This window comes from Chenopodium quinoa, unplaced genomic scaffold (genome assembly GCF_001683475.1).
Source record: "Chenopodium quinoa cultivar QQ74 unplaced genomic scaffold, ASM168347v1, whole genome shotgun sequence".
In the NCBI taxonomy this organism is placed as follows: domain Eukaryota; kingdom Viridiplantae; phylum Streptophyta; class Magnoliopsida; order Caryophyllales; family Amaranthaceae; genus Chenopodium; species Chenopodium quinoa.
The window spans coordinates 1,865,688-2,135,572 of NW_018745323.1; the positions used below are offsets into that span (position 1 = coordinate 1,865,688).

Below are 269,885 nucleotides of genomic sequence, written 5' to 3' on the forward strand. Positions count from 1 at the left end.
GTCTCGGACGAAAACGTCCAAAGGGAACCTCAACCCGTACTGAAGCTGTCTCGTGTACACCCCCACATACCCCGGGGGTGGACGATGGATTCTATCAGATGCCGAGGGCATTCGGCACCAATACCCATCAGCTTCAAAAATGCCGTAATGCAACTCAATTTGCTCGGCAAATCGATATTGATCGGCGTTCTCTACCCACCATGAGTAGGGGCGGTTCTTTATCATAGCCGAAGCGACTTCGGCATTCTCCCATTCTGAAAACCCAGGGAGGATATCCCAAAGGACAGCGGGAACTTCATCATCCCGTCCAGAAGCGCTCGGCTCACCCGTTCTTTGAGGAGGAGCCGAGGAAAGGGGAGTCGCCCTAATCCCTTTAGCAGGGTCAGACTCCGGCCTTTGACCATTCCAGGTCCCAATCCTGTTCCTAGGATCGGGAATCGGCCTTGCTCTTCTTGGAGCACGGGCTCTACCTCTAACTCCTCTTGCCATTGATTATTTCGAAGAGAAAAGTCGAAAGAAAAGGGGAAGGAGTTCGAATTCGAAGAAAAATAAACTGAAATCAAAGGAATTTACCTTAATCTGAAGCGAAAGTTGCCGATTTACGAGTTCGTAGTGGCAAGTCTCAGTTTCTAAGCTTAATGCTCGGGGAATTTGCGAAGTTTTGATGCGGGTTCTTGGTTTCTCTCTTGAGAATTCTGGGTTTGTGTTGGTGAATAAGTGAAGAGAATGACGCGCCTTTGTTTATATCTCCAGGTACGGGATACGAGGAGTTTGTGTTTTAATTTCTCTTAAATACCCACTAAGTAACCATTAAACACATGATCTTGCGATTAAACTGCCCATTATCCGTCCAACTTCCGCAATCATTAACCGTTGTTATCTCATTAATTACGGTTTAAATTCAAATTTTTGGATCAATTAAATCATTTACTTCCCTCCTTTTCTGAATTAAATCAAACCCGACCCGTCATCCTTCCAAATCGGGTCTGGGGGGCAAGTTGTTTGGGTCCAATTTAGTCAAAATTGGGCCTAAGCACTAAATGATCCAATTAAAAGCCCAAGGTCAAGGTTCAACTCTCCAATTGTGCAAAAGTCAAAGGTCAGCCCACAAAGCAAGCCAATTGGGCTAAAGCCCAACCTCTCCATGTATGATGAGGTATAAAAGCCATCATATTGACACATTCATAGATAGATATTCATATTCTAATTCATATACTCATTGAGACATTCGGATATATTCCACAAAAGCCTCAAGCTACAAACTCTCTTGCATAGTGTCTTCTTTTTACACATTGTACTGACTTTAGCATCGGAGGGGCCTTCCTCGGCAACACCCCCGAGGCTAGTTTACGTGTGTTTACTGTGCAGGAAACCTTCGGCCCAACATAACTTGGACCGAATCCAGTCTTCTCCATTTCAGCGGACCTTCGGCAAGGTCCCATTGTTTTCACCCGAAACAGTACATAAAGCACATGAAAACGAAGTAGTAGAAGTAGAAGAATTTCCCAATCGTCCACTCAAATCCGATCATAGAGTAAAGAAGTAGACAATACACAAAATTCACAATGGCAATGTAGATTGCCTCTATAGCGAGCTGCATGATAAGAATTAGGAAAAGAAAAATAATGTTACGAAAACTGTAAAAAAGGACCTTTTAAGAGAGCGACTTTGTGAAGAAGGACCTTTTAAGACAACTTGTGAGAAAGAACCTTATAAGTTGTGTGAGGTTGTAAAGAGGCACATTGATTAGTTTTCCGGCTACTCTGATTTTAGTGTTGCCTTTCACATGCTTAGCATATGACACTGAGAAAAGACCCCAATTACTTTTTTCCTCTCGTTTCCCCTCATGTGCCTAGCACAGGATTGTTTGAAATGGAGGGAAATATTGGGGAAAAAAGTACGAAATGGTCTTTTTTAAGTGTCATGTACTAGGAACATGATAGTCAATGTCGAAGTCACGCGTTGACTAGTCAGAAAACCAACCAGTTTTTTTTTTCACAACCTCATACAACTTATAAGAGCCTTTTTTCACAACTTTTGTCTTAAAAAAGTCCTTATTCACAAAGTCAACCTCTCCTCACAAATTTTTCTTAAAGATGTGGTCAACTTTAAACTCATTTAAATTAGGACATTTTGTGAGAAACTACCTTTTAAAGCATTTTTTTTGCGAGAAACTACCTTATAAAAAAAATGTTGTAAAAAACTACCTTATAAAAGCTAAATGTTGTAAGATACAACCCTTGGTCGGAAAGTGAGAGTTGACTTAATTTTTTCGGCGTTGACCTATTCATGTGCCGGTCACGTGACGTTTAATTCATCTTTTTCCATTTTTTCCCCTAATTTCCCCCGAACCTATCCATATAATACCCAAGATGAATTAAATGTCATGTGACCGGCACATGACTTAGTCAACCCCGGAAAAATTTAGTCAACTCTCACTTTCCGACCAAGGGTAGTATCTTACAACATTTAGCTTTTATAAGGTAGTTTATTACAACATTTTTTTTATAAGGTAGTTTCTCGCAAAAAAAGTTGCTTTAAAAGGTAGTTTCTCACAAAATGTCCTTTAAATTATAATGGGACCAATACTCGACTTTTTATTACATTGTACTCTATTGAGATATAAGAAGTACGTACTTGAGCCAATGTGAAAGGTAAAGCTGAGTACATTCTAGCTGCTTTCTCACGGTAAAACACGGCTCTCTCACTCGCAACCACGGCTTGAACATTCAAAGCGCTAGTTCCTCCGAAAAGTATTGTAGAGAACATTATCCCAAACAAGTTCATCAAATCTTGTTGTTTGGCTCTCCCCCTTCCCTCGCCGCCCTTCCCCTCCCCTCGTCGCCGCTAGCCGCGTGAGCCACGACCTCCCCTCCCCCAAAAAAACCTCCCCTAGCCCCGCAAAACCCTAGCCCCGAAAACCACCGCCCAGCCCTCCTACCACCCTCAAAACCCTAGCGGCTAGGGTTTTGAGGGTGGTGGGAGGGCTGGGCGGCGGTTTTCGGGGTCAAGGGAGATCGGGGCTAGGGTTTTGCGGGGCTAGGGGAGGTTTTTTCGGGGGACGGGAGATCGGCGAGGCTCGGGGAGGGGAGGGCGGTGGTCGGGGAGGGGCGGCGGTGGTCTGGGTAGGGGCGGCGGTGGTGATGTGGTGGTGTGAAGGTGTTTAGGGAATGGGAATGGAAATACCTAGGGGGATGGGGAATGAAGTTGGAAGGATTTGGGGTAATGGGAAGGGTAAAGGGAATGAATAAAAGTGCTAAACAAACATCAACAAAGGGAATCGGGCCAGTTGATTCTCATTCCCTTTCCTGATTACCCCCAACCAAACGGCCCCTTATTATAATGAAAACTACTCTGATCCATTGATAGAAGAAGATATATCATATTTGTCAAATTTTACATGCATGATGCTTATGATTGTCTTCAAAAAAAAAAATGCCTATGATTGATAACTTAGGCCTAATTAGTAGAAACAAATAGCTTAGTATCGATTAACCACAAAGTTCAACAACTCTAGATCGATATAAAATTAACAACTTCCTTAATATGCAAAATGCAATTAACTTTTTTTTTTTTTTTTTGAAGGAAAATGCAATTAACATTTTATCATGTATAATTTTGATTAAAGTGATTAAACATAGCAATGATCAAACAAATATTATTCTAATTATAAAGCAATATAACCAATACTTACAATTTACTTCCCTTGTTCCAGAATATAACGCCAAGTAGAGCACCAATTAGTGTTGTGGTGAAGAATCGAACAGCATTGTAAGGTGGATTCTTCCAATAAGATTTGTATTGTTTCCAAAAACATGCTTTTAGTTGAACACTGAATGGCTGCGAGTATTTGGTTGGGAATTGAAGATCCTCATCATTCGGCGAAGGATTATTTAGCTCTCTGATTATTTCTTGATTTCTCCTACCAAAATTGCATTCGTAGAACATTTATACGAGTAATTAATTGCGAGTAGTAAAGTAACAAGAAAAAAATTGATGAATGCAGCTTAAGACAACATATAAAAAGTGCTAAAAGTTCTTCTAAAAAAAATAATAATAAATAGTGGTAAAAGTGATACTAATAAATGAAACAAAATATTGAATATAAATATTGAAATGTGATTATGTCATGTATTTCAAATTTAATACGAAGTACTAATAAATCACATACTGATAAAGGTGAGAGTTGAGATAAATATCTGCAAAATCCAAACCCATTTGAGACTCTGATTGAGGACTTGTAATGTCAAGCATCCATGTAGCAGGATTGTAACCATCTTTTATTTTCGGAACCCCATAAATGCCCTTCAATGAAAGAGACCGTTTTATAAGTGTTTTGCTTAAAAGGGAGCAAAAAATTTTGTTACGTATGAACAAAACTAAAAAAATAATGAACGAGTCAAAATGTTGCAAAAAGGGAATTTTGACAATTACCACCTTCTGTTATGTCCATTTTAGCAATTACCACCTTCTATTTTTTTTTAAAAAATTACCACCTACTTTCAAAAACATCAAAAGTTAAAATGACGTCATGTGGTAACTTTTGATGTTTTTGAAAATAGAAGGTGATAATTTTCAAATAAAAAAATAGAAGGTGGTAATTGCTAAAATGGACTAAACAAAAAGTGGTAATTGTCAAAATTTCCTTTTTTTAATCCACTTTTTCTTCCCAAATATTATAGCCTACCTCAAAATATTCAATAAGCTTTGAGGAGTGGTCACCAAGGGGTCCAGCATATATTAGACGCCCTCCTCTCTTCATCAATAGAAGCTGTAAAGTGCAAAACAATAATGAATATATAGTATATTTATTTCGGCATTAATATTTACTAGTTAAGCCTTCGAAAAATTGTACTAGTCTTGATTTGTATAAATATGATGTATTCAATAAAATAAGTTCCATTCAATATTTTAAGTTCAAACTTTATGTAACAAATATGCTATACAATAAAAATCAATTTAAATTGATAAAAACTTATAAAGAGAACTTGATATAATGTTATACTAAAGAAAAAACATATAAATTTTAATTACCTCATCAAAAGCCTCAAATATATCTATGCTCGGCTGATGAATTGTACATACAACAGTTCTACCATTATTTACAACATTTCTCATTGTACGCATGACAATAGCAGCAGCTCTAGCATCAAGTCCGGATGTTGGCTCATCCATGAACACAATCGATGGGTTCGCAACTAGCTCTACCGCAATGGTTAATCTCTTTCTTTGTTCGGTTGAAAGCCCACTTATCCTTGGAAGACCAACAATAGCATCCTTTAGTGGTTGAAGCTCAACTAATCTCATTACTTCTTCAATAAACATCTATTGATTCAGAACAATAAAAACAAGAAAAATTTGTCAAAAAGGTCCTATTTAAGTAGTCGCCTTCGTAAGAAAGATCCTTGTACAAAAAAATATGGTAAGAAGGTCTTTATATCTCATTTAGGTTGTTAGGAGGGACTTTTGGCCAGATTTTGGCGACTCAATTTTATCTAATCTAATAATGTTGTGCACAAAAATTACATATGTAAATATCAAAATCAAATAAAGCACGCAACAAACCTTTCGTGTATTTAGGTCGATATTTGAAGAAAGACGGAGCCAAGTAGAGAATACAAGAGATTCATAAACAGTTAAACATGGTGAATGGATGGCGTTTTGTTCACAATAACCACATATCCTTGCAAATGTCTCTTGATTCTTAGGATAACCTGATACAGTGATGCTACCTTCAATATATCCGCTAGTCTTTTTTCCAGCCAACACGTCTAATAGTGTTGTCTTTCCGGCACCAGTGATACCCAATAGCGCGGTCAATACACCAGGGCGGAAAGCACCACTCACATCTTGTAATAGTTGCAGTCGATACCCTTCATTATCATAACCTCGACCTTTCATTTCCTGTAGTTAAGAATTCAAAATTTTAATGACCTATTTTCACCTGAAAATCATTTCATCACATATTTTTTTCATTACAGCTTTTACCATACATACCAAAGAATTAAAGCACCTATTAAGGAAGGATTTAACAATAACTTTTTGAAAAGTGACTTCCCAAGCCTTATTATGTGGCATGGTTTAATTGGGTGTAATTTTCCATGTAATCTTTGACTTTCAAAGCATATTTTAACTACTGGCATGGTTTAATTGAGATTCATAAACAATGACCTAAAGTAGTCACTTCTCAAATAAATTTTAATTAAAATATGCTTTGAAAAAGTCAAAACTACACAAAAGAAAATGTTTGGAAGATAGAAATTTACAGTTGGTCCATCAACGTAATAGTTGATGTGGTTGAATGTTAACGAAAGATGCTGGAAAGGCAAGTACATTCCTTTGGTAGCGGTCTCTATAGTAGGATTGGTACATCTAGATGAATGACTTGATACGACGAAATTTGTGCTTTGAAGTTCCTCATCATTTTTCTTTTGGCGTTTATCTGCATCTTTAGCTAAGGCTTTTGAACCACTAAAAGCTGAAAAATCAAATAGCATAAATAAAAACAAAATCACATACGTAATTTGTCAAATAATTTGTGAAATTTAAGGCCAAATGAAAAAATGAGACATGAATCACGTACGATTTAAGAATGTTAATGATAGGATGTATAAAATGTTGTTGATAAGAGTAAACCCAAGCAATGCTCCGATACTTATCCAAAACCAATATTGATGATTCGAAAGGCCTCTTGATGCAAGAATGACATTACCAATGGTTGTTCCATTAATCCTAGGATCTGTATTAGGCTATAACAACACAAAACATTTTTAGCAACCGAAACATTATTAGACATAGATTTCTAGGAGGGGGAAGTATAGGGAGGAGAGATCAAGAACTTACATTACTCCATCTGTTGTCAAGAAATTCGTTACTGATTAAAACTTGTTGTCCGTACATCATAGGTGAAAGGTAGTAAGCCCATATTATCCATTGACCAACATCCCCTACATGTGTGGAAATATCCATAATTTATACGAAATTACTTGACCAAAACCATATTAACATAAAAATTAAGGACTTTACAATTGAATTTTTATTAGCTATCAATCGGTAAGTTTAAAACATACCTTTTGCAATGATAAAACCACTAAGGACGAAAGCAAATATCAATACAATCGTGCCAATTGTGTTAGCAATAACTAGTGTTCTCCCCAAAGCACTAAGAAATCTAAAGATTGACATAGCCATTTGATGGATACAGAAGAAACCAAGCCATTGACAGAAAAACCTGATAACACAAATCATAATTTTCATGGAAGTTTTAGTGAGATTGGTCATAAAACAAAAAGATATATAATGATTGATAAAAAAAAAAAAAAAACTATCGCGCCTAAATTCATATACGTTTTCTAATGTACACATGATTTGATGAATAGCGAGGAATTACCTAGTGGGAGCCGGAGCATAACCAATGGTATAATATGTAAGAATAGTCCATAATCCGGATTCGATGAAGGATGCAGGGATACTAAGGATCCAAACAGGTAGGCCATAAGCCCAAGCAGGGTAAAACAATAGATCTCTTTGTTTATAAAACACCGGAAGTCCCAAAATTGTTAAAGTACATTCTGCCATTCCATTCAACACAATATTTGTAAGACTGAAAAATATAGCTCCTATATATTTCTCACCATCGGCCACTGTTTCGTGGTGCATTTTGGTCCTAAAGAATGCACTCATTGTAGCCAAAGACATAATCATAACTTGGACATTTTTAAAGATGTAGAGGATTATATTTCGCTTCATTAGTAACCATTCTCTCAAAAAGCATGCCTTAATGAGTTCTTTATTTGAGATGGCATGCTTTTCTTTTACCAAGGCTAAAGGGTGAGCATTAGATCTTTGGTATGGTATCTTAAGACTCGATGATAACTCTTGCCCAACATGGAAAGATTGGAAAGCCTCTACAAATTCGGAAACTGGAATATATTTGTATGTTTGATCCTTGAACCAGTATTGTTGTTGGTCTTTTTTTGAGGTAACTTCTTGAAGAAAATCCGCCACTCCTTTTCTTTTTGGGCATTTGAAGCCGACATATTCAAAGAAATCAAGGACATGGTGACGCGGCCCTTGATAAACTATTTGGCCATCCGAGAGGAGAATAACATCATCAAAAAGTTCAAATAATTCAGGACTAGGTTGTAACAAAGAGATGACTACTGTCATGTCCATTATATGAACCATTTCGCTTATATACTTGCATATTCGAAAAGCCGTTGAGCTATCTAATCCGGTTGATATTTCATCCATTAACAATACTTTTGCTGGTCCTGCCAACATTTCACCTACATAATAACGAAAATCATACAAAAGATCATAGGTTGAAGTTCATATTATTTGCCAAAAAGGATTATTATTTGTGATACATAAAATATTCACGTTACAAATGATAAGAAATAAAGATAGTATTTAAAAAAGTCTTTTTCTCTTTAAACGAAATTTATTACCAATGGTAAGACGCTTCTTTTCACCACCCGAAATACCTCTTCTCATATTATCACCAACAATGGTATCAGCACAATTATCCAAGCCAAGAATCTGTCAAGTCTAATTAGTACAATAATGTTAAACTTGTTTATAATTAATAGGCTAATGAGTTAATTAGCAACTTAAAAGATCATCACCGACCTTGAGCAAATGTTCAGTGACAAGGGATGCTTCATGGCTTTTGGTAGCCACACCTTTCATCAATGCATCATTCGTAGGATCAAAGAGTAGTTCTTCCATAAGCTTATATAAAGTCCCTACTCCTAAGCATTTTCCAGAAAAGTCTAACGTCTCTCTTACTGTCATCAATCCGTGGTGAAGATCACTTTGACTAATGTATGCACAAGTCTTCTTAGGGACGAATTCGTTTAGCTCATGGCCACAATAAGTTATTTTACCAGTTACCTATTTAGAGAACGAATTTATTAATTAGAATGGAAAGTGATGTATCTAAATTGAAAGTTATTTTTTTTTTTTTGAAATTGATGCATTTAAAAAGAAGGGAGGAATAACTATATTTTGTATTATTGTTGGTTCTTGTTATTATTATAAGCTTATCACCATTCAACCCAATTAGCATCGATTATTGAAAAAGATAAATCACCTTTAAATCAGTTTGATCAAGCATTCCTGCAAGAGCTAAAAGAAATGTTGTTTTTCCTGAACTTGGAGGCCCCAAGAGTAATGTCATCCTAACAATGTGCACATCAAAAAAACAATTGCATCAATTTATATACATCTAAGATAAATTTTAATCCATTCATGTAACTTGTTTAATTTTTTGACACAAAACTTGTTTAATTTAACTCATACCACTGAATTAAAGCTTAATTCACCACATACCATCGAAAACTTTCTAATACACCATATAACCTTGAGCTTTATGAAAATGTCACAACATACCCTTTCCGTTATCTCAGTTAGTTATTAACGTTATTGTGCCACATGGCAGCTTGTAATTGGTTCTTATTATTGTTGTTGTTATTATTATTATTATTATTATTATTATTATTATTATCATTTATTTATTTAACTTAAGAAAAATATTTAATTTTTTTTAATAAAATAAAACACCATCAGTGCCCTTGCCACCGCCGCCACCAACCGACGATAATCCTGACCCAACCACTTTTCGGCTGTCTGACGACCATCCCCCTCCCCCGACGGTGACAACACCGACCCCAACCACCACCTTAGCCGGAAACTCAGCCACCACATTAGATGAAACCCCCAAACATCCCCCACATTAGACGAAATCCCCAGACATCACCTTCGCCGAGTTCAACCCCTCCCCACCTTTCCACCTTAGCTGAAACCCAACCCAAAAACCCCTTCGTCGGCAGCCCAAACCCTCTCTCACAAGTCGTCGCCGCCCAACTTGCCAAAAACCACCACCACGAAACTTCAAAACACCGAAATCGAAACCATAGATAGATTTTGGTTTTAGGGTTTCGGCATTCGTGGTGGTTCAATGGGTTAGAGATGGCATTGGGACGAGGCAAATTCATTTTCCGACGCCGGGGTAGGAGCTTCGGCGGTCGCTCGGTGTTTAGGGGAGTGTTTTTCAAGGTGATGCTAGAACGGTGGTTAAGGTTGGGGGTTTTCGAGGAAGATGCGAGCAGTCGGGCACGACAATTCAGGGAAGGGAAGGAGCGCCGGCGAAGGTCCTGATCGGATTCCATATCGACAAGGGGGTTCCGGTCTTCCTTGCTGGCAGGGGGTATCGTTGGTGGTGGCTGGCTGGGAGAACGTTGGTGGCGGCTGTTTTTTTTCTTTTTTCGATATTTAATTAAATAATTATTTTAAAATTAAATTATTTAGAATGGAACAAATCACTAGCTGCCACGGCATTATTAACCTTAATGACTAACGGCGTTAACGTTCGTTACTCATTAATGGCATGTTGTGGCATTTTTTTAAAGTTTGCTAGTATATGATATATTACAAAATTTTCGATGGTATATGGTCAATTAAGCTTTAACTTAATGGTATTTGGTGAAAAATCCGCAAAAAAAATAATAAATAAATAAAAAAGAAAAAAAATAATAAAAAAAATAAAATTCTATATGATTTACTTATATAGAAAACAATACATTACCTAAAATCTTATTAGGATAGGGCAATGTATATTTTCCTAATAAAAAGTTATTACAAGTATAATTGAAACTAATACTCCGTATTCTTGTAAAAAAAAAAAAAAAAAAAAAAAAAAAAAAAAAAAAAAAAAAAGGAAATTCTCTTTGGTAACACCATACTTTTAAGTTTTCTCAGTGGTAAATTGCAAAAAAACTTATTATATCTGGTAAACTCAAATTTTTATATTAAGCTAACTATAACATTAATGATTAATTTTAACTAAATATTTAACAATAGTTAGGTTTTTTTAACATTTAAATGATTTTAAAAAAAAAATAAAATTATTTTATTTTAAATATTAAAAATGAAAAATAACCCAGCCCCCTTCCCCGACCTGCATCCCACCACCCATCACCATCGTCGGTGCCCAATCCCCTGCCCCAACCTACGCCGCCGCCCAGCCACTAGCCTCGTCGGCGTGTCTCCTAGCACGCTGCGCCTCAACCCCTTCCCTGAAACCCAAATCCCTTCCCCCCCCCCCCCGAAAACCCATAGAAACCACCCCTGAAACTCATTTCCGTTTCCCTGAAAACCCTAGAAACAAACTCCGAAATTCCCTAATCGTCCATTACACCACCATAAAAAACCATAATCAGCCCTTCCTCCACCTTCAAGACTCTTGCCGCTGATTTTTAGAACCATGGCCATTGAAAACTCGAAGCATCAGCGTTCTGAAACCCTAACTCCTAAAGTCGCTGATTTGAGTCGTGGGCTTCGGTTCGGTCTGGGCGGAGAAGAGAGATGTGTGATTGCGGAGGAAGGAGGAGAAAGAGAGGGAGGTTGCGGTGGCTGATGGGAGGAGATTGCTCGGTCAGAGGTAAGAGAGGAAGAGTCGTGGCGGTGGTTTTCGATGGTGGGGATGAGCGACTAGTGATTTTTGAGGGTGGGGGATGGAAGTGTTTCAGGGTTTTCGAGGAAGGGGAAGGGTGTGGGATGGTCGCCGGCGTTAAGGGATTTGGGTGCCGGCACCGGTGGGTGGGGTCGGGAATGAAGTGCGGTGGCATTGGCCGATGGGAGGGGGATGTGGTTGGCTGGGACACCGATTGGTGGGGTTGGGTTTTTTTTTTTAAATATAACTTATTTAATTATTTAAAAAAAATATAAAAACTAACTATGGTTAATGAGTTTAAATTAAAATAAGTATTATCTTTGGTAATCAAAACTTAGGTTTACTAAAGATAATAAATTTTTTTGTAATTTACCACTCAGAAAAGTAAAAAGTATGGTGTTACCAAAAAAAATTTCCCTAAATAAATAAATAAATAAAAATATTCCTTATAAGATTAAATATATTTTTTCAATTAAGATGTGTATTTACTAAATGTAAGTCAAAGTTTTGCACTTCTAAAAAATTAAGCACGCACGTACATACTCTTTAATTTGAAAGAGTCAAACTATGAAGTAAATGATGATATATACCGAGAGGGTCTAATAATGCCATTGACATGGTGGAGGATCTTGAGTTTTTGCTTTTGAGATGGGGACAATCGTACCTTCTTAAGAATTGCCTGCCATAAACTAAAATTCAAAATTGGCCAGAAATACAAACGTCGAACAATATTTAATTTTTTAAAATGAATATCTATAGGTCCATAAGAAAACTATATATCAATTTTTTTTTTTTAAAAAAAATTCAAATTTATATTATAGAGGATTAATTTGTTTCATAATGATATTAGTGTTTGTAAACTAGGCTTCAAAAGTACGTATATATTTGTTATATTTTTATTTAAGAGGGAAAAAGTGTTGATTCTTAACATGTTGCTTGATCTAATTTTTATATATCCCCTTTATTCTATCACTAGATTAAACTCGTGCGTTGCACGATTTAAGTAGTTTTATTAATATGGATATGAAATTATTTTGTTATCATGCATAAAAATTTAATTTTATCATTTATGTAAACATGAGTGACAATTAATTTTTAATAAAAAATGTATAGTGTAGATTAAAATAATAATTTATTCAACTAATGTGGGATACTTACATGTGGTCATAAACAATTTGTCATGTTATCAAGAGCAGGTTAAATCTTGGGACCGTTCACACAAATATTCCCCTGCCGTGGGTTAGCATATTAAACCCACCGGTGGGATTCATAAATTTGCTTCCGCTATGCAATAGTATTGCTCTTTGAAATTTCTATTTTTTTTATTTAATCTATTTTTTTGGAATAACCATGTGATATGTGGGTTATTATTGGTGTATGTGATCAATATGAATGATCATATGTGATTTGGTTAGGTTGTAGTGTTTGAGTGTGCTTCCTCCATTATTGCATCTCCATGGAGATGAAGAAAAGCCACGTTTCAGTACTACAAAACTTGCAAAAAAGACCCCCAATTAGAGACCCGTTATTTAACTAACTGGTGTGATTGATGTAAGAGATCTAATATTTATTATAACGGGTCTCTTATGTGTATTAAGAAATAAAAAAGAGAGATTGCTGACCCGTTCTCTACTTTAAGGGTCTCTTACCTTTACTCTTCTAATTGCAGTACGAGTGTACGACCCTTTTTATTTGATATTGTACTTTTTTCTTTTTATTATATGGTGTACATCATTATTTCGTTTCCCTTCAAACTCATTCACATATTCACTCTCTTCAAAACCTCCGCCCAAGCCCAACCCAAAATTGAAACCCTCATCCTCTCCTGATGAAATCGTCGTAACTTCCTCTTCCTTTCTCCATTGATTTTTTTTTTTTTTTTTTGAGAAAAAAACCCTTCTCCATTGAGAATAAAACACTGTATTTACTCTAAAGATGATAAATAAGGGCTTTTTCTCTCCCCTCAATATCCTCCCATTTTTCACAAGTTTGAGAAGTCGCCAAGTTAAACTCATAAGTTAATAGTTCTGCAAATTATGAGGAATTGTTGTTTAACTGATGACCTAACTTCCGATCAAAATTTAGGTAATCCATCTATTACGGAGTAGTGTTTTAGCTATAGTGTAGTGTATTCGTCTGACGGAATGAATGCTACATAATTAATAATTAGCTTTTTAATTTGTCTTACTTTTGTTTATCACCAAATATACGAGTAGTTACAGAACTATTATGTATATCAATTTCATTAAGCTTAACTTACTCATTTGTCTTTTGTTTTTGTCAGATTTGCTTGATTTCATCACACAAAATTTTCAAACAAAGGAGATACAAAATGGAGTATTCAAGTATTTATTGATGCAATTATAATTGTAAATTAATGTAAATTCAATTTTTGTAGCAAATTTACATTTGATTTTATTTTTTTTGTATTACATCGATTTTATTTTAATCCATAGCTATTTTCTGTGGTTGTAACTTACCATCTACTTTGTAATTCGTATGATATATCTACCTATTTTTATATCGCAATATAAACAAAATTTTCAAAATTCAAATGTCAATCTGCCAAAATGAAAAATCAAAAATATTTTTTTACAAAAATTTAGAGAACAAAGAGACCCGTTGTTTGACATAATAGGTTTGTTTGATACCACTAAACAGACCACTTATCTCAAATAACGGGTCTTTTATTCTTCTAAAATGTTAGTTTATTCTTCTAAAATGTTAATTTCATGACTTACGTAACAAACCTGTTATCACTTACAACGGGTCTCTTTGTCCTAAATAACAGACCCCTTTTGATAAACAGGTCTCTTTATCAAACAGGCCCCTGAGATAGAGACCCGTTGTGAGGCGGTCTCTAAGGCATATCTCAACGGGTCTCTTTGCCAATTTTTGTAGTAGTGTTTGGCGTATTGTTTATTATTTAAAAAATAATAATTTGCAAAAGACCACGGACACCAGCGAAGGGCCTGGCAAAGAAGATCATGGACACCAGCAAAGGGCCGTGGCAAAGAAGATTACGGACACCAGCAAAGGGCCGTGACAAAAGACCACGAACACCAGCAAAGGGCCGTGACAGAAGACCAAGGACACCGGCAAAGGGCCGTGGTAGCAAAAGTTCGTTTTTTTAAATAAAAAAATAATTTTGAAGGCAACATCAACAGAGAGGTGCAACTCGATCGACTTCAACAAAGTGCGAATTTCCAATCGTAACGTTCGTGTTACTGCCGTTACGATTGCGCGAGGGTGTTAGGAATATAAGAAAATATATTATTGTGATATATTTTCCATATAGATCTTATCCTATTATATTTAGGATAATAATATATATTAGTATTATATTTAGGATAATAATATATCTTAGTGATATTCTAAGATAGATTTATGGAAGTTTATATGATAGAGTATATATTGTGTAGGTTATCTTTTGTAGGCTATAAATATTAGCCAAGATCATCAATACAATTCAAGCTATTCTCTCATAAATAATTTGTCAATGTGGGACACTTACATGTGGTGACACTTGAGATTTATTCTTCAACAGACAATGACACGTAGGATAATTTAAGAGATGATGATGTCAGCAATATTTTGTTTTAGTAATAGTTAATAGATAGATTATTTCTCTTGTCCTACAACATTTACAGATTTCTATACATATCACTCTCTTTATCCATAATTTTCAGACATTTTTAATCAACCAAACCCTAAAAACAATTTATATATAGTCACATTAATCAACCCAACACTACTTTCTTGTTTTATAAAGAAAATTTTGACAAACACTATTCTTATAAAATCGAATTTTCATAAGAAACTTTCTTATATTAAAATATAATTAATAAGCACGTCAGCACATGGATAGTAAATTACTACCTCCGTTTTTTTTTATGTGCAACTTTTGCACTAAAAACGGTTCACGAGGCAAAAGATTGAAGGGTAAAGATTAGGAAAAGTAAGTGGGTTTAATTAAAGTAGAAGGAGAGAGAAAGTGTGGACCACACCTTAATGTTGGGAGGGAAATTTCCCCCCAAAAACCCACCGGAAAAGTAAATTGGTGGGATTTTTTGGGGTGAATTTTTTGTTTCCCCCCCTTTTATAAAAAATTGGAGGGTAAATTTTTTTCAAGCTAATTTTTAGGAGGCTATATAAACATTCATGCCCCCATAATTTTCTACCATTCAGCATTAAAGGAGGGAATAAAAGCATCCTCCATTGTCAACCAAGAATTACAATCAATATTGTTTGAAGGTGGGTGACACATTCCACCAAAAACTGAGTTTCTTCCCAAAAGATTACAAATTCTTACATAAACCGTTACGGTTAGCATAATTACACACTACAAACTATTGAAAGCTTTACAAAAACAGGGCTTCTCTGTTGTCCTTCCTCCACAGGTGGGTTTAGTGTTCATCTTCAACCCACACAACTCAGCAGGGCCCTTACTGCACCCCCTGTGCTGTAGAACAGAAATGGCAGAAAATGATGATTCTGTTTTTTTTGATATCGAACACATTCTACATGAAGAACAGATGGCAGAGTTGTGGTTTGAGGAAGAAGAAGAAATGCAGGATGCAGGCATTTGGGAGTACAACTCAGAAGATGAAATCATGGAGGGCAACCAATAAGAAGAACAACAACAGCAACAACAGGCAGACACTAATGTTCAACAAACACAAATGCAACAGCAAGCTCATGGAGGGACTCATAGTGTATGTAGAAAGCAATTAACATTGCAGCAAAGAAGGAAAATCGTAGATGCAATTTTGGTGAAAATGAACAATGGGACATTACCAAGGGGTCACATGAAGCAATTATCATCTGAATTCAATGTTCACAAATCAACAATCACAAGAATTTTCACAGACATAAAAAGGCAGCTGGCATTAGGGGACTTGATTGATGTCAGGACTAAAAAAATTGGCAAAACAGGGAGAAAGCCATTGCAAATTTCTGATGAAACTCTGCAGTCAGTCCCACTACATTTAAGGCAGACAGAAAGGAGCTATGCAGGAGCATTGAAGATCAGTCTTAGTACAGTTCACAATTTGAAGAAGAAGGGAAGGCTAAGAACACACACATGCTGCAACAAACCATTGCTTACAGCAGACCATAAGATTGCCAGACTAAGATGGGTTTTGTCACATATAAACCCAGCAACAGGGCATGAGGACCCCACATTTGTTGACATGAGGAATGTCATACACTGTGATGAGAAGTGGTTCTACTTGAACCCTGACAAAAGGAGGTTTTATCTACTGCCAAGTGAGGATGATCCCTACATGGCAGTTCAGTCAAGAAGATTCAAGCTCAAGGCAATGTTCATGGCAGTCATAGGGAAGCCATTATATGGCATAAATGGAGAACTGTTACATGATGGGAAGTATGGCATCTTCCCATTCACTGTCCAGACAGAAGCACAGAAATCAAGCAAGAAAAGACCAAGAGGGACTATGGAAACTAAGGCACTCTCGAACATAAACAGAGAAGTAATCAGAGAGATGCTAGTAACAAAGGTCATTCCAGCAATCATGTCAAAGTGGCCTGAAGGTCTGCCCAAGGATGTGGTCATCCAATGGGACAATGCAAGGCCTCACCAAGTTCCTACAGATGATGAGTTTCTGGCAGCAACAACAGCTAATAGGTTTAACATTCAATTTGTTTTTCAGCCAGCTCAGTCCCCTGATTTGAATGTCCTTGACTTAGGGCTATTTAGGTCTATACAGTCTTTGCAATATCAGTCTTTTCCTAGGGACTTAGATGAGCTGGTTGCAAAGGTGAAAGAGTCTTATGACACATTTAACCCCCAGGTTAACAAGTACATCTGGGTTACATTGCAAAAATGTATGATTAAGATACTCAAGGCTGAAGGTGGTAACAAGTACAAAATACCACATATGAACAAAAAACAGCTGGAAAACCTAGGCAATCTTCCAGATTTGGTAGAGGTTCAGAAGAAGGATGTATTGGAGGCTGTGGAGTACCTAAACACTATGTTTAGGCCAGCAAATCAAGGGACTCAAGAACTCACAGAAGATTTGGAGGTGGATGCAGATTAGGAGACTCTTTACAACAACCAGACAACACATGGACTGCCACACATAACCACTTCTCCTAGTAAGTTTTATTGGTTTTTTTGAACAATCAAGTGGTTAGGTGTATTTTGTTGATTACAATTACCCAAACAAGTCAGGCAGTCTGAAGTAATGTCATTAGATTATGATATGGTCTTTTGTAAAGTTTTATGTTCATTGCTCAAACATATTGTATTTTGTACCCACATTTTTAGTTGATTATGAATGACAAAGATAGACAATTTATGTGGGCACTAAATCCATCAGAGGGTTATAATGTTGAATACCACACATATGCACAAGGGTACCTCGACAACAACAGAAACTTGCATGTTGATGGAGCAAATCACTTGTGCATATTGAAATTCATTGGAGTCCCTTCATCATGTGGATATGGGTAAGCAAAATAGCATGTCAAAGTAGGGGACTCTTTAATAAACAAGAAACAGACGGCAACATCAGGGGATTCCTTTTAAGGGACTGACTAGGCAACAATGAACATGCACAAGACACCGGCCTCATCATTCATCAATCAAGTCCACACAGCCAACAAAGTGTACCCCAAGGAACTACAACACAATGAACATAACCAACAACCCAAGATGCAACCAGATGTACCAACACACACATGCAACCAGCAATTAATCTCCCAGATGTAACATAACCAACAACCCAACATGCTATCTCACAAAACAGCAGTAAGCAGATGTAGGGGGCTCTTTCATAAACAAGAAACATAAGGCAACATCAGGGGACTCCTTTTAAGGGACTCACTAGGCAACAATGAACATGCACAAGATCAACACAAAAATACAAATAAACCCTAACATTTAACATAATCAACAACCCAACAATAAACAACAACGAGTCAAAGTTACCCATAACAGCAAACCCTTAGCATCCAGTGGTTAGGTCAACACAACCAACAACCCATCATGAAACCACAACCAGTCAAACAATCCGGCAATAAACAGTGAAACCCTAGTTTCACTGATAGATCAACCGACACAAAAATTAGGACTCTTTTAAAATTTAAAAAATTAAAAAAAATTAGGAATAAGAATCGTTACGCAAGGGTCAGTGCTCAGCCTCCTCATCAGAGGACAGCACCACGAGGTCGGACTCCGGCAAATCAGGCAACCCGCGCATACGCCTCAGCGCCACCACCGCAGCCTTCCTGTTTCGCCGAAGCTTCAGAGGAGGCCTGGAAACCTTAGATCCGCGCTTGGGGGGGGAGGGCGCAACACTGACCTCCACAGAATCGGACTCCAGATCTACATCTTTAACCTCAAAATCAATTTTTTTTTGGGCATGGGAGTCGCCTTCACCCTCCTCGTTGTTCGTCTTCTCCGCCTCGTCGATATTTTTCAGGACTTCCCCCAAAGCTTTGAAAGTCGTCGGAGAACAGTAATTTGGGCCTTCCTCAGACTTGTAAAGGCGGCGAGGAAAATCATTGCCCCGGTTGATGTCGTTAATGAGGGACTTGATGAACTTAGCCTCACTCTGTGAATCTGTGCCAATATAGGCGTCAATAAGTGGATCTAGGTCATGTAACGGAATTGTAACGTCTGGATGCCTCTCGAAAGGGGAGGGAAAGGGGGAAGACATAATTGTGGGACTCTGAATTTTTCTGGAAAAAGGCGAAGGAAACGAAGAAGACGAAGAACATGAACCCTAGAACACGAAGAACAGGAAAAGGAAGAAACTGATCTAGGGTTCTATAGAATTCGCTAGATCAGTCTAGAAAAGGTGGAGACAAAGATAGAGTTGTGTCGGTTGGGGGGGTAAATTGGAGGGAGTACTTAGGTTAGGTTAATTTAGGTGTGTCAAATTAAGTTAGGGTTATGGGTAATGAGGGGTAAAAGTAAGATGATTACATTTTTTAAGTGGGGGTAATATAGTAAATTCAAGGGTTTTTATTTACCAAAAATGGAATGAAAAAGGAAAGTTGCACATAATAGTGAACGGACTAAAATGACAAAAGTTGCACATAAAAAAAAACGGAGGTAGTATGAGATTTTGTACTAAAGTAACGACAATCTAACCAAAGGTAGTATTTTAAATTTTCTCAAAAAAAAAAAGGTATTATTTTAAAACTTAAAGTGTTGTGAGTAGAAGTTGATTACTACGTGTAACATTTTTATAAACGGTAGCTTCACACAAAACCCTATCTAGTTATATATGATATTTTATGACATCCCCTTTTATCAATTAGTTAAACCTTAATATTTTTCACCTCCAATCAACTGAATCTTACTATCTTATTTTTCTTTAATCATCATCAAGTATGTAAAAGACAAATAATATTCTTATTTGGGGAGAAAGGAAGTATTAATATGGTCAAAAATGTGGATTGAAACTCTAATTATTATGTTACAAGATTATCATAACTAAAAAACAATAAATTTGAAACCATCAAAGTTTTTAAGTATTTACCTCCAAAAAGTTTATAGTTGCAGAAAGTAAAGTGGGCAGAGCTCTACCTCCATTAAGTACGTCACCTTCGACTGATAAATGTTCAAATTTAAGTTCAACTTTTGGTATTTCGACTGCAACCCTATACACATGATGTGTTGATTTTGATTAGCTATTTTCCCTTATCAAAAGTATCACTTTAGTAATCCACATGAATTACACTTTACAACTAGTTAGAGGTACTTCGTACTATTTATGTAGCAAAATACTTTGCAATTTAAAATCACTTCTATATAAGTGTTTGGGTCCAATTTAGTCCAATTGGGCCTAGGCATTAAATGATCCAATTAAAAGTCCAAGGTCAAGGTTCATCTCTCCAATTGTGCTAAAGTCAAAGATCAATCCTCAAGGCAAGTCAATTGGGCTAAGGGCCAACTTCTCCATGTATGCCAAGGTATAAAAGTCATCAATATTACATTTGTACATTCATTCAAGCAAAGCCTCAAGCAATTAATTCTCTTGCATAGTGTTCTCTTTCTACACACTGTACTGACTTTAGCATCAGAAGGGTCTTCCTCGGCAACACCCCCGAGGCTAGTTTACGTGTGTTTACTGTGCAGGAAACCTTCGGCCCAACATTACTTGGATCGAATCTAGTCTTCTCCACTTCATCGGACCTTCGACAAGGTCCCATTGTTTTCACCCGAAACAATAAGTATAATGTGCGCAATTCTATCACACATTTAATAATTTATATCATTAGTTTCTTGATACTTTCATGGTTACAAAATCTACATAGAAATTATATATGAAAATACTCAATAAATATACTATTTCATATATTATTTCTTATAAACAATTATACAACATAATCAGCATGAATAGTAAATGAGAAATTTTAGAAAAAAATCTTAAAAAAATGGAAAAATAAAATTTAATCATTCAAATAAAATAAAAATGAAAGGAAACTCACTGATTAATGTGGTGCCTAATATTGGTAAGGAACATCTCATGATCATTTGTATCAAGTATATTATGAAGCACTTCCTTCCACCCTTGTCTGCCATCTTCTCCCTTCCCTTTAGTAGACAAGTCACTCATATTTTTTTTAACTGACTAGAATGCTAAGAGTGATACTAGCATAAACAATACATGCTTACATATATGTTTCTTTTTTTTTTTCAAAATTTTAAATTTTAGTGCTTTGTGTGTGCGTGTGGAAATGAATTAGGTAGCACATTACTTCATTGTCTACCTTATGAATTTTGTGTTACCTAAAATGTAGATGATCAACTTTCCAACTACTCAAATCCTTTAATTGTCGTATCTAATGTATACCATTTTCGAAGCATTGGATTTAAACTCAATTCGTTTTCAAAAAATTTATGACAGGATTATGACCCAATCTAATATGATGTGGATATACAGTAATTAATGCCTTAATGGGATAAATAAATTAGTAAATATCAATGGGCCAATGGTCCAATGGGCAATTGCTGCGTTATGCACAAGGGACATGGCTTGATTGTCCATGTGGGGAAAAGCTAGATAACATTTGAACACAATCGGGGATTTTGGATTATATATTGAAATCAAACTAATTACATATACTTACAATACTCATCCCTTTACCAATTGATTGTTGGTGCAGCGGTGATTGAAACTGGGACTGCACTTGATAGGAAGGACCAGTGTGACCGTGTTTGATCCCCCGTAACAACAATTGGGAGGGGACTGAAACCTAACCACCCAGAATTGATCCCCGAATCCGAATTAGCCCAACGGTGTAAAACACCAAAAAATAAAAAGAAAAAAAAATACTCGTTCTTTTATATTTTATTACTTGCTTCACTTTCTCTTTTTTTTTTTTTTTTTTTTTTTTTGAAAACTTGCTTCACTTTCTTATACAACTATATTTTATTATTTGCTCCATTTCCGGTTGGGAAAGTCTTTAATTTCATAATATTTTATAAATTTTTCTCTCATAGTGGACTCTTAACTATTATACTTTAATACTTTCAAATTCTCTCTTCTCCCAATAATCATACGCGTCGATAATCATACTTTATTCTTTCACCAACCCCACTTTCTTCATATTCTTTTTTTTGACGGAACACTTTCTTCATATTCTATTACTTTGCACTTCTTCTATTCCTTATCTACATGCCCCTTTCTTTTTTGGAGTTTCAAAACTACATGCTTATTTTCTATTTAAAGAATGTATTTTTCAATATTCTCTCTTTTTTGATGAGTTGTCATCATTTTTCATCTATTTTTATTTTTTTGTACTTTTGACAACATTTTTCATCACTTTCTCTCTCTACCTCTTCAATAAATACCAACTACTTTTTCTTTCTCTCAATTTCTCTCTAACCCCACATGCATAATTGCATATCATGAATTTTAAGAAATTTCTAAGTTTCTTAAACCCGTAAAATATGGCAAATAGACATGTAAATAAGGGGACAAATATAGTACTATTCCTGTGTAGAAAAATGAAACAAGTAACAAAATACGGAGGGAGTAGTAGTTAGTACATTGTCTAAATATTAAAGGATATAGGAGAGAGATAATATCATGGAATATATATCTACAGTAACATATAAACAGATGAAGAGTAAATTTCACTTTTTCAAATCAAGCTTAACTTTTTTTAAAAAAAATTTGTTTTAAAATTTTTTTTTAATCCTATTTTGTTTTTTAGCATACTACAAGTAGTACTTACTTTCATATTATAAGGTATATTTAGCAATTTTAATGAACGCAAGAATTAAAAGATGGACTAGCTCTTGATATCATGGTCCACTTGACATGTCAAGTATAAATAGCATGGATTAATGGATTATAGATCTAAGACGATGTTGAGCTAGATATAATGGCCCACTTTGACAACTATGTATTATAAATTTATGATTTATGGTTCCATAACATCCTATATATTGACAACTGATATCACTTGGCTACAATTAAAAGACACGTTGAAATAGGAAAATTTGTCAACAACTATCATTTAAATTATCACTTTTGCGAACAATTACCATTTAAAACTTTTTTTTTTCAAAAAACTATCACAAAAATACAAAAACTTTGAGTAGCACTACCACATATAATTTTCCGGCAATAATTTTCGGTTAGTGGGGCCTAATTTATAAAATTTTAATCAATTGTGGTTGAAATAACTAGGGAATTCAGTGGCTAAACACAATTGTAGGTAAATTGTTTTAAAATTTGCATTATACTTGATTTAATTTCTCAATTTTATCTTAAATTAGGGTTCATAATTAAAAAATTGAATTTAGGGTTTTAAGAAATTGGGGTATATGGAGCAATTGAATCGTATTATCCAATTTAGGGTTAATGTAAGGGTCATTTTGTCAATTCATATAGGTTTTTTGGTCGAAAATTGTATAAAATGGAGCTCTCCAACCGAAGATTCTTGCTGGAAAACCAAAAGTGGTAGTACCACTCAAAGTTTTTGTGTTTTTGTGGTAATTTTTCAAATAAAAATATTTAATGGTAGTTGTTCTCAAAAGTGGTCATTTAAATGATAGTTGTTAGCAAATTTCCAAAATTATTGCCATCTATCAAGGGCATCGATCAGAAAAAGATTTGTTACACTACTACACTAGTGAAGGCGGATGTTTAGCTTTTTTTTTTCCCTTCACACGAGGGGCTAGACCCCAAAGAGAACAACTATAGAATAAACTACAGTGGAACACTTCAAGGAAGAGCCGCACCAACCTTATCATCATGTAAAATGCGTAGTACAAGCTAAAGCCAAGGTCAAAAACTGAATCAACTCTACTGTGTTGTTTTGAGCCACTCCTTGAATAACTAGCCAATCTGATGCACTATTGAAAGGCGGATGTTTAGTAAAGATAGATACTCCCCATGTCCAGTTGTTCGGCTGTTCCCAAGTGCTTGTTTGGTTGTTGTTTCTTTTAATGGCTTTTGACTTCTTTTTTTTTTTTATTTGGGCAAATATCCATTTCATATGTTTCCTAGTCCGTAAATTGGCCTTTTCTTTGACTAAAAAATCATCGTTTTCGATAAAATCCAAAAACTAGTAAGATTAGCTTTTTAAAATTGGCGTTTGACTTCTTATCTTTATAAATAATTACTTTAAAGTTCTTACTTTAGACTACGGAGTAATAGTTAATAATTAATAACTAATCAATTAATAATCATTAATCATTGATTACTAACAACTAATACTTGTAACTAATAATTACTAATTAATTTGGAATAAATAATAATTAATAATAAATATTTAATAATTAATAATTATTTTTTGAAAAATAATATTGAATAATTAATACTTAATAATTAATAACTATATGCCATTTTGCTTAGGTATAGTCAACAGCCAAAAGTTGATTTTACCAATTATATTTATATACAACCAATAGCCCGTACAAACAGAGAGAGGGATAGCCAGTACAAAACAACCAGCCAGTACAAAACAACCAGCCAGTACAGAGAGAGGGATAGCCAGTACAAACAACCAGCCATTCTGCTTAGGTTGTTAGAGTTTTCCTCCCGATTCTAGGAGATCTTAGAGATTTTCATCCTTCCCTCGTGGTTCTCTAAACAGACACACACAAAACAGCCAGTACAAACAACCACCAAAATTAAACCACCAACAGCTAACAACCAACTATCAAACAAGGCCTGAATTATAGTCTCATTTAATAATGCAAAAAACTCTTACTTAGTGTTGTTGTAGATTTTTGTGGCCCGAAGTAGAAACTAAAAAAGAGGCTCAAAATTACAAAGATTTAGGGCCTGTCATGTTCAGCTTAATTTCAATTCAGTTCATTTCAGCTCCATTTAGTTCAGTCCAATTCAGCTCCCAATTGTTGGGTTTTGATAAGTCCGACTCATCGCGAAAAATAAACCCGAGCCAAGATAAAACTCATAATTAATATAATCAAAATACGTAATTAACAAGAATTAAGGAAAGAAGAAATTACCTTTAAAGTGTGCTTCGCTCGTTCACCGAGCTCTTATTTGAGAAAGCATAAGTCTCGCAACGGGCAAATACTTCCTACGGTATCCACCCATAACACGACCCTGACTAGGTCCATTACTTGGAGGTTAGCCAAGTCCGACCAAACTACTCGAGTAATTATGAGTTTAAAGGTTTTCTCTCATGGTGGAGAAGATGCCTTTTCTAACTCTTACTCAAGTGAGTTTTTCCTTACCCTAAGCTGGGTATTTATAAGGAAACTCATGGCTGAAATCCTCTCTCCCATCAATGTGGGAGAGTTGGTAAAATCAATATTGTAGGCGTCGTTCGAAGTGCGCCTACGTTAAAGCATGTTGTGAATATGCTTGACACTCATAGGAAGTGGGAATTGACATTACGATTAGGGACAAAGCAAAGTAGGGAGCCGCCAACAAGTTTTTAAGAAACTTGTAAACCGTTCACGGATCATAAAAGGCAACCACGATAAAGGGACAACGATAGGCAACAACGATTGACCCGTGAAGGTTACACCCCATTCATAATCCATGAGATTACTAACTCCATATGGTTCGGAACCACGAAAGGAGGATCGGGGATGATGGTACGAAGTGAGTGATGGAGTCACATTCGCCCGTATTTGCCTCTACTCGATTCTTATAGTGAAAAGTGATTCCTACGATCTCAAAGACATACAAACAAAATATTCAATTTGCTCCAAAATATTATTAGGCTAAATTGGTTAAATATTAATGCAACATATAATTCGAAAATATTTGTGATCACTTGATTAAACAACAAGATTAAAAAGGAACCTAAACCGGTTGTCCAAATTATCTTATTAGGCGTGATTTTCAATTACATATTCCCTTTAAACATATAATATGGTGATCATAATAATAATAGAATAAACATTAATATTGGAAGAATTTAATAATAGCGTAAGTCAAATCAAATATAAAATAACCCTAATCATGATACTAGCAATATTAAAATAAAATAAGAGTAATTAAATTAATTAATCACTCACATTCCGCGCGTTCCTTTAAATTGCTACATGATCATGAATAAACTATTAGTAACTTCAATTAAAATATAAATCAAATTGAAACAATTAAACTAAATAAAAGTAGAGTTGATTTGGTCCAAACCCTCAGTTATTTGTACCTTTCACGCCTTGGTTTAAGGACGGAACCTCGGGTTCCTTGGAGTGCTTAGGGGAATTATTATGGAAGAATAAGGAGACTAGAAATTAGGTTAAAGAGGGAGAAGAGAACGATTTTTTGGTGTAAGGTGAGAGAGAATGATTATTGGTGCCTCGCATTGCTGAAAAGGGGCTCCGATTTATAGGGAAAATGAGGAGAGGGAACACACGGAACCCTAAAAAGATAAAAACCCTAAAAAATAACACCGTGTCACGGCAAAGAGCACCGTGACACGGTGCCAGGCACCGTCAGACAGGGGAAGATCCCGTGACACGGGGGAAAACTGAGTGACCCGGGAAATAATTAGGTTACGGGAAGTGAATACGCGTTTAGGGATTACGCGGAGTAAACACGGAGAAATCCCGTGTCACGGGATGTGCACCGTGACATGTGAAGACATGTCGTGACAAGACATTGTCCACCGTGGCACAGTGCAGTATGCCGTGTCGCGGAAATTACACGGAATATCCCCGTGTCACGGAATGGGCAGCGTGACACGGTGGATTAAATGTGCAGATTTACACAAAAAGGGCACCGTGTCACGGGAATAAGCCCTGTGACACATCAGCATTTTCCGCGTCGCGGCATTTTAGTTGTTGCGCGGTAATTTCAGTTTTTTACCTGTTTTTAAAATAATCATAACTTTTGATCCGTAACTTGGAATAAGGCATATAATATATCATTGGAAAAATTATCAAGTCTAATTTCCGAAATAATTAAAATCAGGTCAAAATGATTTGTATATTTTAAGATATGGACGTTTTAGTGGAAGGGTGTCGGTTTTAGACCGAGTTTAGTGTTTTGCTCATATCTTTTTCGTTATAACTCGGAATTGGGCTTATGATATATGTTTGGAAATCTTAATTAATTGCCTATCCAAAAAAATAATAAATGGATCAAAATTTAATATTCATAAAATCAGTTTCTCCCGGTTTTGCGATGTGGACACAAAAAGTGGAAAATAGGTTATGGTTTAGGGAAATGAGCTAGAAATTGGATTGGTTCATGAAATATATTGGATAGAACATGGATTTAAACACTCCAAGGATTAAATTCTCAACCTGACCAATAATGACGGCGAAAGGTGTTCATCATCGGGTTTGGTTTTGGGGAGACATTTTCAGGTGTCTACAAATATTCTCCCTTTATATTTAAATCAAAATAAAATTTAATAGACAACAAATAATTAATCAACAAGTGTCACACTTAGAGGAGGGGTTAGGTAAGGACCACAAGAGAAAGGAGGGAATCAAACTTGTTCCCAAGCTCTCCCCATATCCGGCCACATGCACCCAACACCTCCGATCGGCTGCTGCCACATGGCACCCAGCCTTGGGCATTAAGGCACGCCCAGCTGGAGGTCTTGTGCCTTGGCTAGGCCTTGCCATGGCAGCTTGGGTGTGTGTTGCTGTCATGGCCCAGCAAGCCACGCACACAAGTGCGGGTTGCTGGCCGAGGCTTGTTGTTGTGCCAGTGCAAGCACACGCAGCCTAGAAAGTAAGGCTGCTAGCTGGCTACTACAGGATTCGATGTGCTTGGTGCGCCAACAACAAGGCCCTAATACACCTGCCCCGCACACAAGCGCAGCAGGCCAGACACGGACATGCGGGCTACTGATGTTATGTGCATGGCTTGGTGTATGCTAGATATGTGCTCTAAGAACATTTTGCCCCTAACACCTAGTTTTCTTGAGGCATTTAGATGCTAGGGGTATTTTAGTAAATTGTTGATAAATTAGTGATTTTACCGCCTCGTCTTTAATAAATTCGACTCGACTTACAACGCTCGGTTTCAAAGCTCCAAGCTCGATTTCTGACGTCTAAATATTAATTACTCGATCGACTCATTAATTCCTTCATAATTAATTCGTTTCCTTCAGAATTAATTCGTTGTATCGGATCGTTAGTTGCTTAGGTGTGACCCAAAAGGTTAAATCAAAATGAAGTTGTAATATAAATTATACATTAATATTACTGATCGAAAGCGGCCTCCACCTAGGCATTTCGATCACTTGACCTCACTAAATAATTAGCTTTCTAATAATTCCGAAACCTCTATCGGAATAATATACTTGTTCTAAGGACACCATTCCTATCACCAATTTCCTTCTCTAATAAACAATTCAATTCAGCTCAGTCATTTCAGTTCAATTCAACTCCAATCAATTCAGTCCAGTTCCTTATATTCCTTCTCTCATAAATAATTCATTTCATCTCTATTTAGTTCTGTTCAGTCAGTTCGGCTCCAATCAATTAATTTCAATTAGTTAACTTCAGTTCAGTCTAGTTGCTTTTAGTATTTCATACGAAGTACATAATTTATCAACAACAATATTCACCTTTTGTATTGGTGGATTATTAATTCAAACTATATAATTATTTTTCCAAACACCGTATTAAAATTTTGTTGGGGCGCCATCAAATTTATGATGAAAGAAATAGAAGAGAGTTTACTAAAAATTATAAGCATGATTATGATACAGGAGAAATAAGAAGGAAAGACAATTTAGTCAGTTTTGGCGGGAAATTCTATTATTTGCAAAGTTGTTATTTCATTTTTGTCTTTTTGTGCTTAGTTTATTACAGCTGGATTAGAGAATCTTTTTGTTAGAAGATCATGCTTTATTAATGCACCTAAGGTTGTAATTGTGGGTTTATGAAATGAATTACAACTTCTCTCTCTTCTCTTTCTCTCTTTCTATTATGTTCTCTTTCGCTTCCTTCTTCTTCTTCCTGTTCTATAAATTTCTGGAAATCAGAAGCTGCTTCTTAGGTAGATCAGTTCATATAAGGTTTTAACCTTATCAATGGTATCAAAGCTACCGTTGCTCAACTCTACTACATTTCATTCTAGCACCAACTCTCACTACCCGAGTGAACGGGATGGAGGCGCAGTTGTCAGCATTGGAAAAGAAATTTGAAGCTCAAAATGCATCTTCCAATTAGATGTTCGAGGAACTCATGAGGATGATGCAGCTGATGAAGGATAGAATGCCAACACCTCGACTAGATGAGCAAAGATCTCAACCTAAATTGGGGTATAATCCTAAACTTGAGTCCCCAACTTTTGATGGTATTAATCCTATGGTGTGGATTAAGAAGTGTTGTAAATACTTCAATTTATGTAAGATACCAGATGATCAAAAAGTTGATTTAGCATCTCTGAATATGACTGGGAAGGCAAAGAACTTGATCTCTAGCTATCTAGCTAAAAGATCCAATGTAGATTGGAGTGATTTTATGATTGATGTAAGTGCTAGGTTCATGGATGAGAGGGGGTGAATATAGTTGAGGAGTTTAATAAGTTACAACAAACTGAATGTATTAAGTCTTATGTTGATAAATTTGAGGATCTAAAATCAATTATGATACAGAATAATCTGTGTTTGCTTGAGAAATATCTGTTACAAAGCTTTATTGGGGGTTTAAAACCTGGAATCATGCCCTTTGTGAGAGCTTTCAAACTTAGACTATTGTTGTAGCTATGGAATATGCCACGCTATAAGATGATTCAATTACAGCCAACTATCCAAAAAACCTTAAAATTAATACCACAAACACAAAACATCCTAGAACCTTTCTCAGACCAATAAACAACCATCGTTACTTCATACACCTCCCATTTCACCCTTAACCTTGACCAAAATCAACTCTAAACCTTATCTAATACCCAAATATGTCTTTGATGACATTTGAGCTGAGAAAATAGCTAAGGGGCTGTGTTACTATTGTGATGCACATTATAAAAAATAATAAGTTCCAATTTAAGGAACCTCGATTATCACTGTTGAGATCCCAAGGTTATATGAAGTTGATACATCAGTAGTGGAGCTGGAGGAACAAGACACAACAAAAGAACTTAACCCTTACATCTCTCAGAATGCTTTAACTGTTGGATACTATGAGAGTGACGGCTATGTTAATTCCACTAGGCAGTTGTGACATGGTACTTGGAATACAATGGTTGAGCACCTTAGGTTCAATTTCATGGAAATTTAGGCAATTAACTGTGAAGTTTCACAAGAATAATGAGGATGTAGAGCTCAAGGGTATTCCAACTAAAAAGCTTAAAGTGCTGTCAACTGGACCTTCTCTGAACTTGTTAGATGGAGCAGCTCAAATATATTTCATGCAGGCTACAGACCTTGATAATCCTTTAACTCATACTTATTTGGTGCAAGTAAGTGGATATGATAATGAGCACCAGGAATCGCAGAACTTAAAGCATCAGTTTTCAAGGGTGCTTGAAGAACATGTTGACCTGCCACCAAGCAGGGATAGGTATGGTCATAGAATTCACCTGGAATAAGGTACATGATATATAAACATTAGACTCTACAGGTATCCTTTAAAATAGAAGGATATTATAGAAAATTTGGTATAAGAAATGCTTGAAAGGGGCATCATCCGATCCAGAACTAGTCTATTTGCTTCACCTGTTGTTTTGGTAGGAAAGAAATATGGTACCTGGTGTAGACAACTAAAAATGTCTCCCCTAAACCAAACCTGATGATGAACAATCTTTCACCGCTATTATTGTTCGAGTTTAGTATTTAATCCCGAGAGTGCTTAAAAAGTCATATTTAATTAAATTCAGTTTTTAAAATGGACAATAGATCACTCTTGATGTTTAGTCAAAGCATAGCTTAATTTTTATTTTGGCCCAAACCTTTTTATTCATTTATTATTATTATTATTATTTTAGCCCAATCAATAAATAATAAATCAGAAATAGCCCAAAAATATGGATAGGCACTTTAAAAGGCTAAACATAATTAGGGAAAAAATGTATTTGGACGGAAAAAGAGACACAGGATATGAACCGTGTCACGGCAAACTGTGTCGTGTCACAGGAAATTATACCGCGCCACGGCATAGTTCCCCGTGACACGGTGCCAGTGCACGTGACATGGGATGGCCCCGTGTCTTTTTCGCGTAAACCCTTCACGCGTTTTAACTCCCGTTGGTCAAATATGTCCCGTGTCACTCCAAAATATCCCGCGTCACACAAATATTTCCCGTGTTACGGCATTTTTTGCCGTGACGCGGCAGTGTTTTCAGGGTTCTTATTCTTTTTAGGGTTCCGTGTATTCCCTCCACTCATTTTTCCTATAAATACCCCCTCATTTCTGATGTACGGCGTACCAGTTAATTCTTTTTCTCTCTTCTATGCTCTAGCCTAAACACTAGCCTACCTTATTCTTTCAAAATTCCTTCCTTAAGCACTCCAAGGAGTCCGTACTTTACTCGAGGTTTTGTCCTTAAACCAAGGCGTGAAAGGTAGAACTATTTGAGGGTTTGGCACTAGTGGAAAAAATCTCATTCGTAATAGGCTATTTGTAACGGGAAAAGCTTTGCCCGTTACAATTAAGATATTCGTAACGGGCAAAAGAGTGTCCGTTACGAATACTTATTTATTTGTAACGGGCAAAATAGTGTATGTTACGAATACGTATGTATTTGTAACGGACAAATTAGTGCCCGTTACAAATAAATATGTATTCGTAACAGACACTATTTTGCCCGTTACGAATACTATATTACATGTAACAAGCGTATTGTGCTCGATACAAATGCCCAAACTTGGCCAAACTGATGAGAGGATCCTAGTACTTTGCTTTTTAGGGTTTCACCTAGGGGTGGGACTTTTCAAACCGAACCGTGAAACCGCCCGTTACCGAACCGAACCATCACGGACCGATCCGTTTATAAACCGATAAATGTAAACCGAAAACCGAACTGAACCGTTCAATATCAAACCGAAACCGAATTGAACCGCTCAATGTCAACCCGTTACGGACCGTAAACCGATAACAAACCAAACTGCGCAAATCCGAACCGAACCGAATGGTTTATAAACCCGTTAATGACCCGAACCGTTTATAAACCGAAACCGTTTAAACCGAAAAAAACCGTTTAAACCGAACCATTTGTAACCCGCTAACCGTTTAAACCGACCCGTTTATGAACCGAAACCGTTTAAACCGCACGTATAAACCGAATCGTTATAATCCGCTAACCGTCTAAACAGAACTGCCATAACCCGTTAAACCGTTAAAATCGAACTGTTTTCGAATCGCAACCTGTTTAAACTTATCCAATTACAAACTGCTTAATTCAAATTGAATTATTTACAACCTAAATGGCTAAATAGTAAATACAATTAAATAATTAATGTTAATAAATGTAGATCTAATCAAACGGCTTAGGTTTATACAAAGGTTTATATCACCTAGATCTAGGCCAACGACATTATTAATATCGTTTTAGATTACTTATTTATTTTAATTACAAGATATATCATTTGTATCTTTTTATTCCAGTAATAAAGTCCACCCAAATTATCTTCATTGTTCCTTGATATTCATGATCATCCAATAAGATAACATAAGATTGGAGATAAATAACATTAAAATTAGAGTAATATCAACAAGCAATTAAAAAAAGTCACCATTTTCATTGATTAAAATTCACAATACATATACCAATACATAATGAAACTACTATCACTACTACCCAGATTAGATTTCAGATTTATCAACTGAAACATCATCAAGTTTAGGGTTGCAAAAAATGATACATGATAAGATGAAGGGAGGAGTGAGAATGTGAGTGATTTGGGAGCAGAATCTTGAAGCAGAATCTTGAAGCAGCAGCCCAGCACCCAAGAGCAGAGGAAATAGCAGCAACAAGCAGGAACCAGCACACGCAATAACAGATCAACAACTTATCCGAAGCAAGGAATAATATAAGCAGAAGGGACTCAACAGGAACTTATTTTTGTTTTTCAAAATTGCTCTCAGATTTACGTTTATCGTATCATCACTGAGCAATGGCTGTTTTAACTTAAAACTTGAAAAATGCTGCCAGCAAGTACATATACATTGAAGTCTCGACATAAATGACAAGGGCAACGATGATTCAAGAAAAATTAAAACAGCAAGCATAAGAAACAGCAGCAACAAAACTTATCATAAATTCATAACACAAAAGGCAGCAACACAGCACCTCAAGCTGGCAGGAGGCAGGAACCAGCTCATGCAGGCAACAATATAGGCAATAACAACTCAGCAGAGACAACAACCAAAAGGCAAAAGCACTACCAGCAGGCAACAGCTCATAACAAGTTCAAGCATAATCTACATTTTCATTACCTATCGTCTTTACAAAAAAAGTGTAATGCTTCCATATACCTGCGGTTCTTTGACGTTTATTAACAGAAGGATTGATAGTGTCGGTATTACTAGAATCATCAACCGAGACAGAGGCAGCTTGAGAGCTAACAGTATCAAAATTTGATTGCCTCTCATAGTCAAATTCATCATACTCGCGAGACATGACTGAAACAAAAAAAAAAAAAGCATTTATAACTTATAAGTACCAAATTAAGTGACAGATTCTACTAATAGTGAGCAATTAAGCATGCATTGTCTCATGTGACTGACACTGAAGTCACGACAGTGAATCCTATTCACTCAATACCAAAATTCAACTAAATAGATAGTTCATATTTCAGAATTTTATTTGCACTAGTCAATGTTTCAAAATTCAGAATTATACAACAAACGTGATTACAACATATATCCTAACAGAATATAGAAAGTTATATACGATACAGTCACATATGTGTACATTTTAAGTACTAACTTTAAGCCAATCATATACAATGCTTGTATTCCAACAATATGGGTTAAAAATATAAAGCTAAAATCCCAATAAATAAACAATGCATGCATTCCAACAATAATAATCACATAATCTGAACAACCCATCATCATTACTTTTAAATCGAGCATAATAAACAACAAAACAACACAAATCTACCATTTTCCCGTAAAAAACAAAAATACAATCAACAACAGATTTTACTCATTTTAGGCATATTTCGACTATATTCAAGCAAGAACAACAACAATAATCAAATACAAAAACAGAAAAAATGTATTAAAAAAAAAACAAAAAGGAAAAAGTAATTACCTTTGACGGCTTGAAGGAGATTTGAAGATGGAGAACTACCTGAACTGGAGATCAAAAGAAAAAATCAAGAATGTAGATTATCAGAACTTGAAATAAAAAAAAAACCGAAACGAAAACGAAAAAAATCGAATAAATTAACAAAAAAATTACCTTAGGGTTTGACGGCTTGAAGGAGAGGAAGATTTGAAATCAGAAATCAGAACTTAGATCCAAAACAAAAATGAAACGAAAACAAAAACCCTAAATAAACAAACCGAAACAAAAACGAAAAAAATCAAAACGAAAACAACAAAAATTAACAAAAAAACGAGAATGTAAAGCGAGAAATCAGAAATGTAGATCCAAAACACAAATGAAAAACTCAGTACAAACCACCTGCTGTTTTTGCATCCAAAATCCATAAACTGTGTTTTTTTCAAGAATGATTGTTATTTTTTTTCTTCAAGCTCGTGCAAATCGGAGTTTTAATCTTCTGCAAGGTTAAACCAGTTTTTTTCAACTGCACCTAAGCCAATATTTGTGTTGCAATTGAGTGAGAATTTCACTCTATTTTTCAGCCAGTTTTTCAATTGCACCTAAGCCAACATTTGTGTTGCAATTGAGTGAGGATTTCACTCTATTTTTCAGCCAGTTTTTTAACTGCACCTAAGCCAACATTTGTGTGCAATTGAGTGAGAATTTCACTTATTTTTTCAGCCAGTTTTTCAACTGCACCCAAGCCAACATTGTGTTGCAATTGAGTGAGAACTTCACTCTATTTTGTAGCCAGTTTTTCAACTGTACTCAGGTCAATGTTTAAATGAAGATCAATTAGGATTTCTTTTTTTAACATACATCAAAATTGTGTCTTTTCTCAAACATTGATTATCGTTTTATTTAAACTCAATCAATGTGGGGGCAATCTGTAGACACCAAATTTTGATCTTACCTTTGTAATTATCATTATTAATTATCTTTATTTATAGTTATCGTTTTCTTTGCAAATAATTATTATTATTTTGCTAATTATTTTATAAACTTAATGATGCTCGTTTTATTATTTTAAACAAAGAAAAAGAGTAATAATAATGATTTTTATTCATAATTCCCAAGATACATGTTATAATTTGTACTTCTAAACTACTAAATTACAAAATATTGAAGTACAACTAACACTACATGCATTTCTACCCTGCTCCACCGAAGTAATTTTCGTTTTTTTTACTTATGGATTAACAAGTAAATTAATACGGCCATTAGGAGGACCACTAGCCCCACAATGTACATGAAGTACACCCTTATCATCCTCATGTCTTCCTCAAAGGTGAAGACAGGTTGATCTTCCTGGTTTTCTTGAAACATGGTGGTTGAGTTTAATTTTGTTTGATATTTTCGGGTAAGGAGGAAGATGGAAGAAGATAAGAATTAAGTGGTGAGTGGAGATCTTGGATAAGGGTAATTTCTTTTTATAGTAAAAAGTAGGCCAGATATTTTAGACCGTATTTCTATACGTAGATGTATAATAATCGTATAGTATAAAGTATAATATTTTTTTGTCTGGCTAGGGGAGTATGTCATTTTCTCTATAAATAAGCATTATTTACTCCTTTAGAGTATATTAAGTATATTAGTATGTTCACTTAGATTGTTAGAGTATTTTTTTTTATCTAGTGAATTTTGCGATTTGTGCAATACCCTATTATATGACCAGTTTACCTATAAAGTCCACCACACTAAAGACTCATGCCCAACCAATATAGGGAAGTTACAAACATTCCCACACCTAAATGAGTACTACATGTTGTAGTGCTAAAGGAACCTCCTTATAATACACTTGTTAAAATGTCATTGTCATTTTATTCCACAGTTAATACTTGTTCTGATAAATACAAGTTCGGAGCAAACCCGTCGATATTTAAAGAGGGGGATACGTATGGATAAAAATATTTTTTTTTTTGGTCAAGAATGTGTGATTGTTTTGTATAATTATTATGTTGAATAGTAAGTGAATAGTGTTAGCAGGGTGAGTATCCGGCGTTAAACTAGGATCCGTTTTCTCATTTCGATTAAGTATCAATATCGTAACAGCGTTGATAAGGGTCCGATGGAGTATTATGATGAAAGAAAGCCATTTTTTTTCCTGCTAAAATCATGTCTAAGAATGCGGATACTGACTTTCTTTTGTAATTTGTTCTTTTCTTCTTGTTTTACTTTTTTTCTTATTTACTTTGTATAACTTGTTTATTTCAGTCTAATTTTTGTATCCTTTCGTCAATTTTGATGAACAATTGTCAATAGTGAAATAACGTTACTTTTTTTTATCCCCCACGGTTAATATTGGATCCAATAGATATCAATTCGGATCAATGATCATATATCGATAGAAAGCGTGTATGTGGACAGGAGTAAAACAGGCTGATAATGGCTGAATCAACGGCTTTATGCTTGTAGCAATTAGATAGGATACGTATGCCTGAATCTACAGTGGTACTTTAAGCTTCTAGAAATTAGTTAGGATATGAATGCATGAATCCATAATGGTAATGTGACTGAGTAGCAGTTAGTTACGAGCTCATCATGATGATGAAGCCCTTTTCATGCGTCTTGTTCCCTTTGTTTTTTTTTTTTCCTCTTCGTTTCTTTAGTTTGCTTTGATCCAATTTTTGTATCTCTTGTCATCGTCAATCGTGAAATAATGCGACTATGATAAATATAAACTTGTGTTTTAGTAGATTAAGGAAAGATAAGAGTTCACCTTTTTTTAAGGGTCATTCAGTTAAGAGAATATATTTTACTCTTAACTATCTTAAATTTATGTCGTATGAATTAATATTGTATGATTTTATATGGTATTTTTCACTTTGACCACGTCAATTTTATGACTTTCTATGGATTACTTTATTTTATACTTTTAGTAGGGGTCGTTGTTTGTAATGCTCGTATGTATACGATTTTGTCATATGATTAGATGTTCCTGGGTAAATTTATATGTACTATCTAATAAGGGCAGGGGTTATTCTTCTTTTTTAATTTTTTATAAACTTTGAAATGTTTTGTCCAACCCTATTAGTATGGTAACCTGATGTCTTTTGTGTAACTTTCAGAGCTGACATCTCAGAGCTAATGTTTAATTTATAAGTGTTGTTTTAGTACCTTGGTGAGTATAATAGTCACTAAATAGATTTAGGTACTCTGTTATTGTATACCATGTGAGTATTATTTTGAGTTGTGACATGACTTGGTCATATATTTTCTTTTTGTAATACCATGGCATTTTAGAACCTTTTTATTATATGAATATTAGAGTTGATTTTATTACGGTTTTCTTTATTTTATCAGTTTAAGTGTCGTAAAACAGATTAAGTAGTTTGTTACATATAAAACGAAAGAATTTAATATCAAGATTCTCATTATTACCAAAATCTTGATATTTACCAAAACAATCCTTGAATTTTAATTTATTTATTTCTATTTACAAATTAACCCCTTTATTTTCCTATAAATACCCCCCTAATTTTCAAGTTAAAAACACATCAAAAAATTCTTACAACTTCTCTCTCTAAAATTCTCTCTAAAAATTTATTTTCTAATCTTTGTTTTAGTCAAAATCTCTCTAATTTAGCTTTATTTTTAAGTTATTAGCTTATTAAAAGCATCTTATAATTAAGTAGCTATTTCTATTTTTTTTATTTAAGTATTGTTATTATCTTAATTCCTATAAAAAAACACAAAAAAATATTTCAAGTTCAAGTATTGTTGTTATTATTATCTGTTTGGGTCCAATTTAGTCAAAATTGGGCCTAAGCACTAAATGATCCAATTAAAAGCCCAAGGTCAAGGTTCAACTCTCCAACTGCTCAAAAGTCAAAGGTCAGCCCACAAAGTAAGCCAATTGGGCTAAAGCCCAACCTCTCCATGTATGATGAGGTATAAAAGCCATCATATTGACACATTCACATAGACACGTTCATATTGATATTCCAATTCAATATGCTCATTCTTGCATTCAGAAATATTACACAAAGCCTCAAGCTACAAACTCTCTTGCATAGTGTCTTCTTTTACACATTGTACTGACTTTAAGCATCGGAGGGGCCTTCCTCGGAAACACCCCCCGAGGCTAGTTTACGTGTGTTCACTGTGCAGGAAACCTTCGGCCCAACACAACTTGGACCGAATCCAGTCTTCTCCATTTCAGCGGACCTTCGGCAAGGTCCCATTGTTTTTCACCCGAAACAATTTGGCGCCGTCTGTGGGGAAGACTTTCAAAACCCTTTAAGCCAAATTCCTAACCAAGATCATCTTGCAATTATCTTAGCAGCCATGGCTAAGAACCGCAAGAGCAAAAGCCTCCGTCAAGGAGCGGGCGAAAAGCCTAAAACCCCTACACCATCGCCCTCGCCGGACCGGAACTCTCCCAAGGGTGCCGGCTCGGGGGGAGGATCATACAAGGAGGATTCCCTATCTCCTGTAATGCATGACTCTCAATATAGGCCGGACCACTCTCGGTCTAGCAGGGGTCAGTCTGATCATAGGACATATTCAGTGTCCCAAAGCCAACCATCGGCTGCGCGGCCTCATTCCCACACTCGGCCGAGGACCCCTTTGACGGGGCCCAGTTCGGAAGAGGTGGCAAGAGCGCTGGCAGTACTCATGGAGGCAATGAGGGCACAGAATATGCCACCGCCTCGTGATCGAACTCCTCCGCATACCCGGCATCAGCGGAGGAAGTTAGACCATGACGGTGGGAAGCTTCCTTCCTTCCGGGAACTGGAAGATTGGGAGGAGGATTCTTGGAAAAATGAAAACAGAGGAAAAAGAACCCTCAAGTATTCAAAGGATCCTCATCCTCAAGACCAGAAGCGCACAAGAGCAGCAGCTCAGCTTCTCGGCCAGAATCTACTCGCCGAGAGCCTGAGACTGTTCGCAGAAGCGTCCTTGACCGACTCGGTGGCCAGGAACCGAGCGTGCGTAGTCGCCTCTCGTTCCCTGCAGCCGAGGCCCAGACTTCCCAGCCAGGGACGAAAACCACTCCTACCTCTCTAAGAGGGCGGAGCGCGGTCCCTTCGGCCAGGAACAAGGGCAAGGCCGTTATGCTACCCGCTAGTTCACCATTCGAGCAATGGATACTGGAAGAGCGCGTACCCACGGTTAAAAATACCGTCGCATATCACATATGACGGGACCACGGATCCGAAGGACCATGTGGGCCTCGTATAAGACTCATATGCATCTTTGCCCCAGATCCGAGGCGACTTGGTGCAAATATTTCCCAACCACTCTCAAGGGGGTCGCGCAAGCGTGGATCTCCAAGGGAGTAAGGCAAGGCTCCATAACAGGTTGGGATGATCTGTCCTCCAAGTTCAGGAGCAAGTTTTCCACGGCAAACCGCCGAGAGAAGACTACCGCAGAGCTCATGAGTCTGCAACAGGGGGAAACCGAAAGCCTCCGAGACTACCTGACCCGTTTCAGTAACGAGTCATCAAGCGTCTCCGAGCTGGACCAGAGGTTAGCTGTTTTTTGCAATGCAGAATGGCCTTCAGCCAGGAAAGTTCCTAGACTTCATGGTCATGCATACCCCGCAGACCTTGGAGGAAGCTCTTAGTGCTTCGGATAAGTTCATCCGAGCCGAAGAATGGAATAAAGCAAAAAACCCAACCTCAATCCGGGGGAGGGAAACAGAGGCAAATACCCTTGTCTGAAGGCCAAGGCCATAAGGCAAAAGGGAAAATCAAAGGCTCCGGAGCCATCTTTGGCCAACGACCTAAAGAAGGACAGATTTGCCTCATACACAGGCAGATACGAGTCCTACACTCCGCTCTCTCTTCCACACGCCAAAATTTACAGTGTGACGAAGGAGGAGCAGAGTTACCGAAAGCCGAGACCACTCCCAGAGTGGTATCAGCGAAAAAATAAAAAATCAGTGGTGTGAGTTCCACGAGTCTTCGGGCCACAACACAGAGGAGTGTATCCAACTGAAGGACCAGATAGAGGACATGGTCCGGAAGGGATATTTGAAAAAAATACATCGCGGATCACCGCGAGAAAAAAGAATCCGAGAGGTCAGCAAAGGACCCTCGGCAGGACCTTGATTTCCCCCGGAAAAAACAGTAAAAAACCGGAGGGGAAATTCCCTCCGATCAATGTTATCTCGGGAGGAATATACTCTCGGAGGGAGCACAAGCGTCACCTTAGAGCTTTGACTCACCAGGTGAACAACGCTGACATTCAATCTCCCCAGTCGCCGGTGCCGAACATGACGTTCACAGCCGCCGACTGCCGGGGGATTACGTTCCCTCACGAGGATCCGTTGGTGATCATCGCCACGGTGGCCAACCACGACGTCAGTAAGGTCCTTGTTGACGGTGGCAGCGGAGCAAACATTCTGTTCCGAAAGGCCTACAATCAAATTAAGCTGAAGCCCAAGCACCTTACGCCGGTACCCTATCCGGTATCCGGGTTCAATGGGGCTTCAACTTATCCAGATGGGAAGGTGACACTTCCTGTCACCATCGGTTGCGATGAGGCAGCCCGGAACGTCATGATTGAGTTTTTGGTCATCGACGCTCCTTCAGTGTACAACGTGATTTTGGGGAGACCCATAATTCACGAGATCCAAGGGGTCGTCTCAACTTATCATCAGCTGATGATTTACGTCTCAGACGCCGGCTTCCCCGAAAGGATACAGGGCAACCAAAAGGACGCCCGAAGGTGCAATTACCTCAAGCCATCCAGTAGTCGCCCAGATGACGACAAGGATGAGGAGGAGAAAGAAAAAGAAAGAGAGCCAAGCACAAAAAAGCCGAAAGGCCTAAGTGCTTCGGCCCAAGGGTCCGTGCCCAGAGAAAAAGGTCCCGAAAGGGAAAAGGTTGACTCTTCAGCTGAGCCGCAAGACTCAGAGAGCCATCCGAAGAACACAAAGACTGGGACACCTGCTGAAATTGGCAGCAGACCAGATTCTGAAGAGTCCAGTCCATCGGCAATGGACATGGATCAACAGACTGAAACAGTTGAGTTGGCCGAAGGAGATGCTGAGAAATGTGTAACAATCGGGATGGACCTTGATCCGAACACCCGTTGTGAACTTATTCAACTCCTTCGGGACAACAGAGATGTGTTTGCTTTCTCGGCAGCTGATATGCCCGGGATAAGTTCAGACCTCATCTCCCATAAGCTTAATGTTGACCCAACGTGTCGACCAGTTAAGCAAAAGAAGCGGAATTACTCCGCCAATAAGAACCGAGACATCGCAGCCGAAGTCAAAAAATTATTGGAGGCAGGGTTCATTGAACCTTGCCAATATCCGGAATGGCTGGCAAATGTGGTGATGGTTCAGAAGCCCAATGGTACCTGGAGGATGTGCGTTGACTTCACGGACCTAAATAAGGCTTGTCCAAAGGATTTCTATCCCTTGCCGAGAATCGATCAGCTAGTCGATTCGACAAGTGGCCATGCCTTGCTTAGTTTCATGGACGCATTCTCGGGGTATCATCAGATCTTTATGCACCCCGACGATCGAGCCAAGACAGCATTCGTCACGAACGCTGGGGTGTATAATTACAAAATGATGCCCTTCGGATTGAAAAATGCGGGGGCAACCTATCAAAGGCTGGTGGATCAAGTTTTCGCCGATCAAAAGGGCCGAAACATGGAAGTCTATGTTGACGATTCAATCGTCAAAAGCAAAAAACTAGAGGACCATGTAAAGGACCTGGCTGAAACTTTCGCCACCTTGAGAAAGCATCAAATGAAGCTGAATCCGAAGAAGTGTGTCTTCGGCGTGAAGTCAGGGAAATTCCTGGGTTTCATGGTCAGCAAAAGGGGGATTGATGCCAATCCCTCTAAAGTCAAAGCGGCGCTCGACCTTCCTGAGCCGAAAACGAAGCGGGATGTTCAGCGGCTCACCGGAAGAATGGCAGCCCTCTCGAGGTTCATTTCCAGAGCTTCGGATAAGGGGTTACCTTTCTTCAAAGCCCTGAAACTCCCGAAAACAAAAGAGCTTGTTTGGGAGGAAGAGCAAAAAGACGCCTTTCAACAGCTTCGGGAGCATCTGGCTCAACTCCCAACGCTGGCTAGCCCAGCTGAAGGAGAAACTCTATACCTATATATGGCCGTTAGCCCGGCCACCATCAGCGCAGTATTACTGAGGGAAGAGAGTAAGAGTCAACAACCGATCTATTTTGTCAGTCATACACTGACGGATGCCGAGACCCGCTATCCTCTACTCGAGAAAGTTGCTTTCGCGGTAGTAGTAGCTGCTCGGAAGCTGAGGCCCTATTTTGATTGCCATCAGATAGTGGTCTTAACTGATCAGCCGTTGGAAAAAGTTCTCGGCAAGGTTGAAAAATCCGGTAGGCTAGCCAAGTGGGCTTTTGAGCTCACCGAATTCAGCATCAGCTACCGTCCGAGGGCTGCCATTAAGGCTCAAGCCCTAGCGGATTTCTTGGCCGAATGCTCATACCAAGAAGCGCTGGACAGTGAAAAGAAAGTCTGGACCGTGTTTACGGATGGGTCTTCAACCGAAAACGGTTCGGGGGCAGGAGTAGTGATAACTTCTCCCGAAGGCAAATCCTTTGAGTATGCACTAAAATTTTCTTTTAAGGCCTCGAACAATGAAGCCGAATATGAGGCAGCAATCGCCGGCCTACAATTATGCATCTCCTTGGAAGCCGATCATGTCTGCTTAAAAACGGACTCTCAGCTAGTTGCATATCAGATCAGTGGCAGCTATGAGGCCAAAGAGCCCTCCATGATAGCTTATCTTGCCAAGATCAAATCAGTCATTGCAGAGCTGAAAACTTTTGAGGTTCAGCTGATCCCAAGGGGTCAGAATACTCAAGTCGATGCACTCTCCAAACTTGCTAGTTCATCTTTTACCGAGCTGAACAGGTCTGTATATGTAGAAGTGCGTCGAGAGAGAAGTGTCGACGAAGCACCTGAAGTGTGCTGCGCTGACCCAGAGCCTAGTTGGATGGAACCCATCTTAGCTTTCAAGCTTCGGGGAGAAACTCCTGAGGATAAAGCTTTGGCCTCCAAGATGAAGAGAACCAGTTCTAGGTTCATTGTCTTCAGGGGGGAACTTCTGAAAAAGTCCTTCTCAGCCCCATTGCTGAAATGCGTGGGACCAACAGATGCAGATTATATCCTACGGGAGATTCACCTCGGCATCTGTGGGAACCACATTGGGGGAAGAACCTTAGCCCACAAGGCATTGAGGGCCGGATATTACTGGCCCACCATGATCGCAGATGCTAAGGAGCTGGTTCGGAAATGCGAAAAATGTCAAAAATATGCTCCAGTTATCCATCAGCCAGCAAGGGATCTTCAGCCGATCCTTAATCCACTCCCGTTTGCCCAATGGGGACTGGATATACTGGGACCATTTCCAGAGGCTGTGTACCAGAAAAAATGGCTGATAGTTGGTGTCGACTACTTCAGTAAATGGATCGAGGCCGAAGCAGCCTCGAACATTACAGAGCAAACTGTCAGAAAATTTATCTGGCAGAATATCATCACTCGCTTTGGCATCCCGAGAGTATTTGTCTTCGATCATGGGAGGCAATTTGATAACTTACCGCTGAAGCGATATACAGATCAGTTCGGCATAAAACTGGCATATTCAGCAGTATGCCACCCGCAAAGTAACGGACAAGCCGAAGCAGCAAATAAACAGATCTTAAATGCCCTCAAGAAGAGGGTGGAAGATCAAAAGTCCAAATGGCTAGAGGAGCTCCCTGGAACCCTTTGGTCCCTTCGGACAACTGAAAAAGAGGCAACGGGCCACTCACCTTTTGAACTGGTGTATGGTGCCGAAGCCGTCCTTCCAGTGGAAATTGGCTCTGAGAGCCTTCGAGTGCACCATTTCTCGGCTGAGAATGAGCGACTGATGAGGGAATCTCTCGATTTCCTCGACGAAGTAAGAGACTCAGCTCGAGATAAAATGGCCGCCTATAAGCAGAGAGTCAGCAAATTTTATAACCGAAGGGTCCATGCAAGGCCTCTCAAAATTGGAGATCTTGTCCTTCGGAATGCTGCTGCAGTTCAGAAAGGCCGAATCCATGGGAAACTCTCAGCTACATGGGAGGGACCTTATGAAATTTATGATGAGCTTCAGCCAGGGATATACCGACTTCGGCAGTTGGATGGAACTGAGTTGAAAAATCACTGGAACGCTGATGTACTGAAAAAATATCATGTGTAAACCCTTCGGGGCAGAACAATCTTTGTAAGTACATTTTGAACTAATGAAAGGCCTTGGAGCCGCCATTTATATAAATATTTACAACTTTTTATCCTTTCAAAATTTTCTTTGTTCTATCTACTCTTTAAGGGTTTTTTATTCAGCCTCGTCTGAAGCCTTCGCCTTCGGGTAACTGGGTTTCAGATTGCTGACAAAACCTGTCTTTTTAAAGAACACCGGTCTTTCAGCTGAAGTCAAACTTCAGTAAGACTTGTTCTCCAAAGACATGAGTCCATGGACAATTCTGGGATATTGCCTTAACTGAGCCTTGTATCCCAGAGAGCCATTATCCGAAACGTTGCCTTCAGTTGGCCCTGTGTTTCGGGTATCCATTTTTCAAAGATAGACAGAAAATCAAGGATAACAGCAACAGTTGAAAATTTTTAAAATCAGCCTCTTCTGAAACCTTCGCCTTCGGGTAACTGGGTTTCAGATGGCTTACAAAACTCGTCTTTTTAAAGAACACTGGTCTTTCAGCTGAAGTCAAACTTCAGTAAGACCTGTTCTCCAAAGACATTAGTCCATGGACAATTCTGGGATATTGCCTTAACTGAGCCTTGTATCCCAGAAAGCCATTATTCGAAACATTGCCTTCAGTTGGCCCTGTGTTTCGGATATGCGTCTTCTTTAAGAACACTGGTCTTTCAGCTGAAGTCAAACTTCAGTAAGACTTGTTCTAAAGAGGTTAGTCCATGGACAATTCTGGGATATTGCCTTAACTGAGCCTTGTATCCCAGAAAGCTAATATCCCAAGCATTGCCTTCAGTTGGCCCTGTGTTTCGGATATCCATCTTTCAGACAGTCAATCTTCAGTAAGACTTGTATCCCAGAAGCATTGCCTCCAGTTGGCCCTGTGTTTCGGATACCCATTTTGAAGAGGTGCAAAAATTGCTTATTCAACTGAAGTCATACTTCAATTTCTGGGGGGCAAGAAGCACTCAGTGCAACTATGTTCGGCAGAATTGAAGAAAAGAAACAGTAAAGCATTCAAAAATAAAGCAACTGAAGAAAAGAGCATCAAAATAAAGCAACTGAAGAAAAGAGCATCAGATTAATATTTCATGCTCAAAAATTGAGCTACAAGTTCAATAATTCAATATCGGCAGCCGCCCACAAGCGGAAAATAACAGCTGCCGAAATACGTACATAAGCAAAAAAATAAAACTGTTGTACGACAAGGCAAGCTGAAGCAAAAAACAAGGCAAAAAACTCAGAAAGCGGCAAGTCTGAAGTTAAGCACATGATGAACCGCAAGATTCTGAAGACGACTGCCCGAGTTCCTATGCTTCAGCCTGAGGATCAGACTGATCAGCGTTGAGCCCCCCAGCAGCAGAAGAAGCGGGCTTTGCACTTTGCCGAGCCTCCCTTTCCCTCTGCTCAGCTTCCAACTCCAGTCTCTCAGCTTCCTCTTCGGCTTCCTCAGCCTTAAGAATTTCAGCTTCGGCTGGAGTTGCATACTTCATGTGAGGGTCTTCGGGATTCTGGACCCACTCAGCACATTTAGACCAGTCCAGCTTCGGCTCAGCATGAAGGCAGACTCTTCGGCATACTCGGAATCCGTTTCTGAAACCCATCTCATATTCCTCTTGGGTGTAAACACGGACTTTGAGTAAAGCCTCAGCATCAGCCAGCTTCTTCTGGGTCTCCTCCAAGTCTTCCTTGGATTTCTTCAGCTCATCAGCGACTTTGGAGGAGGAACCTTTCGGCTCATTCAGCTCTTGCTGAATTTGGAAAGCCTTTGTCTGAGCTTGGGCCACTTCAACTTTCTGGATCAGCAGTTGATCCTCAGCCTCTTGGAATTTAGCTCTTTGGGCTTCAGCAGCAGCAGCAGCCTCTGAGAGTTGGACGTCTTTGGCCAGGAGCAACTCTTCAGCAGCCATTCGGCTGGCTTCAAGAGCCTCTAGACGCTGCTGCACTTCAGCTTGTGCAGCAGTTCCTTCTTGAATTCGGCTCTCAACAGCAGCCTTGAATTTGGAGACGTCCACTCCCATATGCTCCAGGAGGAATTTTTCCCCTTCCATCAGTGGGGGAAAAACTTCCTTCTCCATAGCATCGCAGAAGGTTTTCAGGGCTTCAGCAGCTTTTTTCCCGTACTCTTCAACCTCCTGCTGCTTCTCTTCAGCTGCTGCTTGCTTCAGCTTAGCAAGCTTTACTTCCTCATCAGCCACCTTCTTGTCGTGCACAGCAGCGTCTACCCTATCTTGTAGGGTATCTATCAGCTCTACAGTGAGAGTCTGATTGTGCACGAACTGAAAACAGGAAGACAAAAATAAATAAATAAAAAATATATATATATATATATATATAAAGAGTTGAATTTCGGAGGAAATGAAGACAAGGAAAATTACCTGCATCATCAGCAGTTGGTTAGACCTGGCTGGGTCAGGAACTGATCTGCTGGATTCGCCCATCCCAGCAGTGGCCTTCAGCGACCAGATCCTTGCCCTGTCTACTTCGGACATGCCAGCAAAATTGCCGAAGTAGGCTGCAGCTCCTTCTCGGTTTTGACCCCATATGAGATCCCAGATGTGGTCTGGGATTGGAATTCGGGGGGCCGAGAAACCCATTTCTCCAGAATGCAGAGTCTGGAAAGAAGGGAAGGACGACGATGGAGCTTGATTAGCTTTGGTTGTCTCAGCATCGTCCTTCTCAGAGGAGTCAATTACTATGACCTCCTCTTCTTCAGGGGTGAGGACGAAAGCCTCAACCTCTCTTGCGATATCTGCCGTGAAGCCCTCAGCACTGGACATCACGGCATCTTTATTTTCGTGCTCAGCAGCACTCTCCTTGATTTCTTCTTGGACCCCTCCCTTAGGTTCGGGAGTTCTCTGATCCACCTCCATCTCAGGAGGTGGCGGAGGGGTCTTTTGAGGTGATTGGGGTGTTGGCTGGGGAACCCTCGGCGATCCATTGCCTTCCTCAGGTTCCCTTATTGCGACGCCGATGGTCATCGGGCTCTGCTGAAAGTCATGAGGGCCGATGATGGCCATCCTTCGGCGCCTTTTCAGAAGGGGCTGCTCGTCCATATCTGAGTCTGAAGACTCTTGTATTTGATCTTCGGGACGAACAGGAGCTTTGCCTTCTCTGTGTCTGTTACTCTCTTCAGACTGTAACAGACAGGGGGAAAGAAGAATGTGAGTAATAAAAAAAAAAAAAAAAAAAAAAAAAGAAAAAGTTGTCTGAAAGCTCACCGAGGTCTTCAGCAAAGCCTCGTCTTCTTCAGCTGCTCTAGCTGCAGCTTCGGCTTCAGCAGCTCTAGAGGACCCTTCTCCTCCTTCGCAAGCCTCAAGTACCCGTGCAACCTCTTCGGCTGTGCGGGCCGCTTCAGCTTCTTCGTTCAGCAGCTGAAACCAAGGGTCTCTCTTCTTCCACCAAGGCTTCTGCCTCTGATACAGAGCAACAGCCTCGATTTGGAAGTGGGAAGAGTCTAGGTGAACTTCCCTATGCCTCGGCTCAGTGATAGGCGGGGCCCGTTCAGTTACAACTCGCTCTCGGTTGACACCAAGACGAGAGTAGTTACTGCCAACGTTGGTCTCGTCCCGCTCTGAAAAAAGGAAAGGGGAAAGTTTAGCTCAGATAGATTGGCACAACATAAAAAAAGCAAAGCGAGAGAAGAAAAGAGGTAGTTAAAAAGCCTCGGCCCCAGCCGAAGAAGCTTACCATCCTTAAACTTTCGGCTGAGGCCAACAGCTGCTAGCATGTTCTCTTGGAAAACGTAATGCGTATCGGGGAGCCAAGTCTCCGGGATATGCTGCATTCGACCACTCCCCCCCGGGTTCGGCAGCTTGCCGAAGATATGTTGCTGATCCAGGTTCGGATCCGCCCCGTTATCTGCGGGGGGACCTAGACTTCCCATTTCGGGATCAGGCTCAGCTAAGTACCGGGGAGCGCTGAAGACGCAAGGGTGGCCCGGATCTGTGGGTGCCCTAACCCAAATCCATTGACCTCTCCAGTCCTTGTCTGAAGAGTCGTTTGGCCACATGGTCAAGTATTGGGGCCGGGACTCAATCCGGTACCACCCAGAACCATGGCTTCCGTGCCCACTTTGAATATTTGGCACTAGCCGATGGAGCTTTTTGAAGCAGTGCAGGTTCGGCACGTACTTGAAGAACTTGCAGACCCATAAGTATGTCATCACCCTTCGGATGCTCGTGGGGGTTAGCTGACATAGGGAGATGTTGTAATGGATCAGCAAGTCTCGGACGAAAACGTCCAAAGGGAACCTCAGCCCGTACTGAAGCTGTCTCGTGTACACCCCCACATACCCCGGGGGTGGACGATGGATTCTATCGGATGCTGAGGGCATTCGGCACCAATATCCATCAGCTTCAAAAATGCCGTAATGCAACTCAATTTGCTCGGCAAATCGATATTGATCGGCGTTCTCTACCCACCATGAGTAGGGGCGATTCTTTATCATGGCCGAAACGACTTCGGCATTCTCCCATTCTGAAAACCCAGGGAGGATATCCCAAAGTACAGCGGGAACTTCATCATCCCGTCCAGAAGCACTCGGCTCATCCGTTCTTTGAGGAGGAGCCGAGGAAAGGGGAGTCGCCCTAATCCCTTCAGCAGGGTCAGACTCCGGCCTTTGACCATTCCAGGTCCCAATCCTGTTCCTAGGATCGGGAATCGGCCTTGCTCTTCTTGGAGCACGGGCTCTACCTCTAACTCCTCTTGCCATTGATTATTTCGAAGAGAAAAGTCGAAAGAAAAGGGGAAGGAGTTCGAATTCGAAGAAAAATAAACTGAAATCAAAGGAATTTACCTTAATCTGAAGCGAAAGTTGCCGATTTACGAATTCGTAGTGGCAAGTCTCAGTTTCTAAGCTCAATGCTCGGGGAATTTGCGAAGTTTTGATGCGGGTTCTTGGTTTCTCTCTCGAAGAATTCTGGGTTTGTGTTGGTGAATAAGTGAGGAGAATGACGCGCCTCTGTTTATATCTCCAGGTACGGGATACGAAGAGTCTGTGCTTTAATTTCTCTTAAATACCCACTAAGTAACCATTAAACACATGATCTTGTGATTAAACTGCCCATTATCCGTCCAACTTCCGCAATCATTAACCGTTGTTATCTCATTAATTACGGTTCAAATTCAAATTTTTGGATCAATTAAATCATTTACTTCCCTCCTTTTCTGAATTAAATCAAACCCGACCCGTCATCCTTCCAAATCGGGTCTGGGGGGCAAGTTGTTTGGGTCCAATTTAGTCAAAATTGGGCCTAAGCACTAAATGATCCAATTAAAAGCCCAAGGTCAAGGTTCAACTCTCCAACTGCTCAAAAGTCAAAGGTCAGCCCACAAAGTAAGCCAATTGGGCTAAAGCCCAACCTCTCCATGTATGATGAGGTATAAAAGCCATCATATTGACACATTCACATAGACACGTTCATATTGATATTCCAATTCATATGCTCATTCTTGCATTCAGAAATATTACACAAAAGCCTCAAGCTACAAACTCTCTTGCATAGTGTCTTCCTTTTACACATTGTACTGACTTTAGCATCGGAGGGGCCTTCCTCGGAAACACCCCCGAGGCTAGTTTACGTGTGTTCACTGTGCAGGAAACCTTCGGCCCAACACAACTTGGACCGAATCCAGTCTTCTCCATTTCAGCGGACCTTCGGCAAGGTCCCATTGTTTTCACCCGAAACATTATCTTTGTTAAAAATATTAGTTTAATTGCTCAAGTATCCTAGTCTATATTAAAAAAAAAACTAAAATTTTTCTCTCTCTTAAGATTTAGTTTTATTTTTCAAGATTATTTTCTATAATTAAAAAATAAAAAAAAAGTTCTTTAGCTTTATTTTACATTAATTTCTTTTAATATCTCCAAATTCTAAAAAAAAATCACTTAGTCTCTTTATTACACTTTAACTAAGGAGTAATCATCTTTTCATTCTGGATAAGTAAGAAGGGTTATCCAAAAATATTGCTACATCTAGTTCAAGGTATTATCTTTATTCCTTTCTTAATTTCCTTAATTATTATTATTATGCTAACTAATGTGTTTGTTTTCATGTGATGTTACCAATAGGGGTAATGACGATATTAGGTGCTAAATTAGCCCTAAATCTTTCATTACTCCACACTAGAAAGCCAAGCCTATTGGTGAGGTGATAGGTTACAAAGTGGGGGGGTTAATTGCATTTAGCATTGTATCTCTTTATAATGCATTTTAAATATGAAAGGTTAATGCATTCACGTGACTACCTAATATTTTTTTAAAAGAATGATGTATTTCTTAATGTGAACTTAAAGATCTAAGGAATTAAGAGTTTAAGCAAAGGTTGTTCAAGAGTAAAGAACTACTTACCACGTCCCAAAGATGGCCTATTAAAGAACTTTTACGACCAGAATCAGTTCCAGTTCTTTAGCGCAAGTGATAGAACTTTTCAATAGCTTTCCAACCATATCTCACAATAATTTTTTCGATTTTTCTATGATTTTTTTAGTTCAAGCTATCAAAGAGGTGAAATATGCACGTTTTTCTCTTAATTGCTTTTTTAAAATGGTATTAATTTATTTTTAAGAAACTAATGGTGATATGAAACCTATTACACTATATTATATATATACTTTTAAACTCATGGAATTTTAAATAAAATGTTTTAATCTTTTTTTTTTTAAAGGTGATTTTAGAAATAAGAATTTTAACAAGCTTTAATTCTAAGTATTATTTTGAGAAACTTTAATCTTACCTTAAAGATGACTTCAGAAATAAGAGTCTTTAATTCTAAATGTCATTGTTTTAAAAATCTTTAATTTTATTTTAAGATGACTTTTGAAATAATTAATGTCCTAAGAACTTTAATTTTCTTTTAAAGATGACTTCAGAAATAAAGTTTTAACAAGCATTATTTTCTTTTATAATTTCATGAACCTTTTTATTTCAAATCCTTTTGTGACACAAGAATGAATCATAACTTTGCTTGTTTGTTTTTAATAAGTAATGATAGTTAATATGAGGTTATGGCCTCATTTCCAAACATGAGGTTAAGATTAATTATTTAGTTGTATAAGGTTGTAACAATTATCCATCTCCATGAAAATAAACTTATATCTCATCATAATTACCTGATGGATTAATTGACAATCGGGTATGATTAAATAGTTTATTGTTCCCTTTTATTTAGATGTAAGGCCTTGATAGGTGTCGTGCTTTATTTGGCCAATTCCATTAAGCCTAAACACATAACCCATAAAACCTTACAAAATTATCCTTGAGTGAATTTAAACCCAAAGTGAGATTATATAGTGAACCCTTACAGTTTCACTCCAAAAAATACCTTGACCCACTTAAAATTCGTCAATCGGGGCGCATTTGTTGAATTGTCTTGTTCAAAAGACATTTTTGGTGATCACTGATCGGGGTGATTTTCCTCAACCAAGGTAGTTCATTTTACTTTTATGAGTGAATCCGTCAAAGATCACTAAAATCCCACTTACGAAAATGACGTTTATGTCAACAACCCAAATTAAAAACCCAATGGAATTGGTTATTTAAAACATGGCATTTGTCCGAACTACGAAGGTTTTGATCCGTGAGTGAATTCAAAATCTCACTATGATCGGTACGTAGTGTAACTTTGGTGCTCAAACCTACCTTATATTAATTTTTTATTTTTTTTTGTGGTTAATATGTCTTAAAACTTGATTTTGACAACGCAATAGTAAGAGCCCGTTCCATAGAATGGAAGAGAAGACGAGTTCCATATGTTCGATTCTCTTAACCTAAACCCCGAACCCTGTGCCTTATTTCCTATTACGGAGTTAGCAGTTGATTTTTATTAAGTTTTAATTTCTTAAAATTGGTTGTTCTAAAATCTGTCCTTATTCGGATAAAAATAAGGTGGCGACTCTACGTTTTGTTTATAAGTCTTATCAGACACTTAAGTGGAACCTTTTATAGACTAATTTCTGTCCACTAAAAACCAGGTACCACAGTAGCTGTTCTGGTCTCATTGATGATGATTTTAGGAACTAGCTAGATCACTAGCTGGCAATCCGTTTTCACTTGGATCTCTTGGATTTGGTTCTCATGGCACCATTCCGTCGCCACAAGAATACCTTTAACTGCATGGATGCAATGATTCACATAAGACCGATAGCCTGTCTTTCCCGATGATGGTCCCTCAAGCAACTTCTCTGCAGCTTCATCTAGTATGGCTTCTAGGAATTCTTGCACGTGCTTTGCTCTTATTTCATGCCCCATCTGCATGAACGATAACTCGAACACACCCTACCGATTCTTGCCACAGGTCGATGAAGAGGGGTCTTTACCCTGTTTGAAAGTTGTTGTTTCCTTTCGTTCTGCTCAGTGCCACTGCTTCAGCATATGTTTTTTCCCACCAAATCTTAGTCTCCATTAGTGCAGCCAGATCCAGATTCATATTTCGAAAAATAACCTTATTCCAGATGGCCCAAAGGCCTGCAACACAGGGAGTTTATTCATTCAAACCTCAGTCCATCCTCTCTTATTAAAACATGGATCCATGACTTCTCAGCTAGAGTTCCAATTGAATCCCTTATCTGTCCATGTCCAAGGCATCACCCTTAGCTGCTGGGGGTCGTCCTTGTACCTATGCATCCTTGAAGCATCTATTTGACTCCCTTTGCCTTGCTTTTCGAATGGTGCGTGTGCTTTTTCATTTGTGTTGCCACACGAACGATACCCTTGTAGCCCCATAACCATGCATCCTCGAAGCATCTTATCTAATCATTCGCCTTCCTCCTAATTGCAGGCTGGCAATTGCTTGTATTTATCCCCATATATATTATATATCATACGAAGCAGGCTAGATAGGTTATTCTATCATCTCCAACCGTACTTGTACAAAAGGTCACTGTTGAACATTCCCATATTTTGTATTCCTAATCCACCCTTTCCTCAAGGAAGCTCTAGGAGATGTATGTTTCTCCAATGGATGGATATGTCATTACCCTTAGATGCCTAGAAGGCTAGAAGATTATCTTAAATAGGGAATCAAGGGTGTCTGTAATCTTCTTCGCTACCAAGAAAATTGAGAACACATGAATGAAAAGGGTTGAGAGGATACCATTTAAGAGCACCAATTTGCTTGCCTATGAGTGTGATTTCGAAATCCATGAGGAAAGTATAGCATTCACCTTATCTATCATGATAGGTTGTAATTATTATACCATGCATATTTTATTTAACGACAAGAGTAATTTAGACTACAACCCTCATTATTCATTGGTCCAAAATTTAAGAGTTGAGTGCTGGAATTGGCTTGGGGGTTGGGGTGTTCAAATCCGGGTACCCAGAGTTTGGGGTACTTGTTTATTTGTCCCATGTCACCATGTGCCGACCCGAATATCTTGATACCCGAATTATTCGGGTCGGGACATAGGGTACCCGGATTTTTTAACGATTGTAATTAATTTGCACCCAAAAGGTAAAAAATTGAAAAACAATTTAGATCTACTATCCAAAATCCACACAATCGAACAACCAAGATACAAAATAACCAATTACACAAAGCTTTGTTTCAATAATAATAATAAAATTTGAAACATACAAAGAATTAGAAGGAAAAAATATATAATTAGAAATTGCAAGTCTTGCAACAGTTAATTATATAAGAAAATATAATTAGAAATTGTAATTAATTAGCTCCCAAGGTACTGTTGCAAGTCTTGCAACAGTTTCAACTTGAAACATAGAACACACTCCAACGCAACGACCACCGCGACATTGTTGGGCGAAGTAGCACGCAGCGACCACCGACGACGCAGTTAGGCGAAGCAGCAGCGAGCCTCAGACGAAGGTGGGCAAAGCAGCGGTTGAGAAGGCGATTGATGAGAAGAGGTTTGAAAGTTTGAGAATATATAAAGAAGTAGGAAGAGCAGAGAAGGAACTCAAGGAATAAGAAGGAAGGAAGAAAGACAGAGAAGTAGGAACAGAGAGGAAGCTCGGAAAGGAAGAGAGAGGTAGGCAGGAAGAGAGAGAGAGAGAGAGAGAGGGGAAGAGAGAGAGTGGAGATTGTGACTTGTGAGGAAGGAACCATACCCTAATTTTGTTTTAAAACAGAAGGGGCATGTGGGGATTGTGGGCTGGGCTTAGTAGCGATTTTTTTTTTAATATTAATTTATTTCGAAGAATTTGGGTACCCGTGAATTATAAAATGCGGCCCATGTCCCGACCCGAATAACAAACATTTTTTCCCGGGTCGGGTATCCGTCCCGAAAAAATAGCATTTTTCCCCAAATTTCCTGTCGGGTATTTACCGGGTCATCGGGAAATCGGGTCGGGTTTTTTTGAACACCCCTACTTTGGTGGGGGGAGGGGTGTAATGGTAAGGATTACCACTTTTTTCTTCCAAACACCTTTGATTGAATTGGCAAGATTTGAACCCTAAAAATAGTGGGAAATGAAATTGAGCTAAAAACATAATAATGTAAACGAATTTCAATACAAGAGTTTGGAAATGTATCATTTCAATACTAAGCATGCATATTCAAGTTATTAACTACATGGTCTATGCCATTCTGTCAATTATTAACAAATTATGTGTCATCCATTATTAAATAATGTTTGATTTAGGGTTTGTTTAGTTTATCATATGTTTACTTATCTGATCTAATTTGGTTGTTGGATTTGACCAAACTTTGACCTTATGTGTAAGATAATCTATAAAGGAAAAATACATTAGTTGGGGTCTTGTTAAATTTGTAATCATGTGTATTTATAATTTATTTTATTTTTCATTATAAAATAAAATATATTTAGCGAGAATCTAATGTGAACTTATTTATTGTTTAATAAGTAAAAATAAGGTTAACAAAAAATGGTATTTAGGTAAAAGGTTTAACCTTGTAGCTTATAAATCATGAAATCAAATTCAACTACTATTATTTTAGTGGGGATTTCCTTATCCTTTACCTGAGGTATAGATTCAGTAAAATTCTTCTCTTCCTTTTTTTACCTTTCTAAAAGTTTAAAATAACTCTTATTAATAGTGTTTGAATAATAAGATTAATGGTTGTTCTCTTCAGCTTAAGTTCTATTTAGTTTAGTTCCTAATTTTATGATGTTCCCATCTCCACTTGAGCTATCCTTCCATCTCTGAAAATAACTAGTTTATGATGTTCCCAAAGTTTACGTTGACTCCCCAAGGCGGCTAGGCCCCTTACAAAAAAATTGGTAGTTCACTTTGAAGATTGGGCCGTGATCTTGAAAGAAGGCCCATAATTTTCCATCGTCCTCCAAGGCTCCAAGAACCCTTATTTCCAACCTCTGTTATAAAACCCCAAATCAATCTTCCTTTTCCCAAATCGTCTTCAACCTATTCAAAGAAACCCTAATTCATCGTCTTCAACCTCCCTCTTTTTTGTTTCTCATCATTTTCAATCAACATTTTCCTGCATTTTATTTTGTTATTCATCAGTTTTCTTTAAATTTGCTTCACGAGGCGTTGCGTTAATCGGCTTTTTTCGATTCCGATGAACGTGTCAAGGGGAGCATATATTAATAATCCTGCGATTTCAACTTCGATTTGATTTTTTTCAAATCTTTTGCAACTGCGATTAAATTCTCGATTCGTAGTTTGCATTTTGAAGTTCGAATTTGTGACATTTAATTTTGTAATTAAAATTGAATTTATTGTTGCTTCATATGGTGAACTCTCTCCCTGTAAATGAGAAGTGTTCTAGTTTCCGAAGCATAAATTGATTAAAATTGCCAGTCTTAAACAGCTCGATGAATGGAGTAATCTATTAATCTCTTTACTTTCATCGCGTTACCTGTCTACTGGTACATTTTCGATACTTACATTTTTAATACATTTGATTCTGATTAAATTGAATTGAAATTCATGTTTTTGGATGCAAATAAGTTTTTTTTTTTCATGTTCAAAACTTGTTTTTTTGAATCTGTAATCTTGTGAATATTCTTGAAAGTTTTGAACTTGGTTTGGTACATTTAAAACTTCTTAATGATGTTTTAAGATGTTGGATTTGATGATATTGAAGTTGAGTTGAACTTAATAAAATAATATTACAAAATGTGTATTTCTTTAAATTTGGTAAACATAGAATTAAATTTTGTAAATTATAGGGTTTCACATTTTATTTCATTGCACTTGTGTGGCGAATAGAAATGTTCAAGGTTTAAGCGATACATAGACTTGGTTGAGGAATACTGGACTTTGGACTTTAATTTTGGACTCTTGAAAACTTGAATGTATAATGTATGAAGAAGATTAAAGTTGGTTAAACAAACTACTACGTCGAAAACTCGGAATTTATTGAGACATTAATTCATTCTTATCTTCTTGCAACTCTCTAATTTACATCAAACTATATCAGCTGTGTTGCTACATCAAAGATTCAAGCGTTACTAAGTTACAAACTGTATTAGTACTAGATTTACAACAAATGACAAGTTATAATGGAAATATGGTTAGGTTCAATTTATTCTTGTGCTATGTTTCTTATTGTGGAAGAGTGACCTATTATGTGAGATTTCTTAGTCAGTACAGCAGCGATACATGATAAATTTCTCCATGGCACGGCCACATTCTGCACAAACAACCTTGTCTGGAACGCTCCCAGTTGTGCCTGGTAGAATGAGACGGTTGCAGTGGTGTGGTGTTTGGTTTCTTTGCAAATAATCGGTTATTGCTTGCACAAAGCCTTTCACCGGGACATCTTCTTTCCATTCTTCAAATTTATCCAAGCACATCATGATGGTCTCACCCTTGGCTTTGGTCATCTCTGTCGCCCCCCTGCTGATCAAAGCCCACCCTTGATCACCTGCATCGAAGCTCATCATTGTAACTATCTCTTGCATAATGGGGTCATCCTGCACCGTCTTTCCTTGTTGTACCTTGGAGTGCCACATGCTCTCTAGCCGCACCCAGAAGTACCACACTAGAGTTACATCAGGCAGTACATGGCTCAAGCCCTGAGAAGTAATCTCATCATTGATCTTACGGATTTTTTCCTTGAGGTTGCTTTTACCAACATATAACATCTCGAGTGAAATTTGAGCAGCTTGTGCAGTATTATGTAGTTTGGCGGTAAATTTCTGTATCCACTCCAGGTCTTCTCCTCCGTACATACATATATATTTCTGGTCTTGCATCTGTTACAAAGTACACTCATGAGCTGATTAAAAAACAAGACTTCATGCTCTTACAACATTGACTATTCGCTACAATTTTATATTACATTTTTATCTGTTTGATAAATGATGCACTTGTATATGCATAACAGATGCTGGTTAATCATGTCATATATCTGTAAATTGATGTTTTGCTTGTACACTATAGAACTATAATATATGCATTATTATAAACAATGATAAAACAAGGATTTAAGAAAAGGAAGCATAGGACTGTCATACCCATTGGAAGATCATTGGTTCAATGGCGTCTGCCAACAAATCGAGCCTCCATTTCTCTTCTGCCCAAAGAGCTTCTTCCCTTGTTCTAGTGAAAGGAAATGCCAGACTCCCCCAAATCCACATCATGTATAGAGCATTGGGGTTAGTGACTCGACCTTGTGGATCAAGGACGACAAGCATGGGCTTCTTGCTGAAGTGCCACACCTCCTTTATATACCTAAGAACTGCAGGGTCAATCATTGAAGGGTGATAAACAGTGTACCAAGGCATCACTGATTGTAGAGTTTTAAACTGTTCTTGTTTTTTATCATCCCAAGGGGAAGATTTGTCGACCACCGGGAGCCACACTACTTCATATTGACTTTCCACCCTTGCTGGGTGTTGCCTTGATTCTTGGTACATTTGATCAAGAATTGAAAGTTCTTCATGAGAAAAGTGCAGGTCTGTAATTAGTAGTATAACATTTCTTCTCCTCAATACATCTATGCTTACCTGTATGAGAATGTGTTTTTGTCAATGCTAAGCTATTTTATTTGCAGTTATAAACTGCTCAATTCTTAACCTTAATCATAAACTTCTTGATCTTTTGTGTAAAATAAAATTTAGCTATAGCAACAACAGACAGGAGCAGAGGAGTAAACAGTAAACAAACCCTTTTGTTTCCTGAACCATCCCAAAGGGGCAGTTGATCGTCCTTGTAATAAATCAGAAGCCTGAGAATTTTCATGTTGTCAACATGGGGTGTCTCAAATGTGCGAATAAGCAGCTGGTATGCTTCTATATGTTTCTTTTCATCTGCATTACACAAGAAAATTTAATTAGTCTTGCAGAATACATGCATAATATGTACATAGAGTATACATTATTATTATGTGCATTGTGATTATTTCAATACATATATCTCAATAATTGGTGAAAGGTAATGTCTGCTACATATTGTATGTAGCTTTAGCTTACCAATGTGTTGGTAGCAGAGATCTAGCTGCTTTCGTAGATGTTCATATATGCTGCTGACCTTATGAGCTAAGCTTGACAGCTCCCAAGCCTCTGTTGTTGATGATATATACCTGATTGTATCCAAGCATTATTTTAGCATATTAACTGCTTGTGAAGTTTCAAGATGAAAATCTAAAATAGATAAAACAAAAACTGTGAAGTATGAATTCAGGTAACAAAATGTTGTTATAAGTTCGAATATCTGCTGACTTGTTTATCGCTTCTTGAATAGTTTATCTGTATGTTAGTTCTCTTCATAGATTTTTCAATGATGGCTTATAAGCATCATAGCTAATATTATGAACTAAGATGTCTTGTATTAGTGATAATATGGTAGGTTTACTCAAATTATTCATCCTATAAGAGAGCATAAATTAGCATGTTCCTTAAAATAAAAGCTTAAGAAATGTTCAAATAATGACCGAGTTGTTGTTACAGATTGGACTCATAAAAGCAAGGGGAGGATCACATACTCGTTACTCATGCTAATTAGACCCGCAATTTGTGATGCACAGGCCAGTATACTCCTGATGATCCAGTAAGCAGCTGTCGGGATCAAAGCATCAGCACTTTCATATACCGGTGTATCTGCAGTTATGTACTGTGGTGGGAGCTCCTTGAATTCCACGATACATTTGGTAACGTTTACCATGGCTCTGATTAAATTGCCAATTGCTTCAAACTTGGGTTTGAGGCTATCTGGGTGCTCCATTATCTCAGGAAGTTGCTTAAGGATTGCAACAGATTTTGCCAATGAGTTTACAGTGTAGAGCTGGGCAATTAACCAGAAATCACCATAATACGTAGCAAAGGCTGCAAGAGCAAGGACCACTTTTGCATCCCAAGAGTAGCTTGAGACCATGTTGAATATTGACAGAGTTGTTGTATGTGCATCTCCACTTCCAGAACATTTGCAAATTATCTGTAATAAGAATTTCACTCCATATCAGGTTAATCCCTATTGGTTGATGTCTTATTCTAGTTTGTTTTTATAAGAGCAGACCCACTGTTTGATGTCATTGCAAATATCTTCTTCTGATACTAACACTTAATCGAAATGACAATATGGATCCTCTATGTTTTTACATAAAGGTATAGTTTTAATACACTGCTATATGCTGCTCTTTTCGTTATCTTCATAATATATGAGATTTTCTTGTTTCTAGTTAAACAGCTTCTGAGATTATAACTAACCTCGTTAGAGATTTTGTTTATGGTGAATGCCAATAGTTCTATCAGCTCTCCATAACCAGCTTGGAATGCCTTGTCATCTAGAGCATCCATGTGTGCTTGATCTCCCTGTTACATGTTCAATTGCAGACAATTCTATAATCAAAGCAGCCAACTTTATGTGTATCACAGATAATATTATATATGGAGTTGCATAGTATGGGATTCTGTACCTGAGTAGAGCCAGGGACAGTGGGTGCAGCACGGTAAAAGATGTCCTCAATGATGTGAAGTAAAGGTTTCACATCAATGTCACGGCCATCAGGGGCATGTGTGGCTCGAAGTTGGTTCAGCATTGTTGTGTCATCAGAAGCCGAGAACAAATGTCTATCACCTCTGAACCGATGTTTCCTGCCAGGTGCAGTAGAACTTGCCATTGTTTTGGTAAATTTGGATTTTAATAAATGAGCTGCTGATTTTATATTTCTCCTTCCATACCTTTTATAGTTTCATCCGATGGTTAGTTTTTGGAATAAAGGTCAAATGAACCTACTACCTTGCTTGTAACAGGGTCAAAAGTTTTGATCAATTGGCAAGGTTAAGAATTTTAGGAAAAGAACTTGACTGGCTTTGTAAGTTGTCCTTTCTTTAAATATAGATAGTCTGAAGATTCTTATGCTAGGAAACTCGAATGGTTTTGGTACTATTACTGCCTGAGATCGATTCGTCTTCTTGAATTCTCATTTTTCCTCTTTGTATGTAATTGGTATTTTGATGGCTAAACTGTCTGAGAAATCTGGGATTCTTTATTCTGAAATCTTAACTGGTCACAACTGTCACATAGTTTTATTGTATTATATTTTGCCTGAATGAAAGACTTCTTATAGGTTTTTCAGCATATTTCTTGTAATATGACTCAAGAATCTCAAAAAGCAGCAACTCTTTCCTCTTAGGAGATGCATAGTCAGAAAACATGCTTTTGATCATAATAAGTACACAATTATAGTGCGTTACTTTTGTTATGAGCATGCTATATGTAGTTAGGTTATAGAAAAAGCTGAGAAGATAACTGAAAAGAGAATTCCCTATGTCGAGGATCAATCTCTAAAGCTAGTGTATTATGCTTCTAATTATGATATATTGATATAATATGTACACTTAAAAGTCAGCTTTGCGTATTAATATTTTACTGCTTCTTAAATTGCAGTACAACATGCCTATCCTGTTCCATAACCACTGGCTTGCCCAATGTTAGTGTCGAATATTCAGAGATAACTAATTTATTGAGGCTAACTCTTTTTTTTATATGGTGGTGATTTATCTCCATTTTAGAAGTAAATTTGGTAGAATACATGTAACATAGGTGAACTGCAGAGAAGATTTTCCCATCCTAGCATATTTCACCCAACATGTCCATCTGTTTTTGTAAGTAACACCAAAAATGTTTCTAGTTTTGCTGAAAATTACTTAAAGTAGTCCTTGAGATCAGAGCGAACTAAAAATCCGCTCCCTGAGAATCATCTACCCTGCCTCAGCTGCTACAAGGATCTCAATGCTTTCTGAAACCTCATGCTTGCTTGCCCTTTTGATGTTTATTATGCTGTAGCTTTTTACTGATTAAAAAAAACAGCCTTAGGATCATTCAAACTATATCTTTGCTAGTATTTACAAAATCCCTGTTCAATGTTACTATAATCCGTGGATGAACTGATATACAAGTACGAGTACTATTTAGTGGCAGTCCTATTAAAAGGTCCATGTATGTGATGAAATATATCAATGTTTTTAAATTATTGCTGGTCTAAATCATTGTCTTAAAAAATGGATCTTATTACATGATCTGTGACATCCATAGTTCTATTAGAAAAGTGCATCATTAAGCATGCTTGTTATTTTGTTTCATGCACCAATTATTACTGATGGCATGATCACCACTTTATCAGAAGAAAGGCGGATGAAGAATGCATCAGCTGTACTGCTGAAGCAGGAAAAACCTGGACTGTGCTGTCTACATATCCACTAAATTACCAGGTATTTTTTTAGCTATTACCTAAGCAAAATTAGAATTTTTACTGTGCATTGGCTTTGTTGCTGCCCTTTGAAACAGCTTGGTACTATTCTACCTTCATCAAATTTGCGGGGATGATTTTTAGTTAGCTAGCTATGTTTCAAGAGACAATAAACATTTGACAAGAGATTGAACTGAATAAACCTTAAGCAATATGGAGTTGGATTTTTATTAGCTACATCTTCCTAAACACGGAGTTGCATTTATTGTTACTTAAACAACAGTTAGAAAGTCTATTATTCTTATTTGGAAAACCTACACTACATCATAGGCAATTAGCTTCTCCATTGGACGCTTGCACTTCTTACAAATGACAGTTTCTTCCATTAGCTCTTTATTATATCTTATCATATTTGAGTGGGAGCATGGCTCAGTTGGGGGAGGTTCCTGAGAAAGTCTAATTGCATCTACCAAACCAATTTCTGGCAGATACTTTTTCCATGTCGAGTATTTACTCAAGAACTGAGTCCATTCATTACCATGAAGCTTTACAATATCTGCTGAAGAACCCCTACCAAAGATCACCCAATCTTCATCGTTATCATCTTTACAGGTATCTAGCAATTCTTCTACCTCTCTTAGAATATTATCAGTGTCAGAGGTCTGTTGGAGCCTGAGTTTTGATCGTCTGATACTTTCAAGGCGCTTCCAAAACAAAGATATCTTGGACACAGTAAGAGTGTGACTTAGCTTCTCTTTTTCTATGGAGGAGACTATGTTGCTTACTATAACACTTTGATTTGTCTTACCAACATAAATCACCTCAAGTTGTGCAGCTAAGCTTTGAATATCTTTAATTTCTGCACTAAACTGTCTTACCCACTCAAGCTTACTGCTTCCGTAAATGCAAATTGTTCTTTCTTTTTCTACCTGACATTATTATGAAATCACAGTCAGTGACTCAGTGTTCAAGTTTACAGCAATTATATCAGAACAGAGTTCAAAATTTCAGAGCAAAGATCATACCCACATGGTGAACAAAGGGTCAATACTGTCAAGTAAGAGTCTCAGGTTCCATTTTTCTGTGCTCCACAGTTCCTTTTCTCTTGAGGCTGAAAAGGGGTATGCTTTGGCACCCCAAATCCATACCATGTCAGCAGCATCAAAGTTAGTTATCATACCTGTAGGGTCCAAGGCAACCATAATGGGCCTTTCGTCGAATTTCCATTCCTCTTTTGCATAGTAGATTGTTGCTGAGCTGAGTAACCATGGTTGTCGAATTGAGTACCAAGGCAAGGAGTTTGATATAACATTGAATATGGTGACTTCATTGTTGCTCCAATTCTCGGAAGTTGATATGGGGATCCACAGGATATCATAGCTTCTATCTTGCTTATCATGGAGAAGATGATCATATGTCTGTTGACCCAGTAAAAACAACTCATGCACAGGCAGGAGTTCTGGTTTTGAAATCAGCAGAACAACCACATTGTTCTTCAGTGAGGTGATTCCAACCTGTCACAAGAAGGTAAAAACCTGTTGAAATCTCCTTGGAAAATAATTGATATTTTATTGACTCTGATCAAGTTGCAGTAAGTACAAGAATGGAGGACAAGCTATCCTCTTAATAGCAAAAACAGATTATATGGCAGTTAGTCTTTCGTTAAAATTAAATTAAGTTATCCTCAGATTATCAGGAAAATTTTGATGTAGTTCTCCAAACCTTTTCTTGTTAATAAACATAAATTATGATTAGTGATCTTTTAATTCTTTTCATTCATAAGAAATTGTTACTCTGTATGATGTTTGTGATATCTGCTGAATACTCTGAATCTCAATTTGGATTAGTATGCATGATAGGTTTCATTATTAAACTCAATCTAATGTGGTCATATATTCTTGGTTTACTTAGGCTACATAGAATATAGATCACCAACAAGTCTAAGTAACAAAAAGAATGTATTTTTCTTTGCTGAAATTTTAGAAATAGTAATTTAAAGTCAGGAAACCTTTGCTTGCATAGATGATTGCTTTAGTGGCAAGTCATTCCTCAGTCCAAATAACATCCGAAGGATTTCTTGGTTGTCAATGTCTGGCTCCTGTAATGTATTCATGAGCTTCCTGTGCATCTTCTGCTCTGCATTTTGAGCCAGATAATGAACCAATTGTCCTTAAGATAAGAATACTACCTCGGTCTGGATCTAGTTGTCACACTACAAGTTTAAACTAAATACTCGTATATGTTAGAGACTATTTTATACTCGTATTTACTAATTTACATACCTGTCTGTTGCTGGCAGGCGTCTACCTGTGTTCTAAGCTGAGAGCCAATGCCGTTAATCTTGCTTCTTAAACTTACAATCTCCCATACAGCACTTGATATTGAATATGGATCCCTGAAGTCAAAAAATCCGGTTTAACAGTCAGTCTCCTTATTCATAAATTTGGCATAGAATATTTTTTCTGTATATTCTTATTGCAAAACTTGAAAATATAAGCACTGGTAGAAATAAATATGAACTGCATAACTGAAAGGAAAGAGGGTGCACTTGATCATCTTCGATGGCTCTCAAATTTGTAACGATAGATATGCTGACAATAATACTCCTGATGATCCAATAAGCAGCAACATACATTAACGATTTTGTAGTAGTTACAGTATCATCCTGCAGTTCTACATAGGTTATTGGTAGACCTTCAAACTGTGAAACACGCCTAATGACTTCTACCATTGTTTTAACTAATGAGGTCAATGCTTTAAAGATTGGCTCAAAAATGTTGCTGTCTGGAAAATGCTTAAGTAATGCAATCGACGCAGCTAACAGGTTCTTGTTCTGTGACTGCATTATGATCCAGAATTCACCAAAGACTGTTGCTAAAGCTGAAAGAGCTAGAAGCAGTTTTGCATCCCATCTATATTTCCCAAGTAAGTCAAACACGCTTAATGTTCTTTCGTGCACATTTTCATCTCCATAGCACTTGCAGAGTATCTGTCATTTTGTATTTTCACCTCATCAATCATCAAATAACAGGATTCCTTTCGTCCCAAATTGAACTTCACACTAGGGATTGGCTCAAAGATTATGAATAGTTCTTTTCGCAAACACCCCTAAATGGAAATTGCAGAGTTCATTTTGGGACGTAGGAAGTAAAGTTAAGTCCTTCTATAGGGTTGAAGGTGAGGGGATGTTAGTTTGAAGAGAAAAACCTCGCTTGATATCTTATATATCGAGTCTTCTAGTAGATCTTGTGATTCTTCTACCGCGGTGCTTAGTTCAAGGGGATCCTGCTGCTGAACAAACACCTGCCATGACACCAGGCTTAATTAGCTGCTATACTTGTATTAATGTATCAATTTTTTTGTTTTCAGCTTTTTTCGCTCTTTCTGTATGTCTTTTGGGTGATGGACTTAACATTTATGCTTATTCAATTTTAATGTTAAATGTTTGTTGTTACATCATTGAAACAAATGTGTGGCAGCAAAAGACTTAAACTAATTTAGTGGACACCTAAATAATTTGGCAAGCAGGTGTTATTCATACTACAACAACAACAACAACAACAAAGTCTTAATCCCAAAATAAGCAGGTGCTATAAGAGAGCTAAAATTTACTTGTGATGCAGTAGCGCGATGCATGATTGTTTCAATAACTCGAAGCAACATCTCTGAATCAAGTTCGCGTCCATCTGGATCATGCATGATAAGGATCTTCTTAATGAGGACGTCTTGCTCCGAAGAGGATGAGGACTCTATGTGAAAACTTTCGCCGTAGAGGTAGCTCAAGGCCATCGACCAGTGACTATGACCTATGTACCGAGTTTATTAAGTGACATGTAGGTATGGTATCTATGCTCTGCTTCTTTTAATTAAAATTGGGTTGCTGTTTAAGAAAACAAAATGATTGCTAAAATAAGATGAGAGAGTTTTTCATAGTATAAGATTTCATCCTACAAGGGGTAAGGTATATAGCTAGTGGCATTATCACAGTATCACAGTATTACAGTAGGAAACTTTTGCTTTATTATATTTATATGTCACTTTAAAAAGTGTAATTGTGCAAGTTCTGTTTTAGCCTGTTGAATTATGCCTTCCAAATCTTCACAGTAATTAGTGGATTTAACCATATAAAGCGAAGTTATGGATTAATCCCATCGTTTGTTAATATAATCTAAAAGCGTTTAGGTTTCGTTATTTGATCATACAGCAAGAAAGGTTTAACAGGTTTTAATTTAACATTGGTTTTAACTTTATAACTGACTCAATTATAATAAACCCGGCCTATCCAACCTTGAAGTACACTCGAACTAGATAACCATTATATGGATGAATGAAGTAGATTAATGTTCCATAATAATCTAAAAAATAATAAATTAGAGATTAATTATCATCTAATCTGAATGTGTATGTGATAAATCAGTGTAATTTACGTTTTTGTAGACAAAAAAATAAAGAGGCACACTTTGTGTTACTATCTTATCATTTTATAATCCTTTTTTCTGTTCCAAAGAACAAAAGAAAGTGAGAAACCAATAACTTATTGGTAACATATCAATCTTCAGGAACAAACATCACTTTCTTTAATTTTATTGTGCTTAAATGTTAGTGATATGGTCCTGCACTCCTGCATAAAATTCTTGCGTTATTAAGTGAAGAAAGAATAGTTGATGCCTAAGCCGGACGAATTCAAACCATCAAGACTGCCAAAAAGGAACTCTCTCCTTTATTATACTCCTTTCGTTCTTTAATATTCTACTTAATAATTATAACCCGAATAAATTTTTTAAATGAGATGGAGCATTACATGGATTTGACCCAAGAGGTTAATTACGGATTTTAACACCCTCTTGTACATTTTTTTAGTGTACCATGCATGTATAATACGATATAGTGTCTCAATAAACTGAAAAATAAGCATCTTAAATAGAAAGTAACAGTAGCATAGCCGTACATTATATAGACAAACACATGTCTCAATATACTGGTTATGTTTAAGTCCAACAATACCTAGAGGTGTTAATTTAGATGTCTGGATCGGATTCGGTAAGGTCGGTTCGGATCAGGTTTATTTTTAAACTTAAGTCATGCTAATTTTTTTGTGTCCACGCGAATTAAAATCTGAATTGGATTTTTTTTCGGCTCCATTTTGAGTCAAATCGGATGTGATTTTGACACATCTAGTAATGCTTGCTAAATTGAACTAGATGGAGATATTGTGTAGGAAGGTTCTCATTTTCTCAATTATTGCTTTAAATGCATGATTTCAATGTTAGGGGATTCTCCTTTGCACTCTCATGCAAGATGTATCTAAGTATATTTATTACTCAATTTGATGATTACTACTCATTCAATCATCAAATGATCGTAATCTTGAGTGCACTTTACATCTGGGCATATAGTCTATATAATAATGTTTATTCAAGCATTAGATTAAATTAACGAGCTAAATTGTATTTTGACCGGAAATTTTCTCTGTTTCAATAAAATATTTTTAGTGTGGGAGTACGTACTCGTTTTTGTTGTAGATGTAAATTTTTTTTATTCAAATCCCTGTGTTGATTTATGTCCAAATATACATATTACATTTTTTAAAAATAATAAGGACCTATACTGGACTTGAACCCTCACGGTTTTTTCGGTCCAATAAATGCAAACCAGACACTTACGAGTTACGAGTACAGTAGAGGAGAGGTTAAGGGAATCCCTACTCCCAAGTTCCAACTTCTCAAGTGTCCTCACTTGGTAGGATTCAAACTCCAAACCCATACGATGTGAGGTAAGAAACTTACCAATTGAACCAATTTGTTTGACTAAGGGCATGTTCTCATACGATTATTTTCAGTTCAATTCAGTTTAGCTCTAATAAGTTAACTTTAATTCAGTTCAGTTCAATTCAGCTCAGCTCAATAAATTTTACATATACTTCATACTTCGTATAACATTCTAACGGTCTAAAGTGACACATTAAATCTAATTTCAGAAGCCACTGCAACATTGCATTAGTTATTCTTAGAACATCTATCGATAATATAACATGAAAATCAGATCATATGAACTTTGAGGGCACCACCTAGCTTAGCTAGCTAGCTAAGTGACCGTACAAATAATATTGTTTATTTAGCTTCATTTGATGCATGTCAATAAAACTGCCCTACAAAATAATGTACCAACTTATAACCACCTTTAGGCTTTAATACAGTATACACTCATTTCATTCTCCAAATTAATTTAGATAGACACTTTACGTCCATTTTCAACACTACTTTGGGGACATAACATTTTGTGGAAATGAAAGAATGGATTTTGTGAGGGCTTCAAACTACCCCTCGATCTCCTCTTTTAATGTCACCAACTTTATCCCTAACAAAATTATTAAGCTACTAAAGATAAGGGCCAACTTTGTCCTCAATCACTTAATATGGCGTATTTATTTATTCTTTTTTTCAAGTTAAAAAGACTCCAAAACAAATGTCATCATAGTCGCAACTCTTGAACTATGGACAAGCTAAGACGAGTATACAATGCTCATTATACAAATACGGAGTATATGTACAAGAACGACATGATTTATGAATATGTTTTATTACATGTTACACTTGTGCTTCTCGGATTTTTCTCATATGCACTCATATTTGTAATCTAATTTGATTTTTTTCACATGATCTCAATTATATATATAGATGGATTGTGAAGGGCTGGACAATCATATACGAAGTACTACGTATATGAAATGGCATTGCATGTGCAATCATATACATTTTTTTTATTTACCTTAGAGGCTTAGATAAGAATGCTAATGAATTCTAATGAAATAATAATCAATGTGGTCATTAACTCATTACGTATAGTTACTCTTTTATTTGAAATTTTTTGAGTGTAGAAATCCAACCATATCAATTTTCTTTCATTAAGATTGTGCTACATCACACATTCACACCCTAGGTTATTATATTATCACTTATTACTACGTTTTTTGGTACCTCATATATAAAAGTCTAAAATGCATGCAAAAAATTTACTCTTAAGTCTTGGATTTATATACGTATTAAATTGGATGATGTCCACATAAGTTATTATAATACTTGTATGTGACAATTAATTTCAGTAAATGGATTTAACTTTGAAATGAGATCGAGACATAATAACATTTTATTTTACCATTTAAAATGTCACTATATTATGATATAACGGACACATATCTGTAATTGGACCGCCATTTGGTGGCAAACTAGTACCTAGGCCACGTACTAGATATCTTGTGCCGTTTAACACCAAACTTTATGTAATCTCGCTTGGTTGAACCACGAAGTCAACAAGGAAAACCAATTAGTCATTGACAATGCAATTATGGAGTTTTGAAATAAATGGACTAAATGTCTATTTTTAGTTAGAGACATTGACTTTATGGTTTGTAGTTCATATTGTGGATAGTTTGGGATTGAAATCGGTCATTTTGGTCTTGTATTGATGTCTGAAATTGACTATCTTAGCTAGCTAAGTTCTTCGATCAGTCTTCAATTAGTCAAATGATAACAACTCAAATAAAGAATTCCCATTTGAGAGATTGAGGAGAGAGAAAATAAAGATTAGTATGGTTTAAACATGCACATTATTACAACATTCAGGATGACTGAATGAGCATACTTTGTGTTACTAAACGGATCAACAATAACAACAGCAACAAAAACTTAGTCTCAAGATGATTACGTTATATAAGTTTAAAATAATATGATGATGAGATCTTTCACAGAATATTATAGCTCATAAAACTATACAAGCATCAATGTCATTTATAAAGTACAACAACTACAATTATGCATATGAAGGTTTGTTGAGGTAATTGCAATATTTCACAAAGGATGCTTATTAGGGCATCTACAACTTTTTCCAGTTTTCATGAATAATATAATTTCTAACGTCATTGAAAGAGTTAGTTACACATGCAAAATATATGATACGGAGTATTAGGCAAGATCTACGCAATGGCCCGGTGTGTGTCAATGTCATGCATGCATATACGACCATGTACGAGTTGTTTGTTTTGGTATTTAAGTTGTAGGGTCTTAAAACACCTTGAAAGGTACATATAAGTTTATAAACTTACTTTAATTTTCAAATGAGATGTATTGGTCCAGTGCGATTAGAATTAAATTCGAAAAATAGTGACAAGAAATTTAGAGCAATGTTTGGAAAGAGTATTTTTTTATTATTTTATTATTTTTATTTATTTTTTTATTTTAATTTTTGGCTTGAAAACGGATTTGAATAAACCATTACCAACCATTACCTAGTGTTTGGTTAGAAGGTTTGAGTAGCTTTTATCATTACCTAGGGGTAATGGTTGAATGGTTTCCACCTATATGTTACTGTTTTAAAATCTAAGATAACAATTACCCTTACTCTCCTCAAACAAAAATAAAAGAAGTTAGGTTAAGTGATTTCTTTTCATGGTTAAACCAAACAAATGAAAAAGTAATTGTTAAATAATAACTTTTCCCCTTTTATTTGTTTCCTTTCCATTTCGTTTTCAATATTAACTTCTAGTCGATCTCACGGTGAAAAGGCCTCGTGTTGAAAATAAAACTTAGCTTTACTACCCTTTTGTTCACCAGTTCACGTATAAGAGAGTGTTGAGCCTATGAGAAAACTCACATGTGAATGAAAGTGTTGTCCCACATTAAAAGAGTATAAATGTGAAGACAAATATTAGGATGTGTATCCCATCTTGAATAAAAGAGAAAGTCGTACTCACTTTATAACTTTATAAGGCTAAGGGCTACTCCCATCATAGTCATACGATTTTGAGGTGGAACCTCTTTAGTCGCATCCCGCTTATCAGAGAGAGAGAGAGGGGACAATAATTCTAGTGCAAGACTTGATTAAAAAAATCTAGCCTGGAAAAAAAATCTTTTTGTAAGACACATACACACGAAAAAAATAAATAAATAAATAAAATATCAAAGTAGAAAAAACAAAAAGGATCAAAGGAAACTCTTAATAGCGCTCTATATACTCCCTAACGTTTTAGAATTAATTAAGCAATGGTAGCTGATTAGTTAGGCGAAAAAACTTATACTGTAGTAAGATCAAAGCTACCATTAATTAGTTAGGTCATGAGTATTATTGTTACATTTATTCTTGTATATAAGGTTTTTTATTTGCAGCTAAAACACGTTGGAATGCCTTTAAATCAAGGAATCTATATGCTTAGCCGCTTACTTAGGCTTCTATTTAAGTTCATCCCTAATTTGAAGATTGTCAGCATTGAATGACACGGAGTACAATTACATCACTACAGTCTTTCCAATTTTTAATTTGTTTTTTGGGAGAGATTGTTATAAATATTCGGTTGCACAAGTAATTTGTTTTCATTTAATCATTAAATGAAAAGTAAAAACGAACTTTGATTTAGATATGGTGCACTTTGATGTACATAATGATAGAGTATAAAACATATTCCTAGCCTCAACCATCAGCTTAAGCTTTTGGTTGAGTTGGTCCTTTAACATGATATCAGAACCACGTGATACAAAGGTCACGGGTTCGAATCTCATCCACCCCCACTTTCAAGTGGCCTGGAATATTGTTGGGTATGAGGGTCCATGCTACATACGCACTTCTATCCAATATGTTGAAATCTTGGTGGCTAATAAAATTAAAGAAAACCATAAAAGAAAGAGTATATGCTAAACCAAAGGAGAAATCATAATTTCCTGACTTTAAAATATTTTTTAGCTAAGAGATAACTAAACAAGTGTTCATGGCACTTGGTAAAAGGAATTTAAAAAAAAAAAAAAAAAAACTGATATTATAATCAATAAAAAAAAAAAGATTATGTTCAATTCGATTAGTTTACTTATTAAGAAAATACAAAATACAAACTAGACCATTCGACATGTGATTTTGGCATGCATTTCCATATTAATACAATTTTAGAAACCATTTTAAAGGGTTATCGTTAACAAGATTCTATAAAAATTTACACAATTACAACTTAATATGGTTAAAATAAAAGCGACGAACTATTCAAGCTAAAAACAATTAAAACGACACGGGATTTTAAATTAATTAGCAATTTTAATCACACCTATACCTATTCTTCTATCAGCTTCTTGCTTAATTATGTATTTATTAAAAAAATTTACTACAAGAAGTGTTAGTATATCCATTATTAGTATATCATGCAAAACGTACGTTGTCCCAATGTCCTCCATGCAAAGGGACATGAAACTTCCACCCTCTTTTTCCAGCTCACTTAATTAAGTTCGATCCATATATATAATTAATTTAAGAAGCTTGTGAAAGAAATTCGGCTAGCAATCTCAATCAAAGGGTGTCTGTAAGATAAAAAATAATTAAAATCTCAATCAAACGGTTGGGAGATTGATTCATCAATTAATTTTTCTCTTATCAATAATCACAGTACTTAATTTGTCAACTAACATAGTTAATTGATGTTACTGATTAGATATATACGAGTGTTTTGATATTGATTGATACAATTGTGATGTTTCATCAGCATAGATGGATTATACACAAATATAATATACTTGTATTTGTTTGGATGGAAGACCGATACCTATCAACATCCATTTAATTCTTCAATATATACATACCTTTTATCAATGTAGTATAAAGCTATATTATATGTCTATATGTCATCCTCACATTAATTACCAAGTACTTAAATACGTTTTAGAAAAAGAAGTTAAACTTGGTAACATATGAGTCTGGTTAAAACAAAAGTTCAATAAATTAGGGTTCATTTGGCATCGATCACTGTGCTTTTCTGTTTTTTGGTTTTTTGTTTTTCAAAATTATGTGATACTTCTTTCATTCTATAAATATTGTAATAAAGATGAAATTACGCATCCAAAGCACATTTTATATGCTAAATATCTAAAATTGTGTAAGAGTAAAAATTATAATAAATTGATATTGTGAAAGTATTTTATGAGACGAATACAACACGATCCCACATGACAATATTTTGCTTAATTAACGTATAAATCATATTATATGGCTAAATAGTACAAGAGTGATGAATAGTGCAAAAAATACATTGTTGCAATATTAATCAAACGGAGGAAGTATATGTCATATAATGATTAAAAAATTAGTCAAATTTATAAACTTCTGATAATTTTGAAAACTGACAACAGAAAAGTGGGAACACTTTTTCTTGTTTTCTAAAAAAAAAAAAATTAAAAACAAAAAACAATGTCAAACAAGCCCTAAGTTTACGATGCACATTAATATATAAGCCAAGACAAGACCAAAGTAGATTCAATCCCAAAAACCATATAAAGTGTTCAACGACTCTCTCTTTTTTTCCTCAATGTGTACATGTGTTATACTGTTTAGGAAAGCTATGTCTCTACAGAGACAATATCGATCATTCGTTAGTTTGTGAGTTTGTCATTAGAGTCGTAGTCGACGTTTGACATCTTATGATTGTAACTATTATCGTGTGTATGGCAATGTCTCTATTACGCAATTACAATATGCCATAGCATTATGACACATTAGTCGATTTAGACCTAGATGATTATGATTGACCCTTTTGTCTTAACCCTTAAGTTACCAAAATCAGAATATATGTATACTACATATGAGGCTAAAGTTATTTTTAATTTTCTATTGTAATTATTACGTGTATTTATAATTATATTCTCCTCGTGAGGAGGCCGGGGTTCCTAATGTGCATTTATTTATGTTGGATAGGAGTGTAGAACTGTTGGGTTTGGGGTGAATTGAAAGAAATTACTTTAATGTCAATGATACACCATTTTAATTTTTGGTAATTCTTTTCTCCCTAAATATTATGAGTACTAATTTATTAAATGTAATAATAATATATATCATTATAGATTTATTGAAATTATTGATGGTCTATACTTCCTATTACAGAGTACTCTGTATTTATTTTATTTATACGTATTAGCAAACCAAACTTGTACAATCTGATTTATAGAATTGAGTGTGTTATATATTTAGGCTTGTGCTTGTCAGATGGATGATGAGTTCCTATCCACTTAATTAAAACATTAATCTAATATAAGTATAATTGTATAAATCAGCATATAAATTAAAGCATTTATTGTTATAAATAGAAGAGTTTCATGAGTCCTACATTTGACATAGCTAATTAGCTAGAGCCTAACAACTTAAAAATTAAAGGACCAATATATATTGATAAGTACGGACTAATTAATTATGGTGAGTTGTCCTAATGATCTAGACTCCTTATTACGGAGTAAGAGTAATACATATGTCACATGTCTAATTTAGTAATTTGACACCGGCGTCCAGTGTCTTAATATAAGAAGTAATTGATATTCCCTCCGTCTCTTAATACAGTGCCTCTTTTGAGCATTTATTCCTCACATAATAAAGAGAAAGAGGCACTGTATTAACGGACGGAGAAAATACGGAATAATCTACATTGTATAATAAAATATTCGGACAACTTTATTTAAAAATCTTTCAAGATTAAATTGAGAGTTATTCACATTTTATAAGGGACACTTTGAGGATGAGGGTGCTCCTACATACCCTCCATCACTCTCAAAGTTTCAAAAATGTTAACGTGGACTAGGTTGACCTGTGACTTGTGAGAGGTTCAAACGCGATTTCTATCCAAAGAAGTACAGTACTCCGTAGTATATATAGACCGGCGGCGTCATCAAATGGTTGTTTTTCCTTATCAGTCTAACAATGCCACAATGGTTAATTAGTGACGTATTTGCTTTGTTATCTTTCAAAATATTTCCGATGAAATAAATTCAGGAGTTGAAAATGTTATGGGAACTAGCAAGATGCTAATAGTAGTTGGTAGATTCATGCATTAATCTCTTAGCATGCGGCTGGTTTAATTTAATTAAATCCGCTACAAAATCTATCTCTAAAATAAAATGCGGTTTAAGAAATTATACGGACTACCTAACTTGGCTAGCTAAGTTTAGTAATCCATTTATATATCTTGACTTTTGTAGTTTTGTTTCTATGAATTAAGGTTTGATTGAATGAAAAATATTCATTATCTGATATTAAAAGGATCTTGCTGACGAACGTCCCGGGGCGTTGGAGATTTAAAATATTAGTACTCCGTATTAATTTGGGAAATCATAACAAAATTACAAGTCGATCGGTGTAATTAGTGTTAATTTTTAATTTAATCTTTCTACTTTTAGCTAGGTTATCCAACGCCCTCAGGACATTCGTTAGCTTTTGTCATATTAAAATAAGTTTATAATTTTGATTTCCTTAAAAAAAAAAAGTTTATATAACTTTCATTAATTAAAAAGCTAGTCATTCATGATATCAACACATCTCATCCAATGATCCAAGTGATAAATGTGCTATTTCGTTCTATAATGAGAACTTGATTAAGGGCATGTTCTCATCAGATTATTTTCAGTTCAGTTCAGCTCTAATAAGTTAAGTTAAGTTCAGTTCAGCTCTAATAAGTTAAGTTAAGTTCAGTTCAGCTCTTAATTTCCTTCTCTTATAAAATATTCAGTTCAGTTCAGATAGATCAGTTCAGATCCTAATTTCCTTCTTTTATAAAATATTCAGTTCAATTCAATTCAGCTCCTAATTTTCTTCTCTTATAAAATATTCAGTTCAGTTCAATTAAGTTCAGTTCATCTCATTTCAGTCAATGAGAACAGACCTTAATTATGTTGGTATTGAAAGTAAAAAATAGCTTAAGTGGTTAGAACTTCCTCCCGATTATAAAAGATCCTTGAATTGATTCTCACCCCTGCCCTTGTGGCTCTCTAAACACCAAAAAAAAAAAAAAGATTCTCACCCCTGCCCTTGTGCAGTGGCTCTTTAATTAAACACCAAAATAGAATAAAATTACATAAAATTATATATATATGTGGACAATAGTAATTTACTTCATATATATATATATATGTTTGTTTTTTGAAAATTTAATTTTAGTCAAATGTTTTCATGATTTTATGGTTCATAATTGACATATTTTTCTCCCAATAATAAATTATATTATTTTATTTTTGGTATAAAATAGTATTATCAACATTTTTTTATTTATCAAATTATTATTATTTTTTTAATTTTTGAAAAATTATATATTTTTTAGACAAGTAAAAAATAATTACTACGTATTTTATGTTGGATTAAAATTTTCAAAATAAAATTATATTTGCATTGTAGGTATTAAGAGACTAATTATATCTTATAATATGTAAAAATAAACCGATCTTATTGTTTATCATTAAAATAATATAGTAGTCATATTTAAAACGACTGTTGTAATCTTAGACAAAAAAAAACTTATGAGTATAGTAAATTGAATGGGAACAAAAAAAATTTATTCCCTTCTTTTTTACAAGAGGGTTATGTTTACCCTTTTTGGTGTCCCCTTTAATGTTTGCATTTCAATTATTTCTTAACTTTTAAAAAAATTACGAGTTTGTATTATTTTTACCATATTTTCCTCATACATACATAATTTCCATTAAACTAATTTTATTTATTACGGAGTACAACTATTCCCAATACAATATTCCTTCTTTCAAAGTTAATTTAATTTTTTTTTCTACTATATCAATTTTTTTCTTATTAACCGTGAAAAACCATCAAACCTAACCTTCTTTTAGAGGGAGTACGTAATATTACTTGTAAATTTTAAATTAAGAATGCTAACAACCACCCAATATTAACTCCTTGAGAAAAAAAAGGTCCTAGAAAGTCCAAAAGTCACATCACAACACTTCTCATGCATTATATAAACCCAAATAATCCAAATTTGTCATTGCAACCATGACACTATAAAGTTGCCATTCTTCCTCATCTATCCCAATCCAAGTATCCACTCAATTCCTCCCTATTTTTTTCATCACTTCATCACATCTACTAGTAATTCTTTTCCCAAATACTAGAACCTTAAAAAAAATAAAAATGGAAATCATAAACTTTGTAACAAATATATTAAGCCAAATACAAATTTCTGATATATTTTTAGCATTACTTGGATTCTTCATAGTTTCATGCATCCATGAAAAAATCACAAACAAATTAGGGCCCACTTTATGGCCTATTGTTGGCATGATCCCATCTTTTGCCCTTCATTACCAAGAAATTCATGAATGGAACACAAAAGCCTTAGAAAAAAGTAAAGGAAGTTATAGAGTTAGAGGTTTTTTAGGTGGATTTCCAGGAATTATGATTGCTGATCCTATTAAGATTGAATATATACTTAAAACTAAGTTTAAGAACTTTCCTAAGGGTGTTTACTATAGAGAAAGGTTTCGAGAGCTCCTCGGCGATGGCATATTTAACGCCGATGACGACGAGTGGAAGGAGCAACGCCGGATTGCTACGTCTGAGATGCATACTAGTCGGTTCGTCAAGTACTCTTTGAGGACCATGCAAAGTCTTGTGCATGATAAGTTACTTAAGGCATGGTCCTTCTTAACCTTTCTTGTACAATTTTTTTTTAAAATGGTTTAGTTTATTATTGTTATTAATAAGTTCGTATTATTAATTAATGTAGTTGTTGGGTCATCACTTGGATGGTGGGGTATGAGATTGCACTTTACCTGGCTTATTGATGAGAAGAGCCTTGTTAAATTGAATAGTAGAGATGACTAGTAGGTCGGGTGAGGTTACTCGATATAGCTATTAGTCTTGGTTCAGACCATTCTTCCTAGGAATTGGCCAAGTGGGTCGTATATTATCAAACTCTTAATCCAGGTCACCAACTTAGTTAGACGACTTACAACTTATTAGCTAATTTTCTAGGAAAATTATAAAACTTACATATATACTACCTCCGATACATATTATTTGCAACGATTTGACATAAAGTAGAGAGGAAAAATGTCTAATCGTTGCAAATAATATGTAACGGAGGTAGTATATATATATATATATATATATATATATATATATATATATATATATATATATATAGATAGATAGTCTATGGGCCGGGTCTAGCTGCCTTCTAGTCCGGACCGTTAGCCAAGTGCAATTGTTAGGTTAACACTAGTAATCTAGCTATAATGTTATAAATTTAAAATTGGGTTACAAAATATGCTAAATAAACTCAAATGTTATTGTACAATATATGACAATTTTCTAGGGGTAATTGATTGTAAACATATTGAATTGAAACATAGAATCTTGTTTACCTAACAATTTAAATTTAATAATCTTGACATGTAATATTGATTGTTTATTTTCTTAATTGTAGGTAATAGAGAAGCAAGTTAACTCATCAAGAAACCATACTATTGACCTTCAAGAGTTGTTACTTCGTTTCACGTTCGACAACGTGTGTGTGGCGGCTTTTGGCGTCGATCCTGGTTGTTTAGCCCTCGATTTACCGGACATCCCCTTTGCGAAAGCATTCGAGGATGCAACAGAGTATTCTCTGTTCAGGTTCTTGGTACCAGCCTTCATTTGGAAGACAATGAGATTGTTTAACGTAAGCAAAGAAAACAAGCTCAAAAATGCCGTTACAATTGTACACGAATTTGCTGAAACCACAGTAAAAAATCGTAAGGCTGATTTAAACAAGCCTGGTAAATTAGACCGCGATCCTTGTGATCTTTTATCTAGGCTAATCAAGATGCAGGAAAATCAGCTTAGTAAAAACACTACAAAATTTTTTACTGATAAGTTTCTTAAGGACTTTTGTATTAGTTTTATCCTAGCAGGGCGTGACACAAGTTCCGTGGCATTAGTCTGGTTCTTTTGGCTAGTACATGAGCACCCGAATATTGAGGCTAAAATCTTGCAAGAAATAAGCGCGATTTTATCTCAAAGGGAGACAAAAGATGGACTAAATGATGTTGTCTTCCAAGCAGAGGAATTGGACAAAATGGTGTACCTACAAGCTGCATTATCCGAGTCCCTTAGACTCTACCCTTCGGTACCAATTGACTTTAAACAAGCTAAGGAGGATGATGTTTTTCCGGATGGTATGAAAATTCCTAAGGGTCATAGAGTCTTGTATCATGTGTACGCGATGGGGAGGCTGAAGTCGATTTGGGGTGAAGATAGCTCGGAGTTTAAGCCGGAAAGATGGTTCAAAGACGGAGAATTTGTTAGCGAAAATCAGTTTAGATATGTTGTGTTTAATGCTGGACCGCGGCTTTGTGTTGGGAAGAAATTTGCTTATACACAGATGAAAATGGTGGCTGCTTCAATTCTTCTAAGGTATAAAGTTAAGGTTGTTGAAGGTCAAGTTATAACTCCTAAGGTTACTACTACTCTTTATATGAAGCATGGTTTATCAGTTACCTTTGAGCCTAGGCAACTTGTACTTTGAGCTCTAAGTTAAAGTTCTCTTAAATGTAACGCAATTATAATTGTATGATACGTAACCGTTGACCTGTAGGCCAGGTGATAACTGGTGTGAAATATGTTTTTTTTATAATGGTAAATGTATTATTATATGCCTAAATGTAATGATTTGAATGTATATGAAATCTAGAAAAAAATATGTTAACAAATTTATCCTTTATACTAGTAAATATTACAGTAACTTGGGCTTATTTTGAAGAGTTATTGTTAGTTCTCAAAATTTTGAGCACCAACTACCAGTCTACTACCTAGCTCAACAATTTGTAAAGTCCAAATACAAGACAAAAGCTTAAACTACTACTTCATATGTTACAATGTTACATCTCACACTTCATCCCATGACACGTTTTGGGTTCATATACTTTCGATATTTGGTTACCTTATAAGAATATAAACTAATCATACCAGTTATAATATACGTATACATTAAGGCCTGTTTTCATACGTTTATTTTCACTTCAGTTCAGCTCAGCTCAGTTCAATTTAGTTCAACTCCTAATTTCCTTCTCTTATAAAATATTCATTTCATTTCAGTTCAGTTCAGCTGAGTTCAGTCAATGAGAACAGGCTTTAAGTATGATTTTCAAATAATACTTCATCTATAAAAAAGACTGTCAATACAAATTTTCTTGTACAAAACTTTTCATTGACTACTTTATTTACATGTATTAATTCACTTTTTACTTTAGACTCGTCCATTTCCTATCAAGAAGCATGGAGCTTGGATAGTTTGGAATTTGGATGTGATGTTATAAACTTATAATATGTCGACTGTCCAGGTTAGAGGAAATAATTCCATATATAGTAATACCCAAATAATATGCATTGTTGTAAAAAAAATATGCATCGTGTTGGCTTTGTACACTATGTCGACAGTCGACATAAAAACTGTCGACATAAAACATAAGCACTAATAAAGAATTAAAGAGTCTGATTTTATCAATTGAAAATTCGAAATCCCTTTTTGTGAACCCAAATGTGGCCCATATGAATATATGATACGTTCGTGCCTTTTTTTTTTTTTTTTTTTTTCCTTTCTAAACCGACAATCTATTTCTTATTTATATCAATTTATATTGCCTCAAAAAAAAAATATATATATATATCAATTTATATTGGATCCTTTTTGTTTTTGGTTTAAGTTTGGCTCATACTCGTGTTATAAGGTTTTTGGTTAAACCGATAAAGGTTGCTTGCGATAAGGTTTTTACCTAAACTTTCATATTTAGGACCGGTTTACTTTACCTTACAAAAATAAAATTTAAAAAACTTTTTCATTTTTTTATAATTATAATAATTTAACTTTTACAATATTCATGTATTTTACTTTGACTAGCTTTGATAATTTATACTTAAGCAAAAATATAGTCATGTAGGAATGTAGGATCGATCTTGTTAGATTCGTCTCGATTAATACTATTTTAATATCAAATGTTATAATCTTAATATAATGGTAATTAAAGATATTAACGATTAAATCATTCATCGGTAAGCATTAAAAGACAAGTGTTGCAACTATTAAAAAAAAAAGGAAGTAATATTCAGCAGAATTAATTTTAGATTTGTAAAATTTATTCAATTCAGTAAAAATAAATTTAGTTCAACAAAAATAATTTCAATTTAATAAAAAAAATCAGTAAATTTAAAGAAGAAATATAATCCAAAATCAGTAAAAAGAATTTCAGTTTAACAAAAATAATTTCAGTTCAAGAAAAATAATTTCAGTTCAGTAAAATTAATTTAAGTTCAGCAAAAAAAATTCAGTTCAGTTAAAATAATTTTAGTTCAACAAAAATATGGTGAAGTGAAAAGGACCTTACTGTAACTCAAATTACTATTAGGTCTATAACGGATTTCTTAAAAAACTTTATATTTTTTTTATTAAAAGTAAATAATTTTTTAAAATAATTTAATTTATTAAAAATAATGTGGAAAGCTAAACGTCGTCCTCAAATCTTTAACTAAAGCCCACAAAATAACCTAAAATTACGTATGTAACCTTGTTATAAAAATACTCCGTAATTAATTTTACCTCAATTTAACACTTTTACCCTAAACAAAAAATTAAACCATTCTCTTTAGTGTTTATCGGCCACCAATGATCACGTTCAACCACCAACCACTGTAATTATCAAAATCAAACAAATAATACTGTAATGAACAACAACAACATCAATAATAATTATAAACTCTAATAATAATAACAATAACAATAATACTCGTATAACTAAACAACAACAATAATAATAATCACAAACTCTAATTGCCCATTGCTATCCCCTACTACTGCAGTAACACCTCCAGCAGAATCAGAGCATACATGAGCATCATAATTAATTTTTATGTAATATTAGGGGGCAGACCACGCACACCCAGGCTCTTCCTTCAAAAATACTCTTGTGCCTGCAAAACCAAATTGACCAAGCCACAGCCATCAAAATGCATAATTCTTCTTTTCTAATCTTGCTCACCTTTGAAAGTGAAAGTAGAATAATAACAATAACATTAAACAACAACAACAACAATATAAAAACAAATTTGAAAAAAGAAGAAAAAACGCCCAAATTTTTTGTGTAACCTAAGCGGAAACACTTAAATCTTTTGAATAACCACTTGGTTGTTCGAAATTTCTGGGCAGTTGAGATGAAACGCCCAGAAATTTCGAACAACCAGGCGGTTATTTGAAAGATCTAGGCGTTACAACCTAAGTTCCTCGAAAAGTTGGGCGTTTTAGCCCGTTTTCAGAAAATAAAAATAAAAACAAAAAAACTTCTTCTCCGGCGACCGCCTTCCCCTTGTCCTTCCTCGTTGTTTCCGCGGAAATTGGTAATAAAGAGTAGTTTGGTGGTGAAAGGAGGTGGTGGTGGGTGGTAAAAGGAGGAGGAAGAGGTGGTGGTGGTGGTTTCGAGAGATAAAGTTTTTAACAAAGAATAGGGAACAAGGATGAAGGTTGTTTAGTGGGTAATTTTTTTGTTACATATGAGGGTAAATTTGTAAAATACATTTTATTTTGTGGGCGTTACCTAAATATGTGAGGGCGGTATTAATTTAATTTATTAAAAATAATTTAAATATAAAAAAAAATACTGTATAAAAAAAGTGACGCAAGGGAAGAAAAAAAAAAACAATTTAGGTGAATAGCATATGTAGAAATAAAAATAATGTTAAAAAAATTAAAAAAAGAAAAAAAAAAGTGCTGCATTATTTTGGAATAAAAAGAAGTATGTGGTGGATTAAGAGATGAAGAAACGAAGCAAGAGAAAGAAAAAAGTAAACTACTATTGAAGAATTTAATGAGTGAAAGACTTCATTAAAGGAAACTTAGCTTTCGGAGAATAATCTTATTGCAGAGATTCAGAGAATAGAGTACATGAAGAATCGTAATACGTAGAACAACCAAATTACAAAATGAGAGAAATACTTCTAATACAGTAAATAATAACGTAAGCTGACTGGCAATTTGTTACATACGATGTAGAGTCAATTACAACAACTTTTAGTTGGGACTTGGGATCATTTGGGGCTTGTGCTGTTGGGCTTCACTTGTATAATTGTATGGGCCTAAGATGAATGTTGCTCAACATCTTGCTTATTTATTTTGTTTATTTTACAAGTAGATGACTTAACTTTTTTTAATAGTAAAAACTAATCCATTAATAAAGACACCTACAAAATATATTTGAATTTAACAAATGCATAATATGTTGAATAAAAAAGAATTAAAGAAATTGTATAAACTATGATCGTTGAGTAGATCTTGCATTGTGGAACATATTCCAGTCTCGCTTATATCGTTAGAAAACATGTCGTCTTTTTGTAGAGACAAAATAATGATTTGTTGTGGTTGTGACTTGTGAGGATGATTTACATATAATTAATATGACGAGAAATTGATAGTTTTACGATCTCGCATTATTCATGACCAATGAAACAGTTTCATGACAATCACTACAAGAAAAATGTCTTTTCGTAGCGATTATTTCGTAGCGATTGTACATTCGCTACAATATGCAAGTATGTTTGTGAAATAATTAAGGAAGTCGTATCAATTTACAATCGCCATGGTTTTCCCACATAAAATCGATACGGAAAACATAATAATACATATCCACTCTATTTTTACACATTTATATAATTTTGAGAACCCGTATCATTTACAATCGCCACTAAATCCTAAAAATCTATACTAAAAGCCTTTTCAACACTAGATATATAAATATTGTTTGACAAAGAATACATAAAATAAATCATAGCTTATTGGTGAAACATTTAATATAAGAGTTTGAGGTTGCATGTTGGAATCTTGTAAAGATCATACGCATGTTTTTTTTTCCTCCATGAAAAACTCTTATCTTTGGGGGGGGGGGAATCCTTGAAGAAGAAAAACTCTTGTGTTTTGAGGAAAAAAATTCATCTTAAAAGAGGATTATTTATTATAAACCTAAAAACAAATAAAAGTAAAGAGAAAGACATGCAACTAACAAAGGTTGGGTTTTTCTCTAGCAAATATGGATAGAAGTCCCATTAAAATTCAACAATATTTGAGACTAAGGTTTTAAAGAAAGGAGGTTAAAAAAAAAAAGGAGGAGTTTAGGTTTTCTTTTTTCTTTTTTTTTTTTCTTTTTTCTTTTTTCTTTTTTCTTACAACTAGGGTGTAGAAATACTTTTATTTAGATATTTAGATTAGATTATCACCCGTGTGATGCACGGTTTTAACAAAAAAATTATAGTGTAAAACTCATATATACAATAAATATATTTTAATTTTGTCATAAATTCACTGGAGGAAGATTTATTGAAAGGAATACAATTTGAATATTCGGGAAATTTCTAAACATTTGAATATTAGTGTTAAGGAATCGAGGAGAGAGAATAATATTTAAAATCAAAATAAAGGAATACATTTGTATTCAGTTTACTATACTCCGATGTTCTAGATTAAAGTTGTTGAAAGAATTGCTTGTTTATGAAGTATCACACACAAAATTTAAAAAGAAAAAAATCCTTTAAAAAAAATACAAAAAAAATGAGATCATCTATGGTTTTAGGTGGAAAAAAAAATCATAAGAACTAGATTAGCTCCCTTGCGATGCACGGATATCATGAAAAAAAGAGCTATTTAAATAATACTCCATAAAATAATCATAAGATTTTAGGTAAACAGTTGTCAAAAGGCTTATTAAAATAATTGTGAAAAGTTAATGTACAGTATTATGTATTAAAATATTTTGCAGTCAATATTTATTTTTTTTTTAAATGTGAAAGAGAAAAAAAAACGTTTAGGCGGGAAAATTTAAGTAGATTGCATTGAATATAATTTTGTTTGAAATGGAATTTATTATAGCAAATAATTTTATTTGTTTGCTTAGATATGCCCATTATTTGCTCCAAAATCTAACATAGTTGAAATTCTACTACTCTGTAGTAGCTTAGTGTAGTATTTTCCTAATTTATATGGAGTATATGTTAAAATTAATGGGCACTACTTCTTCACCTAGAGTTAGGTCCCGTTCACTTTACCTTATTTTTGCTGAACCGAATTTAATTTTACTGAACTGAAATTATTTTTACTGAACCCTGAACTTAAATTCTTTTTACTAAATTGAAATTATTTTTACTGAACTGAAATTATTTTTACTGATTCACTATTAATTTTTTTCTTTAGAGTTATCTTTTTTATTGAAGTGATATTATTCTTATTGAATTGAAACTAATTTTGCTGAATTGAATTTATTTTTACTGAATATTATTTTTTTGTAAGGTGAACTGAACAAAGCCTTATATAGTAATATAATGATATAATAGACGGAGTAGGTTGAATATTTTCTACGTAAGAATATATGAAAAAATTAGCAGTAATTACCGAGAAATCTTCGTATTCTTTTTTTTTTTTTTACAAGACTATTAACTTTTTTTCTTATAAATAACAAATACATCCTCCGTTCCTAAAAACCCTTTTTCCTGTTGAATTTACTTTTCTTTTTAGGAGAAGATATTAGATTTATGTTCTTAATTCATACTCCTGTTTATAATTAAGGAATAGAATAGGAGTAAAAGTTTTTATAATTTTATTTTACTGTTTTGATGAGTTTTATAATTTTTACTTGATAACTAAATTAAGATAATAAAAGTCAAAATGTATAAGATATTTGGAACACATTAGGGAGTAATAATTTATGTGAGAATATGTTAAACTGGCCAATAAATCCGGCCACCAGCTAAGGAGCTCTCATAGGATCTGATATTGCTCCTATAATATCTAATATCGTTGACTAAACAACCTCACTTAATCTAAAAGTTTGACAAATGGGCGAAAATAATATAAACAAGAGAAGATTAAAAATAGTAATTAGAGAGGATGTATTATTACACATTTACACGTTTACAAATGAATCAATCAACTCAAAATTATAATCAAACTAAAAGTGACGCGCACCACACTCATATTAGATAAGACACGTTTTTGAATTCAACACTAAGTCATAGTAATTAATAAAAACAAAACTTCTTTTTCATACAATTACACTATTAAAAATTAATTTGGATAGTATCTAGCTCGTTCTCGTTGTGTAATTTTAACATCAAGATGTGAAAATGGTGTATAAATATACGAATCTCTATCTTCTTTTTAATGTAGAGTTTAGACTGTTTACATTTGTTAAAATTTGAATTTTCTAGTTGATTTGTATTGTTCAATTTGTGATGAGTTTATGTGTTAGGAAATACTTCCTACTGGTCGTTATTTGGCAGATGTTTTGACAATGTTTAGTCCTTGGTTGTATAATCACATTTGTAATTTACATGTTTTAACTTGAGGAAATACATAAGAATATACTAGTACTTGCGTGTGTCTTAAAAATTTAAGACGTTAGTATTTAGTTCATTCTTAGATGACCAATTGAACGTATTACACCATTTATATCATTTACGTAGTACAATGTGCTATGTACACTAATTACTACTTTGTAGATGATAATTTAAGAAGTTTGTATGAATGCATTTAACGACTTGTTATAACTAACTTCTATAAGCCAAGTTTCAGCCGGAGAGATGAACAAATAAAGACCTATTAGCAAGAAGCTTAGGCTTTTTACAAGCATTGATTAAGTTTAAAACCGTATACAAGGCTACAAACTAGCCCCATAACGATTTAAGTACATACATGACCTGATCACAGGCAAGGTAGAATAGCCACTAATTGTTTCCGAAATACTTTAGTAAAGATCTTTCGATGTAACCTCATTTTCTACACGGTATCTATTTACATAGCAAGGCAAGAAGCCAAGAAAAATGGAAGTATACAAGGCTCGAAAATGACCAAACTTAGCACCTCAATTATTAAACACCGCCTTATCACTTACTTTGTACATTGTACTAAGATCGATCCTTGAAGATTGCACAAGCAATGTAATCTTCCTACACCACGCAAAATGAGAATTACAGCAGTCTGGCTCTTTTCAGGCTTTTAGGTCGTCCATAGGAGGATAAGATGTCTTCTTTCTTCCACTTAAGCTACGAACATAAGCCAATTTTGGAAAACAGCCATGTGAAAATCTCCCTTGTTTTTCTTTTACGTGCACATGATCATCATCGACAGGATCACTGATAGATACATAGCGCAAACAAGATGGGGCTCTAGTTGGTGGTTTTGGTGGCAAATCTAGAAAAGGAGTTAGGCCTACATCACCACGCTCTCTCATGCTTTCTTTAAAAAGATCAAGAAGCTTCTTGCTCTTAGTTGGTGGGGTGATTGTTGAGGATGTAACTGAAATAGGACCAACCACTTCTTCAGAAAAGGATCCATTTGCTTGAGTGGTAGATGAAAAACTCCGGCGAGCTAAGGGACTACTTCGAGACTGGTATGATGCTGCATCAAGAAAAGTAACCCTCAAAAATACTGCCTTTTAAAATCTAACCTTCAGACTATTACTCGCATATAGAAAATCATACTCAATAGAGAACAATATTAAGTAGTATCTCAAAACTGAAATGATGAACATAAAAAATGATATTAACATGCCACTAATATAAATAGTATTCGTAAGCTAAAATAAAAGAGAGTATTTTATGGTATAAATGAGCAGACAAAGATTGAGCTAGATCACATCCTGATTTTGTCACACTTACCACTACGCATATGCTTTTTGCCTTCAAAAACAGCTCTACTAACTTGTGGGGAGAACACTCTGCTAAGTCGAGGAGTTCCATCATGATGGACAGGAGTACTGCCCCGAGAAGGAGTGAATTCTGCATATTTATCATACAAGTACAAGAATTAAACTCAAAACCACTAAAAATATGAAAATTGACAACCACTTCAAAAACCATAAGTGTAACCGGGTTTCTATTAATCTATCCCCATAACTTTTTGCATTCCTGTCATTGTCATGGCTATCAACCAATGTTCAAGCATCAAACCATAATAATTGTTAACTTTTAACTAACATTAATTAAGATATTAATGTATCATCCTTCTTTCTTTCCTAGATGTAAGTCTTAGCTCATGTTTCTTTTATCTAGCTCTGGGTCAATAATGATCAATTTTAACTCAGATGTGTGTTTTTATACTTGGTTTTGTTCTCATAAAAGAAAGAATCGAGGTTTTATACTGCTCAATGAATTTCCCGAGCAAAGTCAGCAGCATCGGAATTTATTTCTCAACCAAATCACCCTACCCCCAGGCCTTCCAAAAGGTCCCCTACACCCTTGTTCTCTTTGGCAACTAAAGTCGATGCATCTTGGTCAAAAATACTAATAGAGCAGGACAAATGTCATTTCATTCCTACGCTTTATGGAGTTGGGAGATTATATTCATTCTAATGAGCTGATTAACTTATTGTTATGTTATAGGATTGCAGGACACATAAGGATATAAAGTTCAATTTGAGGTAAAGAAATCAATCTATATGGCAGATGTTGAGACTACGAGCACAAAACTATTGTAAAGAAGCTTATGAAGTTGATCGATATATCTGTAGGAAAAAAAAAAGAAAAAAAAAAAAACAGAACATACAACTGAAATTCATGGAAATTGGCAGAGCACAATTGCAGAAAATATGATAGTAATCTTAGTAAATCATGTGGTCATGTCAAATTGCCAACCATAAACAGAATAACAAATACTTAATATATAATACAATCATCCTGATTATATAGATCTCATTACCTCCATTCACACTATGAAAATCATCATCACAATCCGAGTCTAGCCAACCTTGGGTGTCATAAAAGGTTTCGTCTTTGCTGCCTGTCAACGGAAGGAAATAGTGAGTTCTATATTCTGAGAAAAACCATTGACATGGAAAAAAATTCTCATCCTCATCTAGAACAGGAAATTTTCAAGCATTCTATTAGACAATACTAACTACAGGTCAATGTATTATGTACAACAGCAGTTATGAAAACAGTTTGTGTCGTATAATGAAGAAGCAACCATTGCAACACATTAAAAAACTAGTAGTAACCTCGATTCATTCTCCTTTCTATGTCACAACATACGCCTATACTGCCCTACTAAGTACGGAGTAGTAAATAATGCTGATCTTCCTAGGAAAGTAAGCCTGATAAAAATTCCATTGATCCTTGAAAAGAAGAATTACAGTCATCACAAATCACAATTTTTTGCAACTTTATTATATTGGTTTCATGTTAGAAGACTGTGTAAGCCACAATATTAAAAGCAGGTTGAATTTAGACCGAAGACATTAAAAACTATATGTTCATGAAACAGCCAAGGTCATAGCACTTGGGAAGTGGGAGCTCAACATGTTAAACATAACAATTCACACACACCAAAACACAGAGTTCCAAGAAAAATCGACTGCTAGCAAGTAGCAACATACTAAAAGGGTAATACGAATTTATAATTAGATTATTCACCCGTCCCATAGGATAATATATTGACTCGAACGCCCCTCTTATAGGGTAATAGATTGACCCGAAATGGAGGTAACAATTCCCCAATTCAACTCTTCAATGCTACACAAAAATGGAGGGCCATATTAAAATACAGAGTCAATAAGTCTACCATACATCACCTTACCCGTCAAACGTGTACAAACAACTTATACGTTACGCCTATAGTAACTTAAAAAATTTAATACTTGGTACAAATTACTTCATATATTTTTACTAGTCATTTTTTTTCTCGGGGTAAGTTTAAGATATATGATTCAACCCCTCCACAACTACCAATCCCGCCTTCACAAGTCGTAGTCTTGTGGAGGGGTGAAGGAAGGATAAGCGAATCTCCACCACCAACCAATTACTAATCCTCCATTTGATCAAGTCTTGCTTGATATGACAGGACTCTAACATAATCAATACAATTATCATGATTAATCAAGAATAATTAGCCCAACAGTAGAAGCCAAAAAAGCAGAAAAAATCTATTGTCACTAAAAGTTTATTCATAGCACTAAATAATAAAAAGAACATCATTAAAAAACATAAAAAAAAGCAATAATTAAAATTAAAAGCAGGCCATAATTCAATCAAGTGTTCGTCCTCATATCAAAACGAATAAACCACCAATCTCAACTCCCAGATCATCAACACCTACCACAAACTAAAAAACATAAAATAAAACCCATAATTTATACTCCCGTTACATATTATTTGCAATGATTAGACATTTTTCCTCTTTACTTTATCTTAAATCGTTGTAAATAATATACAACGGAAGTAGTAATACAAGTACTTATTATTATTTACTTATAACCCCAGTAAGTAAACCCTTCTCTTTTCCCGAGGTTTAACGGGTATAGTCAGGTAATTTATTCGTTTACCTACTCTAATCATCGAACCATGATTCATATAACATCAAAAAAAACAAATGATAAATCAAATTAAGAAAGTAAGAGATGAATTTACCACCAATACTGCGAAGACTTGAAATAGAATTAAAGGGAGAAACACGGGATTTACGATTAAAGGAGACAAATTGAGGGTCAACATTGGTGGGTTTATCTTTGATTGGAGTGGGTGGCATCGAAGAATCAGGAACAACAGAAATTTGATCAAGTTTAGAAGACCCAGAATTATTATGGAAAGATGATACACATGATCCCATATTATAACAGAATTATGAAGAATATAAGAGAGAGAAAGAGTAGAAGAAAGACGTGCGAAGCAGATGGAGGAGGAGAGAGAAAGAGAGGAGTGACAGAGAGATGACAGAGTTAGGAGCAGGAGTAGAATATGAGAATTAGTGGGTAGTCATACATGGAATTGGAGGAAGAGAAGCATGAAAATTGGGGTCCATATTATAGTATTGTTAAATGTTAAATAAGAGTACGTTTTTAATAATGTGTTTTTGGCGTGTTTGATTGATTGACGACTCCCATGTTTATGAAAAACCAATATTATTAATTGACTCTTTCTTCCCTTTACTCCTCTTCTTTGCTGAAAATTCTTATATGCACTCCGCTATTCGGGTGTACTAGAGTTAGGTGCATCTATTACATGTTATTGTGTATGTTGGGTACTCGTAGTAGATTGGGTTTAGGCCACGATTTTTTTGGAGAAGTATGATATGGGGTTTGTGGCACAACACGACACGACACAAGATTGTATATGTCGAATAGTACATTGGGCCAAGGCCACGATTTCTAGGAGAAGCATGATATGACTCGCCACTACATAACATACAAAATTTGGCTTATGTATGACACGTGACACATGAGTCATGCTTGAATCACGATTAAAAATTTTAACACCACACATAGCAAGTGGGTGGCAAAAAGGCATTCATTTTCATTAGAAGGGCACAAGTTTGTTGCAAATACATTCGTAATAACGCTTGTCCATTTCCAACCCATCTTTCACGGTATAATCTATTATTTGCAATTAATATGATATGTTTGCTTCTCGATCTATAAACATGCGTAAAACTGGAAAAAAAAACTTGAACCATCTATTTTTTATCTCGGTTTATAATTACAATCATATTATCACTTTCACGTCGATCAATTGCATAATAGATTGAAGAGCTATATTCAACCCAAAAGTTACTGCAAAAGCCTATGCAACATCTAATGCACGTGCCCGCGAGTGTAAAAATAAGCAATCTCCAAGTAAGCAAGAAAATCAACTGCACTACTTTAAAATGAGTAAAAAAATAATACTTCCTTTGTTTTTTTTTTTTAATATTTATAATACTTTTCTTTTTACTCATGCCGGTGTATTATTTCAATAACTAATATCTTTAATTATCAATATGTAAAAATTATATACATTTGATATTAAAATAGTATAAATTGAGACGAATCAAACAAAATTTCACGATACTATATTTTTTCTTAGCTATGAATCACCAATATTAGTTAAAGCTAAGTGAAGCTGGTTTAAAAAAAAAAAAAAGTTAAAGTGAAGCTAATGAATATTGTAAAAGTCAAACTGTTACAAGTATTAAAAAATAGAGGAAGTACATAGTAAAAACAACAAAGTTGAGCGAAAAAAGTGCACATACCACTGTGTACGCTCGAATGCATATAATTAGCTTCACTAGAATTTTTCCTTATATGTTAGAATTGTTACGCATAAAACTCAATCATATTCATGTATGTAGTTTTATTTTTCATACTTCTTTTGTTCCTTTTTACAATTGTTCTTGACATTATTAAAAGGAAAATTTGATTTAAATAATCCAACCTTTAACGTATTTGTTTTTAATAATCCAACATTTTGATTATTATACAATAATTCAAGCTTTGTGGGGTGTTCTATTTTATTAGGCCATGTAGGTCACTTAACCTATAATAATATGTCACCTACCACGTGTCGCATTATTATTTGTCCAGATTTTTTTTTTTTTTATTTAAAAAAAACTTTTTTTTTTCCTTTCCTCTTCACCTTCTTCCTCCAATCCTCCCTTCCACACCTCCATGATTGGCTACCCATTTTCGGCCAGACCTTTGCCCACCAAACCTCAACCTCACCTCCGGCAGCAAGGAACCCCAATCCACCAGCCACCACCTTGGTCGAAACACGACACCCCAAACCCAGAAACCCGACTTCGAATCCAGAAACACCCACCCACCATCGAAACTATGGAAAACCGTACCCCTAGCCACCGCCGATTTTTTTAAATTCTCTATCCTTCAAATCTCTCTTCTTCTTTCTTTCTCTCTCTGTTTCAATTTCCCTCCATTTGTAGGAGATTTTCGATCTTCAAAACCTTAGAATTTACCCCTAATTTAGGTCGATGTTGTTGTAATTGGTGGCTGCTTGCGGTGGTTTAGCGATGGCGGTCATGGTGGTGGTGAGATGTTACGGCCACCGTTGGTTGTGGCCAAAGTGGGTGGTTGTTGTGAATTACTTGAACGACTGTTGTTCGAGGCTGCGCTGTTGAATGGGTGCTTTGGTTGAAGTATGGGCAGTGGTGCGGTGGCGATGAGGGCTGTGTGGTGGTTTCAGGCGAAAGAGGAGAGAGGTTGTATGGGGGTTGTCGGTTGGAGCAATAAGGCGTGGTATTCTAGTGGCTGGGGGTCATTGAGTGGGCTCCAACCCAGTGACGGTGGTGTTGCGGTGGTGGCAGCTATGGGGTAGGAGAAAAAGAGAGGAGGGTGGTGGGTTTGGGGAAGTGGGAAAGGCTGGGGAAGGGTGAGAAATGAAGGGTTTTTTTTTTTCCCTTTATTTATTTTGATTGAATTTTTTAAAAAATGAAAAGAGGTTTAAAAAAAAGGAAAAAAAAACCGGTTCATCAGGTAAGTGGTCATTATTGGCCTGATAAAATAGAATGAGATATAAAGCTTGAATTATTGTATAATAATCAAAAGGTTGGATTATTAAAAATAAATACGTCAAAGGTTGGATTTTATTTAAATCAGATTTTCCTTATTAAAATGATGTCCTTTGATCTTTACAATAGATAACTTTATTCATTAATATCTCTAATTGTTATGAGTAATAGGTAATAAAAAAATAATAATACTTCGTAGATGATATCATTTATTAATTTAAATGATGTTCTTTATAAAATAAATAAATTAATCTCAACATGATTCCACGCAAATTATTATTGTTATTATGTACGAATCATAAAACACAAAAGAAACACACAAATGGTGTGGTTCAAAAATAAAATTTGATCAAGCGAAAAATAACAAAAATAACTTTCATGTATTAATGTTAAGCTTAATTGATAAACTCTTCATTGCATGACAATTTCCCTTGGACTGTAACTCCTTAATAATTACATAATAATAAAGTTAGTAAGAAATTAAACATTACTCCATTTTTATTTTGTACATTAACTCATAAAATTGTAATCATAGAGTAAAAGATTTTTGTGCATTATGGAGTAGTATATATTTTGACATCAAATTTATAAAGATTTAATTTATAATATTTTTATGATTTTAATGTAATTTTTTTTTTCTTATAATCAAATCAACTCAAACAAGCAACAAACTACTTAAGCTATCATATTAAATAAATACTAGAAAAAAAAAACACCACTTAAACTCTCAATGACAAACAAGCCAAAATATATATAGTTCAATTAAAGTAATAAAATTATAATGACCCGGGACATCGCCCCGACCAATAACTAGTTTTTATTGTTATTATGTACGAATCATAAAACACAAAAGAAACACACAAATGGTGTAGTTCAAAAATAAAATTTGATCAAGCGAAAAATTAAAAAAATCATACTCCCTCCGTGTTTTAATAAGTATTACAGTTTGACCAAACACGCATGCTGGAACACAACTTTGACCATTAATTTATCTAATCTTATGTTAATAAAATTATAGGAAAATGATATTCTAAAAAAATACGTTATAACGAAACCAATAATGTATTATATAATAACATTTGTTTTTTATATATTAGTAAATTAATCAAGGCAAACTCATTAATAAAAAAAGTTAAATTATAACACTTATTAAAATATGAAGAGAGTAATAAAAAGCCCATTGAAAAAAATGAAGTATACATACATTGATACATATTTCCTCAAAAGGTCAAAATCGTCGAGAATTAAAAATATAACATATTGAATTTGTAAACCAGAAATTTCTATAATATTCATCCTTAAATATTTTAAAATTTTAATGAAATTTCTTCGGACGGCCATTTTAATTTGAACAGTTACTTCCGTCTTATCTAATTTCTAATCAAGTCACCATTACAATTACCTTGACAAATGCAATTTGCCTTACTCTTTCGTAATTACAAGTGTCTTTGTTAATTAATTCGTAGTAGTTCAATAGTTTATCATAATTCACAAGGATGAGAGGATCTAGGAGATGGAGGATGGTTAGTCCCTCCATCCCCCACTGAGTGACGGGGTTTCGAACCTTGTTTATCTCCCCTCCTGTGGTAGGTGGGGGTTACTCGTACACCTTATATGTAAAAAATAAAAAAACAAACATGGATGATAGCTCTATTCCTCGATACTTCACTCTTTAACTCTAATTTGATTAGCAGTTTGCACAATAACTACTCCTTCCGATTTTTATAAGCCAGGGTCGGAATTTTCCACTATCATTTATCATAATTGATTTAATATTTTTTACAAATACATACTTCCTCTGTTCTTTATTACTTGACCCGCTTTGACTTTTACACTATTCACCACCCCTCCTTTAACCGTCTTTTGTGAATAATATGTTAGGAAAATATATTCATGTATGATCTTTTTGGATTCGTCTCAATAAGTATTATCATAATGTATAACTTTTATAACTTTTACTTATAGAGAATTTAAGTTATTGATCGTTAAAGTTTTGCATTGACAAGCGTGATAAAAGAAATAGGTCAAGTAAAAAAAACAGAGGAAGTAATATATAAATATGATCATATAATATATTGTTACATTTGTCATAATGTCTACTTTTATGCTGTAATTAAATTTTTTCATAATTTTTACTAATCTCTAATTAAATATATTAATGGTCAAGATTGTGTCTCAAAAAATATGTTTTTATATATATATAAGAAACATAGGGAGTATTGTAATTTGTATATCCCCCAAAATATATGGTTAATCTTAAATGTATATAAAGAGGGATTAGGTAATGAGAGGCCTCAACCTTCCCCATGCATGTCGTGAACTCGTGATGTACTTCTCCTTTTTTTTTCTTTTACTTTTTTTTTTTGTTTTTAATTTTCAAAATTTTCACACCAATCATTTTCTAACATGTCATCATTAAAAAACAAACGGTATGTATTTAAGGTCTGTTTTGATTTTTTGAATTGAAATGTAGAGCTGAACTAACTGAATAGAGCTGAATTGAACTGAACTGAACTGAATTAAATAGAGCTGAAATGAATTATTTATGAGATAAGGAAAGTAGAAACTGAACTGAACTGAATTGAAATTAAGCTGAAAAGAACAGACACTTAATAGACTACCGATCATTTAAGACTAATAAAGGCGAAATCCTTTTAAAATTAGAATTATTTTAAAGCAAACACAAAGTTAAAATTATTTTTACCAATTTTTCCAAAGAAAAATACGAGTACAGATTAAATCAGATACGTAGTAAATTGTACATAATGTTACACACACAAAAAAAAAAGAAAAAAAAAATAATTTGAACACAACAATCACGTGAGCTTTAATTTTGGGCCAAATTGATCACCCAATAAAAGAGTGGGCCTTAGATAAAGAGCGGGCCTTTCATAAAGTTGGGCCAACAATTATGCTCCTCGTCAAAAATTAAAATTTTTACAAAAAGCAATGAATCTGGATTTCTTCTTCTCCAAGTCGCTTTTTCATTTCGCCAAACATTAAAATTAACAAAAGTTAAATAATAATTCTTCACTTTTTTTCTCTCAAATTCTCACTCTCTCTCTCTCTACTCTTCACTAGATCTTCATCTCTTCATCATTTCTTTCGGTAAGCAATGAAATCACGCTTCATTTCCAGGTTTTCATTATTAATGGCGGATTTCATCAGATTCAATTCGATTTGATTTTTGATTTTTGTTGATGTTGTTTGATTCAGGGTTTTAGCGAATTGGGGAAATTCTTAGAGGAGAGAGAAAACCTTAAAAATGACGAATGGAGCATTTGAAGTACCTGCAAAAGGTGGATTTAGCTTCGATAATTGCAAAAGGAATGAAATGCTGTTGAGCAAGGGTCTTACAGCTCCTGGTTTCCTCAAAACTGGTACCACTATCGTCGGTCTTGTTTACCAGGTTTAACTTTTTTCATCATTTGATTAATTTACGCTTTAATTATGTTGATTTTTGCATTATTAGTCTGTTTTGATTGTATGTGATTAGGGTTTTTATTTGTTGTTGATCTTATTAATGTTATGATTTCTAAGCTATGATTAGGTGAATGAGATGGTATAAGAAATGATTCTATTGTAGCTGTTCAATTTTGGAGGGAACAAAGGTTGCTAATTGGGAGTTTACTTTTAATTATAAATGGAATTAATCAAGTAAATTTGGTTAGGTTATTAGTGGGTTGGTTGTATCTTGGTGAATGGTGGAATAGTGTGTAGCTCTTACCTTCTAATGGCAGGATTAGTGGATTCAGTTGAGAGTAGGCTAAACCGTTCGAAGTTGCTTGTTGAAGATGAAGAAGCTGCTTAGATTAGGTTAGATGTATGATTTAGAGTGATCAAATGATGCACCAATGTATGGAATGTGATTGACCTCAATGGACTGAGCAATCACGCAGTAGTCATACGACCTTGAGTTAGAGAAAAGAATCCTTTTGATTAATTTCCAGTAATTTGTTCTTCTGCCTGACTGACTTGTTTGGAGAGTAGTGTTTGTATATCATTTTATTGGTTTTGACCTTTTAAGCTTGTACCTTTTGGTTCTGATAAATACTTGTATTTCTCACATCTGGATGGGAAAATGTCTGCTAAGTGCTAACATGTTATTTTAGGGAGGAAGAAAGTCTCTAGTTATATGTACTCTATGTCTTTATAAAATTAAGTCATCAAAATGAAAAATGCCCCAATTTGGTTTTCCTGTTGAGATATAATGTTGTTGCTTGATCACCCCTCCTTGCTAAAATTTGATTAAGCATGGCCAACTTTTTTAGGATGGTGTCATTCTTGGAGCTGATACTAGAGCTACAGAAGGCCCCATTGTCGCTGATAAGAACTGTGAAAAAATTCATTACATGGCACCAAACATTTACTGCTGTGGTGCAGGGACTGCAGCTGATACAGAGGCTGTAACTGGTAAGCACAAATTTTTGTGTGGCTAAGTGTTGATTACAATATGTTTCTTGTGGATCTTGCCTGATGTGTGTCTTTAAATGTTAGTCCTCTATTGTTGTCTATAGAAACTTAAAATATTGCCGAAGTTCTATCTTTTCACATGCCCGTGCTGATTAAATTTTTCTTGGAACCAAGAATATTGCCTTTTGAACTATTCCATTGGAAGTTTTTTTTGTTATTTTTTATTTTTTAAACAAAAACAAAAACTTTTGATTCACATAAGATGTAAAGGTTGTCAATTATCATAATGTTTACTGCTTGATTTGGTATTGGTGCACCGTGCACCCTATCAATGAGAACCAAAGAATGTTCATAAATTATACTCTTTTGACTCGAGATCTTTTTCATTTTTCAAGGGAAGGTTGTGATAAGGATCCTCGTTATGTTTACAATTTCTATTGTCATCTGTAGTTTTAGTCTTTTAGAGTCTTGTTTCTTTCGTTTTTCCTGAGTTAGAGTCAGATTGAATGTAAAATTTTACGTCAAATGCCTTGGTGATCTAATCTGTGAACCATTATCTCACGTTAATCCAAAGAGAGTTGGCACCCACTTAGTAATTAATGAAGAAAACTGGCATGAATCCTTTTTGCTCCATTAGAAGAGCTGGCTTAGGCTGGCTGCTCAGCTATGTTAGTGGAAGTCTAGTACATGATTTAAGGTGCCTTTTTTACCTGAAGAAATGAGGGAAATTCCCAATATTAGAGGCTGGCATCTGAATTTGTCTTGGACTTATTACTTTTTATATTATTACATGAACCTTATCACAATCTGTTTAGTTTAGATTAATTTTTCCTTGTTCTTCTCTTTTCAATATATTGGTTCGTCGATCTCTCCACTTTTTCCATATCTTGAAGAATGTGTGGATATTGTCGAAGATCTTTTATACTAGTAGGTTTATAGCCTTGTGCTGTGACTCTGAAGTGCGTCTATTGCACTGCTCTTATGAAATACCGGTTGTGTTTGATAAAGAAAACAAGAAATTCAGTGAAGGGATTAAGGCCAGCTTTGCTACATGATTAAGAACCTTGGATAATAAGCAAGTGCCATAGGTTTTCAACCTTGTTAATAAAGCTATAGTTTGTGAAAGGAAGACCTATTTTTGGTATGCACATAATATTCGGGATTTGGCATCAGTATACATTGTGAAGGTGAATTGCTTGATAAGGTTTTATGATATGTACAAAGGAGAGTAAAGAGTTCTAGGTTATTTGCAATGGGTAGAAATCTGTGGTAGCTTTGAATATATGAGAAAAAGTTGTGGAAAAGATTCTTCTGGAAAGCTTGATATTTCTCAAATGTTATAGCCAATTATATGAGAGAATGAATGTCATGGAAGACTGAATGAGGATTACGCTGAAGTTTTCAGTTATTAGTTTAGAGTTTGGTTGCATTTGGGCTAGATTAAGAAATTGCTACGAAAGAGATTATGGACTATAATGATGTATTAAGGGAAGATGAAGGATAATTAGTGAAGAACAAGCTAGATATGACTGAATAAATGCCAATTACAGCCTTGCCAAGAGGAATGGCACTCTCTCAAAGCTACCAACCAGTAACTTATCTGTTATCACAATATCCAACATGCTTTCTCCTTCCCCAAAACTCTGTATATATAGGCTAACTATGTTCCCTCATCATGTTGCTCAAGTTAACTCTAATTTAATTTTTTTACAACTAATTCTGCATTGCCTAGTCTACTCCTTCCCATAGGCTAATTATTTTTATGAAATAATTTTTTTTTCCACCATATATGACCCTTTAATAATTTTTGTGCCACAATATATGACCCTTTCAGTTTTTTTTTTTTATTTTTTTTATATATTTTTTTTATTATTATTTTTAAAAAAAAAAATTCATTTATAATTTTCCTCCTTTCAAAACTTTGATTTTGGTGTGGATTCACATTTCAGGCATGGGCTCATGCTTTATTGTTTCTTGTTATTATGGAGTTTTCTGGTTTTTACATATGTAATATGTTGATGCTAGGAATTGTTCGATTTGATGTAGAGGTGTGCGGGATTTTTAAGTTTTATGAGAGAGAGTTTAGTTGATCAAGGTGATTGTTAGGTTGATCAACTTCATTAGATTTCAAAATTATCTATGCAGCCCAATCTCTTAGGAGACATTGAATGTAGATTACATCATTACATTTAGAGAAGGGGGGAGGGGAGGTTGCATGTTACTGGCCAAAAATAGACTACCTCTGTTTTCCATTATGTACAACAAACTTTATTGCAGATTTTCCTAGACCAAACTTTTAAGGGGGTATTAATTAAAGAGGTAGTAATTATGAGGGAAGAAACACCATCATCCCACCAAAAACTTAATTGCACTCTCTCTCTCTCCTAAAAAAAATCCTTTTAAGTTTCACCATTGGAGATGGTCTAAAACATGTATTGTTTAATGTTTTGAACCAAAATAAAAACAGTCATCAAGAAAACATCAAATCGAAGAAGATGAAGTACTTATAGCCCTTGTAGGTCGAAAGAGAAGAACATGGAAAAGGTATAGATCAAAGACAAAGAAGAAGATGACGAAGATTGAAGACGAGATTGAAGATAATGGTGGTGCTACTAGGGTTGATGGTGTTGTTGCTTGATGGCGGTGTTGTAAAAATTTTAGTTCTGATGGTTGGTTCTAGGTAGAAGTAGATGAGAGAGATCGAAAGTTGTGGTTCAAGATTGAAGTGAGAGATAGTGTTGGTGGTCAAAGTGGTGCTTGTGTATTGGTGTCTGGTGGTGGTCATTGATCAAGGTGAAGGTGGTTGTAGGTAAAAGAAAAAGATAGTGGGGGAAGAAGAAGAGAGAGAGGGGTCTATTGATTTTTGGGTTGGTGGCTTTACTCATATTTTTTATTTTTAATTGGGGGTATTATGGTAATTTAATTTTTAAAATCTTTCCAAAAAAGGAAAGAAACAATTTATTGCACATAATGTGTAGCATTCATTTTGGGTAAATGTTGCACGTAATATGAAACGAAGGTAGTATGCTCTTTGTGACATATAGTGGATAATGGTATAAGACTAGTTTTGGCATTTTGCAACTGCTTTGCAAACAGTCAAATTGATTGACCTGACAAAGCTATTTCCTTGCTATTCAACGTCTAAAGCTTTAATCTCCATGGCTTTGAAATTGTTTGTGGATAGTTATTTTGGCCAACCAAATGATGTCATATCATCTGCTGTTTATGTTGGAGATGCTTTAACTATGGTCCCTCTTATAGGTGACACAAATGTTTGTTGCCGCTGTATGCTCTTCTCAGTTTTGAGCATTATTGCTCTTTTGCTAAAATATCTTACTGTGAATTGAAATAGATGGCCTTCATCTAAATGTGGGTTGGTATGCAAGTTTATTCCTGTTGTGAACTTGGCTCTCGGCGTATGATTAACTGTTTCTCTGATCCATGGAAAGGTTAACCTGACTTGTAGAATAGTGCGATGTAAAATTCCATATAAGTTATTGTCTGATTACTTGCTTATTGATATTGACTAATTATGCTCTATATTGGTCTGGTGATTATGTATGTAGACATGGTTAGCTCCCAGCTTAAACTTCACAGGTATCACACTGGTCGCGAGTCAAGGGTTGTTACAGCTCTTACTCTCCTGAAGTCCCATCTTTTTAGGTAATTTTGTGATTTCTAAGAAATTCTCCTTAAAAGGATGAATATGTTTAAATGCTCATGCAACAAGACTGATCACCCTATTCTGTTTATTCTATGGTCAAGGTATCAAGGACATGTCTCTGCTGCACTTGTGCTAGGTGGAGTTGATGTCACTGGACCTCATCTACACACTGTGAGAACCTTTTTAGCTATTTAACTGAAAAACATGGCCATGCATATGCTAATTACTTCCATGCACAGATATACCCTCATGGATCAACAGACACACTTCCCTTTGCTACAATGGGATCAGGTTCTCTTGCTGCAATGGCTGTCTTTGAGTCAAAATACCGTGAAGGACTCTCTGTAAGTTGACAGTCCTTGATATTTAGCATTAAGATTAGTGTGTTTGTCTTAATTGTCTTTGATATGTGATGTCTGTGGAAATCCATTTTTTATAAAATCAGATATTGGGCAGTTGTGGTTAAAACAAAGTGACATAATTGTTTTATATGCCTTGCTTGAGTTGTATGTAAAGAAGCATGCCTCATTTCTTCTTTTGCATGCAGAGGGAGGAAGGTGTTAAAATAGTCTGTGAGGCAATCTCTTCTGGTATCTTTAATGACTTGGGAAGTGGAAGCAATGTGGACGTATGTGTCATAACAAAGGTCTGTAAATCTTAAACTCACATCTGTTGTATTATCCCCATGCATCTTGTGACACCCCCTGCTTTTGCCTGCTATAGTATCAGCTTATATTTTTGTTTTGTCTTGTGCTCCTTTCACAGGGAAATGTAGAGTATCTAAGAAATCATGTGCAGCCAAATCCTCGTACCTACACAAGTGCTAAGGGTTATACATTTTCTAAGCCTACAGGTGAAGTACCCAAACTCCATGAATTCTTTTATTGTGCCAACTTTCAGCTCATTCTTAACTGATGATTCTTTATTTCTAGTCGCATGTACTAAATAGGTATCTTGTAGTTTATACCACACAGATTGATTTAGAAATACTTATCTGGCTTTCATTGTTACTGTATGCTTGTTTGTGGTGTTGATATATATGTAGAATTATTACTCGTACTTATTAGGATATCACGGAGTCTGGAATTGTAAGATTGATTTTTGTTTATAATTACTGACTTGTCATTTGAGTATTACTCGTACATATGCTGCTTCTCAGTTGCATTGTCTCCGTATCTACAGTATTTGCTTAAGTACATTTTGTACTATTGTGTTTGCAGAGGTCCTTTCAACAAAGATCACATCACTGAGATTGACTGCCGAGGTGACTGAAGGTGGTGATGCAATGGAAGAAGAGTGATGGTGGTGATTGTAATCCTTGTATTCGTAGTTTGTTATTGCAACATGTTTCATTAAATTCTTAATGCAGATGCTGATCTTGAGTTGATGGCATCATGGCAGAATGGTTGTGTTCTGTGAAACTTGGTCACTCCTTTGCCTGCTAAATAGATGATAATGGATTACTTCATTTCCCTTTTCTGTCTGTCTTTCTCATGTCTCTCAGTCGTTTGATAGTTTAGGCAGCATTAGTAGACATATCATGTTGCTCTTTTCAACAAAAAAGATTATTCACGTGTAGAACAGTACAAGTTGGCTGGCCACATCTCCTCGGTGTTTCTTTCTCCTTGGCTCCTTGCCTCTCTATTATTACATGTTAACAACATTGATGGTAAAAGTGTTGCAATTTTAAAAATATGGATTACCTTTAGCACGGTTAATTTGTTCTTTGGAAAGATGAACATAATAGGTGCTCATGCAGTCGCGCTTGCTCTATTATAGCTACCATGATAATAACATTTCAGGGTGAATATTTCATCTTGTATATGTTTCAACAGTAAAAAGTTAAATTCTAGTGAAAGCCCATTGGTTGCCTTCTAATGACTTTGCCAAGGACAATATACTAGCCATTATTCTAGGGAATGAGATTACATCTGAAAATGTTTTTTTTTTCAGCTTGCTACTAGTAAAAATCATTAGCATTAGCAATCTTAAACCACTGGCTTCCAGGATCACACGTATTGTCGCTTCTCATACACTTGCATGTGGTGGTAACGAGATGGTTATCAGAATCCACATCCAAGCAAGCAGTAGTGTTCTTGCTCAATCTAGTTGCAAGATGGAGCTTTGAGGCTGAGATAGGAGCCCATGTCGTTCCTCTTCTCTGACAGTCGATGGTAAGCTTAGCACGACGGTTCAAACCCTTTGCCTTTAAGCAGAGGTATGAACCCTCTATGTCTAGGGTATATTGGGGCGTGTAGGTCCAATGGTCAGATTCAGAACAATTTCCAAGCTTTATTCCCATCACTGGTTTTTTTAGGATACAGAGTCCTGTTGACGGATGATATACGATCTTGTGTGAGTGGCGATATGAAGTTTCTGGACCTGCATATCAGACATTCAGAAGTTGTGCAGATTAGTAATGCACATTACAGAACGACGCCTCTATTATCAGTAATAGAAAAACAGGTTACCTTGAAGAGGGGATTGGATGACTGAGATCTTCTGCAAGAAGATTTTGTTACGAACATCAGTCCAATTCTGAGTTAGCAATCCAAAACGCTCATTTTTGCCAACTATTCCGTCTTTAGAACTATAACTCCCAGCCAATGTCCATAACGCCCAATCTAAGTCACGTTCAACCGCAAAAGCAAGCAAACAATTCAAGTATTTTGTGTCAGTCTGAGATATGCTACTCAAGGCTACACCCCACTCTCCTAAAAACAAAGGATAGCCTTGATCAAGTAGGAATCCAGCATTTTTCATCAGGTTATTGGTCATATTCCCACAAACTTGGTTCGCGTTCTTAGTCTTCCAATCTAGGCCTGCTGAGAAGGAATACTGATGTACCTCAAAAACTAACTTTCCTGTGAAACTTAGAGATACCGGTTTTGTTCTCAGGAAGCTTAGATCTGTGTCATAGCTTAGGCCGGAAAGAATTACTAGTACACTCGGGTTGGCTTTATGAACTGCCTCCGCTCCTCCTTGCATGTACCTTCATTTAGTTGATAGGTAATTAATTAGCCATTCATTCATAAGAAAACTAGCAAGTAGCAATTTATGTGTATCGTTCATCTGGATTAAATATATTGTACCTATACCAATCTTTCGTATTTTGCCTTGGTCCGCGGAGTTCATTCCTTAGACTCATACCAACAACGTATGGATTATCTTGGAAGAGTGCGGCCATTTTAGTCAAGCCTTTGATCCAAAGCTTAGGGTTGAAGTATTGATCACCAAAGAAGCCATTGCCGTCGTCATTACCACAGCACCACGCTGGTTTACTTACATGATTATCTAAAATTACCATAACATTATTCTTCGCTAGGCTTGCCACAATTGCCTGCATCAAGTAATTTATAAGCAAGTACTCCCTTTGTTGTGATTAGTCATCGTGACCAATCCTATTACTCGGATTCATTTACAAAAGTAAAAAAAAAATCGAGTCAAAGATAGTATGTGAATAGTGCATAAGTCAAAGTGATGCATTGAATAAAAAAAACAGAGGTTCAAAAATAATCATGAATGAATTAGACGTATGCTTTATTTTCAAATCTGGAAAATTAACACTCTAGTAGATATTCTTTGTGTACTGCAGGACCATTTATATATAAGTACTAGTATAATTTTGGCAAAAACTACAGGATTAGGACCATTATCTTTTGTTTGCGTTCTCTCGCTTTAATTTCTTTCCTACTTCATATAACTTTTGATAAGATGACTCATAATCATTTTATATAAAAATCTACCTTCTAGTATATGAACTCAAATATGTCAAGATAAATCAATAGGCTGTTGGTATAATATAGCAACATGATAAACGGGCCTAGGCCACACCGTCACAACTGTTCACTTTATACGACCAAGGAGGTTCCACCTCAAAACCATATGGCAATGAGGGGAGTTGCCCCTTAGCCTTATAAAGTGGACACGACTTTCTCTTTTCTTCAACGTGGGATACACATCCCAATATTTCTCCACTTTTATATTATTTCAATGTGGGACAATACTTTCACTCACATGGGGGTTTTCTCATAGGCTCAACACAACATAGCTTCCTAACCCTCCTACACGTTCTAGGCTTCTAGCTAATAGGCGTAAGGAACAAGACTTCAGAATCACCTTAAACGAACTTCATAATAAGATAATTACTACGTATTTATTATCAATATTTAGCATAATTCTATCTTGAAATATATATCACTAATTAAAAATGAAGTATTTCTTTTCTAATATCACCGTAATAACAAAATATATTTTCCTATATTCCTAATTCAGATGAGCATCTAATAGGAAAATTGGTAGATACTCCGTATTATAAGTTATTTATGCATGTGTAGATGTTCTTTTGCCTGTTTAGTCATTTAACTTCGTACAGTGTGAGACATTTAACTAATGCATGTGATGTATAATGTTGACTTGAAGCTACGATTATTAAGATCTACTATATACAGTTTTATGTAAAAAATATTATTATCGATTATGTATTTTAAGCTATTTATGCTTAAACTTACGTATCTAGATCTATATAATTTTATACTTCCTCTATTTTTTTTTTTTTTTTTTAATATAAATGTAATACATATTTTCGACGTGCTTTTTAAGGAGTTGATTAGAGTCGATAAACTAGTGTATTTAACAAAATAATTTGAACAGTGTGATTAGAAAATAATTTGGTTATTACATGTATAAATTATTTTTATTAATTTGTTCGTTTACATTACTATTTTAATCTTTTACTCAAAGTACGTGCTGTAAAAGAAAATGAAGGAAGTATTTATTTAGTTTTTCAAATGAATGGTATACAAAAGTAAAGAAGATCTCCCTATCTCAGGGAAGCAACATAAGCAAACCAAACGACAAGATTTATAGAATTGAAAGAAATAATTGTAACAAGAGAAGAAAGGGGGATTTTTTTAAAAAAAAAATACAAAGAAGAAATAAAATGAGATCTAGATAAAATAATTAAGGAGGAAAGAAATTTACCTGAAAAGCATCAATGAGGGAGAGGTCAATAATGGAGGGATTATTAGCTTGTAAATCAGCAACAATGCTATTGGAAAGACCAGCATTTAGAAAAGACTGTCTTACAGTTTGAGAAGCCAAGGTTTTATTTGTTGCCAAATAAATAGGATAAGTTAGTCTAACACAGTTAAATTTCAAGTCTTTTATTTTCTTTGATATTACATCAACTGGCTGTTTTGTTAGCCCTTCTGCCACCATCAACTCTAGGTGTGATGACCAGTTTATGCACGCCAGCTTTACGCGCTGCCCCGTGTTGTCGACAATCCATCGTGAATTCGTCGATAAGGGCAGCGCGTGCAATGTAGGTAGGAGGAAAGATAGGAGTGAAATGGTGAAGAGGAAAAAGTTTGTGAGCAAAAGTCTCCTCCCCATGTTTGTAGAATGTTTGGTTTGTAACAAGTTGTGAGGGAGGGTATATATATCCTTCTTAGGCTCTGTTTTCCTCGTCGGTCTAATGACACTTTATATAAGGTCTTAAGGCTCTTCAACTTAATTTCAGTTCAGTTCAACTCTAATCAGTTCAATTGAGCTCAGTAAATCAGAACAAGCTCTTAGCCGTATACCTCTATTTCTAAATGTTTGTCCCATTAGGTATTTAGCTCACATAATTTCCAATAGACGTATTTAAATATATCAAATTACGCATCAAAATTTTATATAAATTGAATATTTATTTGGAAACTAAAAATCTAATAAATCGAACAATAAGATTCTACAAAGACTATATTTGCTTAAGTATGATAATTCATTATTATTTCAGATGGGACAAACAAAAGAAAATGGAGGTACGAACAATTAATTAAGAACAGTAAGTCTGAGAGACCGTCATATATATTAAATATTCTTACTCGTACTAGTCATGTAACACCATAGGCTTACTAAGCTAAATTTTAAATAAGCTTTAGTAAACCAATGCCAAGAAGTATTTTAGACGGGCAGTGCCCAATAATTAAGCTCCATACTTTTAATTTTTATAAACTTGACCAATCTCAAAGTTAAAGTCCGTGATCTACGTGCTAGCTAATCAAGGAATCATCTGTATATATGGCTATTAAATACTTCTTATATGTTTGGCCTTAAATAGTATGGAGTAATTACAAACTATAAAAGACAAGAAAACAAAATGACTCCTAAAACATAATAAAACTAACAAGATTTCTAATATAAATAAAATTTATCCTAAAAAAAAATAATTCTAATTGCTTGAAACACGAAAAACCCACTCAAGTGAATGGTAAAAACGTGTAAGCCAAATCTAGACTAAAATAGGTTTCTAATATACCGGCTATTCTAGAGAATAATATCACATCCGAAATTATAACTTTCAACCTAGTTAGTAGTAACAGCATTAGCATTAGCATCAGCAATCTTAAACCACTGGCTTCCAGGGTCACACACGTTGTCGTCGATACTTAAACACTTGCAAGCGGTTGTAATTAGAGTGTTATTAGAATCTACATCCAAACAAGCAACAGAGTAGTCGTCCAATCTAGTTGCAAGATGGAGCTTCGAGGCTGTGATCGGAAGCCATTTCGTTCCTCCTCCTACACAGTCTGTGGCAAGCCTAGCACGACGATTTAAACCTTTTGCCTTCAAACAGTGGAATGAATCCTTGATGCCAATGGTCAGTTCGGGTGTGTAGATCCAATGGTCGGATTCAAAGCAACTTCCAAGCTTAATTCCCTTCACTGGATCTTTTACAATGCATTGTCCTGTTGATGGGTGAAATATAATCTTGTGTGTGTGGCGGTATGTAGGATCTGGACCTGCACATCGACAAATAGTTGGTTGTGTAAAACTGTTTGGTAAATACTGTATGTAAATCCATGTACATAATAGTTATATGCCATAATTGAGGTTACTTCATAAGTGTTATAGGGGTTATTCGTTCAGTATTACAATGGATACGTGGTCATTGGTCAGTGTTACATGATGACTCGGTCAGTTTTATAGGGGTTACTTTTCTTTTACAAATTACAACCGGACACATGGTATGACCAGCTGCTTACAGATGATATATAGAAAAACAGGAGTGTTACCTCGATGAGGGGATTGAATAACAGAGATCTTCTCCAAGAAAGTTGTGTTACGAACATCAGTCCAATTCCATGTTAGCAATCCAAAAACTTCATTATCTCCAATAATTCCTTGTCGAAGATTATAGCTCCCAGTCAATGTCCACAACGCCCAATCTAAGTCATGTTCAACTGCTAAAGCAAGAAAACAGTTAAAGAATTTCCTGTCATCCTTAGATGTGCCACTCAATGGCAAACCCCATTCTCCTACATACACAGGATAGCCTTGTTCAAGTAGAAATCCGGCATTGTTCATCAGGCTGTCTGTCATATTTCCACAAACTTGGTTCGCGTTATTGTCTCTCCAATCTAGCCCTGCTGAGAACGAGTACTGATGTACCTCGAAAGCTAGCTTTCCTGTGAAACTCAGAGATACCGGCTTTTTCTTCAGGAAGGTTAAATCTGAGTCGTAGCTTAGCCCGGAAAGAATTACTAATACATTTGGGTTGGCTTTGTGTATTGCCTCTGCTCCTCTTTGCATGTACCTTCATTGATCAATTCATGCACATCTTATTTCAGTATAATCATGTGAATAATTTCTAGATTAATTTATCTTAGAAATCTATGATGGTTAGGTTTCAATCCCCTCTCAATTGTTGTTGTGGGGATCGAACACGGGTCCTCCCTATCAAGTGTAGTCCCAATCACCACTACACCAACAAACCAATCATGTGTATAATTCATCTACAATTGTCAAGGGCCAAATATTCATAATTAGGTTTATTTTGTACAATTATTTGAACTTCGGTTACTTTGAATCTCACATTGGTTAGTAGTTAGTTGCAATTTTTTTTTTCTTTTATTATCATTATTATTAAGATGTAATAAAATTTGATCTTATAACCTTAAGTTTTTATATTGACCGAGTAATTAAATTTATTTATTTTTATTTTTTTGGTGAAGAGTAATTAATTTAAAAGTACAAAAAAAAAAACAAAGATATTGTAGATTTATTATTACCTATACCAATCGTCAGCATTTTGCCTTGGTCCGCGAAGTTCATTCCTTAAACTCAAACCAATAACATACGGGTTATCACGGAAAAATAGTGGCCATTCTAGTCAAGCCTTTGATCCAAACCTCAGGGTCGAAGTATTTATCACCAAAGAACCCATTTCCATCTGTCATTGAACAACACCATTGTGGCTTACTTACATGATTATCCAAAATCACCATAACCTTATTCTTCGCTAGGCTTGCCACCACCGCCTGCATTAATCATAACCAAATATGTTACATACTTGTGCAACGTACTGTCTTTATTCGAAATTAATAATCACGAGAATGTCTAGAAAAACTTATGACGTTTAATTTCAAAAGAAAATTGCCTATATATATATCTCTAATAATCCCCAGTTGTAAAATAATGCTCACATGATTGACCTGTACTTGTGCATTGTTCTGAGTAGAATAAACACTCTAGTAGATATTTCTAGTACACTATAGGACCATTTACTTTTTTCTTTTACGTTTTTAGCAAAAACTATTAAGATTAGGACCATTTTCTATTTTTGAATTCTCACTTTTGACAGATTATATTCCTATAATCTGTCACCCCTATTGTTATTTTGTTTTTATGGATAAAAACAAATTCAAAATAATCTCTTTTTTTAAAATATTCTTTCAGCAGTAAGTTTCTAGTAGTACATGAACTCAATTATGTCTTTATACAAATCTTAGTGATATTTAGGGGTGGGACTTCGGTCTGGCAGTTCGGTTTGACCTCAGTTTGAAACGGTTTCGGTTTGAAACGGTTCGGGTTAAAACGGTTTCATTTAGACGGCGGGTCGGTTCAGTTCGGTTTTGATTAGTCACAGGTCGGTTCGGTTTCGGTTTATTTTTGTACGATTTAAATTCGGTTCGGGTCATAAACGGTTCGATTTATAAACAGTTCGGGTCATAATCAGATCGGTTAGAAACGGGTCGCTTCAGGGGCGGATTTACTCGGGTCAATGCCGGTTCGGTTTTTAAACGGTTCGGTTAATAATTGGGTCGGTTTGAAACAGGTCGGTTCAGGGGCGGGTCAATGCCCATTCGGTTTATAAACGGTTCGGGTCATGATCTGACCGGTTTGAAACGGATCGGTTCAGGGGCGGTTTTACCGGGTCAACGTCGGTCCGGGTTCATAACGGTTCGGGTCATGAACGGATTATTTTGAAATGGGTCGGTTCAGGGGCGGGTTTACCCGGGTTAATGCTAGTTCGATTCATATCGGTTCGGTTTATACTCGGTTTGGTGCTAAAATCGTTCGGGTTAGTTTGGTAATCGGTTAAATTGGATCGGGTTGAAATCGAGTTCTAAAAAGTGGTTTTGACCAGTTAGCGCGTTTTGTTTTATATCAAGTTGGGACTAGTATTTCCATTTCATTAGCGGGTCGGCATAGGTTGGTGAAAAAAATAATGGATCGAGTAGAAATTGGGTTTTAAGAGATTTTTGACCGGTTAGCTATTTTCGTTTTATATAAAGTTGGGACTTCGTCACTTTATTTTCAGACATCGGATTATATACAATTACACAAATCTTCATTTATTCAATTATTCTATATCATGTTAATATGTTACGTTTCAAGTTTGGTTATACTCTTGTTGTTGTTTATTCGATATTATCATATTAGTCTATTACAAATTTATAATGTATTATTGTTTCATTATTAAATATATATTATTAGGTTATCAGCTTCTTGTTGGATTGTTTTAGATATCGTGTCATGACCATGTTTTGATGAGTTGCTACTTTGAATACGATAAATCGATTCAGATATCAGATTATATAGAATTACAGAAATTCTCATTCATTCTATATCATGTTAATGTGTTATGTTTCAAATTTGGTTATAGTCTTGTTGTTGTTTATTAAATATTAGTCTATTACAAATTTATAAGGTATTAATGTATTATTGTTTCATTATCAAATATTATCAGGCTATCAGCTTCTTGTTTTAATTGTTTTAAAGATCGCGTCATAACCATGATTTGATGAATTGGTACTTTGAATACGATAAATCGATAATTGATATTGTAATAAACTAATAATTTAATGTTACGGAACTATATTTGGATGTTTAATTAAAATCACGATTATTCAATTTCCCATTAGTCTAATAAAGTAATAATTGACAATTGTTTGTAACTATTCCATAATTTTGGTGTTAAAGTTATATTGCTGAATTACTTTGTTGTCTTACCCTCTCTAATCACCTTTTAAGATTACGTGCCTACAAGGCTGCAACATATATATGTTGCAGCTTGCAAGTTAAAGAAGACGGGTGGGGAAGTAGAAGTATTCAATTAGATCGATCATCAACTGTTTTAAGTTTTAATATCAGATACATTTATCGATTATCTATACATACCAATGATAGTATGATACCAATCGTACCATACATTATTATTTATTACATATACTGATATACATATAACTAATATACATTAAATATGTCATATTGAATCAATTCCAATTTCCAAACATTTGTGTTTCTTACAATTTATAAGTTACATAAAGTTAAAGAGTACAGTAGTGTTTTTATTTGTACGTAGCTATGAATAAAAAAACATACTATCCAAATCCATTATCCCATGATCTGTGTCACCGTCTTATATTAAATATCAGCCATTGATTTGCATGTCATCTAACGACCTATCATCGCACACATTCCAATTCACGATCCGTGTGTTTTCTTTTCCACCAATCAGATCACTCTTACCATCGTCTCTTTAGTACTCTTTTTGATTTCTCTCTCGTTTTCTTAATCCTCTTCTGTAATATTATCAATTTTTTGAAGCCATGGCTGCTAATATGCTCACTGCTCTCTCGTTTTCTCTCTCATCTCCTCTTCCTTCTTCCTTTCTTCTTATTCCTTCTTCTCCCTTCTTCCGTCTATGTTCTCCTTTCTTCCATCTCGTTTCTCCGTCTCCGTCCACCAGCACCACGCACGACGGTTTTTATGGTCAAATTCGACCACAAAACTCTAGATCTAGTTGTTTCATGATCGAATTTGGCCTTTTAAAACCAAATTCGAGGCCAAATTCAGGATTAATATATAAGGTGTTTTCGTTCTTCCTTTTTCTATTTTCTGTTTTTCTTTTTAATTTTTTTTCAAGTTGTGGGCAACGGAGGGGGCCGAGTTAGGGTGGGTGCGGCGGCGGTTAGACTGGGTTCGGGTGGGTGGGGAGGGAGGATTTTTCGAGGGAGGGAGGGAGTTTTATGGTGGGTGAGCAATTAGAGTGAGTTGGGGGGTTTCGAGGATGTTGGGTTTCGTGGGGGTGGGTGGGGTGGGGTTACGGTGGGTTTGGGTTTTTTTTCGATTTTTTTGTATGGGGTGGGGTGGGGTGTGTTACGGTGACGGTGGTGGGTGTGGTTGGGGTTGGGTCTGGTTTTTTTTTTTTTTTTTTTTTTACAGTGACGGTGGTGGGTGGGGTGGGGTGGGGTTTGTTAAGGGGGTGGGGTGGGGTACGTTACGGTGATGGTGGTAGGTGGGGTGGGGTATGGGTCTGGGTTTTTATTATTTACGGTGACGGTGGTGGATGGGGTGGGGTAAGGTTTGGGTCTGGGTTTTTTTATTTACGGTGGGTGGTGGGGTGGGGTGGGGTGGGTTACGGTAATTATGGTGGGTGCGGGGGTGGTGTTAGGGTGGGTCTGGGTTGACGTTGGTGGGGTGGGGGTGGGTTACGGTAACGATGGTGGGGTGGGGGTGGGTTACGGTAACGGTGGTGGGTGGGGGGTAGTGTTAGGGTGGGTCTGGGGTGACGGCGGGGGTGGTGTTAGGGTGGGTTACGGTGGTGGGTGGGTGGAGGGTGGTTGGATTGGGTGGGTGGCCAAATTTTTTCATTTTTTTATTTAATTTATAACTCCTAATTTAGTTATACAACAATATAATTTTAATTTTATAATAGCAAAAAAATTTACAAATTTAAATCAATAATTATATGTAAAAAAAATTGTACTGTTAAATTACATTAAACATCAAATATATTTCGTGGAATTCTAACAAATTGTTAAAGGCTGTAAATAGTTCAATTTGAATGGAACGGGTTGTAAACGGTTCGGTTTAAATAGTTTGTAATCGGATCGGTTTAAACGGGTTGCGGTTTGAAAATAGTTCGGTTTAAACGGTTTAATGGGTTATAACAGTTTGGTTTAAACGGTTAGCGGGTTGTAAATGGTTCGATTTAAACGGTTTTTTCCTACGGTTTAAACGGTTTCGGTTTATAAACGGTTCGGTTTAATTAGTTAGCGGGTTAACATTAATCGGTTCAAACGGTTTCGGTTTATAAACAGTTTGGTTTGTTATTGGTTTACGGTTCGTAACGGGTTAACATTAATTGGTTCGGTTTGGTTTCGGTTTGACATTATACGGTTCAGTTCGGTTTTCGGTTTAAAATTAGCGGGTTATAAACGGTTCGGTCCGTGATGGTTCGGTTCGGTAACGGACGGTTTCACGGTTCGGTTTGAAAAGTCCCACCCTAGTGATATTCTAATTTCAATTTATAAAAATAACAACATAGCACTCTAATAAGACAATATTCTAATATCTATGCTCAATTGCTCACCATAACTCAATTATTTATTTCCTAAATACTAACACAATCAAGAAATTTAGAATATTATGCATGCTTCAATTCCTTTATGCATGTGTAGATGTTCTTTGCCTGTGTAGTAATTAAGCTTCGTGGGATACATTTAATTCATGCATGTGATGTATAATGTTTACTTGAAGCTAAGGTTATTAGATACATATATAATGCATTATTCACATTCAATTCCATACAATTATCCGTTCAAAAAAAAAAAAAAAAACATCCAATTATAGTCATTAAGATCTACTCGATCCGTGTTAAACTATTATCATTAAAATAATACTTCGTACCACATTAAGCTTAAAATTACATATATATATGTTTTTTTTTACGAAGTATCATAATAGCTACATTATTAAGTTTAATATTTAGTGATATTTTATAAGGAAAGATACGACACAAGCATATATATCACAAGGAAAAACCAATAAACTTGAAGTTTAATATGAAGCAAAAATTGAATACAAACCAGAAATCGAATTAAATTAAAAACAATGAGGAAAATAATTAAAGTAATTTACCTGAATAGCATCAATGAGAGGGAGTTCAACAATGGAGGGATTATTAGCTTGTAAATCAGCAACCAAGCACTTTGAAAGACCATTATTTAGGTAAGACTGTCTTACAGTCATAGAAGCCAAGGTTTCATTGGTTGGCAAATAAATAGGATAAGTTAGCCTAACACAGTTAAATCCCATGTCTTTTATTTTCTTTGATATTACATCTGCTGGTTGTTTTGTTAGCCCTTCGGCCACCATCAACTCTAGGTGTGACGACCAGTTTATGCACGACAGCTTTACGCGTTGCCCCGTGTTGCTGTCCACAATCCATCGTGAATTCGTCGATAAGGGCAGCGCGTGTAATGTGGGTAGGAGGAAGGAAAGGAGTGAAACGATGCAGAGGAATGAGGGTATTGTGTGCAAGAGTCTCTTCCCCATGTTTGTTGAATGCTGGTTGAATGTTTGGTTTGTAACAAGTTGCGAGGGTATATATTAATGATATATGTATATCCTTCTTCTTAGGTTTTGTTTTCCTCGTCAGTCTAATAACATTTTATATAAGGTCTAAAAAATAATGTCTTATAAGATAAAAAAATTTGGTACAAGCTAAGTCCAATTAGATAAAAAAAAAATATTGTATAAGATGAAACTTGATAAATTCAAATAATAATTAACGAGTTCGGATTAGTTCAAGACTAATGTGATAAAATCATAAAATAAGATTTAAGGGTATGTTATGTTCACCTTATTTTCATCAATTTAGATAAGATAATTAAGTTCAGGCAAATAAGTTTTGAAACGGATTATCAAGTACAAATTAGCATACTACTAATCATAATAAATTTTTATATGTTCAGATAAATTAAGTTAAATTCAAATAAGTTTAGTTTAATTTAGATAATTAAAATCAGATGAGTAAAAATCAGGTAAATAAAACACAAATTGAAATTCAAGTGAAAATAAAATCATCTTAATTTTCCTATAGTATTATTTTAAATTAGTGTAATGTTGCATGTGGATTGTGTACAGAACATTAGGGCCTACTATGAAATCTATGTTGAATTCTTGTATATACGCATGCATTTGCATTATGTCCTATATTGTTAAAAGCTACAAAACTGCTCAAACAAGAAAACTATTCTAATCTTATTAAAATTTCTTACCATAAAAGTTGTGTAATGCGATATGTTTGTTAAATTTTAATGAGCTGAGTAAATTAAACCAATGCTAAAAATTATTTTAGACAGGCAGTGCCCAACAATTAAGCTCCGTACTTTTAATTTTTAAAATTTTGCCCAATATCAGAATTAAAGTACGTAATCAACTTCCTAGCTAATCAAGGAATCACAAATATTATTATTTTTTACTCTCTTTTTCTCTTTTTTTTTTTTTTTTTTTTTTTTTTTTTTTTTTTTTTTTTTGAGGAAGGAATCAACTACTTGTACATTATTGTTTAAACCATATATATATTAAAAGTTATAACACCACTTTCACTTATAAAACCTTATAGATTTTAGAATTGGATCCAAAAATTTGGATCAAAGCTACGAGCAAATTTAGGATAGAAGGCTTCGAGTAGTCGCTGCCTTCTTTAATCTTTACTACTCCGTATTACACATGTGTACATGATGTGTATCATGCTTAAGGATGGTATCTAAATATCTAATGTATGTGTTTTATTTTTGATAAAAAGATAGGTGTTATTTAAAAATATAAAGCAGGTTAAATTTATTCAAAATTGGTTAGAATATATCCTGAATTATTTTATAAATGTAGAGCTGATAAAATAACTTTATCTAAAGGATTAAAATTAATTATAGATAATCAACTTATAAAACTTATAATCCATGATTTATTTACATAAAATATATCAAGTTTAAAATTAATTTCAAAACATTTAAAGGTTATTCAAAATTGGTTAAAAGTTATCCTAAAACTTTTTAATGTAAGCTAATAACTGAGTTCTTATATTAAGCGCTAAAACTTGTCAAAAAAAAAACAAAAAATAAGCGCTAAAAAATGTATCTATATGCGAAGTATTATTCATGTGTTATATTGCAACAAGGTTCAATAAGTTAGATATATGTGAATACTTACAAATGTTATAGTATATATTCGAAATATCCAAATTGACCCGGCCCATAATTAATACGATTGGTCTATATGCCTTTTAAGTTATATAAAAAAGTAATCCTAGTAAGAATTGTAAGAGTATACCATGCCTTTTTTAAAAAAAAAAAAAAAGGTAAATGATAATTTGACTACATACATTATGTTAAAAAGTTAGAATTATATATGTTACATTAACTTAGGCTGTTGTGTTTGTACTATAGTAGTAATAGTATCAGCAGCATCAACAATCTTAAACCACTGACTACCAGGATCACACTTATTATCATTACTTAAGCACTTGCAATTAGTAGTAATGAGATTGTTACTAGAATCTACATCTAAACAAACATTACTACTCTTGCTCAATGAAGTTGAGAGGTGCAGCTTCGAGTCTGAGATCGTTGCCCATTTCGTCCCGGCCCCGGGACAATTGAGACTGAGTCTCGCAGGGCGGTTCAAACCCTGTGCTTGTAAACAAAAGTATGAGCCCTTTATACTGAGGGTTTGTTGAGGTGTGTAAGTCCAATGGTTGGATTGTGAACAATCTCCAAGTTGCACCCCAATTGGTGTCATTGGGGTTTTTTGGATGCAAAGTCCTGTTAATGGATGGAATATGATCTTGTGCTTGTTACGATCTTGTATTTCTGGCCCTGCATTTCATTAACATTTGTTCAATTAATTTTGTAACAAATACAAATCAATTTCAATCACGCAAATATAAAATTTGAAAAGGTTCAGATGTATGCAAATTTATAGGCCTACTATTATATAACAATTAATCATATTATGTTGAATTCTTATCTTGAATCATTATTACTAGTCAAGGGCCAAACGACTATAATTGATTTATATTAGAGTTTTTTTTTTTTCGAATTGAAAGGACAAGAACGGGTTACCTTGAAGAGGAGATTGAGTAATAGAAATCCTTTCCAAGAAGCTCGAGTTTCGAACTTGAGACCAAGCCGAATTTAACAATCCATAATACTCATTCATGCCGACCACCCCTTCTCTCAAATAATAACTCCCAACCAAAGTCCAAAATGCATAATCTAAGTCATGTTCAACCACCCAAGCAAGAAAACAATTCAAGTACCTATTATCATTGTCATTTATGCCCCTTAAGTCTATTCCCCACTCACTTACAAACAAAGGATATCCTTTATCAAGCAAAAACCCAGATAATCCCATCATGTTGTTCCTCACCCTACTACAAACTTGGTTTGGGTTCCCATTTTTCCATGATTGCCCATCTGAGAAGGCGTACCAATGTGTCTCAAAAACTAACTTCCCGGTGAAACTGAGAGAGACCGGTTGTTTCCGAAGGAAGGTGAAGTCTTTGTCGTAGCTTAGGCCGGAGAGGATGACTAGTACATTTGGGTTGGCTCCATGTACTGCTTCTGCTCCTCTTTGCATGTACCTTCATGTATGTATACAACAATTTATGGAATGAATAGTAATCATTATAATTAAGATGTATATATACTACAATTTTGGTGGTTTAGAGTTGATTATGGATTGGATTAGGTTCAAATGATTTGGAATGATCAACATTAATTAACTCTTTGGTCTTCAATTTGATAATTAATTACCAAGTACAACTCTACCATTATGCTAAACAATGATAGCGATAGTACACAAGTAACACAGTACAAAAGACCTAGCGATAGTACACAAGTAACACAAAAGACCTAGCCTATGTAGCCAACTAGCCAAGTATGTATACCGTATACGTAAGTAAATGCTCTGTAACTCATTTATTTAACGTACATCCAAGGTTACTACACTTTGGCCGGTGCAAGACTAGGCTAGCCAAAATGGAATCGAATATGGACCGCTTAAGAATGTGGGCGGTCCATGTTAAATTCCAAGCCAACTTAAGAAGAAAGGGGGCTCATCATTTAAGGTAGGAGAATAAGGAAAATCCCTGGAATGAGTCTCACTATGAGGTTTGATCCCTATACCTCAGGGATATGAGGTGGGAGCGATACCACTATTCTATTACCTACCTTCAAACCAGCCTACTTGCCACCTCCAAAAGTAGTAAAAATAGCAAAAGTAAAGATGTATGTTGTTCTAGTCTAGAGTTCATACCTATACCAATCGTTGGCATTTTGCTTAGGCCCACGAAGTTCATTCCTTAAACTCATACCAATAACATTTGGATTATCTTGAAAAAGAGTTGCCATTTTAGTCAAGCCACTAATCCAAAGGTCAGGATTAAAGTATTGGTCACCAAAAAAGCCATTGCCATCTGAGCTACTGCAACACCACCCTGGCTTACTTAAATGGTTGTCCAAAATTATCATCACGTTGTTATTTGTTAAGCTTGCCACCACCGTCTGTACGTATCAATATACACAACAAATTAATTAAAATATATAAAAAAAAAAAATAAAGAATATATGCAATGGAAGATCCAAATTAAAATCTATTTATTTATTTAATTTTTTTTTTTAATTGTATAAAGATTCAAGATTTTGTATCATACAACCCCAACAGTTGTATCTTGCAAGATACAATCAAGAATATTATTTTAATCCGCGCATGCTCACAAGTTACGAGCATTATGATAAAGAAATAGTCTTAATTGTACCGTACACAAAGTACAACCAATTATAAACAGTACTCCTTAGTATCTTTAGATTGCTAAGAAAACCAGAAAAAGCATTGTTGTAAATGAAATTTGATCTCGGATACTATACCTAATATTTTAACTAACCTATTAATAGTTAACATACATTATCATAATGATTTAATTCTTATTTCTACTACCTTATCCATAAATATTGACAAGTGGAAGAATAATGGACAGAAGTCATCAATATCATTAATTAAAGATAAGACATTGTTGTCCCTTTCATTTTTAGTATCAAACTTTTTTATGGTGGGATATCATCAAGCCAATATTTGAGAGTATAACATAAGAAATTGAATGTAAGAATTGCTCATTTTTATGCATAATTTGCATATACTCTGAGTGATGAGTCTGATCACACAAACATACGATTCAACCTATCTTAAGCACAATTTGATCGATTAATTGCACGCAATACTATACTTTAATTTATACGGAGTATTTTCATGATTTATGTACACATCTTCCATTTTTTGCTTGAAAGGGACCGTCTACCTACCTCATTTTATGTTTTTGCTAATTTATTTTGGGTGCACTAATGCGCTACAAAAATTTATATTATGCTGGTTTATCAGGTTGAATTTTATAGTTATCACATTAGTAAGTTTAGTTACATTATTGACGTGATTTAGGGTGAAGGATTTATAGATATATACTACCTTCGGTTTTATTTATTACTCGCAACAAAGGAATATTTTATGTCTCACAAATAATATCCTTTGTTGCGAGTAATAAGAACCGGAGGTAGTATATAAAAATATATATGAGAGTCATTCTCGCGTGTTTTTGATAATACTTATATATAGTTATCAAGGTAACACATAATTTAAGAGAATTTAGGGATGAGGATAAAGATAAAGACAATACTAACTCAATGGGAACGAATGAAGATAATATAGTACTTGAATGTGCTATTTAGAAATATGTGTTTAATCATGGTTTTAAATTTTAAGCAACTACGTCCCCACCGCGGCCTATAATTTGTTATATATACCCGGGTGTATCGTACACCTAAATAACCCAAGATATTGTTTGCTCTTCATTTGATGATTAAATTAAAAAACAAAATTAAAAAAAAAAAATCAAAATGAGAATAAAATACTCATGGCCATGTGTATGGTACACACGGGTGTATATAACAAACTCTCACTGTGGTCGGGGCGGTGGAGTATATATGGACCATTTGGCTAATGTTGATAAAAGCAAATTGAATAAAAGGTTTTCAATTTGAAAAATAAAAAATTAATTAATTAAGGGAGTACTATTATTGACCCGTCCTTTTAAAATTTTCGGCCACATTTGATTTAGGCTAATTTTAAGAAATCGCATTGGACCAGTTTTACCAAATTTATATTAAGTACTTATAATTGAGCAATAGTACATTAATAATAAATAACACTTAAAGGTTAAAGACTTAAAGTCGTGGTTAGCAAGTTCTAGCAATACCAACTAATTATCAATATAAACTTATAATAATATGAAAAAATACTAAAAAATTATCAAATAAAGTTTACCAAATGAAATGATCAAATAAAATATAATTAAAAAGTATGTAATTGTTAATTACCTGGAAAGCACTGATTAGTGAAAGGTCAACAATGGAGGGATTATTAGCTTGTAACCCAAAAATGGAATCCAAAAGTCCAGCATTAACAAAAGATTGTCTTACAGTAATAGAAGCCAATGAATCATTAGTAGCTAAATAAAGAGGCCAAGTTAGCCTAACACAATTAAATCCCATGTCTCTTATACTCTTTGATATAACATCTACTGGCTGATAGGTTAGCCCTTCGGCCACCACCAACTCGAGGTGTGATGCCCAGTTCACGCACGCCAGCTTTACTCGCTGCCCCTCCTCGTTGATGATCCATCGTGAATTTGTCGAGAGGGGCAGTGAGTGTGACGCTACGAGGAGGCTGAGGAGGAGGAGGAGGAGGAGGAGGAGGAAGAGTGGGGAGGAGTTTATAATAAGCAAGATTTTCTTCATATTTGGTTGTTTGTTGAGAATATTGATATTGGATGGTTTATGATCACATAGGATAAGAAGTTAGTTGGATATTTATAGGGTGAGAAGATTTTGGATTGTGTTTTAATTTGAGTTGTGAAAGGCAAGAAATATATGTAGGGGTGTAGCATAAGACAATTTAAATACCATGATTAAGTAATATAGAAAATTTTCACAAGTACTCATAATTAGCTTTATTTCTTTGATGGGATATTTTTGTTCTTGGACCCAATGCATGTGTTATCTTATTCACTTGTAACGTAATCTTTGATGGAAATGGAATATGTCACTTAAGGACTAACAAGGGAAGTTTAACATAGATTTGGTTTAAATATAAAGGATAATTTGCCAATTATTATCGCAAGTTAATACCATTTTGTAAATTACTACCGCAAATTTAAAAAGTTGTGAATTACTACCGCAAAAAATTTTAAGATGTTGCGATTACTACCATACCCCCATTAAACCCAACTATGACGTCATTATATCCCTTTAACCCGTGTTTGACCATGGTTAAGGGCTTTAACCAGCCCCCCAAAAAAAGAAAATGGTTTAGGGATATAATGACGTCATGGTTAGGGGCTTTAACCATGGGTTAAAGTGATATAATGACGTCATAGTTGGGTTTAATGGGGGTTTGGTAGTAATCGCAACATTTTAAAAAAATTTGCGATAGTAATTCACAACTTTTTTAATTTGCGGTAGTAATTTACAAAATAGTATTAACTTGCGGTAGTAATCGACAAATTTTCCAAATGTAAATCATGTAATTTTGAACAAAATATAGCACTAGGCCATTAAATCATTAATAATTGAAAATATGAAGAATCGTACAAGGCATAACATATTTTCATATTGACATGGTACACTTTATACTTTAAAGGGGTGTTTGGTTTAGAAATATAAAAATCGATCAAATGTGAGTTGTGGTTGAAACCTATTATAGAAGATTTTCGATTTGATGAATCACTTGTTAAGTAAAATTGGTCAAATTAGGGTTTAAAATTCGTAAATTGAAATGACTTTTGAGGAAAAAATTAACTACGTATATGCTATTAAAACCACAATCATTTGGTAAAAAGCTTTCATTTTCCATTATTTTTATACTTCCTCCGTTCTTTTTTTATTGCATCATAGGAGGTTGGCACAAGATTTTTTGAAGTGGAAAAAAGGATGAGAGAGAAAGGTAAAAATACAAGATTGCCCATGTAATGGTATACATAAATTAAATAATTATGTGTTGAAAAATAAGGGTATATTAGGTATTTGTAGTGTGAACACAAGTATTTTATTTCCTAAAATAGAAATGGTGCAATATTTGTGATACTTCCTTAAAAGGCAAGTGGTGCAATATTAAAAAACGGAGGAAGTATAAATTTTTCTTGTCGTGTTCATTTATTGCTGGAGTAAATGTACTTTAGAATTTGTGATTGCTCTCAAGATCTTGTAATTTTATACAATCGCGCGACCATATGTATTTAATTGAGAAAACGAAAACATTTGTTATATACCTATGGTTCATTTGAGAATAAGGGTAATTTAAATATGAACTAGTTATTTTCCCGGGTGATGCCCCGGATCATTACGAATTTATTACTTTAATCGAACTATATATATTTTGGCTTGTTTGTCATTGAGAGCTTAAGTGATGTTTTTTTTTTGGGTATTTAATATGATAACTTAAGTAGTTTGTTGCTTGTATGAGCTGGTTTGATTATAAGAATAATTTTTTTACATTAAAATCATAAAAATATGATAAATCAAATCTTTATAAATTTGATGTCAAAATATATAGTACTCCATAATGCACAAAAATCTTTTACTCTATGATTACAATTTTATGAGTTAATGCACAAAATAAAAATGGAGTAATGTTTAATTTCTTACAAACTTTATTATTGTGTAATTATTAAGGAGTCACATTCCAAGGGAAATTGTCATGCTTATGAAGAGTTCATCAATTAAACTTAACATTAATACATGGAATTTAATGCATGGAGTTTTTCAATAATTAATGTTATGGAATGATTTGGCGACACATCATAAGCCAAATGACAATATTGGTGACACATGGCAAAATATCATGTCTTGCCATGAGTTTTAATAATATATATTGATATTGATATTGATTGATATTGATATTGATATATTGACATATTGATTGATATGTGTCGGTTAACAGAAATAGATATAATAATCAACTAACTGCTATTTACCATACAGAGCCGTAGTATATAATTCCATGATTGACAAAAAAGTGTCATAAACTCACAAGTCACAACTCATCCGTTATTTTTTTTTTCAAATACAAACCTCAGTTATTCATTTTAGCAACTTTTTTGTGCAGCAGGTCACACCGTGTAGCGGCAGGGGTTACCCGAGTTATTTTAATAGGAGTTACCCCTGTTTCGGGTCTTTTTTGGATTTCCTGGGATACTGGTCACACTCTTCTGGCAACGAGACGGTCCAACCTGCAAAACAACAAATATTTTGGTAAACGAAATATTCGCCTCCGACGATCAAGTTAGTGATCGGATCGGAAAAGGCTAGAGAGAGAAAGTAGAGAGAAGTTGGAGCTATTTAATGCTCTGTTGTTTGTAAATGTCTTAATCTTGTGGTGACACGTGACACCCTATAACTGGGTTGTAATCCCCCGTATTTTTAAATATTTTATAAATGAAAATTTATTTTATTAATAATATTTATTTGTTATTTTTCATAATTTAATTTCAAAAGTTTTAAATTATTAATCTGGGTCGAAATTTATTTGAACAAATTATTTTATGCACCTTTATTCTACAATTTATGTCCAATCACACAAGCCTAACCCATATGTTTACTTAATTGACCCATTAATTTAATGAGGTCCAATATCCCTACTTACCCTAATACCCTCTCTCCTATAAGTACCCCATACATCCCCAAAAATTTCCCACACAAAAAGGTTAGTCTTATTTTCTCTCTCCTTTGTTTTATTAATTTGTATAATTATAATTATTGATTTATGAATTTGGATTTTATTGTTTGAAAGTAATTTAAAGTATCAAGTTGTATTTTGATGATTAAACTTTACAATTTCAGATTTTATAAGTGTCATAATTTTTAGATTTTGTAAATTTTATAACCTAGGGTTTTTAATTATTGAAAATCAGGATTTTAGGGTTTTTATGAACAATTGATTTAGGGCTTTATAGTAATGATGTTTTGAAATTTTTGTGATTATAAGTACTAATTAGTTTAACTTAATTCCAGATTGTTTTGAACACTTAAATTCGGGTTTTAATTTTTAGATTTCCGTTCATTAATATTAATCCCGTTTTAATCCCGATCAGGTTCTGAACTCATCCGATTTTGACAAAAAAAGTAGTGTTTTCCATGTGAAAACAACGTTTTAAGAAAGATTTTCGGGCAGTTTTTGATTTTAACAAAGTTTTTTTTATACTTAAAATATTATCCTTGAGTTTGATTAATAAAATTAATTATGTTTAAAGTTAATTAAGCATAAATATATTTTTTTTATTGAAGTTTTAAGTGCTGGAAATAGTTCCTAAGTACTACTTTTGATGTTTTATAAAGAGGGTTTAATCACCCATTAAAAACGGAGATTATTAGAGGTTTTTAAATAATTTTAAGATTTTTATTAAACTTTAAACTTGTTGTAATTTCATGTATAAGAGTGTATTTTATGGTTTTTATGAAGAAAATTTAAAGAACTATATATAAGCCTTTAATTTTAACTAAAGGGAGAGTTTTAAAGTGTTGTTTGATTTGGATTTTGAAGGTTTTAAAGTAAGTTAGTGCTGCTGTAAATTTGATTGATTGGGTATTGATTGAGATGTTATTGTTTGGTTTAGGAGAGGAGTTTAGTGAAGGCGATTTCTAGTTTTTAAGTGGCCAACCGAATTGTTTATACGAGGTACGTACATGTCTACTTCGTTGTAAGTAGTATCATGTTTAGGTACCAAAGAAGAACTTAGTTTCATGATTAGAGAACACTTGGATGAAAATTGTTTGATATACATTTAATTAATTCATGTGCTTATATTCATGAGACATGTTTTGGTGAATTGATTATGTTTATATGGAATTATGGATGCAAGCATGTTGAATTATATTGGATTAATTGTTTGTATGGAATGTTGATACAAGCATAATTTTATTGGTTTGTTAATCACATTTGGATTATTAAAGGATTGGAATTGAATGGTTTAAGTGGAATGAATTTATTAATTATTCCACAAGGTTGTTATTTATTTATTTATTAATCAAGCATGACTTGTTAGTTTGTTGAGTAAAAGTGGATTAAGCCGAAATGGCTAGGTGGGTTGACTATGTTCAACAATTTGGATAATTTGGAAGTTTAATGGATTTAAAGGTCGATTTGTGATGTGATCACCCTTGTCCTAAATAAGATTAAAAGTAAATGGATGTATGATTTTTATGTATGGTCTATTTGATTGAGTCAGCTATTAATTAAAATTGTAATCATGTAAAGTGAAACATGGATGAGCAATGAAACTCTGGAAAGCGTGCACTTCTGGAGTATTGACAATTATGGGTTGGGGTACACGGTGGTAGCCAGTGGCTTTCCGAGGCTTGTTTGATCAACATGTCCTCTTTTCTTTTGGTATTTACATTTTATTTTATAATGAAAGTTAGATGGGATCCTAGACTAAGTTTGTGAGAATGGAGTCGCGCCCATTCTTGCATCGCGCTAAACTTTTATTTTAAATGGTCATTTGGGACCAAAATGATTTGGTGGATTGGACAACCTCGTCTATTGCTTACTCCAAATTAAATTAATTAATTAAATATAAAGAGTCGAGTGTTTGGAATTGATTAGAAAGTATGTTGAGTCGATTGAATTGTTTAAGTGTGGAGTCTTGATTAATGAATTCGAGTTGTATATTAATTTACTTTAATTAGTTGAGCATGCTAGGTTTTGTGCGTTGTAGCTTGTATGTACTCAGCTTTGCTGATTGCGTGCTTTTGTGTGTTTTCTTTTGGTCATGGCCTTCGCCTTTCAATGACCCTGTGATGATCCAATTATTACACTTGTATTATTGGGGAGCAGTATTGCACAGGTTAGCTTGATGATGTGAAGCTCGGGGATTTGACATAGGCATTGTCAAGGGATTGGTGTGATTGAGAGTATTTGTTCTTTGTGTTGAACTTATTTATGTTTTACTATTTTAATTATGTTTTGGGATTTTGAATATTGGTTTGGTTTTAAATAAGGGCCTTATATGATTCCAATTTGTAAGCTTTGACTCATTGGTTTTCTAAATTATATTATTTTAAGATTTTAGTTGGAATTCCGCTGCAATACTTTGATAAAGCCTTAACGTTTTAACACGTGGCGGTAACATGCCAATGGTTCTCCTCTATTTTTATTTAAAGTAAGTGGTTTGGAAATGGGAGAATTATTGGGGTGTTTCATGGGCCACGTGTCACTACGGGATTGGTCCATGTATACGAGGTATTTTTTCCCTCAACAACCCCAATTATTTTAGTAGGGGTTATCCAAGTTATTTAGTTAGGGGTTACTCGAGTTACTCGGTTAGGGGTTACTTGAAGAATTCAGACAGGGGTTACTCCAGGGGTTCACTCGGTCAAGGATTACTTGAGGGGTTACTCGATCAGGGGTTACTCAATCATGGTTACTCGATTAGGGGTTACTTGAGTTACTCGATAATGGGGTTATTTAAGGAGTTCGGTCAAGGTTTACTTGAGTACTTCGGTCAGGGGTTACTTGAGGGTTCAGTCAAGGGTTACTTGAGGGTTCAGTTAAGGGTTACTGAGTTAGGGAGGTTCCTTAATTGAGGGGTTACTCAGTCAAGGGTTACTTAAAAGGTTCGTTCATGGATTGCTCGAGGGGTTACTCGGTCAGGGGTTAATTGAGTAATTGCTTGAAAATGGATTACTCGAGTAACCGCTAATTCCCCTCCCTACAATGTAATTGCTTGAAAATCGTTGCGAAATTAGGGTTGCGGTTTTGGTTGATGTGTATTTTTCGATTGAAATAGAGATTGTTTAGTAGTTTCGAGGTCGGTGGCTGCGGATGGGGTGGCTAGGGTGGGTGAGTTTCGTGGTGGATGGGGTTCGTGGGTTGGCGAGTTTTGTGGTGGTTGGGGTTCGTGGGTTGGCTAGGTTCCGTGGTGGTTGGGGTTCATGGGTTGGCTGGGGTTAGGTGGTGATGTGGTGGTTATGGTGGATAACTAAGGTGGAAGATGAGAGATTGAAAAAAAAAAAAAAAGTTAACCTGTTAAAAACGTTATGGGTTAAAATTAAAGGCTTATTTTGAGAAGATGGGGGTCAAAGGTGAGATTATTTTGGGAATTCGAAAAGATTGGATTGTTATTACTTTGTATTTAGTTTCCATCTTTCCTATAGTAAAGAGCCAAACCCCATTGATATCTTATATCAACAAGTTTGGTTGATATAATGGCATTTATAAAATTATAAGGCTTGCCTTCATTAAAATATTGTTTGTTTAATAAGCAGGCTGACTAGGACACTGTTTTATTTCTATTTGTAACCCGTTCAGCAAAAGCACAAAATAAACGGCTGATGTATTTGACATTTTGACGTTAGTGTAAAGTGTTACTTCCCAAAAGAAACCTGAAGATAGAGAGAAGTGAGTGAAGGAACCAAGGTAATGGCGGAAGTTCTAGTTAGATCTGGTTCGAAATTGGATTATTCCTAGCATTTTGTAAGTTAATTGTATAGATAGTGTAAGCCAATTGAAACCAAAGGATAGATCGAAGATAGCGAAGAACGAAATTAATGGCGACATTCCTTCAGCAGTTCGTAGGTGGCAACCTTCATCCCGTTGTGTAATTTTTGTAATCGAGTACTCCCAGATCAATTTTGCTTTAGTTTCGGCCCGAATCTTAGGTATGCCGCTCGATTTTAAGTTTTGATTGTCTTGAATTCGCTGCTGTTAGATTGCTGTGAAATTGTCAATTGTTTTGTTGATTGATTGTTGTGAATTCCTCAAAGTGTAGAAGAACCATTGAAGTCCAAACGCGCATTCTAGAGTTTGGAAGAAGATAAAGGCGATAACGTTGTTAGAAATTGTCGTTAACGTTCGTATTTCCCAGAACGGACTCCATCAAACGGGACTCTATAGTAAATGATTGTTATTACCCGAAGATGGCGTAATATTGACGTCAGTTAATTGCTGCGTTTTAAGGACGCTGCGTTTTTGCATCTTAAACTATAAAACTCTCTCCCTCTCGCGCTTTCCCTCCTCCTGTCGGATTTTTTACGAAACTAAGCCTTATTAGTAAACTATTTACGAATATAGACGCGTGGCCAAACTATTTACGAAACTGAGCTTCTGAGGTAAAACGCTGCCTCGGTCAGCGTTTTTCCTCATTTTTATTTATTTAATTTGTTTTGAATTATGTATTTTGTGAAATACAAAATAAAAAATAAAAAAAACTGAAATACACAAAAACACTGCCTCAGTCAGCGTTTTTGTGTTAGGCTATAACAGGTCTTAAAACGCTGACTCAGGCAGCGTTTCATTAATACTAGAAACACGCTGCCTCAGTCAGCGGTTTTGCCTGGTATATTCTTCCAGGCAGACGCAACGCATTCACTCTTCTTCAAAACTAAAAACTCAAACTCACTCTTCCTCAAAGCTCTGCCGTCGTCGTCGCTGCCGCCGCCGCCTGCTGCCTGCCACCGTCGCCGCCGCCTACTGCCTGCTGCCGCCGCGCCTCTCCTCTTCTTTATAATCACATTTTTGGTACTTCTCACTTATTTGTTTTTAAAATTTTAAAACCTAGGTTAGTTTGATAATTATATAGTACATTGTTTTAATTTGATAATGTTGTTGATTATTCTAAGTTAGTTTGATGTAAATTGATAATTATGTTGATAATTCTAAGTTAGTTTGTTGTAATTTGATAATAGTGTAGTATAAAAGCCCTAAATTGATGTTAGTTTAGTAAGAAAGTTTATGATGAAATTGTGGAAATGTTTGGTAAAAATGTTGAAAATGTTGATGAAATTGTTGATATTGTTGATGAAATTGTTGTTTTAATTTGATAAAATAGCCTACATTGTCGTTTAATTACGAAAATTATGTTATGTAGAATACGTTGGTTGTTAGTGTGAATATGTTCGTTGTGTACTTTGTTTTGGTTGTTATGTGAATATGGTTAATTATGTTTGTAGTGTGAATTTCTTGGTTGTTATTGTGCGAATTGGTGGAGATTGCATGCAATTAAGATGTGTTTTTGGTTGTTGTATAGAATATGGCTGCACAAAACGCAGCTTTGTTATGCCGATGGGGGGGTGAATTTCTGTCTGATGGACCGAATGTCCAGTATAGTGGTGGAAATATGGAACCATTGCCACTTGGACCAGACATGACTTTCAACGATCTGATGAACGAGGTTCATAGCATTATTGGCTTAAACCGAATGAATGTACAACTTAACATTCAAATGAGGTTTGAGACTAATAATGCGGTTCAAGTGTTACCTTGTTCTAACGATAGACATTTGAAAGCTTTGAGGAGCGTTGTTTTAATGAGGGGTTATCCACATGAGATATATCGCTTATATGTAATTTTTACTTTATAATTGTTGGATTATAACTGTTTATGAACAGATACCATGGACACTCGAGATAGGACACCCGGACCCACCGACCCTTCTGTCCTTACACTACATGACACACATCATAGCGTTGACATTTGGAGTCAGTCGGTTGATCCGGCAGGCATACTGACATGCAGGCACTACACTGTTGCGTTCCTTGGCGATTGGGTTATCGATCCCCGCATTCTGCCTTTCGTGGAGTACGCTGGCTTCATGGGTATACATCGGATGGCGTTCAGAGAGGTCGACCCAGCGCTTGTTACTGCGCTTGTGGAGAGATGGAGGCAGGAGACACACTCCTTTCATCTACCTGTTGGGGAGGCGACCGTGACGTTGCGAGACGTGGCGATACTCACACGGCTTCCCATTCATGGGAGTCCGGTGTCTGGATCTGCGTGGCCGATCCCCCCGGTTATGTAGCTCAGGTTCTCGGGGTTCAGCCAGGACCGGACGATATCAGGGGCGGCGAATTGAGGACCGGCTGGATACGCGACACTTTTCGTGTGTTGCCTGATGGTGCTGATGAGGCCACTATTGCGAGACATGCTCGAGCGTACCTTTTTCTGCTCATCTCGGGTGTGTTGTTCGGTGGCAAGAGTGGCAGCCATTTACAGATCATTTACCTGCAGCTGGTAGACCACGACTGGGAGCATATTCGTGGCTACAGCTGGGGCAGTGCTTGTCTGGCGATGTTGTATCGCCATCTGTGTAGAGCATCCCGCCGGGGTTCTCGTGAGATCAGCGGACCGTTATTTTTGCTTCAGGTAACCTACCTATCTGTTAACAATTTCATTCGGAAAGTTCTTACTTAGTTTACAATTAACCTAGTTTTGTGTGTTTGATGTCCAGTATTGGTCTTGGGAGCACATCCATGTAGGCAGGCCAGGTAGGCCTGCTATACATCGTCAGGGGCAGCAGGATCAGGACCAGCAGTATGAGCGGTACATTCCTCCACCACGGCCTTCCGCTAACGAGGCGTACGCTTGCAGATGGGCGGTCCCCAAGCTGACATATGCGCATGCGGCGAGGGGCCTGTCGTACTACCGAGACGCCCTTGATCGACTGACCAAGGATCAGGTGAAATCTTTAATTTGTTTATGAAATTGTTATTTATTATGTATACTCTTAACATATTTAATATGCACTAACCTGTTTATTATGTTACTTTTTATGTGTTATCGCAGATGACATGGGACCCGTATGAAGCTAATTTAGTTGCTGCCATGCCTCCACATCTGCTAGATCATCGGCGCAGTGGTGTTCTAGGGTCCCCCTGATCTGTTTTGAGGTCGTCGAGGGTCACCTACCAGATCGAGTCATGCGACAGTTTGGACTACGACAGACTGTCCCCCAGCAGTGTGACACCAGTGCCCGGCTGCACCGCATTGACCGTCGGGGAAAGAGCGACAGGAACTGGCGGACGGAGCATGCCTAGTACATTGACTTGTGGCATCGACGGTTGGAGTTCGTCGTCACTGGTGACCCCATCCACGGCGTTATGGATCCATACGATCCATACATGGAGTGGTACATGCGGATTACACGGCGTTTCATCAACCCCAGCTACACACCGCCATCCGCACATTACCATCCATCCTTTGACGTGATCAGGGGATATGTAAGTGTATTTGATTAACTTATTTTTATCAATTTTAAATTTGTATATCATTCAACTAACTCATCCTTAATTACTGCAGGCGTTGGATATGACGGCGATGGTTGACGCACTGTCGGACGTCCTTCCAGGCATACCTGAGCCCCCAGAGCACAGGTCGAGCGGGTGCGAGATATGGGCATGGCTACCTTGCAGAGATATGGTCACGCCTATCTCGTCCACCCCTGGGACGATCATGGCGGCCACTCTAGTCACTCACAGTTCGAGGCTGGCCAGAGTAGCTGTGGGGGTGATCCTTCGTCATTCACGGGCGTAGAGGAGTACGACATCCGCAGTTCCGCGCCCCTACGTCATCCTGATGACCCATCTTCCAGCCAACTGACTCCGCCAGTACGCCCGAACCCATTTACCACGGTCTGTCACTACAGCCGTCGTCAAAAGCCGAGAGTGGACATACAGGATAGAGAGCCATTACACCAAATTGATGAGTCAGAATAGGATAGTATTATCTGATTTATTTGCTGTAATGACCTTCTCTAGTTTGTTGTACATAACACTTACATTACATTATTATTTTAATAATTATTTGAATGAATTTATGTCTTGTTTGAATTTCAAATTCCTTATTTGTCCACGTTTGACTCATTTCGTTCAAAATAAATTGTGGATGTGGAGGTGGTGGATGTGGAGGAGGATGGGTGGTGGAGGTGGTGGATATGGAGGAGGAGGGTGGTGGAGGTGTTGGAGGATGTGGAGGAGGAGGGTGATGGTGGTGGTGGATGTGGAGGAGGAGGGTGGTGGTGGTGGTGGATGTGGAGGAGGAGGGTGGTGGATGTGGTGGATTTGGAGGAGGGTGGTGGATGTGGAGGAGGAGGGTGATGGTGGTGGTGGATGTGGATGAGGAGGGTGGTGGTGGTGGTGGTGGATGTGGAGGAGGAGGGTGATGGTGGTGGTGGATGTGGAGGAGGAGGGTGGTGGAGGATGTGGAGGAGGAGGGTGGTGGTGTTGGTGGATGTGCACTGGCTGCTGTTGGGGGCCTGCTGTTGCTGCCTTCAGCCAGCAGATAAAACGCTGACTGAGGCAGCGTTTTATGCTTAGGTGTAAAACGCTGACTCAGTCAGCGTTTTTCTCTGTTATGTATACAAAAAAAACGCTGACTGAGTCAGCGTTTTACTGTATTTCCATTTTTTTAAAAATTTGTATTTCACATAATACGAAATTTTATAAAAAAAAATAATAACCAAAAGTAAAACGCTGACCGAGGCAGCGTTTTATGTCAGAAGCTCAGTTTCGTAAATAATTTAGCCACGCGTCTAGATTGGTAAATAGTTTACTAATAAGGCTTACTTTCGTAAAAAATCCCCTCCTGCCTTCATTTTCTCTCTCTCCAACACTCTACTCACCACTACCAATAAATCCACCATTGCACTTCTTCCAGAAAAAAATTTAGGGTTTAAATTCCTAATTTACTCAACGATCTTCACCGAATTTCCAATCCCTGATTAATTAATTATGTAAGTTCAATTTCATTTTTTTCCTAATTCTAAGTTTTCTTGTTCAATTTCTTGACATTTATTTTGTTTGCTTACATTGAAGGGGGATGATTAATCTGGAACTACGATGTCCGAAGAATGTCGATCCTAACCCTAGCTGGAACTTCGACAATCTTATGTCGGAATTGAGTTCGTTAGAGTCTAAGCTCTACAAAAATGGCACTGATTCTTCGTTAAACCCTAAACCTTTCATCAAATCACCAGCTCGGTAATTAGCTATGCTGGTCTTCAATTTGTATTACTTTTAATTAGAATTTTGTGTTTGTTTTCGTGAATTGAGTTAGTTTATGGATTTGTGTAAGTGTGTGTTCGTGTGGTTGTAGAGATTTTCGCAAAATTGGAAGAAGAGAAAAGAGTGTGGAGAACTCGAAGGCGTTCGTAATGCGAATAGACGATGTCGAGTTGGATGAATTTGATGATGATGAGGGAACTGAAGCTGGAAGCTTGGTGCCATCCAGTCGATTTACGTTTACTGATATTTATCTCAGGTATTGTTTCCAAATTTTAAAGAAATGTAGACAGAGATGTTGATTGTTATGTTGGTGTTCAAAATTGACAAGTTACATTGCAATAGTTTCCTGTCTATTCAATTGAAGTTATATGCATCAATTTTGTAATCTTTGGCAGGTTAGCGATCTGTGACAATTAAAAAATTAATGGTATGAGTTGAGGCAATTGTTAGTAAAGAATATGATGGGAAGATTAATATGTTTAACTATCATTTTATTAGAAAATATTTAAATCTTCTTTGGGTAACAGATTGCAAAGATAGTGTTCTAGTGTAATATATACTAAGATGCTTAATTCTTCTAGTGAAAGTGATGATTCAGACGATGAACAAATGCAACAAATGCAAGTTTCTGTCATGGATAAAATGGGAGTGGTAGAAGGTGCATTCCTTGAGGTGACGCATGAACACCAGCTCGGTGTTAAGGTTTGTTCTTGCTTTTATCTGGTTTGTTGCATTTTTTGTACCCCTTGAAATTTTGCTAAAATGTCTAATATGTTGTGTTTAGCACCAAGTTTGTCTTAAATCTCAACTGTAGTATTGTATTAAATGTGCTCTTAGATCAATTTATTTAGTGTGCTTGCTTCCATTTTTAAAATGCAATTTACTCATGTCTAGTGTCCATACACCATGAAGTTTCATTTTAAAGTCATATAGCATTCTTTTCAATTCGTTGGACTCTCACAGAAAATTATTTTAATCCCTACATTCAAAGAATGTTGCATTGTTGCAGCTGATATCCGCCACATGCCCTCCAAATTTCTTAGCTATCTGATTTTTATCTCTGTCAAATTCAGTGGGTTGGAAGCTATGTTAAGTCAAAGGCCTTATATGATCTTCTGAAAGCACATTAGAAGGTGAAAAAAATGATGAAGCAAAGCATTTTATGTAGTTCCCAACGTTTTTTATTAATAAAATTTAAATGCAAAATTTATGTCGAATATCTTATGTGTAATATAGTTGTGCTTAGAAGCTGCTTCTCTCATAAATTCTTAGGAACTGATAGATGTTGTTTGGTTGAGTATGGATAGCTCCACTAACCTAGGGGAACCTTAGTAAGCAGCTTCCGTTATTGATAAATAGAACTTCCCCAGAAAGTGTTACTTTCCATGATTTTGTCAATCAACTAACTTTGCATTCTTTCCACTCCCTAGGATTTTCACTTCCCGTGTATTTTGGTGTCAACCGAACAACTACTCTGTCATTGTTCAAAATTCGTATAATGTTATATAATTATATAAAGGCAATTTTAGACAATTTCTTTGTGTTTCAAAAAAAAAAAAGTCAATTTCTTTGTTTCTTACATTCATGGACTTAAGCCTAATATAACATTTATTTAAGAACATAGGGAGCATATATGTTTTGTGTAAAATCTGTATAAATACACTATTTTTGTCTTGTGGGTGTGTGCTCAATATATGAATTAAGATTCATTTTCTAGAACTTCACACCTTCCATTATAAAAGAATGCAAGTTTCCAAAAGCAACCTTGAAAGGTGTGGCATCAATTTGCCCTTGTGCAATTCCTTCTAAATCATATACTTGGAGGGGGGAGGGTGCAGGGCGGACGGTTTCGTTAGATAGAGAACTTATAAATGTTGCTTTTTAAGGACATCAATGTACTTCATAAGATAGTAAAGATGCCACTTGGATTCATTTGTAAATTTCCTGTTTTTGGGAAGGAGGGCAGAAATTAATGGTTTTAAAAAATCTGACAGGAGGAAATCAGGAACCAATTAGCAGTATTGGAGACACAGTTGGTGGCTGAAAAGGAGAAATCTACATCAGCCCTTGTTCAAGTTGAGAAAAACATTGACGTTAGACGGCAAATGGACAGAAAACTGGATTTGCATTACCAACGCAAGATGTAAGATACCACTTAGATTCATTTGTACTTTTTCTCGAGTGTTGTGGACCTTGTGGGTTCATCCCTTTTAGATGCTTTAGCATTGGCTGGATTTGAACCCATCTTTGAGGTTGTCACGGTTCAAGGAGTAGATGAAGCCGTCCACCCCCTAGATCTTTTTTTTTTTTTACTCATTTACATATGTTGACTAGTCTACTTAGCTTTGTCTTTTTTTTTTTTTTTTTTTTTTTTTCAAACCATTGCAGTGCTGAAGCTCTTGATGATCACTTGACAGCCATTCAAAGGGATCATGAGCACAGATCACAGTTAGAAGAAAGAAAAATAAGAGATGATGCTGCTGTTGAAGAAGCCAAAAGAAAAGAGAAGGCTTTACAAGAAGAAAAGCTGCGCCAACAGAAGGCCAAGGAAGATCAAGAGGTTTGTATAATTAACACTGTCATATAAACGATAGCCTAAAAAGGAGCAAGAAAGGTTGGGGGTAAAAGTTGGGAGATACTAGAGAATGGATTTATTAATTATTACAATTAGAGAAGTACGAAATTAGATTTAAGGGGATATTTCTGTTTCACTTGGGTAATTAAATGGACCATTGTCACCTTTCTTTTCTGTTTTTGAGCTTCTGAAACCCAAACAAACAACCCTTGCTGATTTTTGAAATTACCTGACTCTAAACCACATATTGCTATTTCTGATTTTATATTTTGAAGAACTTCCAATCTCAGTGCAGTTCCATGCATCACTTGTTGGATGTTCCTATGGGAGTCATGTCAGTCAACTTGGGTTGGCTTCTTATTATGTGTTGCACTCTGAGAACAAACTTTTTCTGTCAAATTTGACGGAACTCTGGTCGTCTTATGATGCATGCTGCATTCTAATGTTCATCAAGTATTCTTTCACCTGAAGTAGGTATTTTGGACTTTGGAGTATATCATAACGTTGAATAGAGAGAGCTGCCTTTGAAGCATATAATGTACTCTTAGTTCTGTCTACATTTGATTGGTTTTATCTATTTATTTATTTATTTTACACCCTCTTTTCTTGTTAGGTGCAGGCTAGACTTGAGGCTGCTAAAAGAGCTGAAGAGGAAAGAAAAGCTGCACAAGAAGCTGAAAAGTTGGCTAAAGAAGCTGCAGATAAAATGAAAGAGGAAAATTTGAGGAAGGATTATGTTAATGCACAAAAGGCTGCATCAATCACATCTGCTGCAAATGTTTCTAAGGAAATGAAGTCATCAGGTATTACCACTTTTTTAGTTTGATTTAACAATCCTACATGGCTTTGTCTTATTGAGGTAAAAAATATACTCTCTTTCATTGTTTCAGTCTTGATAGCTTAACTACTTAAGCATTTACTATGATAGTTGAAATTATCTGCTAGCCGCCTAGTTTAGAAAGGCAAAGGCCACAAGGAGGTTCAATGATTATGTTCAAAGCTCTTGCATGACTGACCTTTACGTCTCCTGTATTGGTTGGCTCATCTTTCATGACTGTGTGGTTATATATTCTCATGGTGTAACAACCGGTATAATTCTTCTATATATTTTTGACTTACGTTGTCAGCAAGCATTAGATAACAACCTTGAAGTATCAAAGTGCAACTAAAGAAGTGAAGTGTTGTGGACATTTAATATTAGAATTCACTCTTCAATGTTCAAGGTTTTCTGCCTTAGGAACTCTTGTTGACATCAGTATATCAAGGTTTCATTGCTGGATATGTAGAATGTGTTAACACCTGTTAGAGAGATGTACTTTGGTTACTGTGAAAATACAGTACCAAACGTAGTGCAGATTCATGACCCATCGATATTAAGCCATTTATTCTTCCTACAATTTTTAAGGCCAGATTGGTCAACTATAGGGTCAAGATGAATTTGTACCATAGTATTTTGGCAAGATGTGCTAACTGTGTGGAACATTACTAGGTTAATAGAGCTTCTTTGCTTGTCATTGAAATTTGTGTCAGCTTGCCCATTGTTTATTGTTTAAGAGAATTTTTATAAACTATTGTTTTCCCCTCATTCTCTTCCACAAGAGTGACTTTATTTTCTGTACAAGCTTGTGTTGTATTGATTTTTCATTCAACACTCGTCACCTTAATTTTCTTTAACCCAATCAAATTATCCTTCCGGTTGTAGGTAATTTAGTTAGGGCTGCAGTGAATGCTTTGAAGCTTGAGGAGCGAAGGCTTCAGATTTACAAAGAATTAAATGATAGGAACCAGTTAATCATCTCTGGTTCTCATACGGTAATGCCTGTACCCAATATTTTCTAACAGTTGAAGATCAGTTTTTTGTTTCATGATCTGCACTTTTGCTATTTCCCTCTTTTCATAGGGTTGCTCCTTTTTTTTTTCTTTGTGTGTGTGTGTTGGGGGGGGGGGGGGGGGGAGGGGGGGGGGCGGGTTTGAGGTGTACGGTTTGATTGTAGGCTATACTTCAAGTATTTTTACCCAAAAAATCTCATCTATATGTCATGCAATTTAATTGATATGTTGTTTGTCTACAGAATTTTGTCCCCAAAGAACGGGATATTAAAAGGACAATAAGACAAATTACTGGAACAATAGACAACGTAAGGTATGTCTTGCTCTGTTTTTGCTGTTAACTTTGGTATGCTGAAGTGGTGGAAGCCGAGCACAATTTTTATATGTGCTTTTGTTAATTGTGATTATTATTTAAGTGTAATATTTTGAATGTGCATCTATATTTCTCGGACATGACTACTAGTTTGTGAGTTGGTTGCTGATTAGAAATCAAATTAGATGCAGTATGAAATAATGCGAGAAATACGATTGTAAGTTGCCTGATCTTCCCTATTATGTCTCATAAGTAATTTGGAATAATATGGTTATAGTTACTTTGATGTTTAAAAGACTTTTTGATGTAACTCCATTCACCCCGCAATAAACTTCACGTTTGGGTTTTGCTTGTAGGTTAAGAATAGTAATTAGAGAGTATAAAGTAAGTGATGGTGTGGGAATTTAGAGAGAATAGAAGGAGATAATATTAGAATTTGTTTTTACAATGGAAATGTTAAAGTTTTTCTAAAGCGGAGGATGTAGTATGTTTTATTTGACAGAATTCTGTACCTTTGAGTTGTTGACGTTATTTGAGGTACGTTAAATTAGTGACTTTTTCTGTACTTGGTTACTTTGGTGAAACATTTGTGAAAGCCAAAATTATCTATCTGATAGTAGTTATTATATTTCAATTTGCTATGCTTGGGTTCTATGTTGAACTAAGGATGTATCACCTAAGTATATGACTCCTTGTTTCTTCCCTTTACAATAATCTGCTAGTAAGGACTTGATATCAGTCAAAATAGAATTAAGGTACTTTGCTACAGCCTTGGAATTGAAACATAGGTCATTCCGTTAGTGAAAAGCTCTTCTATAAAAGATTTTCAGCTTACCCATCCACGAAAAGCTGTTCTTTGACCTGTAATTTAAATATGACCATGACATCCATCAGAGGTCATTATGTGAGTAGCTATTATAATGTTTCCTTAAGGCTGTTACGTGTATATATAATATGGAAACTCCTGTGGAAGAACTATAGACTTAAGGCTGTTACCTGTAATTATCATGAGATGTGTTATTAAATACTTAATAGCATGCAGGTTTCGTTGATTTGGTTTTGAAAGATTTTTTTCATAATAATCTTTACTTCTCTGGGTTAATTAGAGGTGTGTAAGGGCTGGGGTTCATTAATCCCCTTGGACTTCCATGGGCTATGGCAGTATTCATAATGAATTGCTGTAATCCTGGCAGTTACCCTGTTTGTTGAATTGGCACATTGTATGAATGTTTTTTTTTTGAATTGACTGCAGGGTCCAATATGAAACTATTGTTCTTAAATGACGTGTAATCGTATTGAGTGTTGCACTTGATAACTGTTGACGTTTATAGTGTCGATTTGATGAATGGACATGTTCTTAAGAATTTACTTTATGCAGATCCAAAGCAAGTAAACTGGTGGAGATTCTCAAGGACCCAGCTTGCCCTCAATCTGTTTCTATGGCGATGTTTGCGAAGGAGGTACTACCTAGAATTTGATCCCTTAAAACAATTGCTTCCATAAAGTTCCTCGCTAGCTTGCTCATCTTTTTTTTTTTTCTTTTTTTTTTTTGGTAACCCCTTGTGATGTCATAAACTATTTAACAGAAATAATTCCATGGCGCCTGTGATACCGAGTGTGGTTTCTTGATTGTATTGATTTAAAAAGTCTAATTTTGGAATGGTATTTGCTATCACTTTGGGTATTATGTCACTCAAAAAACTGAGAAATACAATACAAGATTGGATTTTAAGCTCATTACTATGTGTTGCATATTTACTGTTAAATCCGTTTGTTTCATGATACCGTAGTGAGCATTTAGTGCAAAATTGAGCTGAATCTGTTTGTATTCCTTCTCATCCTTGCAGCAACTTATATTGATGTTATAGGCCTTTGATACTCGTTAACCTAGTTGTAGACACAGCTACTAACTAATTCATGAATTTTAAGTCTTAGAGATATCTAATAGTGAATTACTAATCATTCAGAGTTATACCTTGAGTAACTTGCCTATATCCTTCTGAAAAAATAAATTTGTATTAAAACTGAACTTGCTCTCTATCAGTAGTCTTTGGCCATTGTTAGAATTCTGTTTTCTGATGTGTAAGCTTTATTATGTATGTGCACCCAGCATATCTGAATATTCTTCTATTCTCCCTCCATAGTTATCTTATACATACGCTGATGCACTTTCTTATGTTGATGTACAGATCACCTCTATTTTTGAAACAACAAGCCCAAAGTTCAACAGCTCTGCTTTTGCATGTGGTCATGTTATCGTCTATGTTAGTTCACAGGTACAGCTTGGTTGCTGCTGCTGCTTATGTTTTTATATATTCTTTGGGGATTTTCTGTGTAATAAACCTGATCACTTCTCTGCGAAGTTGTACATTCGAAGGAGGGAAACTAAGTTATGAGAAAAAAACATTGCCTTTTCTTATCTTGGATCACCTTCAATAGACGGTTTGAACTGAGTCATACTTCTTTTTGACATCACCATTGTTTAGAGGGGTAGGTGAATCTTCATAAACCCCTCAAACTGGTATAACTAGAATTATATGGCCAGCCCTACAGCTGACTTAACAAAGCGTATCAAGTTGCTTATTGGGTTTGGAATATTGGGGTAAGGCAGAGGGATTATTAGGGTAGTTAAACCTTTTTCCTAGGACTTGATCTGTATTATGCAGTTTTTCTTGATTTTGTATCTGTTTATCTAATAAATCAGGTCCCAGCTGTCATGGATTGTCTCCTTGCTGAGTTTCACAAGGCTTGTATATACACTGTTCCAAAGCATATAATGTACTCTAAGGTAACCATTGAGCTAATTTATGTTTCGATACTTAGTCTGGAACTAGCCTCTTCTGTCTTTTCTTCGGTCCTTTTGTTATTATTTGTGTTTCTCCCTTCTGAGCTCCTTGCCTAGCTCTATAGTACTTCAATCATATTAAAAATTAATTTCCACATATCCAATGTTCCATCTTATGTCTTTACCAATTTACATTGTCTGATGCATTTTTCCCATTTGATTTCAAAATTCACTGCATCAATTGTCTGCATTGATTACAAGCCTATGACCCCCCCCCCCCCGGCATATATTTTGCTGATCTTTCTAGGCTTATGTTTTATAGATTTGACAAAGTTTTACATTTACACTGGCTGTCACAAATCTACCTACAGGCCTAGGACTGGTAGTAACTCTGTCAGAGATAGATATGTCTGGAGGTGTTAAAAAAATACATGACTTTGTGGAAAGATGAATGGAGGAAATTCTTATAACGATGGTTTTACACCAAGGGTCTGTTGTCCTATTACTCTCTGCAACAGGTTTGGATGAAGAAATCCGTCAGAGATGAGAAACATCGTGGTGTTTAGTTTTAATTTTGGTGGACTAAAGCTAGAATCTCAAGAATTTAGTCAAAGGTGTAAAATTGAGTGCATAAAGTGCTATTTTTGTATTGGGAGAGGAGGCAAAGTGAAGATACTGTAACATTTAAGGTGAAGAAGTTACCCATTATTGAATGTTTAAGTACAAATAGTTATTAAGTGATCGGTGTCTGCCTTTAAAGTTAAAATTATATATTAAAGAACAACCCAATCAGCACTATTATATGGGCTAGAAATTTGAGAATTTAAGGATCATATTAAGAAGATGCTTGTAATAAAGATATGTTGAAATAGAATTGTGGAAACACAATGGGCATAGATTTAAAAACGTAGATGTTCAGAAGGAAGTTGGGGTGTTAATGGAGATTTCAAATGTTAAGAAGACTTGGTTGGAGGAAGATTAAAATGATATGTGCAAGAGCTAGTAATGGATAGAAGCGAATGGAAAAAGAAGATTTATGTTGACAGCCACAAGAGATAGATTATTGGTTTATGCAACGAACTCCATCCATTTGGGGACAAGGCTTTGTTTTGTTGATGTTATTACTTGTTTGTCCATCTTTAATTGATTTAACAGCAATGTAACTTTCTGAAATCAAAATTGATATCTATCTCTCTTATGTATACAATTAGGCTGCATTTGAAACAGAAGAATCTTATTACAAAGCCATTGGCTATCGAGAAGAAAATGGGAAGATAGAGACAACAGATAGCTATCTGGAACGGATCGAATCCCTGATGAAACTATATGGGGCTCTAGTTCAGGTTTGCATAATTGTACTGCTTTCCAAGAAATTGTGGAAATTGCTTTCAATTCCCTCACATGTCAACTAAAATCATGTGTTATTTTTTTCCTTTTCATAGACGGTTGCTCAGGGTGTTCAGAACAAGCATGGCTTGGAAGAAGGTTGGGTTTGGCTTGCACGGTTCTTAAATGTTCTCCCACCTAATCGATACACTGCTGTTGCTCTTGAGGCTTTCCTAGAAGTAAGTTGGCATATATTCGGGATACTTGCTCTTCATGCCTTTGATATATCCTGATATATTTTATCATGTACACAGATGGCAGGGTTTGCTCTCCATGGAAAATACAAGTCCCAGTTTGTAAAGGTACTAAACACCATTTCAAGGGAGTTTGTGCCTAAACTGAGAGCTCGAGACCCTAATGCTGGTTCAAAGATAAGTAGGATTCAGGAATACATAGAATCACAGAAGTTTCTACAGGAGCCAACAGGATGGCGTCTTCAGGGTGCTTTGCTGTCACACACTTTTGTTCCAGAAGCAGATCGAAGACAAGAGCAATATCACCATGCTCCAAGCAGACACTTTACCTATCATAGGTAGCTTCTGATGGTATAGCAGCTGCTGTGAAGTCATAGTATATTATAGAAGGCAATATGATACGTCTAGTGGTCTCATTTTTGGTATTTGCATTCTATGTTGAATGTGGTAGATTGGGTTCTAAAACCCTTAAATAGTTAAATGTCTTAGAAGTATCCCTTTTTTAGTGAAAGAATTATCCCATTAAATTATATAGGTCTTCAATGATTGAGTCTTCATACATGTAATAATATAATGTTGAAAATTAAATCTACAAACAATATATGCTTTTTGTACACATTTTTGTGTGAATAAAAAGTAAGAAATTTGTGGAGTTCGGTTGATTGAGGTGAAAAAATAAATACTCTGTAAAAAATAAAAAATAGACTTCTTGATCTACTGAAATTGATTTGAAAGTCCAAACTTAGAAGAATCAGTTCTTTGTATTACGATAGATACTGAAAGAAAATGGTATTTACATCAATGTGGTTTTTGTCAACAACCAGCCAAATTACTGCAAACAGGGCATGAAAATTATTAGGGTATGCAGAGAGAAGAAAATTGCCATAAAGAACAGATAAACAAAGACAGCTTTACAAAAAAAAATACCATGCCAATCAATTGCAATCGCAGCTGAATTTCCCTCTAAAACCCCAAATCCTACAAATTCAATGCAACACAGCACATCAACATAACCAATTTGATCTTGGGGCTGAATTGCACAGTTTCTTCACTCTCACAACTGAATCGCCAGAAACAGATTTCCTCCATAACGATGACAGTTCGTATGGCTTTAGTTGTGTGGGAAAACCAATAAGATACCACCTCTAAAATCTAATGAACTACTCAAGCTAGTAATACCACCTAAACACTTCAGAGATGCTGAAGATCTTTAGTACAGCCTTATTCTGGTCTCAATGGAACGACGGCAAATTGGGCAAGAATCCAGAAACTCTCCACAATCACAGCATGTCTGAATGAAAAGATCAAGGACTAATATAAGTAAATACTAGGTTAGGTCCCGTGCCATGCACGGTAATTTTCAACAACTATTTTTAAAAGTAACACTGTATTATATTTTTTTTTAACTTCCATATGTTATATTCATATCAATTGAATATTGAAAATCTACAAAAAAAAAAAAAAAAAAAAAAAAAAGACAGGAAAAATGACACTAAGAATAACAAATATGTGTTGTTCTTGGCATGTATTATTGAAGTATCTATACAGTACTAATGGATTGAAATTCTAATCATAAATCATTCAAGGAAATAAAAATTAATAAATAAAGCATCATTTGATAATTTGATATTCGCATTTCGTTATTTAAGCTTGTAGCTTCGTTCTATTACATAATTTAAAACAAAATCAAGAAAAAATATATAATCTTGTTTTAATAAACGTACATAGTACCTAATATGTCTTTCCTACCAAAAATAGTCCATAACAAATTATGTTAAGATTTAAGAATTTATACTTAATTTTTTTGCTTAAGTTTATGATTCTCAATCTGTTTTATTTTGGAAAGATTCATCAAAATCTTTTCTTACACTTTGTAGGAAATTAATATAATACTTTATATATTTAAAAAGATGTTTTTCTTAAATAGTTTTTTTTAAAAAAAAAAAATCTAAGGACACACCAGGAGATGACACGTGTCATTGCTGGTGTGTCTTTTAATATATAGTTATTGATCGACGGATAGATTGAATAAAATATGATAAGATATGCTTTTTGATAAATTACCTGGTGCCCACAACCAAAAGCCATATTCTTAGGACTGGTGATGCATATAGGACAAAGCTGTTCCAATAAAAGAAAACAGAAGATTAATCTTTTCTTATGTGACAGACAGACAAAAATTATGTTACTACTAATTTTATAAAATAAAAATTTTAAATAATAATTATTAAAATAAAATAAAAAAATCAAAAGATTACCTGATTTTCATTAGCAGAAGTTGAGGGTGGAGTGGTGCTACTATAAGGAGAAGCTGAGGGTGGTGCTGTGCTACTGTAAGCAGGGGTTGAAGATGAACTTGTGCCAAGTCCAGCTCCTGGATAGGGATAAGTTGGAGCGCTCTTCTGAAAACTGTTAGCGCGAGAATATGAGTTTGAGCCACTACGTCCAGCAGCAGCATTGTATTGAGGTGGAGGAAGGCAAACCCTCTCTGGGCAATGTCCAGTTCTTCGGCTGCTCCGTATGCAGAAACTCAGTCAATGATCCTACTTTTTAAGGTATAAAGTGATATTTGGAAAGGGAAAAAAAAAAGGGGGGGGGGGGGATGATATTATTACCCTAATATGCCGTGTTCAAGGGTAGCTTTATATTGGGAAGGTATTTCCATCAAGGCTGAGAGCGCAAATTCTGTTTGCTTTTTTGATGGGTCCAAATTCTTCGACATGATTTGCGTGAAATTCACAAACTATCCGGAGCAAATATTCAAAAAATTACTTGCAATGCCAAATAAGAGAAGAAATGCATCATCACTTTACCACGGGATTACCCATTGCTTACTTGGAAATTATCAAATGCCCGAGCAGGAATGTTATCATCAAACTCTCTCATCATATCCCATGGGCCATCTCCCACTCCCACCAGAACAATTGACAGTGGATATGCACTACAATTAAAAAGACATAAGAAAGAGTTAGGCAGATTTCCGCAAAAGAAAAGAGTAAAAGAGAATAGTAAAGCAAAGAAACAATTTTCTGTCCAAACCTACCTTGCTTGAACTATTGCCTCAATAGTCTTTTGCTCTTGTGGGCTAAGGTTGCCTTGCTGCGTGTCAACACTCCTTGTCACCTGATGTGGTACACCAATTCATAACTATCAATGGAAAGTAGCTCTACAAAAAGGCAGGAAAATCTCTAGAATTACCTAAATCCTAATATATGACGCGTCATGGGAAAAAAAAAAAGAAAAAGTGAATCAAGCTAAGGAGAGTACAAAAAATTACAATTTACAAAAATGAGTAACAATTTTGCCAATAGAAGATTATATACAGAAGCTGACATGACAGATTGATTTTTCTAGCGAGTTACGTTGGTACCTTACGAGCATATAATGATATGGAACCTCACCCGATCGTACATTTGCCAAATATATATCTCTGGCCCTAATGGTAAGATTCATTCAGATTTCATTTTCTTTAATGTTTCATGGGCACAAGTCATGATGAGTAGATACAAAATTACAGCCTGCCAGATAATTTAATCCCCAACAAGAGTTTGTGATGAGGCTTCTAGCAAAAGCTAGGGGTGTCAATATTGAACTTTCTAACAGCTATATACCAATCAACATTGAAAGGTGGTTAATGCCTTTGTCTTAGAAATACATATGTGAAGTTTTGCTCCAAAAAAAAAGAAAGAAAAAGAAATACATACAAACTTACAAAGTATTAGACTAGACAAAGGGTTTCTCATGGTGAGAAGCACCACCTTTGGGTTCTTTTTCAAGGAAAATAGACAAAATGGAGCTGGAGGTGCAAATTGTAATGTGAAAACTAACACTGAATAACAGAAAAGGGTACAGGGGTAGCTAAGTGGCAACATAATACAAGAGGCTACAATATGTTTACTAGGGGTTATTATGGATTTTAGTTAAAATATAATATAATTTCACCAACGTAGAGATTTAGGGATTGGAACAACTGCTCCATTCCCATACTTCACACAGATTCAGCTTCATTCTCAATATGTTAAAAGGCGTAACGTTAAGATGAAAAACATATTTTTATTTATTTTATAGTCGATGAAAAATATAATCATTGTTTGGTAGTCTTGATATAAACATCCATGTTGAATTTTAACATAAATACAAGCATCCACATAAACTAACCTTATCAATAATCAAATCTTTATAAGACCTAATTAGTTTAATTATTTTATTCAAATTGTCATACTTGTACTAACTATATTCATTGTATTATCAAACATTAATTTACATTTATCAAATTTGGCTTATTATGAGCTAATTATAAGACTTTATTGGCTAAAGATTTCATAGATTCTTAGCATTAGTCATAAGGAAGTAGTCAATTGGGCTCTACATAATTAAAGATCTGGTAGCCTGGCAATGTTTATTTGGCTTTACTTTAACTAGATGTAGAAGCATTGTGATCCTCAGACGGTATCACCATTCATGAAAAGAATATACAGAAAAGAAATAGCATGAATAACCTGTCCATCAGCAATAATCAGCAAAACATGATACTGTCCACCACTTTGCTCGACAATTGTCATGGCCATTTCAATAACTGGAGCAAATGAGGTTGGCCCTGCCATACAAGATCAAGGAATATGTAAACTAGGTAGTCTATTATTACTAACTTCTATATAGATGCTTCCTTTAATCACCAATTGAGGAAAAACAGTACTAACCAGCTAGCCGAAGTTGGGGAACCAACTCTCTATACCGTGAGAGAACTTCCTCAAATCCTTGGCAGCATCTATCTTCATCATAGAAACTGAAGACATCTTGGTCGTGGGTAGATGCTGCAGAGACAATTAATAAGTGAGTTTGCACGCAGATAAAATATCATCAAATACTTAGCCACCCAGCTTGTGATAATAATTACCATCTCCAAATCCATAACATGGGATCAAATTATCCTCATCGAATGCAGATAAAGTTTTTCCAATAATTGATATCGCTTCCTCATAGGGGTTTGGATCATTTCCAATGTGATGTAGACTTCGCCTATTGAATGACTTAGCACCTGTTTTCAAAAAAAAAAAAAAAAAAAAAAAAAAAAAAAAAAAAAAAAAAAAAAAAATGAAGCATAATGCAACAAGGATAAAAATAAATCTAAGCTAAAAAGGATGAAGTTATACCTGTCCATTCATTGCTCTTTGTAAAGTCAATGCCAACAATTAGATTGGAAGACTCAAGCCCTGCCTGCGCAAGTGCTGCCGTAACCTACAAAGATGTTTAAATGTCATTTATTCAAACACTTTTAAGCAAAAAGTTTAATGTCATGAATGATACTGTATTAAAAATAAAAATAAAATTAAAATTAAAAATAAAAAAACATATATTAAAACAGGTTTCTCAGCAAACAAAGTAACAAAAATAAGGCAAACAGACCTACAGTCCAGCACCTATATTATTCTCAATGAACAGTCATGTCTTGTCTACCTCTTATTTTCTATGGTAATTCTTTCCAACTTCCAAGTTTCAACATCTGATAAAACCTAATTATTTTCGAAATTCAACCATATGTGTCTAACAAAATAACATAACATCTCCAAATGAGGTCTTTGATCTATCATGAATTTTTTTTTCTGCCACAGCCAAAATAACAATAATCATTCTATAATTTTGTAGAAATTGAACAAAGTTTAAAATAAACCACAAGGCCTAACCTCATCCAAAGTACGATAGTTATCTGCAATCCTTGAATACTTTCTTTCCAACGTCTTCTTAGGCCGTGTAGCACTTGGAGGAGGAGCATAACTCTGAGGCAATGGTGAAGGAGCGTACTGAGGATGATGAGATGTATGAGGCGTTTGTGGTGCATAACCTGGCTGGGATGCATATGGAGAAGGTGGAGGAAACCCATAGTTTTGGCTAGAAGCTCGGTCATATGATGACATTGACCTCCTCCTTGACGAACTTTTATTCCCCATTTTTACTTCGATTAGACCACTTCTCCAAACGACATACACCAAAGCAACCAAAAATGCAAACCAAAGCAACATAAAAACCAACTTTTAGCAGACTCTTTCCTCAATCAGTAGAATAACTCCTAAATAGGAGAATGACAATGAACTCCACAACGACGATTTCCTCCACAACGACGCAGAGCACCCTAATTTAAACCTGAACAACGATAAATCACAACAATCAATCAATAATCTCTCAGAATCAATCAAACCATATAATGGACCAAACCAAAACCTCGAAAGCGACGGAAATGGTGGATAAACACAACACAGCAAACTTCAACCAACACTTTTCTAGGTCTTTTTTTAATTTAACTCAAAAGTCTATGTCTTCCTCACCTAAAAGTTTAAAATCAAATCAACAACAAATTAAAAAATTCAATAAAAATCTTAGTATCATCAGAAACTCCCAAGAAACTACAAATTCAATGAAATTTACACACGTATATAAAAAATCAAAACCTAAGGTAGTCAAATTAAACCTTAATTTAAAATTTATGTTCACATTTTAAAGTTAATTAGTTTTTTGCACGTAATCTCAATTTCTTGGTCAACATATCTACTCTCTGCTACTACTAGTCGTACAAAAAATTAAAAATTAAAGAAAAAAAAAATTAATTACAATGCGCTTAAATTAGAATTAAATTAAACTAACTCAAGAATATCCTGAAAATCAAAATGTAATTAACAAATAAAAATGTCGAAATATAATTGGATAACATAATAATAAAAAAAATAAAAAATAATATTCAGTCATAATCATAGATTCGCTATCAACAGATTCAACACAGTGATTAATTACATAAAAAATAAATCAAATAATCACGAATTTAAACAACAAATTATGAAAATCAAACCTAAAAAAAAAAAATTAGAAAATTAAAGCGTACCTTAATCCAGTGTAATTGAAGCAGAAATTAGAAAGAAAAATTAGAGGAGAGAGAAAATGATTATAGTTGTTGGAGTGGTTTTTTTAGGAGGAGAGAGAGTCAATGGGATTCTGAATGCCAAAAAGACTTTTTTGCATCTACAATTTTTAAGTTTGTCTATTTTTTTAAAGTATTTTTTAATATGATTGATTGATTATAATACGGAATAAATAAGAAAAAGACATTCGTAATTTATTGTGTAGCGTATATAGTTTGTTTCCCGCTGTATTTTTTTGTTGTGTTGTAAATGAGGAAGAAGCTTGGAAAATGGAAACTATATACTACTGTAGTATATTTATGACTTTGGATTTTTTTTGGGGTAAATTTGTGTTACGTGCTAAAAGTGTTCTGTTTTTTAATAGGGTTATAAAGTGTTTTGGATATACTATGTGAATAGTAAATAGTTTGCATGTGTGACATGTTTATGTTTTTATTTTTTTTGAACAATCTTATCTTAAATGATTATACGAGTACTCTTTATACAATGTATTTATACTCAAGGATGACATGATACGGAGTATAACCTATTTTATAGAAATGTATCTTAATCTTGGTGACTTAATAAGAGAATATTTTTTGTCTATTTTGTATCATCCACATTTATCTTTGGATAAGAGTAGTACAAATTCTTAAATGGACCTGGTTCACACTAATTCATTGTAGACCACTAATATTAGGAAAACTATGGTTGTTTTATTAGTTAAAAAAAGAGTCACTATAATAGAAAAAAGGTCTATATGTTGAAATAAAAGTCATTTTGATAATATATAGGCTATAAGAGGTTAATTTTTTTAATAAAATATTTTATATACCGGTTCATATGAATAATAAAGTCATTATGTTAAAATTAGGGTCATAACGTTATATAGTTCACAATAATATTATACGTTATACTAGTTTTAATAAAGGTTACTATGTTAAAAATAGGGTTACTATGTAAAAATTAAAGGTTACTGTGTTCAATATAATGTCAGTTGCGTGTGTATAAACTTCGGGTCCACAATAACATTATTGTGAACCAGGTCCACGCAAGTCTTTTTGTAAAAGTAGATAAGTATTTACTTGGTAAGCAAAAACTTGAATACTTTTTAGGAACAATTGTGATTTGCTTCTCACAAATTTAAATTATTGGCGATTTAGCTTTATGGTTATTCAAAGCAACACTTTATTTGGATAGTTGGGATGACTATCATGATGCTCTATTTATAGCAACCTCAAGCGATGAAGATGAAAATACAACACGCTACAAGTCCTTTTCGTGGTAATTTAATTTTACACTCATTATACTTAGTCTTTGCATTCACAAATGTACTTATGAGTATTATATTTGAGCAAGCGTCAGGCTATTGTTAGGCCCTGTTCTCATCATATTATTTTCAGTTCAGATCTAATAAGTTCAGTTCACTTTAGCTCCTAATTTCCTTCTCTCATACAGTATTTGTTTCAGTTCAGTTCAGCTCAATGTAGTTCAGTCAATGAGAACAGGCCCTTAATCTATGAAGCTGGAGCTGATTAACTTGTGAGTAGTGTTTCAGTGTTTGAGTTGTTTAGCTGGAGTTAGGTTGATTTACGAGAAGTATTCAATAGATTACTTAGCTTTACCAAAAGAAAATAAAAAATTGTTAAAACAAATTATTTTATAAGTAAGTTGGTGGGATTTTATTTTTATTTGGGACATTATTTAGCTAATTAGCTTTGCTGGGCCCTTTCTTACCTGCCTACATGAAGGGGACTCAAAACAATAAGAATTTGTTTTTGCAAAGATTCACGAAAAACAGTAATACAATCTAAGACAAACAATAAGGTTATTTCATTTATTTTTGTACAAGTAGCTTAGTGTGAATAATGACTAATGGGCAGGGCAGTATGCAGAGTACTTGGAAGTGAGTAGTGACGCACCTACTAAAACTGTGGGTGCCTTTATCGCTTTATGTGTTATTGTTATTTGTCGGATAAAAGGAGTTGGCCTAGGAAATGCAGTGGAAATTGCTTGTAATTGGGCGTCACTTTCATTATTCACTACTCTATGTAATTAAGAAGGATCTTGCTAATGACGCCCGTTGGATAAACATTTAAAATCTTACCTAAAGTGGTATTAATTTGGGAAAGCATGACAAAATTATGCGTCGATCGGTTTAATTAATGTTAGTTTTTATTTAATCTTTCTACTTTTAACTAGATTATCCAACGCCTCCGGGGCGTTCGTTAGCATTTTCCTTATTAATATGTGTTCTATTATTTACGAGGTATTGATTTTACTAGGAACGTGTCATATTTTTTTTAGGATGTTCATTCAGTTTGTCAGAGTTTAGCTCCGACTATATTCGAATTCGACTTGAGTTACTCATTTGGCTTATGGTGGGTAAGTGTTCCAATAAGAGTTTTATAGCTTACGGTGAAGCTCGAACGCAATATCTCCCTTAAACTGTTAAACGTTATTAAGTTGCATACTAATTAACTACTGTAATAATTAACAATGTTTGTTTATCTCCGTAATAAGTTGGGCCTTCATAATACATGTGTAGATTGATCCAGTTTAAAATTAAATCAAATGCAATAGTTGTATCGTGACTCAATTATTGAGCCAAGTCATATCTCATAAACCACACTTTGAAATTTCTCAAGTAAGGGGGCAAAGTTTAGTTATGTGGGGCCAAAGTTTAGGGATTAAGAATTTAAGATGATACTTACGAGTATTTGTTTAATGAAGAAAGCGTATAACAAAAGCTAATCAGTCCATTTTTTAAGTTCTGAAAGTGAAATTACTTTTGTTAGGGATATAATATGCGATTTTTGGCACTTATTTTGCTAAATCTAAAAACATATTGTACATCTATTGTAATCAAACAAATACTACCTCCGATTCGCATTACTCGCAATAAAAGATTATTTTATGCCTCGTAAATAATATCCCTTTGTAGCGAGTAATGCGAACTAGAGGTAAATACTACGTAGTTTTATCCGGCCAGGCATGAATAACATTAGTTACCTAGCCGTATTTTTCTTCCCAACTTATTTTGTGCACTAATCTAAAAAATTTACCAGTATCTTTTATAAGTTTTTAAAAAGACAAATTAAAAAAATAATTTTACCTTTGTCACTTTTACTCGAAATAATGAAATATTTTTATATACTCCTGGGTGCACCGTACACCCTACTAACCTATGGTTAATTTTGCTCTTCATTTGATGATTAAAAAGAAAAACAATCATCAAAATGAAAACAAAATAGATATGGGTGTACGGTACATCCGGGTGTATATAACAAATTCTAATCTCACCCTTAATTAAGTAATCTGAAAACAATCACACCTTCTACCCTCATCTGCTTAGAACAATCTCATTTACCTACAACTTGTTAACCAAGTTAGTTTTTTTTTTTTAATATATATATATAATCTTTCTCCTCCGACGTCCCCACCCTTTTCCATGACAGCACACCATGACCACCAGTCCACCACCACGTACTCCATAGCAACCACCTCATCACAACCACCACAACACCGTACCACCTGACCTCATCCCGAAACCATGTTTAATCTAAGGTCCTATTGGTTAATTATGTCTAAATTAGTCGAAAAAAGCTAGATTAGATACAATTTATAAAACTAATGCTACTTAAGAGAACTTGGCAATAAAATTATACCGTTACCAATGAGAATGAATTGGAAAAAATATATTAATACTAATAAAGATGGAAAAAAACACTTAAATTTATCATAACCCTTACCTAGAAGAAATTGTGTGAGTACTCATGGTGAGATGGATATAAGTCATTGCATATAATAAAAAATTTTAAACATTTAAACTATGAAATTTACATCTAAATTTTTAAAAAATTAAATTTCATAAAAGTTTTTAAAATTTTCATATAAGTTATTATATATTGGCTTTTAGGTGGGCTCACCCAATAATTTGCAATCGTTCCCTGCAGGAGCCGGTGCGCTGCATTGTACAACCATTTTGTAGGAAATAACATAATCTAGAAAAATAATGAACATATATATATATATATATATATATATATATATATATATTAAAATGTAATGAAAATTACTTAGAGTTAACATATTTTTAAAATGTAATAAACATATACCTAGAATGAAAAGATCATATTTGCACCAATAAAGAGTAGAAAGAACATATGACCATATTCTTTGATTGTTAGTTTAATGTACTTTTATTTGTGACATAATATTGTTTGAATTTTGTCTTCAAATTATGATGGGTACATATAATAATAGTATAAGTAATGTTCATCACATAATATTATCATGTTCTTTTTTATCAATGTTACAGATGTTCTTTAGATATAAAAAAATAAAAAATAAAAGTAAATAAAATTGGATGTTCTTTACAAAACAGCTATATGTTCTTTACAAAATAGCTAAATGTTCATTCCAGGTTTTTTATCTGTACCGAGCATGATACAGTCGCCTATACCTTAAAATTTTCAATAATTTGTGTTTCCTTAATATTGAATCAAAAGTTATGGCTTATTATAAGCTTAACAACATTATGTATTATAATGTTTTTTTTAAAAAAAAAAAACGGTAAGATATAAGGAGGACCCCACTCTTATCACAAGAAAAAGAGGATGACTATCACAAGAAAGGGGGAAGGGGTGAGGAATCGAACCCCTATCACATGAGGAAAGAAGGAGGGACTAACCATCCTTCCAACTCCTAAATCCTTTATTGTTATAAACTTCTAATGTAGTAAAGTGTACTTTAATTTGAATTGAGATGTAAAATAATTTGTAGAAATAGGAATCTCTTATTTTAGCTTAATAGAAATATTATCGTACACAGTTACTTTTATCGACAAAGAGAGTGATCTGATCGTGTTAATTTAAATCAAGACAATTATAAACCACAATTAGGAATGTTATGTAGGAGATTATAGGTACTAAATTGCGGAAAATATATGAATCATATTCACAAAGCACCTAAACCAAGGATCTCATGCATAACACATAAAGAAGTAAGAATTATACCTTTGAAGCGTGATTCCACAAGTGATCGAACAAGAACAATAAGGAAAACAAGAACCCCACATGTGATTCCTCTACTTAGTCCACGAGCACGGATTAAACCTCCACTAATGCTAGTTTAATTGTGAGTGAACACTTCAATCAACCTTCAATAGAGATTTGAGCCACGAACACACCACAAAACCACCCACGCGCCACCCAAGGAGGAGGGCCGTACGGACAGGGAGGAGGGAGAGAGGGCCGAGTAGAGAGAGAGAGAGAGTTAGGGTTTTTGGGAAGCTTGGTTGCTTGTGTGACAATTCACTGTATGTCAATTGTTGTGTCATGCAACCCTAGGCATGGTTTATATTTATAGATCATATCTAGAAATAAAACCATGTCAAGTCCAAAACCCATTAGACTCTTTTAACTATCCAAGCCTAATTATCAACATGGTATGTTATGAACTCACGAGGCCAATAATGACCCTCTAACTTGTTTAACCAAATACTCTTATGTGTGACCTTGTAGGATCCACTCTATAAGGCTCTGGGCCATTAAGCTAGCCCAAAGATCAATTGTCATATCTAGCACCAAACATTGACGACCCTATAGAATGAACTAATTATCTCCATAATCGTGATCCTTGATATATCTAGTAATTGCACTTATCGAAGACATACATCCTTCATGTTAAATATGGGTTTAGGCCATATCCGCAAATCAAGAGAGAGAGTTCACTTCACAAATCCAAAGGAAGGTCCATTCCAAAACCATATGGCAATAGGAGGTTTAACCCTTCAGCCTTATAAAGTGTTTGACTCTCTATTCTTCAATCAATGTGGGACACTTACATGTGGTAATATTTGGGAGGTGTATTCTTCAACACTTCCCCTCATATGTAAGGTCCCTTTAACTTTTTTGTCTCATGTGATTTTGCCTGGCTAGAGTGCTTCTTCGCTCCCCTCACACGGACCTATTCAACCTGGCCAAATGAACTTTAGCAAATTAGGGTCTCATATTGTGGGTCTGGCTATGAACCATGTTAAATACGGTTTTGGACCATACCCACAAACCAAGAGAGAGATAATAAACCTATATATATATATAAACCACAATCAACGTGAAAGCAGGCTCGGCACGTGTCCACTTCACAAGTCTAAAGGAAAGTCTATTCCAAAACCATATGACAATACACTAGGTGAAAAAACGTAATTGGCACCGGTTCATACCCCCTCAATGCCACCGGTTTGAACCGGTGCCAATGTGGAGGGTGCCAATTACTTGGGTGAAAAGACACCGGTTCAAACCGGTGGCAAAAATAGTTATTGGCACCGGTAAACCGGTGCCAAAAATAAATCCAAATTTTTTTTTAAATTACTTTTGGCACCGGTTAATCCCCAAAATATTTTTTTTTTTATTTTTTTTTTTACATTATTGGTATTTTGTTACACATAAAATTATTTGAGTATTTGGTATTAAAGTATATGAATCTAGTAATTTTATTGTACAGATTAATATACATAGAACACAAAATGCAAATCGAACACAAAATGCAAATCGAACACAAAATGTAAATCGAATATCAACCAATATAGATAAATTACAAGTTTACAACATATAAATCCAAAAAAAAAATTAAGTATAAATACAAAAAGGAAAAATTACAGTATAAATAAAAAAAAAAAATTACAACATCACAATAAAACTTGCATCTTGATTCTTGCATCAATATACCTGCACCAATTACAACCAAAAAAAGAACGATTAAAATAATTATCAAAACACCCAGAATCCCTAAAAAAAAAACCTCAAAAAAAAATCGAAACACCCAGAAAAAAAAAATCAAACACCCAGAAAATAAAATTAAAAATCGATTAAAAAAAAGAAAAAAGAAAAACAAAAACCCAGATTATAAAGAAATCCCTCAAAAAAAAATCAAACACCCAGAAAAAAAAAATAAAAAATCGATTAAAAAAAGGAAAAAGAAAAACAAGAACAAAAACCCAGATTTTTAAGAAATCCCTCAAAAAAAACCCTCAAAAAAAAATCGAAACACCCAGAAAAAAAAAATCAAACACCCAGAAAATAAAATTAAAAATCGATTAAAAAAAAAGAAAAAAGAAAAACAAGAACAAAAACCCAGATTTTAAAGAAATCGTGTAAAATAAAGAAAAAACTCAAAAAATAAAAAATAAAAAACAAAAATCGATTAAAATAAAACAAAACCCAGAAAATATTAAAAAAAAACGAATTAAAATCACTTAAAATTAAAAAAAAAAACCCAGAAAATATATAAAAATACGAATTAAAATCACTTAAAATAAAAAAAAAACGATTAAAAAATCGATTAAGACAAAAACCCAGAAAATAAACAACAAAAACGAAATAAAATCGATTAACATACAAAAATAAAAAAAAAAAAACATCGATTAAACTAAAAAAAAACTAGAAAATAAAAAAAAAACGAATTAATATGTATTAACATAAAAAAAATCGATTAAAAAACTGATTAAAACAAAAACCCAGAAAAAATAAAAAAGAAAACCGAATAAAATCAATTAAACCTCGAATTGGTGGTGGTCTTTGATTAAAATGGTGTTGCATGTGGTGGTGAAAGTGTTGTTCTTCGTGGTGGTGGTGGTGAAAGTTTTGGTCTTCGAATCAAAGAAAGAAGGAGCACTTCGTGGTGGTGAAAGTGTTGTTTTTAGCTTCGTGGTGGAGAAGGAGGTGAGGGAGAAGGAGGTGAGGGAGAAGGAAATCGAGAAAGAGAAAGATAGAGTAAGAGAAGGAGGAGTTAGGGGAGTAGGAGAAGGAAGGAGGAGGGGAGGAGAGAGAAACGACGAGAGAAAGGGAATGAAGAATTAGGGTTGGGGAATGAGGAGAAGGAACCGCTTTTTTTTAAAATATAAACCGGTTCACAAGGGCACCGGTTCAAACCGGTGGCCTTTATGTTTTTGCCACCGGTTTGATGTGAACCGGTGCCTTTTACTCTGTTTTAGTTTCCCTCCAATTTCATAGCCCATTTTTGCCACCGGTTTGAACTGAACCGGTGGCAATTAAGGGGTGCCTTTTTAATATTTTCTACTAGTCATAGGAGGTTTAGCCCCTTAGCCTGATAAAGGGTTTGACTATCTCTTCTTCAACCAATGTGAAACCAACACTTGTACATTTATCATCCTTTATATGAGTTTTATTAGACAACAGACACATTAGGTCTTTGTATAGTACTTAATGTCTTGATGCATGTTACATGATTCCAAAAGAGTGGAATCCTCGGCCCTGTTCTTTTGATCTTTTGGGTAGAGCGAATTTTAGCAGAGTAGGATAGAACAGAGCATGTGTCAACATTACAGAGTAGGTCTTAGCAGAGTAAAACAAATTTTAACATAGTATAGCAGACAATAACAGCTCAGAAGAACAAGACTAAATTCTCTTAATGACATTTACATAAATTTTTTATCATAAATTTTTTTCAATCACACATTTCGTATAGTTTCAGTACTACGCATTGATTGATTTTATTTCTAAGGAAATCTTTGATTTTAACATCATAATACGTGAGTCCATGAAAGAAACTACACAATTTCTATGGATTTACAAACAAACTATTAATGTACTAAAGAACTATTAAGAGCAAAGGGTGTGGAAGATATAGAAGATAGAAGCTAGTAATAGGTGTACTCCCTCCAACCCTCCGTGCTTTAATAAGTGTTACAGTTCGACTTGATTCATTTACTAATATATAAAAAACAAATGTTATTGCTTGTATGTTGGAATTGTTATAATGTATACTTTCATAATATTATTTTTTTAAAAAAATAATTTTACAAATATATAATTAGATAAATTAATGGTCAAAGTCATGTCTCGACATGCGTATTTGGTCAAAGTGTCAAACTGCAACACTTATTAAAATACAAAGGAAGTAATTTCGTTGTACAACTCTTTATAATACTTATGTTGTAATCATATCCTGGAAGAGTAGAAGTATTGTATTTAGAGTCCATAATTTGACTAGTTCTGGTGACAAAAAAAAAGCATAGGGTATATATTTGTTTCACTATTGCCAAAAGAAACTTCAAACTCGTACGCTTTACTTGTTCATGTATAGATTCATAACTAGATCTGATTAAAGTTGGCCCGGTTTTAAAAAAAATCGAATTTGGGCTTGATTTTTTTAATTTTTTTTATACATGTATAATATTTCAATTTTGAGTAGCCCAATTTATATTTTTAGTCAAATATTAGGCCCGACCCAATTAACCCAAATTGACGGGTTTGGTTATGATTTTTTCTCAAACCAACCTAAGGCTTTGGCCTGAAACAAATTAATATTTTGACCAAAGCCTGACCCGTGATTATCCGGAGCATCACCAAAGCCAATCATAGTAAGATTTGTATAGTAGTAGTAAACTAGTAATAAAGAGAGGGTAATCGATTTGGGTCATTACATGCAAACTCATCAAGATGTAAATCGCTATTCAAATAAATAAATAAATAAATAAATAAAATCAAGATATAGATCATTTTTTGGAAACTCCTTAATAGAGTGAAACTAGGAGAGGAACAAGGTGGACTGGTTGGTGCCAATTGTCGTCTTCTCCACACTCTCTCTCCTCTTAACCTGCGTCTTAAGGTATGATCTCATCCCTATTTCTTACTAAAATTTCCCTCTTTTTTTCCTAGGGTTTTCGAATTTCACCTCTGAATTTCGATTATTTGCCATCGTAAAATTCACAAATCAAAGATCAAAATTCACAATCTTTGATCAAAATTAACAATCAAATTATGCAACTAAATCATCACAATCAATAAGAATTCTTTGCTTAATTATCGAATTCCTTCAACCATGGCTAACGCCGGCGAAGAAGAATCCGACGCCGTATTGAGTGACTTAGAGGAGGACGAACATCAACAGGAAGAGATTAAACCCGCCGTTAATTCACCGGAATCGGAAATTTCCGTTGAGAAATTCAATGAATTACTCGCTGAATTTGATCGTGAAAAGCAAGCAAGAATCACTGCTGAAAACTCGAAATCGGAGCTTGAAGTTCGATTTAATCGGCTTAAAGTACTCGCTCGTGAGGCGATTAAGAAGCGAGATGAGAGTGCGATTCAAAGAGATGAGGTGATTAAGGAGAGAGATAATGCGATTAGGGCTAATGAGAAACTGAGTAATGAGTTGTCAGAGGTAAACAAGGCGAAAGACGAGGTTTCGAAGCAGTTAGAGGAAGCATTGAAGGGGAAGGAGTCTTCGAGGGCGGAAATTGAGGCTGCTGCTCAAATGTTGGTTACTGGGATTGAGAAAATTTCAGGGAAAGTTAATCATATTAAGAATTTTACTGCTGGGGGTTTGCCCAGATCACAGAAGTATACTGGTTTGCCTGCTGTTGCTTATGGGGTGATCAAGAGGACGAATGAGATAGTTGAGGAGGTGGTAAAACATATCGAATCGATTACCAAGTCGAGGGATGAGGCTCGTGGAATGATGGAGCAAAGGAATTATGAGATTGCTATTGAGGTTTCTGAGCTCGAGGCATTGATTAGTCAGTTGAGGGATGAGGTGACTGAGAAGAATGGTCGAATTGAGAATTTAGAGAAGAGTACTGCTGAGAAGGATGGAAAGTTGGAGGCGATTGAGAGTGGTATGTTGGAGAGGATAGGCTCTGTTGAGAATGAGAGGGAGGAGTTGAGGAAGTTAGTGGATGAATATGATGGTAGGATAAGGGAGTTGGAGTTGGAGATGGAGAAGCAAAGGCCTTTGCTTTTGGAGCAGTTAGGTTTTGTGTCAAAGATTCATGATCAGTTGTATAATGTGATCAAGATTGTGGATGCTAATAATGGAGATCAGTCGGAGCTGTCAGAGTCTTTGTTTCTTCCTCAGGAGACGGGATTGGAGGAGAATATACGGGCTTCGTTAGCTGGGTTGGAATCCATTTATGAACTAAGTAGAATTGTGATTGCAAAGACGAGGGACATTGTGGAAGAAAAGAGTCGTGAGGTTAAAAGCTTAAATGAAACAGTTGCTCGATTATTTAGGGAGAAGGAGCATGTAGGGGTGTTGCTAAGAAGTGCTCTGTCCAAGAGGTTAGCCTCAGTTTCAACATCTGAAACAAATACTGTGTTCCAAGTTGCAGAAAATGGTTTAAGAGAATCAGGGATTGAGTTTAAGTTTGGCAATGTTCTTGAAGATGCGAGTAAAGAAGGTGCACAGGAGACAAAAGATGATGAAATATATGCCCTGGTAAAAATACTCAATTTATCTGTTTTTTTTTTTCTTTTTCTTTTGTGTTTATAATGCTTCCATTCTCATGGTGAAATTATCTGTTTGACGCTGTCTAGGCTGGTGCTTTAGAGGGTATTATTAAGGAATCACAACTGCAGATGATTGAGCTTCAACATACGGTGGATGAGCTAAGGTACATCCTTAATTTATGAGAACCTAAGACAGATTTATATCTTGTACTTATTGCAGGCAATGTTGAATTTGAACCATTGGTAGTAATATGCATTTCATATACCTGTCTAGTGTTCTTTGCTTCATATTAGCTACTCCTTGAAATTGTTTTTGGTTGGCAATCTTAGAGAGAATGGGAAGGTAGGAAAAGAGGGAAGGGAGGGGAAGGAGGAAAGGGGCTTGCAGTTTCATTCTAGATCTTTTCAACAATAAGGTTCTGGTTTTTCAAGAGAAGATGGAAAATGGATCCTTCCCATCCCCTTCCCCAAATCTGTATCCAAACAGAGGACAATATATCCCTCGCTCATCCTTTCTTTCAAAAAATTTCATTTAATAACTCTGCTAGAGATTCATGTGATTTGGAATTTATGATTCCTGGCTTCTAGTCGAAACATTTGATCTTTAGGGCTTAAATTATGCTTCAGTTTGGTTGTACCAATTGCGTACCGGTTTAGGCCTTTAGCAATCTTTTTTCTTTTCTTTTTTTTCCATCCTGCCATACATATATTATCACGCAATCACGCTGGAAGTACACTGTCATATTACACTTTAATGGCAGAAGGAAATTTTGGTGGTTTTCTTTTTTTCTTGGGGTGGGGTGGGGGCTTGGTGGGGGGATTGGGGATGTGGCTTGGTGTTCGTCGACTTAGTAGTTGTTGGGATTTGGGTGCTTCACGTGTACCATGACCCATGGATTTGATTGTTTCTTGAGGTATTGCTGGAAGCCTGGGAATAGGTGTTTCAGCAGGTTTGTGTCATGGAATTTTATTGTTGCTCTAGTTTCAATCTAAATTTATTTGATTAATGTCCCTAGTGTTCATCTGAAGGTGGGTTGTGGGTAGGGTAGAGGATGTAGGGTGATGTTATTAATATATACTGTTGCATGCAAACCCACTTGGTAGGTAAGATCAGATTGAAACAATGAGCCTATATTGCATATTAATTATTGAATGATCTTCAGGAACTAACTAGTTAAGATAGAAAAACCTAACAACCATATACTCCATGAAGGATACTTTTAACAAGTTGAAAACCTCCCAATTGTCAGAGTAACAGAGTTGTATTATTTCGTTTTCTCAACTCTGAGTGAATGTTTGCCATGAAATATCTTGAAAACTAGAGTTGGTAGAAAGAATTCTTCTGCAAAGTTTATGCCATAAATTGATAACGTTTCTAAAAAAGTTAGGTTAACATGACTATACCCATTTCTGTTTTGAGATCACTGAGTTTTTCACAGCACATGAATTTAAAGGTGTTGAATTAGGTTGTTTCTCAAAATTTGGGGCTTGTCATCTTCAAAGTGATTGTGGTTGTACTACTATTGTAGGTATTAGGTGGTTTCTGAAAGGAGTTTTGTTTGTTTACTGCTGAATTAATTGACTGATTTGCCTTCTTCTTTGTTGGCTTAAGGGCAGAGTCAAGTTTACTTAAAGAACATCTGGAGACCCAATCCAAGGAGCTCAGCCAAAGAAAGCATCGTATAGAGGAACTTGAAGAGAAGGAACGACAAGCGAATGAAAACGTAAATTTCTTCTTACTTAGTGTGATTAGGACATTGTTCGAATCATATTCAAGAAACCTTATCTGAGGGACATTATCATTAATTGGTCTAATCTCCAATCTATTGGTATAGATTATTATATGGAAGTATGGTACCCTTCTTTTGAACTGACTTATTATGTTTTAGATTGAAGGGCTTATGATTGATATTGCTGCTGCTGAAGAAGAAATTACAAGATGGAAACTGGCAGCGGAGCAAGAAGCTGCTGCTGGAGGAGCTGTTGAGCAGGAGTTCCATGCTGAAGTATGATTTGATACTCTTTTGGAACTTAAATTATTTAGTACTTTATTATGCTCTCTTCACCTTATTTAAGGTGTTATGGTCAGAATTGTTAACATCTGGTTTGGTCTGATATGGTTAAAATCGTTGTCTTCGTATAATCTCTATTATTAAGCAGAATCCTGAGATTTAGACTGTCTACCTTTTGTCGTCACTAGACTAGAAAAATTCAGACATACGAGACAAAATTATATAGCAAGAATAAGTGATAAGCATAAGGTGAAGAGAACAAAGCCTTTAATGATTAGAGTATCGAGACTACTTGAGAAGTTGAGAGTTCAATTCTTTTGAAATCAATGTTTTAGTGAAAGGCAGGGGTAGCTTTTAGTGGTTGTATTTGTACGGGCTAGCCTACTTTTTTTACCCCTGAACTAATCCTCAAAACAGGCATTGCTAATTTGTTGTTGGAGGAAGGAGAGAAAGGAAGGGGGGGGGGGTGTTCCCCTGAACTTAATCCTGAAAAGTCAAAACAGGCATTGCTAAGGTCTTGTCAGAGGAAGGACAAAAGCGACCGGGGGGGGGGGGTTGGGAGGTCGGGGTGGTAACTAATCAAACATCTCATACCTATGATCAAAATAGGTGGTGTTTTAGGGTCATAATCCTGTCTAATATGCTGTAGTAGGGGTATTTGGAGATACATTTCCTACATCTATGGTCATGTTAGGGGACTATGTATTTCTTTTTATGAAAGGACTATCTTATTTTCTTGAGGTTTTGAATGCCACAGTGGTGCTCTTATCTCTTTGCTCTCTGAAAGTTGTTTCAGTGGTGTTTGGAGACACATTTCTCACGTATGGTCACTTTAGGGAGCTATATATATCCTTTTATGAAAGGGCCATCTTATATCTGCAGAAATCATGACTTTAGACCAAAAAACTTGAGGCTTCTTTGCAGATCTCTGTCAAAAATAGCTTCTATATGGGAAAATTGAAAGGCTTCTTGCTATAGAGGTTGTTAGATCTTCTCATATGTTTGGATAACAATAGTGAAGGATAGGGAGGGGAGGAAAAAGAGGGAAAGGAAAGGGAGGAGGAGGGGAGGGAGAAGGTGACATTCCATTTTCCTTCCAAATCTCTCCAACAATGGAGGGATGTAGTTTATAAATAGGGGAAGGAAAATGGATCCTTCCGTTTCTCTTCCCTTCCCTCCTTGCATTAGATATCCAAACAATGGATGATGCATCCCTCCTTTTCTCTTCTCTTCTTTTCCCTCCATTTCTCTCTATCCAATCTTAGTGTAATTGCTTCCATACACCTCTACCTTGAGCCGGCCTATTTGCTCTTTTCCCTTTTCTTTTCTAGAGAGAGAATAAGAGAAAAAAGAGGAAAAGAGGGATGGTTTCTGCTATATGTTTTTTGTTTTTTTTTTTTTAATTTTTTTTTTTTTTAATGTGATCTTAAGCTTGCAACTAAATGTGGCCTTTATTCTATTGCTGCAGATATCTTCCCTCAAAAAAGAAGTTGAGGATACAAAGCAAGCAATGGTAGAGTTGGAGAAAAAGCTCAAATTCAAGGAAGAGACAGCTGCTGCAGCAATGGCTGCAAGAGAAGCAGCTGAAAAATCATTGAGGCTGGCAGACAATAGAGCCTCTAGATTAAGGGATAGAGTGGAAGAATTGACTCGTCAGCTTGAGAACTTGGACAATAAAGATGATAACAGGAATAGCACTCGTCCAAGATATGTATGCTGGCCATGGGAGTGGCTTGGAATTGACTTTGTTGGTACACGACGGCAAATTGATATGCCAGAGCAGCAAAGTTCAAATGAAATGGAACTGTCGGAACCGCTTTTGTGATTTTTATTTTTTGGGGAGTTATATTTATAGTCAATTTATTCATCTCTTTTAACCGCTTCTGGCTTTTTTCTTTGTATAAAAAAGAAATTGTAGACTCATAGTATTAAAATTCTTCGTAGTTTTGTCCATAGAACACATTAAAGTTAAACGAGCGTGTTTACTGATCAGCACTTAGGTTCTAGGAAGCAGGTGATTCTACTTTGAAACAAAATGATAATTGCATTGTAACCAGATATGTTTAAGCAACAAGTGAAGGTCTTTCTGCAACCTTCTTGGTTTGGGTAACAAGTGATAGTCTTCCTGCAACATTCTTTTCTACTAGGTGTCTCGTATGTATTCTCCTTGTTTATGACATCTATACGAAGAGATGGGTTGTCGATTATATTCTTGCTACTCTTTGATCTTGCTCGCAATTTTGATTTGCTGAGTCTTGGATTAGCTGAACTGCTCAAGGATGGCTGTATGGCGCATTGGCGCTGGATTTCTTCCACGAGTAGACTCCTTTCTTGTGCTGCTTCCACCTTAAGAAGTACTCTGTAAGAAAGTCTCTCATAGGAATAAATGCTTTCAGCTTTATCAATAGGAGTAATATTCTCTTGTTCTGATTTTCATAGGAAAAATAATAATCCAAAATATTCAAAATTAGCCTTAACAACACAATTTAGCTTGGGTACTCACATTAGCATTACCTCTGACTAATGATGACATCGGCAATACAGTACACCAGGGAGGGGTCATCGGTGTTAAAAGGTGGTGTTGTCAGGTGCACTAAGCCATAGTTTGCGTATTAAGTTTTATTTTATGAACAATTGTAAACAGTCAAAATCGACAATGAAAATAATGGTGTTAGTTTTACATAAACCACACATGTAATGCATATGTCAACAATGTGATGGACTAATGATGAGTATGAATGGGGTGAGTTTGGGTTTAATAACCAATAAAGGATTCTTTACACCTTAATAGGGCCTTGGGATGTTAAGTTAATAATTGAAATCATCTGGTGTAGCACTTGATTACCAACATAACATAATTCCGGAATAGACACGTACATAATATAAATCCAAACCAACTTATACAACCCTAAAGGACTTCTATTTTTTGTCTTTAAACTATCAATTATGTAAATGTCTCCCTTCAGTAACATAAGATCAAAATGGACCTTTATGTGACTAATTAGAAGATGTATATAGTTTCAAATAACATTATATGACCTCTATATGCATCCCCTACCACGCACTTAGAGCCTGTTCTCATTGATTGAAATGAGCTGAGCTGAGCTGAGCTGAATTGAAATGAACTGAACTGAACATATTAGAGTTGAACGAATAGAACTGAACTGAAATGAATATTTTATGAGAGAAGAAAATTAAGAGCTGAATTGAACTGAATTGAATTTATTAGAGCTGAATTGAACTGAAATGAAAATAATCTGATGAGAACAAGCCTTTAGAGCTTTAGATAGGGGTGTCCATAATTCAGATAAAAACCGAAATCCAATCCAAACCGAATTATCAATTCGGATCGGATCCGAACTTTAAATCGGATCGGATCGGATTGAGATTTTTTGGAAATTCGGATTTTCGGATTGGATCGGATTGACCCTAATTGGATCCAATCCAAACCGAAAACCGAATTGTAAAATTAAGCTTGTATAAATATGGAATTCTGTATATTTTGAAGTTTAGCTCAAATACTTACTACTACATAAAATAAATTAGAGAGACTTTGTATTAATTAATTAATGACTTGACGTTAAACTATTTATTTTAATCATGATTTTGAAGACTTTAATTTATAGTAAAGCTTTGTTTTTATAATTGTATTAGGCGCTAAAAAATAATGTATTATAATTTGGATTTTCGGATCGGATCCAAATAACCAAATTTTAATTCGGATTGGATCAAGAGAGAAATTTGGATCGGATCGGATTGGAAAATTGAAAACCAAATTATATTTCGGATTGGGTCGGATTTGGACTAAATCCAAACCGAAAACCGAACGGACACCCCTAGCTTTAGACATTGATCTCGAAATCGAAATGGTTCGATTTCATGTACTTCGTAATTTGTATTATAGATTTATAGCCTTCAAATTTGGACTTCGATGTAAATTTTTGGACCTGATAAGGTTATGCATTGAGGTGTTTTTCTTAGGGTTCTGAAAAGGCACCGAGAGCCTGATGAAAGGCATGCTTGGTGCTGGAAAGTCAAAACCATCTCATCCATCCCTTAATATACACCCCTTATAATCTTTATAAAGAGTATTTATATAAACTAAAATTGATATAGAAACTTTTTATAAGAGTGAAGGATAGTTCAGGTGATTATACCTTCCCTTTTGATTTCATGAGATCATTTATTATATCTTCAAGATTTTTCACAAAATAAATTAACAACTGAAAGACAATGATTTACAAGGTTTTTTTTTTTTTTTTTTTTTTTTTTTTTTGAAATTTTACTTATATTTTTCATATTAAACTCTTGGTGTTTAAGTGTATTCACAATTTCACTTTTTTTTTAAAAAAAATAAATTATAATATGTCGATCTTATTATACTTGTATTTAAACTCGTATTTTTTTTTTTTTAAAGAAACCCGTACTTAATTTTTAAAGTAAAACATGTTATATTCTTACGTTTACAAAACACAAATTATCATGTGGCTGGTCACACATTGTAGCCGAGTTACTCGGTCAGAGTTTACTTGGTCAGGGTTACTCAGTCGAGTTTACTTGGTTAGGGGTTACTTGGTCAATTAAAGGTTAGCCGATCATTATTTTAGTGCGTGTTAGTTTGTTGAACGGTGTAGCGGGTCAGGATGGGGTTACTTGGTCAAGGTTATCCGATTTGTGTTTTGGTGCGTGTCACCTGACCGCCAAAATATAAAAAAAATAAAAAATAAAAAAACAGCTTTGTTTACAAACTTATAAATTTTTTTTTAATTAAAAAAAAAAATTGTTTAATTTTTTTAAAGTGTTTTCCTTTATTTAATGCATTTGTAAGTTGTCAAACCTAATAAGAGCACAACAAAAGCACATAATTAATTTCCTCAAAAAAAAAAAAAAAAAAAAAGCACATAATCAAATCATCACAATCAAACGGTATATATCAAAGATCTTGCTCCCTCATCATCAGATGATGAAGATCTACGGTTGAGATGAAGTGAGACAGAGTGAATCCAGTGTACCGCCGCACATGACGGTAGCGTCCCCAGATATGAACTTTTAGAACATCCAGATTTATACAGACAGTAGAGTCTCTAAATTAGGGTTTTCAATTCAATTTTAGCAAGGAAACGCCATGAATTCACATCATCTTAACACTTATCTGATCTAATTCTTCTCTATTTTTCTGTTGGATGATGGAAATGGAGTATATGCGAGAAATCCCTAATAGTCAAATGGATCGTCGCCCGAGAAAAAGACCCAGAATTTCGACCTGGGAAACCCCACAATCTTCCAAGGTGAATCCTCTTTCTCTCTCCTATAATTTGGTTTTTTTCTTCTAATTCTTAGTTTAATTACTACTGTGTATGTGATTTGTGTTGAAATTTCATCTATTCTTGATAGCTGCTGCTTCTGTTTGTTTGGAATTAGGGTTTTCTAGATTAGGGTTGAATTTGATGATTTGATGCAATTTAGTTTTGAAAACTGTTGCTACTAAGTGGGTTTCAGCTGAAAGTAGAGAATAATTATTATTAAATGGGGTTTTTGTTGGGGGAGGAGGGGGGTCTTTTAAGAAAGCTTGGTGAGTTGGTTTGGAGGTTCAAGGGTTCATCTATTATCATGAATTGCCCAGTATTGATTATGTAGTTGCAATTAATTCTTTGCTAATGCCTTGGGGGAGGAGGTTATAGTTTTGGTCAAGTAGTTGATGACTTGATGCCTTGGGGGAGGAGGTTATAGTGTTTATTTTCTGTGATTTGGGTACGATAATGAGCTGGTAGTGATGCTATGTTGGGTTTGGTTATCGATTAACTTCGTGTAGTGAGTGTGAGTTCTTAGTTGTTTATAAATTTGTTCAAAGTTTGAATCTTTCTGCAGCATTGTGTTTAGTTTCTTTGTATTTTTACTGATTAATCATTTTGAACCATTGTTTTTTCATATCTTCTTGTGATTTCTTCATGAGTGTGGCTTGAGAGGGATAAATAAATTGGCATAGTGTGAACATAGATTGATTTTCTGTAAGTTAGAAATGAATCGATGGCTGGTGTGTAGGCTCAGTCAGGATTATATAGTGGCCAAGAGGTTGGCAATATCACAAGCTTTGGACCAACAAGAGTACATTTGGAGCATCCTAGTCATTTTGTGAAGGGATTGAATGTTCATAAAGGCTCTCCACCATGGCGCGATGATGACAAAGATGGGCATTACATATTTGAGCTTGGAGAAAATTTAACACCTCGCTGTAATATACTGCATTGCTATCAAGCATACCTTTCATTCTTTTTCTTTTTTGCATGTGGAATTTGCATTATTTTCATCACCTATCTCCCTTTGATAGGAAAATTTGCTGTCAAGCTTGTGTATTCGTTGACCCTTTTTCAATTTACTTGGCGGCAGTAAAATTCAAAAGTTGTCTATACATCATAATTGTTTATTTTTTCAAAGTTTGCTTCTGCTTTTAAACTGAATAGCCTTTTGAAAATCATACTGCCTTTTATAAACTACATTTTTCTTCTGTTCTTAGCATATCTTTCTCCTAAAATTTATGAACATTATTAGATTATTATGAGTCAAATGAAACAATGTCATTGTTAGAACTTAGAAGCTTTTATTAATTCAATGATGCATTATAGTTGGTTGGCTTTTGAATACATTTTGCTAAAGCTAAAAGTTTTATGGATACTAACTCTTTTTGTTTAACTTGCATGTGCAGATAAGATTCTTAAAAAGATTGGAGAAGGTTTGTCCTATAATATCCGTATAGGAGAATTTATGATTATAATAATATCCCTACCCTTGTCTCATATTTGTTTTGTGTAATTTATGTCCAGGCACCTTTGGTCAAGTCCTAGAATGCTGGGATAGAGAATTGAGAGAGGTAGTTGCCGTAAAGATTGTCCGAAGTATCAAGAAATATCGTGATGCTGCAATGATAGAAATTGAGGTGCTCGAGCAGCTTGGGAGGCACAACAGAAATGCTAATGGGTACATGTCTTTCTATATAATTATTCCATTTTGTTCTCTTTTTTTTTTTTTTTTTTTTTTTTTGGTGTTGTCAGGTTTAGCTTATCTGAGGTGAACGTGTTGATAATGGGTTAAATGAATTCATCTATGCAGTTGTGTTCAAATACGAAACTGGTTTGACTATCGTAACCATATATGTATTGTAAGTATACAACTGTTTATGATATTATGATTTCCCCAGCTTAGTATTAAATGGGGATTAAGACATCTGGATGAATATGATTGGTTCAACAGGTGTTTGAGATGCTTGGACCAAGCTTATTTGATTTTCTTCGGAAAAACAATTATCGATCATTTCCAGTTGACCTAGTTCGCGAGATCGGAAGACAACTCTTGGAATGTGTAGCATGTCCGTGGTTATTGACCTTAATTCTCTTTTTATTTTGTAATTTTTCTTAATTAAAGCAATTATAGTCGGTACGATTCTGATGAATGCATGCACTGTCTCTCTACATCGTGTGTTTACATAATTACATTGACCTCTTGTACTTGATGATCTATCTTTTTAACTTCACCAAGTTTTGTCTTCTATTGTGTAGTTATATTTTTACTTGTTCAGGTGGAATTTATAGTCTTTAAGCAGGTGGAATTATTACGGTACCTTATGTTCGTTTGGTTTCCTCTTGCAGTCATGCATGATTTGCGCCTTGTCCACACTGATTTGAAGCCAGAAAATATACTTTTTATTTCTTCTGAATATGTAAAAATCCCAGATAATAAGGTATTATAAATATTGGGTTTTTGCTTAATCTTTCCATTTAGAATAAATCTGTTCTTTCCTCATCTAGATTTCTATTTTGACTGTTTCTCCGCCCTTGCAGATGGTTGTGGACTAATAATTGTGTCTTAATTCTTGTTTTCCTTTGCAGGGTACTATGAGAGAGGGAAAGAGGCTGCCAAAGTCTTGTGCAATAAAGGTTATTGATTTTGGCAGTACAGCTCATGGCACCCAAGTGCATAACTATATTGTTTCTACTAGACATTATCGTGCACCTGAGGTCATTCTTGGTATGCTGATTATCATTATTTCTCTGCTGTAAGCATTTAGGAAATTGTCGTTGTTATTAAAATTTCCCTTATCTCTTTCTTTTCTTTTCTTGTTTTTCCTTATGAAGGGCTTGGATGGAGTTACCCATGTGATTTATGGAGTGTTGGCTGTATCTTGGCTGAACTTTGCTCGGTATGCCATGCTACTACTAATGTTATTGAGATAGCTTTGGTATACACTCTTCAAAATTCTGAACTGGCCCTTTTATTCTTTGTTAAATTTTTGGCAGGGAGAGGCATTGTTCCAAACACATGAAAATCTGGAACATTTAGCCATGATGGAGAGGGTTTTGGGCCCCTTGCCAGACCACTTCTTAAGAAAAGCTGAGTATGTGCCCAGTTTAGAAACTTCTGTCATCAATTGTCATGTCTATGCCCTATGTTGATGGGTCTTAGGGTGTAAATTCTGGTTACATGAAAGTCCTAAATATTGAAGACTAATAGTATTATAGAATTGCTGCAGTTGCCAGGTTATCATATTTTAACATAATTTCACCTTTTGATTTTAAAAGGCTATTGTTTATATATGCCTGAACTTTGGTGGTTGGATTGTTTTAAGAAACTTGTGATAAAAGCATACAGTGTATGAAAGTGTCAGGAAATCATCACGAGAATGGATAATCCCAAGGCATGTGTAAAATGTCTCATTTGCCCCAGAATGGGGGACTAGCTGGTAGCTAATTGATATACCTGTTTTTATTAACTGGTTTGACCAACTTATTGATTTAGGTGGTTTGACTATAGATTGGTTGTAAATAGCTTGTTAGTTTGTAGCTGATAGCCTGATATATGAAATTAGGAAATCTATTTGGGATGATACGCGGATTAAACCAGCCTTAGTTAGGTTAAAAAGACACGTAGGAATGTATTTTTTTCTTTCTATTCCCTTGTTTTTTTCTTTGACCTTTGAATGGAAACACATGTGTTTGATCATTTACTGATATTTGGACCTCCTTTTTGTTTTCCTTTAGCAGTCGACATGCAGAGAAGTACATTAGACGGGGAAGATTGAACTGGCCTGAAGGTGCTACTTCCAGGGAAAGCATCAAGGCTGTTCTGAAACTGCCTCGTCTTCAGGTATGTATGCCCTCCTTATCTTCTTCCCCTGCCTCTGCAAGGAAAAGAGTGTGATTAAAAATGTCTGAAGTGGAAATTGAATTTCTTTTTCAGAACTTAGTGATGCAACATGTGGATCATTCTGCTGGAGATCTGATTGACCTCTTGCAAGGGCTTCTTCATTATGACCCTACCTTGAGAATGACAGCGAGAGAAGCCCTCAGGCATCCCTTCCTTACAAGAAACCACTACAGATTCTGAGTGGTTTCTCACTGTTGTCGTTTGTACTAATCCTCTTCTGTTTGTAGTAGATTAGGCATATTTATCCTCTGGTTCCCTAAAAAGTGGGAAAACATTAGATTGATACCTCTAGCGCAGTTGCTTCTTCATTGCGAGCTGTAAATAAAAGGATGTTTTGAGAGGAATTCATCTTGAAGCTTTATTGAGCTGAATCTTGGAAATCCAGGAAAGTACCAAAAAATTTAGAAATATTCTGATACCTTTCTTTGAGCATCAGGCTGCTGCTTTTGATTTTTGAGTTTTTCTGATGTGTGATTAGACCCCCCCCCCCCCCCCACACACACACACCCTCTTTTTTTTTATCCCTCAATTTTTTTGTGCTTGTATACCTGAAAGCTTTCTGGTATTATTTTCTGTACGTCTTGTACGATTAATTTTCTAAGTGTGGAAGACTTGAGCCTATTTTTTCTGAAAGTAGTGAATGTGGTTATGACAATTAGATATTTAAAACAAAGGCATCATTTGTTACAGAAATCTAGATATATCCATTGATGGAAATTTGTATTAATGGTTGAATGATAAAATAAATAAATCTCAAACCCAAAAATTTACAAAAACAAATTTTAGAAAAATCTGGTCCTGTGCCTAAGAATGCTTCAGTCCTTTGTTCTACAATGGCTGGTTAACATAACACCACTAGGGGGGCCTGTCAATTCAATTTGACAGTGACCATACAACCAATAAGAGTATCTTAATAGGCTTCCGAAATTTGATCTTACATGAAAAATTCCATCAACTTCAAGTGAAATCCTATTTCTTTGTACCTGTGTAATGAGCTGTTGTGTGACTGTCAATGGAAGCCTAACCTGACTGCTTACAAACTCTACATTGGCAAGCTTGGATTCTGTGTTAAAAGCCGAGAATGGCACGATGTATTGATTAGCAATGAGGTGCTTGTCAAAGTATAGCTGTAAGACCACATAGTTGAAGTCTACGTTCACCTTCTTATTTGGATTTGTGAAATTGGCAAGCACTGTGATGTCAGAGTTGAGGAGGTAGCCCAGGTCCAGATATGCAGCATTGAGGGATGCACTTGATATCTCGAAGTGTGGGGTCCGCGGGCGGTATACAAGGTATATTATGAGCACCAGGAGGCCTCCTAGTATTATGACTAACCATAGGATCACACAGAAGACTGCTCCAAACCATGTTAGTGGCTTGGTACTGGTAGGTGTAGGGTACACCAAGTTCTCCCGGGGCGGGGAGCACCATGTTCAAAGCTCACATGGTGTGGGCGAGGATGCTGTGAGTGGGGCTTGGGCCGTGCCTGGGTGCTTCCCAGAGGTGGCCCCTCAACAGGGTGGGAAAGTGGTATGGGGTGTTGCCGCGGTGGAGGACTTGAAGCGCGATGATGCTGTGGCGGGCTTTGGGGGCCCTCAACAGGGCGGGAAGGTGGTATGGGGTGTTGCCGCGGTGGACTTGGGTGGCGATGACTCTGTGGTTGGCTTGATGGCGATAACAATCTGGAGCGTGGTGGACCAGGGGATAGCCTATGCCGAGGCCTTACAATCAATTCATCAACATCAACAGGGCGGGAACGTGGTATGGGGTGTTGCCGCGGTGGAGAACTTGGGTGGTGATGATGCTGTGGCGGGCTTTGGGGGCGATAACTTTGTGGGGGGCTTGGGGACGGCGATAACCTTCTGAGGGGTGGTGGATTAGAGGGTTTGAGCCTTTGCCGAGGCCTTAAATGTTTAATATCAGGCTGTTGAACCCCTTGAACATGATCAGGAAGATGAAGATGACCATCCCAAGGTTGCCTTGGTTCTGGCTGAATATGCTGTGGTGCCGGAAAATCAGGTTGGTCGAGCCAGAAATGAGGGTTGGTGTCTCCATACCGAGACATGAATATAGATGGTGAGAGAGGGGTGAAAGAAAATAGCGAAGCAGTGGCAGTAAAGAGCTAAATAATGTAAGAGAAGGAGATAGTGTGTTTTAAGGTGGTGAAGGAATGAAAAAGAATTGTCACTTAGAAAAAACAGCTGAAAGTGAGGAAGAAGATTGATAGAAAGGTAAAGTATCACATAATAGTTCAGCAAGGGAGGCAAGTAATCTTTCTTTGGCTGCCTTTTTGCTACTGTTGGTGTGCCTTAATATGCTTATCTTAATTCTATGTTGAAGAGTGTAAACTTTGTAGATGGAAAAGTCTTCTATCCTCTTCATGGATAGATGAATATTGCCTTTTAAAATAACAAAAAAAAAATAGAAATTACTCTTCTAGTATGATTTTGGAGATAAAAATAAGTTTATATTGTATTAAGTGATTGCTAAATCCATGAACATACACCTCAAATGTAACAAATCCCCCCCCCCCCTCCCGTTTGTTCTCAGGAAAATGCAAAAAATAAGTTGATTGATGTGCTCCTTCACCAAAATAAACCTTAGTTTTCGCCTAATAAATTGACTTTTTTACTGGCTATTATCGTGTGTATGTGTCGTTTAATTCAAATTCATACTTCCCTAGTACTTATTGAATCAAAAGTGAAAAATTATGGAGAGGAAATAAATGTGAATTGCACTAATGATATTGAAGGTAAATGGATTGTTTTTTTAGGTTAGGAACAAAGGACGATTGTCTATTTCACAAGCTCATACACAAAACATGACAACTACAGTACAAATCAAAAGTGCAAACGTTACAATATTAAAAAAAAAAAAAACCGAGTAAAATAGTGAGTATACTCTTCCATAGGTAGCATGTCCAATATACGTTCCTTTCCTCCCATATGTTAGTTGGTACGAGTACATGCTACACTTTGTGTTTACTCCAAAGTAGCTCATCCTTTTTTCTCATCTATGCAAACAACAAAAGCCATGTTCTGCCCAACATCAAACAACAAAAGCGTATTACCCAACATCAAACATGGGCCCTTTTTATTTCAAGGCCTTGTCCGTTGGTTGTGCCTTGTCTAAGTACCCTTAAAAAAACAGTATTTGAATGGGCCAAGTAATGCATAGTATAAGAGTACTAATAAGAGATAATGAGATATAGAGTCATACAGTAAGGGATTTTTTTTCTGTATAATTATTATTACTATTTTAAAAAATGGTTAATAGTTAAATTATCATTGAGAGAAATGTTAAAAGTTCAAAGTTTACAGGTTATTGTTTTGTCAAAAAAAAATTTACTTGTTATTAAATGTTAAAAGTTCAAAGTTTACTTGTTATTAAGAAAATCTTAACTTCTGAAAAAAAAAAAAATCATTTTATGACGTTATTAAGAAAAAGATAATGAAAAGTACTCCCTCTTGTCCTTTATTAAGGACATGTATTCATTTTTGACAAATCAAAATTAAGGACCTATTTTTATTTTAAGGGTGTACTATTTGAGAATATTCTCCACTTTTTGATGAGTTGTCAATACTTTTTGGGTATTAGTAATGACTTTTTATACCAATTTCCAACACTTTTTTTCTCCCTGCCTTCAATTATTCTCTACCACTTTTTTTCCCTCTCCATCTCTCTCTAACCCCACATGCAGTTGTGTAATTTTACCAACTTTCTTAGGGCTTGTTCTCTTCCGTTGAAATTCAGTTAAGTTCTGTTCAGTTCAGTTCAGCTCATTTCAGTTCAGTTCTGTTCAGTTCAGCTCTTAATTTACGTCTAATGATATTGCTAATGATATAAAGCCAAATTTCATTCTTTTAAACTCTTATTACAACGACGACGACGACAACAACAACAACAACAACAAACAACAACAACAAACAACAACAACAACAATAATAATAATAATAATAATAATAATAATAATAATAATATTAACAATAATAATAATAATAATAATAATAATAATTGAAATAATAATACTATAATAATAATCAATAAATAATAATAATAATAATCATCAATAAATAATAATAATAATAATAACAATAATAATAATAATAATAAATAAATAATAATAATAATAATAATCATAATAATAATAATATGTACATTTGTATATACACATATGTATAGTAATAAATAATCAATAAATAATCAAAGATCACTAATCCGTAGTTAGAAATCACTAATTAATAAGTTCAGTTCAGTTTAGCTCAGTTCAGTTCAGTTCAGTTCAACTGAGTTCAGTCAATCGGAACAGGCCCTTAGTTTCCATGAAAAAACACAAATAGGTTCTTAATAAAGTGACGGATGGAGTAATGATTAGATGTCACATATATCAAGTATTAAGACGTTACACAAACGTTAGAAATAAAAATAATAATAAAAAAATCTAGTAAATAGGAATAGTTGTTTTGAGAGTAGATTAATATTTTGATAAATGAGGATAGTTACATTGAAAATATATATAATTATGAGAAAAATGTGTAAAAAAATTATTTTAATCTAAGAAATAATTAAAACATAACTAACATAGGATTGTTTAAAAAAAAAATACAAAGGAGAACGCACATAATGGTAAGTGACTAGGGGCGTGTTCGGCGCTAGCGTTTGAGTAGCTTTTAGGTAGCTTTAATGGGTTGACTCGGTCAAACCACTACTTAAAAAATGTGAGTGTATGGCAAAGTAGTGGTAAAGGTAGCTTTTGGTGGTAAAAGTAGCTTTTATGAAAAGTTAGAAATGTTAGCTTTTGTAAGTAGATGTAGCTGTTGAAAATTTAATTTATAGATTTTAATATAATATACTGATTTTTATATAACAACTAGTCAATATCTATTTTACCGAACAATCATACTTAAATTATCTATCTTCATAGCTGCAGCTTGTTGACAACTAAAAGCTACCTACACAGTTACAACTACATTCAGAGCTAACAACTACCTTTACAACTAACAACTACCTTCACATCATATTTTGCCGAACACGCCCTAAGTGTCATCTTTCAAGAAAAGAGAGAGTAAGTTATTTATCTAGTCAATCAATAGTAAGGGCCTATTCTCATTGACTGAAATGAGCCGAATTGAACTGATTAGAGTTGAACTGAACTGAACTAAATTGAATATTTTATGAGAGAAGGAAATTAAGAGCTGAACTAAACTGAACTTATTAGAACTGAACTGAACTAAACTAAATATTTTATGAGAGAAGAAAATTAGGAGCTGAATTGAATTGAACTTAGTAGAGTTGAACTGAACTAAACTAAACTAAACTGAATATTTTATGAGAGAAGGAAATTAGGAGCTGAGCTGAACTGAACTTAGTAGAGTTGAACTGAGCTGAACTGAAAATAATTTGATTAGAACAGGGCCTAATTTTTAACAATCAATTGTATGTCACTAAATTTTAGTTCAATTTAGATCATCAATTAAAATTTATGCAATCAATCCTAACTGTTAAGCAAGTTATGCTAAGTCTAAGGTAGGACTACTTCGAATAAAAAATTCAAGATGATAAGGTCAAATAAAATTAATTTATTGCTAAAAAGTTCGGGGCTGTTCTCATTGACTGAACTGAGCTGAGTTGAACTAAACTGAACTGAGCTGAGCTGAACTGAACTGAACTGAGCTGAACTGATCTGAGCTGAACTGAACTGAACTAAGCTGAACTGAACTGAGCTGAACTGAAAATAATAATTTATAAGAGAAGGAAATTAGGAGCTGAACTGAACTGAACTAAACTGAACTGAACTGAACTGAGCTGAATTGAACTGAACTGAGCTAAACTGAACTGAACTTCAACGTAAGAGAACAAGCCCTTCATTTAAGATAAATTATAAATTAATACTCTATAATTTGTATGTTCATCTAGCATCAAAATAAAAATGTCGGCGAATTGAACACTACTTAAAGACATGTGTTTCTTCACCTTATTTTTGTGAGTTGATATTTTTTACTTAACTAAAAATAATTTTGTTTTTAATTTTTTTATTGAACTGAAATTATTTTTACTGATCAAAATTTCAAATCTAGATTATATTTGTTTTTAAAATTAATGATTTATTAATTATAAAATAAAAGTATTTTAACTGAACTAAACTTAATTTTACTAAAATAAATTATTTTCACTAAATATCAAAATACTTATATCATATCATCATTAATAAATAAAGTCGGGTTCGCAGCCAGGCCACGAGAAAGCGTCATATGACATTCCAGTATTTCGACAAGTGTCGTGCCACGTAGGCAACAAATAAGTATTATTGTGACACATATGATGCTAAGTAAGCAAATTTTGAATAATTTTTTAAGATAAAAATGTCGAATAAAGTTTTATAATTGATATACTTCTAATATTTCATATATACAAAATTAATCATAACTTTTAATAAAAATCGTATAATCTAATATTTTTTATATATATAAAGGGAAGTTTTTTCCTGAGTTTTTAGAGAGCCACGCATGATTTAATTTTTTCAGTGCGCCATGTAGGATAATAAATTTTAATGGTAGCCTATTAAATACGAGATTATTAATTTCTTTTAGAATTAAATAATTTAAATGACACGTAGACAATATTTGCGAATGAGATTTTCCAGTTTAAATTAATTAAATATAAAATATTATTTTTTGAGATCAGAAATTTTATCTAAATATATAACAAATTTTAGCACATATAATATATATATATATATATATATATATATATATATATATATAATTATTTTACAAATTTCAAACAAACCGTGCATCGCACGGACTTCATCTAGTTTGATTATATTTTCATCATAAAATTTGTTTTAAAAAGTTATTTAAAATAAGATCCATTTATAAAATAATTTTAATTTGGTAAAAATACTTTCAGATAAAATAATTTAATTTCAATGAAAATAGTTTCAAGTTAATAATAATATTATCAATTGACAAACAAAACCATAAAAATCACGCTGGCCTTCGAACTCGTGACCTTTATGTCACGCTGGCTCTGATACCATGTTAGTAGACCAACTCAACCAGAAGTTTAAGCTGATGTTTGAGGGCCGAAAATATGTTTTATATTCTATAATATATGTCTAAATATTCTGTTTAAAAAGGATTAGATGATCATATTTACAGCGAAGAGAATAGAATCTAAATCCAAATTAAATCCAGAGTCGATTTTTGGCAAGATAGTTAAGTCATAAATTGAAATGGTTGCTTGTGTAAGCGGTAGTACTTAACATTAAGAATGAACGTGCGGCTACAATTGGGATCAAAACTAGCACCGTCAGATCAAGTAAAGATGTTGAAAGTTGACCAGTCAATAAATCCAATCAAAATATCAATATAATCCAACCAACGATCATCAAATAAATATATATATTTTTTTTAAAAATTTAATTTCCCCTTTTCCCCAAATCCAATTGTTTCAATTTAGTTCATCAATTTTATACACACTGCTTGCACTCTCTTCTCACTTTCTGGGAAAAAGATTGGTGGTCAGCAAAATACAGCACTTTCAATTTCCTCTTTCTTCTTCCTCAAATACTTCAATTTTCACTGAATTGGGTATTAAATAACAAAAAAAACCCATTTCAATTTTAATATTATATCTTACCTAAAACGTCTCTTTCTTGTTGCCAGATTCTTCGTAGACTTGTTTACAAGTAAGTAAGTCTTTCTTCAACATTTTCGTCTTACCCAGAATTTGATTTTACTTGTTCAATGTTTTTTTATGTTTAATTTTCCTTTTACTGGGTCGTTTTCTGTGTCTGATTTAGATTTTTCTTCTTTTGAATCGTGGAATTCTAAGTCTAGGGTTTTAGGTTGAAAAAGGTGGGCAATTTTTTTATAATTTTCCCCCAAGAAAATATAATTTGATTTTATTAAAATGTTTTTTTAGGTATTTATGATAGGACCCAATTGTTGTATGTTCTTTCTAGGAAGAATCCTGAGATGGGTTTGTATCAATTAGTCTGAAATTTGTTGATTTGTTTTAGCCTTTTAGGGGGGGGGGGGAGGGGGTTAGTGAGATGTTAGGTGCAGGGGATGAAGAGGGGCAAGCTAATGCCCGGAGAACTTATCTTAGGTCAGTTTCATGGTCTGATAGATCACCTAATAAGCCTAATCCTGTATACCCTAGAGCGCAACCGAGCAATAAAGCTCGGTCTTGCTTGCCGCCACTCCAACCCCTTTCGATTTCTAGGCGAACTGTGGAGGAGTGGCCTAAGGCGGGGTCAGATGATCTGGGGGTTTGGCCTCTGCCTACTACCCCTGGAGGGAGAATTGGAAGTGGGTTGGGTGTAAACACGAGTGGGAGTTCGAAAATTGAGGTTGCTGGGAGAGAGTTTGAATCTAATAAGGATAAGCTTGCTTTCTATGAGAAGGAATGCTCGAGGGTAGTGGAGCATATATATTTAGGAAGTGAAGCTGTGGCTAAAAATCGCGAGGTTTTGAGGCAGAATGGGATCACTCATGTGCTCAATTGTGTTGGGTTTGTTTGCCCGGAATTTTTCAAGGGTGATCTTGTGTACAAGACACTTTGGTTGCAGGACAGACCCTCAGAAGATATAACAAGTATCCTTTATGATGTGTTTGATTATTTTGAGGATGTTAGGGAGCAAGGTGGGCGGGTTTTGGTCCATTGTTGCCAAGGGGTGTCTCGATCTACCTCTTTGGTTATCGCATATCTTATGTGGAAAGAAGGGCAAAGCTTTGAGGATGCTTTCCAGTATGTGAAGGCTGCTCGAGGAGTAACTAATCCTAACATGGGGTTTGCTTGTCAGCTTCTTCAATGTCAGAAGAGAGTTCATGCCATGCCCATAAGTCCTAATTCTATTTTGAGGATGTATAGGATGGCTCCACATTCTCCATATGCTCCCCTTCATCTTGTACCCAAATTAGTGCGCCATCCTAGCAAACGTAGTCTTGACTCCCGTGGGGCGTTTGTTGTCCATGTTCCTTCTGCCATATATGTATGGAATGGGAAGTATTGTAGCTCAATGATGTCTAATAATGCGAGGAAGGCTGCTCAGCAGGTCATTAAATATGAGAGGGCACATGGACCTCTTCTGCCAATAAAGGAGGGTGAAGAGCCATCTGAATTTTGGGATACTCTTTCCAGTGGAGAAATTCTGAACAATGGTACTGATGTGATAGAGTCTATTGAAGGTAGGACTTTATGTAGTGGATTAGTTGATGAAGACATGGCCAATAGTGATGTTAGCAATAGAAAAGTTGATGAATACGATCAAGATTTTGAGATCTTCAACAAGGCACTTGCCGGTGGAGTTGTTCCTCCTTTTACTTTGTCGAGTTCTGTGAGTGAAACTCATCTTCCTGCTCGGGAAAATGGATGGGGTAGATTGAGGAAGAAATTCGCTAATGGTATCATGAAGGGATTTTTTTTGTCACCTATTGCTTGCCAGAATACTCCATCTGTTCTTGAAAGTGGAACTGACTCCCAACATATTGGAGAAGAACCTGTTTCCCCCACTGCCTACTTTTTGCAGTCTACCCTTAAACATAGCTTATCTGAATCTATCTTACCCAATACAGATTGTATTAGTGAAGGGTTTGAACAGCTTGCTCATCATGCTGATTCATCATTTCCATTACCTAGTCCTTGTAGCTCGCCAGACTCTTTATCTCCTTATCCAAACAACAGTCCTCCATTCAATTCCAAGTCCCCTTCTCTTTCCCCGTCCACTTCAGATTATTCCAGCCCTTTTACCTTTTCACCATCCTCTTCAAATTGGTCAGACTCATCTAACCTTTCTTCACAACCTTCACCTTCGGGGTTGGAATTATCTGATCATTTGTGTACGAGAACTTCAGCTTCGAGTGAAACCGATTGTCTATTTAAAGAAGGGAATACAAGATCACGTGTTGATGCATTTTCTGCTATAAATGGCTGGAAACCATCGAATTTCTGTTTGTCATGTAAAGGTACTTCTCCTTCAATTGCTGAACGCCGGGGCAGTAATCCACCTACACTGATGTTACTTGCAACGGCTGATTCAGCTCCAGCTCATGTTTCCAGTACCTTGGTTAGATCATGGTCCTTTTCTCTTCCTAACTTGGGTGAGGAGATAAAAAGTGAAAATCATTACGAGCCAAAACATGGTGAGGTCAGTGAAGTATGTACAGATGTCCTGATGTTAGATCAGGTAAGTTTCCGATTTTAATTACAGTTTATTTAATGAAATTACATGATTCATTTATTTTTGTGTGGGTATGTCAATTTTGTAAGATGACAATAAACTTGAATAGTTGCATTATCACATATTTCTGTAGTTTTCAAGTTTGAAAATAGAGGAAGATTAAAGTTGGATAAATGGTGATATGATGTCAATGACTGCAACAATAGATTCTTGTTATATTTGGTCTTAAAAAAATGAAGTTTTGTTTATCTCATACAATAGTCAATTACTTATCGTCTTTGATATCTATAGAAAAGCTCTTAGGTGTGTTCTTCAACTACTAGAACTATTAGCATCAAACTGTTTTTTTTTTTTTTTTTTTTTTATTTTTTTTTTTTTTTTTATTATTATTATTATAAACCAAACTGTTTTTAAATATAAGCATTTTTTTTTTTGTTTTGGTAATGTAAGCCAAGTTGATCTTTATTATAAGCAAATTTGTCATTGTTAGAAATCTTAGGTTTGAATCATTCAATCAACTACATGATTGGATTTGGAGCGGTTGGAGAATTGCTATCTAGTTAAATGAGGGTGGTTGAGAAGGTTTAGTTGTTTACTAATTAGGAAGTTTGTTGTGCTTTTTTTTACTATATACTTGGAGAACTTTTGGGAAATTGATGCATTACCGATAATAGTTCCGCTTGTTTAGTCTACTGCTTACATACACCCATTGTTTTTTGTTTTGACACATTTATATTGGACACTTAACGCGTGTCCTTTCATTGTTGCAGATCAGTAGAGAAACCGGAGAAGAAAATATTCACAGAACGTCTAAACTTGAATTATAACCTGAAGCTCAAGCTTCACCAATTATGGAGTAATAGAAGTTTGAGCATCCCGAGTAATAGAAGTTTGAGCATCCCGGGCAGTGCCAAGACCTTACTCTCTCTGCTTGTGAAATGTTAGGGGAAATTTGAATTATATTTGCTCCTAATCATATCGGTCCTGGAGAACATATATATACCTCCATGTTGTACACTCTAATGACTAGCATATTAGAGCCATATGAAGTACAATAAGAGAACCCTTTTTGCTTTGGTAGACAGATAAAATCACAGCATGTAGACATGTAGTTTCAATTGTAATACTATATCATTACCTCTCAGTTCGAATTAGATTATTATCAATTTCATGTTATTAAGTTTAAGCCATGTGCATCTATGGTCCGTGGTCCGCCAACATAGTCTTTTTTTTTTAAATTTTTTTTTGAAAGAGCCAACATAGTCTTATAACCTCATAAGAAAACATTGATGATATTTTATTATCTATTGAATTACTAGTGTATATCCCGGTCTAACGCCTCGGGTTGCAAGCCGGTTGTTCTTTTACCATTCAATTTTTTTAATTTTATAAAAACGATAGATTTAACCGGTTTTCTAGACATAAAAGTGTTAAAGGGTGGTGAAGAATGAGTTATTTTAAAGTGGTAAAATTGAAATAATTCTTAATTTTTAATTGATGATAAATTAGTAAAGAATGAGTATGTTTTTAGCACGAAATCGAGTTTCTAATAATATATTCTTAATTTTTATTTGATGATAAATAACTAAAGAAAATGTTTTTAGCACGGAAATCGCAAATAACTATATGGAAGATAATCTATTCTTAATTTAAGAATAAAAAGATAATTTATTCTTAATGTTTTTAATAATCTATATGGGTGATTCATTTAAAAAGTGTGTTATTTTTGGGTGGTAAAATTAAAATAATCCTTAATTTTTATTTGATGTTCAATTATATCAACGGTCACAAAAGCATTGAGGTGCGTAAAACTCACATTATTGCAATAACTCAAGAATAGGGGAAATATTGTTTCAAAAAAAAAAAAAAAAAAAGGGGAAATACACATTTTATAGCAATGCCAAAGTTGGCAACATTACTTTGAATTTTCCAGAATTTGTAATTTAGCTTCAAATTATCACCTTCAATAAGTATACATCGAATAATTTTTCCTGGCAAAAGTAAAACAAAAATTGCATTTTGTTTTAAAAATATGCTTCAATCAAACAGTGCAGGGCAGAAATTCATATATTAAGGTCTATTAGCTGTACATATCATTGATTGATTGTAGATTACATTAAGGTGAACATAATAACCTCGAAAATTTGTAGCATGAAACCATTTAGTTAAAAAGGCCACAAAAGATCATTGCACTGAACAATAGACCAGTGCAAAGAGGCTATACATTTAAACACGCCAGAAAAATAACCACGATAATGTGGCAAGTAATTAGAGGATCAAGGCTCACACTTCGAGGCTATGTACCAAAATATCATGGTCACCTATTCATGGTTCATACTTCATACACCATTTTGTGCCCTTAACCTCGCCATAGTAGGGCCAAGAGCACTCCCTCTTAAAGTTCTGTATGACCATGACCGTTTAGCTGAAGGCTCTTTCTTGTTCCATCTATCCTCTTGAGAAAGCTGTGATTTCTTTGCTGACAAGGCATCACTTATCTCTTCCCACACATCTTTTTTCCCGTTTGCTGTTGGACAAAATCATGCAATCAATTACAATGATTTTCATACAGATTACTTTATTTTTATGATCCTATACACAAAATCATAAACTAAACAATCCAAAAGTTACAATACCAGGAGTAGCAGCAGGTGTCTGTAGTTCTTGATTACCAGTATCTAATGCACCATTACTTCCATCTTTTTTGTTGCTCTCGCTCACTCCTGAGCAGACAAAGGTAAGATAACATGCCATCAATTACAATGGTAGTTTTTATACACAACTTTCACAAACCTAATAATCGAGAATACCATAAACCAAATAATCAAAAAGTGTAATCATACCAGAAGCATCAGGTGTACCAAGTTCTTGATTGCCAACATCTGATGCACCATTACTATTACCATCTATATTGTTTCCCTTGCTCCATCCCGAAGGTCCCGAAGGGGCAGAGGTACCATTAGCAACTGCTGAGACTGCTTTTGATTGACTAGGGTCACCACGCTTTAGAATACGTACATCAACAAGAGAAGGGAAATCTATCTGCAAAAGAGAAAAAAAAAAAAAGAAGCATATTCTGTTAGAAAGAAAGCAGATAATTGCAAGATAAGGTATCCACATATACAATACACTAATGATACAGTGTGGCTAGTATGGAATATCAAGGATGAGACTAAAATAGTCTCAAGTCCAAGGATCGTTTAGTAGCAACTTTAGTGAAATCTGTCATGGCAGAAAAATATTCAATTATAGAACTAAGAAAATGAACAAGATGGAATAGAAATCAATTTCTTTCTTTTTTCAGTACTGGTGGTTGGTGAATAAACCCTAGTGAAATCCTAGAAATCGTAACAGGTTCATGAATAAAAGAAAATGAAATTCCAGAAACTCACTTGGCCAGAAAATAATGCAAATTACGTTCATCCATTACACAAGTTTTTTTATTTTTAGGTTTTCTAGCCAGTTTGCAAGGGAAATTTGGTTAAGAGTAGACATTCTCCGTGATTTACAATTTCAATGACTCAATCACCTCTCAAAATACCACTAATTCACATCATCATTCAGAGAATTTAGACAATAAATAATAATATCTGCCAGTTGTTGGATACTTGAACAAAATTTGCCTTTTGCTACGTGCTGGTCCAATCTGCTAATATAGTAGAGTATGCTACAGGCTGGTATTTTCCTACTCCCTCTGATTCTTTTTGTTCTTCCCATTTGGAGTATTGGTAAATTATTTATAAGATGAGGGAATCTTCTTAATTATTCTCAAAATACAAAACATAACAGTCATGTTGGGTCTTATTTGATTCGTCTCAATGAAAATTAAACTGTTATATTTTTTTTATCAAAAAGGAACTGAAAAAATTAAGTCAAAATATTGCATCAGCAAATGTGCACAATCAAAATGGGAAGAACATTTAGGATTGGAGGTAAAGTTACCATGAAAATTAAAGGTTAAAGTTCAAACTCAAAAAGCAAGGAGACCTTATATTATGAAGTTGAGGTAAAAGATCTTTTATTTTGAAATACTGACATCGACTTTCACAAAAATATATATAGTGACTTGAAAAAAAGTCTGAACTCTGTCAAAAATCCACTAGGAACATTTAGAGTTTTAGACAGGATGGACAGAGAATCATAAACAAACTTCACATAGTCTTGGACCATCTCATGTGCTCATGCAAGATCTGCAAATGATGCCAATCCCAACCACAAAGTGCACACAACAAGAAAGCCAACTGAGGTGAAGGGGGTGAGGGGATGGCACAGCTTTGATACCAAGTTCCTATGGATATGACATTCCAGTAAAGGAAACACTGCTCTGAAACCTTGGAGGAAATTTTAAAAAATAACTTATATTTTACAGCATTCATACCTCTAAGGATCCATCTTCATTATAGAGGGAAGGTTGTGGAGGTTGTGCAGAGTCATCGTCATCATCGTGATCACCACCTTCCATCTTCTTAAGATTAAGTGGGTATTCGGGTTCTGGAACCATAATGATTTTATTTGACTCTTTATCAAAACATGTAATTCTTCCTACCTAAAAAAGAGAATGATACATCAGAAATCAATTGCACTCACCAGAAAAATGCCATGAACAAGTACTAGGGATTTGCTAGAAAATAAATGGATTCCTACCCGAAAAGATGTCAGCTCAGGGCACCAAGTTGATGACAGTTCCAATAAACGATATGCAAGGACGTCGCCGATCTGCCATGTAAAAGAAATACACGTAATACAACTCAAAAAACAGAAGACAGAACAAGTATATATTGAAAGCAATACAACTCAAAAAACAAAAGACAGAACAAGTATGTATTGCTTAATCCCATATCAATTTCAGCCTTTTCAAAATGAATGTCATAATCCTTAACTATCGCTCTTGTTCTACATCGTAACAATACTCACTGAACCAAGTCAACAGGGCAGTTTAATAGTAATGTTGAAAATTAATTTTCTCAATGTAGAAATAAACGGAAGTAGAGAAGCAAACAACAAATTAACAGGTCTATAAGCAAGAAATATAAGAGCCAGTTTTGTTTCCAATAAGGAAAAAAAAAAAAAAAAAAAAAACAGTTCAGTTGACATTACCCTTATGCAATTTGTCAGACTTATGAATGTTATGATCATTACCTCTCCCATATTATATTTGAAGTTAAAATGAACAATACACAACATTAATTTGTAATCCAGGTTTATATTGGATGATAAGCCGACAACTGGTAAAAAATTATAACCCTTGTACAATTTCTGTCAATGTTCATAGTTGTGGAAGGAAATTTATGCTATAAGTTCGATATAAGGATGCAGGAGCTCTGTGTTTTCTTGGTAAAGGAAGCAACTTCAGAATTGGCATCTATATAGTGATATCCAAAGATACCAGATAAATATGGGAAAAAATATTTAATAATAAACAAACAAACCTCAGGCAAATCAGTTAGAGGAACGAGCTTCTCAAAATTTGTAGACGAATCATTGGCCCGCTGTTTTCTAGAAGCCCATGAATTACGATCTCTTGGTTCCTTCCAGGAGGAGGTTCGTTGGTTTCTGTTAGCTCTTGAACTAGAAGAATGGCCATTATAATCTCTGTATTCCTTCCTGGAGTTTGGCTGGTTCTCTCTGCCCCATTTCTGACCTTTCCTTTTGTTTGTGATTCCGTTCCAGGAATATGGTTCCTGTATTTGACGCTATGTTGTAAAATACAATTTTGACAGAGAGAAAGGGGATAGCAATTTATAAACACCTTTTTCATACTATCAAAATATTACACCAAAAGCAATAGTGGGAAGCACAGAAGCTGTGATGCGATATAAATTATATAAACTCTGCAAGAAACTAATACTGACTTATAAATTATCATCATAAAAACCATACAAGATAATAATGTATGATAAAAGCAGATAAACTGAAAGAGGAGGAGAAAGGGGGTAAAATACAATGTCTTGAGACCTGTTGGACAGTTAACAACTTAACTGTGGCCGTATTCATGAAAACAGACCGCTTATATCATGCCTTAAAGCAAAAATAATTTCAGTTCACTAAAAATAATTGCTTGGCATTTAAGCCGTATTTCAGTTCACTTACAAAAAAATTCAGATCAGCAAAAATAATTTCAGTTCACTAAAAATAATTTCAGCTCAGCAAAAATAAAGTGAAGTGAACGGGGCTTAAATGCCAAGAACAGAGTGGTAATTAGCATAGGCTTGGATCTTTTTTCTAAGCATCCCTTTAAACCTTTTTAAAGTTATTATACCTTATCTGAACTCAATTGAACTTCTAGACCCAATCTAAACTTGTCTTTTGTTGTAATTGAATTTGGCGTCCCTTACCTGAGCTTAGTTTTCCTGAAACTATTATTATTTGGTGAAACAAACAAGGCCTATGTAGGTTGGTTAAGCAGCAGATGAAAATCCTTGGCCAATTTGGCAAACCACCATGTTAAGGCAGAGTAAAATTTGGTATTGAAATAAATGCTAAGGTTTATCCACTCATTTGGTGCTCACCACCACACGGCTGATAATGTATCACTTAGAAAATCAAGCCCTCAAATTTTCCACTTGCATACAACAGTCACAAAATTTACGTTTTCACGCAAACACGCACGCGTGCGCTCACACACACACGAGTAACTATCACTTCCAAAACAAATAGATGATTTGGAATAAATACATGCAACGACACGAGATTGGAAATCAGGTAAATAGAAATCAGTAGCACACCATACCTTCACTACTTTATTGTTTACATCCCAAACATTCTTCTGGGCAGAGTCATCTTCCCAAGAACTTTTTTGGACTGATGGAACATCCCCCCCATTTTCTTCTTGAAGTTTTTGAGCATCAGTTGCTGCAACCAAAGGATATTTTTGTAAGCTGGAAATTATCACCATAAAGGAAATGCAGAAAAGGCATACATTACCATAATACCAAGCAAGACATCAACAAACATTAACCAAAACTGGTCACAAATCAAAAAGCTACTGCCTATATGTGGCCATGTGGGTATAGGTAGGGGTACAAGATTGGTTGTATAAAAAGGTGTCTCTGAGTGTTGAGGCGCAAGGTGACATTCTGACATAGGGGCCTTGCGCCTTTTTCGGTCTAGGCAAGGCGATTTCAGTGAGGTGCACAACTTCTTTATTCAGATATATTTCAACTTTTATTAAGTCCACCATACTTCAAGGGATCTACAGCGCAAGGAAAACCTTATCATCTTGCTGCACCTTGAGCCTTTTTATACATTGCACATAAATTGACCCTATGATAAATTTATTTAAAAAAAAAAAAACATACACACACATACTATGAATACAGAGGTTCTAACCCTTCTAGAGTTGACGAAAGCTGAAACAACACAGCAATATGACACAAAATAGACACAGCGGAAACAGGTTGGTGTCAAGGATTTACAGCCCCTTTAAATAAAGGAGTCAACACAAGAAGACACAATGAATTAAACAAGAAAGGTTCGGGACTTCTGGTAGGGGTAGAGATTCCCAACACGTAACCAACACGACTCAAACCTCCAAAAAAAATTAACAAATTAGTTTTGGAATTGATGATAAATCTTTTGAAAGAAGCTAACAATTTATAAAATAACTACACTATACAAAATGAACCGGACATGGAAAGGCAGGCAAGAGTCGAGTGTTTCCGACACATTTAAACAGGACAACACGACAATTTTTATAAAACGGGTCAAGTTAGTGTTGAGGTTCCCCAAAATCATCGACCACAGGCACGAAACAACACATTTTAAAGTGTTTCATGAATGGCAAAGAATATCCATGATACATGAAAACAGATTGATATATCCATGATACATGAAAGGGAAAAAAGACAAACTAATTTCAAAGCACCCCATCACCCCACCCCCCTCAAATGGGAGAGTTGGTACCATACAGATTTTGTACTTCAAATTAAAGATCCATGCTTGAATCACCGCCACTACTAAACAGGTTGTACCCACAAATTTAAAATTAAGAGACACAAAGTTATTATATAATAGATTGAGCCATTTGGGAAGGTTTCCATCACGTGTAAATCAGTTTCTTGAGTCGGTCAACCCATTTACACAAAGACAGTAAATCATAAAAAACCCAATCAGAAGGGCCACTAAACATAGAGACGAGAGAGGGGGGGGGGATTTGTTACTACTATTTTAGTTATACTATATATCTATATCCTTCCTCCCCATATGATAAAAGAATTATAAAGATTCTTTTCCAGACCATCTTTTACAGAAATGTACTATAGAATTTGTCATTTATATGGGACTTTATTCCAGATGAAACTGACTACAATGGAAAGGCCAACTTCTTAAGTAATTTTTTCCTCTTTCCTTCCAAATTGATATACAAGACATAAGAACAAAATTAATGTGGGAGCACTACTACATGGGATTTTTTTAGGAAAATTTAATATCGTAGTATGTTATGGGTAATAATTGTTTTGGCCCACAATCATTATATTCTCGTTCGTGAGCCAATGAGCATAAGAACAAAATAATATGTTGTTTAATAAGGAGGATCTATGAATAAGCCTACTCACCAATACATATGAACATTGAAATCTCAAGGTATAAGGCCTACCACATAGCACAGAAATCATAGTTGATTGCCATTTTCACTAAGAAAAGGAAGATTGGTGGTTATCAACTAAAAATTACATCTTCAACAGTATAGAGGTCCAAAATAATAGAACACCTAAGGGTTGAGATTTGAAATCTAAAAAACAGTTTCAACTGAGTTTCCAGGAGAGCATTTCAAAACTGAGAAGCAGGAATTGATGATATTTCATATTAATGAAGGCAACTTGCAATGCATCTTTGGGATCTAAACTTGCACATTGTCTACAACAAATTTAGCAACACCTTTTATTAGTTTGGTGAAATATTTCTATAATCTCATAATTTCAATCCTGCATCCTAACATATATAATCAGAAAAGAAATTTTTAAAGGAGCATCCTACTTCATAACATATGATGTATACAACTGGCTCAAATAGAGAGGATCATCTAGAATACTGAGTGATTTGGAAAGTGCCCCTAAAGGTGAAGTGAGTATTGTGGTACTGTTGTTTAGACAACTATGCTATAAATTCAGAACTGGGTTGTCAAGCAAATCAAGTTTGGAAGACAAATGCGGCTGAGATGTGAATGTTGAGACGGACGTGTGGTAGATTTAGAGAAGATAGAATCCACAATGATAATATTAGCAGTAGTGTAGAGTGACAGGTGGCAGCTGTGAAGGATAAGATGAAGAAAAACAACCTTGCTGCTTCAGACACATCATTAACATCAAGATGAGGAACAGTTCGGAAATGGAATGATAAAGATATAGAAACAAGTCTTAGACGACCAAGGAGGACTGAGAATGAATGGCCAAGGACAGAAGATGCTAGGTCCCCAAGTTCATGTTGCATTGGATGGATTGAGTTGGAAGAATAATCCACTTAATTTATCCAGTATTTATCTTATTTCTTGTAGCATGCACCATGCTTTAATGATTGTGGATATCAAATTCTTGTTGCTGATAAGAAACTATTTCTATAAAGCAAGGATAATGGTAGCCGGACCTTTCCCAGTAGGAGTGAAGCGTATGTGTCCGGGCCGAATCTCTACAGGGACAAGATCACCATCTGCGTCACTATCTTCCTCAGCTAGCTGTTTGATGTTTGTACTTGCATCTTTTTTAGATCCTGAATCTTTATTTAAATCTTTTGCCTGCAATTGCTTCTCACCCTGATGCCACAACACAGAAGTAAAGGGAGACTTTACAATACACACAGGAACTATATGATAATTCCAGCCAAACAATTTAATTAATGAAAATTAGCAAATATAAATAGAAATAAAGTGACATATAGGGAACTATGTAATACAGTTATACTCCAATTTCCTTACATCCGTTTCTATTTGTTTCCCTTGCTCGGAATCTTCCTTTTGTATCTCCTATTATTAAATTCATAATATATCTTCTTAAATAACAAAAAAATGCAAAGTATATCTCTCTACTCCCCATTAAAAAATAACAAATATATCTCTACCCTCCCAAAAAAAAATTGCAAAACATTTCCCTCTGCACCTGCCAAAGAAAGAACGGGAGAGAGTACATAGAAGCAGTCCTAGGTATTACCCACAAGGACAAAATCTCTAAGGGGTCAAAAAAAAAAAAAAAAAAAAAAGGGTAGCAGTATAATTACTAAAACTTTTTTTTAAAACCCCATTCACCATATATATTACCTCATCTTTTTTTTTCCTACTCATTACCTCTGCTTAGGTACATTTGTTTTGTTCTACTCAACTCTACTTTATTTTATTTTTAACCCCCTCTACTATATACCTTATTGCCTTGAAATATTACACCTTTTCACTCTCTCTACATTGCTTACTTTATCTGCCTTTTTTTTTAACACCAACGTCCACCTTGTTCTTACACCTACTCATTTTTTTCAAATTTTCTAGATTACGTCTCTATGGTAACAAAGGCAGTATATTTTATTTCGGTCCTTCTTGTAAATTAGAGTAGGTTTTTTATTGACATAATCCAACCTTAATTTGATTAAAATCAACAACTAAATTCATCAAGATATAAAGTGATACCTCTATTAGTATACACTTCTAGTTCATCTCATTTGTGGCAAACGAACTTCACTATCTTACCCCTCTTACCCCAAATTATTAGCACCTTTCCACTCTCTCCCTCTTACTTTTTCTACTTTTTTCTTACACCCCCCAATTCTTTGCTCAATCTTACTATATCCATCTTTTACTTACACAGTTACACTCACCCACCTTTCACTAGACATTCTAATACTACATATCTGCAGCACATAACAGAACACAAAAAAAGGGTATTAAAACAAGTTGCTCTTGATATACCACTTGTATTATCATATTTTATAGTCTTCATACCATTGAAACAATCTCAAAATATGCTTCACAAGATCCATGTGCCACATACTAATACCAAATCGAGAAAGGCTAGCATAATTTGTATTTTCATATATTTTTATAGTTTTCTTATATTTCATTTTTTTAGCTACATGCATCACTAGGGTTTAAAGGCTATAGTATATGTAAACCTAAGTAAATAGCTTAATTTCTAGCAATAAGGGATGTACTTCCCACTCCTAGCAGTAGAACTCACAGGTGGATCTGTCCCAATTGATATCATACCTCATCGACATTAGCTTTGTCAGGGTGTAATTTTCTCCACTGCCTCTGCAACCTCTTACGGCGAGTGCCTCTGGATACCTGAAAAGAAGGGGACAAAAGTCTTATTTCAAATATGAATAATAAAAAAATTAAAACCTGTTGCGTAACATCCATGTGAAAATTGATCTCCATGATAGGACAGACCCCTACAATAACAAATAATTATAACAAAAAAGGATAGGATATCTGACAAACCCTCAGCAGCTAACAAGAGATTGGTAGAAATCATGGGATGACAACAAATGGAATAGAATATTGAATATATACCATACAGAAGCATAAGCATGTTATCAATTGATTTAAACCAAGGTTATTAGAATCAGGATCCTAACTAGGATCGATAGAATCAGATCGCAGGATCGTTACAAGCAAAAATGTATACATTATGCTACATTTTGACTTGAATTTAAGTATTTCAACTAATTTTAATACTAAAATCAATAACTTTGCTTCATCAAGTTAGATATTAACTTAACTGCAATAATTAAATGATACATAATGTTCAACATCGTCAAAACGACTTTTTAACTATTATTAATGTACATGTAATCAATTGACAAAATTACAGATTTCTTTGCTGAATTGCGTTTATTTAGTAACTATGATTGAATAACAAATGTGCTTATGAAATGCAGAATACTGTATTAAAAAAAATGTGTAAGAATATAAATTTCTCAAATTTACTTACATGTAGGATCATAAAATCGTAGGATCATAGTAAGATCCTACCCCTCATTATTTTAATTCAAGTAAGATCTTACAATCCTACCTACAATCCAGATATATCTCACAATTTTGGATCGTAGAATCGTAGGATCGAATTGGGATTTTATAAACCATGATCCACACTAACCTTTCCTATTATCAGATACATAGTACAACCACTACAAACCAAAAAAATAATGTCTTCCAATTTGTTTAAGGGACACAATCATGGGGACATAATACAAATAAAGGCAACCAACAATGTCAAAAGAATTTGCACGCATAAAAAAATAGACTAGATTATTAAATCTTCATCCAAGACGAATTTGAAAATCGCAAACATCAAGGAATCAAACAGCATACAAGAAAGCCTACACTGAGTGAAAATCAATTCCAGTCCAAAGACTCAAAACTTAACACAAATACATTGCATATCAAAATTCAATCTAGTAAAGGAATTCTAGACGAATAGATATAATTAAGAAGGAGATTCGATTTCCTTACAGAAAGTTAGAACCTTAGTTTAAAGAATACCAAGGGATTTTTTTTGTGTTATTCATTAGTTACAGAAGGATAATAGACAAGCGTTCAAGCATATTTATTCAGTTCTAGGCTACCTTTTTAGCTTCATTAGGCACACCAGACGCTTGTACAGTCTCTTCCTTTTTCTCTTCAAGCACACTGCCCCAATAAAACCAAGATGTCCATTAAAAAATGCTACAATAGCAAAATTTTAAACGACTAAATACTAATACAGAAATATAGTTGTTGACACCGAAATTTTGTTAATTATTAGGTGTCAGATTTATGTAAATAAGGAGATAATATCAAAATATATAAGATATCTATCTTCAGGATCTTGTACAATATATGGTTCTAATCTTGTAAACTACTCTACGACTCTTTATATAAAGAGGGTCAAATCTAGGTTTTAATGAGACTCAGATGGAGAGAGGAATCAAGAGAGCTACGAGAGTTGTAACCCACAAATTATCAATGAAATAATTGTTCCCTTATATTTTTCTACCTCTTTAATTATGTATTGCAGGTTTGAATTTCTATGGTTTACAATAGTATACCAAGGTAAAACTGAAAGTTAGCTACTATGTAAAGAATATACAGTAAAACAGAAGGTCCTCTGAATGAGACAAATCTTAATGAAATATACAATAGATGAAATATACAATAGATGATATACACTCCTCTGAATGGCTGTCGCTCCAAATAGAAGTCAAAAGAATGAAAGCTAACCAGAATGCTTAAACAGGAGCTATCAATGATATTTAGCATATTCACTATATACAATTCATTTAAAGATGAGTTTTACTACATTTAGCAGAATAAATAAAACAACAATTATTCTTAAGCTCAACAGAGCAAGCCAATCAGTTTCAAAACTAAGAAAGAAAACCCAAGGTATCTACAGCAGAGCGATGCATAACAAAAGTGGAATCAGTCCCATAAATTAGCATAAGCAACTCATTCCTACTTCCTAGGAAATAATACCCTTTCCACCCAACTACAAATCCAGCACGACCCTTATGATACTTCTAACAACAACATATGGAAGAAGCAAACTAATAGATGCAAGATAACAAAACGTACATAGACTTAGGTATTGGATCAGAATTTTGGGCGCATTTAACAGTTCCATCAGACTTGGATATTTGATCCGAATTTTTGGCACAATCTACGGTTCCATCATGCTTACTCCCATTAGCAAGTTTTCTTTTCTTCTGTAATGTTTTGGTAAGCTGATCAACAACCTTCTTCTCAACACGTTTGGGTGTTACCTGGCGCTGTCTTTTTTTCCTGTAATGCAATAGCACAGAAGTATTTCATGAATTATAATAGAATTTACTATAAGACAATCTATAGTAAAAGAGAGAGAAATATAAAAAGTGGGGGAAGAAAAAGGAAAGAGATGTGCATCGATACATGAAATTTTTAAAGCACATCACACAAAGTTAAGCAGTAGACCAGTATGTATACCAGGACCAGGCAAGAAACACCCATACGTAATTACCAAGTAAAATTCAGTGGAAAACAGTACATCCAAAACGGCATTCTTTTTTTAAGAAAGTATATTTTGTCTCCAACAAACTAATGAATCTATATAACAAGACAGCAATTTCCACAAAAGGCTTGCAAGTTTGTTTACATGAGTCCATGTTACTACATAAGTATAAACATTGATTTAAAGGTGACATTACAGTTCTCTTAAATGCATATCAAATTATGCTTGACAAATCATGAACAAATTACATATTGTGTCGGTTTGACTCCATTTTTGGACAGATAATTAGCACATAAACAGATAGTTATATACATGTGATATTAAAATGCACTTCCAAGTATAAAACTATTTCTTATCTTAGGCTACTTTTCATTAACCACCAATTTACCTCTATCAATATTCCAGCGTCCCCCTTTACAAGAATTAATACCAATCACAGAAGTTCATATGACAAAATATCCAAAAGAACCAGCAGGTCATGATATTAGCTACCAGTATCCACTTCAGGAATGAGAATCAAATCTGTACAGCACTGACTCCCAACAGACTGACATGGTTTGTAATAGAGAGGAATAAAGGGAGAAAATCATAGAATTGAAAGTAAAAGTTGATGGATAGAAAGACAATATTGTATAGGAACAAAAGAAACCATACTTAGAGTTCTCAATACTGCTGGATGCTTTTCTCTTTTTGGAAGCTACATCTCCATCTCGAGCAATTTGCACAGGCTCCTCTGCTTCATCTTCATCCTTATCAAGTTCGCTTAGGTAGCCTCCAGTCTCTTTATCAAATTCCTCATTTGCCAAAAGCCTGACAGCAGAAGGTAACGGTTGCCTCAATACTATTTCATCTTCAATGAAAGGCCTGGCCTCTTCAATAGCCTTCATCGTGCCAGACATGCCCGACCCTAGCCTTTTCACACTGATTCAGGAACAATCATTTACATGTTTCAGATGCAACAGTTACATAAAGAAGAGGGAAAAGAAGTGACCTCAATCTACACTCTCATGCTAACATGAAAAGATACAAGGCAACAGAAGTATTGTGAAACTAACCTTATTACGTCTTTATCCTTCAAAATGGTAGTCGACTCAAACGGTGGAAGAGCAAAGCCATCCATCTACAAGCAATTAAACTGATCAGTGCAATATTCCAGGTAAAACATAACAGACATGTGCACATTGACACTCATAAGACAAAAACAGAGCCCAGTAACAGCTTTACAAATTATTTACTCCCGCAATTAACATAATTGGAAATCATCACATGCAATGGCAGGGCTGTACAATTTCCATGAGCAGAAATTTTTTGGGCTCTTTTTTTTTTTTTTAATCCATTTCATTTTATAAAGTCAAAAATAAACATGGTCAAGAGAGTTTAATCTGAACATTTAAAAAAAGAAGAAATATAATAACATTCTAAAGAGAAAAAATAAAAACTTTCAAAAGAGAAATCAGAAAATCTTAGGCAGATACGACAAAAAAATGAAAGCTGAAAACGAAAGATCAATCCTGAAATTAACAACAGAAGGCATGTCCCCAATCGTGACTGTAATCCATGCCACCAAGAAAGGTAAACCCTATTGCTTTGCCTTTCACTAAATGCATTTGAAGCATAATATGTACTCCAATAACAGCATACCATATTATCCCATCTAAATCATTACGCGGGCGCAATGCGCCAAGCGAGCAGCCCCCCCCCCCCCCCCCAACCCACAAAAAAAAAAAAAAAAAAAAAAAAAAAAAAACCTCCACTCCCCCTCAAAAATTCAGCTTACTTCAAATTAACGACCATTGGCATCAATGCCAAAGAGCATAACCCTTCAAATCACTTATTTTCTCCAATTTTACTAGTTGATGATTGATTATAGATACATAGTAAAGCTATCTTTCCATAATCAGACGTGCACTTTAACTATCACTATAAACTACCTTCTTTTTAAGATGAGGAAAGTAGCACAAAGCATCGCTGAAAGGAGAAACACCATATCTTTAATACCTTCTTACCATATCCAATAATTTGATAGGTATTTGGCCCATATCATTAGAAAAAATAACCACCACCCAACAAAAATGATAGTCATATAAATATCATATGGTAACATATCACTCATGTTACACACGCAACTCCGAGCTTCAAATATAAACATCATATCACATTTGGTCTTCAATTTCTCATTTAACTTTAGTGCACCCCGCATCCAAGTCTTGTAATGTTAGAATGGGGCTCATTTATAAACAAATCACTAGCTTAGCAAAACGACATTAATGCTACCCATGGAGATTCTAATTCCCAATGGTCGTCAAAATTTAAGCTCAAGTTCAAAGAATCACCTTAATTAAGGTCAAAACATGAAGTCACATTTCACTCATGTATAATTTCAACTTCAATTGTTAAAAATTAAAAGTGCATAATGATTTACAATATGATATTACTGAATTTTCCTTTACAAGGCTTACATAAAATTGTCTTTCTGTCATTTTCAGCAATGAACGTATAATGCACAAAAATTGTGGTCAATATATAATAAATAAATAAATAAAATAAAATATTATCTAATCAAAGGGGAATTGAATATACAATGGTATAGCCGTATAGTATAAATTCACAACAACAAATTACAATGGTACAAAAATTGAGAAAAAAAAAATTCTTTTCAATTCTCAGTCCAGCTAAAATGTGAAATACGAAGTAGTTGACAATAAGCAAGAAGGGAAAAGCTGATAAATCAAACCACATTGAGAAAATTACATGATAAAAGAACGAAAGTCATGAACTTTAAGAAATTAATAAAATACCCAACTCAAAATTAACATAAAAAATTGGAGAAAACCCACAAAAACATCAAAAAAATAAGGGAAAAAATGACATGCAAGAGTAGAGAGAAAGTATACATAAAGAACGATGCCATTAGGGCAGGAATGATGCAGGTCAAAGGAGTGAAGAAGATATGCAACAACATCGGAAATGGTCTGAAATTGAGGTTTGAGAAGAACCCATGAACGCTTGAGACCAGATTTTTTCTGGGTTTTGGTTAGAATTCCACGATCCTTGAAATTTACTCGCAATCTTCGTTGCTGTTGCGTCGCCTCCATCACTCTCGAGTAGGAGAGAGAAAGGAAGACGAGATTGTTTCAGTGTTTGGGATTTTTCGTGGGTTTTTGCCAGAAAGTTAAAGGAGTGAGAAGCCAAAAGTTGAATTGAAGTGTTTTCCCAGGGTTTTCAAAGAGTGTTCTTAAACCCTCTTTTAGAAATGCCTATGTTTTATTCACCCTATTTTTACTTACTTTTTCTGACACCAATTATTAGGGGTATTCATTGTACGGATAAAAACCGAAATCCAATCCAATTCAAACTGAATTATCAATTCGAATCTGATCCAAACTTTAAATCGGATCGGATTGATTTTTTTGAAAATTTGGATTTTCGGATCGGATTTACCTTGTTCGGATTCGAAATAACCGAATTATGAAAGAGTTGTTTTACAAAAAAAATATTTGTCAATATTAATCATGTTAAACTATAATTATGATTATAATAAGAGGTCGTTTGGTTCGCACGAGGAAATCGGAAAGGAATGAACAAAGGGAAAGGAGAAGAATGGAATGAAAATACCCTATTTTTGCTTTATTGTTTGTTTTTAAAACAAGGGAATCAATCCCACCAGCCACCACCACACCACCACAATTGCATATGGTTTTCATCTTTCTCAGCCACGAAACCCCTCGTCGGCCTTCCCCTACCCCTCGCCGCCCTTCGCAAACTCTCCCCCACCATTCGCTGGGCCCAAATCGACTAATCTCACCCTCGAAAACCCTCCCTTAGCGTTTTCGGAGGTTTTTCGAGGTAGGGGAGGGGTTTTTGGACGGCGAGGGGAGGGGGTTTTGGGCGGCGCGCGTTTATCGGTGGGCGGCGAGGGGAATGGAAGGGGTGGCTAGGGTTTCGCAGGTGGTGGGAGGGAGATCGGGGCTAGGGTTTTGCGAGGCTAGGGGTGGTTTTTACGGGGGAGGGGAGGGCGGCGAGGCTTGGGGGAGGATCGGCGGTGGTCGGGGGAGGGGCGGCGGTGGTCTGGGCTGGTTTTTCGATGGTGTTGGTTGGTGTGAAGGTGGTGATGTGGTGGTGTGAAGGTGGGTAGGGAATGGAATGGAAAAACCTAGGAGGGGTGGGGAATGAAGTTGGAAGCATTTGGGGTAATGGGGAGGGTAAAGGGAATGAATAAAAGTGTTAAACAAACATCAACAAAATTGAATTGGGCCAGTTGATTTCGATTCCCTTTCTTGATTACCCCCAACCAAACAGCCCCTAATATTAATCATGTAAACCTATGTTTTCAATATTTGTATAAATCATGTACTACTATACTTTCAAGAATTGAATTCTATTATTGCAATTTTATTTTTATAATCGCATTAGACCCAAAAAATTATCAACGTATTTTAATTCGAATTTTCGAATTGGATCCAAATAATCGAATTATAATTCGGATTGGATTTGGTAAGTGATTCGGATTGATTGGATTTGAAAATTAAAAATCGAAATTTATTTCGGATCGGATTAGATTTGGACTAAATCCAAACCGAAAACCGAATGAACACCCTAACCAAGTACTTAAGTAAAGAATACTGAGTATATAGATATGTCGTATGGATTACATAAATACGTACTCATATGTCAAAAACCAATTCGAAGAAAGTGTAGCAAAAACTTTGAGTTTGTAAATATTCAAATGTTACATAAAGTCATAAACCCTACCTCCTTTGTTCCTTCTGCAGTCTACACACTCTGTAGTACGAAATATTTTTTTTTCAGAGCTTGCAACATCTGTAGTTGTATTATTTTTCAACTGTAACATCATATAGAGTAATACGTACTCCGTTATTTTTAATGGCGGGATGTGTTGAAGTTGAAGCTAGGGTAATGACTTTTTTTATGGCTATTTGCTTAATTGCCTCTATTTGTATTGGACAAGTCTTCCATAAATATTGCAACTTTTTTTTCTTTACATTTACATTCACTATACTCATTGAAAACAGATTTGACAAAAGCAAATGCTAGTACCAAGCAAAGATCGGTATAGTGGGAAACCTTGCATCTCATCAAACCCCACTAGAACCACTTTAGGGTGGGAATTTTCTTATCCCTCCCCTCCACTTCCATAGGAGGACCTCTGAGAGGTTTTGGCCCAGTAAAGGCCTTCTTCTTACCAACTAAAAAAAATACTAGTAAATACTTTTTTTTTTTTAATAAAGATTGATTTATATGTAAAAAGTAATAAGACAGCTACAAAGAGATTTAAATATAATAAAATAAAATCACCCTTTCAGCAGAGCTACTATCGTTATTGCAATTGTGATTTATAGTTGTTTCGACGAGTGGGTCTACCGATCTGTTGTAGTCGTGGAAGGAAATTTTCGTCTGATTCATCTGATTATAATCGAAAAATTAACCTCTTTTTCGATTTTGCACAAATCTTTACCCATGAAACAACTTGTACCATACTAAACTCATAAAACAAAAACAAAACTGGAACAAAGCCCACCATATGGGCACTTACTACCTTTTTTTTTTTTTTTTTTTTTTACAAGAAGAAAAGGGTTTCATTAATGAAAGATAGCCAAACGGCACTGGGGCACTTACTACGTTTGAAGAGTATAGTTTTATTGATTTTTATAACAAAAACATAAAGAAACTAGAGGAAAAGGGTCGGAAATAGCCAAATTTCCGTAGAAATTGGGGTTTTAGGTTCTGCAGTTAGCTTTTAGTATAAACACTAGGTTAAGTCTCGTGCCATGCACGGTTATAATTAAACTTTACAACAAAAATTATGAAGAATGGTTTTTATTTATTTATTATTTTTATTTTTGAGGGGAATAAAGAATGGTTGTTAGTTTAACAATTTATCCAAAAAAAATATTTGTGACAAAATAACTTGAATTTTAATTTATACCAAATGCGTAAAGGTTATTGTTTTGACGCCAAGCTATGGTAGCAAAATTTTGGTGGGGTCACACTGCCTTTCGAAGGAAAGTTCATTGGCTAAGTTGGGATAAATTATGCCAACCTAAATGTTTGGGTGGGCTCGGGTTTAGGGACATGGCTGTATTCAATGATGCTTTATTGGGCAAGCAAGCTTGGCGTCTTATTTCTCATCCGGAGTCTTTGTTGAGCTGAATTATGAAGAGCAAGTACTACCCTCACTCGGATTTTCTTGAGGCCTCCTTGGGATTGAATGGCAGCTATGCGTGGCGTAGCATCTGGAGCGCAAAAGCTCTTGTTAAGGAAGGATTAATTTGGAGAGTTGGGGATGGAAATTCAATTGATATATATGAAGACCCGTGGGTAGCGGACGAGAATGGGAAGTTTATTCTTTCGTCGAGGGTGGAAGGTCTCAAGCTAGTAAGTGATTTGATTGACACACAATGTAGTAACTGGAACTATGAATTACTTACTGCTCATTTCAATGCTCGTGATGTGGCCTGTATTATGCAAATTCCAATTAGCATCAGATCTCCTAAAGATCAACACACTTGGGCTTTCTCAAGCGATGGTGTGTACTCAGTGAAGACTGCATACTTACTGGGGAAATCTTGCAATCTTGAGGGGTTTCATGAGGCGTGGGCTGCAATATGGAAGCTAGAGACAATCCCGAAAGTGAAGCATTTCCTTTGGCGTGCATGTACCAACTCCCTCCCCACGCGTGAGCTGCTCCGTTATAGACACATGCTGATTCTGATTCGTGCCCCTGGTGTACAAATGTGTGTGAGACTAAAGGTCATGCCTTTTTCTCGTGCAATGCTGTCAGTGATCTTTGGAGAGAACTAAATTGCGAGTCTCTTGTTCCAGTTGAGGCGAATGAGGACTTCAAGAGTATGCTTGTGCGATGGTCCAAGCTCGATGCTAAACTTTGCTTGCGAGGTGTGAATCTTTTGTGGTATATATGGGGAAGAAGGAATGACAAGGCTTTCAATGCCAAAGAGGTGCCGCATCTTGTGGTGAAGGAAAGAGTTCAAAGACTCTCTGAAGACTGCCTCAAATACATGACAAAAATCTATGGGGTGGGTGGTGTGCGCAAGTGCAAAAGCCCCAAGGTTTGGAGCCCTCCCCCTGCTGACTTCATTAAGGTAAATTGTGATGCATCTCTCTCTGATGAAGGGTGGGTGGGGCTTGGTGCCGTGGCTCGAAATGTTAGGGGTAAGGTCATTTTTGCAGGCGTGAGAAGAGTAAGAGGTGGCTGGCCTCCTGAAATTGCTGAATGTAAGGCAGTTCTGCTTGGTTTGAAGCTGGCCCGTAGGTATGGTGTGAAGAGGATTATTGTTGAATCGGATAGCCAAGTTGTGATCAAGCGTCTCATGAAGGCTGTGACTTACTTTTCGGATCTTGACTCTATTCTTGATGATGTTATGTATTGTTGCAAAGATTTTGATTTTGTTAGTTGGTCTCATGTTCGTAGGGATGGAAGCTAGATTAGTACCGTTTGGCTTTGAGCAAGTGTGGGAATCCCACTGTCCTCCCTCCATTGCTCCGTATGTACTAATGGACAATTTGTCCAAATCTTAATTAAGGGTACTTCTAGCGTGTTTCAAAAAAAAAAAAAGGGTTATTGTTTTGAATTTAAAAAAAAAAAAAATTATTAATAGAAATTTAGAAGCTATTAGGTTTTATATAATAAAACGAAAATATAAGCTTAGGTTAGTACCCGTATATGTCTTCAAAAAAAAGGGAAAAAAAAAAAGCTAGTACCCGTATACGAACTAATATACATTTGTCCTTATATTTTTGTTGACACACTTTGACCGGCATTAAATGAAAATTTAGTTGATTTATATTACTTTAAGATAATTAGTATTCCATAGTCAACTTTTTTTCAAATGTATTTATAGTGAGTAGTAGCGGTTTTTATTTTAATTTTAATAATCACATAGCATAACGATTAATGTCAAATGATTAATGTTGGAGCTTGGAGGAAAAAATTGATACTCCTTAATATTATAATATCTTGGACAATGATATATTTAATACCTTATTTTTAATCTATGTTTGTATACTTGTAACTAAAAGATTAATAGTATATAGAATATATGTTAAAAAAAATATTAATTGAGTATGATTGGATTAGATATGTTGTCAAAATAGAAATAAGTATTATTGTAGCTTATAAAATAGAAGTCATTAAAATTTGGTAAAAAAAAAAAAAAGGAAAGTGCAAAAAGGAGGGAAAATTATTAATAACATCGTGACAAATGTCATCTTATGTTCGCTTTTAATATAGGTTAATTAATTTCTCATATGTGATGGTTTCTTTTTATTTTACATTTTTACCAATAAATGCATTACCTTCTCCTACTTTAAAAGTGTATCATCTCCTGTATGGCTGTGCTTGAATTTGGATTTTTCAAAGTAAAAAGTTGTACTTGAGGGATCAAATTAAAGAGGATAGGGAAAAAAAAAATCAAGAAGATTTTTTTTTTAAAAAAAAGTGTAAAAACAATGGTACATTTCATCATTTATTTTTATTACTAAATTGATGCACTATCATATTTTAAACAACTTTTTTCAAATCCGTTTTATAAAAAAAAAAAAAAAAAAAAATCATTGTTAAAATTTACAATGCTACAGCTTGACTTTTCATAATTAGTTCAAAATTGAACAAAATTAATTTGTAAAAATTATGTAGGAGGATTATGTATAAAATTGAAGATAAAACTAAGATATAATTTGTAAAAAATTATACTCCGTACTCCATACTTGGTGCCATTATCTGCACTTCTGCAGGGGCTTCTCCATGCCTGATGCTTAATATCGGTACTGTTTAATTCATTGTATCTAATAATTCTGGAATAACAAAAAGAAAGATGAACTAAAGCATAAGAGCTCTCACTGTTCAGGCTGGAAAACAAGAACAAGCTCTCAACTTCATGCTGAATCAGCTAGCGTTCAGTAATCAAATCCAAACTCTTAACGCCTTACATGGGAAAAAAAAAATTTACTTGGGTACAAAGATGATAAATCATCACACTTCTACTAGGAGAGTTTGGACTCGTTCTGAACGAAAAATTAATGACGATGAAAATAAAAAAAAAAAAAAAAAAAAAATTAAACCCTGATTCATATCAAAGTCCAGTCTTCTAGAATGCCCCTCTTTCTGCATCGAGCTCATATGTTATACCAATTCATTACCACTCCTGAAACAGGTTTATATATTCTTTATCACAAGTCCTGTGAAATCGATAATTTCCATGCAGCCTACAGAAACAAGCACTCTGCTGATCAGTGAATGACAGGCTTCAGAGGATGGCCCCTCACTTGCGATAGCTCAATATGAGCATCTAAGTCTTCATCTAGCTCACCAATAATGCTTCTGCCAATGCAAATGGTAGCATCAGACTCTATTATAATACCAAAGCAATTTCATAGGGTCATAGGGACAAGACAGAGAAGCAAATTGCTAATGATTAACAACTTTAAGAAAAGATATCATACATGTTGTCACCCCTGATGATGTACAAACCCAATACAATTTGTTGGACTCCTTCCTGCAACCCAGCAAATGACACATGAGTAGTTAAGAAAACATTTTAAAACAATGCACATGAATGATGGATTAGTATAAAAGCAATTATATTATAAGAGATTAGAAGATATCATCCAGTGACATAACATCAGTAAAAACGAGGAGCAGAGGGGGAAGGGGTTCAATTCAAGCATCTTGTACTGATTGAAACCACAAGACTAATTTTAGACAACAGAGAAAAATATTTATAACAGACTCAAAATTATAAACAAGCAGCAACTAGTACTTCTTATTGAGAGTTGCAGACACAGTGAAAAGAGTGCATAAAAAGTTTATGAAGCTTCGGAATTGTGCAACTCAAACAATAACTTCGTATGAGGCTACAGAGATAAATAACATAATCCTCCAATAATTTTTCTGCACTCTGCATGAACAATATTAAGACCTGGACATAATCAACATGCCAAATTATCATACTCCATGATTTACAATTCTGGAGACAACATTTTGCAAAGAAATTCAATACTTCAAAATGAACATGGTAAACGTAGATACTGAATGCTTCATAGCTCATTTAGCATAATAATGACCCCCATCTTTCTACATATATTCCTCATTACTGCTTCATGAGGATCCAGTGATTAAGTAGACTTAGTATTACTAAGAATATAACTAATATACTATGTTTTCAACCTTCATATCAAACCAGTTAATGAACACAAATTCCATCTAGAAAACTTTTCCCCTGAAACTGATTCAGAATAAACATTACAACAACAAAGCCTTAGTCTCAAAATAATTTGGGGTCGGCTAACATTAATCATCAATATTTGTTACCATTACAAAGCTCAAATCAAAGAGGAGGAAAGAGAGAGAAAGAGCCCGGAGAGATTTAAATCAAACCTTGGTAGAAAAAAACCCTCTCATGTGATTCATCAAGAATAATATTTGTTGCCTGGTCAAAACCTTTTAAGATTCCCTGAATCATAATGTATCACAGTAATCAGATAAAGATGCTTAGTATTAAAGGCCAACTCAAAGGATATACAGCTACTATTTGGAGTATTGTGCAAACTCACCACTATGTTGCGTCCATCATTGGTAATAACTGAGATCATCTCTGCAGGGCAGGGAAAAGAAAGGTTGTTAACATACAAAGGCCATGGTAACTTAGCTAGCTTTCAGACAATAATGTTGCAGAAGAAATGACTTCAACAAATTATAGCCCTGCCGTCTTTCAAAAACAAATCCTCAAATGCAAGTTTGACAACTAAAACTACAATGTAAAGCATACACACAAATTTAGAGCACTTACGATCTACAAGAGGCTCAAGTCCAGGTCCAGCAGACATTTTGCAAAGTCCTACGGACAACAGTTAGCTCAGAGTTCTCAGAAAACACTGCAGCACAACTTAGATAGGATTTCCAACGATCACCTAGAAGAATAGCATCATAAATATGTGAATAAATACAAGATGTAGAAGACAACAAGGGAAAAGTCGTGATGATAAACAAGTTCATTTAGCAGATGTCTTCAACTCGTATAATTTCTCTATCTTTTTTTTCTTCCTTTCCATTACCCTTTGTTTCAAAAATTAAGAAGTTGGAAAGACAAACAAGAGTTAAAAAAAAAGTTAAACATTTTGGCCCAGACATCAAGAAGAGAAGCAAATATATTCAACTCACATAAACTCAAATGGTTAGCAGATACCAAAAAATTAGAAAATTTTGACCATAAAATTTCCAATGGAAAAGACTCGTAGTAAGGGTAAAGCAGTCCCTGTATTCCCCAGCATGATGATGAGATTTTCAAAATCGACAAGAATAACCATGTACTCAATTTACATGGTCTGCCAGCAGTCCACACAAAGATTACGTTGTAGATTAAATAGACGATAAGATAACAGAGTCATCATATTTTAGAATAGTATTGCAATCTTAGATTAGTAGGATCATCTCCTTATTGCAAAAGTTATCTCTAGAACAAGGACGTAAAAAGACTTGAGTCGTCCAATGAAGACAATTATTTGACTAAGCATATTAGTAAAAAAAAAACTTATAAATACTATAACAGCATAATGGACCCTTTTAAAAATAGAACTACCATGTTTGTTAAAAGGATAGCTCGCTCGAAACCATAATTCAATCAAGGTTAAGTTGTCTGTGCAAAATCGACAATGTCCATTACTCCATCAATATAAACTCTTAAGTCTTAACCCATAGCAGCCAAACACGACCGAGCCGGGGCAAATAGGGGCAGCCACCGTGGGCCAAAGGAGAAAATGTTCATTTTCATAGTTTGATACTAACATTAAAGAGTAATTAACAAAATCCTGCAACACATTAGCAACTGAATTTGACTAAATTATCAAATTAGGCTCGAAAAAAACACATGAAACTCTTCTTGCAGAAGAATAACAACGTAAAATTGCACAAACAAGAATACTAGCAACAAAACTACTCGTGATAATGTTTTATAACTTCAGTAATTATAATCAATGGTTCAACTTAGATGAACCCTAAATTGACAAATAAATTAACGATAGTATGAAGCTAAACCCTAGATTGTGAAATTGATATTCGATGATTAAAAAGTTTTACCTCAGGCGCCGCTTCAATGGAGGAGAAAAAGCTCAGGCGCCGCTTTAATGGAAAATTCAGAGTACGCTTCAATGGAGGAGAGAGAGAGAGGGGTGCAGCGTACAAGTGAAAAGCTCAGGCTAAAAAAAAATGAACGTAAGAGAAAGAGAAGACTTAAATTACGCGTGTTTTCAGCCGTCCGATCTATCAGTAAATTCATTATTTAAAATATTCAATCATAGATGATTTATCTTTATATTGATTATTCATATCTTTAAGCTAGATGTGTATTTCTAACATAATAATAATAATAATAATAATAATAATAATAATAATAATAATAATAATAATAATTCTGCACTTTTGGTGGCTCAGCGCACTTTTGATGCAGCTCTTCGATCTTCCATGGAGCGTATTGTTACTGCTTCGGGGCCTGGGTTTGGTGATTGGCAGTGGCGACTTGCCACCTTACCATTTGCGTTTGGAGGGCTTGGTGTTTATTCTGCAGGTGATGTTCGTCACTATGCTTTTCTTGCTTCTCGGTTATAGTCTGCTGGGTTGCAGACACAACTTCTTCGGCATGCTGGCATTGTTGGTCGTGGACGAGCCTTTGAGGATGCGTTGAGTCTGTTTAATGGAACAGTGGAGTCTGACATTTTGAGTAATCCTAGTGAGGTCGCTGCCCCTAAACTCATGAAGAAATTGGCAGATATATATTTCACAAAGGTTACCGCTTCTGCAGAATCTGCTTATTCTTTAACTCCTCGACAATCAGCATTATGGAAATCACAGCAGGGTGATCACACCTCTGCTTGGCTTCGAGCGGTTCCTATTTCAGGGTTGGGTCAGACGATGAACGCCAAGACTTATCGTTGTGTGTTGTCCTATCGGTTAGGTGTTCCATTGTTCTCTATCTCGACGTTGTGCTCTGCTTGTTCGAGGGTTTTTGCTGGAGATATTTTCGGTGATCACACGGTGTCTTGTGCTGGTATTGTGGGTATTAAATATCGGCATAATGTTGTTCGGGATACCCTTGTTGATGTTTGCTATTGTTCTGGGATTTCAGCGAGAAAAGAGGTTGACATTGGGTTGGCCGGAGGGAACGACGAGGCCCTCAAACCCGCGGATGTGTTACTTTATTCATAGGATCGTGGTCGCGATGTCTGTGTTGATTTGACAGGGTCTTCTCCTTTGACACAGTCAGGGCTATCTGACTTCATTCCTGGGCGGGTTGTGGCTGATGCAGCTCATTGGAAGCGGGTTAAGTATGAAGCTTGATGTCAGGCGATTGGATATGGTTTCATTCCCTTCTCCTTTTCTTCGCTTGGGGAATTAGAGAAAGAGGTTGTTGCGTTACTGAAGCGGATTCAGAGGTTCTCGACGACGCAAGACATTGGGGCTCGTGCTGCAGCTCATATCTTCACTAGGGTAGGATTTGCAATAGCTAGAGGAGTGGGGGCCCAGATTGTATCTCGGCTTCCCACTAATTTATTGTAGGTTGTATGACTTTTGTTTTTGAGATAATAATAATAATAATAATAATAATAATAATAATAATAATAATAATAATAATACAAATAAAGAAAAACTCTGGAACTCCTATAAAAAAAATAATAATAATAATAAAAAAAACCTAGAACATGTAGAAGTTAATTAGAAGATTCGTAATTATAGTAACAAGTTCTCCTCTTCAAACTATTTGCCCAAAATATAATACGAAGTATTGAATGAGAGAAAAATAACCATATAAAGCATATGGCTCATGCATGTACCAAACCAAGAAATCCTTTGCACCTTCATTTTTTAAAGGCTGAACCCTTTTTTTTTTGGACGGTAAAAAGAAAGGCGCCTATCAGGCTAAAGCTTCTAGTGAGTCAATCTAATCTGGATAATTTTACATTCCTCTCAACATTGGCACACATGAGCCATTAACGTTGAACTTATGTCACCACTCTTTCTTGCTTGTATTTTACCTTAGTATTCAATTTAATTGTGCCCTAACCCAACAATGAAAATTATGGAATCTCATAATTCGAAAATATTAGCATTGATGAGAGTAGAGGTGAGGAGCATACTCGTATTGTAAATCAATTAGGAGTTGATAAATTGGTTTATAACAAAGATTCAGTTATTAGGAATGGGGAATTCATCACTAATAGTTACAATTCCCAAATTATTGGAACAAAATCAACTGTACACTCGATTGACCAGAACGAGATTATTGTATTTACTTCTGCCCTAGAAGCTATCGACAACACGAAATGAGAACCTTACAAATACGTGCAAGATATTTATTAACTCCAACTTTTGTTTGTTACATGGAGACAATACATGAATATTTGAATTATCGCGCTATACTTGGCTAGGATCAATAGCGATGCAAAAATTTGCAAAAGAATATATTGTGTCGGTTGATAAACAAACAGTGAAAGTCAAGAAAAACTGAATTGGTGATTTGCAAAGACTATAACTAGTTTGACAACTTGTTCACTAATTGAAGAAAGTCAATTACATGAGTTTAAACCAACAGCAACGTACAAGGCCTGAATGCAGCTTCCAGCTTCTCCTTCCAGAATACTCATAGACCCCTGTCAAAATAATCCAACAAAAAAATAAAATTAAAAAATAAATAAGACTTCCCATGTATCAATCACTAAGATTAAGCATGGAAAATGATCTAGCCCATATTCATGCACGCACATGCACCTTGTGCCCTTCCCAAAAACCCTAAAGCTAGATCATAATGCACAGTTGGTTGTGATCCAAATTTCTTGACATCTTAAATTATAGCGCTCAGATTGCCTCTTACGTTCACTTGTAAAGCAATTAACCAAATTAAGCATAACTGATAACCCCACCTCAACAAGATTAATCGTGACCAGTGAAAGCCCACATATTGCCTTCATATATCAAGTCATTCATTCAGAAAGTTATCCTCTGATGCTACCGAGCATTCAAGAGGGCACCATAACATCCCATGTGCTAGACACATCCAGCTAAGGGCATCATCTTCCTGAATGATGATGTGGTTGCGGTGTAGGTCATAGGCTATCAACTATCTATTTGGCATTGCAGGATGCAATTCAGTCCAACATGCAATTTTCAGAAAGTCACAATTCCTGTTGGAACTCTGTGCTAGTTTTCAGACAGACATCAATAATAATATCATTGGATGGCAGCAGAAGTTCCCAGAAAACATCTTACTTTGCAGAGCATTGCAAACGCGCAGAGCAAATATGCATCTCTCTAAATGGTGACTCTAAGGTTATATAACTTATATTAGCAGCATTTCTGCAAGAAAAAGTGAGACGATCTACAAGTCTACCTAAATGGCTATATATACATAGTGAGGTACTCAGGTGTTAATGACCACTTTGTGGTCAGAAATTGATTTTCAAAATTTCAGGCTGTAGCTATATTGGTATTTTTCATACGAATATCCTTGATTCAACCATAATGACCACCTAATTATCTAGAAAAGTGGTTCTTTCACTATTTACTAAACTAATTTTTTTAATAAAATTCCCCATCACCAAACAGAATTTCAAGCACATACACAATGTTGGTAGTACAACAATAATATGAAGTGAAATGAACACAATGAGTCTTCCGGTTCTAGTTTTTTTTATTGAGAAAGCCAACATATCTTTCACCCGTAGAGATATGTTGAAAGAAACAGAGTAATGATACATTACAAAAATGTTGACAGCATTGACACCATGTCTACGCTTGGTAAGCAATTGCATATCAAATAAATATTGATTACTTGCTTGCTCATAAAGGGCCTTCTTCAGAGAATATAATCCAATTTGTTACAACACCCTTGCACCACTTTGGTCAATATTTTAAAGGAGCTTATCACCTCAATTCTTCCATCACTTACCCAAAAAGCAATAGTACCATCAATAAGCTCACATTCTCAAACCTAACAACATATGCTTCAAACACCAATCCAAATACCCAATCGACTAAGCAATTCACTATTAACAAGTAATTTCCGACAATTCAGAAGCAAACTGTGCTAGCACTAAATAGTGTTCGATCAGACAGGCAGTCACCTTAATCCTCCCAATATCCACTTCACAAGTGTATCAACATCCTAAACAATCACATATACCTATACCATCCTATTTCAATTCTAAAACTATGAAATTCACCCTAAATTATAACAAGTGTAAACTCGACCTACAATAGTTCCCCACAACACATACTCGTAGCATTTCAGCCATTTTCGATAACTCAAATCAAATCCCATCTACATCATTATCCGGGGTATCTCCCTATACACCAAAACAGCAACATTTCCCAAAACAAATAACATTTCGGTCATATCCCATACTTTGGATCAAATCTCGTCTACATCATAATTCCCTACTCGACTCTCATACATACACAATTAAAATCAATTTAAAAACTCACAAATTCATATCCAAACAATTGAAAAAATTGAAATTGTTCAGACCTGACTTTCTTGATGAGGATGGATTTGAGCTTACGAGCAAGGTCCTGGGATTGGAGTCGACGATGAAGAGCTTTGCGGGCTAAAACGCGCTTCTCAGAATTCTTGATGTGATGAGTTTGTTCTTTCTTAATCATCCTTTCGATCCCACTTGAAGTCATTTTTCTCTGCATGAAAGAAAGGGCTTGCTCCAGGTTACCGTTTTGAACCCTAACTCGGATCCCCCGCCATTGTTGGAGGGATGAGCTCGCTGAGTTGATTGCTGAACTCGGGCGCTTCAGCAGACTCGTCAGGTGACTCATTGCTGAGTTCATTTTCTGGGGTTTTGATTAGGGGTTTTCGTCGCCGGTGATGGTGAAGTTAGAATGTAAATGAGTTGGTTTGGCTAGAAATTTTGAAGTGATGGATGAACAAGAGCCCAGCCCAATGGAGATGGTCTTTTGGACTCTTTTTTACCCTTAAATTAAACACGAGTAGTGTGTTATTTAAAAATAAAAAATAAAAATTAGTGTGCACGATAGTGTCGTAAACATCGCTTTTTCTCGGAAATGAGATGGTTATGTTTATAATGACATTCTTAGATCCATTTATGAGATGGTTATATGAAATATTTATTTATGGGAAAAATCGGACTATTAATTAAGCGATTTGTAGTCGTCTAAAGAATATGATTTTTTCGCGTAGAATTTCATAAAATCACATTACCTTAACTATATGCTACGGTGTATTTATTTAAGTCCTCCTTAAGAAAGTTAATTCTAAGCAAATGTTTTGAAGTTTAAAGCAACAACATCCTATCTCAGCAGTTTTGTATTGGCCCGTTATTACTCATTAAAAACCCAAAAATAGCCTTTTTTAACCTATACTATCACCATCCTCGCTTATCCCCATTTGTTAAAGATGGCTTCAGCAACTCATCATTGTTTCATTAAGCATGTTTTTCACGCCGAGGTGAACACTTTTTCTATTCCAATTCCTTACATTATCGACATTGTTTTTCAACAAAAGTGAACACTTTTCGTCTCTACTTTTTTCAATTTGTTTTAATAATTCTCAACAATTTCTCCATTCCTTCTCATTTCTTAGTAAGATATAAGAAGATTCTGAACATTGACATACATCTCTTTCCAGTTTTCATTACATGTATGTTTTATACTTATTGGCGATGAGCATATAATTCATGTTAGTGTCAAAATATACACACGGATACATTGCATCCATGCTTTTAGCTTAGTGATAACTTGGTAGTTATCCCAATCTAGTTAATATTAACTTTGAATTAACCATCCAACCCTGTTCATCCCCATGCCATCACAAAATATAAACATCCTCTAATTTTTCATCAGCTTTAACTAGTATTAGCTTCCAGTTACATATGCATGATAAGAATAATTTTGCATTAGGTCAGTAATCATCCCTTTACATTATAATTTCGACTAAAATTTCATTACCTATTCCCCAAACAAGACAATAAAAAAACTAACCCGAAATTGACCAAATACAACCATGACTTAGGTTGATTCATATCCCAATCTAATCAAACAATTACTTACCCATTTGACCCAAACCCAAACCCAAACCCAAACTTGAAAAATCTTAATTGAATTGAGCTAAACAATCTGGTAATCACTTCTATTGAGTACTGACATTAAGCATTATCTATTCGACTTTATATTATTTGAACTAACCGATAGTTCAGATATCATGTTAACTCACATTCTAATGAGTGTAACTTTTTTTTGTTGGAACAACGAGTTTAATTTTTTCTAGATAAAAGTATAAAATCAATAAAAATAAATAGTTCAATGACCATAGCACCCTTGCAACTTCTCAACAACTACCCATAGGCCATAGTCAATCTAGAAGTAGTGGTCGATGCCTTGTGTAAGAGAGAAATTGACGGTGGCTTCACACTCCAAACACTAGCACTCTTCGCCATGGCCGCTGAGCTACGAGAGCTCCGCCATTCCAGTTCTATCGGAAGCAGATCTTCTTCCTCCCCTCGTAAAAACCCTCAACAACAACAGCAACAGCAGCGAGACGACGACGTTTCCCCCCTTCTCTCCGATTCCGATGACACTTCTGACGGCGTTCACGTGCGTAACTCACGTGACCACCGACCTCCCTTCTTCTGGTCCCACTTCTTCTCCGAAGATTCTAGGGGTTCCCCATCAAAGCTCTCCCTTTTCTTGATCATCTTTCTCGTTGTTGCTGGATTTGTCTCCGTTTCTTCCCTCATTCGTCGTTTGGTATGTTTATTTTTGATCAATTTCTGAGATTCACTGTCAATTTTTTTCGATTTAATGTTCTGGGTTTATAAGAAATTGATGCGTAATATCTATTTTTTTTTTCCTTTCCCAATTTGGTATGGTGTGTGGGTATTTCAGATTTGGATTTGAATTTTCTGGGTTGTATGAGATTTCTGATGGCAATTACTTTTTCCCCAGTTTTAACAATTCGATAAATTAGTAATCTTGACTATCTGAATGACAAGATTTGTAACTTTGTTCATGGTGTAGCTTGATTTGGGTGGTTAATTTTGTTGAACATTTGATTTTGGTTGATGGGATTGTAGGAAAATTATGCTTACAAACCCTGTAACATTGAATTTGGTGACTTTTCCTGTTTGAATTTCAATTTGTTGGAATTCTATTAACAGGTGCTATAAGATATAGTATGATTAAGGGTGGTTATTCTTTGATGCTTGGTTATAAAATTTTCATTTGGAAGACTGACTTTTTATGTTTCAATATTTATTATCAGAATGCACCCTATTTATGCCAGAAGGAGGGCCTTATTCTTCAGTGTCCTCGGGTAAGCTTTGTGTAGATTCTCGATATGATGTAGCTTTCTTCACTTTGCTTTTCTTTTCTCTTTTCTGTTACGTCTGGCTGATTTTTAGATGTGATTTCTGTTTGAGATACAGGTCAAAGAGGCGCCTTCACTCTGGGAGAATCCGTTGTCAGCCACTACGTCTTGGAAACCCTGTGCAGAGCGTCGTAGTAGTGGCATATCAGGTTATACACTAGAAAATTGTTGAGACTTTCTGCTTGTTGAGCTTGTAAATTTTGATATGATATTGAAATTTTGAAGTCCTTTCACTATGTTAAATATGTCAAATCATGTACAAGTATTTGCATTTGCATTTGCTTTTGCTTTTGCTTTTGAAGTTTATGTTTGCCGGTATGATTTTTATACTAGTGACTATTCTAAGGAATCCCCATGTGACTTCATATTTTTGGTGGCTATGTTAGAACTACGCCTATATGAGAACAGTTTATATGCCAAATCTGATGTGGGATTAATCTGCTTTGTTAAAAATGACTGTACAATTCATCTTGCAATAGATTAATTCTCAAAGTTCAATTCCTTTCCAACCTAATATTTATGTTGATGCTCACAGATCCTCCTGCAGAGAATGAAACAAATGGATATATATTTATACACGCGGAAGGTGGTCTTAATCAGCAAAGGATTGCCGTATGGTCCTTGTTCATCTCTCACATATTGTTTTAATGTGTCTTTTTCATCTTTTGTGTGATAAAGTCTGTTCCGTGCCATCTGAACTCTCTTGGATTGTGTAGTTTAGTTGTTCAACGGAGAAATGAATCATGCAATAAGGAATAGGGTAAACTAGAAATAGGATTACTTGTTTATTACCCCTGTATGCCATTATTAGATCTTGAATAACTAGTTCCATATGACAATCTGTCAATCTTGCATGGGATACATTTTTCATAGCTGGTAGATTATTCCTTTACTTTGGTCTCTGCATTTTTCATCTACCTTCACGCATTTGTTGTCTACTATTATTGTATTATGTAATGTATCTCAGAATATCTGAACTGTTGTAGTCTGTTGCTAAATAGAACTTATTTGAAATGTATTGGCTACTGTGTAGATATGCAATGCAGTGGGCGTGGCCAAAATATTGAATGCTACCCTTATACTGCCAGTGTTGAAGCAGGACCAGATCTGGAAAGACCAAACGTGAGACACCTTATTCATATCTTTGCTTTTTGAGGCTTTTTAGATTGAGCTTCTGCTTTAAAAAGGCTGATTGTGTCATTATATCCTAATTGTTCTCCTTTCTGCTGTAACTGCTGTTAAAAAACCTTTGTTATTTAGTATCTCCAAATTGGTGTCAAATTGAATCGCTGTTAAGCTAAGTAAGAGATGGTGGAGTGCTCCCCTGTATATTTTCAGCCTCTGTGTAGCTTGTTCTGTACAGTCCAAAGACTTTTTGAGAGTTGCTTGGTGCTATCCTTTTGGGTTTTTTCTTTTCCCTTTTTTTTTTTTTTTATTCTCTAATTGATAATTTGCTTTCACAAGGTTATAAAATTTCCAATTTGTATTCTGCAGGAAATTTGAAGACATTTTTGATGTTGATCATTTCATTGACTATTTAAAGGATGATGTGCCAATTGTTCGTGACATTCCAGAGTGGTTTACAGACAAATCAGAGTTATTTACAAGCATCAGGTTTGTTCCCCCCTCTTCTCGTGTAACTTACTTTAAGTTGATTTTCCTTTTTACTTGTCCAAAAACTGAGCCTTTACATCAGTAGCTTGTCCAGAACTTAAGCAAGAATGTGTAGCTTGATTTTCAGGAAGTGTTTTTCCCTATGTCCTCTGAAAATGAACAATTCTATGTCCTCTGAAAGTGCTATTCTTTAGCCTCTACCTCAGATGCTTTAAATCAGGGCTTTCAGGGAGCTATTGTCATGTGGTGTAGGGTTTGGTTATCAACATTTAATAATAAGCACAGCATGATTGTTGGTGAGAAACAGTTTCTAGTCTTTCCTGGCCAGGTGCAGGTTCCTGATTACGTGTTAGACTGATTTATTCCAGCCTTTTGGATTTTGGTCATATGACAATAGATTTCAACATAATTGTCTTTGTCTGTGATTTTGCATTATTCTTTGGAGTTTAACAAATTTAGAAGTTAGGGCTATGAGGGGACATCACAGAATTTGAACAACAGCGTGTATGCATTTACATATGCTTGCTTTCCTGTCACTTGTTTTAAGAAAACCAAGCATGAAGCAAGGTTTTTTTTTTTTTTTTTTTTCTTTTCTTTTTTTTTTTGGTGTGTGTGTGTGTGTGTGTGTGTGTGTGTGTGTGGTTGTTGGGGGGGGGGGGTGGGGGTTAAGTATTGGAATATAGAAATGATTTTCAGCTTTCATATTCAGCAGAATTTATGATTTGAAATTTTAGATGTATGGTTTTTTATTATCTGCTTATTGTTGTGGACAAAGGTCATGTTTCAGTTTTGGGCTTTCCACCTGCTTAAGACCAACGTGGTCTGGCATATCTTCTGAATTTGTGACAGTTTATAAAAACTTACAACAAGAACTTAAAGTCATTAATGCCTTATTGAGGGAGCCTTTAAATTTTAGCTTACACTTTCATGGAATAAATATATTGACTGGGGACCTTTTGAATATCAATTAATTCACATGAAGTGTTAGTAAAAGAACAAAATCTTGATTATGAGTTATTGAAGCAACGGTTATGTAAGGGGGAAAAACTCAAAAGGGGTGAATAAGAATTTTCTTTGAGGGGATTAGAGTGATTCTGAATACTCGTATTACTTTTCTTTTTCCCTTGGTTGAGTATTGGAAAAGACTGATAAAATCTAGCATTGAAGTAGGCTAAGGTATTTGTTTTTAAGGTTATGATACGTGTTGATATTGTAGCTTCTAAATTTTTGTGGGATTTCTTGGGTATAGTTATCATTGCAATAATGATCCATATGGAGATTCTAGTGAGGGCAACTTATACATAGCCTTACACCTGATAAGTTGAGAAGCTGTTGGAAATGTGGAGCATGCTGAATGTTTGGATAGTTCCCAATAATTGGTGTCATGTTGTTCCTTTAAATTTAGACACTGATTTAGGCCATACAAATTACTGTATGTCCAATCAAAATAGGTATTATAAAGTTAAGCTCACACATTAATGAGGCTCATTACATTTGTATATTAAACTGATTTGTAGTGTTGCAACTTTTTGATATACTAAATGGCCTATAACATAGATTAAGAGACATTACATGAATCATAAACAGGACATTATTTTAGAGTGGAGGAAATAGAATACCACTGATTTAATGTAGGAACACGATATACTCCTTGTTTTCATTAGAAGCTTTCCCTTTATCCTTCTAGTTCTGAATTGTTTAAATGAAACTTCCTGTTGTTTCTCATGTCATAATTTGGCTACCATAAACATTAGGATGCTTGTTTTTGTTTATTTTTTATATATTTTTTTATATTACATGGTAGAAATTAATTTTTCTGCTTCTCTGGGGTTTTATCATAGGCGGACGGTGAAGAACATCCCAAAGTATGCTTCAGCCCAATTTTATATTGATAATGTTCTGCCTCGAATCAAAGAGAAGAAAATAATGGCCTTAAAGCCTTTTGTTGATAGACTCGGGTAAGTTGTAGCTGATGTTGTTTTGCATCCTCCTTAGAATTGCAGGTTACATTACTTATTCAAGGTATACACCTTCCTCTTTCAGGTACGATAATGTTCCTCAAGAAATCAACAGGCTGAGGTGTAGGGTGAACTATCACGCTCTGAAATTTCTTCCTGAGATTGAGCAGATGGCTGATTCCCTGGCATCAAGAATGAGAAATCGTACAGCTAATTCAAATCCATACATGTATGAATCTTAACTCGTGGAGAGAGAGTTGCCAATGAAACATTTCATTCGCTATTTGCTCTACTCTAATATTGGTGTTTCTTCTGATCAGGGCACTTCATCTTAGATTTGAGAAGGGAATGGTGGGTCTATCTTTCTGTGATTTTGTTGGGACCAGAGAGGAGAAAGTCAAAATGGCAGAGTACAGGAAGAAGGAATGGCCAAGACGCTATAAGGTGCTTTCAAATTAAACTTTTCCTTTTTATTTGACGATTTGTTATTTCTCCAGATTTTATTGCTGCGTTAAGCTTTAAGTGTCGATAGATATATTCAAACATATGCTTAATGTGTTCATCTTAGTTTCTCATGAGAGTGTTTGTTGCAGAATGGTTCCCATTTATGGCAATTAGCTCTGCAGAAACGAAAAGAAGGTCGATGTCCACTTGAACCCGGTGAAGTGGCTGTAATTCTCCGTGCTATGGGATACCCAAAAGAGACCCAAATTTATGTTGCGTCCGGGCAAGTTTATGGGGGGCAGAATCGGATGGCACCACTCAGGAACATGTTTCCTAATCTGGTGAGATCTTCTTACCTCTTTTTTGCACCCATCCCCTAGCTAGAAAAGGTTTTCATTTTTGTGCATAAGTTAAAAGCAATGACAAAAGTGGAGCTGATCAAATAAGTTTTATTGTTGTTAAAAACCTTTCTGTCAAAAATAAAAAATGTGCTGTTCCTCCCTGAAGATACCACTGTACCTGAGTAACTGTGTCCCTGTTGTCTTCTTTCCTTCTTTTTTAGGCATGGTGGGATAGGGAATAGGGGAAGCTTAACATTATTATTCACCAATCCGTCGTATTATCAAATGTGCCTTTGTCAGAACTTAATACTCCTTCCAAAGTCAGCCTCAGAAGTTTGTGGAGTATTTGAAATCATTTTTGTCATTTAAATGAAGCATTCCAACCAAAAACTCTTTTTAATATGTATTTGCACTTGACACTCGTAACAAAGTTAATCACTGAAAATCATATGGCATCTATATAGGGTATGATTCCTGAAACAAAGTTGATCTAACATATTGCGGAGTAGGGAATTTGCAACTAATTTGTCAAAAAAAAAAAGAAGGTTATATCACCATGATTATTGTTAGACTAATCATAGATTATATTGTTTCAAATTTCAATTACAGGTAACGAAGGAGGAATTGGCAAGTAAGGAAGAGTTGGATGGCTTCAGAAAGCATGTTACAAGCCTGGCAGCGCTTGACTTCTTGGTTTGCTTGAAGTCTGATGTATTTGTGATGACCCATGGAGGCAACTTTGCTAAGCTTATCATTGGCAATAGGCGATACATGGGCCATAAGTTAAAGTCCATTAAACCAGATAAAGGCCTTATGTCCAAATCTTTCGGGGATCCATACATGGGCTGGGCCACCTTTGTTGAGGATGTTGTGGTTACCCACCAAACAAGGACGGGATTGCCGGAGGAAACCTTCCCTAATTATGATCTATGGGAAAATCCTTTAACCCCTTGCATGTGTAGGGCATGAAGAGTGCACATATATGGAGTTTGGTATCAGGTTCTGTTTTGTAAGAAGAAAATTTGGAGTGGCCATTGTCCCAAAACAGATGCCTCCTTTCTCAAGATGGTTTTAAGGAGTATCAGGTAGAAAATTGCTTTATTGATGCTCCTGCTCCTTACTCGGACCAGTTATGGTTAAAGTATGTAGGTACTGAAGTTTGAGGTTGATAGACAGTGTTCAGAGGGAGACTGGTTTCACGAAGTTCTCAATAGACAGTGTTCTTGTACTAACTGTTAGGCAATTATAATCTGTATATTAATTTAAATAGAAAACTTAGATGCCCAATTGCTACTATTTTTTTTTTTTTTTGATGTGTATTATCACTTCCCACACGTCGTTTTACTCGTTTATAATTTGCTCGGCGCAGCTGAATACGCGATTGTTCTTCTAGTGTCAACCAGGAACCAACTCACTCATTCAGAGTAGAAATTGGTTGCTTACTACTTCCATCTCAAAATGAACTTTAAACTTGCTTTGTCAGGGTTGAAGGTTGTTCACATTGCCTGTATAATTATCACGGAGTAATAGACAATGGGAGTATAGACTTACTCGTAATATCATGTCATTTCATTGATTACTCTAGATGAAAATGAAACAAAATTAGATACAAAACCAACTATTAACCCTTCTGTTTCAATCAACACACTCAAAACTGATTCACAAATCGAAAAATCAAGAATCTCAGCACTCAGTAATCTCTCATACTCATCATTATATCGGAGTAATTGTAGCTATTACCCTGAAATTATTTACTTGAGATAACATGTAATAGGCTAAATTTACAGCACTTTGTATAATCAGTACTATTCAATTAATTCCTAGCAAAATTTCAATCAAACAATTTATTGCTTGAAACCCGCAAAATTAGAAAGAGGATGAAGAGTTGAAGACTGATGATTATACCTCACTCTCCCAAGTTCACATCCTCCTGTTTCTCCGGTGATTCTTCAACCGTCAATGGCGGCAGTGGCGGAGCACTCCAATTTGGCGACCAATTGTTAGGTGAGAGAAACTCTGTATGCAACCACTTTGCGAACCCTGGCGGCATCGAGTAATCACCCTGAGAGAGGAACTCCACTGACGGTGAAGGCGCCGGAGTTTCGAGATCATCTTCTGAATAAGCATCAATTGGTGGAACTGATATTGAATTGATGCTTCCTCCAGTGAATGCCACATCATGGGACTCTGGAATTTCTCCAAATTCCGGCCAAATAGCACCAACCGGTGACCTAACTTGTGAAATTTCCGGTGAGAATACGTTAATTGGCACCGAAACTCCGTCAATCTGCGGTGAATACGCCGGAATTCCTCCAAAGTCCGGCGAATACGGCGGAATTCCTTCAATCTGCGGCGAGGTAAAGCCAATTGGCGCTGGTGTTCCGCCAAACTCCGGTGGAAATGCCGAGAAAGCATGATTTGGCGTCGGAACTTGCTCATTCTCAGGTGAAAATGCCGGAAAACCTGCAATCTGCGGCGAGAAAGCGTCAATTGTAGGAACAGAGACGGATTTGACGCCATTGTTTCCAGTAATTGGAGCAGGAGTAGGAGAGAAAATCGGCGGCGGAGTAATGACGGAATCAAGGCGGTGGAAGAATTCTTCATTGGAGGAGACGAGAATTCCGTCGAGGCCATGAACGGCGATGTTAGACCTCAAGTAGAGATCAGGAAACGAAACACGAACTCCGTCAATGGCGACGCGACTACGACCAGAGGATGCGACACGGAGAAGATGACCTCGCACGAGAGTCTCCAAGTGAGGATGAGAGGAGAGAGAAATGTTGCGAAGCTCCGAAAACGAGAGACGGCGAGGAACGACATGGAAGCGCAGAGAGTGAACGTAGGTGAAGGCGTCGGTAGACATGTCGAGAGAGAAGAGGACGGAGTTCGGAGGTGCGAGGAAGGTGAAACCACGGCGTCCGACGCCATGGAAGGAGGAGGAGGAGGTGGAGTTGAGCTTGTGAGAGAGGATTTGAACGGAGAGGTCGGAGACGGCGATGGAGTTGCCGAAGAGGTTGAAGCCGTGGAGGTGGAGAGCAAAAATGGCGGATTCGAGGTCGGAGAAAGAGAGGTCCGCCATTGATGATGAGTTGAGGAGAGAGAAAATGAGGAAGATGGTGAGAGTTTGTTTTTCCGCCATTGGAGGTGTTTGTGGAAGAAGAGAGGGAAAATGAAGTTTGAATTGGGGAGGAGTAGGTTTTTATAGTGGCAGCTGGCTGTAGGTAGTTTGTTACGTACTGTAGTAGATTAGTTGGTGGATTTTTTATTTTTATTTTCTACAGGTAACATTTTAATTTTAATTTTTTTTTTTACAAAAGAGCTACTCTAGAAAAAACAAATTGCAACAAAAAAAAAACAAATTAAACTAGAACTCAAAAAAAAAACATTTGTCGTCGCCAAGCGCAACCAGCTAACCAGTGAGCCGGAGAAATCCAGGACCGAAGAACCTTACAAATTTGACATACCAAAAAGACAATTCAAGAATGAGCCGCCAAATCGAAATGTCCATTGAACTTGAACTTGGAAACAAAGAAAAAAGGGCCACACAAACAAAATAAATTCGAATCTTCAAAAACCCTTCGCGAACCGCCGCCTAAAGTTCCCATAAACAAGCTTGAATCTCCGACTCTACTTCCTCCACCCAAAACCTCCGAAGAATAAAGATCACGAATAACCCAACCTGCCCTTGCCCTACAAGTAGAGCAATCCCAAGCTCCATCGACGATCAAACAAACCATGGGGCATATGCCAAGCAATCCCCTCAAACACAACCATGGATCACTTGAAAGTACAAGCGAACTAGGCGAGCAAGATCCCAATTCGTATTTCTTCCAATCGGAGACTGGACACAACGGTTGAACAACTCCTCAACCAAACCTTCAATTGTCCTGGACAACCAAACCGCCTAATTGAACCTAAACTGGTTTTGGAAAAGCCAAATAGCCTAAAGGAGAGCAAATAAAGACTTAATACCCTTCCAAAATTTGTGATAATAGAACCGAGAAACAGTGTTAGCCAACCAATCCCCAAACTAAAGGGAACTGCTAAAAGTCCAAACAAAACCCCCAACGCTCCCGACCGCCATAAAGAATATTTTGTAACATTAATTTCTCATTTAGTACGAACATCTATACTAGTACTCCTATTAAAGTTTGAAGTTTTAATCTCAAAGTCAATTAGTACGAATTTATTTGTAAATAAAACAATCGTAGGAGTTTAACCATTCAATTATGTCTTAATATTTTTTTTAATCATGTAACATATATCTTAATATGTACTCAGTATCTTTAATATCATTCACAAATCACAATTACCGTAATACATGTAATAACTCGAGGCATTGCTCGATCCAAAAACTAGTTGAAAATAAAATGAAGATTGTAAAAAAAAATAATAATAAAAGAGAGTGAGAAAATGGAATAAAACAACAAATGAGAGAAAACAAAACATTAAAAGATTATGAGTATATTTTTATTTGTTTGGTTCAATTAGGAAATAAGTCACTTACAGTCTTATAAATAACTGGGATTCGGTAATTGTTGCACAAGCCCTCTAACTAACAAGTCATTTAAAAATTTATTTTAGTGATTTTTCGGTCATTTATTATTATTATTATTTGCTTATTTTAAATCTTAAAATGAACAAAAATCTAATATATATATATATATATATATATATATATATATATATATATATATATATAAATAAAGTAGACATTTTTCGGGAGCAGCTGGCGCGCTACATAAGAAAAAGGTATTATTTTATCCAATGAAAAATTAGATTAATAATTTATTTTAGAATTAAAAAATTTACTCGCCATCAAGGTGACGAATAAGATTTAAAAATTTTGACAGATAGGTAAAAATAACGAATAGAGAATAATTATTTTCTCTAAAAAAATAATAATCTAAGTAATAATTATCTTTTTTAGGATGCAAATTTTCAATTCATCAAATTTTCTTCTACAATTTGCATTCAAACTAGCAGGTAAATTATAAATTTATAATTTTCCTCAAAAAAAAATATAAATTTATAATTAATGGTTATTTTAACAAAAAAATGAGTATTATTATTATCTTGAAATTTGTCGAAAATTATTTTGTATCTTAGAATTTGTACGAATCTGATGATTTTGTTGAAGAATGGTGATGATATTAGCTTTTAAAATATGTTTTTAGAGCAATTTTTTCTCTTGCTTTCGTAAACTGCAGTTAATTATTGTTACTTTGATTTTTTCTCACCTAGGGTTTTGATTTTTAGTTTGATTTTACATCTTTGATTTAATAACTTGGATAATTGTTGGTTATTAAAATTCTAATTGATTTAAGATAATGTTTATCTTGTTTTAGTTGTTAATCAATTATGTTACTCGTTTTTATTCTGATTCCGAATTCAAGTGTGAAGTGTTAATTTGTTTTTTTCTTTCATGTAATTCTGTTTTTACCTTGTTTGCATCTTTGTTTTTAGCTTTACGATTTTTCAAATCTCCGTATAATGCAAATCAATTTCAACCAATTGAAATACTACTATGTGTGAAATAGCTTGGCATGCAAAACGCTAAATAGATAAAATTATACAATACTTTTTTTTTTCTTTTTTTTTTTTTAAATTTTTACGAATAGAAATATATAGTACTCGATATCATGATATGTATGATGTATTTCATTTTTTTAGGGGTCTATCTTTATCATCATCTTTTTAAACATTTTTTTTTAAAAACAAACATAACTTTTCTTAGTCATAAATTGCTTTTTTTTTGGTAGTATTATTTGTAGACTAAAATATTAAACATATAAAAAAAAACAAATATTTGACGAGGCAAGCTACAAAGCAATGTAGTCAACCAATGTTGAACTTTGTAGCTTAAACCTTTGTAGTTTTAAAATCTGATGTCATACGAATTTTGTAGCCTAAGTTGAGACTTGTAATTTGTAAATATATATATCCTCTATTTAGCAATGCACGCAAAAGTCACGGAATCAATTTCCTTCAAAAAGGAATCAATAATGCTAGATTAGCTGAAATACTAAGTATATTAGATATATACAATTATCATATAATATATACTAAATATATTCTAACTATAATCTAACAATAACTTATGGTCTTTACAAACAAATAAAGAATAAAACTGTTTGTTAAGGTAATGTCCTATTAGCACATTAGTAAATACTTTATACACAAACAAGTTTTAAATTTTATCTTCGTTTTTTGGATCAAACATGCTTTGCTTTGCCAAATACGATGTTGGTCGAAAATACAACTAATATTAGCTAGGCTACGTGCAACACCATTGGCCGAACGCTTGACGAAAGAGTAAGACACAAAGTGACATTCCCTTGAGAGCCTTAGGATATGACGTACCATATTCCCAAAAGCATTGGGTGGAGTAATGCCCTTGTTCACGTGGAGTAAGCTTTCTGAAGCCAGCTTATGGATGATTTCCAATTCTGAATGAAAAACAATCTTTACATTTTAATTCATTAAATTTAATATTTATTTTTTTATTTTATAAAAAGTTTATTTTTATCAAATAATTATGAAAAAAAAAATTTCAAAAAAAAAACAGAATATAATTTTCGAAAAAAAAATTTGAAGCCATAAAAAGAAAAAAAAAAAAAAAAAATAGCCGATAAGAATAAAGAATAGTGGTCCTAATTTTAAGGATGACCATTGTAGAAACATTCTTGATTAGTTTCTAATCTCGATTATAAGATAAAACTAATCCTGATTATCATTTTTAGTTGTAATCATCCACAAAAGCTTCTAACATTATGGAAAAATAGGGATAAAAGAAATGGATAGAAATACAATATAATACCAGATATACTCGGGTAACTAAGATACTTCACCAAACAGTCAGTTAACGTACCACCTATTATTAGTATAAATAGATGGCAGATGTTAAAGCTACTTACTCATTCAAGCAGTAAGCAGTAAGCAGTAATCAGTCTTTTCTTTTTCATTTTTTTTAAAAAAAAAAAAAAAAAAAAAAAAAAAACAGTGATCATTCTTTTCTCAATGAAGTTCTCTGTATCTCCAATTTTCTTTCTCTTCTCTCTGCTTTTACTTACTAGGTAAATATTCAAACTATTTATTTAATTTTTTAATTCTCTGCTTTTACTTGTGCCCGTGACTTGCAAGCCCAATCTCGTCATCATCAGTGCCTTGTGTGCTTTAGACACATTTTATTTCTCTTTTAGTGTTAAATCTGTATGTTAATGTTTTTTTTTTTCTTTAAATCTGTTAATGTAAGTCCAAGAATTGAGAATTTGATGAGGAAAAAAAAGTTTGGGCATCCCTTAATAAACCTAAAATTAAGGGATGCCCAAACTTTTTTTAAATGGCCGCTAATGTTAACCTGTTTTGTTTTAGTACAATTTTTGGTTGTTGTAATTTTTGTTAAAGAAGCTTGAAAAATTGCATTGAAAGAAGATAGTAAGATACCCTTAGTTGAAGGGATTATATTGTATTGTTGTTAACATGTGGTGAGCTTAGAAGTGTGGTGAGCTAACATTAATGTTGCGTTAACAGGGTAATATCATCTAATGGCTTAAGCCATGCACATCCAAAACATGCTGTGACACCACCAAGGGGATGGAATTCGTATGACTCCTTTTGTTGGACAATATCTGAAGAAGAATTTCTAAAAAATGCAGAACTTGTCGCTAAACGGCTTCGTGCTCATGGATATGAGGTCTGTGATGTTTACAGTATTTGTTTATGATTTCTACCATTCTGTAATGACATTTTACCTAGAACCAACAATTTCTGTAAGACTGTAATTTCCTGATTCCCTTGCAGTATGTCGTGGTTGATTACCTCTGGTATAGAAGAAAGGTACCTGGAGCTAATACAGATTCTTCAGGATTCGATATCATCGATGAATGGGGAAGATTGGTTCCTGACCCTGATAGGTGGCCTTCATCCAAGGGTGGGAAAGGATTCACCGAAGTGGCCAAAAAAGTGCATAAAATGGGGTTGAAATTCGGAATTCATGTTATGAGCGGAATAAGTACACAGGCAGTAGATGCTAACACACCTATCTTAGACACCAGTAAGGTATTGTTTTCAATGGTTTAGTTAATCTTGGACCATTCAAGGCATAATTACACTATAAACTATGGATTGTTTTGTTTTTCGTATTTTTAATCTTTCAGGGAGCTGCTTATATTGAGAATGGAAGAAAATGGACTGCAAGTGATATAGGGATGAAAGAAAAGAAATGTGCGTGGATGTCACATGGGTTTATGAGTGTCAATACAAATTTTGGAGCAGGAAAAGCATTTTTACGATCTCTTTATGAACAATATGCTAAATGGGGAGTTGATTTTGGTACAAAGTTTCATCATGCTCTACATTTTAATACCTTTGTCCAGATCATATTGTTTTGGTATTGTCTTACAAAATGTGTGACGTGATCATTCCTATTCATCAGTCCTGGAAAATATATCTAATGCCTACTACTGCATGTCGTTTTGATTTCTTCTTGTTAATATGTTTCTTTGAATGTCATTGTTCCTTCAACTGGTACAGCTTTACTATTTTTTTAACTCTGTAACAGCAACATTCTGATATGCTTCTGCAAGTGAGATATAATGTTTTCTCTCTTTTAAGATTTTGTCACCACTCACAAGTCTGGAATGTGAATTTATAAAGTACAAACTTATATCAATCTCGAGGTCACATAATGCATTAGGTTGTTTAGTCTTATGTTAATGTCCATTATTTTGCTTACATATTATTCTTGTCTTGATCACAGTGAAGAATGATTGCATTTTCGGGGATGATTTGGATATAAAAGAAATTAGCTATGTATCAGAGGTATCGAGATTATAAAACTCTACTAATTCATAGAACCTACTCTATATCTGTTAGACCTTTTACTAGAACATGTTTGACTCTGTAGGTTCTTAGGAAATTTTCACGCCCAATTCTATATTCTATATCCCCTGGTACGAGTGTCACACCTGCTATGGCCAAGGAAATTAGTGGATTAGTAAATATGTACAGAATAACCGGGGATGATTGGGACACATGGGGAGATGTGGCTGCACACTTTGATGTAACAAGGTGAATTAGTTTCTTACCGTCATTTTCTTCTGGTGGATCTACATCTAGTATCTTTTCTTCGTTCAATTTTGCTACTTTCCTTTACTAATATTATTACTCTTTTCTATTCCCTCTATTCAGAGATTTTGCAGCTGCGAAGATGATAGGATCCAGTGGCCTGTTGGGGTTATCATGGCCTGACTCAGATATGCTGCCACTGGGGTGGCTCACTGATCCAGGTATGTAATCACACTCACAGATACCCTCCCGTACTTTATAAAAGGCCACATTGGACTTGAATGGTAAAACCTTACTAGCTTAAACCATTAATTTGAATGAAGTTAATTAAGTAATGACTTGAAAATTATTATTTTAGATATATCATAAGACATTTGTTATTGATGTACAATGATAAAATATTATGGTCAATATATAGCTTGACCACAAAAGGCAGAAGTGGCCTGTTTATAGAGGAAATTTCATACTCGTATGAGAACTGTTTTAGTAAGCCTAGCTTCTGGAAGTGCAATATGATTGTAAAACCTATCCTATTTGAGATTTTAATCTTTAAGGGCATGACATAAGAACTTTCTTCACTTCAACTTGGCACACGGGGGGTTCTGGTTTGTCAGAAAATAGGCTAATAGATATAATAATGCTAGATCTTTTGGTACTTCAATCATGGAACAAAAAGGATTTTATTTCAACTAGTTAATATGCATGAAACTCATGCAATTTTGTTTTATAGAAACATCAAAAGGATTTTAATTTGATTATATTTTATTGTTTAGCTAATAGCACTACTGACTTCAATAACTGAATCATATAGGCTCTAATGAAGGCCCACACAGGAACTGCAAGCTAAATTTCAATGAGCAGAAAACTCAGGTGGGTAAAGCTTGTATGAATGAGCTGTGATTCCTAACAGTACTGTCTTTTACCTTGATTTTCTCAACTATTTGGGTTGTGAAACTTAATTTTCCAGATAACTTTGTGGGCTATGGCCAAGTCTCCGCTTATGTTTGGAGGAGATATGAGAAAACTTGATGACACCACGTATAATCTCATCAATAATCCTACCATTCTGGAAATCAATGCTTTTAGTTCAAATAACCAGGAGGTATGTTTTGCTTTAGACTGAACTTAAACAGTACTTTGTCAAATTCAACCTAATGAGCTGATATTTTTTCCCTTATAGTTTCCTTTCATTACGAGCTCTGATTCTACCATAAGTGACCCCTCATCTCATTCAGCACATAAGGAAAACATTCAAAGTTCTCACACAAGTTCTTTGGCTCTTGTGAGTTGCAAGGAACCCAAAGCAAAAGGCTGGTTAGTTGAATCTTTTGACCACGGTCTTGACCAAGTTTGCTGGAAAGATAATTCTGAAATCAATGAAACGCCCTTCTGCGTATACAAGGGAAAAGCTCAAGCTACATCGTAACCAATCTAGTTCCTTTAATATAACCTTCAAATTTTCTTATTGTTAGCTTTATGCTTTACTGATCCTAATGAAATGATTCTCTAGAGACAAAGAGCTCTATGGAACACAGTTTGATGGAAAATCTCATCTATTAGAAACTTCCGAAGCAGAACTCTGTATTGAGGCTTCTTCTAGACAAAGACTTACTTCACAAGAGTTCAAGAGGGGCTCTTCATCTCCATGCAAAAGGGATGCCAATCAGGTAGTTTTTGATCTAAAATGGTGTCTATATATGCTTAAATACTCTGAGGGATCTATTTTATATGCTTAAATAATATGCAGAAATAGCAATATACTTGTATGTAATTTTGTGAGATCAGTTATGTGCCAATGTTCATGGTGATGCAACTCCATTTCCCATCACGTGTTTTTCTTCATAAGTTTTCATGGTAGTGGCTTACCATAGGCATTGGCATGGGAATTTTCTCACACCGCCATTTATTATCAACAACGGGCCATGAGCAGTGTTCCTTTTGAGGAGCCATACTCGAAGGTGAGATTAAGGGTGCAAATCCCTGGAAACATTCTTGCCCATGTTGGACAGGTAAATAGCTAGTTATGTACTAATGTCAATGTGTTGAGCGGATCAAAGGTAGTTTATGATGTTGAGACTCGGCTGATGCATATTGTCCAAAATTTTATTAGATGACTATCTACGAGTACTCGGATTCTGATGCATACAGAAGTGTATCAATACTAGAACTTTTTCTATCAAGGGCTAATGCAGCTAAATTTTCAGATGTGGGAATTAAATATGAATGGCACCCTTGCGAACAGTTATTCTGGTTTATGTGCAACTATAAAGACAGTTAAAGGTAGTAATTTGAAGCATCTCTCTCATTTTCAGTGCACTGTACTCTCTCAAAAAATTGATGAACTTAAATGAGCTCCTTAATCTTTCTTTCTTTTTGTTCTTCAGCTAATGCTATCCCTGGAGGAATTCGCTCTTGGGTTGCCACTGGAAGAAAAGGTTTGATTCAATTTCTGGACTTAATAACGATGCATATTGTGCAAAGTTTTATGTACTCCAAATTGGCTTTCAGACGTATTTATGTTTTATATGTCATCTATATTTCCAGGAGAAGTGTATCTCGCCTTCTTCAATCTGAACGAAGGGAAGACAAAAATAACAACGCACCTGTCAGATCTAGCAAAGGTGCTCCCTGGTGTAAAATTCAAAGATGAATCCAAATGCGGAAAAGTTTGGAGCAGGAAAGACTGTCATATAAGAAAAGGGTCAATTTCCATGGATGTAGAAGCACATGGAGCAGCATTACTTGTTCTGGCAAACAACAGTGAATTAACCAAAGTAATTAGCATTGGTTAAAGAGTTAAGGTTACCTCCAAATTTTTAGTACTTTTTCCCTTGAACTTTGTTATGGGAATCGGAATGTTTATCAATGGCTAAATTCCTTTTTATTTTTCTTTTTGTTTTTCTTTGACAGATCAATGGCTAAGTTGAAAACCTGAGAAGAAGGTTTGTGGGGAGAAATAGAGAGCACCTCTTAATCTTCTTACTCCGGGAGATGGATCGAAATTATGGGTGTTACAAGGCAATAAAGGTTTTCGTGCGTTCATAATCTTATTTTGCATCCAGCCCAAAGGGCAGACATGAACTCTTTTACACAATATTTATGATGATTCTTTTATTGTCCTGTTGCCTACATATCTGGTGGTTTTGTGGCTGTATGTATTATACGTGTGCCGAACAGTACAGAGGGAAAAATAGCACCAGACTAAGAAAATAAATGGGGTATATAGAAAACACTTTCGCTTGGCCTCAATATGAAACTAATGAAATTTTTGAGGCGGGTGCACCATGCTCTGTGCATATGGTTTTCTTTAAAAAAAAAAAGGCGGAATGAACATATAGTTGTTCAGTAAAGAATATATAGTTGTTTTGTAAAAAACATATAGATGTTTCATAAATAATATCATATATAGTTGTTTTGTAAAAAATATATAGCTATTTTATAAAAAACATCATAAATAGTTGTTTTATAACGAACATATATAGCTGTTTAGTGAAAAAAAATCCAACATTCTTTACATATATCTAAAGAACATCCGTAACATTAATAAAGAACGTGATAATATAATGTAATGAATATTATTGTTATTTAGCCAAACTAAAATAGAAAAAATGTAATAGTATTTTTAAAGAACATCTAGTTTTTCAATCTTTTAATGAATTATTTGTTCCATAATTGAAGAGTTTTGATAATTTCCCAATCTCAATTTAGAAATTTGTATATTTCTTCATATTTTAATTTCACTTGTTTGAATTCTTTAGAGAGATGAATAAAAATCTTAGAGAGAGAAACATAAAAATATAGAGAAAAAGAAATTCTACTTATAGAAGACGATGGCTGCGTATTCAGATCGAGTTTGGTGATGCTTTTGATCATCAATTATTTGTTAATGTAGGTGAATATGTGGATTTCTTAATCAAAGATCTAAGGTAATTTTGAATGAAATTTTTTATTTATTTTTCATTTATTGTGTTATTTTAGATTTGAATTAGAATATTTTGTAATCATAAAATTTATTGTTTATTTTCCTTTTTAAAATTTGACGAATCTGGATGTTGAATTTGAGAATAATGTGACAAAGGTTGAAGATGATGTTCTTTATAAGATAGTGTTATGTTCATTATTATTAATAGCTCTATGTTCTTTTTTTTTTTTTTTTTTTTATCTCTTATGTTCAATTATTATATTTTTCATGTTCTTTTAAAATAGACGCTAAAAAATCATCACGTTCATTACATTTTAACAATATGTTCTGTTCACTTTTGATATATATTCTTTAATCTTTACAATTTTATAACATGTTCTTTCAACTCTTAACTAAATGTTCTTTACATCTCTATACAATGTTCTTTCTGTTTTTTTTTTTTTTTGGGAACAAATGTAGCGATGTACCAAGCGCATGGTGCATCTGCCTCCACGAATCACTAATTGTGAAACTAATACAATCTTAACAAGTTCGTATAAATCAATTGATTGCATCAAGAGGTTGTCAATTCTGGTAAACGGTTCAGGTTTGGGTTGGGTTTATTCGTTTCGGGTTACGGGTCGATTTATAATGGGTTGAAATGATAAACTGGTCGGTTTGGGTCAGTTTTGAAAATTATCGGATCAATTCGTTTTGGGTTTTTTTTGTGGTTTCTATTCGGGTCGGGTCCTAATCGGATCCGGTTGTAATAAGTTCGGGTCATAATCAATTTGGGTTGATCAGAATCGGTTTGAAAACGGGTTTAGCTAGTTTAAAGTGGGTTTTGGTTCAAAACAACTCAGGTCCTAATCGAGTCAGGTTGTAATCGGTTTGGGCCATAATCAGTTTGATTTAATTGGTTCGGTTGAAAATGGTTTTCGGTTCAAACTAGATCGGGTGAAATCGAGTCTAGTCATTATCGATTCAGGTCATATTCGATTTGGATTGAACTGGTCGGTTTGAAAACGGGTTTAGCCAATTTGAAGCCGGTCCAAGTTCAAATCATATTGGGTTAAAATGGAGTTGTATCATTATGGAGCCGGGTTAATCAGATAATGGGTAGGAACGGGTCTTGTTATAATCAAGTTAAGTCAAATAAAAGTTAGGTTTATCGAGTACTATGTTGAAAAGATATCTGATCACAAACATATTGGGTACAGTTGTAAACGACTAAGTCAAAACGGGTACAGATTGGAAACGGTTCGGTCTCAACACGATACGGGTAGTAAACAGTCTGGTCTCAACGGGTTAGGGTTGGAAAGAATTTGTTTACAACGGGTTACGGGTTATAAACGGTTCAGTCACAACGGGTTACGGGTTGGAAAAATTCAAGTTTATCGGATTGTTGCTGGGTTTGAATAGTTTTCGGTTTAAAATGGGTTGGGTTACTATCAAGTTACGATTTCTTCTATTGGATTGAGCAAGGAGATCCCTCGGACGTAATCAGTTCGATTTGTTTTCAGTTTTGGGTTGTAATGGTTTGGCTTGATAACAGGTCGGGTCAGTAACGATTTGATCAAATCCGATTCAGGTCAGTTTTGGGTTGAAAAAAATTGGGTCAAATTTTTTTTTGTACATAATTAATAACTCAAATTAATTTTCAGGCCCCAGGCAATAACCTGAGTTATTACATTAATTTCATGATTAAAATCCTTAATTATATTTAATTTTAATAATTTTTTAGTACTATATAATATGATATAGATTAGTGGCTAGCATTATAGTTTTGATACTTGATGTCTTGAGTTCAAATCTTGTCACCTTTAAATATATAGTACTTATCGATATAGATTTCTTGTACATATTTGATTAGTAAGCTTTAATTATTCAAATTCAATTGATAATTAATAAATAATAACTTGTACTTATTTAATTTGTAAACTTCTAATCTGTTTTATGTAAGGACCTTTTCTCTCTCAAAAAAAAAAAAATGTAAGGACCTTTTCTATCCATAACATTAGCTATTCTGTCAATTTAGCATGTTTATTGTTCGTGGATAGTCTTTCGAGCCGTTAAATTCTTGCTGATCTTCTCGTATGTTTAATTCAATATCTAATGTATGATTTTGTTTATTAATACGGAGTAGTAATGATTCTAATCTTATACTAGTACGAAGTAACTTTTGTTAAAGATGTGATATATTATGAACTACAAGTATGCACTGAAACATATTCAACATGGTCATACAAGATTATTATTTGTATACTCTGATCCTTATTACTTGTATTTATCAAAGACAGTCGAAATTGAAGTTTAAATAGTATAACAGGTTCACCCTTTTATTAGCTTCAAAATTTTTTGTGTACACCGATTTACAATAAAATTAGTGTACATTAAATAGTTTTTGGGCAATTTTTAATTAATTTAGGCAAACTTTTAACTTTTTTTGGAGCAACTTTCAACCTAGTACGATTTTAAAATACATAGGCAATGGAAAGTTTTCAAGTGTGATATTCTAATTTTGACTCAATGAGATTTAAATTTTACTCATTTAAATTGGATAGCTATATCGATAACACAAAGTTTTATAAACGACTGGCCTTACATAAAGGAGAAGGCCTCCTTTCTCTCTCTCTCTCCTCTCCTTCTCCTCCATCTATGGTCGAGCACCGACTTCCTCGAAGCTCCAACCCAAATCGTCGTCGTCTTCGTTTCTCTCTCCTCTTTTCTTCTCCATCCGATCTACCAACTGTCGTCGTCATTGATTAGGGGTTGGTCATGGTTAGGGTAATTTCGTCGTCATGGGTTATGGGTTCGGTCAGGGTAAGGGTGGGTTTTGGGTGTGGGTTCGAGTTCGGGTTCAGTCAGGTTAATGGTGGGTTTCGTGGGTTAGGGGCTGGTGGCGTGTTGTTTGGGGCTGGGGCTAGTGGCGTGAGGTGGTGGTGTGGGGTAGTGGCTTATCTGTGTGATGAGTGAGGTGCAGCAAGTGGTGGGGTGGTGGAGTTTAAGGCTTTGAGATGGTGTTGGATTAGGGGTTACTTACTTGGTTAGAGGTTACTAAGGGGGTTAGGGTTACTTACTTGGTCAGTGGTTACTGGGGGGGGGGGGGAGTACTAGAGGTTATTAGATGAGTTACTTGAGGAGTTACTTAAGTAGGGTTACTAGAGAAATTAATTGATTGGGGTTACTTAAGTTGGGTTACTAGAGGGGTTATTCGAGAGGTTACTAATCGCATTTGACAAAGCTATTTGATGATTTTCGGGGTGAAAGGAGGACCAAAAACTTGTTGTATCGAAAGCACAACTTACTTTATTTAGTCCAGGGTAACTTTCATTTATATAAATAACTTTTATTTATTTTGATTTATATTTTATTTTTCAGATGTACATAATTTATCATGTACACTCTTTATGTAAAGGTTTGTGTTTCGCATTGATTAATTAACTAGATATTGGTCTAGGGCAATACCCCCCGTTCATCATGAATTTATAAATTTTTTTCCAATTTATAACAAATGAGGTTCCCGTCGAGTAAAATTATCACATAAAATTCATTCATGCATTCAAATTCAAGTATTAAGGCCCTGTTATCTTACGTTGAAATTCAGTTCAGTTATGTCCAGTTCAGTTCAGCTCAACTCCTAATTTCGTTCTCTTATAAAATATTCATTTCAGTTCAATTCAGTTCAACTGAGTTCAGTCAATGAGAACATGCCCTTAATTGACAAATTCAATAATAAAAATCCAAAAATGACTTATGACTTATGAGAAGAGAGAATAACGTTCAATATGCAATTTGACCTTCAACAAATCTAATAGTACATAAGTAGGCAGAAATTATTAGCACCAATTAAAAAATACTCGGCACATTAATTAAAATAAACGAAATTTTAAGCTACACCAAAAATAATTTACCTCCAATGGTTTCGATGACAGATTTACTACAATAGTCTAGCAATATAGGAAGGGCCGGGTTAATGGCCAAATTTATTTCACTATGACCAAATAATGGGTTCTATTTAATTTTGAGCAAAAATAAGATACATCAAGTACAAAAATTAAACACATATGAGCAATATTATTTAGTTCTATTATTCAATCCACAAAACTAGCTAAAAATTAATGGGTTCTTCCTTGCTCACTGACTCACTGGAATTAATAACCAAACGTTACAGTAAAATAAATGACGTGAACAATGATGGTTTTAAGTTCCATTTGAAGTTTTGATAAAAAAAATACAAAACATAAAATACAAAGACCAAACTCAAATGAGCATAGACATTTAGTTCAATAATCATTCAATAAAACCACCAAATTAGCCAAAAACTGGAATAAACCCATCAGGTACCAAATTAATTAGGCACTATCCCTTGTTCTAATTGAAGATTAGATAGATAATTGTTATGAAGAGTAAATCAAGCATAACCACTAAATGGAAATAAATTTAAACAATAAAGCTATTAAATTAGGCGAAAATTGGAATAAGTCTATCAGTTACCAAATTAAATTAGGCACTAATATTTGCTCCATACATCCTATTGAAGATTGATGATTATTATCAAGAGTAAATCAAGCAAAACAATTCGCAGTAAATGGATATAAGGCAGTGGAATCATTTCATATCAAGAAAAAGATAGAACACATGGAATGACACGTAATACACATGTGGCGCCTAATCATTTTGAGGAAAAGATGACACATAACAATTCCATGTTGTCCCTTTGAGTTTTAATTATAGGTAATTAATTAATTATAGATTGTTAAAGTACTTTGCATGGGCTGCCACATTTTCTTGATTCTGTTTATATACTACACGTCTAGACCAAAGAAAGCACATATCTATTTAACTTAATACCTATACTCCTAGTCCAAAAAAAAAAAAAAAAAAAAAAAAAACCTTGCTTATATATACTCCCCGCACACAAACCATAAACCATGGCATATTGGTCTGATCTCCCTTCGGAGCTCCTCGATCTCATTGCCACCGGCTTTGACACCCCATTCGACACTTGTCGTTTTCGTTCCGTCTGTTCCACATGGCGGTCCGCCATCCCTCAAACACTACCCATATTTTTTCCACCTATAAAATTCCTTAACTGTGACCTCCGACTCACCAAATACACATTTTGCCATCTTTCTGCCTCCTTTGATAACGACGATGGCCCCGGGTGGCTCATCAAGACCGAGGAGCACAACCCGGGGGCGGTCCATTTGTTCAACCCTTTCTCTAGGACCCTCATCAAACAGTTAGCTTCATATCTTCCTAGGAAGTTGGATCTAACCAACATTAAAATCAAGGATTTGGGTTGTGAGTATGTCTTACGTAACGTTAGTAATCCTAGTACAAAAAATATGGATTACTACAACATGGAGCAACAAAAGGTAGCTTTTACCTTCCTTAATAATTCTAATAATGTTAATGATGATTATGTTATTTTGTGTACACATAACACGGGTAAGCTACTCATGTACCAGTCCAAAATCAAATCATGGACGTTTTTGGATGATTACACTTTAGGTTATGATGATCGAAGCATATTTGTTAATGATTGGTCGTTAAATTACGTTGATGTAGTAGAGTTCGATGGTACATTTTATGCTATTACCAACTCGGGTAGGACTGTAGCCATTAAAGTTGTTGATTATTCCGTTACAGTAACATTGGTAAATATTGCTATTATTGGTGGCGATAAAAAATGTCTAGTAAAAGTATCTAATGATCTATTATTGATAGACCTGTATACCGATATTACTCCTAAAATAATAAAGGTACACGGGATTGAGATTTTCAAGCTCGATAAGGATAAACAAAAGTGGAATTTGGTTAAGAATTTAGAAGGGCATGCAATTTTTATGAGCAACCATTCTTCATTTCCCGCTATTGGTTTAAAAGGGTGCAAAGGTAATTGCATATACTTTCATTTTAAGAACTTAGACAATAAGGATTCATGTTATTCGGAGATTAAAGTGGGAGATTTGGATAAAATGGATGATTTTGAGTGGAAAAGTGATGAAGTTGGTGTTTTTGATTTTGAAAAAGGAATTTTTGGATTGTTGGAAGAATATTTGGATGATTCTCAGCTACTTTCTTGGCCTCCACCAAGCTGGGTTACTTTGGCTCGTGTGACATGAAGTCATTAATTTACGTTATTTAGAGTTTTTTACATGGACTTCGATGCAGAGCTAAGGTAGATGTATTCACTAATAATTTTTTTCCTCATTTTATAATTTTAAGTTGAGGATAAAAAGGGTATTTACAATTTAAAAAGGATAAAAAAGGGTATTTACAATTTAAAAAGGGTTTTTCTTTACTGTTACCGTACTTTTTTAGGTTTCAATAAATCTACACGAGTAGTGTAGATAGTCGTCATCTTCCTATGGTGGAATGTCTCCCTATGACGGAGTCGTTAGTTCTTATTAGTTCGTTGGTAAACATTTGTTCAGTATTGCAACGGTTGTCGAATTCTCAAATGCGTTCAAGCGAATCATATAATAATCATCCTTACGACTATAATAAATCGTTAAACCGTCTCTTCAAAAAGGCTGCGTTTTTCAGCGATGTGTGCGAGGGATGTACCACAATGCAAGATCTTTTCAATGATCATAGCTTTGATAAAGGAACCCTTTATTTGATTCAATTTTATGTATTTGTTAACTTAGATTTCATTTGTAGATGTCGTATGACTTTTTATTAATGAATTGATTTTGTTTAAAAAAAAAGATGAGGAAAAAAAAATCAAATAGTATCTTAACTACAAGGGTGCATCTAAAAATATCATTTATCAATCATTGTAAGGGTAGTTTGGTCTTTTGTGTTTATACATGTCATTTATCAATCATGCATTTAAAGAAAAAAAAAAAAAAAAAAAAAAGCCATTTTGAAGCAATTTTTCAAGATGTTGTGGCTGGCCCATACAACAAAATTCTGTTAAACCAACAGGGTCTGAGACTCTGAGGACCTTATTATGCATATTGGTTTATGCTCGAAATTCCAGATGGCCCAAAGTTGGAGTAAGCAATAAAAGACGCTAATCCTTCGCAGCCCATTTTTATTATTTTAGTTACAAAGGGAGTATGTTAAAACTTAAAAGGCTTTTGATGACATAATGCCTTGCGTTAGCATCTCCCATTTCTCAAATCTGTTTTCATATAAAAGGAATTACATCATATTTCCACTTTCCCAATAATCCCAGCCACCCCAAGTAATTGGAAGGACTTAAATTAGAGTGTACTATAATACTCTTTTTTATAAGTGTTCCTGTAAAAAAGGAATTTTATGTTTAGATGAAATACAAAACTCCATTAGATATTAATACAAATTGATCCCAAAATTAGAATACCATTCTCGAGTTCCCGAAAATACATCTTTTTTCGAATCTATTCCCTCCGTCCCAAGATATTTTCTCTATTAAAGCTTCACTACTAAACTTAGTTTCATTTTGCAAAATTAAAAATAAGACAAGAAAAGGAAAAGAATTTTAGGCCATTCTTTTGGCGCCTTAATTATATTAATTGTAAACATATAAGAACTACAAAATCCAACATTTTTAGTCATCCTCTTCCCAAACTTCATCATCTCTCTTGCAAATATATAGAACAATCGAACCAATTCTTCATTTTTGAACTCTTTCTCTCTCCTGAATCTTCTCCACCATCTTAGCAATGTCCCTCACCACCAAATTTCCAACTTTACCCTCATTCAATTGCTCTTGTTCTAACACAATCTCCAACAAATTCAACAACCCACCCCAAAAATCATCTCTTTCCACTCTAAAACCCCTAAATTTCTCCAATTTCTCTGTAAAAATTTCAAATCTAGGTCAAAAACCCATCTCAAAATTCACCTCATTTTGCAATTTAAATCCATACCCAGATGAAATTCATGGAATTTCCCCCATTTCAACATCTGGGGTTGTTTCTTCGAGGTTATCGAGGTTGGTTACCGAGTTCCGGTCTCTTCTGGAACCGATTGATAGGGTTAAGAGGCTTCTAGATTATGCTGCGGTTTTGCCTCGACTCGGTGAGTCGACTCGGTCGCCGGAGAACCGAGTTCCTGGTTGCGCCGCCCAAGTTTGGCTAGAAGTGGTGGTTGATGAGGTGGGGAGGATGAGATTTGGGGCTGATAGTGATTCGGAAATTACTAAAGGGTTTTGTTCTTGTCTCATTTTTCTGCTTGATGGTGCTTTTCCTGAGGATGTTTTAAAGGTATGATATAATATATCCTTGATTTTTCATTTATATTGTATTCTTTTGGTTTATCTATTGTTGAAATATTGTTATAACCAACGAAATGTTGTAAAACACTCCATTTTAATTTCATTTATGTTGAATTAACTATTTTTAGCTAGATTTTGGTAAATCAAATTAAGGGTTGATTTGAGGATATGGACGATTAGATAATTAATATCGATTTTATTAGAGATTAAACTATGGATAAAAGCACCGGAATTTTGCTATAATTAGTATTATTTAAGTAAATGGTTTCAAAAGGTATAATATCAAAAAGATAAATTAGTGGTGAAAGTGTCATAATTGACATATTTTCCTGTTTGTAGAGGAAAATGATATGTTGCCTGTAAATGATATGTTGCCTGATTGACGCATGATTTTGTCATGAGCTATAAATTTTGTTTTAGTGCATGATTGTTTGGTGGGGTTTAAAATTACTCATAAATCATAATTATGATTGACTAGCTTTTGCTTAGTAAATGTTTTAAGGTTTGCACCTTAATTATGGCCCTTGATTCAGGAATCACAGCACCAGAAAAGAAATAGTTTTTTTATGGGGTTGGGCTGATTACTGAATAATTTATGCTTGTTGGTTCTTGATTAAAGAAATAAGCTAAACGGTTTGGTGCATGTTGTGCGAACATATGCTTAGATTCTTTTAAGGATATCCTAACTGTCCTTTTACCTTTGTAAAAATGTTTTTCTTTTGACAATTGATACCCAACCTTGGGGTGGTGCGTAAGATTTGAGATCGAATTATGTTTGTTATTTAAAAAAACCTCTGTCAATTATGTATCAAATCCTGTGGCAAATTTCACATTTGCACAAGTTAAGACATCTTATTAACATGCCTAATCACAAAAAATAGGGGGAAAAGGCCTACTAAATATTTATGGTGATGTTTGTTTGTTGTTTGAAGGTGAAAGCAGAGGATTTGGCAGACATGAACGTTGGCCTCCCGGTTCGTTCGAGAGTAAATAGTTGGAATAATGTGTTGATCAGTATTCAGGAGAGAACTAAGAGTTTCCTTGTGGAGAAAGATCAGGAAGCATGCCAATTAGATTCATTGAATACTTTTCTTCCTATGGTTGTCCCTGCTGATAGTGTGGTTGCTAAAGGTAATCATTTCTGCAACTTATGTCTGTGAAAATATGGCATCTTGATATTTACGTTCCTGCCCTTTATCTTTCTTTGCGCTGCATCAATACACATACTGACATACCAAATGATCCAAAACTTTAAAGTTAAGTTTTAGAAGCCGCCTTTGTTTTGTTTGTTTCTGTGTAACTTGCTAATGTATGAATTTAAAGTAGCAACAATTATGATCCACTCCCTTTGTTGGAATTAATAATCACGTTATTTTGCAATGTCTGAAAACACACCTAAATGTAGTGGTGGAGGCGGCAGAGAGTAAATTGGTGTTTTTTTTTTTCTTGTTTCCAGACCGAGGGAGTAGTTGGTAATTTGGTATTGAATAGTTGACATGGATGTATTGGCTTGTACTATATAGTATATACTTAATCCCATACAAATTTGTTATCTGTGATTTAGTGTGCTGAAAATTGATATTCAAACTTTCGCAGTAAGCTGGTGAGAAATCACTATTGCTACTATTGTTTATTCATGGATGGTAATGGTTTAGTGTGATCACTTCAAAATTCCCACCAATGTTAATAGGAAATATAATTCTACATTAGTTTGAATCCTCAAAGTTAGGAAAGCTCAAGATAATGAATTAAAATGTTTTAAAAGAATACTAAATCCATGTCTTTCGGGAAAAACAAATGAATATGGGCGAAGCATACTGTAAGATAGGATTCTGCCTTGAAAAGAAGCTTTAGCCTTTAGGATGATACCACCGTACAGTGATTTAGGTTTGTATAGGATTAATTAATTAGTTATATCCGAGTCAGTGAAAGATTGGTTATTCAGCTTTCTTCTAGGCGTTGCTTGAGGAGCATTATTTAAACAAAGGCTTTCCAATTGTCAATTTTGCTTAGCTTTTTGACAAGCTTGTTATCCATGATTGTTTGACACTTTTTCATTGCTTAGTTGCTTATACTTCGTACTTGGCTGTTTAACTATTCGGAAGTTACTTCTTTTAAGGGCTAACATTAGATGATTAGTCCTAATAACCATAGACCATAGTAGATGTCAGCGGTCAGCCTAATGTTCTTTGGAAGATTTGGTTTCACAAAATGCGCTGTTAATCTTGAGTGGTTGGACTGATTCGATATTGAATGTTTATCTGCTTGACTAACAATGTTAATCCTTCGATGCTACATTTGTAAATAAGACAAATTAAATGCTTGAAACTGAATGTACCTGGTAACTTCAAGCCCTTGAAAGTCTATTTGCTGCGTTTTCACATGTCTCTAGAGTCTTGACTGCAATTTGTTGCCTTTTCTTGATTGCAGATGAATTTTGTGTTAATTGTTGATACTTGATAGTCTTAAAGATATCTGAAAGGGAGATTATGGTTCATTGCTGAGCTTTGTACAGATTGAGGCCTTAGAATTGGTCTCATGGAAGCTTCAGCTGATTTAAGTTGATTGTCTAGTTCCATGTAATTAGCCGTGATTAGTGTGATCTAATCAGTTTTGTATTAGCCTTGTTTTGGTCCTGTATTCTAGGTTTAGAAAAGATAACTACCTACTTTGCACCATTGGCATTTACTATGCTTCGAATCATTCACATAAACAAAAATGACAGGATGTTTGCACATAATTACATCTCTACATACACAGAATATGTTTGTATACTGCAGATGTTAAGGTTTAGATTCACAACACAAGTACTGTTATGAATGTAAATCATATACTTTGTATGAAGAATTTCAATGCAAATTAAGTTACTGAATATTATTGTGATGAAACTGGTATCTGAGTTCATTTGCTCAGGCTGCTCTGTATGAATTTATGCAGTGGATTGTAATTATTGCTCTGGAGTAGTTTCATATCGCATGTTATATTGGATGCATTTGTCATTCCTTCACCCCCTTCCGGGCTCTCCCCAACCCTAGCCTCCTAATCTGAGGCTACAAGAATACAAAGAATGATGTCAGATGGGCATGGACTCAAGTGTATGCAGCTAGACATAATACTCCCCGAAAAATAACCCTATACTCATTCTGAACTTCCCGCTTCAGAAACAGATCTTACTAACTGCTTGAATTATGTTCAAGTTTGCAGCTCTTCTTGCAATTGACTCCTTAGAGGGTACTTTTTTACCAGACATGTCCTCAATTCAAGTTTCAATGACGATTCCTTAGACTTCCACAATTCTCCCCAGCACTTTTGCTTTCTGTTGCAGCATCATAGCTCATATCCTAACAATTGGTGTTACATGTGCCATAGTTGATCTGTTTGGCTGACAGGTGCATAACAAAACTTCATCCGTATGTCTCTCTCCGTCTTCCTCCAGCTATAATATACCAACGGTCCATTTTTGCTCCTAATGACAGTAACAGCTGCAAAGTACATTAGTTGAGAAGTTTAATTTACTACACAATGTGATTCATCTATACAATGAGATCATGAGTCATGACAGCACCAACTATTGTTTCGTGACAACCCCTACCCAAACAAGATCACATAACTCAAATGTAGCTAAATGAACTAGTACTAGAGTGGGAACACGAACACTACTATCCCAACATGACTCCAAATCTCTGGTAGACTTGGGTAGTAGACAAAAGGGGCAATTTCCTCATATTCTTACTCGCCTAGTCGCCTAACACATTTCTATATTACGGTATTACCCTACCCTCACATGGTTCTAAACCCAATAGATAATAATTCAAATTAATTCGTCTCATCATTTACTGGGCACTTCATCATTAAACTATTTGATACTCATTATTGAACAAATAAGTGAAGTACAAAATAAAATCATTACCATTAGTCCATTACCGTAACTTCTGTAACGTTATATCAAAGCGGACACTCGATACACCAGGACTCAACAAATAAAAGAAAAGTCCATTTTAGGTAATGAAGTGGACAAGTGGTCTAGCGTTACACACAAGTACACAACACACGCCTCCAAGTATTGAAGCAAAGATATGTCGTTGACTTTATGGCAGTTGTGACCAACTGTCATCTTCTGTTTTGCGCGGTCCATATAGGCCTTGTTTGGTAAAGAGATTTTTGGAAAGCTTTTAGCTTATTGATTACTATTAGATGTTTGACCATTTTAAAAAGCTAATTTGGGTGTTTGGTAAATAACTTATTAAAAGAGCTTTTTTATTATAAAAATCTCTTTTTAGAAAAGCTCATTTTTAGAGCTTTTTGCAAATACCTAATTGGAAAATTAGTTTTTTGGGTATTTAATACACTGAAACAGCTAGTTATAAATAGATATTTACCAAACACTTTTATATAATCAGCTATTTACTATTATAGCTAGTCAAATAAGCTAATATAACCAGCTAGTCAAACCAGTTAATACAATCAGTTATATCAATCAGCTAGAAGCTAATCACCAAATAAGGCCAGTACCAATTGATGAATATAAGCTTCTAACTTTCTCAGATAGATGAGACATAATTATTAATTAATAAAAGCAACAAACATAATACGTTCTTATTAGAGTTCTCTCTCCAAACAGTTTTTGTATGTCATTGTATACTCAACATACATGACCGAGTTCTTACTTTCACAACCCCTAAATTAAATATTAAATTATTTTATAAGAACAAACATTATTGAAAGAGTTTTTCTTATAAAATAATTAACTGAAACATGGTGTCCAACCTAAAAGTTGCTCAAATGACGAAAGACTCAAAAGCCCATGAAAAAGCGAGACATGCTCGTAAAATGGCACAACCCTTAATATGTGTCATGCATTCACATATTATGTAGTCAAAGTGTTCGTGCCTTTTTCGGTTAAAGAACTTGGGAGCACGCTATGCTAGAGGGATATAAATACTCTCATCATATATTGATGGGACATGTTTCAATTCATTTAATTTATTGCATAATTTAAGGCATAGTTTCAAATGCTCTAACTTCTCTCTAGTTTTCTCTTACTCTCTTAGCTCTACATTTGCCTTCTTAGTGACTAATTTGATTATCGGAGATGAATATTTTGGTGATTGGAATATTCGTTATTTTTGCAGGTGACCATTGGCATGAGTTACAACACAATGTTGTTGATTCTCGAGGGATACAAAAAACTTAAAAACGAACACCTTTCCCAATGCATCCTTTATAACAATGCCAAACCCAACATAGCCCCCAAACATATTGTGGGCGTCTGGAGGAATTTATACCCTAGTTAATTGAATACAATTTTGGTTGAGAAAGTTAGAAAATTTATTATGAAAATTGTTTAAAATAAGTAATTCTTACGTCCCCAAAATATTAGCTCATTATATACCTTTTTCCTCAGTTTATTAAAAGTTGTATTGAGTGAGTAAATTACATATGAAATTTTTTGCATTTGGATTGATGAATGAATTAGTAAGAGAAGAAGAGGGCCATAGTAAAACAAATGAAAAATGAGATAGTAATTATTTAAGAACAACCTAAAAGTACGTAAATGGTGTAATCTTAAAAACAATGGGGGTAACCAACACTTCAGATTTGTTTTTAAATAAAGACACCAGATATATGAAGTCAATGTCACATGTTGAGCACAATTGGACACCCTATATATGTTTTCGAATCGAGTTAATATCAAATCGAGTCAATTTTGAGAACAATTTGAATATAAGTTGAATCATAATTTTAGGTTGTTTTGCGGGCATTAATTAGAGATTCGAGAACAATGTTTAGCTTTCCACTTTAAAAATCTTCCAACATTGTTAGGTAAAACATACTATATCAAAAATCTATTTTTATTTGAAATATAATTCTTTTTTATAATATTCTTTAGGAAAAATGGAAAAGAAAAATCCAACCTTTGCACTTTTTTCTCCTAAAATCCAACCTTCATTTTATTCCTCAAAAATCCAACCTTTATACCCGACCTTCTCCAACAGATCCATTTGACCTTTAACCTGCTAAACAAGTAAAAAAGATTTTTTTTTTTTTTAATTCTCTCAATTTCCTTTCTCTCTCCTCTCTCCTCAAAAATGGAAACAACCCAACAATCCACCAATGACACCGCCAGCACACCACCAACACCAACACCAGTTAATCACCGTACCACCAGAACACCGCTAGTACACCACCAACACTAGTCTCTCTCCTCTTCTCTTTCTCCTGCTTTGTTTCACCCAATTTCCCAAATATCTCTCCTTTCTTCTTCCTCCTCCCCCCATTAATCCAAACCCCAGGTTGAAGGAGGAAGATCACCATTAATGGCGGGGGCTTCTAGAAGGTTATGAGACCTTCAATCACAAACAGGGAACAAAACTTGTGTTGATTGTTCCCATAAAAACCCATTATGAGCATTTGTTTCTTACGGGATTTTCATGTGTTTGGAGTGTTATGGGAAGCATCGAGGTCTCGGTGTTCATATTAGTTTTGTCAGATTTGTTACCATGGATTCATGGTCTGAGATCCAGCTTAAGAAGATGGAGGTTTGTGGTAATGATAAGCTTAATATGTTCTTACAATACCACCACCCCAAACAACTGCACCAACACCACCACCCGTAACCACCGATGGTTAGATAAGAGAGAAGAAAGAGAAGCAATGTTTGGGTTCGGGGTGGGTTGTCAGAGGTGTTCTGGTCAGACTTTCAAGGGAGATGGACGTCGCCAGCGATTGGGGGACGACTGGGCGCGGACATGGGAGCTGTGCCGTGCGCCGGCAACGAAGGGGAAGGGGGAAAAGGTGGCTGGCTGGTGGAGGGTGGTGTTTGGCTGGTTTTCTGTTTTTTTTATTATTATTATTATTATTATTAACAATTAAAATTTTAATTGACCTATTAATAGCTAACACGTGGCATATGACTTAAAAAAACCGGTCATCAACAGGTAATAGATCTGTCGGAGAAGGTGGGGTATAAAAGTTGGATTTTTGAGGAATAAATTGAAGGTTGGATTTTTAGGAGAAAAAAGTGCAAAGATTGGATTTTTCTTTTCCATTTTTCCTATTCTTTAATACCTTTCTTAAAATATATATCCCGTGCAATTTGTACGGGTACACTCTAGTAGTAGAAATAATGGAGGATTGCTGCCACTTAGATACACAATATATGGGCATAAGGTGTGACAATTGACACCTACAGTGCTAAGTGTTATAATCTATACGAGTGTTACCGACTTACCGAGAATGATCCGATAAATTTTAGAAATGCAAGTTCATAGATGGCTTGATTGCCATAATTAAACCCTTATTATACAAACGATTTATCACATATTTATAATGAGATAAAAACACCCAATGTCGATCCTACAAGTAATTATAACACTTGTATCTTACAAGCCCCTGAGGCACAATGAAGTTTTGATCAAAATCTAAAGGCATCTCCTTAGATGGTTCCAAGCTGCTCTAGTCCATCAGAATGCTTACTCTTGAATATATTGCAATAAGGTTTCATCTATGAAGGGGAAGGCCTCTCCTAGCCATCTCATTGAAGAAAGAGTAAGGAAGGTCATGAGGTCTAAAACAACAAAAGGATACAAGTTAGATGTATAAAAACGAAAAAAAGAAATAGTTATGAAAAACTTTCACCAAAAATATAAATAAATTACCCAGTGGTCAGCATCCTGGCAATATAAGTGAAAGGCACCCAAAGACCTTTCAAGGTCTTAACTGAACAAGGAGTCCACACCACCTTGTTACTCTTAGAATTGTAGCCGATTGGCTTTACTACCCCAATTGGTATCAAATCAGCTTTATTTCCACAAACAATAGTTGGGATTTCTTTCCCATATTTGCATTCAAATTTTAACACAAATAATCCAAAATTACTAGGAAAAACGATAGAAAATAATAAAACTTAAAAATCAACAATAGGGAATGTGTTGATTTCATAACATATGAGTATACACAACTTTTAAATAATTCAATCCAGTCATCAACAGGCTTCATACTGGATTCGTCAGTAATATCACACATGATGATAGCACAATCCATATTAATACAGTCCCTCTCTTTGCTGCATCAACCAAATTTGAGGTTTATTAGAAAACAATAAACATTGAAAGGACAAGGAAAGCTAATCGGTCCAAATAATTAAAACTTACAAAAATTTGTCATTGAATCCCTCCGTCATCGGATACTCGTAGCACTGAAGCCTAATTCTTTTGCGTTCTGGAAGACGAGATGTTCTGAACTTGAATGTTTGAACAGCAGGTTCGGTTGTCGCTAAATAGGAAACACAATTCATTAACAAAACCATACATTGTAATGGATTAACTATTTTACTCAATAATATGAAGAGACTGGATGATTGAAAGGTTACAAGGTAGTAGCTTGAGGCTACAAAAACATTCACTCATAGTCAAATCCTTTCCATCCAAACTCACCACTTCATTGTTTGTCCCCCTCTGAGTACCAAAACGACAAACCAAATATTAAGTCTTATTCCGACTTAGCTTAAAGTCTCTAGATTCCAACCATTGCCTCCATTGGTTGGAATCTAGAGGGTTTAAGCTAAGTCGGAGTAAGACTGAATATTTGGTACTCAGTCGGAGTAAGACTGAATCTACTTACATTCTCATTCTTGATTATTAATTTCTGAGATACCTAATTCATAGCATTGGTGTTGATTCATAAGTAATGACATGACATCTATCAATTCAACAGCTTAATATAACCATCTCCGTTGATTCCTTAAACAGGAACTTGTACTATTAAGTTGTTTTCTAAGACAATTTGAAGTATTAAATGAAAGAAGTATTACAAGAAACATATTTTCTGAAATCAAGAGCTTGGTTGCACAAAAACATAAAATCTGGTTTACGATAATGAATCAAAAGGATTGAAATCAAATGTGTCACAGTTAAGGGGTGATGGAAGTGTGCAACTAGATAGAAAGACACTTAGCATAAGGGATAGTTGGACAACAAAGCAAAGCGAAGAAGAAATTATGATATGATGGAAGAGACTAATTATAAAGTATCCTAACAGGTTTGAGAGAATTGCGTTCCGTCAAATCCAATCAAATGCGTCACAGACAATGGCATTACACAGGAAAGAGAAACGAGTATAATAATTCTTAGTTGAGCAATAACACCATAAACACAGATAGATATCAAAGTAGCTAAAACAGAAAAGCTCCAAGCAGTAAACTTTACATTCTAATCCCATGTTAGATAAATACACTCACGTTCATAATCTTCATTGAAGCCCTGACAAAGAAGCCTCTTCATAAAACTAGTTTTTCCTGCAAAATAAAATAAAAAAAATCATCAAAAGACAATTTTAACAAAAATGAAAAGCAAGGAATTTGGGATTTGGGATTCTTACCAGTTCCAGGATTACCAATTATGAGACACTTGAACGTTCTAGTCTTCCAATGAATGATTACTCGATTCTTAGGTATCTTTGCTTGATTCGGTCGACACTTGTTTGCTTGATTAGGTTCACAAGACATGGTTGATTCACAGATTCTGATCAACATAAGAAATTGAAAAGAAAAATTTGTTAAACAGGGTTGTGCAATACATTAGCAACCAAATTAGATCAAATTATCAAACAAGGCTCGAATTATCACATGATTATGGGGATATTTGATTCAATTATCAACAATTTTCTTTTCTAGCAACGCAATCGCTCTTTCATAATCTTAGTAATTAAAACCAATAGTTGAGATTTTCGAACCCTAAACTTAGGGCACTGACAATTAAATTTAATTAAATAAAACCTAGATTGTGAAATTGATATGAGGATTATAAAGAGAAACAGCGACTTACCTCAGAAGCTGCTTCAATGGAGGATACAAGTTTTCTCGATAAAAACGTTGAGTGCGCTTCAATGGAGAACTGACAGGAAGATTGTTTTTTTTTTTTCCTCCCTCTTCTAATTGACAATCAAAGAAGTTCAATGGTTAGAGACAATAAAAGCCCTGACCCGCCCCACTTATATAAATGGGCCAGATTTAGACTTAGTTATTGGACAAAGTAGCCCAATAATAAAAGGGTTCATAGCCTTCACATATTTGACTTTTTAGATTAGAATAATTCATGCGAGTCATGCTCATAAGCTCATTCATTCTTATGTATTTGGCCTTGTTTTCATCGACTTAAAAAAATAAAATTAAGCAAAATTAATTTCAGTTCAATAAAAATAAGTTCAGTTCAATAAAATTAATTTTTGTTCAGTAAAAATAAATTCAGTTCAGTTCAGTAAAATTTTGTTTTCTTAAGGAAGAATTATAATTGAAAATCAGTAAAAATTTAGTAAAATTAATTTAAGTTCAGCAAATATAATTTTATTTCAGTAAAAATAATTACAGTTCAGCAAAAATAAAGTGAAGAGAGCGGGGCCTTACTTAGGGATGTCAATGGGTCAAGGACCTAACCTAGATTCGATTAGACCCATCCCATATTTTAGGGTTTGGGTCCTAAATGGATCTGGATCTAAGTGCAATGAGTCCGGGTTGCAAAGTCCAGACCCAAATGCGACCCATAGATATTTTTTTTATGAAAAAATTACATACATCATAAGTTTTCTAATCTAAAGAATCAAATGAAAGAAAAACCTAAAGAACCTAACTTTAAACTACATGTTCCACTCCTCTAAGGGCTCCAAGTCAAACGGCTCCTACTCTCGTCAAGTAGATTGTCGTGTGTTTAGTAAAACATTTTTATAGCATTTATTACAAAAATACTAAAAAACATACTTTCTCCGATTCTATTTACTTGACTGATATTCCTTAAATGGAAATGTCATATTACTTGACCCATACTATATGTGGTATGTCTTTGGTGGATAAATTCTCTAATTTACCCTCAAAAAGTGCACATGATTGCAACTTTTAGGGGTAATAAGGTAAGACATGTGCAACATGAGCCAAAAAACTGCAATTTCTCTCTCATGTGCCCAAGGCAATGGGTCAAGTAAATGAAAACGGAGAAAGTATATTAGTAATAAACAAGTACGGAGAGAGACGGGTTTCCTTGTCTCAGACCTCATCTTGGAGTAACATCCCCACATACAAAACCATTAATGATGAAAGAATATGAGACCGTTGAAACACAACTCATCACCACTTGAACCCAACAAACACCGGAGAAGTTTTTATGGGAAAAAGCCACTTTACTTTTATCGTACGCTTTGTTCATATCTAGCTTGAGAGCAATGGTATCTTACGCCCCGTACTCCTCTTTACATAGAGTGGAAGAGTTCTAGAGCAATAAGAGCATTATTGTTCCTGAGAGAGACTTATTAAATCCACTAATATTATCATTTAAAAAGAGGTTGTTAAAATACCACCATCAATCTCTAGTTAACGCTTGCAAAATAAAATATGTTTTACAAATTTACCCCTCATATAAACAAAAAATATTTACTATCATAAACATCTTTTTTACCCACACTCACTTCCTCTTTTCTCTCTTAAAAAATTGTCTATCTCTAAAGCACCACAAACACCACCACCACCTCCATTTACCACCACAAAAACTCCTTCTACTAAATCTACATAATTTTTGCGCGAAAATGCCAACGGACAAAGGTAAGGCCATCATCGGAGACAATCCAAGGTTCAAAATTTTTTTTTCTCCTTGTATGAGCTAAAACGCACTTTTCTTTTGAAACATCAAGGCGGAAACGGGTAGTTATTTCGAACCATCGTCTTCTGGACGGTAATGGTGAAACGCTCAGAAACTTTGAACACCTAGGCGCGCGGTGATTCAAAAAAGTTAGGTGTTTCTACCTAGATCTATCGAAAAATTTGGATCATTTCAGATAAACTAATTAAAATATATTAGAGGACACAATTATTCCCATAAACCTGATATCTTTGGACCTTAAAAGTATGTGATCTGATGGTTTGTATTTGATTTCTGCAGGCGAGTTCGACCTCCTATTACTAAAAATCTTCTCGTTGCAATTTAGCCAATTTTCTTCCTTGGGCTTATTGAGTATGAGAAGATAATGCTGGTTTTGTTGTTGAGCAATTGATTATTAGATGAGGTGCTATGTTAATTGAAAATCAACTTTAAGTTGAGATTTTTCTTCATTAGTTTTACCGTGTACTTGACTAGGATTTTCGGAAACCAACTTTAAGATGAGGTTATATTAATTAATTTTACAACAAGGATAAGTACGTAATTTATCAAATCATTACATATCATGAGTTCTTAAACCATTTTAGTCTAAGCTTTTGAATATATGTATACTTTTTTTTTTTTTTTTGATGAAATTGTTATTACTATTTTTTTCTTTTTGAATTTTCTTATTATAATTATTCATTTTTTGTTGGTATTTTAACACTTTTCACCAAAGCAAAAATCACCTTTTGTTCTTGTAAAAAAAAAAATCACCTTTTGTTGCCTTGTTGGCCTCTACCCCCAAATCGGGGCCTCAATCCTTCAATCGGAGCCCTAGTCCTAGCTATATATCACTAGCAAAAAAGAAAGGAAGACTTAAAAAAAAAAAAATTCGAAATTCCAAAATTCAGACATTACAAATTACAATTACCAAAATCTATAACTAATACTAAAGTAGCAACCGCTGATGTCATCTTTTTTCAAAGTTGTATACGTGGCGCTATCTCATGAAAAGATTTCCCGCTCAATTAATTTTTGCTTTTTTTTAAACAAAATGCTATTTAATTTTAAATAGGTAATAACTACTTCCTCCGTTTTCTTTTAGATGCAACACACCCTTTAACACGGTAATTAAGAAAGGTGGGGTTTACATGATATAATAAACTTTAAAATAGAATGAGTAGTTGTTAGGATTGTAATTTAATGGGTCATGTGCTTTAAATAAAGGATATAACATAGTTTTCCCTAAAGGAACTTTCCTTTTATAGTGTGTTGCAAGTATTGTGACAAGTCCTTTTTAGGGAAGTGTTGCAAGTAAAAGAAAACGGAGGAAGTATTTTTTAGGTAATTAATTTTAAATAGGTACCTATTATTTTGGTAATTTAGGTTGATAGTAGGTAGTTGGAGTTTTTATAGGAGTTATTAGCATTTTTTTTTTAAATTTTGACAACAAAAAATTAACATTGATTAATAAAATAATAAGCGTTATTAGCATAATTGAGGTCAATTAAAGTGAGCTTATAAACATTTTGCGCTCAAAAAAACAAATGTGAAAACAAAAATCCAAAGTTAAATTTTTGTGAAACCCGTGCATTGCACGGGTGCTAACCTAGTAAGCTCAATCAAACCAAAACCACCAAATATTCCTCCATTAAAATTTAAAATTAAAATTAAAACTAAAATTAAAATTAAAATAAAAAAAATCCCAGATCAAAAAAATTCCTTTCTATTTTCCACACTTTACCCTTGTTCAACCTATCATTTTCTCAAACACCCATCTTCTTTCTTCTTCTTCCTTTTTTCTTCTGAAACCAGATCTTTCCAAATTAGGTTAGATAATTTCCGCCATTTTTGCCGATGTCGAAACCTTGGGGTGGTATCGGCTCTTGGGCCGCCGAAGCCGAGCGTGAAGAAGCCGAGGAGAGAGAAAATGCCACCACAACCGCCGCCGCAGCAAACACCCAAAGCTTCCCTTCTCTCAAAGAAGCCATTACTGCCAAACCCAAGAAGAAGAAGATGACCCTTTCCGAGTTCGCTTCTTACGGGTCTAAATCCGGACCCGTTTCTTCCGGATCCACCCGTTTAACCCCTGACGAAATGCTCCAGTTACCCACTGCTCCCAAGCCTCGTTCTGGGGACGAACCTTCTGGACCTCGTCTTGGAGGTGGCTTTTCTAGCTATGGTGATGATCGAAGAGGATCCCAACGTCGCGGGTTTGATGAAGATAGGAGGCAAAATAGGAGGGAATTCGATTCGATGCCTCCTCCTCCTTCTAGGGCTGATGAAGTTGATAATTGGGCTTCTATGAAGAAACCCATTTCAATGGCGGATAGTGGGAGAGGTGGTGGTGGAGGTAGTGGCGGTGGTGGTTCGAGGTATGGTGCTTTGGGTGGTGGGTCTAGGGCTGATGAGGTTGACAATTGGAGTTTTGGGAAGAAACCGCAATCGTCGGGGTTGAGTATGGGAGGTGGGAGATCGAGTACATTTGGGTCAGGGTTTCGTGATTCGGGTTCGGATTGGAGGAGGGGAGGTGGGGAGAGGGAATTGGGTGGTGGGGAGAGAGAATTGGGGAGGACTAGATTGGTGTTGGATCCTCCTACAGGGAGGAATGGTGAGAATGTGGTGAAGACGACAACACCAGCATCAACGGAGAGTAAGTCCAATCCGTTCGGGGCGGCGAGGCCGAGGGAGGAGGTGTTGGCTGAGAAGGGGTTGGATTGGAAGAAATTGGATTCAGAGATTGAGGCTAAGAAGGTTGTTGCTAGTGGGAGTAGGCCTACTAGCTCGCAGGGAAGTCGGCCTACTAGCTCGCAGAGTAACCGTGGGACGGAGAGTTTAGGTGGTGGTGTGGTTGGGGAGATTAAGCCTAAGCCTAAGGTGAATCCCTTTGGTGATGCTAAGCCTAGGGAGCTTTTGTTGGAACAAAAAGGTTTGGATTGGAAGAAGATTGATCTTGAGTTAGAGCGTCGTCGAATTGATAGGTTTGTTTCTGTTTTTGATATTGGTTTTGTGTTAATGATATTGCTTTGTTCTATTATAAGCTTTTTAGGAAAGAGTAATGGTTTATTTGTATGCATGAATGCATTCCTAACTTGCTATTATGTGTTTGAAGTTTATTCATAGTAGCTTTGCTTGATTATTTTGGGAATAGTTAGCTAAGTTTGCTCTATATGTGCTTTGTGCTTCATTGCTTGAGAGTGTCAGCTACTGAGATATTGACTAGGAATTGGGTATTTTGAAACAAATGGAGAGAATGTGGGATTGTGGGGTTCTGTATCGACGACATTACTCATTTTAGGTTTTCTGTAGTGGCTTCTTGATAGATTTGTAACAGTGAACGTTGTCGATATGAACTTGTTAAGGCTTTGATCAAAGTTGGAACCTTTGTTATTAGGTTGTTGTAGACTGGAATAAAGTTGGGCTTTATCAACTTTTTTGGTTCAGGGATGAGCAATTCTAGGTTTTTGCCTAAATTTAAAGGCTTTTATTTGATCAATGATCATCCTGTCTTGTAAACGGTGATACTGATATTATTTGTATTTAATATTGTGATCTCTTGTAAGTTGTAAGGGTGTTGTTACTAGAGCTATTCATTTTGTTAAGGGGATCTAAATTATGGTGCTGGTTTTAGAATCTTCTGTGCATGTTGCAATGCCTTTTATTGTTAACATTGACTTCCATCTTTCAGCATTTGGCTCTCTCTGTGCTCTTATCCACCTTTCATTGTCTTTATTATAGTGCAATTGACTTATAGTACTGTAATTGCTACTGGTTGCTATAATTTATTAAGTGTGACCTTGGGAGGTAGATTGCAGCAGTTTAATTGTGTGTATGATGGTTGAAGCTTATGTATAATACACTCCAACTCTTCTGGCTGGGTGCCAAACATAGTTTCTGAATCACAACTTAGCATATTATAGTTAGCCTATGTGGTGTATCTGGTTCTTCATTCTTGTAAGAAAGGATATTTATTACTTAAAAAGTAACTTGAAAGCCTTTGTCCTCAGTTTGTGTTATTTTCAACCTACCTAGGAGGCTATGACCTACATCTTCAGAAGCTCGTTTCTGAGCTTCAGTACTTAGTAGCTAAATTATTTCTTTGAGGGGAACGATTTTGTTCTCATTCATTTTAGGTGTAAATAAGGATGGGTCTATTGATCAACATGTTTGATGGATGTTTTTTCAGTTTTGTTAATTATTCTGAAGTTATACCATTTTCATTTCTGTGCGATGGCCTGTTCAGTTTTTGGGGTTGATGGTCTTGGTAGGGTATATTCTTGAAGTTTTATATAGTGTGAGAGGGAGCATCATACTTTGTTTTGGATCTTTCCCCTGGATTTGTTTGTAGAGCACTCAGTCTTGTAATTAAGTCTTTTGAAGGCTTATATCAAGCATTTAAGCTCTTGACCAGGTGTTCCATGCGTAGGAAGTAGGAACAGGGAAAAGACAGCTCATGACATTAGATGTTACTTGTTGGCAGCTATTGCTATATGAAGAAAGAGCTGTTTGACGGCACCAATGAAGTTTAGGAGATTTGCTTTTATTTGCTTTGGTGGAAATGTGGAATGTTCCTCAATTTGTAAGCTGTGTTATAATAGAGAAAATTATTCTTTGATGGATGGTTCACCTGTCAAATGGGAATGGTTCAGTACTCCCCATTTTCTATGACAAATAAAAAGAGACAAGGAAGAACGGGTATATATGAAGGCTAGTCATTGTAAGCTTGAAGACGAGCGTAAAACATTAAAATTTTGAGAGCATCTGCTTTTTATTTATTGGATTTCTTATGATGATATGTTGCAACTCGTGAATCTTTTGTTTTCATGTTAGTAGTTATTGAGGTGTGAAAAACCTATGAAGTATGTGGCAAGTTTTCCCCATTTGCGTGTGTATTTAAGCCATAGTGATTTCTGTGAGCTACGTCAGATTGAGCTTGTTTATGAGCTTCAGTACTTCGGAGCTAAATTATTTTTTTGAGGGGAGCTGTTTTGTTATCATTCATTGTAGGTGGAACAAAGGATGGGTCTATTGATCAACTTGTTTGATGGATTTTTTTTCAGTTTTTTATGTTACTCGGACTCTTTATTTCACCTCACGTACCTGTGTCGGACCCTCGACACTCGGACATGGGTATGACACTGGACACTTTATTTTTAGTTCAAAATCATACATTTTTTCTTTTCTCAAAATGGCCTAGTCAGACGCTTTGACACTTACCCGTGTTGGACTTGGGTACCCGAGTCCAAGTAACATAAAAATATTCAGAAGAATTTATACCATTTCATTTAAGTGAGATGGCCTGTTTAGTTTTTGGGGTTAATGGTCTTGGTAGGGTATGTTCTTGAAGTTCTATATAGTGTGAGTGGGAGCATCATACTTTGGTTTGGATCTTTCCTCTGGATTAGTTTGTATAGCAGTCCGTCTTTTAAGTAGGTCTTACGAAGGCTTATATTAAGCACTTGAGCAGGTGCTCCATGGGTAGGAATAGGGTAAATATTGCTCATGACATTAGATGTTAATTGTTGGCAGCTATAGCTATATGAAGAGAGAGCTGTTTGACGGTACGAATGAAGTCTAAGAGATTTGCTATAATTTCTCTGGTGGAAATGTGGAATGTTCCTCAATTTGTAAGTTTTAATAGAGAAATTTATACTTAGATGGATGGTTCTTATTTTAATAGAGAAATTTATACTTAGATGAATGTTCTTATTTTAATAGAGAAATTTATACTTAGATGGATGGTTCACCTGTCAAATGGGAATGGTTCAGCAGACCCCATTTTCTAGGAGATATTAAAATGGGCAATGAAGGGTATATTTGAAGGTTAGTCATTGTAAGCCTGAAGACAAGATCATAAAACATTAAAATCTTGAGAGCATCTGTTTTTTTATTTGTTGGCTTTCTTACAATGATATGTTGCAACTCATGAATCATTTGTTTTCATGTTAGTAGATATTGAGGTGTGAAAACACTGTGAAATTTGTGGCAAGTTTTATTTTCCCCTTGTGAGTGTATTTAAACCAGAGTGATATTTTATGCCCGACTAGTTTCAATCTTGGAAAGTTGTTTGTTATTACTCTTTGCTGATGTAAATGTAGTTTGGAATGCTAGCATATTTATCTGTTTGAATTTAAAGATTATGATGAAAGTTCATATTATTTTACTTTGGCTTGAGGATATTATTGGTAACATTTGAAATAATGGGAATAGATTCCCTGTGGCCGATCATTCTATGAATGTTATTTGTATAATGTTTAGATGGTTCTGTGCCTTTTCTTCTTTTAATTACTTTGGCAGGATCACATGCTCGTTGAACTTAAAATGTGTTTGTGACTTTTCAGCTCATGTTGCGCATTTTAAAATTGTTATAGGCCTGAGACAGAGGAAGAGAAGGCTTTGAAGGAAGAAATTGAGAATCTAAAGAAAGAACTTGAGAAAGAACCTGATAATGATGCTCCCCAAGAAACTGAAGGTGAACAGACTAGTTTACGTGATCTTATAAAGAGCAAAGAGAGTGAATTGGAAATCCTGACAAGAGAATTGGATGACAAAGTCCGATTTGGTCAGAAAGCGGTGGAAAGGCCAGGCTCTAGGCATGGTTCTAGACCAGGTTCTGGAGCTGGGAGATTTACTAGTTATCCAGAGAGACCTCCTTCTCAGTCTGGATCTTTTGATAATGGTCGGGTTCCAGAAGTGATGGACAGGCCCCGGTCACGTGGAACAGGAGATGTATGGACAAGGCCTGGTGAAGATAGAAGAGGAGGTTTCCAAGGTGGCAGAGATAGAGGAGGATTCCTGGGCAATAGAGACTTTGACAGGTAATATTATCTTGGAATTGTCAGTAACACCCTATGATCGTATAATGTCTGGTGAATTTAGATGCCTCTTTTCTGTTGATTTTCTATCTCTTTAAATGCTTTTCATGGGATTTTGCTTATGCTTTAAATGTTTTTCTTTATGCTTGTAAAATAAGTGGGTTCTGAAGGAACCTACTTTGCCCCCCTGATATGACTGATTTTCTTTCCATAAATATGTGTTTTTGAGGTAATTGTGTGCATGTTGCTCTTTTAATTAGCTTGCAATTATTAGTTGAGATATCAAGTGAGATGCCTCGCTGCTGTTGGTTGTCTCTCTTGGTATGATTCAGGCCAACCTACCCTAATTGCTTTTGAAACAAAACATGTTGACCTTGCTTTTTAAACCTTTTCAATTGAATAACTCATAAAATTATATTTGCACATTTCTGTGCGGTACCTGAAATCTCGTGGTTAGATTCAGGCTGGCCTATCCCAATTGCACAACAAGCATAAGACAACAATTAGCTAGGAATTTGACACACTGGAACTTGCTTGTACTAAAACATATGCACTAGTACAAGGGTAGACCTATGAAGGGACTTGCTGCTTTCTTACACTGGGGAAACTATCAGCTTGCAACCTGGTGCTGACTTACTTTTAGCAAATGTTAGGGTACGTTTAAATTTTGCAAGAAGCAATTTTATCTCATCTGGCTGCTGGTACCTTCTAGCTTACGCCTAACGATCACATTGCCTCATTCCGAATAGCAGTGACCTTGCGCCGATTGAAAAAGCACTGTTTTCTATCAGGTCATGCACGGAACAAAAGTCTTGGCTTTCCTTGGAATAATCCTATGCTGCCCTACAATGTATGCCTCGTATGAGCTCTTCCATGTTCTGGTATTTTAGAGGCTGTACTAGCACCTATCAAAAACTTGATTGAAAAAGCTTTAATTGCCTTTTTAATAAGATACTTGCTCATTTATTATTCAAAGCTGCAGTTCTCTTCTAGATTTTCCTGTTAGAGTATGATGAGCAAATCCTGAGGGGCCATTTCTTAACATTTGTGAGGGAGTTAGATGTTTATTTGCCATGTGCGTGTCGTTGTTCTTTTTTTTGGGGGGGGGGGGGGGTGACTGTGTGAGGAGTCTCAGGCTCTTCATCATTTATGGTTTACATGGCTTGTCAGTGGAAATATTTCACTGTCCCTTATACAAAACACTGTAAACTCTTTGGTTTTAGGATTTTAGGTTATGATAGATTAAATAAAAACTATCGTCTGCGTTCTGTTCTAAAGGTCAACGTTGATTTATTCACAGTAATGGTTACTGATTGCTCACTTGGGTGAGCATGATCAAGAATGTTTTAGCTGTTGTTTTGTGTTGTCTTTTTTTCCTAATTCATTGTGATTATATAGACTCTGGAGGCTGATATGCATTGATTTTTTCTTTTGTCAGGTCTACGTCTAGAGAGAGATGGTGAATCAATTTTTTTTTGGGGTTTCAAGACACTCAGTGTGGATTCTTCAGAGCTCTCCTTTGACAGCATTCGGCAAGCAATGGATAATAATATTTTGTTTAAATTTGTTCAGGTCTTTGTCAAATTATTCTACGGCTTAGCACTGGCGCTGATGACCTTGTTAATTAACTGTTAATTTTGATACCTTGTAAAATTGCCATTTTTTTTTGGTCTGTATCGAGGCAAGGATCTTGTGTTGTTCGTAGACTGACATGTAATGGAACATTATGTTATATTCTTCTGGTCTTTTCCTTAAAGACTGTTTTAGGCTTCATTGGCCTTTTTTTTTTTTTTTAATTCATACGTGAATTTTGAGGTGGTGTTAAGTTGTTTGAATGGCATCATTGACTGAACTTGTACATAGTATAGTTAGATTGTAAAATGTAATCGTTTTGGTTGTGTAGGAGTCTTTTTACTTATTTTTGTTGAATTTCAAAATGTGTTAATGTACATCAGTACATAACAGGAATTTGCATGGATTTTGTATCCCCCATCCCCCTGTTGTAAATACGCGTATTTTTTTTCCAGTTTCTGCAATTTTAAGTTAAATTTTCTTTAATCTAACAACAGACGGAGACATCTCCCCCTATCTCTTCCTCCCCTTCTCCGGCCGTCGCAATCCACTAGCACCGGCAGTCTATATATGTAAAAAGGAGTGGATTTGGGTTAGGTCTGATGTGGTCGTGGTGGGTCTGGCAGTTTTTTTTTTTCTAAAATTAGGACCACATTTTCTCTTTTTTTTTGTGGTCTAGAGAGGGCTTATGGTGAAAAAAAAAATACTTTGATCACTATAGAAACGTCCTAGTTTCTGTCTTTGTCAAAAGGCATAAGATTGAACAGCCATCGAATTTTATATGTTTTATCTTATGGAAAACGTGTATTATGCTTTTGACCTTTTTAACACTATGTTTTGAATCTGAAGTTTTTTCATCTGGATAGATTACTTCCATCTAGTTCATCTCTGAGTACTACTTATTTGTTGAAACAATGAATCGGTGTAATTTTGTTACCGGAAGTTGCCTATTTGTGTTGGCTTTGGGTTTAGTTTTAAATGGTGTACCACCCCTTGCACCTCCAAGTAAAGAATGTCGAATTCCTGCAATTTACAACTTTGGTGACTCGAATTCTGATACCGGTTCCAACTCTGCTGCATTTGGTCGCGAATCTTGCCCAAACGGAATTACTTTCTTTGGCAGACCTGCTGGAAGAGTCTGTGATGGGCGCTTAATCATTGATTTTATTGGTTAGTTTCTTTGACACAGTTGACTCGTATGTATATTTAAGTACCTATTATGAACACTAACTAACAAGGTTTACTTCAATTGTTCACCAAGACTAAGGTGTGTGTGTTATGTGCTCAACATTCTATATGTTTTTTGGGTCCTTGAGTCCAAAACTGTGAGCTGTGAATCTCCGTGTGTTTGACACAACTCGTTCCTATCACTGAGTAACATAGTAAATGGAACATGAGCAAAAAGTTCAAAATAATTTTAGCTTCTTTATGTGCAACTCTATTCTACCATTTTGATATTTGCAGCTGAGAAGTCGAAAATACCTCATTTGAGTGCATATCTGGATGCAATTGAGGCCAATTTTGAGCACGGGGCTAATTTTGCTGCGTATGGGGCTACAATTCAGCCAGCTGACAGCAAACTCTACGGAAGTGGTGCTAACCCTATTGCCCTTAACATACAGCTTTTGCAATATCATCAGTTAAAGGAACGTTCTCACGAGCTATATCAGCAAGGTTAGCAATTGCTTTTTCTATTATCAACAACTTGATCATTATCATCATACACGCCTCTTTACTACATGTTCAGCATTCGTTTTTATTCTTTCTTTTTGTGTGTGAATTTTCAGCTAAAACCTCCAATGCTAAATCGCGGTTGCCAAGGCCTGATGACTTCTCAAAGGCCATTTATATGATTGATATTGGTCAAAATGACATTGATTTTCTGTTTAAATTAACATCAGAGGATCAAGTACAAGAATCTCTTCCTTTTATAATCAATCACTTTGCTTCCGCGATAGAGGTAAGTGTCTAAGTGATATCTATGCAATATAAGTTCCCTTTTTATTTGTACCGAGTTTAGTTTCCAATGTAGTACATTATTTCTTCCTCTGGTTTACAGCCAACTTGAAAAAATTCTGTTGCCATTTTCAGAATCTACACCAAGGAGGAGCTAGAAAATTTTGGATACACAATACAGGACCGTTTGGTTGCTTACCGGATAGTGTGGAGACTCTGAAGAGATATCTTCCCAATACTCAATTTACTGATGAAATAGGTTGTGTGAAGTCTTATAACGAGTTAGCTCAAGAGTTCAACCGTCTGCTCAAGGAGAAAGTGTCTGAATTACGCGCTACTTTTCATGACTCACTTCTTGTAATTGTAGACATATACTCTGCCAAGTACACTCTTATAAGGGATGAGAGTCAAAATGGTACTTAATTCAGAAAACTTAATTACTACTCGTTTTCTACATTATAGGCATGTTAATGCAACAGTTTAACTGTGATGGCAGGTTTTGTTGATCCTTTCAGTTACTGCTGCGAAAATTGTGCAGAATATCATGTACCTTACTGGGAAATGAAAATTGTTAACGACACCACTGCAATTCATCCAACTTCTTGTAATAGTCCTTCTGAATACATTAGTTGGGATGGTGTGCATTACACTGAGGCTGCAAACCGTTGGGTTGCTGAAAGGATTTTGGATGGATCGTTTTCAGATCCACCGCTATCCTTAGCTAAATTATGTGTTTAAATGCTGATAATCTGATCTCCAAACTTCTTGCTTTGTGTTTCCTACTCATGTAACTTTAAACCATACACATTAACGTATATTGTAAATTTGTAATGTGCTTCGGATAAATGTTACTCCGTATCAATTTCTGGCTCTTTGAATTTGTAACAGGATAGTTGTGATATATGGTTTGGTTACTTGAACCTTAAGCGTTATTTATAAGTACTATAAGTACTTGGTTTCAGTATTATCAATCATAAACCAATGCATCATAAAAAAAGCATTATTCCAAAAAATATAAACAATTCGACCTTTTTTATTTAGTTACAAAAATGTCATTTGATATGCGAGCTGATATAAATATTATAAACTACGAGTATAGTGGATAACTAATGTAATTAACTAATTATGTAAGACTGTAAGAGTGTTAAGTACTCGTATTTTTATAGGAGTAATGTCTAATTAGAAGTTCCTTGCAAATTAAGCTCATATTTGATTATTTATATAACTTAATCAATTTGACTTCATCATGTATAAATCAAGTACCATGTTTGTTCGCCAATCGCTATCTTTCTCAGATCGCATCTTGTAAATTTATCTCAAAGTAGATTATTTGAATCTTCTTCTCAGCAATTCAATCCCAAATCACTTAAAAATTAAACTTTGTAATTTATTTTTTTTACTTTAAACTGTAAGGTATGTCCTTCCCACTTATCAATTTTTCTCACCATTTTAAATCTCTGTTTTTGTGTTTATTATGATTTGTTGATGAAAATTTACAAATTATGAAACTTTATCAGCTTGATTATGATCTTACTGAAATGGGTATAGCTGGAATTTGTTCCTTTCTGTTTTAGGAGTAGCAGAAAATGATAAGAACTGTTCTTTGTTGATGTTCTTCTTGTGATCTTTGTTGCACATTAGGTGTTTGATAAAATGTGTGAAAGAGAAAGGTGTTTGATGTGCTAAATTGTTTTAGTTGTTCTGTATAGTCTGTTGCAGGAGATAGTATGAATGCTGAAGAGAAGTTTTTTAAGTTGGGATTCAGCTAGAGCTTTAGATTGAGTACTACATGTTTGATGAAATGCTTGAAAGAGGAAAGACTAATGTAATGATGAATTGGTGGAGTACTGTTAGTAGGAGACTTAAGGCTACTTGGGGACTGAAAAACCGTCTGTTAGTAATGGCAATTGGGGTTGTTGTAATTGTTGGGTTTGCATTACTTTTATCTCTTGGACCGCGAAGCAAAAGGGCAGTCGGTTTAACGGAAGAATGTCGAATTCCTGCCATTTACAACTTTGGTGACTCTAATTCCGATGCTGGTTGTGTGTCAGCTGCATTTGGACGTGTTCCATATCCGAATGGTATTTCATTCTTTGGCAAACCTTCTGGAAGGTATTGTGATGGGCGGTTAATGATTGATTTCATTGGTGAGTTGATGCTGCTAAACTCATTCTTAATTTCATCATTTGGAACTTATGCTTGCACATTTCATTGCATTAAAGAGTAGGTTCCAGACTTTGCCATTTCATTGCATTAAGCATGTATTTCTTTGCTTATCAGTTATCACCTATGCTTTCGAGTTCTTGAAATTGTCGTCTCTCTGTTGGACTGATGAGCTTGTGATTATGTTCCTATCAATTTTACCTAGAATTTAGTACTTTAGAGAAGTACCACATACTTAAAATCATTTGAAATGATGAAGTACCTTCCACTGAAGATTGGTGCCAGCAATTGTGGTATTATTATGTGAGTTAAACTGGTTTAACTGCATACTACCTAGTGAACTAAACTTGTTTTCTTCTTAGATCTTACATTCTTTAATGTAGGGTGAATAAGACTTTTACATCTTTTCAGGTTTGATAGAATTTGATGAGTCCTCACCCTTGTTTTCATATTTCCCCTTAATTCTTGCAGCCGAGAAGTTGGGATTGCCTTTTTTGAGTGCATATTTGGATGCACTTCAAGGAAACTTTCAGCATGGTGCTGATTTTGCTGCAAGTGGGACCACTATTCAGCATGTTGACGGGAAGCTGTTTGGAGGTGGTCTTAATCCTCTTTCCCTCGATGTACAACTTTTGCAGTTTGAAGGGTTGAAAGAACGGACTAGTGAACTATCTGCACAAGGTTGTGTTGGAATACATAATAATCTTTTTTTTCTAGAAAGAAGCTTCAGCTGCATATAGTTTTTGTCTGATTGTGTATCAGCTTTGTGGCTTTTGGTTCCTAGATGACACTAAGAGCCGCTTCCCAAGACTTGAAGACTTCTCAAAGGCCCTATATACATTAGATATTGGGCAAAATGACCTTCATCATGCGTTAACGACTATGACAGAGGATGAAGCTCGTGAAACTATTCCCAAGCTTGTAAATCAGTTCGCAATGGCAATAAAGGTAACTGCAAGTTCAACATGCATAAGTTATTTACTTGCAATATTTTACACTCCATAACCAATACTATGTTGATTGTTGATTCAATTGGGGGGGGGGGGGCTTTGGAGTATATGATGCATACTGAACATATCAAGATAATGGTTTTGTAATTAGGAATTTAGGAGGATATATCTTTCAGTCCTACACCTGCATTCTTCCATACTGATGTTGAATAAAAATATATTCCTACTTTTCATCTTCTCAGAAACTTCACAGTTTAGGAGGCAGGACATTTTGGATGCATAACACTGGCCCTATTGGTTGCTTGCCATATATTTTGGTGAAGTATCCTCCCCAGCCTGGAAATGTTGATGAAGCTGGTTGTGTCAAGTCTTACAATGAGGTAGCCAAAGAGTTTAACAAGCAACTCAAGAATAGGATTTCTGAACTGCGGACTCAACTCCACGATTCCCTTTTTGTATATGATGACATTTACTCAGCTAAATACTCACTTATTAGTGAATCAAAGAAATATGGTAAGATTTGTTACAAGGCTATGCCCCCTCCCGTTTTTATCTCCCCAGTCTTGATAACCACATTCAATGAGAGCCAAATGCGTCCAATATCACATGTTTTTCTTACAAAATACTCTCAATATTCAGGAGATCTTCCAAAATCTCCTATAAAAATGCCTGGGATAATTTGTAAAATTTGCCATCTCCGATATTTATCTTCTCATCCCTCCCCTCATGTGTTCAAGCATTAGCTGATATATTGTGTCCATGGTGATTTCAGGTTTTGTTGATCCACTCGGATTCTGTTGCAAGCATACTGGTAATTATTCTAGTTTGCATTGTTGGAACAAAGCAGAAGTGAACGGGACTGCAGTTTATGCAACTCCGTGCAGTAATCCTTCAGAATACTTAAGTTGGGACAGTATACATTACACCGAGGCCGCCAATCGATGGGTTGCAAATCGTATTTCAGATGGGTCTCTCTCTGATCCTCCTGTACCACCCATGGCTAGTTTATGTATGAAATCTTCCCTTTGAGCTTCATTTCTGCCCTAGTCGCAAAAACATCCTCTCCGCCACTCGTCGGAACTCTCTTAACCCTTGTCGGAGGCTGTCACACTTCCCCCATCCCTCGAAATCCTTCATCACCGCCCCTGTTTTGATTGAGCGATGAAGTTCATTTCGATCTAGGGTTTTTTCGGGGCTAATTGCGAGGGGGTGGGGATCGAACCCAGAATCTCTGGTTTCGTAGACCAGTGCCTTATCCATTGGGCCATGAAGTCGAATTTACTGTTGTGTTGATTTAAACTCTCAGCAAAATGTATATATACATTTTCACATTTTGTCATGTTCGTTCTTTTTACCCTGTACTCTTAACTTTTACTACCAGTAAATTTTATTTTTATTCTCATTCAATTTGTGTGCTTAACTTTTTAAAGAATTACACATTTACACTACAGAAAAGGAGGGATATCAAGAATTTGGCATGGTATGACTATATGAGTCAATCAAAGTTATCAAAGAAGTAGCGAAGTAATTCCTATAAAAAGTTATCAAAGAAGTAGCAAAGTAATTCCTATAAAGGTATTTTCTTTTAACTTGATTTTTTAAAAATTTATCCGAAAACTTGTTCTAATTATGAATTGAATTTTTGAAAACTTATTTGACTTGTTGAATTTATTTGAAGTTATTGGAGTATTAAATCTATGAAAACTTATTTTATTTAAGTTATACAACTATTAAACCTATATATGGATGCATATTTTAAATGAAAATATGATGAATTGAATCAATAATTGTCTTCTAATTAAGGTAAAAGTCCTCTTTTTCAGAAAGAAAAACCAACAACCACTCCAAAAGATCAATACCCAATGGCCAATGCTCCCATCTCCATTGATTTATTCACACAAAAAAAAAAATAAAAAAAAAAAAAAAAAAAAATCCTTAATAATGAAATACGACTTCACTGGGGATCGAACCCAGAATCTCTGGTTTCGTAGACCAGCGCCTTATCCATTGGGCCATGAAGTCACTAATTCTGCTCAGTAATTTCTTCTTTCACTTATATTTGCAGTTTCATACGTAATTCGTAGTATTTTACTTTTTTTTTTTTTGTTTTTTTTTTTTGGGGTTTTTCTATCTAATAACCCTCCAATTTCCACTTTTCTACGTTATGCTCCTCTAATTAGAATTTCCACACCGTAACCCCAAAATACATTTAGTTTCTAATTTTTTTTTATAGTAATCTTGCCGTTAACAAATTCCGTTAGTGGGCCCACTGTTCATATTAATATTTTTTATCGGTTTGCGTGTTGAAAATTATTCAGTTAAAGGTTTTGGGGCTAGTCTGGTTCTTAAGAGTCCAAATTGAGCTCAATAATAGATTAATTTTTATAATTTTTACGAATTGATAACTACCAAATAATAATGTTCAAAGCTAGAATATGGAGGTTTAATTTGTTTACATTTTGTTCAAATAGCAAAAGAAAACTACTAGAAAGCTTTATAGTAGTAATGTAGTGTTATCTTCTTCTTATTACAACTAATTAATTTGTTACATAGATGGACTTCTTATTCATACCATGTAAATGATACTGTAATATTTTCTCAATTGATACTCGGCTCCATATAGTATCATTCATTCATTCATTTTCATCAAGAGCATCGGGTTGTGCCACAATAACAGCATCTCGAAACGTGCTTAGCTGATAGTAAGAGTCATTCAGCCTCTTCAACAATGGAAACTCGTTAAGATCAACGTCGAACCACTTGATTGCACCATCTATCTCCGGTGCCAAATACACATCTGCAAGTGCAACTTCATCACCAGTTGCATATCTTCCAGCATGCTCTTGTAATGTCTTCTCCAAGGCTGTAAATCCAATCTTAAAATGATGTTTAGCCCAAGCCTTCTTCTCGTCGGATCCAAGCCTGTCTTCAATGTATTTTTGCACTTGTATATTTATGAACGGTTGTATACTTGAGGCTACCAAATTTGCAACCTGCTTATTGATTTCCATTCAAACACAAAAAAAGTGTAAGTATGATTAACTTTTAAAATCTGCTAGGTTCATGTACTCCGCATACAAACCTCAATTGCAAGTAGGATGCTCGCGACAATATAACAAATCACATCTCAATAATACGTGACAATTGCCAATTTGTCACCAAGACCAATTGAATTGCTCGGTCACAACAAAAAATATAAACCAAAATATATTTTCTTCGTTTTTATATATTTGCAACTGTTTGACTTTTACATTATTTATGTGTTTCACTTTGACTAGCTATGACAATTTATACTTAAGTAAAAATATAGTCATGTGGGATCTTGTTAGATTCAACTCGATCTATATAATTTTAAAATCAAATATTTATAGTTTTTACATATTGGTAATTACAGATATTAACAATTGAAAACTTGCTAACAAATTTGTTGTTGGTGCAATGGTGATTGAGACTGCACTTGTTAGGGAGGATTGCGTGTTCGATTCTCCACAACAACAATTGGGAGGGGACTTGAACCTAACCATCTAGAACTGAACCCTGAATCTGGATTAGCCTAAAGGGTGAACCAAAATAATAAAAACAGAAAAAAGAAAATGATTCACCTCATAATTGAGAGCTCTTTTTGGAAGATCATCTTTGGATGGCAACAAAGAGGGTTGAGGATACTTCTCTTCCAAATACATTATTATAGCAGAGGACTCAAAGATAACTACATCACTATCAACTAAAACGGGCACAAAACTTCGAGGACTCATCTTCATAAACTCAGGTTTAAACTGATCTCCTTTGAGTACATTCACCTCCTTGTACTCATACTCAAGCCCTTTTAAGTGGAGAGCGATTCGAACCCTCGCCGAGCTTGAGCTCTTCCACCATGAGTACAGCTGAATCTTCTTTGGTTTCTGCTCATCAGCTTCTACTAAACTTGCCATTTTTAGTACGTATATTTTGTTTAATAATGTTGTAGGATATGAAAGCTACTTAATCTGATGCCATTCTTTATATATTTCATCTTTTTTTGGAATAAATACAACGCAGCCAGGGTTTTTGCATAGCTAAGAGCTTACGTGATCTATGTCACTAGTTTTAGTCAAAATGAGTAGGCCTGGCCATATTCTCTTAAATATATGATGAATGCAAATACAACCAACCTTCTTTAATTGTCATAAAAATATACTAGTGTAAGGCTCGGACAATACCCATGATAAAATCATTTATTAATATCTACTTTTTATTAAATGACATGTAATATGCTTAATTGCTTATAGCTTAGTAACTAACACGTTGGAGTTTAAACTTAATATTGTGAGTTTCAAT

At 35.2% G+C, this 269,885-nt stretch overlaps 28 protein-coding genes, 3 long non-coding RNA genes and 1 other non-coding gene across 39 annotated transcripts; 16 read left to right on the top strand and 16 right to left on the bottom strand.

Moving 5' to 3' along the window:
- Positions 1-1,447: 1,447 nt before the first annotated feature.
- On the bottom strand, positions 1,448-21,156 carry LOC110712498 (ABC transporter G family member 34-like). Its single transcript, XM_021890961.1, has 18 exons — positions 20,921-21,156; positions 19,969-20,089; positions 12,046-12,134; positions 9,095-9,182; positions 8,632-8,895; positions 8,451-8,541; positions 7,391-8,288; positions 7,071-7,231; positions 6,844-6,947; positions 6,584-6,749; positions 6,267-6,478; positions 5,566-5,904; positions 5,035-5,325; positions 4,688-4,771; positions 4,172-4,305; positions 3,695-3,922; positions 2,638-2,806; positions 1,448-1,594 (listed from the first exon to the last, which is right to left on the bottom strand). The coding sequence occupies exons 1-18, from the start codon at positions 21,046-21,048 to the stop codon at positions 1,448-1,450; spliced, it is 3,714 nt and encodes a 1,237-aa protein (XP_021746653.1). The 5' UTR covers positions 21,049-21,156.
- A 34,900-nt stretch (positions 21,157-56,056) lies between these two features.
- On the bottom strand, positions 56,057-60,417 carry LOC110712617 (protein SIEVE ELEMENT OCCLUSION B-like). Its single transcript, XM_021891093.1, has 7 exons — positions 60,088-60,417; positions 59,879-59,983; positions 59,158-59,606; positions 58,646-58,755; positions 58,341-58,483; positions 57,689-58,180; positions 56,057-57,427 (listed from the first exon to the last, which is right to left on the bottom strand). Exons 1-7 carry the CDS (start codon positions 60,289-60,291, stop codon positions 56,810-56,812), a joined length of 2,121 nt encoding a protein of 706 aa, XP_021746785.1. The 5' UTR covers positions 60,292-60,417; the 3' UTR covers positions 56,057-56,809.
- LOC110712619 lies at positions 58,035-59,236 on the top strand. The gene is made up of 3 exons (XR_002509627.1): positions 58,035-58,129; positions 58,295-58,457; positions 59,123-59,236. It is a non-coding gene; the product is annotated as an uncharacterized LOC110712619 (long non-coding RNA).
- Positions 60,168-62,893, top strand: LOC110712620. 2 transcript variants are annotated; one of them, XR_002509629.1, is made up of 5 exons: positions 60,188-60,272; positions 60,425-60,486; positions 61,798-61,885; positions 62,352-62,475; positions 62,816-62,893. It is a non-coding gene; the product is annotated as an uncharacterized LOC110712620 (long non-coding RNA). The 2 variants fall into 2 exon arrangements; XR_002509628.1 differs by lacking the exon at positions 60,425-60,486 and having other exon boundaries at positions 60,168-60,272.
- On the bottom strand, positions 61,899-65,929 carry LOC110712618 (protein SIEVE ELEMENT OCCLUSION C-like). Its single transcript, XM_021891094.1, has 7 exons — positions 65,476-65,929; positions 65,071-65,166; positions 64,392-64,852; positions 64,146-64,258; positions 63,872-63,999; positions 62,889-63,377; positions 61,899-62,792 (listed from the first exon to the last, which is right to left on the bottom strand). The coding sequence occupies exons 1-7, from the start codon at positions 65,650-65,652 to the stop codon at positions 62,178-62,180; spliced, it is 2,079 nt and encodes a 692-aa protein (XP_021746786.1). The 5' UTR covers positions 65,653-65,929; the 3' UTR covers positions 61,899-62,177.
- A 10,698-nt stretch (positions 65,930-76,627) lies between these two features.
- On the top strand, positions 76,628-79,366 carry LOC110712602 (cytochrome P450 86B1-like). Its single transcript, XM_021891073.1, has 2 exons — positions 76,628-77,292; positions 78,089-79,366. Exons 1-2 carry the CDS (start codon positions 76,792-76,794, stop codon positions 79,166-79,168), a joined length of 1,581 nt encoding a protein of 526 aa, XP_021746765.1. The 5' UTR covers positions 76,628-76,791; the 3' UTR covers positions 79,169-79,366.
- A 6,888-nt stretch (positions 79,367-86,254) lies between these two features.
- LOC110712608 lies at positions 86,255-90,504 on the bottom strand. The gene is made up of 4 exons (XM_021891080.1): positions 90,076-90,504; positions 88,370-88,450; positions 87,331-87,450; positions 86,255-87,070 (listed from the first exon to the last, which is right to left on the bottom strand). Exons 1-4 carry the CDS (start codon positions 90,272-90,274, stop codon positions 86,661-86,663), a joined length of 810 nt encoding a protein of 269 aa, XP_021746772.1. The 5' UTR covers positions 90,275-90,504; the 3' UTR covers positions 86,255-86,660.
- A 5,392-nt stretch (positions 90,505-95,896) lies between these two features.
- On the top strand, positions 95,897-102,607 carry LOC110712607 (proteasome subunit beta type-7-A-like). The gene is made up of 9 exons (XM_021891078.1): positions 95,897-96,052; positions 96,161-96,353; positions 97,216-97,357; positions 100,924-101,020; positions 101,123-101,192; positions 101,261-101,365; positions 101,569-101,667; positions 101,787-101,874; positions 102,242-102,607. Exons 2-9 carry the CDS (start codon positions 96,210-96,212, stop codon positions 102,319-102,321), a joined length of 825 nt encoding a protein of 274 aa, XP_021746770.1. The 5' UTR covers positions 95,897-96,052; positions 96,161-96,209; the 3' UTR covers positions 102,322-102,607.
- Positions 102,608-102,899: 292 nt separating this feature from the next.
- On the bottom strand, positions 102,900-106,455 carry LOC110712601. Its single transcript, XM_021891072.1, has 4 exons — positions 106,005-106,455; positions 104,114-104,361; positions 103,493-104,013; positions 102,900-103,403 (listed from the first exon to the last, which is right to left on the bottom strand). Exons 1-4 carry the CDS (start codon positions 106,413-106,415, stop codon positions 102,982-102,984), a joined length of 1,602 nt encoding a protein of 533 aa, XP_021746764.1. The 5' UTR covers positions 106,416-106,455; the 3' UTR covers positions 102,900-102,981.
- Positions 106,456-106,975: 520 nt separating this feature from the next.
- Positions 106,976-109,324, bottom strand: LOC110712606. Its single transcript, XM_021891077.1, has 3 exons — positions 109,079-109,324; positions 108,083-108,603; positions 106,976-107,809 (listed from the first exon to the last, which is right to left on the bottom strand). The coding sequence occupies exons 2-3, from the start codon at positions 108,597-108,599 to the stop codon at positions 107,373-107,375; spliced, it is 954 nt and encodes a 317-aa protein (XP_021746769.1). The 5' UTR covers positions 108,600-108,603; positions 109,079-109,324; the 3' UTR covers positions 106,976-107,372.
- Positions 109,325-116,467: 7,143 nt separating this feature from the next.
- LOC110712600 lies at positions 116,468-121,097 on the bottom strand. The gene is made up of 4 exons (XM_021891071.1): positions 120,509-121,097; positions 118,398-118,645; positions 117,203-117,723; positions 116,468-116,956 (listed from the first exon to the last, which is right to left on the bottom strand). The coding sequence occupies exons 1-4, from the start codon at positions 120,926-120,928 to the stop codon at positions 116,493-116,495; spliced, it is 1,653 nt and encodes a 550-aa protein (XP_021746763.1). The 5' UTR covers positions 120,929-121,097; the 3' UTR covers positions 116,468-116,492.
- Positions 121,098-127,552: 6,455 nt separating this feature from the next.
- LOC110712605 (serine/threonine-protein phosphatase 7 long form homolog) lies at positions 127,553-131,663 on the top strand. 2 transcript variants are annotated; one of them, XR_002509626.1, is made up of 4 exons: positions 127,553-130,325; positions 130,411-130,638; positions 130,746-131,179; positions 131,259-131,663. XR_002509626.1 is itself a non-coding variant. In XM_021891076.1 (3 exons), exons 1-3 carry the CDS (start codon positions 129,693-129,695, stop codon positions 130,836-130,838), a joined length of 954 nt encoding a protein of 317 aa, XP_021746768.1. In that variant the 5' UTR covers positions 127,553-129,692; the 3' UTR covers positions 130,839-131,663. The 2 variants fall into 2 exon arrangements, 1 of the variants encoding a protein (XP_021746768.1); XM_021891076.1 differs by having other exon boundaries at positions 130,746-131,663.
- Positions 131,664-132,521: 858 nt separating this feature from the next.
- Positions 132,522-142,694, top strand: LOC110712599 (protein GLE1-like). Of its 2 annotated transcripts, none has more exons than XM_021891070.1 (15): positions 132,522-132,690; positions 132,773-132,937; positions 133,053-133,217; positions 133,543-133,663; positions 134,956-135,104; positions 135,350-135,521; positions 136,156-136,339; positions 137,239-137,348; positions 137,609-137,679; positions 139,058-139,139; positions 139,869-139,955; positions 140,384-140,467; positions 141,676-141,807; positions 141,907-142,029; positions 142,105-142,694. In XM_021891070.1, coding segments are annotated over exons 1-15 (1,929 nt in total). In that variant the 5' UTR covers positions 132,522-132,688; the 3' UTR covers positions 142,387-142,694. The 2 variants fall into 2 exon arrangements, with proteins under 2 accessions (XP_021746762.1, XP_021746761.1); XM_021891069.1 differs by having other exon boundaries at positions 132,523-132,690; positions 136,150-136,339.
- A 92-nt stretch (positions 142,695-142,786) lies between these two features.
- LOC110712603 (E3 ubiquitin-protein ligase RGLG5-like) lies at positions 142,787-149,170 on the bottom strand. 2 transcript variants are annotated; one of them, XM_021891074.1, is made up of 12 exons: positions 148,919-149,170; positions 147,729-148,185; positions 147,198-147,282; positions 146,942-147,082; positions 146,745-146,858; positions 146,544-146,641; positions 145,088-145,167; positions 144,880-144,985; positions 144,660-144,787; positions 144,303-144,555; positions 144,109-144,165; positions 142,787-143,335 (listed from the first exon to the last, which is right to left on the bottom strand). In XM_021891074.1, the coding sequence occupies exons 2-12, from the start codon at positions 148,062-148,064 to the stop codon at positions 143,255-143,257; spliced, it is 1,479 nt and encodes a 492-aa protein (XP_021746766.1). In that variant the 5' UTR covers positions 148,065-148,185; positions 148,919-149,170; the 3' UTR covers positions 142,787-143,254. The 2 variants fall into 2 exon arrangements, with proteins under 2 accessions (XP_021746766.1, XP_021746767.1); XM_021891075.1 differs by lacking the exon at positions 148,919-149,170 and adding an exon at positions 148,264-148,459.
- A 6,236-nt stretch (positions 149,171-155,406) lies between these two features.
- LOC110712388 lies at positions 155,407-156,883 on the bottom strand. The gene is made up of 2 exons (XR_002509574.1): positions 156,496-156,883; positions 155,407-155,665 (listed from the first exon to the last, which is right to left on the bottom strand). It is a non-coding gene; the product is annotated as an uncharacterized LOC110712388 (long non-coding RNA).
- Positions 156,884-158,457: 1,574 nt separating this feature from the next.
- Positions 158,458-164,405, top strand: LOC110712349 (uncharacterized protein At3g49055-like). The gene is made up of 5 exons (XM_021890798.1): positions 158,458-160,175; positions 160,274-160,350; positions 161,799-161,910; positions 162,076-162,192; positions 163,667-164,405. Exons 1-5 carry the CDS (start codon positions 158,781-158,783, stop codon positions 164,021-164,023), a joined length of 2,058 nt encoding a protein of 685 aa, XP_021746490.1. The 5' UTR covers positions 158,458-158,780; the 3' UTR covers positions 164,024-164,405.
- A 2,678-nt stretch (positions 164,406-167,083) lies between these two features.
- LOC110712353 (serine/threonine-protein kinase AFC2-like) lies at positions 167,084-171,831 on the top strand. 2 transcript variants are annotated; one of them, XM_021890802.1, is made up of 12 exons: positions 167,084-167,486; positions 168,241-168,430; positions 168,902-168,928; positions 169,020-169,173; positions 169,306-169,354; positions 169,447-169,561; positions 169,842-169,933; positions 170,082-170,220; positions 170,328-170,392; positions 170,490-170,587; positions 171,231-171,336; positions 171,430-171,831. In XM_021890802.1, exons 1-12 carry the CDS (start codon positions 167,382-167,384, stop codon positions 171,574-171,576), a joined length of 1,287 nt encoding a protein of 428 aa, XP_021746494.1. In that variant the 5' UTR covers positions 167,084-167,381; the 3' UTR covers positions 171,577-171,831. The 2 variants fall into 2 exon arrangements, with proteins under 2 accessions (XP_021746494.1, XP_021746495.1); XM_021890803.1 differs by having other exon boundaries at positions 167,085-167,486; positions 171,234-171,336.
- A 6,975-nt stretch (positions 171,832-178,806) lies between these two features.
- Positions 178,807-182,772, top strand: LOC110712572 (protein-tyrosine-phosphatase MKP1-like). The gene is made up of 2 exons (XM_021891039.1): positions 178,807-181,588; positions 182,353-182,772. The coding sequence occupies exons 1-2, from the start codon at positions 179,453-179,455 to the stop codon at positions 182,407-182,409; spliced, it is 2,193 nt and encodes a 730-aa protein (XP_021746731.1). The 5' UTR covers positions 178,807-179,452; the 3' UTR covers positions 182,410-182,772.
- An 846-nt stretch (positions 182,773-183,618) lies between these two features.
- LOC110712364 (coilin-like) lies at positions 183,619-198,749 on the bottom strand. Its single transcript, XM_021890814.1, has 14 exons — positions 198,423-198,749; positions 196,584-196,648; positions 196,183-196,449; positions 195,117-195,323; positions 194,129-194,192; positions 192,768-192,845; positions 191,165-191,330; positions 188,313-188,434; positions 187,012-187,263; positions 186,227-186,298; positions 185,961-186,128; positions 184,426-184,624; positions 184,219-184,305; positions 183,619-184,109 (listed from the first exon to the last, which is right to left on the bottom strand). Exons 1-14 carry the CDS (start codon positions 198,621-198,623, stop codon positions 183,922-183,924), a joined length of 2,136 nt encoding a protein of 711 aa, XP_021746506.1. The 5' UTR covers positions 198,624-198,749; the 3' UTR covers positions 183,619-183,921.
- A 5,566-nt stretch (positions 198,750-204,315) lies between these two features.
- On the bottom strand, positions 204,316-207,796 carry LOC110712526 (sm-like protein LSM8). Its single transcript, XM_021890992.1, is given in 7 exon segments — positions 204,316-204,886; positions 205,009-205,061; positions 205,943-205,954; positions 205,956-206,018; positions 206,119-206,159; positions 206,355-206,475; positions 207,641-207,796. Coding segments are annotated over 6 exon segments (297 nt in total). The 5' UTR covers positions 206,392-206,475; positions 207,641-207,796; the 3' UTR covers positions 204,316-204,795.
- Positions 207,797-209,881: 2,085 nt separating this feature from the next.
- LOC110712450 lies at positions 209,882-212,536 on the bottom strand. Its single transcript, XM_021890916.1, has 2 exons — positions 212,082-212,536; positions 209,882-210,207 (listed from the first exon to the last, which is right to left on the bottom strand). Exons 1-2 carry the CDS (start codon positions 212,390-212,392, stop codon positions 210,198-210,200), a joined length of 321 nt encoding a protein of 106 aa, XP_021746608.1. The 5' UTR covers positions 212,393-212,536; the 3' UTR covers positions 209,882-210,197.
- Positions 212,537-213,923: 1,387 nt separating this feature from the next.
- Positions 213,924-220,800, top strand: LOC110712622 (uncharacterized protein At1g04910-like). Its single transcript, XM_021891096.1, has 11 exons — positions 213,924-214,327; positions 214,842-214,892; positions 215,005-215,095; positions 215,482-215,558; positions 215,980-216,068; positions 216,441-216,560; positions 218,402-218,518; positions 218,604-218,747; positions 218,839-218,962; positions 219,112-219,303; positions 219,913-220,800. Exons 1-11 carry the CDS (start codon positions 214,016-214,018, stop codon positions 220,270-220,272), a joined length of 1,677 nt encoding a protein of 558 aa, XP_021746788.1. The 5' UTR covers positions 213,924-214,015; the 3' UTR covers positions 220,273-220,800.
- A 409-nt stretch (positions 220,801-221,209) lies between these two features.
- On the bottom strand, positions 221,210-223,359 carry LOC110712499. The gene has a single exon (XM_021890962.1). It carries the CDS (start codon positions 222,440-222,442, stop codon positions 221,210-221,212), a length of 1,233 nt encoding a protein of 410 aa, XP_021746654.1. The 5' UTR covers positions 222,443-223,359.
- A 2,558-nt stretch (positions 223,360-225,917) lies between these two features.
- Positions 225,918-231,644, top strand: LOC110712621. The gene is made up of 15 exons (XM_021891095.1): positions 225,918-226,379; positions 226,837-226,999; positions 227,107-227,364; positions 227,463-227,637; positions 228,065-228,126; positions 228,212-228,375; positions 228,496-228,593; positions 229,184-229,242; positions 229,340-229,474; positions 229,553-229,794; positions 229,883-230,039; positions 230,577-230,652; positions 230,757-230,807; positions 230,917-231,173; positions 231,283-231,644. The coding sequence occupies exons 1-14, from the start codon at positions 226,324-226,326 to the stop codon at positions 231,162-231,164; spliced, it is 1,944 nt and encodes a 647-aa protein (XP_021746787.1). The 5' UTR covers positions 225,918-226,323; the 3' UTR covers positions 231,165-231,173; positions 231,283-231,644.
- A 5,171-nt stretch (positions 231,645-236,815) lies between these two features.
- Positions 236,816-238,482, top strand: LOC110712558 (F-box protein SKIP23-like). The gene has a single exon (XM_021891025.1). The coding sequence runs from the start codon at positions 237,208-237,210 to the stop codon at positions 238,402-238,404; it is 1,197 nt and encodes a 398-aa protein (XP_021746717.1). The 5' UTR covers positions 236,816-237,207; the 3' UTR covers positions 238,405-238,482.
- Positions 238,483-239,353: 871 nt separating this feature from the next.
- On the top strand, positions 239,354-243,376 carry LOC110712451 (sufE-like protein 2, chloroplastic). The gene is made up of 3 exons (XM_021890917.1): positions 239,354-240,477; positions 241,421-241,619; positions 242,919-243,376. Exons 1-3 carry the CDS (start codon positions 239,935-239,937, stop codon positions 242,939-242,941), a joined length of 765 nt encoding a protein of 254 aa, XP_021746609.1. The 5' UTR covers positions 239,354-239,934; the 3' UTR covers positions 242,942-243,376.
- A 4,331-nt stretch (positions 243,377-247,707) lies between these two features.
- On the bottom strand, positions 247,708-250,528 carry LOC110712529 (GTP-binding nuclear protein Ran-3-like). 2 transcript variants are annotated; one of them, XM_021890996.1, is made up of 7 exons: positions 250,313-250,524; positions 249,867-250,009; positions 249,727-249,783; positions 248,642-248,762; positions 248,489-248,553; positions 248,147-248,329; positions 247,708-248,055 (listed from the first exon to the last, which is right to left on the bottom strand). In XM_021890996.1, the coding sequence occupies exons 2-6, from the start codon at positions 249,991-249,993 to the stop codon at positions 248,280-248,282; spliced, it is 420 nt and encodes a 139-aa protein (XP_021746688.1). In that variant the 5' UTR covers positions 249,994-250,009; positions 250,313-250,524; the 3' UTR covers positions 247,708-248,055; positions 248,147-248,279. The 2 variants fall into 2 exon arrangements, with proteins under 2 accessions (XP_021746688.1, XP_021746687.1); XM_021890995.1 differs by having other exon boundaries at positions 248,147-248,553; positions 250,313-250,528.
- Positions 250,529-253,441: 2,913 nt separating this feature from the next.
- LOC110712433 (eukaryotic translation initiation factor 4B2-like) lies at positions 253,442-260,901 on the top strand. The gene is made up of 3 exons (XM_021890896.1): positions 253,442-255,093; positions 258,484-258,930; positions 260,366-260,901. The coding sequence occupies exons 1-3, from the start codon at positions 253,970-253,972 to the stop codon at positions 260,388-260,390; spliced, it is 1,596 nt and encodes a 531-aa protein (XP_021746588.1). The 5' UTR covers positions 253,442-253,969; the 3' UTR covers positions 260,391-260,901.
- Positions 260,902-261,034: 133 nt separating this feature from the next.
- On the top strand, positions 261,035-263,433 carry LOC110712435 (GDSL esterase/lipase At5g14450-like). Its single transcript, XM_021890900.1, has 5 exons — positions 261,035-261,669; positions 261,964-262,173; positions 262,287-262,459; positions 262,591-262,870; positions 262,952-263,433. Exons 1-5 carry the CDS (start codon positions 261,414-261,416, stop codon positions 263,191-263,193), a joined length of 1,161 nt encoding a protein of 386 aa, XP_021746592.1. The 5' UTR covers positions 261,035-261,413; the 3' UTR covers positions 263,194-263,433.
- Positions 263,434-263,565: 132 nt separating this feature from the next.
- On the top strand, positions 263,566-266,975 carry LOC110712434 (GDSL esterase/lipase At5g14450-like). 2 transcript variants are annotated; one of them, XM_021890897.1, is made up of 6 exons: positions 263,566-263,868; positions 264,165-264,602; positions 265,090-265,299; positions 265,403-265,566; positions 265,811-266,081; positions 266,341-266,975. In XM_021890897.1, the coding sequence occupies exons 2-6, from the start codon at positions 264,245-264,247 to the stop codon at positions 266,595-266,597; spliced, it is 1,260 nt and encodes a 419-aa protein (XP_021746589.1). In that variant the 5' UTR covers positions 263,566-263,868; positions 264,165-264,244; the 3' UTR covers positions 266,598-266,975. The 2 variants fall into 2 exon arrangements, with proteins under 2 accessions (XP_021746589.1, XP_021746590.1); XM_021890898.1 differs by lacking the exon at positions 263,566-263,868 and having other exon boundaries at positions 263,895-264,602.
- A 63-nt stretch (positions 266,976-267,038) lies between these two features.
- Positions 267,039-269,632, bottom strand: LOC110712436 (glutathione S-transferase 2-like). Its single transcript, XM_021890901.1, has 2 exons — positions 269,171-269,632; positions 267,039-268,561 (listed from the first exon to the last, which is right to left on the bottom strand). The coding sequence occupies exons 1-2, from the start codon at positions 269,498-269,500 to the stop codon at positions 268,202-268,204; spliced, it is 690 nt and encodes a 229-aa protein (XP_021746593.1). The 5' UTR covers positions 269,501-269,632; the 3' UTR covers positions 267,039-268,201.
- TRNAR-ACG lies at positions 267,518-267,590 on the bottom strand. The gene has a single exon. It is a non-coding gene; the product is annotated as a tRNA-Arg (tRNA).
- Positions 269,633-269,885: the final 253 nt, after the last annotated feature.

Excerpts from the sequence above, each read along its gene's own strand:
- LOC110712498 (XM_021890961.1), bottom strand. The coding sequence starts at position 21,048 with ATGAGTGACTTGTCTACTAAAGGGAAGGGAGAAGATGGCAGACAAGGG. Across the intron at positions 12,135-19,968 it reads CAACTATAAACTTTTTGGAG|GCAATTCTTAAGAAGGTACG; the intron begins GTAAATACTTAA and ends AGTTTATGGCAG. Across the intron at positions 1,595-2,637 it reads TACCTTTCACATTGGCTCAA|CTCGCTATAGAGGCAATCTA; the intron begins GTACGTACTTCT and ends CTTATCATGCAG.
- LOC110712617 (XM_021891093.1), bottom strand. The coding sequence starts at position 60,291 with ATGGCAAGTTCTACTGCACCTGGCAGGAAACATCGGTTCAGAGGTGAT. Across the intron at positions 59,984-60,087 it reads CTGTCCCTGGCTCTACTCAG|GGAGATCAAGCACACATGGA; the intron begins GTACAGAATCCC and ends AACATGTAACAG. Across the intron at positions 59,607-59,878 it reads TAAACAAAATCTCTAACGAG|ATAATTTGCAAATGTTCTGG; the intron begins GTTAGTTATAAT and ends TTCTTATTACAG.
- LOC110712618 (XM_021891094.1), bottom strand. The coding sequence starts at position 65,652 with ATGGCCTTGAGCTACCTCTACGGCGAAAGTTTTCACATAGAGTCCTCA. Across the intron at positions 65,167-65,475 it reads ATCGCGCTACTGCATCACAA|GTGTTTGTTCAGCAGCAGGA; the intron begins GTAAATTTTAGC and ends GTGTCATGGCAG. Across the intron at positions 62,793-62,888 it reads ACCCTTTGTTCACCATGTGG|GTAGAAAAAGAAAGAACAAT; the intron begins GTATGATCTTTG and ends TAATAATGTCAG.
- LOC110712602 (XM_021891073.1), top strand. The coding sequence starts at position 76,792 with ATGGAAATCATAAACTTTGTAACAAATATATTAAGCCAAATACAAATT. Across the intron at positions 77,293-78,088 it reads TGCATGATAAGTTACTTAAG|GTAATAGAGAAGCAAGTTAA; the intron begins GCATGGTCCTTC and ends TCTTAATTGTAG.
- LOC110712608 (XM_021891080.1), bottom strand. The coding sequence starts at position 90,274 with ATGGGATCATGTGTATCATCTTTCCATAATAATTCTGGGTCTTCTAAA. Across the intron at positions 87,451-88,369 it reads TTTTCATAGTGTGAATGGAG|AATTCACTCCTTCTCGGGGC; the intron begins GTAATGAGATCT and ends ATAAATATGCAG. Across the intron at positions 87,071-87,330 it reads CAAAAAGCATATGCGTAGTG|CATCATACCAGTCTCGAAGT; the intron begins GTAAGTGTGACA and ends TTCTTGATGCAG.
- LOC110712607 (XM_021891078.1), top strand. The coding sequence starts at position 96,210 with ATGACGAATGGAGCATTTGAAGTACCTGCAAAAGGTGGATTTAGCTTC. Across the intron at positions 97,358-100,923 it reads TGATACAGAGGCTGTAACTG|ACATGGTTAGCTCCCAGCTT; the intron begins GTAAGCACAAAT and ends TTATGTATGTAG. Across the intron at positions 101,366-101,568 it reads AATACCGTGAAGGACTCTCT|AGGGAGGAAGGTGTTAAAAT; the intron begins GTAAGTTGACAG and ends TTTTGCATGCAG.
- LOC110712601 (XM_021891072.1), bottom strand. The coding sequence starts at position 106,415 with ATGGGGAGGAGACTTTTGCTCACAAACTTTTTCCTCTTCACCATTTCA. Across the intron at positions 104,014-104,113 it reads AATACGAAAGATTGGTATAG|GTACATGCAAGGAGGAGCGG; the intron begins GTACAATATATT and ends AACTAAATGAAG. Across the intron at positions 103,404-103,492 it reads CATCCAATCCCCTCTTCAAG|GTCCAGAAACTTCATATCGC; the intron begins GTAACCTGTTTT and ends TCTGATATGCAG.
- LOC110712606 (XM_021891077.1), bottom strand. The coding sequence starts at position 108,599 with ATGCAAAGAGGAGCAGAGGCAATACACAAAGCCAACCCAAATGTATTA. Across the intron at positions 107,810-108,082 it reads TATTCAATCCCCTCATCGAG|GTCCAGATCCTACATACCGC; the intron begins GTAACACTCCTG and ends GTCGATGTGCAG.
- LOC110712600 (XM_021891071.1), bottom strand. The coding sequence starts at position 120,928 with ATGAAGAAAATCTTGCTTATTATAAACTCCTCCCCACTCTTCCTCCTC. Across the intron at positions 118,646-120,508 it reads CACTAATCAGTGCTTTCCAG|ACGGTGGTGGCAAGCTTAAC; the intron begins GTAATTAACAAT and ends TGATACGTACAG. Across the intron at positions 116,957-117,202 it reads TACTCAATCTCCTCTTCAAG|GGCCAGAAATACAAGATCGT; the intron begins GTAACCCGTTCT and ends AATGAAATGCAG.
- LOC110712605 (XM_021891076.1), top strand. The coding sequence starts at position 129,693 with ATGCAGGCACTACACTGTTGCGTTCCTTGGCGATTGGGTTATCGATCC. Across the intron at positions 130,326-130,410 it reads GACCGTTATTTTTGCTTCAG|TATTGGTCTTGGGAGCACAT; the intron begins GTAACCTACCTA and ends TTTGATGTCCAG. Across the intron at positions 130,639-130,745 it reads ATCGACTGACCAAGGATCAG|ATGACATGGGACCCGTATGA; the intron begins GTGAAATCTTTA and ends GTGTTATCGCAG.
- LOC110712599 (XM_021891069.1), top strand. Across the intron at positions 137,349-137,608 it reads TCATCTCTGGTTCTCATACG|AATTTTGTCCCCAAAGAACG; the intron begins GTAATGCCTGTA and ends GTTTGTCTACAG. Across the intron at positions 140,468-141,675 it reads AGCATATAATGTACTCTAAG|GCTGCATTTGAAACAGAAGA; the intron begins GTAACCATTGAG and ends GTATACAATTAG.
- LOC110712603 (XM_021891074.1), bottom strand. The coding sequence starts at position 148,064 with ATGTTGCTTTGGTTTGCATTTTTGGTTGCTTTGGTGTATGTCGTTTGG. Across the intron at positions 146,859-146,941 it reads ATGTTATGGATTTGGAGATG|CATCTACCCACGACCAAGAT; the intron begins GTAATTATTATC and ends TTGTCTCTGCAG. Across the intron at positions 145,168-146,543 it reads TGATTATTGCTGATGGACAG|GTGACAAGGAGTGTTGACAC; the intron begins GTTATTCATGCT and ends GTACCACATCAG.
- LOC110712349 (XM_021890798.1), top strand. The coding sequence starts at position 158,781 with ATGGCTAACGCCGGCGAAGAAGAATCCGACGCCGTATTGAGTGACTTA. Across the intron at positions 160,176-160,273 it reads ATGATGAAATATATGCCCTG|GCTGGTGCTTTAGAGGGTAT; the intron begins GTAAAAATACTC and ends GACGCTGTCTAG. Across the intron at positions 161,911-162,075 it reads AACGACAAGCGAATGAAAAC|ATTGAAGGGCTTATGATTGA; the intron begins GTAAATTTCTTC and ends ATTATGTTTTAG.
- LOC110712353 (XM_021890802.1), top strand. The coding sequence starts at position 167,382 with ATGATGGAAATGGAGTATATGCGAGAAATCCCTAATAGTCAAATGGAT. Across the intron at positions 170,221-170,327 it reads TGCACCTGAGGTCATTCTTG|GGCTTGGATGGAGTTACCCA; the intron begins GTATGCTGATTA and ends TTCCTTATGAAG. Across the intron at positions 170,588-171,230 it reads CACTTCTTAAGAAAAGCTGA|CAGTCGACATGCAGAGAAGT; the intron begins GTATGTGCCCAG and ends GTTTTCCTTTAG.
- LOC110712572 (XM_021891039.1), top strand. The coding sequence starts at position 179,453 with ATGTTAGGTGCAGGGGATGAAGAGGGGCAAGCTAATGCCCGGAGAACT. Across the intron at positions 181,589-182,352 it reads ATGTCCTGATGTTAGATCAG|ATCAGTAGAGAAACCGGAGA; the intron begins GTAAGTTTCCGA and ends TCATTGTTGCAG.
- LOC110712364 (XM_021890814.1), bottom strand. The coding sequence starts at position 198,623 with ATGGAGGCGACGCAACAGCAACGAAGATTGCGAGTAAATTTCAAGGAT. Across the intron at positions 188,435-191,164 it reads CTTCACTCCTACTGGGAAAG|CAACTGATGCTCAAAAACTT; the intron begins GTCCGGCTACCA and ends CTTTGGTTGCAG. Across the intron at positions 186,129-186,226 it reads CTGAGCTGACATCTTTTCGG|GTAGGAAGAATTACATGTTT; the intron begins GTAGGAATCCAT and ends TCTCTTTTTTAG.
- LOC110712450 (XM_021890916.1), bottom strand. The coding sequence starts at position 212,392 with ATGAACTCAGCAATGAGTCACCTGACGAGTCTGCTGAAGCGCCCGAGT.
- LOC110712622 (XM_021891096.1), top strand. The coding sequence starts at position 214,016 with ATGGCCGCTGAGCTACGAGAGCTCCGCCATTCCAGTTCTATCGGAAGC. Across the intron at positions 216,561-218,401 it reads GAGTTATTTACAAGCATCAG|GCGGACGGTGAAGAACATCC; the intron begins GTTTGTTCCCCC and ends GTTTTATCATAG. Across the intron at positions 219,304-219,912 it reads GGAACATGTTTCCTAATCTG|GTAACGAAGGAGGAATTGGC; the intron begins GTGAGATCTTCT and ends TTTCAATTACAG.
- LOC110712499 (XM_021890962.1), bottom strand. The coding sequence starts at position 222,442 with ATGGCGGAAAAACAAACTCTCACCATCTTCCTCATTTTCTCTCTCCTC.
- LOC110712621 (XM_021891095.1), top strand. The coding sequence starts at position 226,324 with ATGAAGTTCTCTGTATCTCCAATTTTCTTTCTCTTCTCTCTGCTTTTA. Across the intron at positions 226,380-226,836 it reads TCTCTGCTTTTACTTACTAG|GGTAATATCATCTAATGGCT; the intron begins GTAAATATTCAA and ends TTGCGTTAACAG. Across the intron at positions 230,040-230,576 it reads GCAAAAGGGATGCCAATCAG|ATGTGGGAATTAAATATGAA; the intron begins GTAGTTTTTGAT and ends CTAAATTTTCAG.
- LOC110712558 (XM_021891025.1), top strand. The coding sequence starts at position 237,208 with ATGGCATATTGGTCTGATCTCCCTTCGGAGCTCCTCGATCTCATTGCC.
- LOC110712451 (XM_021890917.1), top strand. The coding sequence starts at position 239,935 with ATGTCCCTCACCACCAAATTTCCAACTTTACCCTCATTCAATTGCTCT. Across the intron at positions 240,478-241,420 it reads TTCCTGAGGATGTTTTAAAG|GTGAAAGCAGAGGATTTGGC; the intron begins GTATGATATAAT and ends TGTTGTTTGAAG. Across the intron at positions 241,620-242,918 it reads TGATAGTGTGGTTGCTAAAG|ATGAATTTTGTGTTAATTGT; the intron begins GTAATCATTTCT and ends TCTTGATTGCAG.
- LOC110712529 (XM_021890995.1), bottom strand. The coding sequence starts at position 249,993 with ATGTCTTGTGAACCTAATCAAGCAAACAAGTGTCGACCGAATCAAGCA. Across the intron at positions 248,763-249,726 it reads CTTCAATGAAGATTATGAAC|CGACAACCGAACCTGCTGTT; the intron begins GTGAGTGTATTT and ends TTTCCTATTTAG. Across the intron at positions 248,554-248,641 it reads GGATTCAATGACAAATTTTT|CAAAGAGAGGGACTGTATTA; the intron begins GTAAGTTTTAAT and ends TGGTTGATGCAG.
- LOC110712433 (XM_021890896.1), top strand. The coding sequence starts at position 253,970 with ATGTCGAAACCTTGGGGTGGTATCGGCTCTTGGGCCGCCGAAGCCGAG. Across the intron at positions 255,094-258,483 it reads GAGCGTCGTCGAATTGATAG|GCCTGAGACAGAGGAAGAGA; the intron begins GTTTGTTTCTGT and ends AAATTGTTATAG. Across the intron at positions 258,931-260,365 it reads GGCAATAGAGACTTTGACAG|GTCTACGTCTAGAGAGAGAT; the intron begins GTAATATTATCT and ends TTCTTTTGTCAG.
- LOC110712435 (XM_021890900.1), top strand. The coding sequence starts at position 261,414 with ATGAATCGGTGTAATTTTGTTACCGGAAGTTGCCTATTTGTGTTGGCT. Across the intron at positions 262,174-262,286 it reads TCACGAGCTATATCAGCAAG|CTAAAACCTCCAATGCTAAA; the intron begins GTTAGCAATTGC and ends GTGAATTTTCAG. Across the intron at positions 262,460-262,590 it reads ACTTTGCTTCCGCGATAGAG|AATCTACACCAAGGAGGAGC; the intron begins GTAAGTGTCTAA and ends TGCCATTTTCAG.
- LOC110712434 (XM_021890897.1), top strand. The coding sequence starts at position 264,245 with ATGTTTGATGAAATGCTTGAAAGAGGAAAGACTAATGTAATGATGAAT. Across the intron at positions 265,300-265,402 it reads TAGTGAACTATCTGCACAAG|ATGACACTAAGAGCCGCTTC; the intron begins GTTGTGTTGGAA and ends TTTGGTTCCTAG. Across the intron at positions 265,567-265,810 it reads AGTTCGCAATGGCAATAAAG|AAACTTCACAGTTTAGGAGG; the intron begins GTAACTGCAAGT and ends TCATCTTCTCAG.
- LOC110712436 (XM_021890901.1), bottom strand. The coding sequence starts at position 269,500 with ATGGCAAGTTTAGTAGAAGCTGATGAGCAGAAACCAAAGAAGATTCAG. Across the intron at positions 268,562-269,170 it reads AAAGAGCTCTCAATTATGAG|GTTGCAAATTTGGTAGCCTC; the intron begins GTGAATCATTTT and ends ATCAATAAGCAG.